The sequence below is a fragment of the Bos mutus genome, chromosome 2, assembly GCF_027580195.1.
Source record: "Bos mutus isolate GX-2022 chromosome 2, NWIPB_WYAK_1.1, whole genome shotgun sequence".
Taxonomy (NCBI): domain Eukaryota; kingdom Metazoa; phylum Chordata; class Mammalia; order Artiodactyla; family Bovidae; genus Bos; species Bos mutus.
The window spans coordinates 2202689-2485974 of record NC_091618.1 but is presented as its reverse complement, the minus strand read 5'-3'; the positions used below and the strand labels follow the sequence as shown (position 1 = coordinate 2485974).

Genomic DNA, 283286 nt, shown 5'->3' with positions numbered 1-283286 from the left:
ATATTGCTTCTGTTTTGTGTTTGGTTTTTTGGCCATGAGGCATGTGGGATCTTAGCTTCCCAACCAGGGGTCGAACCTGCAGCCCCTGCTTTGGGAAGCAAAGCCATAACAATCGGACCACCAGGCAAGTCCCGGGACCCCTCCATTTTACAAGTGAAAAACGAAAGGTTCCTGAAGCATCGGTGCTTATGAAGTCTCAGGCTCTTAGCTATGGCTGGGCTTGAACCCTGACTCCATCACTAACAGGCTAGATGAGTTTGAAAGTTGTCTGCCTGCCAGGCTCTTCTGTCCATGGGATTCTCTAGGCAAGAATACTGCAGTGGGTAGCCATTCCCTTCTCCAGGGAATCTTCTCAACCCAGGGATCGAACCCTAGTCTCCTGAATTATAGGCAGATTCTTTACCACCTGAGCCTCCAGGGAAACCCCTAGATGAGTTTAGGTAGCTACCTTAATCTTCCTTCATGGGTAAAATGGGAATAACAAAAAAGAGAGAGAGAGAAAGAGTAACAATGCTCAGCTTATAGGGCAGATGAATTAGCTCAGAGCCCAGTATAAATTACACATTCGATAAACACTTCTCCCACTCTTTATCCCCAGGATGCCTGAAATTAGAACTCAGAATCTTTCTTAATCTAGTCTTTCTGTTACTAGAACAGAGACTGCAGATACTTTTTAGGATTTTTTGGCTGTGTGGCATCCGAGATCTTAGTTTCCCTCACCAGGAATCTCATTCAAACCCCCTGGAGTGACAGCGTGAGTCTTAACCACTGGACCGCCAGGGAAGTCCCCTGAGATACTTTTTCATTCCATAGTCTCATTGGAAAGAAAGGAAAAGACACCCTTCTCCTCTTCCTATCTAACCACTATCCTTATTAATTAACTAATTCATATTTATATTAATTATATAATCTTATATATGTTATATGTACTTACATTAATTTATATTGTATACAATATAAAATTAGAGTTTATATTCATTATTTGCCAGGCAGTGTTCTAGGCACTTTACGCGTGATAATGCGTTGAACACTTCCCAGCAGGGAAAGTGGAAACCGGCGTGGACTGAGAAGGCGCAAATCTGGCGGGCTGCCTGTGGGTCTGGAATGACAGAAGCAGAGCCAGCTGCGGAGGAACCGGGAAGCCATTCTCCTGCAGCCAGAGACCCTGCAGTTGTAAGATGCCATAACTCACTTTTTTCCTACTGAGACACAGCTCTGTGAAAACCAGTGGCGACCCTTTGCTGCGTTAGAGGCTATCAGTAGGAATCTTGGAGAAGGCGGGAATGAATGAAGCACCCTCGTTCTTGCCCCAGGGTCTGAGTCACTGACACACGGGAGCAGCCTGGCTCTCCAGCCCTGGTGCAGGGCCACAGCACGCCCCGTCTATCTGCACCGCGTGGTTACCATGGGAACAGGGCTCTGCGTCCACATTGCCACCTAGACCTGAGGTCAGTCCCTTCAAACACAGCCCTGCTTGGTTGTGATGCTATCAAAACATTTCATCTCAATTCCACCTGAACGCCGCCCTTCTCCAGAGTTCTCCGGAAGCCTTATCTTTTTCTGTTTGGTTCATTTGCTGTGTCTTCTCCCTCACTGCAGTGGGTTGAAAAGCCTGCCTTTGTCACATTATAGACCTGCTATCGATCAGGCCTTAGCTGGATTGGTTTGGGGCATAACTTTTTTAAAACTTTATTTTGATTTGGAGGATAATTTTTTTACAATATTGTGTTGGCTTATCCCATACAAAAACGCCAATCAGCCGCAAGTATATGTATATTCCCTCCCTCTTGAACCTCCCCCTCAACCCTCCACCCCATCCCACCCTCGAGGCTGTCACAGGGTGCCGACTGAGCTCCCCGTGTGACTCAGCAACTTGGGACCTAACTTTTAAGCCTCAACTCTGAGGATGCCCTTGAGAAACCGGGGCACGTGTCACCTCAGTTCAGGGCTTGGATATCAGAATCACCCTCAGAATCACCCTCAGAACTTGGTAAAGCACAGATGGCTGGCCCCCACGGGGGTGCTGACCTCCCAGGGTCTCTGATCTGGAACGTCCTGGTGGGAACCCTAGAAGCTGCATTTCTAGCAAATTTCCAGATCATGCTGATGCTGCTGATTCCAAGGAAACACTGCCCTAATCAACTGGCATCAACTTCACATAATAGCATTGTAAGGATCAACTGATGAGTATATGAAGAACTCGATTCAAGATTTGGCATATAATAAGTGCTCAAAAAGTGTAAGCTAGCACTAGGATCCAACCAGTCCGTCCTATAGGAAACCAGTCCTGAATATTCACTGGAAGGACTGATGCTGAAGCTGAAGCTCCAACACTTGGGCCACCTCATGCGAACTGACTCATTGGAAAAGACTCTGATGCTGGGAAAATTGTAAGTGGGAGGAGAAATGGACGACAGAGGATGAGATTGTTGGATGGCATCACCGGCGTGATGGACATGAGTTTGAGTAAACTCTGGGAGTTGGTGATGGACAGGGAAGCCTGGCGTGCTGCGGTCTGTGGGGCTGCAAAGAGTCGGACACGACTGAGCAACTGAACTGAACTGAATAAGTTCACGCCATTTGTCTTTCTCTGTCTGACTTCATTTAATACGATAATCTCTAGGCTCATCCATATAGCTGCAAATTCTACCCATTTCTTAATCAGATTGTTTGGGTTTTTTTGGCATATTTGTTTTTTGCTATTGAGTTGCATGAGTTCTTAACATATTTTACACGTTGATCTCTTAACAGATACATGATTTGCAAATATTTCCTTCTGTTCCGTTGGTTGTCTTTTCATTCTGTGGGTAGTTTCCTTTGCTGTGCAGAAGCTTTTTATTTTGATGTAGAGACTCTTATTTATTTTCGGTTTTGTGGCCTTTGTTTTTGGCGTCATATCCAAAAACATCATTCCCACGATCGACATCAAGGAGCTTACCGTGTTTCCTTGTAGATAACGTATACTTTGTAAGACAAATATTGCCGAGACCTGGATCTGAATCTCCTTCTGCGCTCAGAATGGAAGGACGGGAACCACGGCCAGTGTGATTTCCTCTTTGGCAGCCACCCAGGGCTCCTCCCGGCCCCCTTCAGCCGCTCCTGCTGCCCTAGGCGCACTGGGCCCTGTGACTCAGGACCGACTTTAGCTGGGCTCACACGGGCCTCCTACGGAAAACTGCTCTCCTGTTCCCTGGGCTGACACAGTCTATCACTAAAATCACCTTTTATTTTTCCAATCAGAAAAATAAAAGGAAGGGGAGAGAACGTTTCCGGTTGTAAGTTCTTCCATACCTGTTGCCTGTGGGCCACATTATCATCGAAGAGACCGTGGTGTCTGATTTTGTCCCAAGTTAAATCTCACCCATTGATATTTCAGAACGTCTCTGCAAAGCCAGTGCAACGCTCTGGGGGAAGAGCTGACCTGGACCCTCCAGGCCGGAAGCTGCCTGCTGGGCGCTGGCTCCACCCTCCCCGCACCAGCGGCCTGTAAGGCGCCCGCCTGCACTTCAGGCCTGCGGGCCTTCTGCCTTGCTGGGGACGACCACCGCGTCTTCCTCTCTCTGCGGGCTCTGCTCCCACCTGCCCTCCAGCTGGGGGATGCCAGGGCATGTTTTCCATATCCATCATCGCTTCTCCGGAGGCCTCCTCTGTCCTGCCCTGCACACTGCAGACTGGGTCACCGCAGGGCTCAGCTCCCATCACGGCCGCATTGTAACATGCATTTATAGGATTGTGTGATTCCCATCTGTCTTCACCAGAATGTGAATCTTCCCAGGGCAGACAGTGGGAACCGTGTATGTGTGTGTGTGTGAGACAGAACACATGTATGTGTGCACACGTATGTGAACACACGCATGTGAACACACGCATGTGCACACGTGTGTGCTGTTGTTGCTGTCTAGTTGCTGGTTCAGTTCAGTTCAGTCGCTCAGTCGTGTCCGACTCTTTGCGACCCCATGAATCGCAGCACGCCAGGCCTCCCTGTCCATCACCAACTCCCGGAGTTCACTCAGACTCACCTCCATCGAGTCGGTGATGCCATCCAGCCATCTCATCCTCTGTCATCCCCTTCTCCTCCTGCCCCCAATCCCTTCCAGCATCAGAGTCTTTTCCAATGAGTCAACTCTTCGCATGAGGTGGCCAAAGTACTGGAGTTTCAGCTTTAGCATCATTCCTTCCAAAGAAATCCCAGGGCTGATCTCCTTCAGAATGGACTGGTTGGATCTCCTTGCAGTCCAAGGGACTCTCAAGAGTCTTCTCCAACACCACAGTTCAAAAGCATCAATCCTTCGGTGCTCAGCCTTCTTCACAGTCCAACTCTCACATTCATACATGACCACAGGAAAAACCATAGCCTGGACTAGACGGACCTTTGTTGGCAAAGTAATGTCTCTGCTTTTCAATATGCTATCTAGGTTGCTCATAACTTTCCTTCCAAGGAGTAAGCGTCTTTTAATTTCATGGCTGCAGTCATCATCTGCAGTGATTTTGGAGCCTCAAAAAATAAAGTCTGACACTGTTTCCCCATCTATTTCCCATGAAGTGATGGGACCGGATGCCATGATCTTTGTTTTCTGAACTTTGAGCTTTACGCCAACTTTTTCACTCTCCTCTTTCACTTTCATCAAGAGGCTCTTTAGTTCCTTTTCACTTTCTGCCATAAGGGTGGTGTTATCTGCATATCTGAGGTTATTGATATTTCTCCCGGCATAGGGTGGTGTTATCTGCATATCTGAGGTTACTGATATTTCTCCCGGCAATCTTGATTCCAGCTTGTGCTTCCTCCAGCCCAGCGTTTCTCATGATGTACTCTGCATAGAAGTTAAATAAGCAGGGTGACAATATACAGCCTTGACATACTCCTTTTCCTATTTGGAACCAGTCTGTTGTTCCATGTCCACTTCTAACTGTTGCTTCCTGATCTGCATATAGGTTTCTCAAGAGGCAGGTCAGGTGGTCTGGTATTCCCATCTCTTGAAGAATTTTCCATAGTTTATTGTGATCCACACAGTCAAAGGCTTTGGCATAGTCAATAAAGCAGAAATAGATGTTTTCCTGGAGCTCTCTTGCTTTTTCGATGATCCAGTGGATGTTGGCAACTTGATCTCTGGTTCCTCTGCCTTTTCTAAAACCAGCTTGAACATCTGGAAGTTCACGGTTCACGTATTGCTGAAGCCTGGCTTGGAGAATTTTGAGCATTACTTTATTAGCGTGTGAAATGAATGCAATTGTGCAGTAGTTTGAGCATCTTTGGCATTGCCTTTCTTTGGGATTGGAATGAAAACTGACCTTTTCCAGTCCTGTGGCCACTGCTGAGTTTTCCAAATTTGCTGGCACATTGAGTGCAGCACTTTCACAGCATCATCTTCCAGGATTTGAAATAGCTCAACTGGAATTCCATCACCTCCACTAGCTTTGTTCGTAGTGATGCTTCCCAAGGCCCACTTGACTTCACATTCCAGGATGTCTGGCTCTAGGTGAGTGATCACACCATTGTGATTATCTTGGTCCTGAAGACCTTTTTTGTATAGTTCTTCTGTGTATTCTTGCCACCTCTTCTTAATATCTTCTGCTTCTGTTAGGTCCATACCATTTCTGTCTTTTATAGAGCACATCTTTGCATGAAATGTTCCCTTGGTATCTCTAATTTTCTTGAAGAGATCGCTAGTCTTTCCCATTCTGTTGTTTTTGTCTATTTCTTTGCATTGATCACTGAGGAAGGCTTTCTTATCTCTCCTTGGCATTCTTTGGAACTCTGCATTCATCTTTCCTTTTCTCCTTTGCTTTTCGCTTCTCTTCTTTTCACAGCTCTTTGTAAGTTGCTAAGTTGTGTCCAACTCTTTCACAACCCCATGGACTGTAGCCCGCCAGGCTCCTTTGTCCATAGGGCTTCCCAGGCAAGAACTCTGCAGTGGGTTGCCGTTTCCTCCTTCAGGGGATCTTCCCGACCCAGGGGCTGAGCCCCCTTCTCCCGCCTTGGCAGGCGGGTTCTTTGCCACTGAGCCACCAGGGAAGCCCCACGTGTGTTACCTCACCTTGATCTCCATGGTCCTTACCACAGAGTTTGCACACGTAAGCACTCAGTAGACATGTGTTGACTGGATGAGCGTGTGGCGCTGAGTACTTCTTTAGACTCCTTCCAGGAGCAGTGACTTCATTTTATCAACAGAGGCATGGAGGCCCAGAGACGGGACTTGCATTGGCCAAATTCTCACAGCTAGAAAGGGGCTGAGCTGGGACTCAGAGCCAGGCCTCCGACTCAGCCCCGTGCCCTTTGTCCAACTCTGAGCTGCCAGCTTCCCTTGAGGTTTGGCGTGTTAAACAGAAGCAGAGCGTTCAGAGGAAATTCACCGCAAGGCAGAGTGTTTACTAGCGATGACCTCACCTCCCCAGCAGTGAAAGGGCAAAGAGCTGGAAAGAGAATACCTTTCCAGTGAACGCGCTGGGCCGGCCAGGCCCCGGCTGACTCAGGGAGAAGGTTTCACTTTATAAGGGCTTCTTGGGGGCACCCCCTGGGTGTGCCTTTCACCCCGGGTCCAGGTCTGGGAGGGGGCAGCTGGCAGGGCTCTCGACTTGAAGCCCCGGCTCTGCCAGCTGGGCATCCAGGGGCCCTTCCCTCCCGCTCTGGAGTACAAGTCCTTCTTTATCTGGAACCTGTCTCTCCAGCCTTGTGGACGAGCAGGCTTGTGTTAATAGCACACACCCAAGTTTCAGTGGGTCCGGCTGCCCACTGCCCCTCGGACACCTGGCCCTTGCCAGACTTTACCTGGTTGGGTCTGGGAGTCCAAGGGTGCCTCCTGGGCCCCCAGGGCTCACAAATCCTGGTTGCATTCAGCAGCAGCCCATGTATCTCGTTCTTGAAGTCACCGAGGCCCCAGTGGCCAGGGCCATCTGAAGGAATTGGGGAAGTCACGCCAAGAGCTGGTTTCCAAGGCTCCCGGCCCCCGCGGGGTCCACTGGGTCCGCAGGTGCTGTTTCTGCAGAAGGTGAGGAAAGGCTGCCCTTAGCACTCTGCTCACACCTTGGTGCCTGCAGTCAGCGCTGCCTGCCCCGCCCCGGGCACCCCCGGGCACCCCTCCACAGGGCACGCACACAGTGCCACCGCGGGAGGCCACGTCCCACGTCTTCTTCTAAACGACGCTTCTGCCCTCGCGCCCTCCCTGCAGCTCCAGGCCCTGCACTGCTACACTCACCGGCTAACCCCGCAGACGGTCCTGAGCCCTGTTTTGATTCTTGGTGTGTGTGTGTGGGGGGGGTGTTCCCTGAGGGCTCAGCGGTAAAGAATCCACTTGTAATAAGCCCGTGCAACTGGTGAGTCCTGGAGCCGCAACAAAAGATCCTGCAGGATGTAACTAAGACCTGACTCAGCCAAATAAATGAATAAATGGATAAATATAAAAAAGAACCCACTGTCAGGGCCGGAGTCACAGAAGATACATGTTCGATTCCTGGATCGGGAAGATCCCCTGGAGAAGGGAATGGCTACCTCCTCTAGTATTCTTGTCTGAAAAATCCCATGGACAGAGGAGCCTGGTGGGCTGCCGTCTATGGGGTCGCGCAGAGTCGGACACGACTGAAGCAACTTAGCAGCAGCAGCAGCAACATTTCATATATATATATATACAGATACACATACCACATCTTCTTTATCCATTCATCTGTCAATGGACATCCAGGTCGCTTCCATGTCCCAGCTGCTGTAAAAGGTGCTGCAGTGAACACTGGGGTGCGTGTGTCTTTTGAGTTATGCTTTTCTCAGGGTGTGTGCCCACGAGTGGGACTGCTGGGTTGTACGGCAGTCCTACTTTCAGCTTCTTTAGGAACCTCCATACTTCTCCACAGTGGCTGAATCAATTCACATTCCCACCAACAGAGCAAGGGAGTTAGTTCCCTTTTTCTCGCACCCTTTCCAGCACTTACTGTTTGTAGACTATGTTGGCGATGGCCATCCTGCGCTCGTGAGGCGACACCTCATCGTAGTTTCGGTTTGCTTTCCTCTAACAGCTAGTGGTGTTGGACATCTTTTCACGTGCCCCTTGGGCATCTGTCTGTCTTCTTTGGGGAAATGTCTATTTAGGTCTTGGGTCCATTTTTTTGATTGGTCTGTTTGTTGGATAATGAGCTGCATGAACTGTTTGTATATTTGGGAGATCACCTGCTCATTTTAGTGATGGAGAAGCTGAAGCTGAGAAATCTGCCCAAATCTCAGCAGTGAGAGGGACGGGGCTGCCGCGGGAAGGGGTGTCTCAGGTCGCACCCCTGTGTTCATCCCCCTGTGAGCTGTCTGCTGCGGAGACGCACATCCAGGAGCACACAGAAGGGCCTGCAAGGTGAGCCCCAGGCATGCACGAGGGCGATCCCAGGGATTCCCGGCACTGCCGGCAGCTGATGGAAATGGCTGGTGGTGACGTCATACACCGGGACTGACCGATTGCCCCGATAGGCAGGTGTTTTCGCTCTGTTGGAAGTGGTTAACAATTTAGCTGAAGGCAGAGAGTCAGAAAGGGGAAGGAAGTGTGAATTTTGACCCAAGGCCACAGGCTCTCCACAGTGGAAGGAGGACGGGAAGGAGCTGGAGCAGGGAACCAGCAGCCCCCCCTCTCCACAGCCCTGTCCGCGGCTCCGCTCCTCTGGGTCAGGAACAGGCTGCGTGCTGGCTTCAGGTAAACAGAACTGGGTTCCACCCGTGTACTGCCCTTTCCTGGCTGTGGTCCTCAAGCAAGATCCCCCCTGCCCGCCTGAGTCTTGTATTCTCGTCTGTAAAATGAGACTGCCTACCCCCCTACTTCATAAAGGGGTCGGGAAGATCACAAGAGATGAGCCAGGCAAAGGGCTTTGCAAGGAGCGCATGCTTGATAGACGGAGATTTCCTATCTCTTTCCACCATGTGGAATATCAGCACTAACTTCCATCAGCTTGAGAGAGCCACGAACCCTAGGTTTGAAACCCGCGTCTATCATGTCCTGGCTGTTAAACCTGGAGAAAGTCATTTCCCCTCCATGAAGCCCAGCTCCCCAACTAGGAATGGGCATGATGGGTGCTACATAGTAGGCTTTAGAGCAAGGCTCCAATCCTGTAACAAGAGCTGATGTTAATGAAGCCCTGCTTTGTGCCGGGGGTCTGGGTTGTCTGAGCTTCTGCCTTTCCAACAAGCCCTTGGTACTGACGCTGCTGATCCAGGGACCATACTGAGTCACGAGGTGACAGATGAAGGTCAAGGGGTCATGGGGCTGTGGGGAGTGGGTGAAGCAGAGGCGCCTGCTAGAAGACATTTTTAGTGGGCTCTTGCCTGCAGGATGCCACTGTTTTGGGAGCAGTTACAGATGATCTTGCAATTTATTAAATCTGTTTATTTTTTCTGGGGGAGGGGTGGCCATCAGTTCTTGGCCCCTGGGCGCCCTAGTGCAGGAGGAGACTGACAAGGATCTGCTACAACCTGAAGCGTAAGAACCCTGGTTGCCCAAGCACAGGCCCCCCGGGGGTTCTGAAACAGGCTGGAGATCAGGCAGACTGCCTGCAGGCGAGGGCCCTCAAGCTGGGTGTCCAAGGACGGCGAGGAGTCAGCCAGGTAGAGGAGGGGGCGGAGGTGTGGTGTGGGGACGGGATCGCACAGACCCGCTCCCGGGACATAGTCCACCTTCGTGTCATCACTTTACAGCCTTGTGCCGAGAAAGGCACCAAGGCTGGGAGGCAGGGAGGGCCGGGGTTTGCTGGCACGCGGCATCACTGCCGTGCTGGGTGACTGGATGTCGCAGCTTCTGAGCCTCTGCATCCTGTTCTGTCAGGTGGAGGTGATACGGACCGAGAGGGTAGCAAGAGGCAGCACCCGGCGTGTCTGGCTTCCAGCCGCTGGTCCGCAACCACAACGCCTTTTTCCTGGCAACACAGAGATCCAGTATCTGAGCAGAGAGGTCCTGGTCTCCCGGGGGCCCCCTTGGGTGGGGAGCCCCTGCCCTTTTGCGCTCTACTTGCCCCCCTCCCGCCCCAACAAGCAGGCTCTCAGGCGAGGACGGGGAGCCTGCCAGGGTGCCAGGGAGATGGGTTTTGTCACAGCCTCAGATCTTAACCCTGTCGTCACTGTCTGGCAAGAACCCAGAGACCTGGCCGAGATAACAGGGCTGTTACCGTGGTCAACAGACTCCTCCTGGAATACAGAGGGAGGAATTGAACATCCTCTGCTTGTCCTGGCCTGGCAGGTCAGCCAGCAGCCTCTGACCTCCCCGACGGCCTAACTCAGCTACGGCCACCCAGGGCTGACCTGCCTTCGGAGCTGCCCCTCCTCCGTACCCACCCACCTCCAGCCCACTTCCCGCTCCATCCCGACTTGCTTGCCTATGTGCTTATTTCTTCCTCGGGTTTATCTATTTACCCAGAGGCTTAGCACAGCGTGATAGCCTGAGACCTGGCGTCAGGTCTGGGCTGGAATCTCTGGGATCCAATTCTTTGGGTGGGCTACTGACCCCACAGGTGACCAAACGTTCTAGTTTGCCTGGGACAGAGGGGTTCCTGTGACATGGGATTTTCAGTTGTAAAACAGGGACGGTTCCAGAAAAATTGGAGTCAGTCACTCTGTTTACCTCTCTGAGCCTCAATTTGCTTGTAAACTGGGGGTGATTATCTCTGTTGAGGGGATTAAGTGGGATAACGCAAGGAAGCACATCGCGCCTAGCACGCGGTGAGCTGTCAGTGATGGTGTCAGTTACTTCTCTGCCTGGAGGAAATCGCAGGACTTCTGCCCTGAATTTCTCACCTCCCTTATTCCCATGACCTTTTCAAATGGACACAGAAGCAGATCTGGGGTCGTGTCTGCACTTAAGAAATCGTTAAACCTCTCTGCAGTGCTTTTGCTCAAAATGCCTTTTGACAAGCCGAAAGCAGATGAACAGAGGCGGTTTAGTAAAGAGGGACAGACTGGAAACCACGGGGCCAGGTCCACTTCGACTCTGCGATTAACTTGCTGTGCGACCTTTTACAAGTTGCTTTGCCACTCTGAGCTTCAGTTGTCCCATCTACAGAATAAAGGGTTCTCAGCGCAGCCCCAGCTCTAACACTACAGTCCTACACGCTGTGGGGGAGGAAGTACTGGGGATGGGACGGCTTGGTTGGAGCCAGTAAAAGGCTGAGGAAGAAGTGAAACTGGGTTCAGGTGGGACCTGAACCCAGACACACCTCAGGGTGGGACTTGACCCCACAGTCCCTGACTTGGGGGGATTCGAAAGCACTGTTTTTTAATTAAAACCCCTCACCTGGTGCCAGGACTTACTGAAGCTCAGGTTCTTTTGTCTCATCACAGAAAGAGCTCAGTGTGAGGCAAAGAGGTGGAGAGTGAGTTTATTGCCATAGGATGCTTGTGAGAGATTCAAGCGGGCCGCCAAGGGAGTGCAGCCCCGAGAACAATCAAAGAAAAAGTGGGGAGGGGAGAAGGCCACCCTCTTCCTCACTCTTGGCAGACACCAAGGCTTTCGTCATTCGTTCGCCTTTGAGCCTATATGGTCTAAGCAGGACTGTCATGGTGTGATTGAAATCATATGTATATTAGCAAAAGGGCGGTAACATATAATAAAATATGGTAATTCACCTCGGGTTTCAGGGTAATTTCCCCTTTCCCCTAGTTTTTTCACCTTTCTCTTGTATTCCTGTATTAACTATACACAGAAATGCTGCTTTTCAAGGACCCTTAACTCCCTGACTTCATGTAGCAAGATTCAGACCCCACAGCTACCGGCTTGTGCTTTAACGATCAGGGCTCGTGGCCTGAGTGTGCCTGGCGCTTACATGCACCTGGTCTTCCTTCAAAGTAGTGTAAACTGTTGCTAGGTTACTGGATTCTTTTCCTGAGTAGTCATTGGCCTACAACAGTCTCCCAAGCTCCCTTAAAATCCCCGCTCTGTCTTTGATCCCATAGTGGGACTCCTAAATGATCTGTTTAATTATCCTACACTATCCTTTTCTTTAGGAACCAAGATTTGGGTTCCTTCTTAAGCACTGACTAAAATTTTGAAAATAGTGCAAAGTGGAAAATGACTAAGCATCTTACTGATAGAGCAGTTGATTGATGTCTGCACAGCAGGCTGGACATGGTCTTGTGATGCCAGGTCACTGGACATTCATTTACTCCCTCCTGTATTTAGCCGTTCATTCATTTCTTCCTTCATTCCTCCCTTTGTTCACTCATTCACTGAGTGATTCACACAGTGATTGATAGCACGGGTTCTGAAACCGATCCACCTGGGTTCAAATTCAAGCTCTGCCAATTATTATGTGAACTCAGCAGGTTACTCAGCTTTTCGGTGCCTCTGTTTCCCCGTCTATAAAATGGACACAACAGAAATACCTGGCTCTTGGGGGTGGAATTCACGTTACAGGTCTTAAGCCAGTGCCTGGCAGTGGCAAAGCACAGTGTATACCATGCTGTTACTGTTCATTCTGCCGCCTTTTACCAGGAGATGGCTCTGTGGCGGGCACTGGGCTGGGCCCACTAGGAATCCAGATCCGAGGGCAGTCCCCTACCTTGAGAAAGTCATAAAGGGATAAACTGGCAATTGTGAATTCATGCGGTTAGTGTTGTGGTGTTGTGTGGGTAAGCACAGGGTGCTATGGGAACAGAGAGGAGGGACACCCAGTCTGGGTGGGTTGGGCTCACACGGGGGTGTGTACCCAGGAAGGCTTCCTGGCAGAGATGTCACTTGATCTGAGTCTTGAGATACAGGTTCACGTTAGCCAGGAAGTGAAGAGGGTGGGGTGGTGGGAAATTCTGGCAGAGGAAACAGCTTGTGCAAAGACTCGGAGGGGACAATATGGACATTTAGGGAACAGACGTGGTTTGCTGTGACTCGCTGGGGTGTGGGTAGGTGGTCTATGAAGCCGGAGGAACAGTACAGCTTTAACTACGCTGGATATTCCAGAACTGCTACAAAGTTAATATTTCATCAGCTAGGCCAGTGTCCCCAACTTTTAAGATCATGCTCTAAAATACACACACACACACAAAAGGTCCATTATATGGAGATTTATTCATGAATAAATTATTTACGCATACACACAAATGTATCATGTATAAGACACAAAAATACAAGCATTTAATTGGATTGTGTTTTTTTTTTTTGGCTATTGAATTGTGTGAGTTCTTTATACATTTTGGATATCAGCCTCTTATCAGGTATATGACTTGCAAACCTTTTCTCCCGTTTGGTAGGTTGCCTTCTAATCTTGCGGACGGTTTCGTTTGCTAAGCAAAAGCTCGTTAGTTTGACGTAGCCCCACTTGTTTTTTTTGCTTTTGTGGCCTTTGCTTTTGGTGCCAAATCATTACCAAGACTGATGCCAAGAAGCTCACCCCTGTATTTTCTTCTAGGAGTTTTATGGCTTTAGGTCTCACATTCGAGTCTTTTCTTCCCTTGCGAATACTTATTTAATATAATTTAGGTGATTATGGTATTTTGAAAAGAACTGCCAGCAAAGATCGTTTTTAAATTTCATTTATTTTATCTTTGGCTGTGCTGGGTCTCCGCCGCCGCGTGTGCGCTTTCTCTCGCTGCGGTTCACAGGGGCTGCTCTTCGTCGGGTTGCGTGGGCTTCTCGCGGCGGTGGCTTCTCTGTTGTGGAGCACGGGCTCTGGAGTGTGGGCTCGGTAGTGGTGCACCACGGGCTCAGCTGCCTGTAGCGTGTGCAATCTTCCCAGACCAGGGATTGAACCCACGTCTCCTGCACTGGCAGGTGGATTCTTAACCACTGGACCACCTAGAAGTCCACTTTTTAAGGTAGCTAACTTAAAAAAAATCTAAGGCAGCATGAGAATCATGTAACAAAGCACGTGAAGTTAAAACCAGAACTTGAACCGTTCATTCTGTGTTGGAATCTATAGTCCACTTTGAGTTAATTTTTGTGTAAGACAGTGGTCCTGTTCCATTCATTTGTATGTGGTAATTCAGTTTCCCCAATAGAAATAAAAATAATACATATAAACAGAAGTCCTGGTACTTTCTCTCTTTTGTACCCAGTGGCTCTTCTTGTGTGTCTCCTGAAATGCATCTCCCGTCTCCCACTTTCAAACTCACTACTCTGTACTGTAGGGTGCCTCAAAAGCTGGCACATGGAAGAGACGTGGGTTCTTACCTTTAAAAGGTCCTTTTGACATTGACACATGTTGGAATCCCTACAGTCATGAAAATGAAGATAAAGTTGTATATTACTAACATTGCAAGCTGTTACTATATTAAAATAATATATTAAAGAAAAGAAAATGAAGTCACTCAGTTGTGTCTGACTCTTTGGGACCCCATGGACTGTAGCCTGCCAGGTTCCTCTATCCATGGGGTTTTCCAGGCAAGGATACTGGAGTGGGTAGCCATTTCCTTCTCCAGGGGATTTTCCCAACCCAAGGATCAAACCCAGGTCTCTCGCTCTGCAGGCAGACCCTTTACCATCTGAGCCACCAGGGAAGCCCTAAAATAATATATTGCAGAGTTGCAATTGCACTTTGCCCAGGAGAGTGCTTTCCCGGGGTGCAGGATCTTCAGTGCTAAAACGGGGACTGTCCTGAGCAAACCGGGTTACCCTAATGGCACATCTACTGCAATCCTATTGTGTAAGGAATATAAATGAATGTTTAGACAAAAGTTGGAAGGTAGCTTGTCCAAAACATTTGCAATGGTTTGATAATGGTGGGAAATTACAATTTGCCTTTACTTCTTTTTATGAAGTAACGTATTTTGGGTTTTGCTTCCCTGTATTAGACATTTTCTGTTGAGAAATACGCATTATTGTGTGACTTGAAAAAGAAATTGGCCACACTGGGTCTTCTCTGCGATCCTCACATTTAGTTGCCCCACAGCGAGTGGGCTCTTAGTTCTCTGACCACGATCTAACCCACATCCCCTGCACTGGAGACTGGATTCTCAACCGCTGGATTGCCAGGGAAGGCCCCTCTTGTGTGACTTTTAGAACATGAAGCACATGAAAGTTAAGATTCCACTGGCAAGCAGGGCAGAGCAGAACAAGGAGAAGGGCTGGGGCGAGTTGGAGGCAGTGAGAGAATAAGGTGAGACGTGAGACGGCTTGGACTTGGCCTTGGGGATGATGGGGGGGAGAAAATACAGTTCAAGTGATTAGTGGGAGAAAAAGACTCACGAGGACTGTGATTAATTAACTCTGGGGACTGAAAAAGAAAGCAGGAGTTTCGACTACCTGCAGATTTCTGGGTGGTGCCATTGACTAAGACGAATATTTCAAGAGAGATAGAAGCTTTGAGAAGGAGGGATAAAGATAGGAGCTCTAGGGGCTGGTGTTATTCTCTTGGCTTGATTATGGACATACAGATAAGCTGTGGACACCCAAGAGGAAGTGTAGGAGTGGGGTTTATCACAGGAGCTCAGGGCACCAGCTATCTGCAGGCCTGTTTCTTGACTCAAGTCATTATCACCAGCAACCTCCCTTTGAAAAGTTGTCCAGACCTCCAACAACATGCTCTACTGGCCTGGAAGTCCCTTCTGACACATGGCCTGATTTGAAAGGAGTTAAGTTTTAAAATACACTGCAGTAATCCACAGCTATCACTTGTAAGTGGTGAAAAGATGACTCATTTGCGTTATATGGAAAGTTTCTCTTCTCTTTTAGTAAAAAAACAAAACCAAGAAAAACCCTGTACATCCCTTTATCTTTATCTCCCCCTCCAGCATCAGTGCAGTGATTTCATCTCTTAAATGTGCTGATATTTATCGTGTGGTCCAGCATTTGGTGTACCTCGGTTTTGCTCTTAAAAACAAAGCGTACTTCATTATCGAGTGGAGTGTTGTACAAATGGAAATTAGGTCAAGCTGTTTGACAGTGCTGTTCAAGTCTTCTGTATCCTTGCTGACCTTCTGTCTACTTCTTCTACTTCTTCTTAATTATAAGAGTATTGAAATGTCCAGCTCTCGCTGTGGATTTGTCTATTTCTCCTTTTGGTTTTTCTTCATGTATTTTTGAAGCTCTGTTATTAGGCACATGTATATTTAGGAGTAAGATATTCTCTTGATTAGTTGGTCCATTTCTCATTCATTAATCTCTGGTAAAATTCCTTGTTCTGAAGGCCTATGTTGTCTGAGTTTAGATAATTTACATTTAATGTAGGTATCAATATAATTGAGTTTAAACCTACTGTTCTGCTATGAGCTTTCTATTTTTCCCATCTCTTTTTTCTTCCTTAATTTTGTTCCCCTTGCCTGGTTATATATCTTTTATCATCCATTTTATTTTCATTCTTTCTTTTCCTTTTTTGTTTTTTGGTTACACTGCGCAGCTTGTGGGATCTCAGCTCCCCAACTAGGGATAGAACCAGGGCCACGTCAGTGAAAGCCTGGAATCCTAACCACTAGGCCACCAGGGAAATCCCTGTTTTCTTTTTCAGTGGCTGCTTTGGGGTTAATCATATGCATCTTTAACTAATCACATAACACTTGAACACTTTGCATATTTATTAGTCAGCATTCAAACAGAGAAACAAAACCACTGGGAGTGATACTTAGCAAGGGATTTATTATAGAAATTTGATCTTATGCAATGCTAGGGAGCTGGCTAAACAGTTTCTAAAAGGCTGGTTTCTTTGTGCCTGGTGCTGGTATATTACTGGCTGTGAAGGGAAAGAAATTGGGAGCGGGAGACGGATTTGAAGTCGGGGAAGAGCAGGGGGAGCAGGAACGAAGCAGCGCCCGCACGTCCTCTCTCACTGCCTGCAAGAGGCCATCTTCGATGCTGTGAATGACCTAGAGGGGAGACTGGGGCTTCTCATCTTGAAGCTGCAGCACGCCTGGGCCAGGGATCGGAGAAACTGCAGGATGATCCAGCAGGACCTGGAGGGCTGTGGGCTCGGCTGCTGCCTCTTGATGACAAGGTGGCCCCGCAGTTAAGTTACAGCATGTGCGCTCTGCACCTGGCGTCCCCGCACCAATTTTTAGAGTGACAAAAACAAAAGCAAGTGGTTGCTGCGTCACTGTACCTACCAGACGTTGTAGTGTCTCTCGTGACCCGTGCCGACTTGGAACTGTACAGGGAGAGAAACTCTGGGAATACAGTTCCAGCTTGGCTGAGTTGACACAATGCAAACCCACTGAAGCAGAGAGAGTGAGACGCGTCCTTAACAGTGTTTCCACTCCCGTTCTGTCCCGTGGGTGCTGTTGCCACGCCTCTTGCTCTTACACGTATTGCAAACACCACCGTCCTCTGTTATCGTTGTCTATCTTTCAAAGAAGTCAACAGATGAGAAGTCATGCGTACATCATCTCTCTGTCCTTTACTCCTCAGTTTCGTTCAGGTTTCCATCCAGAGTAATCGCCTGTCACTTCAAGAGATTCCTTTACTATTTTCTTGTAGCGCAGGTCTGCGGGTGACAGATTCTCTCCGCTTCTGTTTTTCTTTTGTGAAGAAGTTATTTCCTTTTCATTGTTTAAAGGGTATTGTTGCTGGCCATAAAATCTTAGGTTGACAGTTTTTTTCTTTTTCTTTCAGTGCTTTGGAGAGGTTCCACTGTCTCCTGCTCACATAGTTTCTGATGAGGATGCTTTGAATTCTTATCATTGTTTCTCTGTATATGACCCGTCCTTTTTTCTTTGTTTGCTTTTAAAACTGTCTTGTTATCACTTGTTTTCAGCAATTTGACTATGATGTATCTTGGTGTGGGGTTTTTATGTCAATCCTGACTGGAGTTTTTTTGACATTCTTGAATCTCTGTGTTTATAATTTTTCTCAAATTTAGAAAATTCCCAGCCATCATTTCTTCAAATGTATTCTTTTGCCTATCTTTTTGTCTCTTTCTCTGTCTTTCTCTCTCCTCTCCTTTCCTTCTTGGACTTCAATTACACTTATGTTAGACCATTGGATGTCATATCACAGATCACTAAGCTCTGTTAATTTTCTTCCCATCTACTTTTCTCCCTGGGCTTCAGTTTAGGTAGATTATATTACTGTATTGAACATTTGGTCAATTATCTTTTCTTCTTCAATGTTGATCTCATTTAATAAAATTCTCATTTTACATAGTCTCTTTTTCATTTTAGAAGTTCTACTTGATTCTTTTTTATATCTTCCATTCCTCTTCTTATTATGATTATATATATATATTTAAAATATTTGTAACTATAATAACTCTTTAACACCTTTGTATCTAGCTCCATCATCTCTGGGCCCATTTTTATGGATTGATTTTTCTGCTGTCTATGGGCCACAATCTCCTGCTTTGGGGCATATCCAGCAGTTTCTGACTGGACGCTGGACATGATGGCTGTTACATAGTTGAGTGTCTCAGTTTTGTTGTCTTTTAAATAATGTTGGGCTTTGTTGTAACACGCGGCTAGGTTACTTGCACACTATCTTTATCCCTTTGAAGCCTGTTTTCAAACTTTGCTGTGGCTGGTCTGGACTAGCCTTCACTCTAGGGATGGCTTAGCCCATGGCTAACATGTGACTTCTGTGAACTTTCCACTGAATATTTGAGGTTTTTACTGAGTTTTCATCACTCTGGCTGGTCGCAACTCAAATGTTTTCTGACCTGTGTGAGCTCTGGGAATTGTTCAATTTGTCTTTGCTGTGTCTCAGGGACTTTTACTCTAGTACTCAACAACAACTCTAGAAGGTCCTATGCAGATTTCTGGAGCTCGTTTGCTCCCCAGCTCCCTCCTTTCTGGAACTTTGCCATACAACTTCTAGCTGTGTCTCTGGACACCAAACTCCAAATGCTCAGCTCAGCAAGATTGGTATGTTCTTCTTGGGATTCCCTCTCCTTGGACCATGGTCTGGAGTATGACTCCAGGCGGAAAACCAGGACAATCAGCCCTCTCCCCCAACCCCCATTATATTTATCTCTCTTCTCTCATGGATCACATTCTGCCACACTTGCTTTTCATTGCTTGAAAGCAGTTGTTTCGTATATTTTGGTCGGTTCTCTAGCTGTTTAGGGTGGCAAGGTAAGCCTAATTCTTGTTCCTGCATCATAGTCTGATGCAGAAGTCAGGAACTGACATAAGGAAAAGCTCTCTAAAAGGCTCCTGTTAGATGTTACCCCTCTCTCAAAAAGCTTTTCTAAGTTTCTGCCTCTTTTGTGATTATTGCTATCACATTCTGCCTTGACATATAATCAAAAATACATGTGACTATCTCCGTGGACTATGAGGGCCTCAAAGGTGGGCACAGAGTCTTTATTATTTTAGCAACTTCTCTGAGCCTAGCATATAATGGGGAAGTGAGACAGGATTACCCTGTATGGCTTGACAATGAACTGAAGTGACTCCGATGAGGCAGTGGCAACCCAGTCTGAAAACCTAGGAGGACCGGCTCTCTCCCCTGCATGATCACCACTGGGCATCATCCCAGGCAAAATCATGAGGGTGCACAATTCTCCCGTATTAGGCAGGGGACTGAGGGATTGGTTAAGAGAGTCCAAGCCTGCCCAGACTTGCCAAACACATCATCCTGACCCTAGAGCTCACAAAGCCTCAGATCTTGACACAACAGAAGGGCTCGACCATAGGTGCCCTGACAGTGTCAGATGATCTCCCAGAATGAGGCCAGACCAATTCCCAGGGGCCAAGTGTCCAGGAGCTCAGGCTGCCACTTCCCTGGGCAAGGAGCTAGGATGGGAAGTGGTGAGGTCTGGGTCCCAGCCCTAGATCTGTGACCATGATCAGTGAACTTAATTTCCCCACCTGCAAAATGAAGCTTCAGACAGCACAGCCTTTTCCTGCTCTGAAGACCTGGGTTCTGGGTCTTCCCTGGTGGCTCAGTGGTAGAGTCCGCCTGACAATGCAAGAGACACGGGTTCGATCCCTGGACTGGGAAGATCTCATATGCCACGGATCAACTCGGCCCGTGTGCCAGTAGTGCTGAGCCTGTGCTCGAGAGCGCAGGGGCTGCAACTTCCGAGCCCACGTCCCACAGCCGCTGCGGCCCCCGTGCCCAGAGAACGTGCTCCATAGCAAGAGAAGCCATGGCAACAGGAGAGCCCTGCACTGTGGCTGGAGAGGAGCCCTCTCTCCCAACCCCACTGCTTGCCGCAACTAGACAAAAAGCCTGTGCAACCATGAAGACCCAGCACAGCCCTAAGTAAATAAATAAAATTATGTTTTTATAAAAAAAGCTGGGTTCTGACAACTAATGGGTTGAAGGTCCTGGAAGTCTCTGGTTCCCCAAGGTGGTCATTCTGGGCTTCCAATAATCGATGGTTCTGGGACATTGGCTTTTGATGGTTCTGTGATCAGAACAACTTGTAAATCTCGAACTATCTGTGATGCTCCGGCCCTACCCTTCCATGGTGTCGATTCTGTGACTCTCTGTTTGTGGCTCTGTGACCCTGGGGGATCCACAGCATGGATCTTCATCAGCAGACCCAGCTTTCTGTCCACTCAAGAACTTGAACCAGCTCCTCGCTCACTGTTCCCAGAGTCATTAACTCCTAGTGATTCACTCACAGGAGCTAGGGAGAAACAGAGGTGCGGGGAACGCTGGCCAGGCTGCCCTGGGACTGAAAGGGCTGATTGTCTGCCTGCCTGAGAGGGGCCTTGTGCTTGGCTGTCTGGTGAGGGCCTGGCAGGGCCGGGCCGGGCACCCCTGCGCCGGGCACCCCCGCACCAGGCCCAGACCAGAGAGAGGTCTGCCCTCCCAGCCCATTACCTGGCATGCGGCTTCCCCGGCAACGTGCCTATGTCCCAGCAGAAGGGGTGAGCGGGAGGGCAGGCAGGGGCCCACTGCTAGTTCCTGGGGCCGCCTGAGCCTGGGCTTGAGCCTGTCTGGCCATCCCTGGGCGGGGCCCCTGGTTCTCTGCCCAGTTTCCCGTCAGAGCCCGTCTGGGGCCGCCGTGCGGCTCTCAGAAGTCCTCCGGGCCTGGTTATCTGGCCGAGACCTCTGAGCACATCCGGGGGAACGTCTGTTTCCGTTTCACTTCCCTCTAAACGAGGGTCCACATGCTGCTCCCTGACCATCAGCCTGTGGACTGGGGACACACCCTCGATAAGCCTTCATCTCATCCCTGACCCATGGCTGCTCTAAGGCCAGATCCTGACACACGGGCACAGGCTGGAGAGAAGGGCGAGGGGTCTCAAGTGACCCCTGCTCTGCTCCTTGTTCCTGGGTGACGCCTCACGTGCCCTCTCTGGGCTTCGAGCTCTTTAACCTATAAAACGGGAGTGTGATGCCGCCCTCACAGTGGCTGTGGAGAGAAATCCCTGAGCACGTGCGGGCCAAGTGCTGATTGTTGTGCTTCCCTGGTGGCTCAGCTGGTACAGGATCCACCTGCCAGTGCAGCAAACTCGGGTTCGATCCCTGGGTGGGGAAGATCCCCTGGAGGAGGGCATGGCTACCCGCTCCAGTGTTCTTGCCAGGAGAATCCCACGGACAGAGGAGCCTGGAGGGCTACAGTCCACGGCGTCACAAAGAGTCAGACACGACTGAGCAACGAAGCACATTGCTGTGCAGACAACAGGGTTAGTTCTCCAGGCTCTCCAGCCTCTGGGGAGACGGTCCTGCGCACCAGCCTCTCCCGGGGGGAGCACAGACACACGCACGTGGGTGGAGGCCGGACAAACGGGGGCCGGGCGGGCACGGCCGCTGCGGGATTTACTTACAAAGGTGCCCTTAAATTTTCTGTCTGGAAAGCTCACACGTTTCCATTTCCTGAGAGGTAAGTCAGTGGCAAAGCCAGCAGGGATGAGCCCGAGAGCATGTTTTTCCATTCCACTGCTCATGCCCTTGCTTGTTGGCCCGCAGGGTCCGGCAGGAAAGGGTGTACTTCTGTGCAGCTGCCATTCCTGCTCGAGTCCTCTTTTGACCTCTAGGGTCAAATACTCACTGTTAGTTGCTAAAAATGCATCCCTTTTTACATGTTATTATGAGGGGTTACACACACACCCCCACATCTCCCTCTCTCTGACGTTGATGAGCAGGGTGAAGGCCAGCTCTGCAGGCTCCTCCCAGAACCCCCTGTTTGGCTGATACTCATGGCGGTCTTGCTGGTTCCCTTGACAACATGTACATTGCTTTTTTGACTTTCATCATAGTCAGGACTACACATTTTCTGTTTGACAGTGTTGTAACTTTGTGGCATTTTGGCTAATGTTGTGTTTGCACTGTTGTGGAGAGTGAAAGGACTGTGTTGGATAAACCTGGATGAGAGTGCGAAAATGGAATAATAACGCATTTGCAGCAGCGTGAATGGGCCCAGAGGTTATCGCACCGAGTGAAGCAAGCCTGACAAAGACAAACACCATACGATGCCACTTGTACACGCAGACTCTAAAGAAAATGATACGAATGGACTGACTTACAAAGCAGAAACAGTCTCACGGAGTTCGGAGCCCAACGTACGGTGGCCAAAAGGGAAATGTTGGGGGAAGGGATAACTTAGGAGTTTGGCATTAATAGATGCACTCCTGTATATAAAATCCGCCATCAACACGGACCTCCCGTACTCAACACTCTACAACAACCTACGTGGGAAAAGACTCTGAAAAGAAGGGATGTCTGTACACGTGAAACTGAATCGCTTGGCGGTACACCTGAGACGAGCACGTGGTAAATCAGCCAGGGCTGCTGTTGAGTCGCTCAGTCATGTCCAGCTCTTTTGCGACCCCACTCACTGTCGTCCGCCAGGCTCCTCTGTCCACTGGATTTCCCAGGCAAGGATACTGGAGGGGGTTGCCATTTCCTCTCCAGAGGATCTTCCTGACCCACGGATTGAACCTGTGTCTCCTGCATTTGGCAGGTTCTCTACCACTGAGCCACCAGGGAAGCCAAAATCAATTATACTCCAAAATAAAATAAAAATTAATTAAAAAAATAGAATAAAATAAGGGAAATGATGGTGATTCCCCTAGCCAGGGCTGCTGGGAGGCCTGAGTGTAATCAGGTGTAGCCCCAAGTGACCAGATTTAGAGACGGCAGCTCTAGGGTTTAGCTGAAGGTCACAGGACTCACATGACCTGTTTGAATCTCGCCTTAGCCACTCATTGGCCAAGGGGCCTTGGGCCAACCACTTGGCCTTTTCTGCCTCAGTTTCCTCTTCTGTCAAATGGGGCTGATACAGACATAGTGAGGATTAAATTTTTCAAAATGTAGGTCATGTCACCCAAGGCCTGGCACACGGTTGACCTCAGTCAATGGAGCCAACAGCATTAAATATTCCTCCTGATGACCTGAGGACCCAGCCTGCCTGGACTTCATTCATGAACTTCTCAGGGAAATGCGTACCTGGGGGGTGTGCGGGCGGCCCTGGGGAAGGACCCTGGCCCCCGAGAGGACGGCACGGGCGTTGGAGCGTGGGGTTTCTTTATATGGAGGGAGGCGGGCATCCCACAGCCCTGGCCCAGGTGGCCCCACCGGAATGCCTGGATTCCTAAGTCGTTGGTGGAGAGGCGCCCCTCCTCACCCCTGGAGTTTTCTGGGCTGGGTTTGGTCTCTGTTTTGGTGCCTTGTTGTGGGGTTTCCATGGGGCTGCCTGAGCTTGGCGATTGCCTTGGCCTTGGCTGCAACACCCTTGGTACCAAAGCTGGTTCATCTTGCGGGGTGAGGAGGAGAGAGGAGGGTGCAGCCAGCTCCGGGTCAAGGATGGAAAAACCTGTAACGGATCAGCGTGGTTGGGCCCAGGTGAGCAAGAGGAGAGGCCAGGCCAGGATGCTGTCCTGAGAGGCTCACCTGCCCAGCTCTGGGGCCAGCGTTCTGTCTCTTCTCTGTCCCAGAACCAAGGTCCAGCCTCCCAAAGGGACTGGGAGTGGATACGGACCCGGTACCTATCAACAACCTTAGATTTGCAGATGATACTGCTGTAATGGCAGGAAGTGAAGAGGAACTAAAGAGCCTCTTGATGAAGATGAAAGAGAAGCGTGAGAAAGTTGGCTTAAAACTCAGTCTTAAAAAAATCAAGATCCTGGCACCAAGTCCCATCACTTCATGGCAAATAGAAGCAGAAAATGTGGAAGCAGTGACAGATTTTCTTTTCTTGGGCTCCAAAATCACTGTGGATAGTAACCACGGTCATAAAATTAAAAGATGCTTGCTCCTTGGAAGGAAAGCTGTGACAAACCTAGACAGCATATTAAAAAGCAGAGACATCATTTTGAAGACAAAGATCCGTATAGCCAAAGCTAATGATTTTCCAGTAGTCATGTACAAACGTGAGAGTTGGACTGTAAAGAAGGCTGAGCACTGAAGAGTGATGCTTTCAAATTGTGATGCTGGAGAAGACTCTTGAGAGTCCCTTGGACAGCAAGGAGATCCAGTCAATCCTAAAGGAAATCAATCCTGACTATTCATTGGAAGGACTGATACTGAAGCTGAAACTCCAATACTTTGACCACCTGATGCAAAGAGCTGACTTTTTGGAAAAGATCCTGATGCTGGGAGAGACTGAAGGCAAAAGAAGGGAGTGTCAGAGGATGAGATGGTTAGATAATATCACCAACTCACATACCTGAATTTGAGTGAACTCTGGGAGATAGTTGGAGAAGAAAATGGCAACCCACTCCAGTGTTCTTGCCTGGAGAATCCCAGGGACGTGGGAGCCTGGTAGGCTGCCCTCTATGGGGTCGCGCAGAGTCGGACACGACTGAAATGACTTAGCAGCAGCAGCAGCAGCTGGGAGATAGTGGAGGACAAGGAGTTTGGCTGCAGTCCCTGGCGTTGCAGAGACTAGGACACGACTTAGCAACTAACCACAACCACCCAGACTCTGAAAACATGCATTTATTCCTTTATTCATTCACTCAAGGTTTCACTGAAATTCATCTATTACACATCAGGCCCTTCTCTGGCGTTTGGGAAAACAGTGGTTGACTTGCCCTCAAGCAGCCAACAATCTGGAGGACCTGGTCAAACGGTAATGCGAGTGAGACACCCGTGTTGTGAAGACTTTCCTGTGCGTTTGTGGCATAGACCCTTTAAAGAGTATGATGGAAGCAAAGAACCTTCTCCCAGAAGATGTAATAAGCACATGCATATGAAATTTGATCCAGAGTTTAGGATGTTCACAGGTTCCCCTGACAGCCAGTCTAGAACCCAGATCAAGAGATGCTGAGTCATAATGGGAAAAGCTGAGCGGGCCAAGCAGGAAGCTGTTGAAGGGCAAAGTGAAGGAATGTTTCTTGGTCTAGGAATGCAGGAAAGACTTCCCAAAGGAATTCACAATGACTCATTCAACAAGCATTTATTGAACACCTACAAAATGCCATGCATTCATGATATACCAGTGAACAACAGAAGCAAGCTTCTTACTCTTTTGGAGATCACGGTCTGATGGGGTCAGACAGAGGTATAAACAAATAGGTAAACACAGTGTCTGGAGGTGAGGAGCCTGCTTTAGGGGGAGTGCCAGCGAGAGGGAACAGTTTATGGAAGGGCTCTAAGGTGGGCACGAAAATGCAGTGCTTGAAGAATGCTTGAAAACAGCATTCTCTTTGGACATATCCCTTGTCTATGCTGGAGCTAAGCAAGTGGGATGAGATGGAATTAGAGAGGCAAGAGACAGAGGACACAGGCCTTGTGGTCCTGGGTAGGAATTCACTGTTAGGGGAATGGGAAACCATTTTTCTCTTGAAGTTTAAATTTTTAAATCTTCGTAAATGGAAGCATGCAGTCTTTTTATGCCTTCCGCCACAGCTCAGTGGTAAAGAATCCACCTGCCAATGCAGGAGATGTGGGTTCAGTCCCTGGGTCGGGAAGATCCCCTGGCTAAGGAAACGGCAACCCACTCCAGTATTCTTGTCTGGAGAATCCCACAGATGGAGGGGTCTGGTGGGTTACAGTCCATGGGGTTGAAAAGAGTTGGACACGACTGAGCACCTGAGCAAATTTTATGGGTGCCTTTTTTCATCCAAAAATGCTTGAGAGATGTTGAGTGAACTTAGCTAATTTGTTTTCAGCGCTATATAGAATTATTTGGGCACATGAATATCATATTTTATTTATTCATTCTCATATTGATAGACATTTAGGTTTCATCCTGGTTTTTACTATTTCAACTGATTTTGAAATGGGAGAATTAATGGGTTTGTGCATTTCTAACATTATAAGAAGTTACCAGATGGCTGTTTAAAGTTGGCATCCTAATTTATATTCCCATAAACAGCATCTGAAAGTTCCCACTTCTTTATATCCTTGCCAACTGTTGATATTGTCAGCCTTTTAAAATTTTGACAGTGTTTTGGGTGTAAAATGGTAACTCGCTTTAATTTGTGTTTTCAGGATTACAAGTGAGGTTAAACATGTAATTTTGTGTTTATTAGCTCTTAGAGTTTCTTGTGAATTGGCTGTTCATATCCCTTGTCCATTTTTTTGACAAGGCTCTCTCTTTTTTTTTAATTTCTTTGTTTATATGTTCGAGTTACTAATCCATTGTCTTTCATAAATGTTGCAAATGTCTTCTCCCATGCTGTTTGATGGAAGGTTTTAAGAAGAGGAATGATGTGATCTGATTTACATTTTTAAAAGATCGCTCCGGCTGCAGGCTGAAGAAGGGGAGATGAGGGTGATGGGTAAGAGTGGATACAGGAAAACCAGTGAAGAGGTCATCACAATACTGGTCCAGGGATGGAGGAGGGTGACCTGGAATAGGAGAGGAAATGGAGAAAAGTGGGCAGTTCCAGAGTCCATTCTGGAGGTAGAGCTAGATGGGGAGCAGGGTGAGAAGAAAAGATAGGAATCAAAATGACTCCTAGGCTTCTTTAGCAACTGGGTAGGTGATGGTGCCATTGACTGTGGTGGAGAAACAGGTTCTGGCTGAGAGCTGAGGAATAAACATTTCTGTTTTCGACACATTAATCTTGAGGCAATCTGTAGATATCTAAGTGTAAATCAAGTAGGTAGTTGGATGTATTAGTCTGGAGTTCAGGGCAAATAGCCAGGGCTAGGGATAAATATTTGGGAGTCAGCAACACATTGATGGAATTTAAAGCCACAAGACTGGATAAGATGGAAATGACAAGAGATCCCTGGTGGCTCAGACGGTAAAGAATCTGCCTACAACGCAGGAGATTGGGGTTCGATCCCTGGGTCGGGAAGATCCCCTGGAGAAGGGAATGGCAACCTACTCCAGTATTCTTGCCTGGGAAATCCCATGGACAAGGAACCTGGTGGCAGGCTATAGTCTAAGGGTCACAAAGAATCGGACACGACTGAGCAACTAATACACACACACACACACACACACACGACCAATATTTGGAGATTGAGCAGAAGTGGAGAATCAATAAAGGAGAGTTGCCCTAGAATATAAACTCCACGGGGCAGGGCTTTGTTCTGTGACTGCCTAGGACCTGGCATAGGGCTCAGCAAGTAGTAGGCTGAGTAAATATTTGTTGAAGGAGAGCATGAAAGAATAAAGGAACGAATGAAGAGATTGAGGAGTGGTCAGTGACGTAGGAGGAGGAGAATAAGGTATCACAGAAGCCAAGAGAAAAGTTTCAAGAAGATGGGAACAGTTGTGTGGAATGTGGTCAAAGTTGCATAAGAGGTAGACAGAGAAGTGACCACTGGGTTTGGCAACACAGAGGTCATCAGTGACCTTGATAAGAGTAGCTCAGACCTGAAAGATGAAGAGTTTGCCAGAGCCTAGGAGGCAGGGGGTAGAGTGGGGGTGGAGACTGAGAGAGAGGAGATCTCCCAAGCAGTGGGAAATGCAGGGATGTGAAAATGCAGGAAGACAAGTGGGACTGGTTCCTGTCACTACAAGTTATTCCAGCTGACGGGAAGGTGAGAGAGTGGCCAGGAGAGAAGAGGCTGCAAGTATGAGAAGGCAGGGTTTGGGAGAGGATTGAGGACAGCCTCAACTAAGGAGCCTCTTGATGAAAGTGAAAGAAGAGAGTGAAAAAGTTGGCTTAAAACTCGACATTCAGTAAACTAAGATCTTGTTATCTGGTCCCATCACTTCATGGCAGATAGATGGGGAAACAGTGGCTGACTTTATTTGGGGGGGGCTCCAAAATCACTGCAGATGGTAACTGCAGCCATGGAATTAAAAGATGCTTGCTCCTTGGCAGGAAAGTTATGACCAACCTAGACAGCATATTAAAAAGCAGAGACATTACTTTGACAACAAGGGTCCGTCTAGTCAAAGCTATGGTTTTTCCAGTAGTCATGTATGGATGTGAGAGTTGGACTACAAAGAAAGCTCAGCACCAAAGAATTGATGCTTTTTAACTGTGGTGTTGGAGAAGACTCTTGAGAGTCCCTTGGACTGCAAGGAGATCCAACCAGTCCATCTTAAAGGAGATCAGTCCTGAGTGTTCAATGGAAGGAGTGATGTTGAAGCTGAAACTCCAATTCTTTGGCCACCTGATGTGAAGAGCTGACTCATTAGAAAAGACCCTGATGCTGGGAAAGATTGAAGGCAGGAGGAGAAGGGGACGACAGAGGATGAGATGGTTGGATGGCATCACTGATTTGATGGACACGAGTTTGAGCAAACTCCAGGAGTTGGTGATGAACAGGGAAGCCTGGCGTGCTGCAGTCCATGGGTCACAAAGAGTTGGACATGACTGAGAGACTGAACTGAACTGAACTGAGGACGGCATCCCATGGTTTTATTTATTTTTAAAAAACTTTATCATGTATTTATTTTATTTCATTTTAGGCTGCATAGGGTCCTCCTTCTGCATGGGCTACTCTAGCTGTGGTGTGTGGGCTTCTCATTGAGGTGGGGTCTCTTGTCGTGGAGCATGGCTCTGGGAGGCTGGGTCTCAGCAGTTGGGGCTGGCAGGCTCTAGAGCCTGGGTTCGGCAGTTGCGGTGCAAGGGTTCAGCAGGCCCGCAGCAAGTGGAATCTTCCCCGACTGAACCCAGGTACCCTTCTCTGGTAGGCAGACTCCCAACCAGAGGGCCACCTGGGGAGTCCCTAGCCCAGCAGTTTTAGAAGACAGTCACTTGAGCCTGAGTTAAGGGGAATCATCAACTGTCTAGGTGGTGTTCATGATTCCAGGGTCAGAATTACGATCCAAACTGCTTTAAGCAAAAAGGAATTGTTTTTTCCCAGGGATAGATCCTGACTTGCGATGCAAGACTCGGCCTCTCTCTGGTCCTCCTTTCTTTGTGCTGCCTTCCTTGTAAGGCAGGCTGGTCTCTCCTGAGGGGCAGGAGGGCTGCCTTCAGACCTAGGCTTCCATTTTACGCCCTCCATAATCCCAGGGAGGACGCCAGACTCGCTGTCAATCTTGCAATCAAACGGGCGTCTCATTGATGCTGCCTGGTGGTCATGTGTCATATCTGAGCCAATCACTGTGGTCAAAGGGAGGGTGCTCTTTTCTGATTGGCCAGGCCTGGTCATATGCCCATCCCTATAGTTGGAGATGAGTGTAGAGGAGGCAGTTTTCCTTTGGAACGTCGAGGTACAAACCTAAGAACGCGATAAGAACTGCGATGCTGAAGAAGCAAACCTAAAATTCAGTAATTACCCAGCACTGTTGCATTGTCGAATGTCAGAATATTTTTTAAAAGGAAGTACTTTTAGAGATTCCCTAATCCAGTGTTGTCCGGTAGAAGGAGGCTCTGAGCTACAGATGTAACTTTTAAGTTTTCTAGTGCCCACATTAAAAATGGAACCGAGAAACAGGTGAAATTAATTTTCATAATGTCTTTTAACTCATTCAGTTCAATTCAGTCGCTCAGTCATGTCCAACTCTTTGCGACCCCATGAACCACAGCACGCCAGGCCTCCCTGTCCGTTACTAAGTTATGGAGTCCACCCAAACTCATGTCCATTGAGTTGGTGATGCCATCCAACCATCTCATCCTCTGTCATCCCCTTGTCCTCCTGCCCTCAATCTTTCCCAGCATCAGGGTCTTTTCCAATGAGTCAGCTCTTCGCATCAGGTGGCCAAAGTTCAGTTCAGTTCAGTTCAGTTCAGTCGCTCGGTCATATCTGACTCTTTGCGACTCCATGAATCGCAGCATGCCAGGCCTCCCTGTCCATCACCAACTCCCGGAGTTCACTCAGACTCACCTCCATCGAGTCAGTGATGCCATCCAGCTGTCTCATCCTCTGTCGTCCCCTTCTCCTCCTGCCCCCAATCCCTCCCAGCATCAGAGTCTTTTCCAATGAGTCAACTCTTCGCATGAGGTGGCCAAGGTACTGGAGTTTCAGCTTTAGCATCATTCCTTCCAAAGAAATCCCAGGGCTGATCTCCTTCAGAATGGACTGGTTGGATCTCCTTGCAGTCCAAGGGACTCTCAAGAGTCTTCTCCGACACCACAGTTCAAAAGCATCAATTCTTCGGTGCTCAGCCTTCTTCACAGTCCAACTCTCACATCCATACATGACCACAGGAAAAACCATAGCCTTGACTAGACGGGCCTTTGTTGGCTCATCCTATTATCTTATCAATGCAAAAAGTGTTAATGAGATACTTTGTGTTCTTTCTTCATACTAAGTCTTCAAAATCTGTATTTTACACTATCGCACCTCTTCAAATGCTAAAATTTCTTCAGAAACATTTCATCTGTGTTTAGATTTTTATCAAATTTACAATGAAGGTGGGACATCAGCTCCAACTCTAGCTGTGACCCTGACCAGAGACATTATTTATAATTCAGCCATTTAAGATAACACCTGTACTCAGAAAGTCCGATATTTTTTTTTTTGAAGGTTTTTTTTTGAGGGGGGCGGTGAACAAAAATAAATTCTAAAACCTCTGTGTCAAAACCAAAACCTGAAGTTTGTTTGTTCCAAATGATTCTAATTCTCCAATGACTGATTGTATATCAGTTTTAAAATTCATGTTAATTAAAAACAAACAAAATCTTAAATTCAGTGTCTCAGTCTCACTAGTGGCATTTCAAGTGAGCGGCTGCCGTATTGGACAGCCAATGCAGCCCTAATCCAGTAAGCTCGCCTGATGGAGGGGACGTGAGGTCCAGGGAGGGAGTAGTCTGGCCAAGGGCACTGAGCTGAGTGGGATCAGGGCCAGGGTCTGCTGACGCTGTCAGGGGCCTCTCACTCCTCTTCACCAAATGCCCTGTTTGGAGCAGGCGTTGAACACTGAAGCAGCAACGTAGAAGTGAATTTAGAAGGAGAAGCCCTTCCTTGTTCCCACTTCTCAGCAGTGAGTCCCAGACTGCAGAAGGCACAGCCTCTGCTAGTAAGAGTCCAAATACTTGCTCAGACTGTAATTTTTTTCTTAATTAAAAAAAAAATTTATTCATTTAGGCTGTGCCAGGTCCTAGCTGCGACTCACAGGATCTTTAGCTGTGGCGAGCGAACTCTCAGCTGTGGCACGTGGAATCTAGTTCCCTGACCAGGGATCACCCCGAGCCTGCTGCACTGGGAGTGCGAGTCTTAGCCTCCGGACCAGCAGGGACGTCCTCAGACTGCAGACTTCTCTGTATTCCTTTGTCTTACGTTCCTCTTGCCTGTGGCCGCCACCACTGTCAGATGATAAGTGTCTGTGGAACAACATGCGTGACGCCAGTGTGTGTTTCCCAAGCACCCACTGAGTTCCAAGCGCAGCAACCAGCCTCAGCAACACCGAGGAGATGCCGGCCCAGCTCCTGCCCTCAGGGAGCTCACCATCTCGTCCAGTGGTGAGCTCAGCATTTGGGCTGCCCACAGGTAGTTCAGGCAGCGCTTGCGGGAGCGAGAACATTGCGAGCCTCTTGTTCAGAAACCAGCAAACAGCCTCCGGCGCTGGTTGAGTCCTCGGGAAGATTCGCAGGGAGCCCACACCTGGCACGGCCGGGCGTTGGGCCTCAGCCTGCGGGAGTGGGGTGTTTGGGTACCAGCCCAAAGTCTAGGAGGGGTTGTTTTGGTTGTTAATGATTAGAACTGAGGGGGCTATTGTTAGGTGATGTCTCAGCTTGCTGGTGTGTGGTGCTGGCTTGGTCCCATAGGGTGGGTGTTACCATCAATTAGCATCGCTTCGTTGATGAGACCATCACTTCATGTCTCTGCTGATCACTCACAGCAGCATCCTTCTCTCTCTGTCTCTCTCTCATACACGCGTGCACACACACGTGCTACATAATCTAATTTGCAGAGCCCAGTGCACAATGAAAGTGCAAGGTCCCTTGTTCAAAAATGACGGATTTCAAGCTGTCAAGATTAAAGCAGAGCATTAAGCCAGAAGTGAGTTTGCATGGGGGGAGGGTTGGCTGCCGGGCCTCGTGACCTGTGCAGTCACCCGGGTTTCACACTCACAGGGTCCCTGCTCTTGGCATTGGGCTTGTGCCTTCCCTTCCCCTCACCTGCTGTGAACGAAGTCAAAAGTGCATCAATCAGAGCCAAGATTTGAAGTCTGTTATCTTGTGTCATCTGTCGACACCTGGATGAAGGCAGTGACTGTCCTGCCCACTTTATAGACGCAGAGGAAGGTCTGGCACTGGAACCCAGAACTCAGCTGAGGCCAAGGCTCGGGCTCACTTCCCCTGAACACCCACCTCTAAGAGGAACAAGCCACTTCATTGTTGGTGTCCTTCCTGTTTTTTTCCTTAATATTCTTTTCCCTTGAAGGAAATGGGGAACCTGGTGGAATAATGGAAACACCAAATTCCTCTAGCCGTGTGGGGGTCACTGCTCCCTTCAGTGAGTCCCCACCATGGGGACCCATGGTGTCCTCACCCGGACTGAATCATTAAGGATTCCCAGGGGTGTGTATCTCGAACTCGCCTCCTGCAGCTGTCCTTGTCTCTCTAGCCCCACCTGGACTCAGAAGCAGCTCATCTTCCTTTAAATTCTTCCCAAGGCACCACTCATCTGAGCAACACAGGCTTTTACTGAGATTTGGGGTCACAGAGGGAACTGCATCCCAGAAAAGCACACAGCCGGAAGGTGCCATTGGATGCTCATCCTCTTAGCCACCTCCAGGCCTCCTTCCTCCCGGGCTTCTTCCTGATCAAGGGTTCCCTTGAGCACCTCCTGACTTCCCCCCCTTTCCTCCCCAGCTCCTAGGATACCTCCCCTCCCCCTTTCTTGTGCATCCTTCCATCCGTGCTTTCGCTGCTCATCAAGCCATCTATTAATAGTATGTGCCAGGCACTGCGTTAGGTGCTGAGATACAGGAAAGAAACGGTGGACAAGACTCTACCCCCACAGACCTGAAATATCGGAAACGAGCACACAGATAAGCTTCTGCATTTTGGTTGTGATGGGTGCCATGAAAGCAAAAGGTGGAAAATTAGAACAAGCTGGGAAGACCCACTGTAGACCACATGGCGTTTAAGCTGAGATCTGAAAGGTGAGTGGGCGTCAGCATGGGAAGCGTGTCCCTGATAGAGGGAGCAAGGTGGACAGGGACCCTGGAGTCCCTGGGGAAGTTGGGAGGTTTTTGTGGAGTAGGAGGGCAACCCAGGTGTCTGGTCGGTAGTGAGTAAGGGGGAGAGCAGAGAAGAAGCCAGTGGGTGGGGGGCAGGGCAGAGGGTGCAGGGTTCTGCAGCCCTGGAAAAGGGCTGGGGTACAATTCCCGGTTCAGCAGGAAGCGATCGGAAGCCTCTGAGCATGGGAGTGACGGGATCTGAAGTGCATGTCGGGAAAGCTTCATCTGGCTGTCGGGTGGGAAATGAACAGGACTGAAAGGGCAAGAGTGGAAGACAGGGACGACGGCAGAGAGTTTCAGGGTTTACGTGATGGGTGAGGACGCCTGGGTCTCGAGTGGTGGCGACAAAGTCAGAAGAGGCAGACAGAGCTGACGTTTATTCTGGAGGTAGACCAGTAGTCTGTGTGTGGTGCTTGGTGCTGGGAAATGATTCCTGCATTTCTGGGACCTCCCCTCTCACCTACCGCCCACTCGCACTCCTTGCCCAGCCTTCAGACACGTGACCCCAGCCACCCAGGGCACTGAGCACAGAACTGTGAGGGAGAAAGCCTGCTGGACCCTTGGAGGACAGTAAAGACCCAGTCAAGTGTCAGAGGTGGAGGCCAAACAGGACGACCTTTAATAATCCTATTTTCTTACAAAAAATTTAAAAGATTGATGATGAGGTCGTGTATTGGCAAGGAGCAGGTATCTTAAATACCATTAGTGGGAAAATCCAGGCAAATCTTATTTTTGGAATGTACTTTAGGGTTACCTATTTAAATTTAAAATGTGCATGACTATAGCTTTGGTTCCTTAGAAATCTCTAGAGGGAGGTGGGAGGGGGGGTCAGGATGGGGAACACATGTACACCCATGGCTGATTTATGTCAATGTACGGCAAAAACCACTACAATATTGTAAAGTAATCAGCCTCCAATTAAAATAAACTAAAAAAAAAAAGAAATCTCTAGAGAAGTGAGTATGTACCTGCAGTATATCAGCTTGAGTGAGGATTTCAAGGCTCCAGTGTCTGTACGTTGGAGACTGTAAACAACCTACGTATCCATCAGTTATGGATGGGTAGACAAACTGCGATCCACCATGGAGATACTATGTAGCAGTTAAAATAACTACACAGATCTCCTTATACCAACGAGAAGATCTCCTAGGTCTGTGGGTAAGTGAAAAAGCAAAACAAGTTACGTATCAGCACAGTGCATACATTATAGCATCTAATCTGTGAAAGCAAAACCCTGAAAGAATGCTGCCTATTTCTAAATGTGTTAAATGCATATACACCTGTGCAAAATGCATAGGAAAAAGATTCAAAGGAAGGATACTAAACTCCTCACGTGGTCACTGATGGAACAGGATGGACCCTGGGGCGGGTGGTGGTTAGAGATCTGCTGACCTTACATGTTTCGTTCGAAGACGTCACCCCGCATTCCACATTTGTGCATTACTTGTATAATTAAAAAGTTAAAACTAATCTGTATTCATTGCAAAGCCTCTGAAAGTACAGCTATGCAAGTGAAGGGTAAAATACCTATATTACCTCCCAAAGACAGCCATTATTAAGATCTTACTAAACATGCTTCTCATCTTTTCTATAAATAAAAAATTGACTATTGAACATTCTATTTTTTGAGATGCTTTATGTTTTGAGTGTCTCTCCATGTCATCAATATTCTCTCAAGCCAAGTTTTTTTCCACTTTTTACATATTTTTATTTTCATTAATTAATACCAAAGTATAACTGATTGACAATATTGTGTTAGTTTCAGGCATTAGGTGATTTAGCAAACATACATATATACTTTTTTTAATATTCTTTTCCCTTATAGGTTATTACAAAATATTGACTATTGTTTCCTGTTCTGCACAGTAGGTTCTTGCTGGTTATCCACCTTATGTTCAGTAGTGTGTATATGTTAATCTGAAACTCCTGATTTATCCCTCCCCCTCTTTTCCCCCATGAGTTGCTTTTCAATGTCTGTGGGTCTGTTTCTGTTTTGTAAAATAATTTATTTGTATCGCTTTAAGATTCTATATGTAGATGATATCATATGATATTTGTCTTTCTCTGTCAAACCAAGTTTTTTTTTCTTTTTTCTTTTTTTTTCTTTTTTTCAAGTTTTTTTTAATGGGTGTATTTAATGGTCTGTGCCGCTTGCATTTACCGCCATGCATTTAAATCCTCACATAGCTCATTTATATTCTTTCTTTGTAAGAATATAAGTGCATCTTAATTCAGCTGTCCGGTTGTTTATTTAGGATCGTTTTATTCGGAAACTATGCGGGCTGAAGCTGTTTTTAAAGCCTTTGATTTGCAGTGCCCGTCGCCTTCCATAAATGGGAACCCACTGCAGGCTGCCCAAGGCAGGATGTTTCCGACTGGTCCCCTTTGCCTCAAGGCGTTGCAAGAGCAGCTTCTTATCCAGAGAGCATCAGCGGCGTTTCCCTCATAGGAACCTTCAGAGACAGAGGAGATGTGTCTGGTCCAGGTTGCTCTTCAGAGGCAGAGCTGCCCAGATGACCTTTGAAGTCCCTTCCAGAACTGATCTACGGTTCCAGTAACAGGAAGACAAACCATAAGACTATGCTTTCAGGCATCACGGCTATAGTTGGTTACTGGAGAAGTTTCTCTGACCATGTAGACCACCCGAAGCCACGAGGAGGAGATGCAGCGTTCTCTCCCAAGCGTGCAGCGGCTCTTGGTGTTGCCTCTTCAGCGGCCACTGGCCTTTGATGATCATTTCTTCTCCTCCTTTGGGAGGGTAGGAGGGAGGGAATGCTGTCTGAGTGGGGGTGGGTGGGGGAAGGGACGGACCGTGCAGCCTGCGTCAAGGTTAGCTTTGACGTGTGGCTGGGAGGGCCAAGGCCCCTGGGAGCATCTTCAAAGACCCCGTCCTCGGAGATCCCAGTTCAGGAGTCAGGTTCCCCTGAGGCCCACAGAGACAGGGTTCTGACACGAATGTGCTTAGACGCTTTAACCGCTGAGAATCTCACTTCCAAGGGTAGCCACCTCAAAAGCTATGTTGTTGTTTAGTCGCTAAGCTAAGCTGTGTCCAACTCTGCAACCACATGGGCTGTACCCGCCAGGCTCCTCGGTCCGTGCAATTCTCCAGGCAAGCATACTGGACTGGGTTGTCATTTCCTTCTCCAGGGGATCTTCCCAGACCAGGGATTGAACTCTCATCTCCTGCATTGGCAGGTGGATTCTTTACCACTGAGTGACCTGGAAAGCCCCCAAAGATGTGTATACCTCCCCAAATAAGGGAGGGCCATTTTGAAGGGGCAGGGAGGAAGGGTTCTGCAGCGAGCCCCAAAGAGGACTACTTAGACTCTGAGTTTTCCCGAGGGCTGGAGCAGCCTTGACCATGAGCTCTGGCATCTGCCCCTGGCTCCAAGGACAGGCTTGGGGAAGGCGCCTCCAGCAAATCCTTGATTTCCCATCCTTTAGACGACCTTTCCAATCTACTTTTCTCAGGGCAGTGCACACACACATAACCATCGGACTTCCCTGCTGGTCCAGTGGTTGAGGATCCGCCTGCCAGTGCAGGGGACACCGGTTCAATCCCTGGATCGGGAAGATTTCACATGTTGTGGATCAACTAAGCCTGAGCACCGCGACTGCGGTACACGCACACCCTAGAGTGCACGCTCTGCCGCGGGAAGGGCCCTGGAGTGAGAAGCTCACGCCCTGCCGCCAGAGAGGAGCCCCAGCTCGTTGTAACGAGAGAAAGTCCACGCGCAGCAGTGAAGACCCAGGGCAGCCAAAACAGAAGGACTCACCCATGTGACCCAGTCACGGCATGAGCAACAGCCACCAGGTCTGCAAGCCCCCTCTGCTTCTCCTCTATTGGTCTCTGTGTGGCTTTCTGCAAATACTAAGTGTATTAAGAAATACAACAAGGGAATGCCCTGGCAGTTCAGCGGTTAGGACTCAGAGCTCTTACTGCCATGAAAGACACATAATGAAATAATAGAGTCATTACTGACCCTCACCCCTCCCCCGGTTCAATCACCCCAAGCTGCACAGATCTCTCAATACATTCCTTTCCTCCTGTCCCCACAACCGTCGTCCCCCACCAAGCCCTCATCACTGCGATAAGAGCGAACACTTACACAGACCGTATTATCATGGGCTAGGCACCATTCTTCAGCATTTTAACACTCGTGATTTTGTTTGATACTCACAAGCCCCCAGAGAGGCAAAGCCTCGTGGCCGGGCTCCCCTCTCCAGTCTCTCTCTCTGGACTCCACACCATCCTCACGGTTGCCAGAGAGTATGGGTGCCTGTGTGTGGTAGTCGCATTTCCTGTTTTATTTTTTTACAGTTTTGTTTGTTTGTTTTGGCTGTGTTGTTTGGCATGTAGCATCTTAGTTGCCTGACCAGAGATTGAACCCATGTCCCTTGCAGTAGAAGTGAGGAGCCCTAACCAATGGGCTGCCAGGGAATACCCTGTGTTTCCTTTTTTAAATTGAAGGACATTCAGCCATGTAAATCAAATCCCTTACGATTATGCAGTAGAAGTGACAAATAGATTCAAGGGATTAGATCTGATAGAGTACCTGAAGAACTGTGGACGGAAGTTCATGACATTGTACAGGAGGCTGTGATGTGAAGACCATCCCAAAGAAAAAAAATGCAAAAAAGCAAAATGGTTGTTTGAGGAGAACTTATAAATAGCTGAGAAAAGAAGAGACGCTAAAGGCAAAGGGGAAAAGGAAAGATATATCCATTTGAATGCAGAGTTCCAAAGAATAACAAGGAGAGATAAGAAAGCCTTCCTCAATAATCAATGCAAAGAAATAGAGGAAAACAATAGAATGGGAAAAACTAGAGATCTCTTCAAGAAAATTAGGGATACCAAGGGAACACTTCATGCAAAGATGGGCACAATAAAGGGCAGAAACATTATGGACCTAACAGAAGCAGAAGATACTAAGAAGAGATGGCAAGAATACACAGAAGAACTGTACAAAAAAGATCTTCACGACTCAGATAACCACAATGGTGTGATCACTCACCTAGAGCCAGACATCCTGGAATGTGAAGTCAAGTGGGCCTTAGGAAGCATCACTATGAACAAAGCTAGTGGAGGTGATAGAATTCCAGTTGAGCTATTCCAAATCCTGAAAGATGATGCTGTGAAAGTGCTGCACTCAATATGCCAGCAAATTTGGAAAACTCAGCAGTGGCCACAGGACTGGAAAAGGTCAGTTTTCATTCCAATCCCAAAGAAAGGCAATGCCAAAGAATGCTCAAACTACCACACAATTGCACTCATCTCACATGCTAGTAAAGTAATGCTCAAAATTCTCCAAGACAGGCTTCAGTAATATATAAACCATGAACTTCCAGATGTTCAAGCTGGTTTTAGAAAAGGCAGAGGAACCAGAGATCAAATTGCCAACATCTGTTGTATCATTGAAAGAGCAAGAGAGTTCCAGAAAAGCATTTACTTCTGCTTTATTGACTATGCCAAAGCCTTTGACTGTGTGGATCACAACAAACTGTGGAAAATTCTTCAAGAGATTGGAATACCAGACCACCTGACCTGCCTCCTGAGAAATCTGTATGCAGGTCAAGAAGCAACAGTTAGAACTGGACATAGAACAACAGACTGGTTCCAAATAGGAAAAGGAGTACGTCAAGGCTATATATTGTCACCCTGCTTATTTAACTTCTATGCAGAGTACATCATGAGAAACCCTGGGCTGGAAGAAGCACAAGCTGGAATCAAGATTGCCGGGAGAAATATCAATAACCTCAGATATGCAGATGACACCACCCTTACGGCAGAAAGTGAAGAGGAACTCAAAAGCCTCTTGATGAAAGTGAAAGAGGAGATTGAAAAAGTTCGCTTAAAGCTCAACATTCAGAAAACGAAGATCATGGCATCTGGTCCCACCACTTCATGGGAAATAGATGGGAAAACAGTGGAAACTGTGAGAAACTTTGTTTTTGGGCTCCAAAATCACTGCAGATGGTGACTGCAGGCTTGAAATCAAAAGACGTTTGCTTCTTGGAAGAAAAGTTATGACCAACCTAGACAGCATATTAAAAAGCAGAGACATTACTTTGCCAACAAAGGTGTGTCTAGTCAAAATTATGGTTTTTCCAGTGGTCATGTATAGATGTTGGACTCTCACGTATGAGAGTTGGACTATAAAGAAAGCTCAGCACCAAAGAATTGATGCTTTTGAACTGTGGTGTTGGAGAAGACTCTTGAGAGTCCCTTGGACTGCAAGGAGATCCAACCAGTCCATCCTAAAGGAAATCAGTCCTGAATATTCATTGGAAGGACTGATGCTGAAGCTGAAATTCCAATACTTTGGCCACCTGATGCGAAGAACTGACTCATTAGAAAAAACCCTGATGCTGGGAAAGATTGAAGGCAGGAGGAGAAGGGGACAACAGAGGATGAGATGGTTGGATGGACATGAGTCTGAGTGAACTCTGGGAGTTGGTGATGGACAGGGAGGCCTGGCGTGCTGCCGTCCATGGTGTTGCAGAGAGTCGGACGTAGCAACTGAACTGAACTGAGCCATGTAAACATGTAAATTAAATAATAATAATAAATGCATATACCCGCCTTGCAACTTAGGAGAGCTGACATTGTTAACTCCTGAAGCTTGCCCATGTCTCTCCTTGATCTGCCTCTTCCTCTCATCCAGAGGCAATAACTACCCTGAGTTTTGGATTCGTCACTTCTTTGCCCCTTTCTTTATAGTCTTCTCACAGCTGGCTGCAGTCCTAAGAAACGTATTGTCTAGTTTTGCTTGCCTTTGAACTTTGCAGAAACAGAATTGGGCTGTCTGCATTTTCCTACAGCACGCATGTTTTTGATCTACGTTTTGTTTATGAAACTCATTCGTACGGTTGAGTAGAGCTGTCGTGCGTGCATTTTCACCCCCGTAACGCACTCTACTGTACAAACAAACCACAGGTCATGCCTCCGTCCTTCTCTTGGTGGACATAGGGCTGCTGCCAGTAATATTTATTGCACCCCCGATGCACATGTGTAAGAGTTTCTAGGTGAGGCACACGGAATAGAAATGCTGGGTTGGAAGATACGCGCATCTGAACTTGACCAGACAACGCCAAGCTTCTCTCTAAAGTGGTTGCATGAATGAACACTCCCACAGCGGTGCACAGAGCTTGCATTGTCCCACAACCCTGACAACACTTGGCATTGTCAGACTTTGGTGCAGGTGCCAACCTGGTGGGTGTAAATTGGCATACGGTGGAGCTTTTGGGTTTGCATTTCCCTGATTCGTGGTGAGATCGAATGCTTATTGGCAGTGCTCGTCTCCTTGTCTGTGCAATGCTAGGTTACATTTCTAGTCTTCTTCTGCTGTGTCATCTTTTTCTTATTGATTCTTTAGGAGCTTTTCATATATTCTGATCCTGATCTTTTGTAAAGTACATGCATTTCAACTAGTCATTTCCCAGTCTGTGGCTTACCTGTTTGCTTTCTAAATGGTGTGTCTCAGTGAATAGGAATTCTTGTTCTTAACGTAGTGGAACTTATTGATGAGGTCTGTGCTTTTGGTGTGCTTTTAAAAAAGTCCTTTCCTCCCCTGAGAACATAGTTTCCTCTACTTTCTTCTAAAACTTTGCCTTGCGTGTTTAGGTCTTTAGCCAAAGGAATTGATGTTATATAAATAAGGATCTAATTTCCGTCTTTCCCTTTTGGATACGCAGCCATTGTAGCTCTCTGTATTGAACAGTTCATCTTCTGCATTATTTTTGAAAATCACAGCTTCTCTAGATCACATTTCCATTACGCTTGAGCTTGTTTCTGGACGCGCTCATCTGATCCCTGGCCTGTGTGTCTGTCTCTGAGCCAAGGCCACGCTACTCCAATGACTAGGGCTTTAAACCAAGGCTTAGAGGCCCCTGGATGTTGTGTGTGCTGATGCCTGGGAGGCCAAGTCCTCCTCCTGGTAATTCTTCAGGAATGTCTCAGCTCCTTTCGGCCCTGTGTCCTTCTTTGTAAATTATAGAAAGAGATTGTTCCATGTCATGAACACCTGGTTGGGAGTTTATTTGAAACTGCGTTGAGTGATAAATTAATTTGTGCAGGTATTATATTTTATTTAGTTAACATTGGTTTATATTTCCCTGCATGGTTGCCCTTTTTTCCATTGGTCTATTTTATATTTCCAGCCTTACATCTAGGATCATTTTCCTTCAACCTGATGTACATTTTTTAAAGTTCCCTGGGTGAAAGTTGCTTTAAAATTTTTAATTGGTGCGTAGTTGATTTACTATGTTGTGTTAGTTTCAGATATACGGAAAAGTGAATCAGTTATACGTATATATTTTTTCATTCTTTTCAGGTTCTTTTCCCATATAAATTATGACAGAGTACTGAGTAGAATCGTAGAAGGCGATGGCACCCCACTCCAGTACTCTTGCCTGGAAACTCCCATGGACGGAGGAGCCTGGTGGGCTGCAGTCCATGGGGTCGCTAAGAGTCGGACACGACTGAGCGACTTCACATTCACTTTCCACTTTCATGCATTGGAGAAGGAAATGGCAACCCACTCCAGTGTTCTTGCCTGGAGAATCCCAGGGACGGGGGAGCCTGGTGGGCTGCCGTCTATGGGGTCACACAGAGTCAGACACGACTGAAGCGACTTAGCAATTGAGCAGAATCCCGTGTGCTATATAGTACGTCCATATTAGTTACTTATTGTATGCATATATTGTATGTATGTATTGTAAGTATCCATGGTGGGGCTTCCCAGGCAGTGCTAGTGGCAAAGAGCCTGCCTGCCAATGCGGGAGATGCAGGTGTGACCCCTGGGTCAGAAAGATCCCCTGGAGGTAGGATACCACAACCTGCCCCAGTATGCTTGCCTGGAGGATCCCATGAGCAGAGGAGCCTGGCAGGCTACAGCCCAGAGGGTTGCCGAGTCAGACACGACTGAAATGACTTAGCACAGCATAGCACAGGAAAGCTCAGTGTGTATGTTAATCTCAACCTTCTAATTTATCATGTCCCCCGACTTTTCCCTTTTGGTAACCATAAATTTGATTTTGAGATCTGTGAGTCTATTTCTGTTTCGTAAATACGTTCATTTGTGTCGTTTTTTATTCGATGCCACAAATGATGTCTTATATTTGTCTTTCTCTGTCTGACTTACTCTTGATGAAAAGTTTATTGGTGGTCAAGACGCCCAATTTATTTGTTTGAAGATTTTCTCTTTGTTCTTGAAAGAGTTTTTCTGGGTATACAATCTTAGGGACAATTATTTTCACTATAGGACAATTATTTGACCCTTTGAAAACATTATTCCACTGTCTTCTGGCTATAGGTGTTAATACTGAAAAGTTAGCTGTCCAAGCATCCGTGTTTCTTGGTTAATCATCTGTGGTTTCCCCCCTGACTGTATCTTCTCTTTGACAATGGTATTCTGCAGGTGCATTATGTTATGCGTACGTGTGAATTTAAACTTTGACCTTTCTTTAGGTTTACTGTGCTTCATGTATTACAATACATATCATTCATGTATTTCCTCAATTGTAAACAATTCTTAGCTGTTATCTTTTCAGCTAAGCTTCTCTCCCACTGTATGAGTGTTCTCCGGCTGCTGTTAACAAGTGACCACAAACTTGGTGACTTAAAACAACAGACATTTATTCGTTCACAGTTCTGGAGACCAAAAGTCCTAACTAACATGATTGGGCTGAAACCAAGGTGTCGGTGGGGCCATGCTTTCTCTGGAGGCTGCAGGGGGAATACGTTCCTTGTCTCTTACAGGTCCTGGTGGCTGCCGACCCTCTTGGCTTGTAGCAGCATCGCTCCAGTCTTCAAGCGCGGTGTCTTCAAACCGCTCTCTGTTTTGTCTTCCTCTGGACTTGTCTGTGTGTTGTCCAATCTCCCTCTGCCTCCCTCTCATAAGAATATGAGTGATAACATTCAGGGGCTCAGAATAATCTATGCTAACCTCCCTGTCCTCTGGCTCTTCATTGCATCTACAAAGATCCCCTATATGGTAACATGTACAAGTCCCAGGCCTTAGGAAGTGGGCATCTTTTGCAGGATTGCTTTTCAGCCTCTTCACTGAACTCCAAAGAGATGTGCGTCACACCCTCTCACTCTATCCTCCACGTCTTTAGTTTTTTTTTCCTGTAGTTTATAATTTTATCTCTCTGCTCCACATTCTAGATAAGCTTCTTCAAATGTATCTTTAGTTTTCCCAATTATCTGTTCAGTTCTACATGATCTGCTATTTCATCCAGCCATTGATTTTTAAATTTCACTTGATATATTTTTCACTCCTAGGAGTTCTGTTTGGTTCTTTTTCAAACGTCCATGGTCACTTTTATTATTCTTATTATTTTTAGGCGGCTGGTGTCGGATGAACCCGGATTCGGGACGACCGAAGAAAGGTACACCTTTGCCTCCTCCCAGCCGAGAGCCGAGAGCCACGGTACTTTTATAATCTCCCGCTCCATGTTCAGTGTGATTCTTTGAATTGATTCCGTTCTTTAAACTGAATGTGTCTAGAGAAACATCCAAAACTCCTTTGAGAAATTGTACCGTGAAAATGATCAGAGAAATGGGCCCACTGCTGGAGGGGATGCAGGGTCAAAAAAAAAAAAAATTGTTGAGAAATGACTTTATGGTGAGATAGAGATTTGTATGGTGATGAGAATGACCCAGCAGACAGGGGCCAGCTGACGGGCGATGTCCTTGTATGGGGAGGACACACAGCTCCCTTGCACAGATGGAGGAAAGGGACTCAGGTGCAAGCTGGAGAGTTCACTTAACACCACGGTGGGAGTGCAGAGCAGAGTCACCTAGATTGGAATGAAGTGATGGACGGATGTGAGCCGTCTCTTCTGCTTGCTTCTGCTTCCTTAGCATATAGGAAGGAAGGCCATTAGCTGAGGAGGAGGATGGGGAAGAGGTGTCTGAGCTTTGAGAGAGAGGAGGTGTGAAATGCTCTTCTAGGAGAGCAGGAGAGTGAACAGGCTGGGAAGTGGGATGGGATGGGCCGGCAGCCACAGAATACCTCGTGGAGAGTCGTGGATTGCACTTGATGACATGGATCACCAGCTGGTATTTTCCTAAAGCACAGATTTGACCAAGTCCATCCCCATCTTAAAACCCTTATTCACTCCCACCGCTCTAAATTCCTGTGTATGGCAAGGTCCTCCATGACTCCAGCTTTACCAGATCCCGGGTACGAACTTCACACCCACAGCCCGAGCTGCTTGCAGTTCCGCAGATTTCGCGCCTCTCCGCCACGGCTCTTGCTGTTCCTGCTGCCCGGCACGCCCTTCCTGCCTCTGCCCTCCGATGCGGAGTCTGTCCATGTTTCCCTCTGCCTCCCAGCCCTCACCCTGCGATTCCTTGTACGGACTTTTCTCATCCGTTACGGCTCCTGTAAAACGTCACTGGCGGCACTTCCCTGGTGGTGCAGGGGTTAAGAATCTGCCTGCCAGCGCAGGGGACCTGGGCTCAGTCCCTGCTCTGGGAAGATCCTACGCGCTGTGGGGCAGCTGAGCCCGTGTGCCCCAACTGCTAAGCCCGTGCACCATAGAGCCTCTGCCCCACGACAGGAGGAGCCACCGTAACGAGGAGCCTTTGCACTGCGACCGGAGAGTAGTGGCCCCTGCTCACCACGACCAGACAAAAGCCCTCGAGCAGCAGTGAAGACTCAGCACAGCCAAAACAAACTAAAAAGCAAAACCGTCACTGGCTGTCAACCTTTATGATTCTGCCTCATCCGCCTGTCAAGGGCACAGACCATATCCCGTCTGTTCCGGGCCCCTGCTGTCCTGCTCTGAGCAGGCGCCCAGACGCTGTCTGCTGAGAGGACTGATCGAGGGGGCTTCTGGAGGAGAGCTGGCTCAGGCCGGTGGGCTGGGCCCCAGTGCCATCAGGGGAGTCACTGGACCATGGAGAAAAAACCAGAACAGGGGCCAGGAAGCCGAGCCAAGGCCTGAGGTCAGGAGAAAGCAGGCCGGGCTCCCAAGTGCAGGGCAGAGAGGGAGGCGGATGGAGAGGCTTTAGGAGCCAGGGGAGAGGGCAGGGTGCAGCCACGTGGTCCAAGACACGCGTCCTCCGACACCGAGGGCCTGAGAGAGTGACGCTGCTATCACCGGGTCCTGGTGCTGCGGAGGGGCGCAGGCTGCTGGGCAGGGGCCAAGTGCTTTTCTCTCTGGGCATCACAGACTTCTAAAGGTAGAGGGATGTCCCCCAGACCCCCTCAAGTTCCCCAGTTCCAAAAAGCCATTCAACTCCTAACAAGCTCCAAACATGCCCACAGGGAATAAGGTCAAATGGGGATCTGCAGGTGGCCTGCAGTGGTGCCAAGGGCAGCACTTAGGGGTCAGGCTCCCGGTCCCCCCACAAGCTGTGGTGCTATGGGCTAGCTGCTCTGCCTCTTTGAGCCTCAGTCCTTTAATCTGTAAAAGGGGACTGATGAAGAAGACACATAACCCAATTAAAAAATGGGCAAAGGAATCTGAATAGATATGCGTCCGAAGAAGATAGACAGATGGCCAATAAGCAAACGAAAAGCTGCCCTACATCCTTAGTCATTAGGGAAATGCAGGTCACGACCACAGTGAGACACGACTCACACCCACCAGACAATAACAAGTGTCAACAAGGGTGTGCAGAGATGGCATCCGCGTGCACAGCTGGTGGGAAGGTGAGACGGTGCCGTTGCTTTGGAAAAGCAATTTCTCAAAATAGTAGACATAGCGGGAGCCTATGACCCAGTGATTCCACCCTTGGTTACCCACTTCAGAAAAATGAGAGCCTGTATCCACCCCAAACTCACACGCAAATGTTCATCGAAGGGTTATTCATGATGGTCCCAAATGGAAACAATACAAACGTCCATCAGCTGGCGGATGGAGAAGCAAAACCTGGTATTTTCACTCCATAGAATACAAACAAGATGGAAATATTGAAACCTCTACAAAATGAATGAATTCAAAAGCATGCTAAATGCAAGAAGCTAGCCTCAGACGACCGCATGCTGTATGATTCCATTTACATGAAACGTCCAGAATAGACAAATCTATACCAACTTGACACAGTTCCAAGAATGCCTGGGGCTGTGGGGCAGGCTGTGGGGAAACGGAGAGTGACTGCAAACGGGCAACATTCTAACGTTGGATTGTGGTGACGGGGGCCCGACTCTGTAAAATATAATAAAGCACACTGAATTACTCCCTATGCATGGGTGAATCCTGTGGTATGTAAATTACATCTCAGTTCGGTTCAGTCGCTCAGTCGTGTCCGACTCTTTGCAACCCCATGGACTGCAGCACGCCAGGCCTCCCTGTCCATCACCACCTCCTGGAGCTTACTCAAACTCATGTCCATTGAGTCGGTGATGCCATCCAACCATCTCATCCTCTGTCCTCCCTTTCTCCTCCCACCTTCAATCTTTCCCAGCATCAGGGGCTTTTCCAATGAGTCAGTTCTTCACATTGGGTGGCCAAAGTATTGGAGTTTCAGCTTCAGCATCAGTCCTTCCAATGAATATTCAGGACTGATCTCCTTTAGGATGGACTGGTTGGATCTCCTTGCAGTCCAAGGGACTCTCAAGAGCCTTCTCCAACACCACAGTTCAAAAGCATCAATTCTTCGGTGCTCAGTTTTCTTTATAGTCCAACTCTCACATCTATACATGACTACTGGAAAAACCATAGCTTTGATTAGATGGACCTTTGTTGGCAAAGAAATGACTCTACTTTTTAGCATGCTGTCTAGGTTGGTCATAACTTTTCTTCCAAGGAGTAAGCGTCTTTTAATTTCATGGCTGCAGTCACCATCTGCACTGATTTTGGAGCCAAAAAAATAAAGTCTCTCACTGTTTCCATTGTTTACCCATCTAGTTGCCATGAAGTTATGGGACCAGAAGCCATGATCTTAGTTTTTCTGAATGTTGAGTTTTAAGCCAACTTTTTCACTTTCCTCTTTAATTTTCATCAAGAGGCTCTTTAGTTCCTCTTCACTTTCTGCCATAAGGGTGGTGTCATCTGCATATCTGAGGTTATGATATTTCTCCCGGCAATCTTGATTCCAGCTTGTGCTTCATCCAGCCCAGCGTTTCTCATGATGTACTCTGCATATAAGTTAAATAAGCTGGGTGACGATATACAGCCTTGACGTACTTCTTTCCCAATTTGGAACCAGTCTGTTGTTCCATGTCCAGTTCTGTTACTTCCTGATCTGCATACAGATTTCTCAAGAGACAGGTCAGGTGGTCTGGTTTTCCCATCTCTTGAAGAATTTTCCACAGTTTGTTGTGATCCACAAGGTCAAAGGCTTTGGAATAATCAATTAAGCAGAAGTAGATGCTTTTCTGGAACTCTCTTGCTTTTTCAATGATCCAACAGATGTTGGCAATTTGATCTCTGGTTCCTCTGCCTTTTCTAAAACCAGCTTGAACATCTGGAAGTTCATGGTTCATGTATTGCTGAAGCCTGGCTTGGAGAACTTTGAGCATTACTTTGCTATCATGTGAGATGAGCACAATTATGCGGTAGTTTGAACATTCTTTGGCATTGCCTTTCTTTGGGATTGGAATAAAAACTGACCTTTCCCAGTCCTGTGGCCACTGCTGAGTTTTCCAAATTTGCTGGCATATTGAGTGCAGCACTTTCACAGCATCATCTTGTAGGATTTGAAAATAGCTCAACTGGAATTCCATCCCCTCCACTAGCTTTGTTCGTAGTGATGCTTCTAAGGCCCACTTGACTTCTCATTCCAGGATGTCTGACTCTAGGTGAGTGATCGCACCATCATGGTTATCTGGGTCATTAAGATCAGCCAGGCAGCTGACCTGCCTCCTTTGCTTTAGGTTTATGGGGACTCTGGTTTGGGGAAGCTTTGGTTTGCTCTGCCTGCTGCCATACTGGCCCTGAGCCCAGCTGTTAAGGACAGCATTTAGGTGTGTCTTTGGCTAGGCAGTTTTTTTTTTTTTTTACTGATTTATGGGGTTGGGGGGGATCCACTCTCAGGAGAGGGCCTGGTGGCTGGACAGGGAACAAGGACGCTGGTGTGGCCTTCTTTGAGGTCTTAGTGACTCAGGAACAAGACAGGCATCTTGATCTTTTTCCTGGCTCATAAACCAAGTTTATGGGGAACTCTCTTCGGATTTGCAATAGGCTGGAAGGGCTGCTATGGAGGCAGCTCTCAGGGTGGCCCTGGGGAGCCTGGAACCTGCAGCCCTGGATTTGTGCTGGGGACCCCCGTGAGAAAGTAGGCTTGTACTTGGGCAGGCTGATGCCACCCTGGGGCCCGTTTGCTTTGTCCAGAGGGCAGTAGAGGTGGGGGTGGAGCTGAGGAGGAGGAAGGGGAGGGAAATCGTTCCTGAGCATCTCACCCCAATCTGCTGCACGGGGCACGGGGAGTCGTGGAGACAAGAGCCATTTCCCGGCTCTCGCAGAGCCCCCAGCACTTGGAGGGCTGACAAGCAGAATCTGACAATCAGAATCACGGTGCAGCAGTAACAGGAGAGGCTGGACTTCCCTGGTGGTCCAGTGGTTAAGACTCCGTGCCCCCAGTTCCGGGGCCCAGGTTCCATCCCTGGTCAGGGAACTAGATCCCACAGGCCACGGTGAAGCCTGAAAATCCTGCGTGCCCCAACTGAGGCCTGGCGCAGCCAGATAAAAGAGAAGAAGTGAGGAAAAGAATGAAACAGCGGGCGGTAATGGAGCCTCTCCAGGTACGGTCTTCCCAGGCATCCTTGCCTCCAAGCCTCACAGTGATCCCAGGGGCAGCCTTCTGTTAGCGCCCCCGTTTTATAGGCAAAGCAGCTGAGGCAGAGCAAGGTCAGTCACTGGGGCAATGACAGAGAACTAGGGCTCAGAAGAGCCAGACTGGACCCCAGACTGTCCGGAGCTCACAGGCTAAGCCTCCCTTTCTGCGGCCTCACCAGGGCCGGGGTCATGGGAGAGCCAAGGGGAGGGAAGGGTCTGCTCTGTTGGGGTGGGAGTGGGGTATGCAGCAGCCTCCATACTGATGCCTGGTTGGGGCTTTGAAGGATGCATAGGAGTTAGTTAGGTGCAGAAGGGGCAGGGAGGATGTTCCAGCAGAAGGAACAGCCGTGCATAGGCAGAGAGGCCTGAGCTAACTCGAAGGGTTTGGGGAATTACAGGTGGTTCAGTCCTGCAGGAGCAGAAAGCAGAAGCAGGGGAGAGGTGAGGTGACCAGAGACGAGGCGCAAGGCGAGGAAGGCCTGTCTTGTTCTGCTAAATTATTAGGACTCTGTGCTTGACACCATCCCCACCCTCCAGGGCGTTTCCTGAGCTGTGCAGATGAGCCATGTCATCAAGAAATGACGATGGGAACTTCTCTGGCAGCCCAGTGATTAAGACTCTGCCTTCCAATGCAGGAGGCACAGATTCAATCCCTGGTTGGGGAACTAAGATCCCATATGCTGTGCAATGAGGCGAAAAAAAGAAAAAAGAATAATGATGAAAAATCCACCGACACGCAGGTACCAGCGTTGGGAGGGGAGAGGAGGGAGGTCTGCCCTGGGTCCAGGAGGGATGGGCCATAGCAGAGACTTCCTGGAGGAGGGGCTATCCTGCTGGAGTTAACAGGAAGAAGAGGCGTCTGAACAAAGGTATAGAGGTTTGAAAGAAAGTACTAGGTGTATTTGAGGCACATGAAGAAAATGAATGGGTGGCAAGAAAGATCAGCAAAGCATACGTGATGTTCAACCCTGCCCACCAAATGCCCCTTTGGAGTCTGACCTTGGTTCAAATTCTGACTTTCTGCTGACTGGCTGTGTGACCTTGTGCAAGTCACTAAACCTCTCTGAGCCATGGTTTCCTTCTCACCTGTAAACTGGTGGAAACAAATGATGAGAACCTCCTAGAGTTCTGACGAGGGATTGACTCACTCTGGTACCATCACAAGATCTTGGCCATGTCAGCCAACCACCTTAACCAGGGGTCAGAAAACTTTTTCTGTAAAGGATCAAGTAATAAATACTTTAAACATTGTGGGCTATTTGGTCTCTGTTGCAACTACTTAACTCCGCCACTGTGGCAGGAGGCCGCTGTAGGTAAAACGTAAATCAATAAACACGGATGTGTGCAATTCAAGGGTTGGTTTCTGGAGCCTGCAGTTTGAATTTCGTGTATTTGTCACGTATCACAAATATTCTTCATGTTTTATTCTCCACTCCCTTCCCCCAGCCTGGGCTCCCTGTGTTACAGAGCAGCTTCTACATTTATTAAAAACATTTGTAGTTCATGAACTATACAAAGACGGGCAGTGCAACAGATTTGGCATGCAGGCCAGTTTGCTGACCTCTGACCCAGATTATTATTTCTTTAATATTTTCTTTAGTATCATCGACACATATACAGTAATAGATAGCTAGTGGGTAGCTGCCATATAATACAGGATGCCCAGTCTGGGGCTCTGTGATGACCTAGAGGGGTGGAATTGGGAGGGGGGCAGGGAGGCTCAAGAGGAAGGGGATATATATATATATATATATATAAAATTATGACTGATTTTGAGTTGTTGTGTGGCAGAAACCAACACAGCATTATAAAGCAATTCTCCTCTAACTAAAAAAAAATCTTTTCTTTAGATTCACCTTGTATGACTTAAATAAATTCATTTGAAAAGGAAATTTTACATCCCTTAATAGAAGATGACCGTGAAAATAACCTAGAAAAGCAAACTGGCTTCATTAAATTTTCACCAGGTCCAGCCCAAGGGTCCAAGCCTGGGGTCTGTTCTGTCTGTACTAAAGACACACGGAAAAATTCCAGGGACAAATAGAGTGAGGTAGACTTTCTCCTGGTCAAATGCAAAGAAAACACATGGGAAAAGAATGAATAAGAGGTCATCTCACTGTTGAATGCCGCATCCTGCACGGCCTAACATCCTCTTGTGGGAGGCGCCATCGGAAGTGCCATCACTGCGCCCGGCCCTGGTCGTGGAGACCACTCATGGCGTGTGCTGAGTTCTAATCACGGAGGCAAAACGCTGCCTCTGACCTGCTGTGAGCCAGCCTCGACAAGTGTTTTGAAATCGCCTAATGACAAGTTGATGGCTTGTGCAGGGAATTATTACCGTTAATAAAATACTAATCACAGTAATGGGGGTGAATTTGGGCTGATGAGACCTTAGTGCCTGAAGGCCGCCAAAGATCTTTGAAAAGCATCGTTAAAATAATAATTAAAATTGCAGCAAGAGTGAGTCAAGGTCATGAAAGCAACTGAGGCCCCGTGGAGGAGGCCGCAGAGAAAGTCTTGGGATCCCACCTGCCCTGCTCCAGGCAGAGGCCTGCAGGAGGCTCTTGAAGATGAGATAAACAGAGTTGGAAATTTGTTGGAGGTGCTGAGGCCCCTAGTGAGATGATGACTTTTAAAGATTAATTAACTGTGGCGCTCGGTCTTCGTTGCTGTGCTTGGACTCTCTCTAGTTATGGGGAGCAGGGGCTGCTCTTGATGCCACGTCTGGGCTTCGCATTTCAGGGGCTTCTCTTGTTGCGGAGAATAGGCTCTAGGGCGGCCCGTTCCCTTGTTCTGGAGAACAGGCTCTCTACAATTTCCGTAGTTGTGGCATGTGGTCTACAGTGCGGGCTCAGTAGCCGTGGTGCACAGACTTCATTGCTCCGTGGCACGTAGGATCTTCCTGGACCAGGGACTGAACTCACTGCCCACGGCACTGGCAGGCAGATCCCTAACCGCCGGGCCACCGGGGAAGTCCCAGGATGATGACTTGATGCGGGGCCTCTCGTCGGGGGCTCATCTGAGTAATGCGGATAACGACACCTATGTGCAGGAGGAGGGGCTGGACCATAAGAGCCCTGGCGGTCCTTGTCCCCTGCTGCCAGCTCTTCTCAGCTGGGAGACGGATCCTGGCACCCTGGTCATTTCGCTGGCCGGGTGCTCTCCATCTGGGAGAAAACACTTAACTCAGGGGTTGCGAACTTGCTCCCTGGGGGCCAGATCTAGCCCTGAGATGTGTTTTTTTTCTCACCGGTAAAGTTAAAATTTAGAAAACAACCTTTGGGATTTATTACATATTATGAAGTAACAATAGCAGGCAGAATCATACACGGCACTTACCTTTATAGCTCATGAACTGTCACACAGCAGACAGCTGCAAGCGCTGGCTAGGCTGAGAGCAAAAGCCCTGCAGGCGCCCTGGACGCCCCTGGGTCCCCTCCAATCGCTTGGCACCATTTTAAAAAATTCTTTAAATGACTGTGTGATACTGTTTTTTTCTGACACCAAACTGTGTGCTTTTCTCCCATACCCATTATACAATTCTTCAACACCAGCTAAACGTCCCACAGACTGCACAAGTTCAGGGCACGGACCACCCAAGACTGCCCCCATTTCAGAGAACAGTCACGAGTTCCAGGCCCACCTGCACTTCTCCCCAACCAGGTATAAATCCGGGTTTAAATCCACAGCCTCCTCCTTGGCGTGGAAGTCACACATGTGTGGGGTGGGGTCGTGAGGGGAGTGGGACCCGCTCGAATCCTGGGGGAGAAGCTTTGTATTGTGGGGGCGGCACGGATCTGGGGGCCATATAAGCCTGGGTTTCAACCTTTAGGCCGCCACCCCAGACAAGTGCAGTCTTCCGGGCCTCAGGTTCCCTCTCTCTAACTTGGGCAGAATTACTGCCGCCTCACAGGGTCACTGTTAGGACTGAGTAAGTGCTGAGTAGAAGCTCCATAAATGGTTCGTTGCTGCATCCAGCCTAAGGAGAGGGGTTGCAAGAAACCAGGGGTGTCCCATCTCTGCCTCCTTCAAAGCCAAGTTCAAGGCCATCTCCTTCAGGAAGCCTGGCCCCACTGTCCCTGTCTTTGCTTTCGAGTTCCCCAGGACTTTGGTTTATGGACAGCATCCCCTCCTGCCGCTGCTGCTCCTCCCAGCCTCCGGGAGCACTCTGCCCCTTGTCATTCATCACTTTTGATGCTCTGTGGGTATCGCTGGGCCGCGGAGCCTCCTTGGGGGCGGGGTTCTGGGAGAGTAGACAGTAGGGTCTACAGGTCCTGCAGACCCTCTCCCACCCTACGCCTGCTCCGGGGCTCAGCAGAGGGCATGGCTTGCTGGTGGTGGACTTTGGTCTGTCTCTTGTCCCTTCTTGGCAAGGAAATATAAGGGGATGACTTCTCTTTTGCCAGAGAACATAACTGGGGGTTGTGCACCTGTCTCGTTTAACAGCCCCCAAGGTTTTTTTTTTCCTAATGGTAAAAAAAAAAAAAAAAAAAAAATGATGTATAGTTTTATTTTGGTAAACTATGCATAACATGTGATTTACCGTTTGAACCATTTTAAGTGTACAGCTCAGTGGTATTTAATTCATTCATAGTACTGTGCACCTGTTACCAGTAACCGTTTCCAGAATTTGTCATCATCCCAAACTGGTACCCTGGACCCATCAAATACTAACTGCCTGCTCCGCCTGCCTCCAGTCCCTGGTACCCGCCCTTCCACTTTCTGTCTCTGAAGCCTGTTCTAGATGCCTTACGTAAGTGGAATCGGGCAATGTTTATCCTTCCGTGTCTGGCTTACTTCACTTGGCATAATGTCTTCTGGATTCCTCCGTGTGACAGCATGTGTCAGAGTCTCCCTTCTTTTTATGGCTGAGTAACAGCCCATTGGGCGTCTTTGCCGCGTTTTGTTTACTCATTCATCCATAGACAGACACTTTGCTTGTTTCCAGGTCTTGGCTACTGTGAATAACACTGCTCTGAGCGCTGGTGAGGATGTCTTTTAGTCCCTGCTTTCAATTCCTGGGTACATACTCCTAGGAACGGAACTGCTGGTAGTTCTATGTTTAACTTCTTGAGAAATTGCTGAACTGTTTCCCATCACGTCTGCACCTTTTATATTCTCACAAGGGGTGCACGAGCGTTCCAAATTCTCTACATTCTGGTCAACACTTGTTAATTCCAGCCCCCCACATTTTTTTTTTTTTTGGATGATAGCCATCCTCGTGGGTGTGAAGTGTGTCTCATGTGGTAACACTATAATTTTAAGGGTAGCTCTTATAGGCCCACTTTACAGTGAGGGAAACTGAGGCTCAGAGAAAAATAACTTGACGTCACACACTTGTGTAATAGGGAAGGCCCTTCGGATGCTATTACAAGTTAATCACGAAACGGATGTTACCCATAAGCTTAAATTATACCTAATGGTCCGTCTCTGGGAACCCTGCCTCCCAAGTAATGACATTAAGCTAAAATACCTTTGTTTAGCTCACAGATTGCATCCTGACCAGGCCCACCTGTGAGTGACTCTGGCGGCTGACCGGGACCAGGAAATGTTTGACTTTCCTCCCATCCCTTTTACATAGAGGAGCCCTGATGGTCTCTGGGGCACGAGTCTACCATCTTCTCGGCCTGCCGGCTTGCTGAATAAAGTCGCGATTCCTTGCCCTATTGACTCGTCTCTCGGTTTATCGGTCTGCGGTGTGGTGGGCAGTGCCAGCCTGGACTTGGTAACACTCGGCGCTGGGTGTGGACAGGGCTGGGAGGTGGCTGTCCCTGCCGCCCCACTCGAATTCCTTGAGGGTAAGGACCGTGTCTTCCTGTTGCTTTGTGAGCACCAAGAAGGAAGAGAACTCTATCCTAGAACTACCGAATCTGGGGGGAGCTGAACGGCCCCGCGAGACTGTCTCTCCCGAGCCCCCCACCATGTTTTAGCTGGGAAGTCTGAGGCTCTGAGAGGGTGACTCACGCCTGGGTGAGCAGCAGGACAGGGACAGGCGTCACTGGCCCTGGGCCGCGACCCTGGGCCCACAGCGTTGCCACTCTCCGGTTGCCTCTCCGGTTGCTTGCCACTCTCTTATCTGAGCCGTGGCATGGCTGGGCACTGGGAGGCGGGCCTGGACTCCAGGTCAGGGGACCAGAGTCCATCCAGGTCACAGGGGGTGACCTGTGCCTCCCCAAAGCCTCCTCCAAAACAGATGTCAGCCCTGCCTGTGGGCCGGGGGGCCTGACTTTCCCCTGATAGGTGAGGATGGTGGCTAACCTCGAATGGGACCCCCAGAGGAGGGCTGAGGTCTGAGGACTCCTGACCACCGGCCAGACAAGCTCCTTCCCCCAGACAACCTCGGTGGTTGTCTCCAAAGGAGGCCGAAGGTCCCGAGGATGGATTCCAACCCAGTGGCAGAGGCTTTTCTTGGCTGCCTGGGAGGTGGGGATCCAGGGAGTAAAGGGAGGGGTCTGTCCACCCACTGAACCGGGGGGCATGCAAGTCACAGGGGCAGCCCTGGCTGGACCACATACTAGTTGTGTGATGTTCACAAGTCAGTTGAGATTCCTGGGCCTCCGTTTCCTCATCTGTAAAATGGGGATGTGAGCGTGTGCTCATAGCATCGCCTGAGGGTCAAATGATTGCCTGTGTGAATAAAGCGGAGGCAGGTAAGCGCCTGATCCATAACAACTACTCAGCAACATGAGCTACAATTATTCGCCATTTTCTGCCTCATCTTGAGCTACTAGCATTGGGCTGGGTGAGAAGCTAAATGTTAGGGTTGTGTCCGAACTGACCTTTCTTCCCAGTTTAGGTTTTTCTGGAAGAGGTTCTTTCCCTTCCCTCTGAGGCCTGACCCCTGGATCTCCATCTCTCATCGTTACCTATGACACCATCGCCTTCATCTTTCCAAGGGTTGGCAGACGGAAACCAGTGGTGTTACTGCTCTTCCCAGGGATGTTTACATTTCAAGGCTGGGGGCGGTCCTTTAAAACCCTTACCAGCAAGGATCAGGCTCTGCTGGCTTCAGAAGTCTTTGCAGCGCAAAGTAATATGAATAACGATACCGACCATTCATTACCCACCTACCGCGTGCCAGACATTGGTCTGAATCCCTTATATGCCTTCCCTTTCTTGTCCTAACAAAAGCCTGAGGTTGGGACTTTTATTGTCACCCCATTTTATAAATGGAGATAGTGAGGCACAGACCATTGGTAACCTGTCCAACTATCACACGGTAAGTGGCAGAGAAGGGACACAAACGCAGGCAACCTGACTCCAGAGTCCACTGCAGCCTCTATGTAACCGAGCACTCAGCATGCATCAGGCATGTGTTCCAGATGCTTTATAGGCATGACTGTCTCTGGTGTCTCTGCCTGGCAATATGTTGGGTTTCTCTTTTAACCCTCACACGAGCCCTGTGGGGTATATTGCCCTCCAATTTAAAGGTGAGACAGCGGAGACCTGGAGAGAGAATAGCTGCTGTTGCCTCTTCTGCTGTTGCAGTATCCCCTCAGAAGCTGTTTTGTCCTGACCCCAGTCCCCTGGGGATGGGGGGAGTGTGAGGAGTGGGAGAGAAGGCATTGGCTTTGGAGACAGAATTTCAGATTCCCACCTGTGCTGCTGCTAGCTTCGCAACTCTGGGAAAATTCCAGAGCCTTGTAGAGCCTGGCTGTTCTCGTGAGTACAGTGGTGGAAGTTGTGCCCATCGCAAGGGCTGTTGTGAGCCTGAAATAGAAGATGCTCTGGGCAGAAGGCACATAGTAGGTGCTCAGTAAATCGTTTCATTGCCCCTGAAGTGACATGTTTTGCTCCGTGTCCTTATAACACTCTGCCAGCTGCCTCTCTTGGTCTTGCTTACTCGAGGTGAGCTCGTGTCTAGTTCTTCCAGGACCTGGGGCTGCAAAGTTCTTGAAGTCAAAGTCCGCATCCCACGCATCTTTAGATCTCCCACTTGGCCCAGTGCTTTTTATTTTACACAATAATGTTGGGTTTTTTTCCCCTGAAGTGAAAACAGCTTTTCTATTTCTCTCCTTTGAAAAGCCTGCGCTGTGCTCAGTCGTGTCCGACTCTTGTGACCCTGTTGCCTGTAGCCCGCCAGGCGCCTCTGCCCATGGGACTTTTCAGGCAAGGATACTGGAGTGGGTTGCCATTTCCTCCTCCAGGGGATCTTCCCGACCCAGGGATCGAACCCCTGTCTCTCATGTCTCCTGCATTGGCAGGCAGTTTCTTTACTGCTTTCCACCACCTGAGAAGCTCCCTTTTAAATGTAATAAGGGCTCATTTTAAAATTCAGGCAGAATTTGACCAGCTTTGTCAAATGACGTGAGGTTTAAGAGATAATGGTGTTGATATCCTTACCACTGTGGTGACTTGCAACTGTTTTTGTATGTGTTACACACGCACACATGCACATATATATTTATATCAATTCAGTTCAGTCGCTCAGTCATGTCCGACTCTTTGCGACCTCATGGACAGCAGCACACCAGGCCTCCCTGTCCATCTTCTGGATCTTGCTCAGACTCATATCCAGCAAATCGGTGATGCCATCCAACCATCTCATCCTCTATTGTCCCCTTTTCCTCCTGCTGTCAATCTCTCCCAGCATCAGGGTCTTTTCAAATGAGTCAGTTCTTTGTATCAGGTGGCCAAAGTATAGGAGTTTCACCTTCAGCATCAGTCCTTCCAATGAATATTCAGGACTGATCTCCTTTAGGATGGACTGGTTTGATTTCCTTGCTGTCCAAGGGACTCTCAAGAGTCTTCTCCAACACCATAGTTCAAAAGCATCAATTCTTGGTGCTCAGCTTTCTTTATAGTCCAACTCTCACATCCATACATGACCACTGGAAAAATTATAGCTTTGACTAGACGGACCTTTGTTGGCAAAGTAATGTCTCTACTTTTCAATATGCTGTCTAGGTTGGTCATAACTTTTCTTCCAAGGAGCAAACGTCTTTTAATTTCATGGCTGCAGTCACCATCTGCAGTGATTTTGGAGCCCCCAAAAATAAAGTCTGTCACTGTTTCCACTGTTTCCCCATCTATTTGCCATGACGTGATGGGACCAGATGCCATGACCTTAGTTTTCTGAATGTTGAGTTTTAAGCCAACTTTTTCACTCTCCTCTTTCAGTTTCATCAAGAGATTCTTTAGTTCTTTATCCGTATATGTTATTATTCAGAAAACACTGAAAGGCGTGTAAAAGAACAAAAACCGTCAGCTGACCTTTGGGATGTTCTTACAGAATTTTCCCCCATGTATATACATGTGGACAGAGCCACAGACCAAAGATGAATACTTTAAAAGTGGGATTTTATAGTTGTATTAATTTTTAATTGAAGTATAGTTGATGTGCAGTATTACATAAGTTACAGACGTACAGACAGTGATTCACAATTTCTAAAGTTTATGGTTCCTACACAATATTGGCTGTATCCCCTGGCTGTACAATGTCTCCTTATATACACAGTAGGGCACCTGTGGCCCCCTGCCCGCGTCTCGTCCCTCCCCTCTGCTCTCTCCCCCACTGGTAGCCACCAGTTTGTTCTCTGTATCTGTGAATCTGTTTATTTTTTGTTATATTCACTAGTCTCAGTTTTTAGATCCCACGTACAAATGATATGGTTTTATAGTGTTTCACAGTGGTGCCCTTTCCCTTCAGTGATAACTGGAGGACCTCCTTCGTGCCAATAAAGATGTGTGTGTTATCCTCAGGATTTCTTGAGTATGACTTCTTATGGACATGTCATGACTTAAGCAGTCAATCCCCAGTTGCTGGACACGGAGGTGACGCCTCTCATCTGAGCTATGCTGGAAGGTGCAGGGCAGGTTGTGGACCAAGGAAGCCTCTGGCTGGCTGAAAACTCTGCAGTTACGAAATAGCCATCGGGGAAGTCACCAAGGCTGACATGGTGACTTCTGCGGCGAGTCATTTCAAACTTGCGTTCAGGACAATTAGGGAGCCGGTCCTGTCATCAGGGTCTGGGATGAGTTCAGACGCATTCCTCCTTTTCATGGCCCTGGAAGAGGCAGGCCTCCGGGAAGAAGGGCTTTGACTCATTCCTTGCTGGCTAACCTCCCGCGAGGCAGCCCCATGACTGGGGTGTCTGTTTCAGGAGAAACAGGACCACGAGGCCACAGAGGACCTGCCTCCTCTGAGTGCTTTCCCTGGCAAGTGAAAAGCTGTTTGCAAACCAGAAATCGGAGGTGGGTTATGTGGGAATTTACCCAGCTCATCTCTTAATGGGAGCAAAGCAAGCCAGTGGAGGAGACAGGAGGGTCCCCACGGGGTGAAGACGCCCCTGTCCTGCCCCATCTTGCTCCTGGAACTCCCAGGGCCTCCCTGGCAACAACCCACACCCTGCAGCTGCAGGGTCCTTGCTCATCCTGAGGTCGATGTGGACATTGCAGTGTCCAGGCAGGACCTGGCTTAAGGTTTCGGACCTAAGATTGCCAGGCCCTGGGACAAGGGAAAGAATCTAGCTTTTCCTCTCCAAGCCTCAGTTTCTCCATCTGTAAAAGCAGAATGAGAGTCTTTCCTCAGATTGGTGAGGTTTGGAGAGAATGAGGTGATCCATGTGAAATGATGCCTGGCCCATAGACTAGTTCTACTGGGACGGATCTGAGAAGGACAGCATGAGGAATGAGCGAAATGAGAGAAGTACCTGTTGGTTCTTGGGGTCAGAGGCCTGTCTCTTCGGGCAGAGATGGATGTGTTGCATCATGCAGCCGGGCACTTTGTAGAGCTTTCTGACAACCAGAACAGGGAAGCCTGGGAGGTCATCTCTGACAGAGGGCGACAGGCTTTCAAGTGACTGCAAAGAGCCACCCACCTCTGTCAGGCTCCCTTCCAGGAACGTAATAGTGTTTCATTTAGCCCCTACCACAGCCTCACAGGGGCTCCTCCAAATGGCTCGGTGGGTAAAGAATCTACCTTCAATGCCGGAGCTGCAGGAGATGTGGGTTCGATCCCTGGATTCGAAAGATCTCCTGGAGGAGGAAATGGCAACCCAGTTCAATATTCTTGTTTGGAAAAATCCCGTGGATGGAGGAGCCTGGTGGGTTACAGTCCATGGGGTTGCAAAGAGTCGGACAGACTGAGCACGCACAGCGCACAACGCGACCCCATGGGGCAGAGGCATGGTAGCTGCTTTATAGACAGAGAAACTGAGGCTCAGAGGGCCCGCACCACACATCCAGGAAGGGGCCATCTCATTAAGCTCAGGGCTTGAAATAGCGTAGGGTGCATCAGAGAGAGGGCCCTGCGGGGGCTGGGGGCTGGGGGCTGGACTTCCGGCTGCACTGGCAGAGGGCAAGTGGCCTGGGGCTGGGGTGACAGGGCCTGGCTTCTCCCTTCCAAGGAGATAGATGGTTTCCTTCCCTTCCTTAAGGAGCCCTCACTTCCTGCCATGAGGGAGACAAGGAATTAGTGGGAATGCTACGGACAAATGAATCTACAGTGGGGAAGAGTGAGAAGAGGTCCCTACCTACCCTGCTTTTGAGGGTGCAGAGCGGTTCTAGGGGAAGTGCTACCCTTAAAATAAAAAAGCACTGATTACGCTAAATATGTTTATGGAAGTAGAGTTGATTGTCAAGATTGTGTTAGTTTCAGGTATCCAGAAAAGTGATTTTTTTGATATATTTTTTCAGATGATTTTCTATTGTAGGTTTTTACAAGATATTGAATATAGTTCCCTATGTTATACAGTAAATCCTAGTGTTGATCTCTGACTGTACTAAATATTGGACTTGCCTGGTCAACCCTGAATATTCATTGGAAGGACTGGTGCTGAAGCTGAAGCTCCAATGACTAATTGGAAAAGACCCTGACGCTGGGAAAGATTGAGGGCAGGAGAAGGAGGGAGCGACAGAAGATGAGATGGTTGGATGGCATGATCAACTCAATGCACATGAGTTTGAGCAAACCCTGGGAGATAGTGAAGGACAGGGAAGCCTGGCGCACTGCAGTCCATGGGGTCACAAAGAGTCAGACACGACTGAGCGATTGAACAAGGAAACAGCTGGTGGCCCAGTGGTAAAGAACCCGCCCGCCAGTGCAGGAGACTCAGGAGATGGGGTTCAAGCTCTGGGTCGGGAAGATCCACTGGAGAAGAAAATGGCAACCCGCTGCAGTATCCTTGTCTGGGAAATCCCATGGATGGAGGAGCCTGGCGGGTTACAGTCCATGGGGTTGCAGAGAGTCGGACACAACTTAGTGACCAAACAACAAGACAATTAGCTGGGATTTGGAGCAATCTGAATTCTCATATGCTGCTGCTGGGGGTATACATTTAGATGGCCAACTTGGAAAACTGTCTGGCTATATCTACTAACTCTAAACATACACAACCCCTGCCACACAGCAATCCCATTCCCCAGTTTCTCCTCAAGAGCAAATGCTTATGTTCACCTAAAGACAGAAATGAGAAGGCTCTTGGCAGCTTTACTTCAAATAGCCCCAAACTAGAAAGCACCCACATGTCCACCATGGTAGAATGGAGAAATACACTGTGATGTGTTGATAGCACGTGATGTGACCCAGCAAAGCAGCACAAACTGCGTGGGTGGGTCTCCCACAGATGAGACTGAGCGAAAGAAGTGAAAAAACGTACTGTCCGATTCTGTTGTCCATGAGGCTAGAAGGGAATCCATGGTGAGAGACGTCAGAGCCCAATCACCTTTGGGAGGTGTCACTGGAAGGGGTCACCAGGGAGATTTCTGTTTGCGGGAAATAAACTGGGTGTGGAGTACCCTAGGGTGTGCATGTGTAGGAATTCATCGAGCTGTACACATATTTGTTGAATGTACATCATTCCTTAATGCAAGGTCGAAACAAGACAGCAAATGAAGAAGTGCTGCTACAGCCAGGATCTGGAGGATAAGTGAGAGCTAGTCAGCGAGAAGGGGACTGGTGTCCCTGGAGGCGGGACCAGCATGTGTAAAGACCCGGACGTGGGAGCGTGCGGTGTTGCTTCTCATCGCGGCTCTGGGCTCGTCTGACGATGTCCCTGCTGGTCGCTTCTCCGTGCCCGGTTCTACTCACTTGAAGGCCAACACCATGGAACAGGATGGTAGAAATCACTTCAGGGGCTCACTTCTCAGATCAATGCTTGAATGTTCCATCTTTGGGTGGTCGAGGAAGAGGCTAGAGCAGGAGCAGAATGGATGGGGCTTGGAGTTCAAAGTTGGGTTCAGAGTTCAACTGTGCTGTGAATTGTGTGTTTTGGGATAGGCTCTTTACCCCCTGAGCCTTGGGCTCCCCATCTGTAAGAAGGGTCTTTAACATGCAGAGGTTTAGTGATCGAGTCAGGGTAAAGAAGATACTGGGCTTCCCAGGTAGTAAAGAACCCACCTGCCAACACAGGAGACATAAGAGATATGAGTTTGATCCCTGGGTGAGGCAACCCACTCTAGTAATCTTGCCTGGAGAATCCGCATGGATGGAGGAGCCTGGCAGGCTACGGTCCATGTGGTTGCAAAGAATCGGACACAAATGAAGCGACTTGGCACCCATGCAAAGAAGATGTTTAACAGGCGCAGTCATTTGGAAATGATGGAAGAAGGCCTAAAAGCAAGGGCCTATCCAAATTTGTGGCTCCCTCTAGAATGATCCAGCATGGCCCTGGTTAGGCTTCTGCAACCCTCAGCCTTTACTTCCTGTCACATGGAGCTCAAAGACCCCCCGCCCCCAGAACGGTTCCTGGCAGGGGGTTGAGGAATGTTGATTCACGATAACTGGCACTTAAAGCATGCCAGGCACTGCTCTCAGCCATGTGGACTTGTTTCGTCCTCATGGTAACCCCATAAACTGCTACCATCCCATTTTACAGAGGGAGAAACTGAGACACAGAACAGGTGAGTAACTTGCCCATGGCCACACAGTGATCGACTGAGCCTGGCCCTGCACGCCCTGCCTGTAACCACACTGCCATACCGCCCAGCTGGCCTGCGTGAGAGAGGCCTGGAGAAGGCCCTGGGAGCAACCAGAGTTCTGCTGACCAAGAAGAGGGCTGTCTGGGCAGCCAGTGGGACACTCTGGCGCCCTGACGTCGGTGAAACCCACGCCCTTTTCGAGGAAGGCAAACCCACCCAGAATAATTGTTGAGCCAACAGGTAGCTTAAGCCGCCTGTAAGCCTGGAGGTGCCCAGGAGGGATGAGGCTGGGCAGCGTGCCGTGGCTGCTGGGATGGGCGAGAGTCACCCTTTCTGCCAGCTCTTTTTTTTTTCTGGCTGTTGTTATTGTCATTATTGTTTGGGGGGAGGAGAGATGGGCCCTCTCAAGAATTTGCCTGTGCCTTTTAAAGGATTAATTTCCACCTGGAGCTCCATGTGGGACTAATAGCCACTCCCTTTTCTCCGTGCAGCCCTGTTTTACTGCTGTCTTTCATTTCGCCGTGAAGACACCTGATGGGAATGTTCTAGAAACTGCAGCCTGGGGGTGGGAATGGGGGATGCAAGGGAGAGGGCAGTTCATTCTTCCTGGCAACAGAACTGGGCTCAGATGACGGGGAAGGCCACCGGGTGTGGGATCGTGGGAGAGGCTTATTTTTTGCCCTGCTTCTTGAGACATTTATGGGCTTTTCACACTGGCATAAGCAAAAAGAATGAAAAAGAAATAATGGTGATAATAGCTAACATTTTACTGAGCATTTACTGCGTGCTGGCTTTATATGCATTAAGTCATTTAACCCTTAACCACCCTCCCAGGTAGATATTCTTTTTTTTTTTAAGTCTTTATTGAATTTTTGTTATAATATTGCTCACTTTATGTTTTGCTTTTGTGGCCCAAGGCATGTGGGATCTTAACTCCCTTATTGGGGACTGAGCCTGCACCCCCTGCCCTGGAAGGTGAAGTCTTCACCTCTGGGCCACCAGGAAAGTCCCCGGGTAGATATTTTTATTAGGCCCATTTCCAGATGAGGAATTGATGTGCAGAAAAGTAAATAAGGTAATGCAAAATTCAAACTACCAAATTTTAGAAGAGGTTGGCAATAGAAAGGAAGGTCCTACGGATGCTATAATGTGAATTTGAAAAACATGATACTTGGTGAAAGAAGCCAGGCGAGAGGGATCACACATTGTATGATTCCATCTATAGGAAATGTCCATAAAAGGCGAATCTACAGAGAGGGAGAGACAATCACGGTTGCCTGGGGCGGGAGGCGGAAACAGTAACAGTAAAAGAGATCTTACTGGGAGGGATGACATCTTCTGAAACTGATTTATAGTGGCGGTTGTACAATTTGGTTAATGTACTAAAAACCATTGAAATGGGTGGATTACATGATATGTAAAAAATGCCTCAATAAAGTTATCAAAGAAATGTAATTAAAATGTGAAACCCTAATATGTATTGAATACCTCTTAGGTACTTTACAGGGATTTTTTTCCAGTGCCAACAGCTCGTCCAGTTGTTTACCTAAACTCATCCTTGTTGACCACCTGTCACGTGCCAGGCATCATGCTGGGATATGGAGGTTCAGTGCTGAACTTGACCTAGTATTGGCGCAAGACCCTTGGCCTGATGGAAGGTATGGAGTAGCAACTGTTGGGGGTGAGGTGTTGTCTGTCTCCACGAGCTCCCCCAGGGTTTCTGGAGCTCTTGCATTGTTCTCGGCTGTTTCCCCAGAATTAGCGCAAGGTCTGTGCTGAAGCAGGAGGTCAGTAAATGATCTTGGACTGTTTGGGTCTCTCCAGGCCCAGAACAGAGTTAGGTGCCCCCACCCCACCTGGCCCCTCCAGGAGGGCTTCACACCCTGATTCCAGGGCATTGTGGTTAGCAGGACAGATCTGTCTGAGAAAAGGTGGCAAGGAACTGCTCCCGAGGTGTGGCTTCTTAACCCTTTCTGTGGGTTAAGGCCCTTTGGGCATCTGGGGAAGCCTGTGAATCCATCTCATAATAATTTTTAAAATATTGCATTCAGACACCAGTAACAATTTTACTAAAATACAACTATCAAAATACTAAAGAAATTGTGATATAGTAACATGTTTATTAATACATTAAGTAAGATTTACTGGTGAATTGAATATGATATTAAGAGTATGGTAGCTTAAATGATACTTTGAGATATATAAAAACTGAAGGTGATGTGAAAATACCTGTGATTTCTATTAGTAATAACATCACAGGGACTTCTTGTTGCCTGCATTCATGATCAAAGGAAATACTAAATAGCATTCAGGCAAAGAGTTGGACATGACTGAGCGACTGAACTGATTCAGGTACTGTGAAGTGAAGCTCGCTCAGTCGTGTCCGACTTTTTGCGACCCCATGGACTATAGCCTATCATGCTCGTCCATCTGTGGGATTCTCCTGGCAAGAACACTGGAGTGGGTTGCCATTTCCTTCTCCAGGAGATCTTCCCAAGCCAGGGATCGAATCCGGGTCTCCCACATTGCAGGCAGATGCTTTACCAGATTCAGGTACTAGTGAAAATAAAAATGTAACTTTTGTCTATATCATGGACTTTGCAGAATTCTATCCTTAGCAATCCCCACCCCACCCTGGGGAATCCGTGAACTCCTGCTGTAAGGCAAACAGCTTTGATTCTTTAGGTTAGATAAACAAGAAAATTACCAAGAGAGGAGAGAACAAAGACCAAAGAGCAGTCATCACATCTGGTTGGGTAAGGCAAAGAAAGATTTTAAGACAGGTGAGTTTCTGCTGGGGGTGTTGGAAAGGTGAGCCTATGTTTGGAATGGAGCAAGGAGCTGGGGTTGAGGGAAGGAAACCTGGGGTTTGCTCTTGTGACTGAATCAAAAATAGCCAACTAACATCACAGCCACGACCTCACCCCAGAGCATGCCCGTGTTTCCTTTATGTCTCTTCTGTCACTGAGAACACAAAGCCTTTGTCCCTCTGAGAAAGGGTACCTGCCCTCAAGCTTACACACAAAGAGAGAGAACAAACACATTAAGTTAATAGGACAAAAATTTAATTGCAATTCAAAAAATGCAGCCGAAAGAATGTGGAACATGCCACGTATCTGGTTAAATGCATACACTGCCAGCCCCAGGCGTTCAAATGTGGGGGTCACCTCCCTCTGAGGTTTCGACTGGGGAAATGGACAAGAGGCCAGCCGCATCGTGTAGGCAGGTTACAGTGTGTGTTTAGGGGTGGATCACTGCTCCACTGGTCTCAGCGACCTCTGTAATATTGGGATAACAAGTATGGCACCTGATACATACTTAGCATTCAATAATGGGAACTATTATCAGTATTCAAAAAATAATCAGAGATGTGTGCAAACTGGTTTAAGAGACACCAGGCTTCCCTGGTGGCTCAGTGGTAAAGCATCTGCCTGCAGTGCAGGAGAGGGGTTCGATACCTGGGAGGGGAAGATCCCCTGGAGGAGGGAGGGGCAACCCATTCCAGTATCCTTGTCTGCAGAATCCCATGGACAGAGGAGCCTGGCAGGCTACAGTCCGTGGGGTCGCAAAAAGTCAGAGACGACTTAACGACCAACACCTTAAGAGACACCAGGAGACTGGAGAACTTTTCTTTTTAGGGTGGTAAATCTGAAAACAGGTTTGAGTGAATAAATGAATGCGTCTTTGGGTCGGCGCCGCCCTCTAGATCTGTTCTGCCCTCAAGTGCCCCCCACGCGGTTGATGAAATGGACCCCCACTCTGGGGCCAGCTGCATCTCAGCCTGTGCGGTGGTGGGGAGGTGATCATTCGGGGCCGGGGAGTGGTAGCAGCCCAGGCTGAGCTTGCAGGTATCACGTGCCGGAGGATCTCAGCTCAGTTTCCCTACGCAGGTCCCCAGCATCCGCGCGGTCCGTCTTTGGGCCCGAGGACCAGCCGGCTCGGTATAGCCTAGGCCTATCTCGGGACGAGAGGCTGGGGTAAGCGGTGGAGGAGCCCTCCTGGGTCCACTGCGTGGGCGACGTGCCGGTGCAAGCGCCGCCTCATCCGGGGAAGGTCGATTGAGGCCGCGCCACGCTGGACTGGGGGTGGGTGCGAATGCACCTTCGGATGCTTTGGTCCCCAGCCCTTCTGGACCGAGGTCCCCCTCACTCCGCAGGAATGGGGGACCGCGGGATCTGGGGTGGTTGGAAGAAAAGGGTAGCCTCCTTGGCAAAGACCGCGGGGGAGGAGACTCCCTGGAGGGGGAAGCGAGCGCTGCCGAGGCCGCCGGTCCCTTTAAGAGGCCGGGCTGGCTCTGCGGCGATCCCACCTGACCGCATGCCTGGTGCAGTTCTGCTGGCCGTGTCCCCGGGAGAAGGATCGGAGCCGGGCCGGGCCACAGGACCCGGCGCAGGGGAGGAAGGGGTCCAGTCCGGAGCTGGGCGGGGCCTCCGGTTCTCGGAGCGCCGCAGTGGAAGGCGCGGTGGGCGGGACGAGACCGGGGTGGGCGGGGCCTCCAGCTCCGGGAGCGCCGCAGTGGTGGGCTGGGCGGGGCCTGGGGCGGGGCCTCCGGCTCCGGGAGCGCCGCAGAGGAAGGCGCGGTGGGCGGGGCGAGACCTGGGGGCAGGGCCTCTGGCTCCGGGAGCGCCGCAGAGGAAGGCGCGGTGGGCGGGGCGCGTCCGGGGGCGGGGCCTAGGTCTGCAGTGGGCGGGGCCCGCCGCAGAGGGGCAGTGCCCGCGGAGAGTCCTCTGAGCGCGGCTGCCGCGGCGCTTCCACAGTGTCTCCGACAGCCCCCGGCGCCGGGACTTGGACCCTCGCCGCCCCTTGCGAGCCGCCGCGGCCTCCACTGCTGCCCGAGTCCCTTCCCTCGCCGCGGCGCCCACACCCGGGGACGGCCCGGCTCGCCGACATCGCGGAGGCCGCGTCTGGCGCGCATCTGGAACCGCCCGGCCAGCCGCGCTGGATCCCGCGTCCGCCCTGTCCCGGCCGCGCCGGGAGCCCTGCCCGGAGCTGGAGCCGCACCTAGAGCCGCGGGCCCTGGGCCCTGAGCCGCGCGGCCGGCGCATGGTGAACTCGCTGCTGTTCGGAGAGATGGCCTTGGCCTTCGGCTGCCCGCCTGGTGGCGGCGGCGGCGGACCTGGGGGCTGCCCCGGCGGGGGCGGCAGCGGCGGCGGGGCCGGGCCCGGGCCGTCGCCGGTGACGGCGGCGCTGCGGGACGACCTGGGCTCCAACATCCACCTACTCAAGGGGCTCAACGTGCGCTTCCGCTGCTTCCTGGCCAAGGTGCACGAACTGGAGCGGCGCAACCGGCTGCTGGAGAAGCAGCTGGAGCAGCAGCAGAGCGAGCGCGAGCGGCGGCTGCGCTACAAGACCTTCTCCCGCGAGCAGGCCGTGCAGACCGGGCCGGAGCTGCTGCGGCCCCCCGCTCCCGGCGGCGGGCCGGGCAGCGGCGCGGCGGCCGGCGCCAACGCCAACCACGCCGCGGCCCTGGGCGGCCTGCCTCCCGGTGGCGGCTCGCACCCGCAGTACTACGGCCGCCTGCCCGGGACCATCTGGAGCTACACGCAGGTGCGGCGCACGGGCGGCGGCGGCGTGGAGACCGTGCAGGGCCCCGGAGTGTCGTGGGTGCATCCCGACGGCGTGGGCGTGCAGATCGACACCATCACGCCCGAGATCCGCGCGCTCTACAACGTGCTCGCCAAGGTGAAGCGCGAGCGCGACGAGTACAAGCGGAGGTGAGTGGGACCCCGCCCTGCCCCCCCCGCACTCCCTGGTGGGGGGTTGGGGGTCGTTCGGGTCTGGCGGCCCCGGAATGTGTGCGTTCCGGAGGGGCCGGGGTAGGGGGTGGGCGGCCAGCTGGTCCTAGCAGGTGGGGCTGGAAGCTGTGTTTGCAGACTTGGAAAACTCGGTTTTCTAGTTCCGAGGATGGGGACCGGCGCTGACTACCGTGGGGGACACCTCCGCTCCGTCACCGGACCAGGCACATTGTTTTCTAGGTGACATAATGACCATAGGTGTTTTATGTGATGTCACCTAATCCTCATGGCAACACAAAGTGTGGGGCATTCTTATCCTAGCTTTGTTGATGAGAAAACCGAGGCACGGATGCTAGTGACTTGCCTGAGGGGTCTTGGCTAATAGATGGTGAAGCTGGGATGTGAGATACTCCTGGCCAGTCTGTCTTCCAACTTAGGTGTTTTCCCCAAGGATGTAGAAAGTGGGCTCCCCTCTGTCAATGGGTGAAAAGAAACAACTCTTAAGTAATCCACTAACTTTCTATTTTTCCTTGAATTTAAAAAAAAATCAAGTGTTTCAGAGTGCTTGGGTCTGTGCGCTGAGGCCAGGGTCCGCTGTCTTGCTCCAGCTCTCTCGTGTCCGGTTGGCTGGACTGGATAACAAGACCTACATCAGACTGGCCACGAGTTTTAGAAACACCTCCCTTCACCTCTCTTCTCCCTACCCCGAATTCTCATGGTTTTTTTGGACCCCCAAGAAACTCAGCCCTAAAGACTGAGTTATCTACACAAGCAAAGATAACCTTAGGCTGGAAGCCTGGACAGTGAATGGACCCAGACCACCAGATCTGGCTGGAGTGCGGCACAGACTGCCTGCTGAACTGGCTAGCACATTTCTGCCCAGCCTGGATTCCCAGCTGGGAAACTGACATTGTCTCCTTCCCGCAACCTGGCCGTCAGTTTTACCTAATCGGCCTACTGATAAGAGGAGAGGGGTTTGTCTGTAGCGTCTCAGGAAGGGAGCAGGGCCCTTTGCTGTCCCAGGCATGGGCATCTCTGCGTTGGGAACTGTGGCTCTGATCCCCAGGGCTTGGAGGATGCCCTGAGAAGCATCTTTCCTTCCGCTCCTGTGTCCTAGTGCTCACGAGAGCACAGACAGCTGGCCATGGGTCTCCTCCCTTTTCGTCTCACCTGGGTGGGCTGGCCACTGGGCAGGATTCAAGTGCCACCTCCAGCACCTGCCAGTGAGAACCTCTGGCTGAACTGAGTGGTCACTGAACTACTTGGAAGCCTGTTTACTCATCAGAGAAATGGGAATGATAAAATCCACCCACAGCTGTATAAGGGGCGAGTAGGCCGGTGATGCCTTTTGGAAGGTATGAAGTAATCAGATTGACGTTATTAAAGATGAGAGACTCTTTGTCAAGCTGTAAGGGGGCAGTTTTGCCCAGAGTCTCCAGTCTCCCATGCAGAGCCTGGCTTCCTGGGGAAATGTCTGGTTGTCTCTCTGCAGGACTCGAGAATGGCCTGGTGCCTTGCCATGGGGAGGCCACCCCTCTGCCCTGTGTGGGCTGCTTTGTTGGGGTGGGGCAGGGAAACAGGCGCTTGCTCTTGATGGTGAAACTGGGAGGGCCCTTTGGTCTGCCACTGCCGATGGTGTCGTCATGCCCCAGGCTTGTGGGGTGTTTGTTTTATTGTGTGTGTGTGTGTGCGCACTTTTCGGACCTGGCTACTAAGGAGATGGAAACACTGTGCCCAGTCCTAGAGGGAGATGGATTGGCATTGAGCAATGCCCAGTTCAAGTTGCACCCAGGGTGTGGGGTGTGATGTCAGCTTCTGGTGCTGCCCTGGAATGACATGGGCGCTGCTGAGACAGGTGGAGGGTGAGTGTGTGTCTCTTCCCACCCTTGTAGGGGGCGTGTGCACCTTCTCTTCCCCCCATTTTTTTTTTTTTTTTTTTTTTTGGTGAATTGGGGAGATGCATCTTTTCTGAAATTGATTCAGGGCTCAAGTGGGATTTTTGCCAGAGCACATCTGCCTCCTCCTTTGAGCGAGCCTCAGTTGCCCTGTCTGTAAAGGAGAGAAGAGGGTGGGCTAGAAGTGTCCCTGAAGCTCCAGGCTGCCTCAGAGATGCCGTAGGCATTCCTTGAATGTTAAATAAAAACTGATGTTTAAAAAAATATCAAATGGTCATGAAAATATGCTCACTCACTTTTGAGTTCTTACTGTTAACTCTTGGAAGTCGACTTAACGTTGATTTGTTGGTTCAGAGTCAAGTTAGAGCCACCCCCGCCTTCTCTTCATCGGAAGAATATTCTGAGATCAGAAAGCAAACTGCTAAAAGCTGGTCCCGTTTGTAGCTACTAATCTGTGTGAGTCAGGATTTTCCTGATACTCTGTGGCCCAAACCCGAGATAGAATTAAACTGAAGGTGGACCTGTCAACCATAATCCTAGTTCTAAGTGTTAACAGACCAAAATGGGCTCGTCAACCTCAAGGACTGGTGACTGTTTTCTCACTGAGCCTACAATAGATTCATACAAATAATATTCTGTATTTATTTGTTTCTTTATTTGGGTTTCTCATAGGATTTTCTTTTGGGAAGAGGGCAGGCGTATGATCAACCTTTTTGAAAAGCGTAAGAAGCACTGGACTAGATGATCTCAAAGAGTCTTCCCAGCCTTGGCAATATGTAAATCTGAGTTTGAACTCCTAGGCCGCTTCTGATCTTATGCTCATAAGAGAATGAGACCAGTGTGTTTACCTGGGCTCTTGGCCACTGAAGGCTTCAGATCCTTCCAGGATATCTAGCATGGGGTCCCAAGAGGTGACCAAAAGAAAGAGCCTGTCCTAGGGAAGGAAAGTTTCCAGAGTTTCCCCTGTCCACCTGGAGGAACTCGCTGCCTTGGAGATGCTCTTCTGCCTCTCCAAAGGGCAACCTTGGTTGTGTAGCTCAGTGTTTTCCAAGCTGGGAACTTTTGGGGTTCTGCCTCCATGAACCGCGGCCATAGTCACGTATCACCATCTCTATTATTATTTTTGTAAAATGTTTTAAACAGCTTTGTTGTTGCTGTTCAGTTGCTAAGTCGTTTCTGACTCTGCGACCCCATGGACTGCAGCATGCCAGGCTTCCCTGGCCTTCACTATCTCCTGGCATTTGCTCAGATTCATGTCCATTGAGTCGGTGATGCCATCCAACCATCTCATCCTCTGTCATCCCTTTCTCCTTTTGCCCCTTCAGTCTTTCACAGAATCAGGGTCTTTTCCAATGAGTTGGCTTTTCCCACCGGGTGGCCAAAATATTGGTGCTCCATCTTCAGTCTCAGTCCTTCTAATGAATATTCAGAATTGACTTCTTTTAGGGTTGACTAGTTTGATCTTGCTGTCCAAGGGACCTGCAAGAGTCTTCTCCAGCACCGCAGTTGAAAGTGTTAATTCTTCAGTGCTCAGGCCTTCTTTATGGTCCAACTCTCATATCCATACATGACTACTGGAAAAACCATAGCTTTGACTAGATGGACCTTTGTCAGCAAAGTGATATCTCTGCTTTTTAATATGCTGTCTAGGTTTGTCATAGCTTTTCTTCCAAGGAGCAAGTGTCTTTTAATTTCATGACTACAGTCACCGTCTGCAGTGATTTTGGACCCTAGGAAAATAAAATCTGCCATTGCTTCCACATTTTCCCCTTCTATTTGCCATGAAATGATGGGACCAGAGATGCTGTGATCTTAGTTTTTTGAACGTTAAATTTTCAGCCAGCGTTCAGTTCAGTTCAGTTCAGTTGCTCAGTTGTTTTCAACTCTTTGCGACCCCATGAATCACAGCACGCCAGGCCTCCCTGTCCATCACCAGCTCCCGGAGTTCACTCAGACTCACGTCCATCGAGTCAGTGATGCCATCCAGCCATCTCAGCCAGCTTTATTGAGGTATAATTTGCATGTCGCAAAATTCTCCCGTTTTACACATACAGTTCAATGATTTTTAGTCAATCCATCGAGCTGTGCAACTATCAGCACAGTCCAGTTTTAGAACACTCACATCATCTCCAAAAGATCTTTCTTGCACCTCTGCAGTGAATCCGCACTTCTCCTCCAGCCCAGCAGCCACAGACCGGCTTCCTGTCTCTGTAGACTCGTCATATAAACGGGGTCCGGCAGCATGTTGTCGCTTTTGCCTGGCTTCTTTCACTCAGATGATGTTTGTGAGATTCATCCAGGCTGTAGCTCATACCAGCAGTACATCCCTTTGTAATGCTGAATGATATTCTTCCATGTGGGTAGACCACATTTTGTTTACGCACTCACATAGTCAATAAAATGTAAATTTAAAAAGTTACCTTCTGTGTACCAGCGCACATCATCTCATGTGCGTCATTGGTATAGGATCCATGTTTTGGAAACGCTTACCCAAACCAGAGCCCCTGGCCTGGGATGCCTGGGCTCACCCTGTTCACTCCTGCTTTGATTTCCCCTTGGGCCAATCAGCTCCGAGCTCTTTACCATGCGGGAAGTGTGGTCACTGAAACCGTAGCTGACAAGGTTGTCAAGCGTTGATTTGGAAACCAAAACAAACATCGGCACCCTGTCTCCACATAGTGTCACCGAAATATCCTGTTCTGAGCTTGCAGGCTGGGGGCCTTTCCCTGGGAGATTCCTGCCGAATGTAGCTGAACTTTAGGCAGGCGGAGTGTTTTCAGAATGGGCATCCTAGGGACCCAGACTCCAGTGCCTGGAGTTCTCCAGACCCCACCCTGCTGTGAGGCACTGTGTAACCTCGGGCCAGGCGCTGCTCTTTCTGAGCCGAAGATCTTCTATACCCAACAGGCTTCCTATAGGCCCTCCCTCCCAGCTCGCTCAGCGTTTCTGTCTGTGACTTGGAGGGTCCAAGTCAGGGCTGCTCTGTCTGCCTCCTGGGAGGGCAGGGGGGCCTTTCTCTGTCCCCGGCCGCCCCCTCTCCCGCCCCAGGCCCAGCATGGTTTGGACCGGGCTGGTTTTGTTCCCAGCCCTTGCACGTTGCTGAGTGTCTGTGCCCCGACTCCAGTCTGCCTGGAGGTCTAGGTTTGTTTTCACTGGAGCTCTGTTTGAGGTCCTGGAGGACCATGGTGATCCTTCAGCCTGGTGGTTTTCAGGTGGGCTCTTTGGAGCCCTGGGATCTGGAGCAGGGTGCTGTGAGGTGATTTGGGGAACAGCTAGGGGCAGACCACCTAGGATTTCGCCCCCATCAACCACAGCAGCTCCATTTTCGTGGCTCTCAAATGGATATTCTGCGGGAGAGTTGTTTGGAAACCAAGCATTTTACAGTTTAGCAGAAAAGAAAGAAATTGCTGATTCAGCGGAATACTTTCACTTTAGAGACGGGGAAACTGAGGCCCAGAGGGAGCTGACCCACAAAGACAGGCAGAACGTCCATCTGTCATGGAAAGTTTTGTTTCCTGCCCCGAGGCGATGCCTGCACCATTTGCCTTCTGTCGGGACTTGGCAGAACGCTCTCCACCTTTTTATGTGTCTGCCTTTAAGCATTTTTTAAAAAGCTACTTTCGGGGATGGGAGGGACTTTTGTAACAGCTATTTCTGATCTTGAGCCGGAAGGGGCCGGGCTGTCAGCCCGAATGCAGAGCTCCAGAAAGGGGCTGGGGGGATGCCCGCTGGACTGTCCCTTGTCTTTTTGCCATCACGCCCCAGGCAGGAGGGTGTTGGCCCCCGAGTGCCCCAAAGCCACAAGACTTCCCCAGAAAGCTGCTCAGAGGACTTCTTTCCCCGCACTTCCATTGTTTCTGAAGCCGCTGCAGATACAGCTTCTTTATTTCTGATTGTCCCGGTGGGGGAGGGGGCAGCTTTGGCTGGAGGAAGCATGGATCGAATCCCAGCTCTCCCAGTCTCTGCGTGACTGTGGGCAGTTGCGTGGCCTCTCTGAGCTGACTGGCCCGCTGCTATCTGTGAAAGAGGGAGACTAACTCCCCTAGAGGTCAGAAGGGGGTAAGTCAGCGCCTGGGGTAAGCACATGAGGCAGGCTCCCGGAACATCCCCCATCCCAGAGCACCCCCGCCTCCCACCCCCAGCGATATCTGTTCCTTTCATTTTACAAGGGTTTCTCGGCAAGGCACTGGACGCCGGGCACATCCATTTCAGGACACGTCGTCGCTCTCTGTCCCCTGGAAGGCGCCGGAGATGGTGCTGGGGGCGGAGGGAGAAAGGGCTGCTTCTTTGTCCAGCATCTAAGGAGACTGTTCTTCCTACTCTTACTGGTTGATTTGTGTCTCCGGAAATCTCCGGTCACCCCCTGCCCTTTCTCCCAGCCTCCTTTAAAAGAAACACACAAACCCCACTCCATTTAGCTCCTTCGTCTTCCAGCATCTCTTGGTTTGGCTGGCAGGCTCTCTGGGGACAAATTTGGGAGGGATTTTCAGAGCCTTACGCTAGAAGGAAGGGAATGAGGTCCCAGAAAAGTAAAGGAAGCAGGAAGCAGGGAGACAGCTGACGCTAAAGATTCCTTCTCCCAGGAATTCGAGGCGGGGCTTTTTCCTTGGCCACCGGATGCGGAGCCACACACTCACACACACACACACACACACACACACACACGCGTGCGCACACGCTCATGTACACATGCGCCGTCAGGCTCTCTCTCCAAGCCCGTGCCTGCATCTCCACACGTGTCGGGATTTGAAGGACACAGAAGGGTAGACAGAGAGCTTGCACACGTCCTTTGCCGCCAGGAGATGCGTGGACTTCCAGGGGAATTCATCTGAACCGTGCCACGAGTCAGTGATAGCGGAGGCTGTGGGCGTTGCCTGCGGAGTCCTGGCTTTTGATCCTGTTGATGCGCTGCGGCCGGGCGCTCGGGTTATTTCCCAGGTCACAGATGGCTGCAGGCGCACGGCAGGGAGGGAGGCAGCCCTGTCGTTCCCTGGGCTCTCCCCTGACCTTCCGTCGGGCATTCCTGAGCGCCCACTGCCTCCCCTGGCACAGCACCCTCCACCCTGAACGTAGCTACCCTAACCCTAACCCTTCCTTCGACTGTAAGCTCTGTGGGGGCCGGCTCCGGGTCTGCCTTCTTCATCTTGTACACACAGAGCCAAGCCAGGTTCTGGCCGGCGTCCGAGCTGAGCAAGTACTTGTGCAGTGAGGGAGGCTCTGTGTGCCTGGCTGCTGCGTGCTGGCAGGCCCCAGTAGGCCTGCGTGGCCATGGGTGACCGACACACGTGGACTCTACATCTGGCCGGCCTGCGGCTTGTTGAGCGAAAGGTCTGGATCTGGAGTCGGGAGACCAGGACTCTGGTCCTGACACATCATTCCAACAAGTTTGAATGAAAACCCATCTACTGATGCCAAACACTGGGCCCCCAGCACGGGATATACAGATGGCTTTCCCTTTGTCTCCCTGAGTCTCAGTTTTCTCATCTGGAAAAGGGGGTTGCTGAAATCTGTGTCCCGACACCGAAGGACAGGCCATGGGCTCACATGGCTACAGCACATTGTAGACCGTGAAGTTCTAAGAGTTACATGGCCAGATTTCACAGGGCGGAAGGGTGGGCGCCCTAAGGGCTGGGTAGTGCCAGCTTTGTGAGGTGGGCAGAAGTCAAGAACCAGGCTGGGCCCTGGGGAGAGGGTGGTCCCTGACCTTGCTGGCAGCATCTGGGGGTGGTGCAGCCTCTGGGCATGACTGGCTGTGAGGTGCTTAGAAGATTCTAGGCCAGAAACGAGGCTGGTGAAGGTTGCTGATGCCTGCCAGGGCAGTGCCCTCCCACCCCCAATGGGCACCCCTGCTTGGCTTCCTGGGCAGGATGTGGTTTTTTGCCCTAGTTCCTGGTACAAGAGTAGTTGTCATTCAGTACTTAAGCCTGGCAAATGCCACTGGTTCCCTCCGGGGGCTGTGGCCTGGCTGAGCCCCCCAGGTGTGGCAGGGGGCAGCTAGAGCTGCCCAGGGGCCCGGGGGCACCCTGGTCATGGCCCTGGTTTGCCTGTGCTGTGGGCTGAGCTTCCCGTTGCCCACCTGGCAGTGGGGACCACGGAAAGACTGGTGTCTGTGACTTTCCTAGAGTGACCTGGATTCTGTGCATGCTGTTTAATCTCTTGTGCCTTGATGAATTGCTCTGTAAAATGGGGATAAAGTTTCTTATGAGTTCTGCTTCCCAGGGTGGATATAAAAATCAACTGAAACCGTGGGATGTGGAAACATTGGCCAAAAGGTTTAAAATAAATCATAATGGGTTAGTCGCCATCATTGAGTACCTACTATGTGCTAGGCCTTGGGAGGAAATTTTTCAATAAGTGAGATTTATTTATTAGAGCCATCCCGAGAAGTGGGAATTGATTACTGTTCATTTTACGGATGAGAGGTTCAGAAGGGTGAAGACATCTGCCCCAGATCTCAAAGGAGGGCAGCCTGGGTCTCCAGACCCCAGGTTCAGGCTCCTCCCCGGAAAGATGCTGAAGGCTCCTGAAGCTGGTGAAGGGCGGGAGGCAGGCGGGAGGCAGGCTGAGGGGTGGGTCTCCCCGCCTCACAGCAATGCTGCAGCGGTGGCAGAACAGGAGGTGGCTGCCACGCGGGGAGGACTTCCTGCTGTGACTTAAGAGTAATTATTTTCTTGTGAAGCCAATGAATCAGTGCCAGGGGCAAGCAGATGAGCCTCCCGGGCGGCTTTGGAGGGCGGTCCAGCCCCACTGCTCGCTGAGGACCGCTGAGGACCGAGCTCTGGGTAGGGGAGAGTTCCTAGTTGGCATATCCAGGTGGGTGGGGAAGGAGGGAGGGAGAGTGAGCAGGGAACACGAATCATTACCTGCCGAGCACTTTCCATGTGATCTGATTTAGATCAGAAAGGAGAATTCACTTGCCGACCCAGGGCAGGATCTGGGGCTCACACTCCAAGTTAATGCTCCTTTGTCATGCCCAGCACCGAGGGCCCCCTGGGCAGTGGTCAGGGGCTCTCCCTGCCTGATGATAAGCAGGAGAGGGCAGCGGGCATTCCGGTGGCCGGAGGGAAGCCGGCCTGCGCCCTGGGCTCAGGTCTGACTTCTGCTTTCGGTGGGTGCTGTGAACTTCGCCAGGGAATGGGGAACTTGTTACAGTCATCCTTTGTCTCTTGGTGGGGAAGATGAGACTGCTGGGTATGGGTGTCCGAGAAGCTGGAGTTCTGTTCTCTGGACAGTGGCTGGGCACCCACCTTGTGCCAGGCCCCGTGCTGGGCACTGGGGTGAAGCATGCACAGCCCCTGCCCTCAGCAGCCCAGGGTCTGGGGAACCAGGCAAATGGGACAATACCACGTTACAATCCCTGCCCAAATAGTACCCATGCAGACTACGGGCACAGTAAACAGTAATTAATTAGCTAAAAAATGTTCCTATACCATTTACACTCTGCCAGGTGCTATTCAAAGCAGTTTAATTCGTGGAACCTCACAATAGCCCTATGAGTTGCAAACTATCAGTGGCCCATTTTAGAGATGCTAAAACTGAGACCTTGAGGGCCAAGACAGGAAGCAGCAAGCCAAGATTCAAACCCAGGAAGTCAGGCTCCAGACCCAACCTCTTACACTCTGTGGTACCCAGGAAGGGGCATATCAATTGCAGGCAGCTTTCTTGCTTTGACCCTCAGTTTTCCCTGCTGTGAAATGGGGGTAATAAACCTGGCTTCATGAGGCTGTTTGGCAGATTAAACCAAGTGATCCCTGTGGCAGCATTTTATAAATTGTCGCGTGCTGTGCCTGTGATGACCATGCTCGGAGGCCCTGGGCCCAAACCCACACAGACGCTTCTTCTCCAGCTTCCTGGGCAACCAGGGGCCACTTGAAGTTCCATGAAAGGTCTTGTCCCCACCTTGCCTTAATAGCACATCTTCCCTTGGTCGCAAGTCAAGCTGGGATGGGGTGCTGGACAAAACCTTTGAAAAGAAACAGCTCAGAGAAGAGCCTTTGTGCGTGACTTGGAGGTCAGGGAGAGAGGAGTCCAGGAGTGTTTCCACCGCTTATCAGCCCCGTGACCTTGAGGGAGACCTTGATTTCTTATCTGCGGCATGAGGACCACCAGCCCTATTGCATGAGTGGCGAGAGAAAGGGGAGGACTGCGCTGAGGCACGGGCAGCTATCGTGATGAAGCTCAGCGAGGCCGCGGGCTCTGTGGGGAGGGGCGGGGGGCGCTGGGGCCCTGGCCTGGGCCGCGCCGGGCAGGGGCTGGCTCCGAGATGCTTGCTCAGCGCTCTCCGGCCTCCGTGCTCCGACTTCGGAATGTGCTCCTGCACACAGCCCCCTGCGCGTCTGCAGCTCAATGGAGAGACACCCCCGCAGTGGAGACACTGCCTTCCACCCTCTTAATTGGCCACTTTTATTACTTGGGTTATTTAAGAAGCTTCCTGGCTCACTGCCGCCTGTTGGCCGTCTGGGGGGAGGGGAAGAGCTGCTGGTCTAAGTGGACCTTGTGAAATTCTCCGGCAGACAGGCTCCTCTCTGGGCAGGGTCAGGACATCTTCCCAGGACCCGTGGGTACCTCCCCGACTTGCCCTGGCCAGCTGTAGTAGTGGGTAGAAGGCCATCCGGGGAAGAGGGGCAGACTGAGACCAGAATCGATTTAGGGAAAGCCCGTTGCAAAGTCAGAATGCTGGACCAGAGAGGACCCTGGTGGGACTCTGTAGTGCCTGAAACCCAGTGATTCTGGAAGGCAGCTGAGCCAGCTTAAGGCTAGTCAAGGAAGGCTTCCTGGAGGAGACAGCAGCTGAGTTTTGTTCGGAAGGTCGAGTAAGAGTGGAAGAGACGGGGCACAGGGTGCTGCAGGCGGAGAGAGCTGTTTGTGCAGAGGCTGGGAGCTGAGAGGGCCGGGCTGGTGGCTCCGGGCGGCCGCCAGCGTCGGGACACCGCCAGGCCTGCCTGCTCTTTCCCTCCCCCTTCCGCCCCTCCCTCCCCTTCTGGGCTCCCTGTCTTCAGTTTGGCTGTCTCTCATCCTCTCTCCCTCTCTCTTCTTCCTTGTTTTGGTCTCTTACCCCTGCTCGATGCCAGGCCTGGGTGGGAGCTCTTTGCCTCCTGCGAGGCTCCATGAGCCCGTGTGTCTGTGAGCGTGGGGCCAGGAGCCTATGTCTCTCCCCTCTGGACGTGGAGCACCCTGGGGTCAGGACCCCATCTCTGCTTACCCCGCACCCCTTGCACTATGGGGCTAGGGTCTTGACATCGTGGTGGGGGGCAGAGGAGGTTGGTGAGAGAGGTACCTGCAGGGTTAGAGGGCAGTGCCGTCCCGGGGGCCTCAGCTTCCCTGGCCACCATCAAGGTCCAGGCCTAGGATTCGACGCGGTTCTAGACGCAGTTCGGGGCTGCGGGGACTAGGCGGCTCACCATTACTCTCCCAGCTGACCGCCCTCCCGCACACCTTCCTCTGACCTCCTGGTGGGCCCAGAGGGTTTGAGGCTTTCTCTGAGATCATCTAGTCCCTCCCCTGCTTCCAGGAGACATCGTTCTCCTGTCATCCCAGATACCTAGATGTGCCTGCTGTCTTTTGAAGAAGACCTTCTGCGAGTTCATCCCTCAGAGTTATATCTTTTGCTCTCTACTCCCACTTAAATACCCACGGCCATTTTACAGATGAGAAAACTGAGGCCCGGAGAAGGAGAGCAGCTCTCCTGAGCTCACATAGCACAGCAGGGGCTAGAGCCCAGTCCCTAAACAGGGTTCCTTTGAAACCCTTGAGCTAAGGGATCCTTCCGGAGGCTGCTGGTCCTTTAAGGAGGGGCTTGGAAAACTCCCAGAGGTCAGAGAGCTTAGAGTGAAGAAGTCTTGGAGCCTGTCGAGGTGGCGCCCACAGGGACCGAGTGAACCCTGCCTCTTGGCCAGACAGCTGGGTCCCCGGTGCTGCAGAGCTGCACAGGAGATATCCGAGGTTGTCTTGGGTTCGTCTCCTTGTCACAGGACGCACCTCCCTAAACTCAGCCTGATGCTCACGTCTTGGGATGTTGGCCAACCGGCCGACCCTGTCTGCCAGCTGTGTGCTCAGCTGTGCGTTTTTCTGTGCCTCGGTTTCCTCTGGTATAAAACGGGACAGCAAGACCCACAGCACTGTTGATGAGCCTGGCCCAGTGAGGGCCATTCCCATCCCCTCTTCTCTGGAGTGAGCCCTGGAGTTGGAGGTCTGAGGACTTTGCCCATAGTGAGGAACTGGGTGAACTACAAAGGCTGATCCCCCAGTCCCCACAACGACCGTGTTTCTTGAGTCCGCAGTCTGGGGCTGTGCCCTGGCAAGTACTATGTTTGGACGTTTATACAATTAGCTATGGAAAATCTTAATATTACATTGCAACTGGTTTTACACTTGCCTTTAAATAAAATACTGACGTTTACAACATTAGGACTCGTTCATGTTGGGAGACAGGCTGACGCTCACCAGGCTACAGACAAGCCAGGATTAACCTGAGGCTGAGTTCAGGGGTCCCTAATTTATAGGTTGTTCCTTTCTGGGCCTTAAGGCATAATACATCCATTGTTGTTGTCGTCGTTCAGTCGTTAAGTCATGTCTGACTCCTTGTGACCCCATGGACTGCAGCATACCAGGCTTCCCTGTCCTTCACAATCTCCTGGAGTTTGCTCAGTGGTGGCATCCAACCATCTCATCCTCTGTCGTCCCCTTCTCCTCCCACCTTCAATCTTTCCCAGCATCAGGGTCTTTTCCAATGACTCGGCTCTTCCTATCAGGTGACCAAAGTATTGGAGCTTCAGCTTCAGCATCAGTCCTTCCAATGAACACTCAGGGTTGATCCATGGGGCTTTAAAAAGAAACGATTTGTTCCTTCTTCCTTGGTTATACAGTCTGCCTGTGATCAGGGCTTTCACTTGGGTGGGAGCTCTGATCCTGGAGTGGGACTACCTGGGTTTCGCATCACCACCCCAGGCCTCAGTTTTCTCATCTGTAAAATGGGGCTGACAGCCGTAGCTCATGGTTGCAGTGAGGCTTCAGTGAGATGGGGCACACCGAGGGCCAAGTGTGGTGCAGGCCCCTGAGCTGCTATTGCTCTGTGCCTGTCTCAGCCCGGCCCTGCCTCCCCAGCCCCCAGGCCCCACACAGTGAGCAGAGACTCGGCCCTCCCGCTTCCGCTTCCGGCTGCAGAGTGGCCTTTGTGTTCAGAGCACTTCCCTTCCCCAGCCCAGCCACCCTCTTGACCAGCCAAGAGGAGGTCCCATCCCCCGTCCTCCCCAGCAGGCTGTCGGCAGAGGGTCACTGTAGGGCAAGACCTGGCCCCCAAGGCTGCGACCAGCGCGCTGTATCCCCTGGACCCTGAGGCTCCCAGGGGCCTTGTTGGAGGGTGGTCTTGAACGGGCAGTCTCTCTCTGTCCCTGCCTCCCAAGTCCCAGCAGCTTGATGCGGAGGCGGCCTCAGGACGTAGCCCTGTCCTGAGGTCTCATCGTGTGGAGGGGCAGAGCTCGAATTTGAACCTGAACCTGGTGGACTCTTCTAGCCTCAGCCCTGACTCAGTCTCCCAGGCTGAGGAATGGGTATGTGTTCCTGGCCCCGGCCCTTGGCCTCAGATACAGGGGACGGGGGTCAAGTCCTGTCTTGCACCTCAGGGGTCACTGGGGCAGCTGTTCCTTCTTACAGCCACGGGCAGGTGGCTTCCAGGTTCTTGTGAGCCCACAGGCTGTCTCTGCCGGGGCTTGTGGGTGAAGCCCTCACTCCCAGACCTTGGCAGAGGGGTGATGCTGAAGGCTGTCCTCGCACTGGTTGCCCAGGGCTGACGTTCAAGGCAGCCGGTTTAGGGTTTTGTCTCCGAGACAAAGGCTGCTTTGTAGCTTCTGGGCTTAAGTCCTGGCTATCACCCACCCCCAAGGTGGGAAACAAGGTGGAAGGGATCACAGGGCCCAAGCAGAGAAGCCCTGGGAGGCTCGGATCGCCCTCACTGCCTCCCAGAAGGAAGCCAGGATCTTGGAACCCCGTAATATTCCCCTCATGGTTCCCCGAGAGCATCCCGTGTGGCTGATACAGTTTAAAACTTCACAGCCATTTTTTTTTACTGCACAAGATTCTTAAACCTCACAAGACTCTTGAAGGGTGGGTGTGGTTGTGCCCACTGTGCAGACGGGGAAACCGAGTCTCCACAGGTGAAGCGACTTGTCACTTGCCGTGGCCTGAAAAGGGGCAGAGCTGGCGTGTGAATTTGGGTCTTAGAGGATTGTCACTGGGCTTCCACCACTGTCCAGCCTCGTTCCAGACCCAGCTTTGGGAGGGTGCTTCAGGAGGTGGAGGCATCCCGGGGATAGACTGGAGCAGATAGGTCTCACGGTTTTTGGGAACCAGAGCCTCCATTCTCAGGATTCAGAGTTGGGTCACAGTGCTTGGAGCCTGTTGCATATTTAAGTATGTGTGCGTAGGTGTGTACACCTCTGTGTACAAATTAGAGAAGGGGGGTTGGATGCTGGGAGGTCTGTATCCTGGGAAGGTGGTTCCAGGGAGGCCTTGAGGGCAAGAGTAAGGAATCGTTCCAGCAGACGCTGAAGACCTTCTGCTCTTCTTTTTCAGGAACTCCTCCACTTAATCATCCATCCATCCACCCTTCCATCTGCCCTTCCATCCATCCATTTATCCATCTCTCCATCACTTCTCTATTCATCCATCCATTCACCCTTCCATCCACCCTTTGATCCATCCATCCATCCATTTACCCATCCATCCATCATCTATTTATTCATCCATCTATCCATCCATTTACCCATCCATCCATCCATCATCCATTTATCCATCCATCTATTATCTGTCTATTTATTCATCCATCCATCCATTTATTTATCCATCATCTATTTATTCATTCATCTTCATCCATCCATCCATCCATTTACCCATCCATCCATCTGTCATCTATTTATCCATCCATCCATCCATCCATCATCTATTCATCCATCTATCAATCCATCCACCCTTCCATCCATCCATCCATTTACCCAGCCACCATCCATTTATCCATCCATCCATCCATCCATCCATCCACCCTTCCATCCATCCATCCATTTACCCATCCATCCATCCATCATCCATTTATCCATTCATCCATCTATCATCTGTCTCTCTATTTATTCATCCATCCATCCCTCCATTTACCCATCCATCCATCATCCATTTATCCATCCATCCATCTATCATCTATTCATCCATCCATCTATCCATCCATTTATCCATCCATCCATCATCTGTCTCTCTATTCATCCATCCATCCATCCCTGTATTCATCCATATATCCCTTCTTCCCTCCATCCATCCACCCTCCTCTCTATTTATCCATCCCTTCATCCATCCGTCCACCATTTTTAGAGTGCTTGTGCTTGGCCCTATGCTTGGCTTCTGGGGATGATGGCAGACTCCTATCCCTAGGGAGTTTGCCAAATTATTGTTAAATCAGAGCTGCAAGAGTCCTTAGAGATGCTTCATTTCTCCCCCAACACGCACTTTTCAGAGGCTTAGTCACTTGCTGAAGGTTATACCCAGCGTTGGTGGCAGACTTGGGACTCGGGCCACGTCTGTGGACCCCAGTCCCATGTTCTTGCATCTCTGCTGGGCTGACAGGCAGCTGCACTCCTGGCTGGCAGCCCTCTGGCCCTGTCCTTCCCTCCTTGGTTGTTTTGATGTGTTCTTGGGCTTTTCTCAAGTCCTCTGCAGCTTCTGTCCTGAGATGCTGGTTGGACTGGCATGCAGGCCCCAGGCCGCAGCTGAACCTGGCTGTGCTGTGCCCTGAGATGACTCCGTTGTCCATTTGGGACATCAGATTGGCTGCACACCCAAGTGCAGAGACTCTGAGGCCCTGCTTTGCTGTGGAGACTGGCTTGCTGTCTGCAGAGGGTCTCTTGCGGTCATCTGTTCCTCTCTGGCCTTGAGGGTAGGACCTCTGCAAATCCCATTAGAGATTTTACTGCCTGGGAAGGACATTCCAGAGCTTTCCCCTCGAGGCATCTTCTGTAATCCTCTGTAATTCTTCTGTAGCCTCTTCCGCTGGGAAACCCTTCCTGGTCTCTGGCCCCGATCCCGCGTGCTGCATTTCCCTTTGTTTAGCAGTCTGTCCAGTAGGGGGTTGGGTGGGGCACTGCCTGGTGAAGACCCTCCCTGCCTTCTGCAGGCCTCATCAGTCCCCTTCTGAATCCCAGAAGCTTCCTTTCTTTCTGTCTGAAGTCCTCTTGACTCATGCCTGCGCTCCAGTCGTGGTTGGGACATGCTCTTGGTGGAGAAAGGATCTGACTGGTCCCTCTAGGATTCCACGAGTTCCTGGGGGTGGGGAGGGGAGGAAGCACATTCCTTCTCCTGGAGTCATCCCGCCCTCTGACGGAAAGTGGCCCTGGAGCCCAGGGATCTCCCAGGCCTAGCTTTCCTGATGGGGAGACTGAGGCCCAGAGAGGCTGAGCAGCATGTCTGGCACCTTCGGTCAGGCTGCTGGGGTTGGGTCTCCTTCGCAGGCCAGTGCTGTTTCTGGGCGATTGGGTTGGGGAGTGGGTTTTTCCGCCAGATAAAGGTAGCTGACGGCCTTTGGACCTGGCAGTCTCTGCCTGGATGGGCATCCTGGAAGCAAGGCAGCTGGCTCCATGGGGCTCCCCGGCCAGGATCCAGCACCCTCCTGCCTGCCCTCTGGATTTGCAGACTCCTGGCGGGCGGGCCTGCCTCAGAGCAGAGTGGTGGGACCCCTCCACTCCTGTCTGCCCTGCGGCTCCCTTTCACTCCACAGCCTTTTTGACTCCCGTTTAGCAAGCCTCTCCCTGGGAGGCCCCTCACCTCCGAGGGTGGAGGGCAGGAGGCCTGACCGTTATGGACAGTGATTAGGGGTCAGGGGGACGCCGAGTCTCATGGCAGGGTCAGGAAGGGGTTAAGAGCCCTGCCTGCTGGGACAGGACTCCCAGCTGGTATCCTGGCCCCTTAAAGCAGCCAGGCCAGCTGGCTTGGCAGACGTCACACCAAGATCCATCTGTCCCAAGGCCAAGTCACCAGGAGGAGGCTGCCTGCTGCCTTTGTGGGCCTGCTGGGGTGGGCGTGGACCAGCCGTCTGTCCCTGGGAGGCCGGCAGGTTGGGAAAGGGCCCAGCCCTGGCAGGCTGCCTGGAGGGGGTGGCTGGCAGAGGGAGAGCCTGAGCACCCAGGGGTGGTCAGAGCTTCCTTGAGTGAATGGGTCCCGGGACCATCTGGGATGCAGGCAGAGTGGGACATACACCCAGGCCTGCTTGCTGCTGCCCGTGGGGCTCCAGCCCACAAGCTCATTCATTCATCCAGTGGGTAAAGGGCCTGCATGTGCTGGCTACTTGGATACCAAGCACCCCAGCCCCAGCACTGGGGAGAAGGACCCAGAGAATGAAGCCTCTGAGGGGCAGAATGGTGCATCTCAGTCAAGCCCAGAACCCTGGACCCTGAAACAACAACCCCCCGGCCCCACCCCAGCCCCAGCTGCTGGAATTGAGGTCTACTCGCTAAAGTGAGAAGTAACGTGAGATGCTCGGTGTTCGTGATCTTGTATATGTTCACAGCCCAGTGGGGCAGGTACTGTTGTTCCCCCATTTTACGGATGAGGGACTGAGGCTCCGAGAAGCAGAGTCACTTTTACCAGGCCACCCGCTGGGGTGTGGCTGAGTCTGTCTGTTGACCTCAGGGTTGGAGATAAGGGGTAGCAGTGTGGCTGTGTGAGGGGTCTCCTCCCGCCCCCCCCCCCCCCCCCGCCCCCGGCTCTTGCTCCTCATCCTTCAGCCTTGGACCACCTCCTTCTTGGCTTCTTGTTGAGTCCAGGTGCCGTGTGGCTGGAGGACCAAGTCTGGGGGGAACAGAAGCCCCAGATGGGTTTGAGTTGAGAAGGGAATCTCTGCTGGTACCTTGGCAGGGCTGGGATTGGTGACCCTCTGCCTCCCCCCGGGCTGGGCACCGGGCAGGATTTGGGCAGCTTGGGGGACTGGAGACTCTTTAACCCTGCCCATCTGAGGGTCCTGGGGGCTGGGTCAGGCCTAGGAGACCCTCGCTTCAGGGGCCACTCTGTCAGGACCCAGCGGGGCCCAGGGTGGGGGTCTCTGTGCTTTGCTCTTACAGTTTGGAGCGGATGCCATTTGGATCCGCTCTGACCCCTGAGGGGGGCTTCCCACTAGTGGTAAAGGATCCACCTGTCAATGAAGGAAACACAAGAGATGCGGGTTCAATCCCTGGGTTGGGAAGATCCCCTGGAGGAAGGCATGACGACGCACTCCAGTATTCTTGCATGGAGAATTCCATGGACAGAGGAGCCTGGTGGGCCACAGTCCGCAGGGTAGCAAAGAGTCGGCCATGACCGAGCACTCACACTCACTCACTGACCCCTGGGAGATTGAGGTCCCACTCCCTGACCTTCTCCTTCTTGTCATGAGGCCACGTGGCCCAGAGAAGGGCAGCTGGACCCTGGATCAGAGAGACCCATGTTCTCCCGCAGCATCTGCGGCTCTGTACAGAGGGCAGAGGCAGGTGCGTCTGGTGGGTATGAGTTTGGGCTCTGGAGCCAGACTGCCTGGACCACTTCTGAGCTCTGCGGCCTTGCACATGTGGCTTCACTTCCCGGTGCCTCAGTTTCCTCATCTGTAAAATGGGCATACTTAGTAGCATCTACCTCATAAGGCTCCTGTGAGAATTAAATGACTTGATAATGCACGTCTCATGCTAACTCTTCGTATTGTTAACTATTATGATTATGAGACCTGGACAAGTCACCTTACCTCTCCGAGCCTCAGTGTCCCCATCGGCAGAATGGGGATGAGGAGGCTAGCGGCTCCTATAAGGTGCTCTGCTGGGGTGTTACTGTCGCAGAAGCTTCTCTGCTCTTTTTGACCTCTCTCTGTCCTCTGAGAGGCATACCCAGCCTTGTGGATGGGTGGGAGGAATGCTGTGCGCGTGCGCGTGCGTGTGCGTGTGTGCGTGCGCGTGCGCGTGTGCTGGGGAGCCCCGGCGTCCTGCCCACGGGCTCACATCGAGTTGAACGTCAGGGGCATTTCCCTGGTGGTCCAGGGCTGAAGACTCCGTGCTCTTCCTGCAGGGGGTTCAGTCTCCGTCCGGGGAGCTGAGATCCCTCATGCTGAGCAGTGCAGTGAAAAAAAAAAAAAAAAAGTTGAATGTCAGGCTGCGAGGTGGCTGGCGGCTGGCGTTAAGCCAGGAGTCCGTCCCCTGAGCGGTGTGTGGTCACTAATCCCGCTCGGCGCGGGGAACCGGGTCTCATTGCCTGTCCCGCTGGTGCCCGCAGCCTCCCGGGCGGCCGTGACAAGGACACCGCCCCGCAGGGAGGGCCAGGCGGTGGGCCACGCTCCGCCCGCTGTGGCACAGCCTCGCGTGTGCCTGTATCTGGTTCCCGGGTCCTTGTTGCTCTTCCTTCCTCCGTCCCCGGGGATTGCTCAGGGCTGTGCTCCCCTCAGCAGGGGCTTGGCAGGAAGCGCGGGTTCTGGGCTCCAGCACCCGGCACCCGCCTGTGTGACCTTGGCATGCCGCTTCACTCCCCTGAGCTCCGGGCTCCTCGTGTGCAAAGGCCTGGGCTTCTGTATGTTCCCATTCTGAGGTGCTGGGGACCCGTGTTCTGCGTTTTTTGTTTTTTTTAATTGTTACACCTGGAGCCTGTTTATGCTATCCAGTCCTCATTTAATCCAAGAGGGGGTCATCCCTTCCCATTTCACAGAAGAGAACACTGAGGCCCGGAGAGGCAACTTGCTCAAGGCTGCAGGGCCTTGGTTTGAACCCAGAATGGGGTGTGTGCCAAGTGCTGCCTCCTGGGCTCCTCTTGGCTGCCCGCCGCTTGCTGGCCGGAGTGTGCTTGGCGTGGAGTGAGTAGTGATGCGGGCCTGGCGGGGCGACTGAGCTGCAGACCCGCAGGGCCATGCGTTTACCTGCAGGGCGGCACGGGCAGTCGACATAAACACAGAGACCCAACGTGCACATTAGGTTTCCAAAATAGCCTTGGGAGTTGCTGCTTTTCCTCCAAGCTATAAACACGTCCTCGGGTGGGGCTCCCCTGGCCTCCCGGGTCACAGACCCCTGGGGCCTCCCGCTCCTTGGTCTGGGTGGCTGGATCCCCTCCTGGCTCCTGGACTTGGACAAGAGATGGAGTCCCTGAGGCCGAGAGCTGCTGACCCTAGGGGTGGGGGGTGTGTGGGGGTCCGCTCTGCCAGGCCCAGGCAGAGAGGCCGAGTGCTAGGGTTGGAGAGCTGTGAGCACTAACCTGCCGGCCGTCTGCCCCGGGAGAGGTGGGCCCGGCGTCCCGTCGAGGGAGCAGGACCGCTGGGGGAGAGCAGGAGAGCTGGTGGGGACTGCAGAGTCACATGGGGAAACTGAGGCTGGGGGTGGAGGGAGGGCAGGGCGGTCATGTCCAGGGCCCCACTGAGCAGGTGCTGCACTGACTCCAGAGTGGGCCTCTTAGGGAAGGCCCTGGAGGCGACCTTTCCAGGGGCCCTTTACCCAGCGAACATGTATCTGGTGCCTACTGTGTGCCAGGCTCATGCTGCACTCTGGGGTTGCAGCTGGGAGCCAGAGTCTCATCTTACAAGGGCTGAGTTAAGTAGGGGAAACCAACAGGTGGAGACAGCCTCAGTAGCGAGTGACCAGGGTCTCTGGAACACAGACGAGGGGCACTTGATCCTGACCAAGGAGCCAAGGAAGGCTTTCTGGAGGAGGGGGTATACAAGCTGAGTCCTGAAGTTGGCAAATGACGAAGCGGGCGTGTAGAGGGAGGCTTCCGGGCTGAGTAGACGGGCACGGGCAAAGGCTTCGAGGTATGATGCGGCATGGCACGCCTGGGGCTTGGAGGCACCAGGGGGCATGGCTTCCCCACCCTAGCACGTGGTCACTCGCTTCGGGGCTTATCACACACAAGGTTGGCATGTCTGCCCTTTCGGAAGAGAGGTGATGGGGCCTGTTTCTCATGCAAGCCTGATCGCCCGGCCCTGGCTCCTTGGCAAAGGCAGAGTACCACCCCATGAGGGTGAAGAAGGACAGTATCTACGATGGGGTCTTCCTCCATCCAACAGAGAGGCAACCCTTGGACTCTTTGACTAATTGGGAAACTGAGGCACACAACAGCTGAGCTGGGGTGAGGACCCAGCTTTTTCCTCGGCTCCATGGGCAGCTGCTGAGCCCCGTGAGAGAACAGCCTTGTCACACCCAGCACTTTTGAGGGGCAGAGAAGTCTTTTCTACACTGGAAGCCTTGACCCAGCAACCCACTCCATGGAGATAACTGGACAAATATGCAAATCTGTGCCAAGATGCAGGGCCCAGGAGATACACAGTCACCCACTGTATTACCTGCTGGGAAGGGTGCTTGCTGTGTGTTGTTAAGTAGGAAAAGCACACGGTTCTTAGTTTTCCTTTGTTTGTTTGTTGGCTTACCTGTTGTTTTTTTTTTTTTTCTGTTTCTTGTGTAATCATTGTAAAATACACGGGCAGTTTAAAACAAAGGGAAAACAAGCGGGTATTTTTGTCTTAATGACTTTGATTTTCTCAACTAGTGATGCATTACATGATTGAAAATTTAAAAGATACAGGAGAAGAAATTCAGACCCGTGCTACAACAGAGGTGAACCTTGAGGACATTATGCTAAGTGCAATAAGCCAGTCTCGATAGGACAAATACTGTATGATTCCACTAAAGTGAAGGACCTAAGGGCAGTCAGATTCCTGGAGACAGGAAGTAGAATGGTGGTTGCCAGGGGCTGGGGGAGGGGGACCAGGGAGTTATCGTTTAAAGGGGCAGAGTTTTGGTTTTGCTAGATGAAGAGCTCTGGAGAGGGGCGGGGGTGGTGGCTGCACAGCAGTGGGAATGTGCTGGATGCCACTCAGCTGCTCACTTAACAGTGGTTACGATGGGGCTTCCCTGGTGGCTCAGCGGTAAAGAATCTGCCTACCAATACCAGAGACGCGGGTTTGATCCCTAGTCCAGGAAGACCCCACCTGCCTCAAAGCAGGTAAGCCCGTGCTTCACAAGAGAAGCCGCCGCAGCGAGCAGGCTGAGCACCACAGCTGGAGAGTCGTCCCCACTCTCTGCTGCTAGAGAAGAGCCCACGCCTCAGCAGAGACCCAGAGCAGCCTAAAGAAAGAAAGAAAATTTAAAAAATGGTCAGGATGGTAAATTTTCTGAGTATTTACTATCATTAAAGAAAAAGGTACAGAAGGGCACAGGGACAGGTCTCCCCGACCCCCGTCCCCAGCCGCAAGCCTGTCTCTGGAGACCACCAGTGTTCCCCGTGTGCTGGTGGAGCCGTGCCTTCCTCCCTCCCGCCCTGGGTTCCAGTGGGCAGGGACCGCCCAGATGGGGCCCCTTCACTCACGGGCAGAGCGAAGGTGCCTCTCCAAGAGCCTGGGGTGTGCACCCTCTTCCGTCCCCAGTCTCAGGGCATGAGGCAGCAGTGCCCTGATCTTCTGGCCCTTGATGGGTTGGGGGGACTGAGGACCACGACTGGGGAGCGGGGCTGAGGTCCCACCTGGGGGGAGCCCCGAGACTCATCACTCCTCTTGCAGGGGGAGGAGAGTCCTGTTAATTCAGTCCTGTGCTCCTAAGTGGGCACTTGGGAAATGTTTGTTGAATCTGTCGTGGGGAAAAGGAGATGGAATCTAAAGCAACAGCCGGAGGGGTTGGGCTGCAGCAGATGCTGAGGCTGCTGCTCTGGGCTTCACAGAAGCACCCACACCCGCTCGCCGGGGCGTCCTCGGCGCCTGACTCGTGCCAGCCCCAGGGTGTGGCACTAGCTTGGGCACGAGGGCAGTGAGACGTCCTTCTGAGATGAGGCAAGCCCCCAGAGGCTCGTTTGAGAGTCCCGCGTGTCACCGGGCGTTGGAGTGAGGACTCTGGTTTGGTGCCTGGGGGTCCTGCCTGGTGCCTGGGGCCCTGGCCACCCCCACCCCGTAGACCTGCCACCCCGGGCTGAGCCGGCCGTTCTTCACGGCAGCAGAGACAGCGTAGAGCCCACGTTCTGCGGCTCGTCAGTGCCCATCCATTGAGCTGAGGGCTTGTTTACTGGGAGCCAAGCTCTGGGCTGAGCGTGTGGCGGATGCTGACTCATTTAATATACCAGCTCCGCAAGGCAGGTGCTCCCGCTAGCCCCTGCCTTGAGACGGGAACCAGGCGCACGGCAGGTTCGGGGCTTTGCTCCAGCCGGCTCTGGGGGCGGGATGGGCAGCAGGCTGTGGGCAGGTCCGTCGTGGCCGGTGGAGGGGGACCCCTAGGGCCTTTCTCCACCCGGGGGCCCAGGAAGTGAGTCAACAGACTAAGCGGCCGGCTTCCAAGTCAGTGGCCATGACCCAGGGCTGCACACCAGTGCTGACCCTGGCAGGGTCATTTGGGGGTGTTTCCCGAGCAGTGTGTTGGGGGAGACCTGGTAGGGAGTGGGGTTTACAGAACCAGTGGAACATTCTTACCACTGCCAGGCTGCTCAGACATGGGAGTCAGGTGGACCTGGGCCTGGCCTGGAGCAAGGCGGTTCCCCTGGGCCTCGGTTTACTCACCTGTAAAGTGGGAAGGGTAACGCCTGCCTCACAGAGCCAGGGTGAGAGTAAGTGAATAGTCTAGCACGAAATAAGCATTTTACAGTGAGAGCAAGTCCTCCCTTTCTCCAGGAGAGCAGAGTCTGATGAGAGAGGCAGAGAAGTGAACACTTAGAGTACCCCAGATGTTGTGAGGAAGGCACGTGCCAGGGCTGGAGACACTTAGGTGGGTGGAGTGCCTCCTTCTGGGGAAGTCCTGAAGGGCTTCCTGGAGGAGGTGATGAAGGTGTTGCAAGCCTGGAAGAGGTTGGAAGTGGTGTCCCAGAAACTTGACGGGGGCCTGCGCTCTGGGAAGCAGATTCCTCCTCCCCGGGAGGTGGTCACTGAGCCACTTCTCGTAGTGGCCTGCTTGCCTGGGGAGAGGGGGTCAGTGCCACTTGGGTGTGGTTTGTAGACAGAGGCACTGCAAGGAGGGCACTGCCCCCCAACCGTCAGCTCTGGGTGACTGGCATCCACAGAGCTGCCGGGTCTCCAAAGGGGCTTTCAATAAACGGCACCAAAGCGGGAGTGACGCTGGCCACCTGGTAGATGTGGACGCTGGGTAACTGGAACGGAAGGCTGGTGTAAACAGCTGGAGCCTGGGATGGACGGGGGGCACATGAGCAGGGGCGTCTGGACCTGGGAGAATGACCTTCAGTGCCTGCCGGGGTGACCCCACAAGACCAAGGGACTCCTCCTGCCTTAGCCTTGCCTGCTGCCATGGTGATCCTCGTCAGGACAGACCTCTAAGCCTGAGCAGTGCCCGTTCCTTCCTGGGGCCTGTCGAGGGGCGGGGAGGGCAGAAGCAGGTCACTGGCTGGGTTTTGCTGGCCGTGGAAGCCGCGGTGTCAGCATCTGGCTCCGTTCCCTCGGCCGCCCCCCGCCCCCGCCATGTGCCCCCGTCCCCAGCCAGGTGGCGGCGGCGTCTGGCTCATTCTCCCCATCGCGTCCACGTGATGACTACGGTGCACAGAGGCTGTGGGGTCAGCCAGTCCTGGGTTCAGGTCCGGCCCCGTCACTTGCAGTGTGGCCTGGGCCCACGCTCCCAGTCGCTCTGACCACCGGCAGCTGGGAGGTCGCGAGGGTGAAGCCGCGGACTGCACCTGTCATCACGGGTCCGTTGACTAGTTGCAAACAGCCCTGCGAGGTGGGTGGTCTTAGCAAAGCTCAGAGAGGGTTGGCGGTCTCTGGCCAGTCACAGAGGGGCAAGGAGTGTATGTAGCTGGGGTTTGACCCCAGGACCTCTGACTTCAGAACCCCTGCCCCCCTCTCCAGCAGACACACTGGTTTGAACCCAAAGGCTGGTGTCCCGGCTGCTTTGAGTCTCTGTGGTTCATCAGATGGCTTTCCTGATGGCATGGGGTGTCTGTCTAGGCACTGTGGGAGTTGTTTCTTGGCCTGACTGGTGGAGCCCTTTGACCTTACCCAGTCTGACACCATTGCATCAAGAACGGGAAAGTGAGGCTAGAGGAGGAGAAGGGACTTGCCCGAGATCACACAGTAAGTCTGGGCAGAGACAGGGCCGATACACTGGGACTTTCCTGGGGGTCCAGTGGCTAAGACTCCACGCTCCCAGTGCGGGGGCCTGGGTTCGATCCCTGGTCGGGGAACTAGATCTCACGTGCTGCAGCTCAGAGTTCATGTGCTGCAAGTAAAGATCCCGCATGCTGCACCTAAGACCTGGTGTGACCAAATAAAATTTTTTTTTTTTTTTAAAAGAGAGAAAGGACCCGGTACCGGGTAGCTTGCACTGACGCTGGCTGCCTCGTTGCCCGAGGGGGTGTGGGCCTGGGGGCTGCGGTCCAGTGACAGACTTGCCAGTCTTTTCCTCCCCGCCTCTCTCAAGGCCTGGTGACCACCCGCGGAGTGCCCCGGAGGCCTGCCAGCTGCCCGGTAAAGGGCAGCCGTGGTCACCGGAACAGGCAGGGCGAGTGGGAATGACTCCATGCAGCTCAGCCCTGCTGTCCATTGGCCGGGCTTGCTTTCACCGCCTGGCTGGGAAAATTCACTTGCCAGCCCCTCTCAGTTGCTTCTAGATCCACAGAGGGTCGGGGCAGGGTGAAGACGTGTCCCTGCTTGGGTGTCCGGGCCTCGCACACCCACCTGTCGCTGCCTCTCCCAGACAGGGCCAGGCTGGGCCACGCCAGCGGTGAGAACGGCCCTCGTCCAGAAGGGTGCCTGTTTACCTTCCCTTGAGTGCTTTTAACGTCCATGAAGCCTGCAAGGTAGGGCTGCCGCCGCCTTTCCACAGAGGGGGAAACTGAGGTTTCTGGCCGGGGACCAGCGGGCGGCCTCTCGGTTTGCTGCCCTGCTCAGAGGGCCTGGTGGAGGCTCACGTCACCTTTGATTCTGTCGGGCCTGAGCAGCTCATGGCACGCACTCCAGAACCAAGCATGGAATGGATGAGTGGACAAAGGCTGAACCAATGCATAGGAAGAGGAACAAATATTGTGTATTGGCACCTATGTGTGGACTCTAGAAACATGGATGAATGATCTTATTTGCCAAGCAGAAATAGACCCACGTAGAACAAATATGTGGATACCAAAGGGGAAAAGGGAGTGGGAGGAACTGGAGAAGGATCGATGTGTGCGTGTGCTGCATGCTCAGTTGTGTCCGGCTCTTTTGTGACCCTGTGGACTGTAGCCCTCCAGGCTCCTCTGCCCATGGGATTCTTCAGGCAAGAATCCTGGAGTGGGCTGCCGCTTCCTCCTCCAGGGGATCTTCCCAGCCCAGGGACTGAGCCTGGGTCTCCTGGGTTCTTTATCCCCGAGCCACCAGGGAAGCCCATACACTGCTGACGCTGTGAATGAGACAGATAACTAAGGAGAAGGTACCGTGTAGCGCAGGGAGCTCTGCTTAACACACTGTGGTGACCTGAATGGGAAGGAGGCCCGAGGGGGCACCTGTGTATACAGACAGCTGATCTCTCTGCCATGTAGGAGACACCAACTCGACATCATGAGGCAGCTATTCTCCAGTAAAAATCTACTCTAGAAACGCGTGCTGCCACCCCAGTCCTGGCTTGCTGGTCATGGGTGCTGAGGGCAGGGGCCAGTGGCTCGATGCCATCACCCTGGGTGACTCTGGGTAGCAGTGATGTCCCTGAGGCTGTCTCCTCTTTCTGGCTCCGAGGAAGGGCCACATCCAGGGTGTGCAGGTCTTATCTAGAGGGACTCAGAGATTGTATTATGGACCAGAGGCCCCAGCGGAGGAAGGGCTTGCCGGGTTCGTGCAGTGAGTTAGCGACAGAGCTGGACTCGAGCCAGGGTCCCCGCCCCTTCTAGCCCAGAACCCTCTCCTCCACAGGGTGCTCCCCAGCAGACCTGAGACCCCCACCCACCCTGAGTAGCCTTGCACACACTCTCTGTCGGGAAGCCCTGGAGGCAGCTTCGATTTCAAGTTGAGAGCGAGTTCGCGCCTGTGCGTGTGTGTCTGCGTATGCACACGCGCGTGTGTGCGGTGCCCGCTTGCTGGGAAGAGGCGCACACTTGATAACGTGGCTGCTCCACCCAGCCTATCACCAGCTCCCAGCCTGTGCTCCGGCCTGCCTGGGCCATTACCACCGGCTGTAATGGAATCGGCTGCCCTGGTTAAGTGTTCACATTAAATTAATACCTCCTCCGCGGAGACAATCAGTTGGCATTTAATTTGTGTTTCCCTCTGAGCAGCAGAGTGCAGCTGGGCAGCTGGGCCTCTGATGGGCACGTCTGGGAGGCATCCCTTTTCCCCGGATCAGGGGCTGGGTGCGGATGGGAGCGCCGGAGTCCACGGGGAAGGAGATGGTGAGCGGGGGAGGCAGCGCTGGGAGGTACCCATGCGAGCGGGGCTCGGGGGGCCAGGGGCCTGTCCACGCACAGGCTGGGGGCCCGGCCCCCCCGGTGACTGCAGAGAGAAGGTGCAGTGTACCGACGAGAGCGGGAAGTCGGGCCATGGAGGCCCACGCGCGTCCTTGCTGGGCTGCCCACCCGCTCCCGCCGCGCTCTTGCTCACCTGTGTTTCTCTCTCTGCCTCTGCCGTGAACTGTTTGTGGTGTTGGGCAAGGAGGGGGCGTGGAGGGGGCAGTTGACCCGTCTGTGAATTTCCAGCTCTCTAGGGGGCCCAGCAGAAGTCAGCGGGTAGGGGCCTGCCAAATGCCCGCTCTGATCTGTAGCCCGCTGGCTTCCGCGAAACTGTGTTTGAGGAAGGGTCGCCCTGGTCTGCCTGGTCCTCCAGCTCAGACGTTAGTCTACACAAGGAGCTGGCACTCGGGGCTCAGGCTCTGCCGTGAGGCTGGGGCAAGGCACATCCGCGTGGGTAGGCCAGGGGCACCTCTCTGCGTCTGTGGGTGGTTGGGCAGCGCTGAGGCCCACAGGCAGGCAGGCAGGTGGGCAGCATGGCTCCAGCAGGCCCCCGGCCAGAGTCACATGACATGGGGTGAGCTCCCCGGGCCCCGGGTGCAAACTGTCCTCTGCCCACCTGCCCGCCGCCGGAGGCAGGGCCCACGCTTGGCCCCGAATGAAGTTTTCCACCCATGGCTCTGGCCCAGCCTCACCTGAGCTTGCTTCCCATCACCTGAGTGAGCTGGCTTGGGCGTGCCGGTGGCTCGCCCTCCCTGGCAAGGTGTGGACCATTCCTGCGGCGCCTCCCAGCCCCCCGGAGGCCTGGCCGCTGGAGCCAGCCGTGGGATCCTGCAGTCGGAATTGAGCCTCGGAGCGTCTGCAGTGTGCTGTCTGTGTCAGGGGAGGGGCTGGGCGTTTGCACCCCACCACTGGACCCCGTGTGTTCTCACAGCCTCACAGGGGCTGCGCTTCCCGCCCAGAGGCACACAGCCAGCCAGCAGCAGGGACAGCATGCTGACCCGGTCTCCCACTGCCCCCGCCCCGGGGTCCCCAGGACTTTCTCCCCAGAGGCCTCCGGGCTGTCCCTGGGACTGCAATGGTTTTGCGGGGCTGTACTCGCTTTCCTCCGGAGCTGGAGCCCCGGAGCCTCTTTCTGTGACCCACAGGAAGTGAAGCAGCCGTGAGTCAGTCCCTCTGCCAGTGACTTCAGCCCAGCCTTCCGCCCCTCTGAAGCCGGGCTTTGTGGCCCCTTTCCTGCGAGTCTGTCACCCCGAGCTCGTGGGGGCAGGGAGACCCTGGCCCTGTCGTTGGCTGGGGGTGGGGGTCGGGGGCTGGCCCCTCCGTGCCTCCCCTCCCCCCAGCAGCCTGCCCAGACTTCCCGTCCATCACGTGGCCCAGCGGCGGGTCCGCAGGAATGCAGGCGACCACATCTGGCCGGGGCTGGGGGGCTGGGTGGGCGGCTGCCTCCGCTCCTTCTGCTAAGACAGTGGCTGAGCCCGTGTGGATGCCGGGGAGGCATCTCTTCCCCCCACCCACCGCCCTGACCTCCCTGCTCTTCTGCCCCGGCCTGGAGCTGCGGAGAGCGGGACAGACACGCTTTCTCCTTCTCCAAGCCCGCTTCCGGCCTGGCCAGCCCGCCCCGCAGCGCGGGGCCTCTCCCGGGGGAGGCTCTGGAGCCAAGCGGACGGTCGGAGCTAAGTGGCGAGGCCCCCAGGCTGGGGCTCAGACTGAGGACGCCGTCCAAGGGTCCCCGGCTGGGGAGGGCGCTTGCCACCTGGGTCATCCATCCATTCATTCAGCAAATCCATTCAACAACTGTGTGACTCCTTACAAGTGAGGCTGGGGTTAGTGCAGGGAGCATGGAAGTAGTCATCAGGAACTGCTAGGGAGGGGCCAGACCCCCGCTTTAGACCCGGCCCGTGCAGCGCCCCTCTGTACCCGCTTCCCCACCTAGAACCGGCATCTCCCCGGCTCTGGGCCCTGACCAGCCAGGCGCAGGTGCCCGAGACCTCTGGAGGCGGGTGTTGGAGGAGCTGGCCCTGCTGTCTGCACGCATGTCTGCCCCTGTGGGCTCCCCGGTCTGGGCCCAGAGTGTAGGGGCAGAATGGCTCTTCTTGAGCGTCCCTGGGGGGTGCTGGGCTCACACTCCGTCTCCTTTATAGATGGAGAGACTGAGGCTCCGAGCGATGGAAGCAGATGCCGGGGTTCAGACTGAAGCCCTTCGGCCGGGGCAGGGGAGGGCGCCCGCCCGCTGTCCACGCCCTGGGCGCCCCTGCACCTCACTTTGCTTATCTGTGTACTCAGAGGTGTGGTCTAGGTGGACTCTGGGCCCTTTCAGCCTTCGTTTCTGGAAATTCCGTGTCTCTTGTTTCTGTAGAGTAGCACCCTCCCCCTACCCCAGCCCCCCGGCCCGCCGTGTGATTCTGGGGGAGGTGCCTCATGCTTGTGGACTACAGTGTTTTCATCAGTCCCGTGGAGATGATCTAACCCGGCCTAGAGGTTCCTGTGAAGCTGAAGGCAGGCTCTGTGGGTGGTGCCGGGCACACCGTCAGCGCCCCGTCCGTGGGGGCCGCCCGGTCACGCCAGCATCAGCACCGCCATCATCCATCCTGCCTGCTTCGTGAGCATCCACAGCTTAGACCGTTGTGAGAGCTGTGGCTGGAGGGCGTCCGCAGGTGGGGAGAGAGTGGGAGGATGCTGGGGGCCAGAGAGAGTCCCCGTGGGCTGGTGGGAGCGTGAGCCAGACCTGGGCCTGAGCACGCCTCGGCATGGAGGAGACGGAGGGTGGTCTGCTGCTGTCCCTGGCATTGTGGGCTGGCTCCGTGGATAAGACACTGCTGCTAAGTGGCCCTGGGGATGATGGCATCCTGTGGCCTGCCAGGTCAAGCCTGGGCTCAAGGAGGGAAAGCCAGGGGAGTGGCTGCCTTGGTTTGGAGGAGAGATGACATGTGAGACAGGCCTGGGAGAATGGATAGATTTCAGGAGGCTGAAGTGGCGGGTGGGAAAAGGGAATCGGGTTACCTCTGATTCTGTCTCCTCTGCCTGTAAAATGGGGACCACCCTTAGGGCAGGATTAAGTGATAGTTTATCTTTTATGTGTCTATGAAGGCCCAGCATGGTGTTCACCACCCTGAAAGTGACCAATACCTGTCCCTCTCTCCACTCCCTTCAAGAGAAAAAAGAGTTTGGAAGTTTTATGAGCTGGTGGGTCAGGAAAGGCAGAGGTGGATGGAAATGATTCGGGCTGCCCTGCCTTGGCTGGCGTTGCCTGGGTGCCTGGGTACGCTGGGCCTTCCTTTTCCCACCTTTCCCACGGGGAGGCAGTCCCTCTGCAGCCTCTCACCCACTGTGTGCTCAGCAGCCCCCGGCCCCCATGCGCGTGTCCCTCCTGGTGGCGGCTGGCTTGTCCCTGGCTTCCCCGGCCCCCCATGCGCGTGTCCCTCCTGGTGGCGGCTGGCTTGTCCCTGGCTTCCTGCTGGCCTGTCTGTGCTTCTGTTGCTCCCGATGCCTGAAACTCCCCTCCTGCTGAAACCGAGCTCCCGTGAGCAGAGCCAGGGCAGGGGAGGGGACGGGCCTGGGAAGCAGGTGTTGGAATGTCCTGGAGCCCACAGCTTGGTTGACCAGTTTCTGGCTCAGCTTGGCGCTCCCTCCCCCTCGGCTGAGTTGCCGTGAATGCAGGGCATCTGGGGCTCCTCAAGAAACATCGCTCACCCATCCTCTCACCCCAGTCAGCCAGAGCAGCTGAAGGGCAAAGCGATTCTGCACTGTCAACGTGGAAGCGGGCAGAGCCAAGCTTTCCCGCCGCGGGCCGGGAGGGGAGGTCAGCGTGGGCAGCGGGCTCGGTCTGTCAAGCCAGCTGCTGCCAACACACAGGGGTCCTTCCTGGGCCTCCTGGGGGCAGGGGCACTGGCCGTGCACCCATCCAGCTCTGGACATCGCTTGTACAGGCTCACCTGGGCTGCAGCGTAGCGAGGTGAGGGGGCCCCCAAAGCGCCTCCGCTGGGGAGCGCATGAGAAACGAGCCCCGCCCCAGACCTGCTGAGCCGACTCTGCGCGTGAGCGCGGTCCCCGGGTGACGCCCACGCTCGTCCCAGTGAGAGCGTGAGCTTGGCTGAAGTCCCATCCCTGCTGACTGGTTGTTTGTGGCCTTAGACAGGTCACACCTCTCTGAACCTCAGCTCTCTCATCTGCAAAATGGGTTTGGGGAAAATGTCTTTACAGGAGAGGGTTAAGAGGTCAGATGCAAGCCAATGAGATGTGTCCAGGGCACTGAGCCCAGTGCAGGGGACTCGAGTGGTGCTCGCCAATCAGTGGGCTGCTGCTACTGCGACTCCTGTGTCTGAGGATCCAAAGACGTGGCTTGTGTCTTCGCTCTGCGTTGACCTGAGACACATTGCTCTCCTTTGCTGGGCCTCACTTTTCCTGTCTGTTCAATGGGTCTGTTGACCCGCTGCCCCACCTTCCTCACGAGAAGGTTGCTTCCAGGAAAAGGAAAAGTGAGAGGGGGCTGGCCTCATCCCAGAGGCTCCTCTGAGAAGCTGGTGTGTGTGTGGGGGTGAGATGCCCCTGGGTGCCCACATCCCATCCCTGCCGCCCCCCCTTATCTGGCTGTTGCTGCAGGAACGCAGTAGCGAGGCCGGCCCTGGGGGCCAGGCTGTGGTCAGCGCCCTCCCTTGGCCCCGCTCTGCTCAGCAGCTTTGGAAGCCAGCCCCCTGCCCACCTCGGGGCAGCGTGGCCAGGAGGGATGATTCAGCTCGGGCCCTGTATTCTGGGCCTCGGCCTCGCTCGAGGGCAGCCCTGGACACCCTGTGCGGCTGGGCGAGCTGGGGGCAGCCTTGAGCTTCTCTCCACCTGGGCTTCCCGTTCCCCAGCTGTTCCCTGGACTCCTGGCCCTGCCCATGGCATGCTGGGTGACCTTGGGCAGGCTCCTCTCACACACAGGGCCTCGGTGTCCCCATTTGTGCCACAGGAGTGTTCCATGAGACAGTCCTGCCCGGGTCAGACTCTTAGACTCTCTCCCTGCCCCTCCTTGGGTCCCTCTGTATCTCTCATCCACTCCAGGACGCCCACCCAGCCCCGCTGCCCACGGGGTTCTGAACTCTGCCGCCCACTGCCGATCGAGGCCCGGCCGCCACCGCCGGGGGCTGGTGAAGACCAAAGGGAGGGGGGAGTGTGTGTGTCCTCTGGGAGCCTTGCCCGGGGCCGTCTGTGTCTCGTGTGGGCAAGGGGAGGAATTTTCCTCTGTGTGTGCAAACAGTATCCGTTTTCTCTTGTTTCCAAAAGCCAGTGACGTAACCCGCTCTTCAGCCATCCCTCCCCTCTGGCCTATTTTTAGCTGGCCCCGACAGCATCCTCAAGGCTTCAGACCTGCCTGTTCTGAGGCTATGTAGGGAGGAAGCCCCAGGGTGAAGAAAGAGAGAAGCCCCCCGTCTGTTTGTCCCGCGGTTGGAGAAGGGCCCACCTCTCTGGGGCAGCAGGTGGGGAGGGGGTCAGGGCTCCCCGGGGTCCACGGTCCACGGGGAGCCCAGCAGGGTCACCAGCACCCGATCTGGAGCCCCCAGCGAGTCTGAGTCCTGGCCCTGCCTGCCCTCACCCTCACTTAGGCATGAAATGTGCTTGTGTCCAACTCTGCGACCCCATGAACTATAGCCCACCAGGCTCTTCTGTCTGTGGGGATTCTCCAGGCACAAATACTGGAGTGGGTTGCCATGCCCTCCTCCAGGGGATCTTCCCTACCCAGGGATCGAACCCAGGTCTCCCGCTTTGCAGGCCAATTCTTCACCATCTGAGCCGGCAGTGAAGCCCAGGCATTAAATAAGTGAGACTTATATCTCTTTTTTGTTTTAATGTAATAAAACAGACCTGGGTTTGAAGTCCAACCCCATCCCCTAACTAGCTGTGTGTTTTTGGGCAAGATATGTAACCTCTCTGAGCCTCAGTTTCCTCATCTGTAAGAAAGGGATGATAACAGCTACGTGGGAGATGTCTTTGTTGGTTAGGGTAGGTGGCATGACAGATTGACTGAGATTGCAATGGTTGGCACGAAAAAAGTTTGTTTTTTGTGGGTGCAAAGGAGAGCCTGAACGCGGTGTTGGGTGTATCCTGACACCTGAGAACAGCCTCAGGACCGCGTCTCACGGGAACGGAAGGGGCAGCGGCATTTGGGCAGCACCTTGCACTGAGCGCACAGGGGCGGGGCGGGGGCCCCTCCCCCACGTCTCCCTCGGGGCTGTGCTCACGCCCGGAGCCTGGCGCTCGTCCCCTGGCATCGTGCATCCACCCACCGCCCCCTTGCCTGGGAGCTCCGGGACACAGGCAGGGCTGGAGTCCCTGCTGCACCTTCCTCAGCCAGCGCGGGGGCGATCCAGGGCGGGTGCTGGCACTGTGCCTGGGGGTGGGCTGCCCGGGAGAGGCCACCCTCTGACCGCCTGTCCCTCTTGGCTGTTGCAGGTGGGAGGAGGAGCTCGCCAAGCGCGTGAACCTGCAGACCATGGTGGACACGCTGCAGGAGGTAAGAGGTCCCGGCCGGGAGAGGCTGGGGGCGAGCCACGCGGTCGAGGGGCGGGGCTGGGGGCCAGTTCCCAGCACAGCCTCTGGGCTGTGTCAGCTCAGCCTCTCCTCTGTGGAGCCAGGAGCCTCTCCCATCGCCCCTGCTTGGGGGCTGGGAAGGCACCCCCGGCACACAGTTGCAGAAAAGCCTGGGCACAAGAGCCCTGTTGCTGTCTCAGCCACGCAGGACTGGACTTGGGGCCAAGTGCCTCGGAAAGGGCTGGGGGGCTTGTCGCCAGGTGGGCTCCCAGCCCCAGTGGTGCTCCACGGCAGGTGTGAGGACGGCCTCTGGCTTTTCTGGCTTGGTGGCTCTGTGTTCTGGGCCCTGCTTCACATGGGCTGATGGTGCACCCCGGGCAGCAGACTTGACCTTCTCAGCTTTGTTTTCCTCTCTGCCAAATGGACACAAGAGTGGCAACCCCGTGAGAAGCCATGGGTGACTGTTTTTAACACTGAAAACATCGCCTTCTGATAGTTAAAGCATGGATCGCCTACATAAATAACCAAAGAAGAAAGAAAGAAGATAAGCGTTGATCTTCTAAGGAAGTTAGGGATTAAAATAATGTCAAGGAGACATTAAAAGACATCAACGTCAAGGAATGGTTAAAATAACGTGTAGAAGGAAAAGCATGAAGGTTCCCTCCCCCCAGCCCTGCTTTCTTTTGTGAGAAAAGGTCTTTTTACTTTACAAACGTAACATGTTCACGGGCCAACACTTGGAAAGTTCAGGGAAGCACAGAGAAGAAAACAAAACTTAGCCTCCGGTTCTCCCCGCCCCATTGTTGCTGAGTTGGCGCGTGACCTTCTGGGCGTTTGTGTGTACATGTACAGCCCCTGGGTGTGCACGCTCAGTGAGGTTGACACGCATGATGTTGCCATTCTGGAGATCGGAGATGGTCATGTATCGGCACTTTGACGTACATTGACCTGCTATTTTGACCTACTGGAATCGCTTTTATATCTACTTTTTCTCTCAACGTCTGCCATGGATTTTTCCATCCAATTTACAGTTCTCAGAAAAGAATTGTTTCAGGCCGAGGGGTGAAGTGAGGGCTGAGCGGGGAGCCAGGCTGGGTCAAGGTCTTGGCTCCCCTCCCCTGGGGCACAGAGGCACCCGGCATGGTTGGATGTCAGGCATCCATCTGGGGCTCTAAAGCCCGGTGTCTGGCCTCTCCGCCCCGCATCAGGGAGCCCACCCAGCCCCCCCTGACCCCTCCCCGGTCTCCGTTCCTTGTAGGCAGCGCAGGAGGCGGAAGCCATCCAGGAGGAGATGAACGAGAAGATTGAGCGTCTCAAGGCCGAGCTGGTGGTGTTTAAGGGACTCATGAGTGACGTAAGTGCCTCCGGCCGCCACCCCCCAGGTGTCATGAACCCCCCCCCACTCCCCCACCCATCATGCAGAATGCTTCATTCACTCCGAGGCTCCAGAGCTCGGCTTCTAGTTAGAGTCCTGGCTGGCTGTGTTTGACCTGTGAGGATGACGGATGCATCAGAGATCAGGCCCCCCTCCCCGCCCCACCCTCTGCTTCCCGTGGTCTGAGTAGAGATGCATTAATCAGCTGCTTAACCCATCCGCCCGCCCCGGGCTCCTCTGACAGCCTGTGTGCATTCGCTCCGACTCCGCCGGCTCACCAGCGTGGGGCGGGGGGGCGGGGGCAGCCGGGGGCCTCTGTGTCTGGGAGTGGGGGATGCCGATGGCAGGCTGAAGGGGACCCCGGGTCTGGTCTGCGCCAGCCCAAAAGGCCACCCGAGCCAGCGGCCTCCCTGAGGTTGCTCTGTTGAGTCGGGACTGGCCGGTATGCGCGTCCTTGGGACAGTCGGAGCTCCTCTGAGTCACTGTGGGCGGGGGGCAGCTGTTGGCAGAGCAGCAAGGGCCTCCTTCCTGCTGGGGACCTGGTTTCCTGCCACCTTCGGGCCGCGGTTAGTATGTAGAGAAAGACTGCAGGAGGGAGACAGAGCCCAGGTTGTGTGCCTCCGCCGGCCGTGGCTTCTGCCCTGGGCGGTGTGAGGCTGGGGTGGCTGGAAGAGGGCAGCAGGCCCCCCTTACCGGGGTCTGGGTGATCCCCACCCATCCGAGGTAGCCCCCACTGTCAGCCTAGGAGGAATCTTTGCTGGGGAGAGGTGGGGCAAACCCGCTGCGGGAGCAGGGCGGCCTTTCAGCGCTGGGACGCGTCTTTCTTTTCCCTTGTTCGGACAAAACCAACCCTGACGCCGTGTCTGCTGAGAGGGTGCCTTCTGGCCCTTAGGGAGACTGGCAAATGCAGTCTTCCTTGGTCCCCACGGTGCCCACGTCCCCCCGCCCCTTGCCCCGACCCCGAGCCGCTGGCCCGACCCTTCACGCCCAGCAAAGGCTGCAGGACCCCCCTCGGACTGCGGGGACCTCCTGCCCAGCATCTGGGGGGTCTCCCCACCCCTCCATCCAGCCGGAGCCTGGGGGTGCCTCCCCCCCACCCCTTGCTTGGGGCCCCCCCCAGCTCACGTAACCCCCTGCTGTCCTCCCTGCAGCCCATGACAGACCTGGACACAAAGATCCAAGAAAAGGCCATGAAGGTGGACATGGACATCTGCCGCCGGATCGATATCACGGCCAAGCTGTGCGATGTCGCACAGCAGCGGAACTCGGAAGACGTGTCCAAGATCTTCCAGGTGATGAGGGCCGCCCCACTCACCAGCCGGCACTGCCCGCCACCCGCCCCGGCCACCCTGCCCCGGGCCCCTCACACTCCGCCCCACGTCCCTCCCCGCCTCCCCAACCCACCCCCAGGTAGCCTTTGCCCAACGCTCCGGCCTCCCAGGGAAGTGTAGAATCAGGGACTGCATAGGCTCACAGGCATGTATGACTCCATCATTGAGGCTGACCGCTTGTTTCATCCTACGTCTGAGGACACCACTCACCAGGGGGGTAGGGGGGGCGACGTGACGGGCTCCTGGAAGAACGTGGCCGCAGAGCTGGGACGAGGACTCAGGTCTCCGGACCCTCCAGGGCTCAGTCTGTCTGTCCACCTTGGGCCGCTTGCCCTGCCTCCTGTCTCTCCTGGGAGCAGGAGCCCGGGGACCAGGGCCATGGTCGGGGAGCCCTGGCCAGACTGTGGGAGCCCTAGGCAAGCCGGCCTGAGCCCTAGCCCTCAAGCCTCAGAATTCAGAAGGGGAACTGTTGGCCTGTTGACTCTTTTTTCATTCCCACATTGAGACTCATTCAGTCCCCCACTTCCCTACCCCCCAGCGAGCAGGCGTCTGTGTCCAGAGTGAAGGCGATGGGTTAGCACTGGCGAGTGTCCTCCAGGGAGGGCTTGGGGTCTGGTCCAGCTGCCTGAAGGGCGTCTGTCATTCTCTAAAGGCTGCTTCTTGAGTTTGGGGTTGTGGTTTGGCTTTTGCCTGAGCCCAGGGCAGAGCAGTGTGTTGTTGGCTTTAAGTGTGTGACTCTGGATGTAGTGGGATGAGGTCTGGGCTCCCCTGGGTGCCTTCTTGCTGCCCCTCTGGTTGGTTGCGTCTTGTCTGCTTGGAGTGGAGGAAGCTCGTTGAACCCGGGGCTGCCTACCTGTCGCCTTTGCATGGGAGCAGGAGGGCTCTGGGAAGCATGGAGCCATCTGACCTGTGTAAGGGCTTCTCTGTCTCTCCGGGGAGCTCTGAGACGTCCGGCCGGCCGAATCTCCAGGCCTCCCAGGGCAGGGAAGGGGCCAGGCCGTCTGTTCCTCCGTCCCGCATGCCTCCCCACCTCACGCTTCCTGCTAACGCCACCTGCTTCTTAGAGGACCTGCATCCTTCCTGGCAGTGGCCGCCCCAGCCGCGCTCCATCCGTGCCTCGGGACACCGCCTCCCTTCCCAGTCCACCCTGCCCCCCATTCCCGCAGGGCTGCCGAGTGACGTTTATCTTTCTCTTCCCGGGTCAGGTGGTCCCCAAAAAGAAAGAGCGTAAGGTGGCTTCTGACGACGACATCTCCGAGCAGGATGGGGAGGTGAACCGGTTCTCAGATGACGAGGTCGGCTCCATGAACATCACAGACGAGATGAAGCGCATGTTTAACCAGCTGTGAGTATCCTGGCTGCCCTGGCGCCCGGAGCTCCTCTCTGTCTCCCCAGATTGCGAGGGCAAGGGGCGCAAACCGGTGCCCTGGGCTGGCTGACGAGTAGCCTCCACATGTTTTGTTGGCCAGCGTGGTATTCTGAGAGAATCTGGATTCATTTTCAACATTTAGAATTTGGGGAGTTTCACATTTTCAGAAAAGGCCGAACTGGTAATAGTGCTCATTTCTGTTGTTTAGTCGCTAAGCTGTGTCTGACTCTTTGCGACCCCATAGACTGTAGCCCACCGGGCTCCTCTGTCCGTGGGATTTTTCAGGCAAGAATAACTGCAGTGGGTTGCCATTGCCCTCTCCAGGGGATCTTCCCGACCCAGGGGTTGAACCCACGTCTCCTGCTTGGCAGGCAGATTTTTTCCTGCTGAGCCACTGGGGAAGCCAAATAGTGGTCATATTTGTGGACAGTTTTTTTTTCTTCCTTAAATTGCGATATAACTGACATGTAAGTTTATTTTAGTTTCAGATATGCAACCTTGTGATTCAGTATTTATGTATATTGTGAAATGCTCACCACAGTAAGCCTAACATTTATCACCATACAAAGTAAAAACAATGTTTTTTCCCTTGGGTTAAGCGGCGGCCTGGGTCAGTGGCAGAGTCTGGGCTCTCGTGTGGCCAGTGGTGGGCTGGAGCCGGTTTGTACCAGCTCGTGAAAGCTGATGTCTGCCCACTCAGGTTCAGCAGGGGCACACTGATAGCTTAAATTTGCCACGATGGGAAACTGTCACATGCTGCCCACCTGGGCTTCCCTGGTGGCTCGCGAACCTGCCTGCCAGTGCAGGAGACTCGCGTTCGATCCCTGGGTTGGGATGATCCTCTGGAGAAGGAAATGGCAGCCCACTCTAGTATTCTTGCCTGGGAAATCCCATGGACAGAGGAGCTGGACGGGCTGCAGTCCATGGGGTCACAAAAGAGCCGGATATGACTTAGTGACTAAAGAACAATGAGTACCAGCACCTGGGCAGCCCGCTCTGGCCTCTGCAGACAGCTGGTTTGCTGGGAACTAGCTGGGCACGGCTGTCTGGGGCAGGGATCCACTGCAGCCCTGGTGAGTCCATGCCACACTTGCAGTCCTGACCCTCCTCTGGCTCGCATCCACGTGGTGTCCTGCGCGGGGTGGGGAGGGGAGCGGCTACAGGCAGGGGCTGATTCAGCTCAGGGCTGTGGTCAGACAGCAGGCTGGGGCTGCGTCTCTGAGTCTACCTTCCCCGCCCCACGGGCCTGCCCTTGCCGGCCCTCTCCCCAGAGTCCCCTGCCGTTGGTCCCCTGAGCCCTGGCCCAGGGCTCCATCTTCCCTCCCACTTCCTTCTCCCCCGACCCCCTGGTCTCTGAGCCTCACGGCCGAGCATGCTTCCTGGCCTGCTGTCCCTCCCCAGGAGTCCTGGGTGTCCCAACAGCAGGGCTGGATTTGAGTGCTTGACTCAGATGAGCCGTCGCCACCCTCACGGTGCCCCTCCAGGAGGGCCTCTCCAGTCGCCGGTGCCCCTGCCATCATGCTCATTTTAGAAGCCAGGGGCCCGGGCCTCTCCAGACCCTTCCTGCCATGCTTGGGGCTGGCCGAGGGTAGTAGAGTCCAATGCTCACTCCGCCCAGCCCTTCATCACAGATGAGGAAACAGCTCAGAGAGGGCAGGCGGGTCGGGACAGAGCCTGGATCTCGGTCTAGTGCTGTCTGTGTCCTCTTTCTGTCTCTCCTGCCACGCCATCCCCACCCTGGTGACTCGGCAGGAAGACAGGAGTCGGACCCAGGTGGGATGGGTTTGCGTGACACTTCCCTGTGGTTCCTGTTCCCTTGAAACGGAACTGGGATGGCGCTGTGTTTGCGGAGAGCAGGGGTTGCTGTTTTGAGGGTAACAAGGAGACTCCTAGGCTCTTGATTCATCTTTCAACACCCCCCGACCCCTACCCCTTCTCATGGGCTTCCCAGGTGGCGCAAGTGGTCAAGAACCCGCCTGCCAATGCAGGAGATGTAAGAGACGCGGGTTTGATCCTTGGGTCAGGAAGCTCCCCTGGAGAAGGGCATGGCAACCCACTCCAGTGTTCTTGCCTGGAGAGTCCCATGGACAGAGGAGTCGGACACGACTGAAGCTGCTTAGCGTGCAGACACGCACCCCTCCCTTTGCACATTCTTGTCTTTCACTGAGGAGAGGGGCTTTGGGAGAGAACCCTTGGGCAGGTCTAGGTTTTCCGAAGGTTGCTGTGGGCATTCTTAAGTGTCCAGCTGGGTTTAGGCCCCAGAAACCCTGGCTGGGCTCATTCAGTTGAATTAAAGGGCTGTTTTGAAGAAATTGTTTCCCAGGTTTTCATCAGGTCACCAGGAATCCACAGCCTGCCCAGAAAGCGGGCGGGCCAGGTGGGGGAGCAAGTGGAGTGAGCTAAAAGGCTGTGCTCCTGGGTCCACGTGTGCTCTTTGCCATGCTGCAAAAACGGGCACCTGAGTGTTGACAGGTCTGAACTGGGTTTAGTATTAAACCTATCAGTTAAATTGATCTGGTGGTCAAGCTGCCTAAGTTAAAGCAAAACAAAATTCTCTGATCACCCCTCCACCCTGGCAGTTCTCGCCAAAGCCATCACACCGCACCCTGAGCGGGGCCCTGGCCCCCTCCCACCGACCTCTCTGCTGGCTCTGGGCTGAGACCCAGCCAGAAGCTGCCACCGGCCAGTTCCTCTGAAGTCTTTGAATAGCTGCGCCTGAGTCAGGGCTGTTTTGTTTCAGTCAAAATCAATTGCTTGGGCTTCAGATCCAGAAGAAGGGGAGGAATCTACTTCTTTCTCTGCACCATGGCCACGCCTCTTCCTCGTCCCGCCCCCCACATCTGGGGGATGGAGGCGCCTCTTCTGAGTCCTTCCTCTTGTCCAGCTTCCTGTCCTTTCTCCTTCTCCATTACTCAGCCAGGGTTGTCCTCTGGTCCCAGCCGCCGGGAAGGAAGTGAAATCAGCAGTCCAGTATGCGATGTGGTGATGGGTCGACCCTTGACCCAGGGGCCTGCCCGGAGCTGTCTGGCCAAGGGGCGGGCAATGCCTCCCAGGGCACCCGGGTCCCAGCTCTGGTCGCCGGACGCCAGGAGCCACCTACAGGCTCCCGCAGGAACTGCTTTTTGGTGGGGAGCTGGGCTCGAGGGGGCGCTCTGGACAGCGCTTTTCCTGAGGTTCTTGGGCCCTGCCCAGTGGCCCCAGCAGGTTGGGAACGGTGCACTATAGGATCCAGAAAGTTGTTGAAGGAGTGAGTGTGGGCAGCGGGGAGAGCCCTGGGATGGGAATCAGGACTTGGGACCCACGTCTGCCTCTCCAGCTGATTCACTGGGTCAAGTGACTTACTCCTGCAGACCTCAGCCTTCCCATCTGAATAATGGGTGTATTGGGCGGAACTCCCCTGCAGTTGGGGTAACCAGTACATCTGCAGAACTCCCTCGGTCCCAGATAGACCTGCATGGTGTATTACCCTATTGCCAGTTCTAGTGAATAGGGAATCCCAGAAATCACTCAGCATTTGCATTCAAATCCGATTTCCAGCATGTGTTATTCTAGAAGTTTCCACCTAATCCCTCTGAGCCTCAATTTCCTTACCTGTGAAATGGGACTAGCAATCATACTGACCTCTTAGGACTGTTGTGAGGATGGAATGAATCACACTTTAATATATGCCTAGTGATCGGTCCTGTGGTTGTGTTTTGATGGAGAGTAAAAAGCCATAGAAAACAGAAAGATCTGGCTTTCAGCCCTAGTTTATTCTTTCTGAGCTGCAGTTTCCTCATCTGTAAAATGGGAATAATAATACCCACCTTTCTAAGTTGCAGAGAAGATTATGTGAATCATCTCAGGTATAGTAGGGGCTCCAGAAATGAGTTGTTAAATGAATGGAAACCATTCACAAGATGTTATCTTTAGTCTTCATTAATGAAAGACTGGCGTTGTTAGGAATATGCATTTTAACTTGTATCCATAATACATAAATACATTCTGCATTTGAAGAGCTGCGCTCCATGGAGAAGGCGCGTGTCCCCTCTGGCTACTGCTCTCATGTTTTTGGACAGCCACCTGGCAGGCCCCTCCCCATGCCCCGTGCTCCCCGCCGCCTGGGCCCCTGGAGCCTGCCTGTTCACTCATGCCCACCCGTGCCCCCCACAGGCGGGAGACCTTTGACTTCGACGATGACTGTGACAGCCTGACGTGGGAAGAGAACGAAGACACGCTGCTGCTCTGGGAGGACTTCACCAACTGCAACCCGAGCCTCGACCTACAGGGCGAGGTGAGCCGGCAGGCGGCCCGGGCGCCTCGCTCCCTGCTCCCCCATCCCTCGCTCTTTCCCGGCAGCCCCCACCACCCGGTTAAGCTGTCCGCTCTGTTCCGTTTCCCCAGCAAGAGGAAAACCTGGGCAATCTGATCCACGAGACCGAGTCCTTCTTCAAGACGAGGGACAAGGAGTACCAGGAGACCATCGGCCAGATTGAGGTGAGGCGCCCACTCGCTCATGTCCCCCAGTCGTGAGCCCAAGGCCCCCAGTGATCAAGTGCCCGTGTGAACAGGGGCTGGGATAGCAACGCAGGCACCAGGATTGGGAGTCAGGACACCCACTGATTTTCCTGGCCTGGTGCTGGGCAGGTCACCCCTCTCTTGGGTAGGGCCTCAGTTTCCTAATCTGTAAAATGAGGGTGGTGATACCTGTCTGCCCCAGAGAGGTTTTTTCTTAAGTTATTTGGCTGACATGGTGATCTCAAAATAATGGGAACTGACATTTGAATGATATCAAGTGACACTGGGCCCCGAGCCCTTTAAAAATACGCCTCCGTCGGCATTCTCATACCCTGTGTGTGTACCCAAGGGGGCCTGGGTGCCTCCACCCTGTGCAGTGGGCACTGTGTGCCCATTTTACAGAGGAGGGGATGAGGTCAAAGAGACCAAGTGACTTGCCTGAGACCCCCAGCCAGGAAGTGGCCTGCAAGCCCGGTTCTCCCTGCTCCAGAGCCTAGGTGTGTGTGCCTGGCACACCTGTCTGTGAGAGTCAGTCATTGTCAGGCGGGAGAAAGGGAAGTCCGGCTCCTCCCCAAGGGATGGAGCCCTCGGTTGAGGAGAAGGGTCAGAAACGTGAGCACCCTTTTCTAACGCAGTCCGCATGAAGGAGTGCCAAGGCCAGAGTTGCTAGGGCTACCCCAGCGGAGGGTGTGGTGCCCTGCGATGGCCCCAGTGCCACCGGCGCCGAGGGTGTGAGGTCGCCGCGAGGCTTGCTGTGAGGGTGACGGGGCCTGCCCTCTCTCCCCTGTTGGCTCTTCTCAGCTGGAGCTGGCCACGGCCAAGAGCGACATGAACCGCCACCTGCACGAGTACATGGAGATGTGCAGCATGAAGCGGGGCCTGGACGTGCAGATGGAGACCTGCCGCCGGCTCATCAAAGGCTCCGCGGACAGGTGCCGCCCCGTGCTCGTCTTCCCTGCTGACGCAGGGCTGGTGTCCTGGCGTGGGTGGGGGGGGGTGTTGGGCTGCAGCTTGCAGCCTGGAGATTCCATCTGCCAGCCCATCTGTCTGTGCGTCCAATGACCGTTAGCCACCTACTGTGTGCCTTACACATCTACTCTCACGTGACTCGCACAACCACCCTGTTCCCATTGTTGTGGGACTGTGGAAGGCTACTTTGAGAAGGCTTGCTCTGTGCAAGGCCCACTTCCTGCTGAGCTGGTGGGTGGGGGAGGTGGGCGGGCTTACAGGGTCCCGAGGAAGCAATTTTCCTTCCTTTCCCATCTTCTAACCCACTGGCACATGAGTCTGTCCCCAGGAGACCAGCACGCATCAGGCCTCTTTCCTTGCCAGCACAGGACAGCTCCTGCCCTTAGGGAACACGCAGCTTTTCGGGGGAGTGTGTGTGCGTGTGTGCAGTTGCTGTTGTGTCCGACTCTTTGTGACTCCACGGACTATAGCCCACCAGGCTCCCCTGTCCCTGGAATTTTCCCAGCAAGAATCCTGGAGTGGGTTGCCATTTCCTTCTCTAGGGGATCTGCCTGACCCAGGGATCAAACCCGCATCTCTGGCATTGGCAGGTGGTTTCTTTACCGTGGAACCACCTGGGGAGCCCCTTTTCAGGGGAGACAGACATGTTAGTGATAAAATGACAAATACAGTGCTTGGCCTGAAGCACAAATATGTTAATTATAATCGTTTCTCTCATTTTGACTGTGTTCTTGCACCATTTGGGCCGTAAGAGACGGAGAAGAGGGGGGGAAGCTTTGTGTGTGTGTGTGAGGGGCTTCGCATGTTACCTTCAGCTCACTGATTCCCAGAGCCCACTTCTGGTGTTTCCGTTGTTTGGATCGAGGAGTGTGCGTGTAGGCAGGGTAAAGAGCTTGCACTAGGTTCCCCAGCTCAGCAGTGATAAGCTGAGAATCCGAACCCAGCGCTGTTAACCGCTCTTCTCTGTGGCCTCCCTTTGGGCTCTGAGTTCATTGCCCAGATGATGGGAATGTAGAAGTTGAACTGGACCCATGGTTCCTGCTCCCATGGAGTGCTCAGCACCAGGGCATCACACGAGGTCTCAAGAGCCTTGTTTAAGCCCTGAACTTCGAAGATTCTAAGGGAAGCAGAGAGGGTGGGTCTCGGCAAGGATCCCCCGTGGAGGCTAGGTTTTCCAGGAGGGGCTGCTCCATCCTTCCTGCTGTCTGCCCCAGGCTGCCCTCTGAGGTCTCCTGTTCTGTTGCGCCCTTCCAGGAATTCACCATCCCCAAGCTCCGTGGCCAGCAGCGACTCAGGAAGTACAGACGAGATCCAGGACGACTTTGAGCGGGAGGCGGACGTGGAGCCCATGGTCAGCTGATGACTGAGGCACGCCCCCCCACCCCCCCAGCCCGTGCCTGGTGGTCTTGGCAATGGGGCCTCTGCACGCCTCTCCCCACGGGGCCAGGAAGTGGGGCTCCCAGCCCTGACCACGCAGACTTCCTGCGCCCTCCCTTCTCTGGAGGCCCCCAGGGACCGCTGCTTCCTTCCTTCCTTTCTCGGCCCACCACCACCCAGTGCCCCCCCACCCACCCAGTGCCCCCTCCGCCCACCCACCCGAGGAATGGTGCTGTCGATTTCTATCGTTCTCCACGTTACAAGTGCGACTTCTGTCCGACGATGCAGCGCTAACTGTGCCTTTTCCCTTCAGCTGAGCCACTTTGAGCTCCAAAGAATTATTCCTAGCAGGTGTTTTTATACAAAACTCTAAGGTGAGGGCCGGGGGCCTCCCCGGGTGTGGTCAATGCCTTTTTCTACCCTCCCACCTGCTCCTCTGATTGGCCATGAGCTCTGCCTTCCCGCCCCTGCTGGAGTTGAACTTGGGATGGTCCACCTGCCCCCCAGGAAGGCGCTGTCTGCCTTCACCTTTCCAGGCCTGGGTGGGGACTTCCCGAGGGCACGTCATTTACTGAAGTGGGGAGAAGGCTAGAAGGAGGGAGGGAAGGACAAATTTTTCTTTTCGTTTTGGATCGAGTGGCAAAGCAGAGGGAGAAGGCACTGTGGGGGAAGGTGGAGCCTCACTGTGTTTAAACTACTATGCAAAAAAAAAAAAAACAAAAAAAAGCAGCTTGCCTTATACCATTGTGGGAGGCGGGCCCTCTCCCAACTAGCTCCTTGGTTTTCCCCTGGAGCTGGGAAGGAGGCGGAAGCTAGGGTGATCTCTCTCTCTCGCAGCCTCTGCGGGTGAGCACTGACTTGGGAGGGGGTTTGGTCAAGGTTGATAGCGAGGTGGGGGTCCCGAGGACCTCAGCCACCTGACTGCTTGCTTTCTTGGGACTTCTGTGGGTTGGGGAGATAGGCCGGGGGTGGGGGTGGGGAATGTCTTTTATTGCCCTGATGTTTTTTTTTTTTTTTCCCCAGCCAACAATAAGGGGTTATAGATCTGAAATTTCTCTGTGAGAAAGTCTGGAGGGGGCCAGGCCTGGTAGCCACCGCCTCCTCCAGGGAGCTGGGTCAGTACTGCCTGCCAGCATCTTGGTTCTCCACTGTGCCCCAGCTGCCCACTGTTTGGCCACCGGCGGGCACTGGAAAGGGAAGCGGAGGGAGGCAGCAGGGACTGCTGGCAGAGAGGAGGTGGCCGGAGCGGGAGCTCACCTGAGAGCCACGCTCATGGACACACGCTCACCTCTACCGTAATTCACTGCTTGATTGATCCGTTGGAGAGTTAATCTGAGCCAGTATCTCTCCAGACTTGAGTGGACCTGAGTCAGAGGGCATTGTGTGGAGGCCACCCTCAAATCTCAGCTGGGAGCCCGCAGAGCAGGCTTTTTTTTTTTTTTAAGTATCTTTTTGGACCCGCTACTCACTACTACCAATCCCCTTGTATGATTGGGGATTTTTGGTTTTGTTGGCTCAGGAGCTCCCCCTGGAGGTCAGAGGAGCAAAATGTGCCCAAGGACCAGAGCTCCTTACTACCCCACGGCCTGTGTCTACAGGCAGAGGAGGGGCTCTGAGATAAGGACTCCCGTCTTTCCTCCCCAGAGGACCAGTGACCTGTAAGGGCCTCCTCTCTCTTCCGTTTCCCCACCTGTTTTGCAGTCTTAAAACCATTGTATATAATATTCATATTATATAAAATATATATATATATATATGGAGAGAGAGGAGAGTGTTAGTGATGGTGTGTACTTTTTATTTATGAGAACTTGGTGGCCTTTATTGTGAGTTTTTTTTTTTTTTTTTTTTTTGCTTTGTTTTGTTTTCGTGGGGGAACCCCCTGCTGGTTCCCTGTAAAAGTCTGGCTGAACGTCTTCCATTCCCAGCATCTCTCAGCCAGATAGTCCCTCGTTAGGTACGTGAAGGGACGAGGTTTCGGAGGAGAGATCACCCACTTCCTCTCCTTCTCACTGACCCTTGTTCTAAAGGTTACAGGGTTCAAACAGATTATTATTGTCGTTATTGTTATTGTTGTTTTATTTTTATTTTAACCAAAGGTTATCAGACCCAGTTGGGCTTGGACCTCAGCTGCTGAAAAGATTTTCCGTTTCTGGGAGGGTGGGAAACCGGCCCCCCGCCCCCGGGCCTCCTCTGCCCAGGGTGAGGGAGGCATTGAGGAGTGCTGTGGGCAGGTGGGCAGAACGGAAGCCTGCCTCGGGGTGGTGGGAGGGTGATGGTTAGAGTTACGACAGTAAGGCAACAATAGAAGTATTTAGGGGTAACTAAGGTTACTGTGGTGATCGCTGTCCAGTGGTGTTATTTTTTCTTCCCCCCCTTGTATACATAGGATATTTGTCTTTGGGGACTAGGGTACTCTGAATTTATCTAGGAAGTATGGAAGTGGCAGGAGCCAGGGTCAGATGCTGGCCAGAAAGATCCGTCCTGCTGGTTTTCAATAGCTGCTCTCCCTGGGGAGCAAGGATTTGGGGCTGGTGGATGGGGGGACAGCAAGAGTGTTAGTGACCTGCCTCGCGGGTGTGGTCCTGGGCTTTGGCCTGGCTGCCTCCCTCCCCACCAAGTTCTTTTTTGAGTTCGTTGCCAGTGGGCCCCGCTTGCCCCCTTTGCCATGGGCTCACAGCTTGCCAAGAAAGACCCCAACGCTCGCTGGGGCAGCACCAGGTCCAGTTAGGACCAACTGGCCCGTCCTTTGTAAAGATGTAAATACTTTATTTTGGTTTTCTATGTCTTAGCCCAGTGTCATATTGACATTGGTATTTCAGAATTGTTCTCAGATGGGTTCTCCTGTGCTGCCCTCTTTTGCTCTCCTATTTTGGGGGGTTTTATAAAAAGAGAGGATTGGGGAGGGGCAGGGAGAGTAGCTTCCTTTGGGCTCCCTGATTGTGGAACACACACACACACACACACATACACACACATTTCTGAGCTTCTGAACAGGGAAAAAAATGATTGACAAGTCAACACATTTTGTTTTCTTGTGGCAATATGTCTAGAGGTCTCTGACTGGCCTGTCCATCATGGACTTAGCTCCATGGATGGAGCTCAGATGACCTGGCGAATCAAACCACTTTGGCTTGGGATGGGGGAGAGGGTGTGGGGCAGGGGGTCATATAAGGTATAACTTAAGCTAAATGTAATCTATTTATAAAGCAAGAGACTCTCATCTATTTTTATGAAAGGAAAGGTTTTTTTAAAATCTAGGGTAGGCAGTTATGGTAGCCCAGCATTTTTCTGTGGACGAGATGCATGTTGCTGCTGGATTTAATATAACAGTACCCCTCACCTTTTCTCCTCATCCTCACCACCTGCTCATCCATACCCATGGGTGGCTTCAGCAGCGCAAAGGTCACCCCTCACCCCATTTCTCTGTCCCTTGATCCCCCAGCTCCTTGGTCATTGGAAGGCCAGGGGATGGGCATTTGTGGTAGTGGGTGGGCAGTGGGGAATTCAGAACGGAGTAGGGTGGTGGGAGGGAAAGGGGGTGCTGGGTGGGGGACAAGGTCTGCTTCAGAGGGTGGGCTCTGATTAGTTGCTCCGACTCTGGTCTGCCAAGATCCATTGCCAAGTCAGCTGTATTTGGGAGAGAGCTGAGAAATGAGTGGAAGACTTCCAGGCTCGGGGTGGGCTGTGTGTTAGTCTCGGGCAAACCCCTCACCATTCCTCCTGCCAAGCCATCAAAGCAACGAGGAAGAGGCACCCTCCGCCCATAGACTCCTTCGTGGACATTTTCACATCTACATTATTTTTAGCCCCATCCGGGCGGACTTTCTGTCCTGAAGTCCCATCCCACCCCACTGCTGCTCTTTGTCTGCCAGCTGGGTTTAGCGTCAAGGGGAAGGGGGGTTTATACTCACTGAAAGACTACTGACCCTACCGGAAACCAACCTGTTTACTGTATTGTTGTAAATATCATGCCCTTTATATCCTGTATATTGGCTTCTTTTAAATAAAGTGAAATGTCTTAAAATTGATGCCTTTTTTTTTTTTTTTTTTAATTAAGGATAAAGTGATGGGGGAGGGGCAAAGAGGACACGGGCCACATAAACACTAAAAGTCATTGGCTGATTAGTGATCAAATAGGGAAAATTTACATCACCTCACATCTCACAATAAAATCTTTGGACGTAGTTAAAGCAGGAATTATACAGATTCCATAGAAGGGGAAGAGAGCCAGAGAGATCACAGACTAGAGAACTAGCATAGCCTGGTTTGGAACTGAGGGCCTATTAATCATATTGCCCTCTGAATCTGCAAATTTTCCATTCTCCGATGGAGCAAGCTAACTTGTGCCATCTTATTTAAGTGACTATTATCCGTGGATTTTGGTATCTGCAGGGGCTCTGGGAACCAATCTCCCACCAGAGGAGGACTGAAGTTTGCTTTCCCACTCCCCACTCTTTTGTTTAAATTCTCCAAAATGCCTTAAAGAGTGTGGCCTCCCAGATAAAGAGGAGTAATGATGAAATAATGAGGAAGTTCTAAGGTGGGTATTATTACCCCCATTTTACAGACACAGAACTGAGGCCCAGGAAAGTTACATATTTCGTCAACGTCACAGGGAGAAACCACGATCAGCATCGGAACTCTGACTCCTAAGCAGGTTCTCGGTACACACCGCTGGAGAAAATACAGATACATTAGAAGAGAGCGTTGGGAAAGTTGTTAACAGTACCTCAGGAATAGAACGGGCCCCTAAGATTCCATCCTCAGAACTTCAGAATCTGAGTTGTTAATAAGGTTCATGTGTTCGTGCAAACAGCTTCCCGGAGAGAAAATTCAAATTTTGGTCCGGGGCGCCAAACTAAAGCAGAGGAATAAAACGGATTCCGCGTCCAGAGCTTTTGAAGGGACGTCCGATCGCAGACTGGCTCGGGTTTTATCTTACATTGATCGTAATCTGCAAGGAAGTAGACCGATTTGTCCAAGCGCTCTGCCTTAGGAAGCTGGGTGGCTCCGCTCCAGGTCGGGAGTGGAGGGCGGCTGCGTCCCTACCAGGAGGCTAAAGCCAGGCTGCAGCCCCCGAGGTGAGGCCGGGGGCCGGCCACGACGAGGCCCTCTGCAAGGTGGAAGAGTCTGGCAGCCCCCCCGCCAAGGGCAGCGAGAGCCTCCGGGTAGGGCCTCCAGCGACACCTGACCCGTAGACCCCAGTCCTTCCGCCCCGCCTCACACGTGCCCCATCCCCGCTCTCTCATTGGCTGCTTCTGCCCCTCTAATCCCGGCCTAAGCAGGTTGCAACTTGACCGCCCCTCTGATTGGTCTGGGAGCTCTCATGGCTCACTGTGATTGGTGGATGGAGCTCACGCCCTCCTGCCCCCGACCCCCGACGGAGGGCGACTGGGTCATACCATACAGGAAGAAAGGGGGAAACGCGTACGCTTCGGGGCTTCGCTCTTGGGCTGCTTTGCCTTGCGTCACATGATAGTGTCCTTCGTCAGGCCCTCGGGGTAGAATTCTTCTACTAGCAGGAGGCAAACAGAGGCGTTTAGGCCGGACCCGACTTGGAGGGCGGCCGAGGCGGCAGCCCCCCCCCGCAGCCGGCCGAGATGGTGCGCTCCAGGCGAGGCGGTGCCCTCTGGTGGCTCCAAGCCGGGACGGTCCAGCGAGAGGCCGCGCGGGGATCCCGGGATGCTGCTGCGTTCGGCCGCGCTCTGCCGCGCCCTACTGGCCCGCCGGGGGAGGGCGGCCGGGTGAGTGAGCGCCGGGCAGGCCAAGGGGCGCCTGCTGGCCCCGGGGCCCCGGGAGTCTCTGGGCGCCCCCCGTCCCCGCCCCCGACCCCGAACCGGGCTCCACCCCCGCCCCCGAACTGGGCTCCCTCCGGGCCGGACCCCCGAACCGGGCTCCACCCCCGCCCCCGCACCGGGCTCCCTCCGGGCCGGACCCCCAAACTGGGTTCCACCCCCGCCCCCGCACCGGGCTCCCTCCGGGCCGGACCCCCAAACTGGGTTCCACCCCCGCCCCCGCACCGGGCTCGACCCTCGTCCCCGAACCGGGCTCCCTCCGGGCCGGACCCCCTCCGGGTTTCCCAGAGGCTCCTCTCCGCCGGGGGTCGCTTCCTCTGATGCCGCCCGACACCCACCTCCTGCGATGTGTCCATCTCCCAAAGGTCTTTTATAGCTAAGGGGTCCTGCCCACCGGCGGGTGAGGTGGGGTGGTTCGGTGCCCTCTTGGCTCCCCCACGCTGAGAAAGGAGCCACTTGATCACCTCGTCTTTCTCCGGTGGATAAAGACATTTGCGCGCCGCTAGAGTACAGCCTCCTCCTCTGAGGGCACCTCTCTTTTTTTTTTTTTTTTAAAGCACATTTCGTTTCTCTCCTCCCCACCCTTGGTTTCACATTCAGGACCCTCCCTGGGGTTCCCTCTCTCCTCTGGACTGGCATTTCTGTTTCTCTCTTTTCTCCTTCCCCTTTTTTCAAGTCAAGTGTTGGTCGGAGAAGGCAATGGCAACCCACTCCGGTACTCTTGCCTGGAAAATCCTGTGGACGGAGGAGCCTTGTAGGCTGCAGTCCATGGGGTCGCTAGGAGTCCGACTCGACTGAGCGACTTCACTTTCACTTTTCACTTTCATGCATTGGAGAAGGAAATGGTAACCCACTCCAGTATTTTTGCCTGGAGAATCCCAGGGACGGGGGGGGGGCCTGGTGGGCTGCTGGCTATGGGGTCGCATAGAGTCCGACACGACTGAAGCGACTTAGCAGCAGCAGCGGCAGTTGGTCAGAAAAATGGACTCCTTTCTTCTGATAGGTGGAGTAATATTTGTGGAGTACGTGTGACATGCCAAGCCTGAGTTGCACACTTGGCCTACGTGCCTTATTGTGACGATCTGTAAGTTACGACACATGAAGTGCTTTGGAGCGTGCCTGGCATGGAGGCAGTGCCTGTTGCTGTTGATTATGATCGTCACTGTCACCCGGGTCTAAACTTCACTGGCGGATAGCTGGTATTCCGAAATTCAGACGAAGAAACTGAGGTGTAGTAGTCCGAGTGGAGCTGCCCTGCAAACCCAGATTTGCAGACCCCTCCAGTGTGGAGTGGGATTCCTGGACCTTCGCCCTCTCAGTGACACCTGTCCTCAGAGCCCTCTTCGGCACCCCCTGGGCTTGGTGGAGGAGGTGGGCTGGACACAGATCCTGCCCCAGAGGGGCTCACAGTTGGGTGAGCTGTGCTTCTACGGACCCATGTGTCCACCTCCCTCTCAGAGTGGGCAGCTCTGGCCCCAGTTTGGGCTTTGTTTGCCTAACCCCTAGGACCGATCAGTTACGTCTCCCCTGCTCAGCTGTACCTGTCCCGAGTTAATCAGTGTCCCGAGGAACGGGACGGGGTGCCCTGGGCGCGGATGCGTTTCAGTGCAGCTGTGTGTGCTCTGTGGTGGTGGCTGGGGGAATAGGGAAGAGGACAAGGACGAGGACTCTTTTTCCAAACTGAGGTTGGGGGCCCTGCTCGCTGCATCGTCAGCGCGACCTCATCTGCAGGCCTTTCCCTGCGTTCTGAGACCACCCCTCTCAGACGCTGATGGAAGCCACATAGGTCCACGCGTTTACTGAGTATCTCTGTGGTGTGCTAAACGCTGTAGGGAGGGGCACCCAGGATGGGAGCCTCCCAAGAGTTTTCAGTTTAATGGAAGAAAGCCTTAGACATAAGAAAAAAAAAACAAACTAAAAAGCCCTCTAATGTCTGGTATAAAAACACCTCTATTCTGGGGGAGATGGGGGCTGGGGCGGGGTGGGCGGGTTGGATGGAAAGCTCATAACAGCAGTAGTTATCAAGCAATCAAGTACCATAGGCCTGGCCCTGTGCAGATAAGCCCTGTATTATTACCGTTTTTACTGAGGGGAAACTTATCTGCCTGTTAAAAATGTTGAGACTAAGGGCTACCCTAGTGGCTCAGCAGTTAAAGAATCTGCCTGCCAAAACAGGAGATGTGGGTTCCATCCCTTGGTGGGGAAGATCCCCTGGAGGAGGACATGGCAACCCACTCTACTGTTCTTGCCCCGGAAATCCCAGGGACGGAAGAGCCTGGTGGGCTTACAGTCCATGGGGGTCGCAAAGAGTTGGACATGACTTAGCAACTAAACAACAGCAATAAAATTACCCTCTGTCTGACTCCAGGCTCATGCCTCCTGAGTGGAGAAAAAGCATTTTGCAACCAGATCTGCTGGCTCAGGTTACCTCTTTGGATATAGCAGCTGGCTTGATGCCCCAAGACAGGGTTTCCAACCTCAGCAGTATTAACGTTTGAGTCTGATAATCCTTTGTTGTGCGGGCTGCCTGTGTGTTGTAGAATGTTTAGCAGAGTCCCTGGCGTCTACTCCCTAGATGCCATAGCACCCCCCAGTCATGACAACAAGAAAAGTCTCTAGACATCGCCAAGTGTCACCTGAGGGGCACAGTCGCTCCTGGTTGAGAACCACGGTTCTAGAATAGTTTTGGTGTTTGGCCACTTGTTTAATTGTTTGACAGAAAGGAAATGACAGTCCACTCCAGGACTGTTGCCTGGAAAATCCCATGGACGGAGGAGCCTGGTAGGCTACAGCCCATGGGGTCGCAGAGTCGGAGACGACTGAGCGACTTCGCTTTCTTTCTTTCTTAGCGTATACCTGTGGCATGCCGTGTCTGCATTTATGGAGAAGCAGTTTTAGAACGTTTTTAGTGATAACTCTCGGTGTCCTATACGTGAAATTCTAGTGCTGACAAAAACCGTCTCTTGGGAACCTGGGGTAGGTGATGTTCTGTAGTGTTTCCCTTTTTGCCTGGAGTGCCCGAAATCTCAAAAGTGTTAAACATACTTTTTTTTTTTTAAGTGATTTGTTCAGTCGCCTAGTCATGTCTGACTCTTTGCAACCCCATGGACTGCAGCATGCCAGGCTTCCCTGTCCTTTGCTGTCTCCTGGACATCAGACTCACCTGCATTGAGTCGGTGACGCCATCCAACCATCTTGTCCTCTGTTGCCACCTCCTCCTGCCTTCAGTCTTTCCCAGTGTCAGGGTCTTTTCCAATGTGTCAGCTCCTCGCATCAGGCAGCCAAGTACTGGAGCTTGAGCTTCAGCATCAGTCCTTCCAATGAATATTCAGGACTGATTTCCTTTAGGATGGACTGGTTTGATCTCCTTGCTGTCCAAGGGACTTCTGAAGTGTTGGTCAGTTATTCTCGTTATTTTACAATATTTATTTATCGGGCTGCGTCAGGTCTGAGTTGTGTCGCGCGGGGTCTTTCATCGCAGCTCACGGACTCTCTAGGTGCCGTGTGCTGGTGTAGTTGCTCTGTGGCGTGTGGGGTCTTAGTTTCCTGACCAGGCATTGAACCTTTGACCCGTAGATTGCAAGGCAGATTCTCAACCACTGGACCACCAGGGAAGTCCCTAAACACACTCTTGACTGTGGATTTTCTTTTATTTAATTAGTATGAGTCCACTGTACAAAGTACAGATAAAGCAAGAAAAGCTGATGAAGGTGATCTGGCAGCTCGCCACACAGAGGCGACCACGCTGTTACTTTGACGAGTAGCCTTTTCGAGGCCCAGGAATACATGTGCTTTAGAAAAACAACATAAAAATGGGCTCCTCTGCAGATGCTTTTTTGTAGCTTGCCTCCCTTATATGTCCCCAGGCCCTAGAACTGTGACTGGCACCTGGTCAGCCCTCAGCAAACATTTGGTGAATGAAAGAATGATCATGTGATTCCTTCCTTGTCAACAGAAACTTATCACAACCAGTCTGGGAGACGATCACAATGAACAGCTGGCCTTTACGGATGGGCCAGCGATGGTCACTCAGGGCTACCATTTACTTTTATGCGGATGATTTCATTTAGCTCCTCAGCAACCTGTGATGTAGGTGTTAGGCGTTGTCACTCAGTCGTGTCCAACTCTTGTGTCCAACTCTTTGTGGCCCCATGGACTGTAGCCCGCCAGGCTCCTCTGCCTGTGGGGATGCTCCAGGCAAGAATACTGCAGTGGGTTGCCATGACCCCCACCAGGGGATTTTCCCAACCCAGGAATTGAACCCAGGTCTCCCGAATTGGCAGGCAGGTTCTTTACTGACTGAGCCACCAGGGAAGCCCCGTGATGTACGTGTTACTGTCCCCATCTCACAGACTAAACAACTGAGGCCTGTGCAGTTAAGGAAAACTTGTCCAAGGTGTTAAGCTGGTGAACGCCAGCGCTCCCAACTGACTGCCTTTCTCTCTGCCTTTCTCTCTTTCATTAGCTTTGTCATGGGCGTCCTCTGCAACATCTTTGTTTTTTGTTTTTTTCCTGAATCTTTTGTTTCTGGTTTTGGCTGTGCTGGGTGTTCGTTTGGGACTCTGGCTTTCCTAGCTGTGGGACTCAGGCTTGGTTGCCCTCTGCCATGTGGGGTCTTAGTTCCCTGACCAGGGATGGAACCCAGGTCCGCTGAACTAGAAGGCAAGTTCTTAACCACTGGACCACTAGGGAAGGCTTTGCAAATTCTCTTTGGAAAGAGCCAAGGCACATGTTTCTACTTGTATGTACATTTGATAAATACAAGAATTAAACGGCACCTGGGAACCTTAGAGTAAGTGCCGGGTCCAGCCCCGGTGGATCCAGGGAATTCGAAGCAGGACGGCGTCGGCGAGATCAGGAAACAACTGCTTAATTAAGCGTTAATTAAGGATATAAAGAGTGGTTAAATAAGGATAACTCAGTGAGGAGATTCAGTGGAGAAAAGAGGCTGAATAATTCAGCCAGAAGATGAGAGAAAGAACGACATGGGGAGACCAAGCTTCGGTGAACACGGCCCGCACTTTATTTTCCAAAGTAGTTTTTATACCTTAAGTTGTGCATAGAGGATAATGGGGGAAGGGGTAGAGTCATGCAGTAAGCCAGGCTTTCTTCCTGCAGACTTATCATATGCAAAAGCTTAGGTGATTTGCATCATCCTCTACCCCGGAGGCCTGTTAACATTTTAAGACCCTTTCTTCAGAAAACTTATTTTTCTCTAAGGGTGATTAGTCAGGCGCCACCCTCCAAAAGCATTAGATAAAGTTGCATTCCTATAGGGCAAAGGTGTGGTGGGCTATAACAAGAAGAAGAATTAACTCAAGGGTCCAAGGTTACAAACATTAAAGCTACTACTTACACCAATTATATTAATCAATACACTGCCAGGGACACAGCAGTTAAGGGATATGGAGACTTAGCAGCAAACACTGGCCCAACAAGTGAAAAACCCTTCACCAATACAATTTCTCATCAATCTTTTAACTGCTCAAAGGGATCTGTATTCAGACAGTTTAAGCACCCTTGTCACGCCCAGGAACTTTATTAACTGGAGCTGTAAGTTAACTCTTTTTTTCAGAGAGAGGTGGTGGGGTTCAGCCCCCCGTAAAGTCAGAGGTGTAGGTGAGAGCCCAAAGCAGAAAGTAGGCAGACTCTGGTTTGGGGGGTAGATGCTCGAGGATTTCCAGGGGGACTCCTGAGGCTCGATCTGCCTTTGCGTATGCCGAGCCTCCTTCCTCATGACCTTTGCCACGGGCGGAGCTCCTCACGCTGGCTCCTGGCAATACTCCCTTATATACTCTCGTATCAGACCTCACTGGGTGCCGCGGTCCAGCGATGACTCGAGCCTGGCCCTCCGACGTTAGGGGGCTCGTGGGCTGGAGTTCGCCTGCAGGAATCCTGGTGCCTTTGGCTGCCAATCAGCCTCTCCGCCTGCCTAGTCTTCCTAACTTCAAAACCACCTACGGCTTGTCCCAGCCGCCTGATGCTGTGCCGGCCAGGAGCCTGGTACGTCCCTTTGTTCCCTGGCCGTGCTCTGCCCTTTGGTTTCTCAAGCAGTGCCCAGGTCGGTGCTTCCTGCCTGAGTGTCCTCCTCCGGTGAACCTGTGCTCACTCAGCGCTTGGTGGCCCGGCTGTCCTTGGGCCCAGTGCCCTGCCTGTGAAACGGGAGTGATCCTATCCACAGCCGTGCTGCACCAGGCTCAAAGGATGTGAGTTTGAGCAAACTCCGGAAGACAGTGAAGGACAGGGAAGTCTGGCGTGCTGCAGCCCGTGGGGTCGCAAAGAGTTGTACGTGACTTAGCAATTGAGCAGCAACAAGAAAGCCCGAGGATTAGAGAGGAAGTGACAGATGGCTTGCGGGGGGCCTGGGACCCAGTGTGTTTTCTGTGAATAAATTGAGTAAAGGAATAAGTAGAACCTCCAGTGATTGGAATACTTGGTTCTAAACTTGTGAAGATCCCCACTCAGGCCGCAGTCAGCACCGGCACTCAGACCTGGGGGGACCCGGCTTCTGGTGCCCTGCAGCTGGCTCAGCACACAGCTGGTGCTCAACAGTTGCTGTTGGAGTGGCCCAGCGACAGCCCGGGGTGGGTCCTGGCTCCACCTGTTAGCTGCTGTGTGGCCCTGGGCAGGTTCCTTGACCTCTCTGTGCTGTCTCTTGTCCTCATGTAGAAAAGAAAGATTAATAGTAGCTACCTTGAAAATTGTCCTAGAGAGTAAATGAATTCGTGTGCTAAACCCACTTTGAAGAGTGGCCAGCACTGGGACCTTCCTGGTTGGGGAACTAAGATCCTACATGCTGCATGGCACAGCCGAAAACAGAGCTGAGATGGCAGGGCTGGTAGGCACCTTAGGTCACTCCCACCTCGGGGCGGCCTCTTTCCTGAAGGGAGAAGAGAGGAGGAACCCGTCCCATCAGCTGGCCGAGGGTCTCCACCTTGTTGTCGTCGTTTACTCGCTCAGTCCTGTCTGACTCTTTTGTGACCCCGTGGACTGCAGCCCGCCAGGCTCCTCAGTCCATGGGATTCTCCAGGCCAGAATAATGGAGTGGGTTGCCATGTCCTCCTCCAGGGGATCTTCCCAACCCAGGGATCAAACCCAGGTCTCCCGCATTGAGGCAGATTCTTTACCGTCTGAGCCACCAGGGAAGCCCAAGAGTACTGGAGTGGGTGATCTTCCCAACCCAGGAATCAAACCTGCATTGCAGGCGGAGGGTTCTTTACCACTGAGCCACCAGGGAAGCCCTCTAGGCGCTTCTGCCAGAGCGCATCTCCCAGGCCGCATGCTGTCACTCCGAGAGCTGTGACCACTAGCCGTTACTCTCTGAACCTCAGCTTCCTCCCCCAACCCTGTCCATCAAATGGATGTAGTAATAGTTTGCAGGGTGACGTATCTGTAGGGTGATCACTTAGCACCACACAAGGCATACCATAAATGCTTCAGAAAAGTTCCTTGAAGTTTTCCAGGGCAGCTTATCCTGAGCTTCAGGCACGGCTCTGCACTTTCTCTCAGCTTTCCTCCACCCCCAGCCCCTTATCTCAGTGATTAGGAGGATTGGTCTTATCAGGTCTCAGATAACAGCTGAAAAGCCCAGAAGCTGAAGGAAGGAAGGGCGAATTCCTTTCCAGTCCTCTGCTTGGCCTTGGCTGCCCCACTCCAGCTCCTGGGGACCTGCCTCCAGGAGCCCGGTCCTGGGGGCCTGGTGTCCAGCTGTGTGCTGTTTTCAGGGTGTTCCTTGGATGCTCGCTGCAGTGTAGGAACACAGACAGTCCAAGTCGTGTGATGAGGGGTGTCGTCTGTGAGGTGATCTGATAGGGGCCCCATCCAGGCTGGGCAAGGCTAGTATCCCCTGCAGAGGGGGTGAGGGAAGGGGCGGGAAGGCCAGAATGTCAGGATTGCTGCTGACAGGGTGGGAGGTGGGGTGGGGATGGGAAACGAACCTGGAGGCCTCAGTGGGGATTCGGATTCTTTATTGCAGAAGAAACAAGAAGCCACTGGGTAGTTTTGAGCTGAGCACTTACTTACCCTTTCTCTCTCTGTGTTGATGACGTTTTCATGTTGCTGCTGCTGCTAAGTCGCTTCAGTCGTGTCCGATTCTGTGTGACCCCATAGACGGCAGCCCGCTAGGCTCCCCGATCCCTGGGATTCTCCAGGCAAGAACACTGGAGTGGGTTGCCATTTCCTCCTCCAATGCATGAAAGTGAGAAGTGAAAGTGAAGTCGCTCAGTCGTATCCAACCCTCAGCGACCCCATGGACTGCAGCCTTCCAGGCTCCTCCACCCATGGGATTTTCCAGGCAGGAGTACTGGAGTGGGGCGCCATTGCCTTCTCTGATTTTCATGTTAAAACTATGGAAACTGGTAGCTGCTACCTTTTCAGCTCCTGCCCTGGGTGGGACAGGGGCTGGTTGGGCTTCCGTGGTGGCTCAGCTGGTAAAGAATCCGCCTGCAGTGCAGGAGACCTGGGTTTGATCCCTGGGTTGGGAAGATCCCTTGGACAAGGGAAAGGCTACGCACTCCAGTATTCTTGCCTGGAGAATACTATGGGCTGTATAGTGCCTGGGGTCGCAAAGAGTCGGGCACACGGAGCAACCTTGGCTTTCACAGCCGTTTTCACCTTGTGAGCTCCTGCTCTGGGTGGGCCGTGGGGCTTTGTTCCAGTGGTTTCAAGAGGAGCTTGGAGTCAGTGGAGCTGGAGTGGCTATTGCAGTCGTGCAGGTGGAAGCCTATGGTGCCTTGGACCAGGGTGGAGGCCTGGGGTGACCTGGGTGGAGGCTTGGGGTGACCAGGGTGGAGGCCTGGGGGTGGCCTGGGAGCCCAGGCGCCTCCACTTCCCGTCAGTTTTCCCCTTTGTACACTTCAGAGCTCAACATTCCCTGCTGCAGGAGATGTTTTGGTCTTGCAGCCTTTTTAGCTCAGATCCTAAAAGGATGGGTGAGTCATCCCATGCAGAGGGTGGGTCAGGGTAGCTGGGGTCTCAGACTCAGGCGGTGAAGTCACCAGGTGAGAAGCGGCACCCCAGGTGGTTAGGGGAAACTGAGTCAAATCCTGACTCTGCCTTATGTTTCTTTCCTGAAGCGGGAGGGCTGAGAGCTGCTCTAAGATGGTCGGGATGGACTCGCCTTTGCATCCCAGAGCCAGGCACCTGCCAGGTGTGATGAACACGTGGGTGGGTGAGACCTTTGACCTCATCTGAGCTATCTCTGCATTCTTGCCTTGTGGGAAAGGTGTATGCTGACGGCATGAATGAGTGAGTAAGTGAGGAACACAGTCTTGCCTGGAAGGGCCTTGCAGATCCTCATAAAAGCCCCAGCTCCTACAAGTGCTTCATTCTGCCTTCCCCTGAGCCAGTGGAAGGGTGCTCGTGTTATCCCTAAGGGCCCGTGAGCCAAGGGGAAAAAAAAAAGGCTTGTCAGGCATTCCTAGATTATTTTTGGCTCTTAGTTGACTCAGGCTCTGAGGCTGATCTTTGAACTAATGTCTGGTCCCTCCGTTACATTCAGACAGATGGACAGTCCAGTGGACAGTGGGGCCAGGGCCTGGACACTTTCCAAACAGCCAGCCAGCCACGTAGGCATGTGATCCTGAGGTCACAGTGGCCCTCTGCCCTGGGGAAGACTTGCCCCGCTTCTGATGTGGCCTGGGGTGGGAGAGCGGGGAGGGAACCATGCTGGTAGCCCCGGGTGGGACCCAGGGCTGCATTTATTCCAGCAGTGTTTGCTGAGCCCCTGGACGCCTTGGGAGGGTCTGGGAACCAGTTTGCCTTAGAAAGCCTGGCCTGGTGGAGTAAGCATTCTGGAAGACCTTTGCAGTTTCTTAGGAAAACCTAAGAGCAAGACGAGTGAGCAAGGCTTGTCATCCTCACAGTGACCCTGCAGGGAGCATGGGTCCCCCGTTCTTCGGATGAGGAAACAGAGGCCTGCCGCGTTTTTACAGTGCAGTGTGGGAATGCAGTGAGGTCTCCAGCAGGTGTGGGGTTCGCCCAAGATGTCTGCTTCCCGTGGAGCCTGTGCTTTTCGCACCGGCCAGGCCCTGGGCTCCAGAGAGGGCTTGGGCTGCCCACCTCCTGGCGCCCGGTCCAGCGTGCGGCGGCGCTCTCCTGGCTTGAGGGGGACAAGGTGGTGGCTGAGTCACTGCTACTGCTGAGTGCCCGGTGGCTCAGCTGGTGAAGAATCCGCCTGCAGTGCAGGAGACCCCGGTTCCATTCCTGGGTCGGGAAGATCCCCTGGAGGAGGGAAAGGCTACCCACTCCAGTATTCTGGCCTGGAGAATCCCATGGACAGAGGAGCCTGGTGGGCTACAGTCCACGGGGTCACAAAGAGTCAGACACAGCTGATAGACTAACACACAGACACTGCTACTCAGGCCCAGAGAGAGGCATCTGGAACCTTCCAGATGGTGGAGGGTGGGGAAGGGGGAAGACAGTGCCCTCCTCTTTCCTGCCAGGATGTTGAGGCCTGTGGCTGCTGGAGTTTTCCGGCCTCTGCAGTCTTCCCCACCGTAGCAGTGGATTTTCCTTCGTTGCGCAGACCTGAAGCTCTGCACCGGTCTCTCTTCAGATCTGTAGGGCGACCCCAGGAGATGCAGGTCCCCCTGTGACACTGAGGACGCGGGCACCAGGCCGCACAGCTCACCAGAGGCCCAGCTGGCCCCGCGTTGCGTTTCTTCCTGTGTTGGGGCAGGGTGGGGCCTGAGGAATGCTCGCTTCCTTGGGTGTGGTGGGTGCAGCTGGGGCTCACGGGGAGGAGAGGGAGGAGAAAGCCCCAGAGCTCATGGGCGGGTGGGGGTGGGGTCCTAGGAGACCGGCCCTCCCCCCACCCCCCCAACCTCCACTGCACAGGCCCCCTCTTGCTCTTCCTGACTTGTCCTCCCTGCTCTGGGCCTTTGCTCTTCCCCCTGCCTGGAACACTCTTCCCAGCTCTTCTCAGACCTCCTCCAGGTGGCCGGCAGAGGTCACCTCCTCCGTGAGGCCCTCCCTGACCACCCCAGCTGAAGTAGCCCCGCCCTCCTCCCTCCTTAGTTATGTTCTTGTCCTTTCAGTCTTGGGCTTCCCTGGTGGCTCAGACTGTAAAGAATCTGCCCACCACGCAGGAGACCTGGGTTTGATCCCCACCCAGGGGATCAAGATCCCCTGGAGAAGGGCATGGTGACCCCCTCCAGTATTCTTGCCTGGAGAATCCCGTGGACAGAGGAGCCTGGCGGGCTGCAGTCCACGGGGTCACAAGAGTCGGACGTGACTGAGCGACCGACACTCGCTTTTTCAGTCACAGTTGTGTTTCTTCTTTTTTTTAATTTTTATTCTTACTTTGGCTGCACCCCGAGGCGGCACGTGGAGTCTTGGTTCTCCAAGCCCGGACTGAAGCCGCGCCCTCTGCCGTGGGAGCTTAGAGTCTTAGCCACTGGGCCTCCAGGGAAGCCCGAGTGTTCCCTTCTTGCCCGGGTCCCGCACTGGAGGCCGGCTGCGTGCAGTCACAGGGTCACTGTCTCGGTCACTGCTGTCCCTCCAGATGAGCAAGCTGCCTTGCAGCCTGGTGGGGTCAGCGGCGACCTGCGCGTACAGCCTAGTGTGATGTCCTTCCTTTAGGCCTCCAGGCCGGGTGTCTGAGCCCAGAGCCCTTCTCAGTGAGAAAGGTAAAAAAGTGCCCGACATTCACAGCCAGACTGTTTGGTTCTCTCGTGCGTAAGCCCTCAGCTTCAGATGCCCTCCCCAGGGGCTGTGATGAGGTGGGCGGGCCAGGCTGCTTCAGACTGCCCAGCAGAGGTCTCTGTGCCCCCCACCCCCGATACCAGGCAGTGCCCGCTTGCCCAGGGAGGAGCTGCTGCCTCTCACCCCACCATGGAATTGCTGCACTTGCTGACCAGAGCCAGCCCCCGCGTCCTTATCCCTCCCCAAATCAGCTGCCGTCACCCCAGTCCTGAAACGGGCTCCCCCTCACACCCCACCCCCGGAGGCCTGCGGTCCCTGCGGTGTGCGTGACCGGGAACCAACTGGTCCACCTGCAGGCGTGTTCCTCCCAGGCTCTGCCCATGGGGCGTTGACCGGAGGGAGACAGAGCTGGGTTTTTCTGGACTTGAACCTAAGTTTCTCTTGATCTTGGCCTTGAACGAGTCCCCTTCCATTTAGGACCTAAATCACCGTATTTCTGTCGCAGGCCGCCGGTGAGGCCCTTCCGGCGCCACCATGGTTTTACCAAAGCTGATGCTCCCTGTGTGTCCTCCAGGGCCTTTGTCATCGCTCTTGCCCTCGTTTACAGCTGGGGAAACTGAGGCCTGGAGGGGAAGGCCTACTGCTGAGGTTCCTCCAGCGCTGGAATGATGGACTCTTTTTGGAAAATTTTAAGGCTGCATTTATTAACAAGTGTTTTCATTTAAGTGTGTGTTATTTTGTATAACGTTTTGTATATGTATTTTATATATATTTTTTTCATCTAAGTATGTTATATAAAATGGTATTTTTTATATACCATTTTCACCAATATAAGATTATATATACCCATTTTTTAATATTCTCTTCCATTATGATTTACCAGAGATTACTAAATATAGTTTCCCATGCTGCATAGTAAGACCTTGTTTATCCATTCTATAGGTAATAGCTTGGACTTACCTGGTGGCTCAGTGGTAGAGAATCCTCCTGCCTCTGCAGGAGATGCTAGGTCAATCCCTGGGTGGGGAAGATGCCCTGGAGGAGGAAATGGCACCCCACTCCAGTATTCTTGTCTGGAAAACTCCATGGCTAGAGGAGGCTGGTGGGCTGCGGTCCACAGGGTCACAAAGAGTCAGACACGACTGGATGACTGAGCACGCACACGTGGCAGCTTCCATCTGCTGACCCGGCTCCCTCTTCAGCCCTCCCCCAGCCCCCTGTCCCAGTCCATGAAGGGGGTGACCGACCCACCCTGGGGCCCCCAAACACATTAGGGATGGCACCACTGGTGGTCACCGATCAGTGAGGTCATGGGGTCAAGAGTGAATAGGGTCCCCAGAACAAGGAGTCCTTGGCATTCAGTCCCCAGGAATCAGACCCTGAACGCCCACAGCAGCCCTCCCTGCGGCTGTGAGCCGAGCTCAGGGCACCCCTCCGAGTTCACGGCCCTCCCCTTGGGTGTTCTTGCCCACCCGGAACTCACGTCCTTGTGCCAAGGAGCTCTCAGCTGGTTCCCATCCGGATGAGACTGAGCTGTGGTATGTGCTGACTTTGCTACTTAGAGAAAGGAGTAACTTGGGTCTGTTTGGGAGAAAGTCCACCTTGTGGGGAAGTGGAGATTAAGCCTGCTTTATGTGAAAAACACCCAGGCATGGTTCTGTACCTGTGAATTCCAACTTCAAGCAACCGTGTGAGTCTCTGTGGCGATTCTCATTTAGGAGATGGAGACATAGGCTCGGAGGAGGCAGGTCAGGTGTCTGAGGACTCACAGTAGCAGGACCTGGGCTTGAACTTTGGTTTTGGACTCCAAGGCCGGTTCTCATCCCCCAGTTCTATAATGGGTTTGCATTTCAAGATTCTGGGCAGCCCAGGTCCCCCTGAAGGTGACGGGGTGCCGGGGCTGGCGCTGCTGACCTGCGCGCCTCTGTTCCCCGCCAGGCTGTGTCGGAGGTGCATCTCCTCCCTCCAGGTGGCCAACGAGCCTGTGCTGGTGTTCACGCAGGGCAGTCCTGAGCGAGATGCGCTGCAGAAGGTAATGGGGACAGTGAGGGGCACCCAGTAGTGCCTGGAGGGCTTGGTGGAGACAGCCTTCAGCAGCTCCCACGAGACCTGTCTGCGCCCGCAGCCACCCACCCCCTCGTGCCCCTGCCCCCAGCCCTGGGAGCACCCGGGAATCGGCAGAGCCGTGCGCTGGGGACGGGGGTACCTGGGAGCGGCAGGGTGGCCACCTGGGCCTCTTTGGGGTCCCAGGTCAGGGGTCATGAGTCTGCAGATAGTTTGTGCTTGGAAACATCCTCGGAGAATCCCCTGGACTGTGGTTAGGACGTGCTTTCACTGCTGAAGGTGGGGTTCCGTCCCTGGTTGGGTAAGATCCCACCAGCCACACAGCACAGCCAAAAGAGTTTCTCCCCTTAATAAGAGGGTTTTAAAATTGTGAGATTTCACGTAAATTTCAGACCCAGTTTTTAAAATCTCCTCTCTAATGGGACAAGCTGGCAACACCGGCCTTGGCTTGTCGCAGGCCAGGAGATAACGGGGCGGGGCCGATCGGGAGGATGTGTCTCTGCCCCCGGACCCCCCTCCCTTCTCTCCGGGGCTGCTTTGCAGACCCTGCCTCGGGGTTTTGGTGGGCAGCAGGAGGGAAGGAAGGGCTCGCATGGCCTCTTGTCCTCTCCCCAGGCCCTGAAGGAGCTGAAGGGCCGGACGGAGGCCATCCCGTGCGTGGTGGGGGACGAGGAGGTCTGGACCTCGGATGTGCGGTACCAGGCGTCGGTAAGTCCAGCGGGCCTTGGGGCTTGGCCGCTCCCCGGAATCCCAGGGCACATAAACACGCTCTTCGGGGGTTCTGCCTCCACAGGGGCTTCGAGTCCACTGCGGGCTTTTGAATTCCGAGGACAGGTGGAAAACTTCCAAAGGCAACCTTGGGGGACACTCATAAAAGGTGCCGGCATCACGCCTGCCATGGGGAGGTTAGAAACAGCAAGTGCCCCCAGCTTCGCCTTTGCTTTACAAAGCTGACCCCCTAACCACCTAGAGAGCAGGAAGCAAGGGCACAGTCAGAATCAAAGCAGATCCTGCCCTTCACAGACACACACTACGCTATATACTCTCTACACAAAGACACACACTGCTCTCTACACAACAGACACACACTGCTCTATACACAACACACTCTCTACACAACAGACACGCTGCTCTTTACACAACAGGCACACGCTACTCTCTACAACAGGCATACGCTACTATATATACAACAGGTAAGCAACAAGGATTCACCGTATCACACGGAACAATATTCAGCATCTTGTAATAAACTGTAATGGAAAATAATCTGAAAATGTATATGTATATTCAGTTACATATACATATATATTTAACTGAATCACTGTGCTATACACCTGAAACAGTATACTTGAATAAAAGAGAAGATATTCTTCCAAAGAAAGGCAGTCACCAAAGCCCTGCTGTGTTTTGGGAACCAGTGGTCTAAGTGACCATGAGCTCAGCAGAGGTGAGCTCTCTGGGCGTGGCAAGTGGCGCTTCCTTCTGGAAGGCCTCCTGGTGGAGCCCAGGCTCCATCTGCAGACACAGCTGTGAGGCCCTGGCCCCTTTGCGCAAACTTCTGCAGTCCCTGCCACTCCCCTGGAGGCTGGAAGAGCAGGAGGTTAGCCGCCCATTTTACAGATCGGGAAAGGCTCCGAGGTGTCAGTGGCCCCCCTGGGGTGGCACAGTTAGACATGGAACAGGGATGAGGGATCCAGGTTCCCCGGAACCATAGTCCCTTGATTTGACTCACTTTTTATTAAAAACCTTTGGCCATGCCTGTACAGCATGCAGGATCTTGTTTCCCCGACCAGGGATCGAGCCTATGTCCCCTGCAGTGGAGCGCAGAGTCTTATCCAGTGGACTGCCGTCGGAACCCCTTGATTTCGATTCATGTGAATCCATTCACACCCTGACTGTTTCTAAAGGGGCTTTAGAAGCAGCGTGCTAATTAACATACGGCAGCAAGATAGTCTTCTTGCTCTGACCTGATGGCCACAACGTTGTGAAGCCTTGGGTCCTTGCTGGAGATGGCCACAAACTTACTTTTAGGCCTCCTGGTTTGTAGGGGAGAGGAGACCACATCACTGACCCTAGCCAGAATGTTCCTGAGATACATCCCACCTGTGTAGTTGGAGGAACGCAGCCATTCCTGGGGCTGGGCCTGGAGAGAAAGTTCTTGTGGAGGAGTCAGAAGGACGCAGTGATGTGACAAGCAGCATCCCCACGAGCATCCTCATCTCCCACACAGATGTTCCGTGGGGCTGCTTCTCGCCCACTGGCGTCTGGGTGCGATATCAAAGCCCATCGCCCAAGGATGCCCACAGGTCACCCTGCAGGCCCCACGTCCACTGCTGGGCTGGGCTTTCCATCTGGAGCTCCTGCTGCAAGTCAGCCACTGGGAGCTTCATCTCCGAAACCTAAAGACGGGGCCATTTCATGTATAAATCCCAACATCCAGCTTCTGTTGGGAGAAGGAAGGTGTGGCCACACGAGCGGCCCCCCGTGAGCCCCTGTGCGGGTCCGGCCGCCAGCGCCCCGGTCCCTACAGCCCCAGCCCTCTCCGCTCAGCCCTCTCTCCTCTCTGGGCCGTGCAGGCCTCTCGGAGCCCCGGCCGGAGCCGGAGCGGGTCTGCATATCCCTCCAGCACCCTCCTTCAGCCTTCCTCTCAGCGGGGATTTTGCTAGAAATGGGGCCGCGATAGACAGCCTGTTCTCCCTAACAAGTCCCTGGGCTTGATGGTTAAGAAATAGCATCCGCACTTGTGCCCCCAGCTGTCCGTCTGTTCAAGGGCGAGAGTGACACCCTGGTGGCAGCTGGGATCTTGCCCAGGATTCACGGCTGAATGGAGGTCTGCATCCGCCTAAGGGTGAACCCTGGGTCGACTTCAACTGCAGGCAGAGGCCCCATTCCAGTCTTTTTATCCCTTGTCACGGCAGGGACAGTTGTAGCCCAGAAAGGCTTAGAGCAAACAGCCAGCTTGGCTACGCGCAGAAGTGGAATGTGTGTTTGTGTGAGCGCACGTGTGTCTGCGTTCTGATGTCAGGGCTGTACGTGGGGTTTCCAGCTTTGTGCGGCGCAACCAGTTGCAAAGTAAGTGCCACGGCGCGTAAATGAAGCAATTTACTCCTTGGCATTATTAGCGAGAAACCTTTTTAAAGTTGGAAGACAATTTCCAAAAGGGTGACTTTAGCTCTTTCTAGCGGGGCGGGGGGGGGTACTTATGGGGCTTCCCTGATGGCTCAGATTAGGTAAAGAATCTGCCTGCAGGGCAAGAGACCCAGGTTCGATCCCTAGGTCGGGAAGATCCCCTGGGGAAGAGAACGGCTGCCCACTCCAGGATTCTTGGGTGGAGAACTCCACGGACAGAGGAGCCTGGTGGGCTACAGTCCATGGGGTCACAAAGAGTCAGGAGGTACTTATAAATCATGATAATAAAACCCATTCATCCATCCAAGTGCCCTCAGCCCACACCCAGGGGGGCTGGCTGCCGGGACACAGATGAACACAGTAGATGGCTCTGTCCTCACGGAGCCGACATTGGGGAGAGTGAGGTTGGGTACGTGTCAGCAGAGAGACAAACGAGAGATTTCCAGATGTGAGAGGAGCTGTGGAAAGCGCAGGTGAGGGCTGGGGATGTGAAGGCCACTTACGGTGGGGCGGTCCACGGGCCTCTGAGGTGGCATCTGAGTTGAACCGCGGGGATGAGATGGGCTGGGGACTTACTGCCAGCTGAGGGGTCACAGGTGCAGAGTCAGGAGGAGGCTGGGGGAGCTGCAGAGCAGGGAGGAAGCTGGTGGGGTCGGAGCATTCGGTGCGATTCTTGTTGGCTGTGGTTCAGAGCCTCTTCCAAGAGCCTGGGGAACGAACCATTGGAGAGGGTGAAGGAGGGTGAGAAAAAGCCCATGGCTCATTAGAATGCTTCCTGATTTTAGGCTGGTGGAGGGGTTAAGAGTGTGGGCTTGGCAGAAGTGAGTTCAGACAGAGATGTTTGGAGGGCCAGGTGCCCATGGGCAGCTGGGGAGCTGGGATGGGAAGGTGGGTAGGGGGCTATGATGAGGAGTCTGCAGCAGGTGGGTGTCCAGGGAGGCCAGGGAAGGTCTTGTGTAGGACCCCACGGGAACACTTGGAACAAAGCCCTAAGGATTCCACATGAGGCTCAGTGGGCATCCGAGGGGCGTGTGTGTGGGGGGTGGTCTGCCCAAATCTGTGAGCTCCTCATTTGCCCCCACGCAACTCCTGGGGATTGGAGCGGGGAGAGCGAGCGTGTGGAGGACTCTGGCCTGGCAGCAAGCTCTGAGCCCGGCTCCGTCCCCACCCGCCTGGGGAGGGCTCCTCCCTCGTGGACATCAGCCTCACCCTGCTCTCTCCTTGCAGCCCTTCAACCATGGACACAAGGTGGCCAAGTTTTGCTACGCAGACAAGGTGAGTCCCTGGCGGCCTGCCTGGTGAGTTGACCTCTGCTGCCGTGGGGGTGGAGGTCAGTTACGGCCTCCCTCTCGGGCCATGGTTGGGGTAGGAGGGCTGGCACTGAGGGTGTCCCTGGGCAGGTGTCTTTGGCCAGGCCAGGTGTGCCAGGGCTCACGTGGGCCTAATGAGAGCTGCCTGGGCCAGGGCTGGGGCATGCCCTGATTGGGGGAGGGGATTCTGGAAGGCTGAGCCTGGGAAACGGGAGGCATCGCGGAGAGAAAGGGGCAGAGACCTGGCATCAGGGAAGGCCAGCGAGGGCGCGGGGTCGAGGCACTGGCGTCACGTGCCGATGAGGGCGGTTGGCAGCTGGGATGCCAGCAGGGGCCTGTCTCTGGCTGCAGCTCTGGCCCGACAAGGACGAGGTCAGGTCCTGACCTCATGGGCTGCAGGCCCTGAACCGCGGGTTTGGGAGTACCAGGCTCCGGGAGCTGGGGGAGGCCATGAGGGGAAATGGAGCGAGTCCTTGGCATGGGACCCACTGGTAGGCGCCTTGGGCTCCTCCTGACTGGAGGGGGGCAGGCTCCGAGCCTGGGGCAGCCCAGCTGGCTGTGGGACCCAGCATATGCCACTGTCAGGGGGAGGGAGATAGGGGTCCTCCCTGGGTGGATAGTGATCTCTCCGGATCGCTCCTCTTGCTCCCTTGCTGCCATGGGAGGAAGCCCCCAACCTCTCCCTCTTCATCAGGCCCTGCTCCACAGAGCCATCGGGGCCGCCTTGGCTGCCAGGAAGGAGTGGGACCTGAAGCCTGTGGCGGACCGGGCGCAAGTCTTCCTGAAGGCAGCCGACCTGCTGAGCGGGCCACGCAGGGCCGAGGTCCTGGCCAAGACCATGGTGGGGCAGGTGAGGCACCCGCGGGGCTGTGGGGGCTGTGGGGGTCGCACCTCGTCCAGTTCGGCAGACATTGCTGCATGGGTCACCAGGACCCACCAGGCCTAGGAAAGAGGACAGTTCAGTTCAGGCGCTCAGTCGTGTCCAACTCTTTGCGACCCTGTGGACTGCAGCACGCCAGGCCTCCCTGTCCATCACCAACTCCTGGAGCTTGCTCAGAACTCATGTCCATTGAGTCAGTGATGCCATCCAACCATCTCATCCTCTGTCGTCCCCTTTTCCTGCCTTCAATCTTTCCCAGCATCAGGGTCTTTTCCAGTGAGTCAGTTCTTTGCATCAGGTGTCCAGAGTATTGGAGTTTCAGCTTCAGCATCAGTCCTTCCAATGAACACCCAGGACTGATCTCCTTTGGGATGGACTGCTTGGATCTCCTTGCAGTCCAAGGGACTCAAGAGTCTTCTCCAACACCACAGTTCAAAGGCATCAATTCTTCAGCGCTCAGCTTTCTTTATGGTCCAACTCTCACATCCATACATGACCACTGGAAAAGCCATAGCCTTGACAGACCCATATATATTACAGGCCAGGTGACTTGGACTACGCTTGCATGCCCTCCTCTGTAAGCAGCCCCTCGTGTCCATCTGTCCCTGCCCTGGGCCAGGCCCTCGTGCTTTGCCTGGACTGACAGTGGCCCCACACAGCCCTCCAGGCTCTCTCAGGCCCCTGCAGGCCTCACAGCGGTCTCTGTGACACCCCCCGCAGGTCACTCCAGGCATATGAACCACCGAGCTCTCGCTGTCTGGCTGCAAGTCATGTCCCAAGTCCTGAGCCCGGCCCCCACGGCCCTTCCATCCCCACCTCTGTCCAGCTGGCTAGCTGCTGTGCCCTTTCCTGCCAGACCATCCCACCCACGACATCACCAGTCTGGACCTAGCCAGGCTCCTGGACACCACAGACATCCCGACCCCAGTCTCTGGCCTAGGTCCCCCGGCTAGAATGCTCCCTGTCCTCTCTGCCCTGTGAACTTTTTTTTTTAGTTGGCTGTGCTGGGTCTTGTTGCCGCACGGGCTTTTTCTCCAGTTGCAGCGATCAGGGGCTACTCTCTCATTGTGGGATGCAGGCTTCCCATTGCAGTGGCTTCTCTTGTTCTGCACAGGCTCGGGGCCATGGGCTCAGTAGTTGGGGCGCCTGGGCTCCAGAGCACAGGCTCAGTCATCGTGGCTCACGGGCTTAGTTGCTCCGAGGCATGTGGGATCTTCCGGGACAAGGGCTCGAACCCGTGTCTCCTGCATTGGCAGGCGGATTCTTTACCACTGAGCCGCCAAGGAATACTCCCCTACTTTGTGAACTCTTTAACTGTCAAGGTCTAGCCCAGGAACACCCCCTCTGTGAGACTTCTAGGACCTCACCAGTCCACAAGGACTGGGTTCCACCTTTGTGCCTCTCGCGACATGCTGCTCCTTCCTTGGTTACAGCTCAGGCCGCATCGGGGTGTGATGATGACCTCATATGTGTTTGCTGCGTCTTTACAAGCTTTTTTGGGCTTAGCAATCACGTTAGTGTTTTCTGTCTTTCTTTCTGGGTCTTGCTCTGTGTCTGCGTGGAGTCACGGAAGCTCCTGATAAGCGCTTTTGTAGTGAGTGCTTATTGAGCTGGCAGGTAGCACTTGGAGCACAGAGTGCGGGGAAGGAGCAGAGGGAGAGGGTTCATTTCACAGTAAGGATCTTGGCTCCGCCCACGGCTCAGGCTGCGCCCACAGCCCTGCCAGGTCGCCAGCCTGTAGCGAGAGCGCCCTCTGCTGCACAGAGCTGCTACAACACCCCCACCACCAGCCCAGTGTCTCCCGATAGAGCCGAGCCCCCTCGGGTGGACGTTGGGTCTCCAGAGGGTCCCAGGTGAGCCATGCCTGGGCAGGAAGAGGCACACACACTCCAGGACCAAAGGAAGATGCCTGTTTATTTGACCTAAGACTCAGCAGCTCGTAGGAAGTACGGTGGCCGCGCGGAAAGTGGGCAGGCGCAGAGAGGCAGACAGGAGCAGTTTCCCTTCCCCGGTGGGGCGTCCGGGGCAGGGCAAGCAGCCACCAGCGACCGCGTGTGCAGCGAGGGTGTGCCAGATCCTGGAGAGCCCGACTCCAGCCGCCCAGAGGCCTTTCCCCACGGCTGATGTTTGCAGTCCTCAGGTCCCCTGGTTCTTTCTCCCAAACACACATGCGCATCAAGTGACTGCGGGCACAGGGTCCAGGGTCGGGAGAGGGCTCTCCGGAGGCAGGTCCTCCACTGCTGACCCTGGGGCCCTCCCGCCTGGCAGGGGAAGACGGTGATCCAGGCGGAGATCGACGCTGCGGCTGAACTCATCGACTTCTTCCGCTTCAATGCCAAGTTCGCCATGGAGCTGGAAGGCGAGCAGCCCCTCAGCGTGCCGCCCAGCACCAACAGCATGCTGTACCGGGGGCTGGAGGTACCGCCCGGGGGTGGCGTGGGCGGGGAGCCGCCGGAAGCCCTGGGCCTGGCCTCACCGCCTCTTCTTCCCCAGGGCTTCGTGGCGGCCATCTCCCCCTTCAACTTCACTGCGATCGGCGGCAACCTGGCAGGGGCTCCGGCCTTGATGGTGAGATGTGGACAGCGGACTTGGGGGTGGCAGGACCGAGTCATCGCTTCCCCCTCAACAGTCAGGAGGCCACGTCGAAGCCCTGGGGCCCCGCCCTTGTGGGGAGAGGCACAAAACGTGGAGGCAGCTGGCCGCCTGGAGAGGCTTCTAGGGTCGGAGGCTGATCTGGGTCCCCATTGCCCCACTCTCCCTGGGTGGCCCCAGGCCGGCCCCTGCCCTCCTCTGAGGCCGTTTCCTCATCTGCAAGATAGAAATAACAGAAAAGCTTACGTTACAGGGTTGGGAAGAGCAAGTGAGACCGTGTTATGACTCGTCTTAACAGCAGGCAGGTCTGGCCCAGTGCAGGATTAGTGTTACGCAGGGGCTGCTAACGATAATTACAGCTCACCTCTGAATGCTTGCTCTGTGCCCGGGGACTTATTCGTCAGGGTTGCACGGCTAATAGATGATGAAACAGGTAGAGGTTTGGGCTTGGTTTGTCTCAGTGGTCTTGAAGTCAGAGGGCTCCACTGCCGTGGTCAGGATGAAGGTGGCTGTGAGCTCCCTTGAGTTGGTGGGGGAGCTCTCTCACCACCTTGGGGGGCCTGGGTCACCCAGGGAGCAGCAGGAGGGCTGAGCGGTCAGGGCGGCGGGTGATCTGGAAGGTGCTCGTGCACGGGCCCGTCTTCGTGCGTCTGTGCTCAGACAAACGTGCACACACCCAGCACCCATGTGCCCTCCTCCAGAACACGTGCAGACAGAGGCCTGTGCGTGCTGTCCCAACCTCACCCCGTGGGCGCCCGGCAACTTGGAAACACCCAGAACAGACCTGCCTGAAGGGTGCTGGCAGGATCAGTTGGCACAAACTTCTAGAGGAAGGGAGCCTTGGCCAGAGCGTGGGAGCAGGCAGGGCAGGGCGTCAGCTCATTCGCAAGGACTTTGAGGGCCCAGTGCCCAGCACCTGGGGGATTGGGGCTGGGTTGGGGACATCCTGGCCTGCACTGGGACCTACCTGGTGGCTGCAGCTGAGGGATGGCTGTACCTTGGGGTAGGGTGGGGGTCGGGGCTGCTGGCCGCCCTCGGCCTTGTGAGTCATCACTGTGCCTCCCGGGCAGGGCAACGTAGTCCTGTGGAAGCCCAGCGACACTGCCATGCTGGCCAGCTATGCCGTCTACCGCATCCTCAGGGAGGCCGGGCTGCCCCCCAACATCATCCAGTTTGTGCCAGCCGATGGGCCCACCTTCGGGGACACTGTCACCAGCTCAGAGCACCTGTGTGGCATCAACTTCACAGGCAGTGTGCCGTAAGTCCCCAAGGAGGGCTGGGCAGGGTAGCCTGGGGATGCTCCCCAGGCCTCCCAACCTCTGTCTGAGAACCGGGGCTGTGACTCAGGGGCCAGGCACTGACTGTGTCCCGCCTCCTCGCTCAGTGGCCCTTGGGTAAGCCCCTTCACCTCTCTGAGCCTGCATATGTGCTGATTCCTACCTTGCAGAGTCGTTGTGAGGGTCAGACTGTTTAGTGGACAGGAAAGAGGGTCACAGGCCAACAGGCCAGGAGCAGCCTACAGGTATTTGGCGACACGGATTTTGATGCCACCTCTGACCCTAGAAAGGACAGAGGGGAGCTTGGAATGAATTGGAGAAGTCAGGAAGGCTTCTTGGAGAAGGTGGCGTCTAAGCAGAGGAGTGGGCCAGGCAGAGGTGGAGGAGAGCAGTCTAGGCGGGAGAATGCACGTGCAGAGGCGTAAGGCTGAGGCTCTTGTGCTCTGGGAGGTGGACGCAGTCCCGTGAGGCTGGAGTGGGCAGCTTGGGGTTGAGGGTCAGAGGGTGGGGGCGGCACGTGGTTTGGTCACAGCCGTGTTTTCGTGCACTCAGCTGATGTTCACTGAGCCCTGTGCTTGCTGGGCTCTGCTGACGCCAAAGCTGGGCAGTGAGCGCGGGGAGGGTCAGGTCCTGCCTCTGGGGCTTGTTTTTGTTTTGTTGTGACTCGCTGGGTCTTAGCTGAGGCATGTGGGATCTAGTCCCCCTGGCCAGGGATCAAGCCCGGGCCCCCTGCATTGGGAGTGTGGAGTCTCAACCACGGACCATCAGGGAAATGCCTCTGGAGGGATTAGACTTGTGACTGCAGGACCCGTGAAGGTGTTTGGACTTTATCCTGAAGATGGTAGGAGCCGTGGAAGGTTACCTGCAGGACAGTGAGCGCGACAGTGTCAGTCGCTCAGTCGTGCCTGCCTCTTTGCAACCCCTTGGACTGTGGCCCACCAGGCTCCTTGTCCATGGAACTCTCCAGGCAAGAATGCTGGGGCGGGCTGCCATTTCCTTCTCCAGGGGATCTTCCTGACCCAGGGATGGAACCCAGGTCTCCCACATTGCAAGCAGATTCTTTAGAGGGAGTGGCTGAATCAGTCAGACTTAAGCGAGTATAGTGCTCGCTCTCCAGTTGGACCTGGCCAGTGGCTCTGTGTTCTTTGACTCCTAATAGGATGGACAGCCGTGTACCACCGGGATACTTTCATGTGAAAATCCAAATGGGGCTTCACTTGCGAACCCGGTCCCCCGGGGCCTGCATTTCCGTGTGGCACCACGGGCTGGAGACGGGTGGGTGGTCTCTGGTTCCCCGCCATCCCGACAGGCCCTGCGTCTCCGCATGCCTGGACAACCTCAGCCCCTCTGGGGCCTGCGTGTGCAGCCTCTGACCTAGATAATGGCTCTGGCTGCCCTGAGCACACGTCTCTCACAGCTGGGAGCAGGAGACAGGTTAGGAGGATCTGGAGAGGGAGAGCGACGCCTGAACCCGGGTAGAGAGGTGGGAGCCGGGAGAGATGGGCTGAGGAGGTGGCAGGGAGACTCGATCGCCTGTCTATGGGGTCGGGGGTCAGTGGGGACATCCAGGCTCGAGGCTGGAGGGGGCACTGTTCACCAAGGTGGGCTCCCCAGACGGCTGGGCACCCGGGAGCCTCGGGAAGGAGATGGACCAGAAGCTGGTCACCGTGAGTTTGAGGTCCCCGCGGGTCGTGTGGACGGAGAGGTCGGGGCCTCTGCTCTGGGTCTCCCAGGTATCCTGGGTTCGCCGCGGTGGCTTCTTGCCCTCTCTGCTGACCTCAGGGTCCCACCCACCCCATCCAAGGTTTGCCGGGTGGCGACGGCCGCGTTAGAATTGCTGAGGAGGGCGGTTTTCCAAAAGGCCCTCTCCGCCAGCCACGGGCCCCACGGGTCCCTGCCTATTAGCGGGCGGAGCGGGCCTGGCCCCCATTTGCCATGCTCTGGTGAGCAGCGGGCTCCAAGGTGGGAAAGTCATAAATTAGTATCAGCTACTGTGTTGCCAGCTCCCTGGTGATTAGCATTTTTATTGTTTTGTGGTGCTGAGGTTGGTCACACTTGGAGCCCCGGGAGGAGGCGGGGGCCTGAGCCGCCTCTCCCAGGATGCTCCCTGGTCCCTGGGCCCGGGTGTGAGCTCGAGGTGCTCCTCACAGATGCTGGTGGTGTGTGTGCCCCGTCAGGCACCCGCGGCATGCCCGGCACTGTCCTCAGCACTTGACTCACATCAGAGCCATCCCAAGACGGCCCCACCAAGCGAAATTGTTCTTGCCCGATTCCAGATGTGGCATGAACTTGAGGCCCAGAGAGGTGAAGTGTTGGGCACAAGATCACACAGCTGTGTGCGCCTGGGTCGGGACAGGAGCCCCCTGGCCTGGGGGCGGGGCCCCTCTCTGCCCTGCCTTGCTGCCAAGCTTCGCCTTGCTGCCTCCTCGTAGGCCCTGCACGCAGCCCATGGCCAGCTGTCACCTCCGCCAGCCTCCAGCGGGCTGCTGACCCTGTACCCCGCCCTCTAGTCGGGTGGGCGGGGAGCAGGCCCCTCACCTGCGCAGGTGCCTGAGCCCGGCGCCCTGATCCCCACTCTGTCCTCTGATTTCAGCACCTTCAAACACCTGTGGAAGCAGGTGGCCCAGAACCTGGACCGGTTCCGGACCTTCCCCCGCCTGGCTGGAGGTAAGGGCCCCCTCCCCAGCCGCGGCCGTCGTGGGAGAGGAGGAGCTGGGGGGCTCTGCAGGGGCGGAGCACTCCAGCCTGGAGCCCCCACCCTGGCAGGCCCGGGGGTTGTTCCGAGAACTTCTGGCTCAGAGCGCGCACTTCTCATCCATTCCTCATGCAGCAAGGGAATTGCTGTTTGTGCAGGGGTGCTTTTTGGAGGTGGGGATGCAAGGGTGATGAGAGCCAGAGACCCAGCCGTCACCAGCTTCTGTTCCAGCCGTGGGAGGCGGCAGTAAACAGCTGGATAAATGACGTCGTCGTGGGGTGAGAAGGGCCGTGGCTCATTAAAGGAGAGCAAAGAGGTGACAGGCAGGGCCGCCCGGAGGCTGGGTGTGGCAGGCGGCTGTGACTCCAGGGTGGGGGGCCTCTTCAAGGAGGGAGCATTTGAGCGGAAACCTGAACAGTGGAGAGAAATGAGCCTCGCCGAGGTCTGGAGAGCAGACCGTCACGGGTGCGGACGCTGGACCGCCGTCCAGTGGACCTTCCTGCAACGATGGACATGGGCTTCACCGTGTGGTCCTGTAGGGTAGCCGCTCAGCGCGTGTGGCCGCAGCACTCTGGAAACGGGACTCTTGTGACTGAGGAAGTGAAAGTTACGTTCAGTTTTAATCAGTTTGAATTTAAATGGCCGCACGGGGCTCGTGACTCCCATGTTGCATTAGGTTGCATCACCCAGATCTAGGCCAAGGAAACGGGTAGTGGAGAGACCACGAGGTGGGAATGAGCTTGTGTGTGAAGAGACGTGGCCAGTGTAGCTGGGAGAGGGGGTGGGGTGGGGCAGGAGACGGGGCTGAGAGCTCGGCAGGGATGGGTCTTGTTGAAGTAATAATGTTCCCACAGCTTTGTGGCCAAGGACATTTGGCATGCACTGTGTTTAAAGCGAAACGGATTCCTTACCTGCAGGACTTCTCAGAGCCTTTAACTCGCTAATGTGCAAGAGCCAGGGTTGGTGTGTAGTGTCTCTGAAGCTCTTTGGGGTACAGAATCCTGTTTTGACAGGGGCCCCAGTGGGTCACAGTGCCGTAAGGGCAGAGCTGGGGCTGCTGGCCTAGCCTTCTCGCTCCTGGAAGTGAAGCGGGACCCACAGGGAGACTGGACCCCACTCCTGAGCTGGTGGGAGCTTTTAAAAGAAGTTTTAGTGAAGTATGGTTGATTTAGTCTTAGGCTGCGGTATTTACAAATTGGGCTGATTCACAGTATCGGGTTAGTTTCAGCTGTACAGCAGAACGGTTCAGTTATGCATCTGTATATTCTTTGTCGTGTTCTTTTCCATCATGGCTTGTTACAGGACACTGAGTATACTTCCTGTGCTAGGGGCCTTGCTGCTCATCCATCCTGTATGTAATCGTTTGCCTCTTAAGCTGGTGGGGCTTTGTTAGGGGTGTCAGGGCAGGTGACTCTGCTCAGGGCCAGCGGTAGCATCTCTAACTTCCAGCCTCTCGGCACACCCCCGTCCAACCTTCGTAAGCTGGGAAACAGTGAGTCCCTTGGGTCAGCTGTGCATGGTTTTCAGTTCAGTCTCCTTCCCACCATCTCCCTGAAGGAGAAAGACAGCGGCTCACTCCACCACTTCCCAACCTTGAGTACACGACTTAGTTTCTCCGTGCCTCAGTTTTCTTGTCTTTAAAATGGGGTGATGACGGGAGGTTGCTGCGAGGCTTCAGTGAAAGGGGCGCAGAGTGCTTTGAAACTGAGTCTGGCGGGTAGTGAGTGCTTTGCAACACCAGCTGCTGTCGGCTGATGTTTAACTGAAGGAAGAAAGTAGTAAGGCCCGGATGGTGGCGTGATTCCCTGGGCTCTCTCACACCAAGGGGACCAGGGAGGGGTGTCCCCGCCATGCGGAGGGGAGAGGAGCCAGCCCTGGCCGTGGACCCGGCTGGGGATCAGGCGAAGGCTCAAAGGAAGCTGTGCCTGCTGCCGGGAGCCCTGGGTTCTGGCCCTTCCTCTGCCTTATTTGTGTTAGGCAGCATTCCCATCCCCAGGCTCAGCTTTCTCGTCTGTGAAATGGGAAAGCTGGTCCCGACGCCTCCTGGTGCGCTTCGCCCGTGCCTGGGCCTCCGTCTTCCCATCTGTAGGGTGGGAGGACAGGCCTGGCTGGTCAGTGTCCAGGGCGTATGGCTTCTCACGGCCTCCTCCGCCCGTCCTGGGGTCTGCTCGCTGGCCCCTGTGCGCAGGAGCAGGCAGCATGTTGGGCCCCGGGGCCGGCCCCAAGGCCCACTGCCCCACGCGCGCCCCTCCCTTCCCGCCCCCTAGAGTGCGGGGGCAAGAACTTCCACTTCGTGCACCGCTCGGCCGACGTGGACAGCGTGGTGAGTGGGACCCTGCGCTCGGCCTTTGAGTACGGCGGCCAGAAGTGCTCAGCGTGCTCCCGCCTCTACGCGCCCCGCTCGCTGTGGCCGCAGATCAAAGGGCGGCTGCTGGAGGAGCTCGGTGGGATCAAAGTGGGCAATGTGAGTGGCTCAGCCTCCTGCCGCGGCCCAGCGGGGGGCTGATGGGATTGGCCGCTGGGGGGGTGCCGTGTGCGGGGGGGGGCACTCCTCTTGTCTCACGCCAACGGCCACCTCCTCTCCATCCGTGTCTCCCTTGCCTCCAGCCTGCAGAGGATTTTGGGACCTTCTTCTCTGCCGTGATCGATGCCAAGGTACAGGGGGGTGCCAGGCCTGTGCTGGGTGGGGGGCGGGAAGCGTGACCCAGATCTGCTGCTTCGAGCAGGTCAGCCTGAGATCCATGCACACAGCCCCTGCCGCCCCCGCCAGCCCTGGAAGGAATAGAGGCATCCCTACCCAGAGAGGAGCTCGCCTCCTGCACACCCTGCCTCCAGGCCCCCTTAAAGTGCCCGTGTTCGCCCGCACACCTGCACGCACACCCGTGAACACAGGTACACGCACAGCCGTGAACACAGTCACGTAGACCTCTGTGTGGGGTCATGCACGTAGGTCCACCTGTGTAAACACACGCACAGCTGCACGCACACACATCTCCACACACAGACGAATCCGGCAACGCGTGTGGACACGTGGATAGGCACGTGTGTGGTCTGCATTGCAGAAACATGTAATGCAGGCGTACGTGTGCCTGCACACCTAAACCTAAAGACTCATTTGTATGTATGTATGTTTGCATGATGTTTATATGTAAGTGTACATGTTCTTGGACTTCCCTGGTGGCTCAGACGGTAAAGCATCTGCCTACAATGCGGGAGACCAGAGTTCAATCCCTGGGTCGGGAAGATCCCCTGGAGAAGGAAATGGCAAGCCACTCCCATACTGTTGCCTGGAAAACCCCGTGGCTGGAGGAGCCGGGTGGACTACAGTCCACGGGGCCGAAGAGCCGGACTCTTTCTTTTTCTTTCTGTGCGTGTTCTAACACACACATACACACGAGCCTGCGCGTCCAGTCCTGTTTCTGCCCTGCTTAGCCAGGCCCTGTTTGCTCGCAGCCACCCCTGCACCCTGCCTTCGCCCCCTTCAGAATCTGGGGCCGATGTGTTGGGGGCTCCTGCTGGGAGCGGCCTCCAGCTGGCCCTTGACACGCCCCGCCCCAATCCCACAGTCCTTCGGCCGCATCCGGAAGTGGCTGGAGCACGCCCGCTCCTCGCCCAGCCTCACCATCCTGGCCGGGGGCCAGTGTGACGACTCCGTGGGCTACTTTGTGGAACCGTGCATCGTCGAGACCAAGGACCCCCAGGACCCCATCATGAAGGAGGTGACGGGGCGGGAGGGGCTGGGAGGGCAGCGTCTCCGGGCGTTGTCCCGTCTCACAGCTGAGCGCGGCACGGCCCTGCCAGGGGCCTGCCTCACCCCCGGGGAGAGCAGAGCCAGGCCCTGGGCTCAGGCCTCCTGACCCCAGATCCCTGACACTGCTGGCCGGGCTGAGGTCACAGCACCGACTGCCTGCTGCCCCGGAGGCCCCTACAGCTGTCTCAGCTTCTAACATCTGTGGAGTCGTCAGTGTGGGCCAGGAAATTGGTGTGTCGTTCCCATTTTACAGATGAGAAACTGAGCTTCTGAGAAGTTAGGCAGTTGCTCAGGATGACAGTGTCCCCAGCCCCCGGGTGACGTCACAGGGCAGTCCCCTGGCCGCCTGTTGCCAGAAGTGTCCCCCTCCCAAGGGCCTGGACTCTTGGCTCTGGGGGTGGGTCTGGCTGGCAGGGAGGACAGAGGGTCTCTGGATCTTCTGCCAGGCTGGGTGGGGTGGGCAGGGTAGGAGCCGTCCTGGAGAGAACCCTCCAGAAGGCAAGCCCTGGCCCAGGCTGCTGGGCTGAGAAGGGGATCGGGGGCGGGGGGATGCGGCGGAAGCCTCGGGGACGGGTCCAGGCGGGGCCCGACCCTGGGGCTTCTCTCCAGGAGATCTTCGGTCCCGTGCTGGCCGTGTACGTCTACCCGGACGAGGAATACAAGGAGACACTGCGGCTGGTCGACAGCACCACCAGCTACGGCCTCACGGGGGCAGTGTTCGCCCAGGATAAGTGAGTGGCCGCGGCCCCTCGGCGCCAGTCCTGACGTCCTCCTGTCCCCGGAGACAGCCCACCCCGGACGCGGATCCCAGCAGTAACGTGCCCTTGCTGCTCTCCATGCCCCTCACTCCGCCCCGGCCGGCAGGTAGACAGAGGCCGCAGGCTCCTTGGTAAAGCGTTGGTGCTGGGGCCGCACTGCTGGCTGCTGAAGCCAGGCCTCTAGGGCCGGGGCCGGACAGTCAGTGCCTGTGGCCCGCCGCCCGGTCTGGCGGGGCTCAGGGCGGAAGGCGGGGCTTGGGCCCAGGCGTTGCCCTCGTCTGGTGGAGGTCCTGGTGGAGGGCCCCCTGGGCACCATGACGCTGGGCTGAGGCTTCGCCCCGTCTTCTCTCCGTGGCACTGGTTGCCTCCCTGCGTCTGCCTCTAAGAGGGGAAGGCGGGGTTGGAACCTGTGGGGGCAGGCTGGGGCTTGGGGGGTTCCCGAGCTGCCGAGGGCAGGGGCCCAGCGCTGGCAACCGCCCTCTTAGCGCCGCCCTGCCTTGTAGGGACGTTCTCCGGGAGGCCACAGAGCTGCTGAGGCATGCCGCGGGCAACTTCTACATCAACGACAAGTCCACCGGCTCGGTGGTGGGCCAGCAGCCCTTTGGGGGCGCCCGAGCCTCGGGTGAGCGGGTCCTCCTTTCTAGCAGGGGGTGAGGTCCTGGGGGAGACCCTTGCTGCTTCATCTCGAGGGTGTTAAGAGGCACAGGAGGAGCTCCGGCGGCTGAGCACGGAGGGCCAGGCCCTGTGCGAACTGAGTCCTCCCGACAGCCCCCTGTTGTGCTGCCCGTGCTCTTCCCATTTTACAGAGGGGAGAACTGAGGCCCGGGGCGCGTGGCTAAGAAGTGGTGGAGCCAGGATTTGGGTCCAGCACCCGCATCTCGGCTTCCCAGGTGGCTCAGTGGTAAAGAACCCACCTGCCAGTGCAGGAGATGCGGGTTTGATCCCTGGGCCAGGAAGGTCCCCTGGAGGCGGAAACGGCAACTCTTCAGTGTTCTTGCCTGGGAAATCCCATAGACAGAGGAGCCTGGCTCCCAGTCCATGGGGTCAGAAAGAGTCGGACACGACTTAGCAAGTAAACACAACTTACCGTCTTCCAGGCCATTGCAGTCCAGCCCCCTCCTGTCTACAAATGGGGAAACTGAGGCTTGGCGAGGGGCAGGGACTTGCCAGAGGTCACGGTGCCTAGTGGCAGAGCCGGGGCCAGAACCTGGGCCTCCCCGCTCCCTGTCCAGCGCCCTCCACTGTGCTTTCCTGCCTCTCGGACACGCCGTGCAGGTGGGGTGCGGGGACCTGGGGAGCCTGGGCGTCCTGTCTGCTCGCCGGCGCCTGCCCCCGACCCGCCGGCTGCGTGCCCTCTGCCCAGAGGCACTCGGGGAGCCCTGGCCGCCGTGTCAGGGTTGGCTTAGCTGTCTGCTGCCCGTTCCTTCCGTCTGCTCCTCCCCGCCCCTTCTCCTTTCTCCCCAGAGCTGCTGTATCTGTCGGGGGACAAACAGAGCTGTCTTTCCACAGGAACCAATGACAAGCCGGGCGGCCCCCACTATGTCCTGCGGTGGACGTCGCCCCAGGTCATCAAGGAGACGCACCGGCCTCTGGGGGACTGGCGCTACCCGTACATGCAGTGAGCCCTCTTGGCGCCTCCGCCGTCCGTCCGTCCAGACGACTGACCTCAGTGCACTGACCACGCCCCGTGCTTCCACCCTGCCCCCATGGGGCGACTTTCTAGGCCCAAGTCCTGCCCCCTGCCCCGCATCGGCCTGCGTCCTGGCCTGTACCACCCCTTAGAGTCAGCTGTGGGCTCTGGGTTGAGATCACGCTGTGGGGAGGTGTAGGGCTGCCACCCCTGCCCCCAAAGAGTATCCTAGAAATTCCGCCTGGTGAGTGTGACCTTGGCGCCTAACTGGTTCTCCATCAGTCCCCTTCTCGCTCCTCTCTGCTGTGTCCAGGGTCTCAGGGACCTGGGGCGTGGCAGTGGAGAAGCGCGTGGATCTGCAGGAGGAGGAGGCAGCTCTGGGCGCCCTGGCACGCCACACCCACCGAGGCCCCTGGCTTCTCCGGGTCTCCAGGGTTAGGGGTGACCAGGGTGGCCTGCAGGCTGCCACGTTGTGGTCACAGGTCGTGGGGGCACCAGCTGGCCTTGCCCTGTTTGGTTCGTGCTGCTCACTAGCTCTTTGCCCAGACGCACCTGTGCCAGCAGGTACCCGCCTGTGCCAGCAGGTACCCGCCTGTGCCAGCAGGTACCTGCGCCCAACCAAACGCCTTAGACCGCGTGTGCCTTGCTCCCGAGTGCCTGAGCTCTCAGAGGCCCTCAGATTCCTGGCGGTCTCCAGGCGATGGGGCTGGGGGGCTTCTGCAGTCTACCTGCCAAGGTGCCAGTCCTTCCTGTTGGGCCTGTGAGGTTGGCAGACCTTGGGGGCCCTTCCTGCCACTTCCTTAGCTCTTGGGCTCTGCCTCGAGAGCCTCCTGTGGCCTGGGGCTTCCTGCAGGAGCTCAGTGCCCACTGGCCCAGGTAGATGTTGCCCCTACCTTCCCCAGTGCCCCAAGACCTCACCTCGGGTCCCCATCTGGCCTGGCTGAGGCTCACCTGTAGAATCGTTCCTCCTTGGCATGTTCGTGGCTCTGTGTGTGGACTGGCCCCTCGGAGGCCTGTTCGTCGATGCAGCTGATCGGGGGACACTCAGATGCATCCTGGGTGGGTTCTGGGTGGTCAGGTAAGAAGCGACTCTGAGGAGAGTTTTTAGGGGGCCCTCCAGGCACCTCCGAGGGCTGGCGTGGGGCCCCTGTGGGGCTGGAGTGGCTGTTCCCCCAGTGCACGGTCACGCCATGGCCCGCAGTCTGGGCTGGGCCTGGTGCCAACAGGCTTGTTTCTCATGGGGGCCAGGATGGGCGGCGGGCAGGCCGGAGGCGGTCCTGGTTCTGCTAGTTCTGCACTGTGAGGCGGCCGTGGGATTTGCCCTGATGCCACCTAATAAAATGCCTCTTCCTTAACCAAACTGGTGGTCTTTCTGGTGGGGGTTGGTCACCTTCTAAGTCCGGTGACATTGCCAACATGGCACCGGGTGTCAGGGGCACAGTGCCCGTGATGTGATGGAAGGAAGGGTGAGCCCTGATGGCAGAAAGTCCTATGTGAGTGGCAGGAACTCTAGAGCCTGAGGGCCTGGGTACACACACACACACACACACACACACACACACACAGTCTTGAGAATTCAATGAGTTAATTCACATAAGTGCTCAGAGCAATGCCAGATATGGAATTAATGATTCAACAATGTTAACCTGTTTACCCATTGTTAAAACAACCACCATTAAGTGCTGTGATAGTTAAGTTCGTGGGTCAGCTTGGCTGGGTTATGATGCCCAGGGGTCTACTTAAGCATTATTCTGGATGTTTCCATGGAGGTGTTTTTTGGATGAGATTAGCAGGAGACATTGGAGAAGGCGATGGCACCCCACTCCAGTGCTCTTGCCTGGAAAACCCCACGGACAGAGGAGCCTGGTGGGCTGCAGTCCATGAGGTTGCTAGGAGTCGGACACTTTCACTTCTTACTTTCATGCGTTGGAGAAGGAAATGGCAACCCACTCCAGTGTTCTTGCCTGGAGAATCCCAGGGATGGGGGAGCCTGGTGGGCTGCCGTCTATGGGGTCGCACAGAGTCAGACATGACTGAAGCGACTTAGCAGCAGCAGCAGGAGACATAAGAGGCATGGGTTTTATCCCTGGGTCAGGAAGATCCCCTGGAGGAGAGCATGGTAACCCACTCCAGTATTCTTGCCTGGAGAATCCCATGGACAGAAGAGCCTGGCAGGCTACAGTCCATGGGGTCACACAGTCAGACACAACTGAAGCGACTTAGCAGCAGCAGCAGGAGACATAAGAGGCATGGGTTCTATCCCTGGGTCAGGAATATCCTCTGGAGGAGAGCATGGTAACCCACTCCAGTATTCTTGCCTGGAGAATACCATGGACAGAAGAGCCTGGCGGGCTACAGTCCACGGGGTCACACAGTCAGACACGACTGAGGCAACTCAGCACACACACACAACATTTAAATCTGTGGACTTTGAGGAAAGCAGATTACTGTCCGTAAGTGAGTGGGCCGTATCCAATTAGTTGAAGGCCTGAAGAGAACAAAGACTGACCACCACCACCACCCGCCCCCACCCCCGCCCCGCCCCCTGCCCGGGCATATGTTCCCCTGAGCAGGAAGGACCTCTGCCAGTGGCTGCCTTGGACTCAGCGGCTCCTCCCTGCATTTCTGGCCTGCATTTCAGCACTCTGCGCTGTGGACTTTGCAGCCTCCATGATCATATGGGCTCCTTCCTTATGATCAAGCTTTCTCCGTGTCTGTCTCTAGTGCCTTCCTAGAGGTTCTGCTTTTCTTCAGGACCCTGACTCATACATGTGCCGAAGACTTTGCATCTATTTTCTTTCATGCACAGCCGTCTTATGGAGGAGTGTTGCCTTGCCCGCATTTTGCAGATGAGAACACAGGTGCAGAAAAGTGAAGGGACTTGGCAAGGTGTGGCATTGCCAGGCTGGAAACCCAGCTCTGTCTGATTCCAAAACCCACCCTCTCTCCTCCACCCAGATGTCCACACAAGGCTGCAGGCGCCCCGAGCACGGCGCTAACGTCCCACTTCGACCCCCTACCTGTGCCGTGGCCTCTCCAGCCTCAGGTCTGAGGCTTCTGCAGGAGCTGAGGATCAAAGGACAAGTTTTAGAACCAAGTGCCAGGTCCCATGGGCTTCCCGGATGGCTCAGCAGGTAAAGAATCTGCCTGCTGGCCAGGTGATGTGACGGGATGCGACCATGGTCAGTTAGCTTGAGCCCAGAATCCACAGGTCCAAACTCCACCTGAGCCAGCTGACTTGCAGGGGAGGACAGGTGCGTCCTGGCCTGCCTTCACCCCTAGTAGTGTAAAAGGAGGTGTTCCTGAACCTCATAGACATCTCCCACCCCTGTCCGAGGTGAGGATCTTAGACCTGGAGGGAGGGGAAGGGACTCTACCCTGGGCAAAGCCCTGACCCAGGCTCACTCAGGGCTGCCACTGACGTGTGCCAGGGGAGCTGGATCAGAGAGAGAATGGGGGGATGGAGTCAGGGAGAGAGTGGGGGGACTGGGCTCAGAGAGAGAGGTGGCGGGGAGTGGAGTCAGGAGAGCGTGGGGGATGGAGTCAGGGAGAGACGTGGTGGGGGGTGGATTGGGTCAGGGAGAGTAGGATGGAGTCAGGGATAGAGTGGGGGGATGGGGTCAGGAGAGACTAGGGGGATGGAGTCTGGGAGAGGGGGGATGGAGTCAGGGATAGAGTGGGGGATGGAGTCAGGAGAGTGTGGGGGATGGAGTCAGGAGAGTGGGGGATGGAGTCAGGAGAGTGGGGGATGGAGTCAGGAGAGAGGGGATGGGGTCAGGGAGAGAGTGGGGGATGGAGTCAGGAGAGAGTGGGGGATGGGGTCAGGAGTCGGGGGATGTGGTCAGGAGAGTGTGGGATGGGTCAGGGAGAGACTGGGGGGATGGGGTCAGGAGAGAGTGAGGGATGGGGTCAGGAGAGAGTGGGGAGACTTCAGTCAGGGACATAGTGGGAGCTCAGGGAAAGGAGGCAGCTGTATTTTGTAGAAAGGGATACTGAGGCCCTGTTATCGTTTCTGAATGAATGGAGTGACTTATTCACGGGCGCACTGAGACAGCTGGCTGACCGCTGGCCACGTGCTTCCCCCTCTAGCCTCAGTAGAGCCTTGACGTTGATGTTGACCTCACCAGGGAACTGTTAACGACATTTTATGGAAGGCCTGTGGCACTCGCGTTGAATGAGGTCACACAGCGGGTTGGTCAAGGGCTGAGTGTGAACCCGGGCTATGGATGCCACACCCACCCCCTCCACCCCCCCCACCCGCCCCCTGTCACCCTCCCTGACTCCCAGCTGTGCCTGTAAGGATGTTTTGTGCTGTCTCCTCCCAGCCCAGTGCCTCTGACTCCACCGGATGAGGGCAGGGGGTGGCTCATTGCTCACTCCATTTTCTCTACCCTCCTTGTCTCCCAGGCTTGGGGCCCAGTGCCCACCCACGTGCCCGAGGCCTCTTTGCATGCTCACCACAGTTAAGTCCCCGTGTCCACAGTGGCCCAAGGAGCCTCTTCATTTCCCTGCTGCGGCCGGAGCCCAGCCGCAGGTCTGGGCTGGAGCGTGAACCATTTGACTGAGGCCGGATGTCCCCAACACCACTGCCCACGGGCTGCCAGTGGGGCGTGCACGCTAAGGAAATTAGGGGCCACCTGTGCCCCAGTCGCCGGGCAGACCTGAAGCTCCTGCGGGGAGCGGGGCTCTGGGGGGAAGCAGCAGGCTGCAGACCCACCCTCTCCACAGAGCCACGTCTTCATTTTCATCAGTTCACCCGCCCTCGCACCCATCATCACAGCTCCTGTATGTTCTCTGTCTAGAGGCAGCGCAGGAAATAGTGAGAGCCGCCATCACTGAACGCAGGTGTTGTGCTCTAGACGTCAGACCCTCAGATCCTCACTGGGACCCCGAAGGTGTGTTCCGTTGGGCCTGTTTTACAGACGGGGGACTGAGGAACGGATGGGTGAGGTAGCTAACACACCCGGAGGCGGCGGCCGTCTGTGTTTCTGTCCCTACCTCTGCCTGCCTGGCCACCGAGCACGGTGCGAATGCCCGCCTCAGCCCCCCTGCCGGTGCCGTGGCCCCTCCAACTGCAGATCTGACGCTTCTCCAGGACCTGAGGATCAAATGACAAGTTTTAGAACCAAGTGCCAGGTCCCATGGCCTTCCCCGACGGCTCAGCAGGTAAAGAACCTGCCTGTAATGCAGAAAACACAGGAGATGAGGGTTCAACCCCTGGGTCGGGAAGATCCCCTGGAGGCAGGCATGGCAACCTGCTCCAGTATTCTTGCCTGGAGAATTCCATGGACAGAGGCGCCTGGGGGGCTACAGTCCATGGGGTCGCAGAGTCAGACCAGCCTGAAGTGACTGAGCGTGCGTGCACACCGGGCCCCATGACCTGCCCAGGATGAGATGCTCAGTGAAGGAGAACGTACCCTCACTCACTCTCTCAACACCATCGGCCTGGGTGCCTGCGGTCAGAAAGGAGTTGAAGCTGGGCTTCCTTATCCCATGGGCTGGTGCTCCTGCTAATTACCTTGGACCACACCAGCCTGGGAGGAAGGAGGTGTTATTTTGGCCCCATTTCACAGATGAGGAAACTGAGGCTCAGGGAGACCTGCTCAGTAAGGGGCAGGGGCAGAGGCTAGAGCAGAACTTGTTCCCACCGGCTATACCAGCACCTGCTTGTCCTGGCCTCTCACAGGAATCCAGTGGCTTCTGGGCAGGAGCCATCCAGCCAGGGGGTGGGAGGAGGCATGGCAGACAGTGGCTCCAGAGACAGGCAGCCAGCCTTGTGCCCCTTCTCCGAGGTTGATGACGGCCACCCTGTGTGGTGGAGCAGATGCCACACGACCCTCAGGTGCCCGGGGCACCTCAGCATTCTCTCCTGGAGCTCTGCTGTGCCCTCTCTCCAGGCCCCAGGTGGCCGGCAGGCACCCCTCAGCCTCGCAAGCATTGGGGCACAGAGGCTGGGGTGAAGCGAGGGAGCTGATGTTCTGCTGGGGTTCACATGCACCCGGGCAGACGTCGTCAGAAGGAGAGCCGTGGGGAGATAAATGCCCAGAAGAGGTTACACTGCCAGTAAGTGGCAGAGCCAGGACTGGAACCCAGGTCGGTGAGATCTGAGTCTCAGGAAGGAGAGTCCGACAGAGTCACAGACCCCAGGCCTTCATCGGGCCTAGAATCGAGAATGTCTAGCATGCCAGCTCCACGCTAGGAGCAAAGCCATCGACGCTGCAGTGTAATATTCACCATCATTTATCAAGCAGGGGCTTCACGTATTCATCTCATTTAATCAGCCTCCATGAGGGCGGCTGTGCCCACTTCACAGGTGAAGCTGAGTGGACTCAGAGCCTGCTGGGTGGTTACTGGCCACTGCCGCAGGCCGGGCACTCCGGAGCCCGCAGAGCAAGACCAGCGCTCTTCACCCAGCCCTTCACGCTCTCTTCAGTGACGATCACCTTTCTGGCTCTCACTGGACTTGTGGTCATTTGGGATCTTCAGATCGTTTTCTGGATGAGACCGAGCCTGCTTGAGGTCACCCAACAAAGTTTGGAAAGGGGGCTCGAGTGGATCTCTGTACTCGAGAAGGTGTCCCCACCAAGCAGAGTCCTTCCTCAGGCCTTCGCTGACTCCTTGGCGCCCAGCTTCTAGGGATCATCGTGCCCACTCCACTTTCGACATCTGAACTCTCGGAGGCGTGACTGGCGAGGCTGGCTGCTTTGAGAACCAGCTCTGAGGCCCCCCTGTGCCCTGTTCCAGGGTGTTTCTGAACCAAGCAGATGCTCAGGGGCTCCTTGGGGAATCCCTGCCTGCCAACCCCTGCCTGGGCAGCTGAACTGGAGCCAGGCTTCCAGCTGCCCCACTGGGTCCTGGAGGAGGTAGAACTGATAGGAGAGAGACAGAGGGAAAGGGAGGGGAGGTGGGCAGGGAAGCCAGCAGAGGGTACGCAAGGATGGGGTCGGGGAGAGCAGCTGGTGCAGCCCCCCAGGCCCCTGGGGTCAGGCCCCTCGTGGGCCCCCCATGCTCCAGCCCCTTTCCAACCCCCATGATGGGGGAGGAGGGAGGTTCAGGGAAGCCCCCTCCAGCCCAGAGCGAGCACAGCCGTTTCCTTTCCGCAAGCATCCTGGGAAGCAGATGCAAGGCAAATGGGCATCCTCTCTGGGCCCCCATTTCCACGGCCGGCCCCTGCCCCGTGGACTTTGCATAAGTCGGTCACGGTTCTCCATCACTTTGGCAACCAGCGCCCACACAGGTGTGAGCATGGGGAACTCAGGCCCCGGACCGGCCCATGACGGTCGCCTGGGTCCCCACGCGGTGTGCATGGGCAGTATGTGCAGTCCTGAAGGAGAGCCGCAGCCTCAGGGTTCCCCTGGCATTTGTCCTTGGGACAGCCAGTGCCCAAGCCTCACCCACTCGCCCCTCTTAGGTGACATCAAGATCAGAGGGGACCTTGGAGATCATCTAGCCCAGGTCATCTCATGAATCACGGCCTGAGCCACGTGACATTCTGGACCTGGGTGCATGGCTGCATTTGTGGGTATATGCATTAGTGTCCAGGACTCTGTCAGGATCTCAAAAGGATCCTTGCCTCTGAAATTGTAAGACGCACTGAGTCCATTTTACAGATGGGGAGGCTGAGGTCCACAGAGTGGAAGCCACCGGCCCAGGGGTAGCCTTCCGATGGGGGCAGAGCTAACCCGGAACCAGGACTTCTGACTCTCCGTCCGGAGCTCCTTCCTTCTGTAGGTTTCGCTCTTCAGAGAGGATCGTCCGTGCAGACTGACAGCACGGACCACAGCACTGACCACACTAAGCAAGGGGACCCCATTGCTCCTTCCTCCCGGGAGCCCCTGTCAGGGTCCTGTTTTCCTCCAATCCGCATGGTTGCCATGTGGCTTTGAATCAGTCACTGTTCCTCTCCAAACCTCAGACACCTCTGAAAACTGGAGAGCTCACAGCAGCACCTTGAACGGTGGTGAGAGTAAAACAGAACGGCAGCATGGCGGGTGCCCACACTGTCCCTGGGGTGGGGCGAGCCCTCCAGCATGGCGGGTGCCCACACTGTCCCTGGGGTGGGGCGAACCCTCCAGCATGGCGGGTGCCCACACTGTCCCTGGGGTGGGGCGAGCCCTCCAGCATGGCGGGTGCCCACACTGTCCCTGGGGTGGGGCGAGCCCTCCAGCATGGCGGGTGCCCACACTGTCCCTGGGGTGGGGCGAGCCCTCCAGCATGGCGGGTGCCCACACTGTCCCTGGGGTGGGGCGAGCCCTCCAAGCGTGTTTACCACAGAAATAACCTGGGTTCGTTTTGCCATCCTCCTCCCAGGCTCCCTGGCTGCTGCCCCCACGGAGCGCTTGGCCGGCCCACACCACCCCTTCTCCTTACCCCATCTTGGTGGCCGGCACAGCGTAAGGCATTGCAGAGCTGTCCTGACATGCTTTTGACTTGATTGGAGTCCAGGGGAAATCAACTTGCTTTTCTGGCCCTTGGCAACTGGCCTGCTCCAGGCCTCAGTTTCTGCATCTGTATAATGGGTAGGTTTTGGAGCTCTGCAGGCCCTCTTAGCTCTGACACCATACGCCACGCTATGGGTGGCCCTGGTACCCCTGGCACCTACCAATGAGTGGTGCCCTCACAAGGGGCCTGATTTCTGTCTGCAGACCAGGAGTCATGTCCTCTGTGTGTCCCAACTATGGCCCTTGTACCCTACCCAGCCCTGCCACGTAGGGGGCTCAGCTAGTGACCTCTGGACGAACGGCTTTCTCAGCCACTCTTGTCTGCCACGACCCCACATCTGGAGGGCTCCAGTTAACTTTGATACTCTCTTACCCTACCATCCCCTTACTCCCAAGCTTTGCTAAATAACCTGACTTGGTTGGGAGACTCCGGAACATTCGAGGGCCACCCAGCAACCAGCTCGTTTACTTCCCCTCTTCAAACTGACGCACACACTCGCCGTGCCTGGACGTGTCCTTCCCAACACCTCGGCCTTGAGGTGGGGCCTGCACTGGGGGAGGTTGGCACCAGCTCTCCCCAGCCTCATGGTGGGCATGGCAGTGACAGCTCCTGTGGGCAGAGCACAAAAAACCAGGTAGCAAGAGAGCTGAAGGCTTGGCAGCCTGGGACTGATTTCTAGCGGCCGGTGGTTACGACTCTGCGCTTTCACTGCTGTGGATCTGGGTTGAGTCCCCGGTTGGGGAACCAAGATCCCACAAGTTGTGCAGCACAGCGAATGACTTCTAGCATCAGCACTTATTAGATGTGTGATTTTTGGCAAGTGCTTAACTGTTCAGCTCAGTTTCCTCATTTAAAAAATGGGAGTGAAATGACTACTTGGCTGGGAGTTGCACAAACTAAATGATACCGAACCTATGAAGTGCTTGGCACCATGCCTGGCGTACACACCCTGGGAAGGGTGCTATTTAGTTATAATCCTCCTGATTTCCCAAGAGTCTGGCAGGGCAAGGGCCGTGGTCTCGGCGGCTCCTAGAAGGCCACCACGGACCCTATTCCAAGGAGGCCAGTGTGGTTTGAGGTGCGTGGAACAGAGGCGAGCAGGGGGAAGAGCAGCTGAGCTCGGGCCGGGCTGGGGAGGCCCTGGGCGCCAAGGCCAGGGGCTCAGCCGTGGTCCTGCAGCAGGACGGAGTCCCGGGGCTGCTGGAGCCGAGGAAGGAGAGACTCAGAGCTGTCCTGCAGGGGCTGAAAGTGTCAGGGTGAGGCAGACGGAGAGGTCCGGACAGGAGGTGGTGAGGGTGTGAGTTTGGGATGAGGCAAAAGGGGAGGGGCCTGGAGAGAGCCAGCAGGATACAGGTGCGTGAGTGCTGGGCTTTGACTGCTGGCACGCAGGGTGGGTGTGGGCTCTCCAAAGAGGGCCTCCCCGTTGTACAGATGAGGACACTGAGGCCAGAAGGGGGGCAGCGCCAGGCCCAGAGCCCACGCCTCCAGGCTCTTCCTTTCATCCTGTGGGTCAGGTCTCCCCTCCGCCCACTGGTTTACCGGAGAGGGTGGCGGACAGCCTCCTGAGTCACACAGCAAGCCCCGCATCTTTCCAGAGCACCAGGGGTCTCTTCCTTTTGTTTTCAGTGTCTGTGGTTGACTCTAGCCCAGGGGTGTTCAGAGGCGCAGGACGGGGTGGGCCCTCTGGAACTGCTACAGGCACAGCCAGCACCTTTCAGGGTAACGTCGGGACGCTTCGGGCTCTTTCAGCTGGGCTCAGTGCCCGCTCACTTCATCACAGGAAAGGACAATCTCGCACTTCTGGCCAGTTCACCTTTCCCCAGGGTTTGCTGTGCGCCCTGCAGGTCACATACGCCGTTTTACCTGATTCCCACACTGATCTCATGAGGCTGGAGTTATCAGGCCTGTTTCGGTAGGAAAAAGAGGCTCAGAGAGGTTGAGTAACCTGCCCACAGTCGCACAGCACACAGAGCAGATGTCCCGTCCAGGCCGGCTGGAGTCAGGTTACCTCGAGGTTCCCGGAGTGTAGACTCATGCTTCAGCAGGAGCCGGTCAAGGACATAGGTCTGCTCCTGGGGGCCCAGCGCTGGTCTGGACGGGAGGGGCACTGCAGGGCAGAGCCGAAACAGTGTCTGTGAACTGGGGCCACACAAGGCTTCTAGGAGGAGGCGAGGCTCCAGCGGACTGTGGAAGGAGCGGCAGGACTCGGCAGGGTGTGCAGGGGGACAGTGCTGGGTTTCCAATCCCCTCTGTGTCCCTTAGAGCCTCCTCCCCCCACGACCCTGGGCCCCACGAGCAGGGCTCGGGCCTGTGACAGACCCGTCCTGTCTGGGCATTACAGAGCAGGCCCTTAAGGAACGTGTGCGTTGTTGGGACCAGAAAGGACCAAAGCAGCACTCTGTGGACAAGGATCTCTGATCCAAGCAGGTTCCTGGTTTGCTGGAGCCGTCTCCCTCCATCTTATTCCTTGGGGGGAATCACCATCAACGTTAGGAATTTTTAACTTTCCTTTCTGCCACAATGCCTGCCCCTGGGTGCTGGATCGACGGGACACCCAGCAGCGTCCCTCTGCAGAGCTGACCGATGGACTGTCGGGATGACAGAGGCCCGCCCCTCGGTCCCTGCCCCCAACCTCCCAATCTCTTGCCTGCTGTTGTGCTGCTTTTATCAAAAGCCAGGCCCTCAGGACTTCCCTGGTGGTCAGTGGTTAAGAATCCACCTTGCAGTGCAGGGGATGTGGGTTTGATTCCTAGTTGCAGATCTCAGATCCCACATGCCGCAGAGCAGCTAAGCTGGAGTGCCATAACTGGGCCCCCGCACCGCAACCAGAGAGTCTGGCGCTGCAAGGAAAGATCCAAAGCTCCCACCTGGCTCAGTGACGGTCCTGCCTGCTGCAACCAAGACCCAACGAAACCAAATAAATGAATATATATATATATATATTTAAAGCAAGGCCCTTTCGATGTAACATGGCATGGAGGTTAAGAGCCAGGCCTTGAGGTTTTGAACCCCAGCTCTCTTGGTTGTACAACTGACAGTGAGTTTCTTAGCTTCTCTGCCTCAGTCTCCTCATCTGTGAAATGGGGTTGGCAACAGTCCCAGTTATTGTGAGCAGTGAACGAGAGGTGGATGACAAGCTCTCAGGGTGATGCCTGACTCTTAGTATTGGGGCTGCTGTTTTAGAACAATTACGATGAGCCAGGCGTGGGACACAGGACCGCGTGCCAGCCCCAGCTGGGCCAGGCTCAAGTGCGGGCTCCATTTGTCCCCCTACTCTGTCTCCTAACGGGAGCATCTATGTCCTTCACAGCTGTGGAACTGTGGTGTTGGAGAAGACTCTTCAGAGTCCCTTGCAACTTGCAAGATCCGACCAGTCCATCCTAAAGGAAATCAGTCTTGAATATTCATTGGAAGAACTGATGCTTAAGCTGAAACTCCAATACTTTGGCCACCCAATGCGAAGGGCTGACTCATTAGAAAAGACCCTGATGCTGGGAAAGATTGAAGCGGGGAGGAGAAGGGGATGACAGAGGATGACATGGCTGGATGGCATCACCGACTCAATGGACATGAGTTTGGGTAGACTCCGGGAGTTGGTGATGGACAGGGAGGCCTGGCGTGCTGCAGTCCATGGGGTCACAAAGAGTCGGGCATGACTGAGCGAATGAACTGAACTGAATGTCCTTTGCTCCCAAATGTTTGAAACATTAGGAAGATGTGATCTCATCCAAGTGACAGAAGGCTCATCCTAATCCCAGCCTCCTCTTTCCCCAGAGCCCACTAACCTCTCTACCTGTCCCAGGTGCTTTCCTGCCCCGTGGACAGCAACAGGAGCAGTATGTAAATGTCTGTGCAAATCCCCTGGGTCAGGCTGTCAGCTCTCCAGGAGGCAGAGCCACCTCTGAGACCTCCATTTCCCAGCCATGGGACCCCAGGGCAGGGCAGCCTGCTCCCTGCTCTTCCTGCTGCAAACCCTGGCTGAGCCAGCGGAGAATTCAGAGTTCTTCCTGCCTGGTGATTACCTCCTCGGTGGCCTCTTCACCCTCCATGCCAATGTGAAGGGCATTGTCCACCTCAACTACCTGAAGGTGCCCAAGTGCAAGGAGTGAGTCTCCAGGATAAGGCCGGAAGCAGTGGTGGCAGGGTGGTGATGGTGGGCGGTGGTGATGTGGTGGTGGTGGTGGTGGTAATGGAGGAGGAGGTGCTGATGGTGATTGTAGAGGTGGTGATGGTGCTGATGGTGATGATAGTGATGGTGGTGGTGGTGATGATGTGATGGTTGTGATGGTGGTGGTGGTGGTCCTGGTGGTGATCATGATGGTGATGATGGAAGTGGTGGTGATGGTGGTGATGGTGATTGTAGAGGTGGTAGTGGTAGTGACAATGGTGATGGTGGTGAGGGTGGTGGTGGTGGTGATGATGGTGGTATTGATAATGATGGTTTCGGACATGGTGCTCGTGATGGCAATGGTGATGATATCCACAATAGAAATAGCAGGTGATGATGGTCATGGTGGTGATGGTGATGGTGATGATGTGGTGGTGGTGGTGGTGGTGATGGTGGTGGGGATGGTGGTGGTGGTGGTGGTGGTGGTGGTGGGGATGGTGGTGGTGGTGGTGGTGATGGTGGTGATGGTGATGGTGATGATGTGGTGGTGGTGGTGGTGGGGATGGTGGTGGTGGTGATGGTGGTGGGGATGGTGGTGGGGATGGTGGTGGTGGTGGTGATGGTGATGATGGTGGGGATGGTGATGGTGATGATGTGGTGGTGGTGGTGATGGTGATGATGTGGTGGTGGGGATGGTGGTGGTGATGGTGGTGGTGGTGATGGTGGTGATGGTGATGGTGATGATGTGGTGGTGGTGGTGGTGGTTATGGTGGTGGTGATGGTGGTGGTGGGGATGGTGGTGGTGGTGGTGGTGGTGGTGATGGTGGTGATGGTGATTGTAGAGGTGGTGGTAGTAGTGACGATGGTGATGGTTGTGATGGTGGTGGTGGTGGTCCTCGTGGTGATCATGATGGTGATGATGGAGGTGGTGGTGGTGGTGATGGTGGTGGTGATGATAGTGGTATTGATAATGATGGTTTCGGACATGGTGCCCATGATGGCAATGGTGATGATATCCACAATAGAAATAGCAGGTGATGATGGTGTTGGTGGTGGTGGTGGTGGTGGTGGTGATGGTGATGGTGGTGGTGATGGTGATGGTGGTGATTATTATGGTGGTGATGGGGATGGTGGTGGTGGGGATGGTGGTGGTGATGGTGATGGTGGTGATGGTGGTGGTGATGGTGGTGGTGATGGTGGTGGTGGTGATGGTGGTGGGGATGGTGGTGGGGATGGTGGTGGTGGTGGTGGTGGTGATGGTGGTGGTGGTGGGGATGGTGGTGGGGATGGTGGTGGTGATGGGGATGGTGGTGGGGATGGTGGTGGTGGTGGTGGTGGTGGGGATGGTGGTGGGGATGGTGGTGGTGATGGGGATGGTGGTGGGGATGGTGGTGGTGGTGGTGGTGGGGATGGTGGTGGGGATGGTGGTGGTGATGGTGGTGGTGGTGGGGATGATGGTGGTGGTGGTGGTGGTGGTGGTGGTGGTGGTGGGGATGGTGGTGGTGATGGTGGTGGTGGTGATGATGGTGGTATTGATAATGATGGTTTCAGACATGGTGCCCATGATGGCAATGGTGATGATATCCACAATAGAAATAGCAGGTGATGATGGTCATGGTGGTGATGGTGGTGGTGATGGTGATGATGGTATTGGTGGTGGTGGTGGTGGTGGTCATGATGGTGATGATGGTGGTGGTGATGGTGGCGGTGGTGATGGTGGTGGTGGTGGTGGTGATGGTGGTGGTGGTGAAGGTGGTGGTCATGATGGTGATGATGGTGGTGGTGGTGATGGTGGTGATGGTGATTGTAGAGGTGGTGGTAGTAGTGACGATGGTGATGGTTGTGATGGTGGTGGTGGTGGTCCTCGTGGTGATCATGATGGTGATGATGGAGGTGGTGGTGGTGGTGACGGTGGTGGTGATGATAGTGGTATTGATAATGATGGTTTCAGACATGGTGCCCATGATGGCAATGGTGATGATATCCACAATAGAAATAGCAGGTGATGATGGTGGTGGTGGTGGTGGTGGTGGTGGTGGTGATGGTGATGGTGGTGGTGATGGTGATGGTGGTGGTGATGGTTATGGTGGTGATGGGGATGGTGGTGGTGGGGATGGTGGTGGTGATGGTGATGGTGGTGATGGTGGTGGTGGTGGTGGTGGTGATGGTGGTGGGGATGGTGGTGGTGGTGGTGGTGGTGGTGGTGATGGTGGTGGTGATGGTGGTGGTGGGGATGGTGGTGGGGATGGTGGTGGGGATGGTGGTGGTAATGGTGGTGGTGATGGTGGTGGTGGTGGGGATGGTGGTGGGGATGGTGGTGGGGATGGTGGTGGTGGTGGTGGTGGTGATGGTGGTGGTGATGGTGGTGGTGGTGGGGATGGTGGTGGGGATGGTGGTGGTGGTGGTGATGGTGGTGGTGATGGTGGTGGTGGTGGGGATGGTGGTGGTGATGGTGGTGGTGGTGGGGATGGTCGTGGGGATGGTGGTGGTGGTGGGGATGGTGGTGGTGATGGTGGTGGTGGTGGTGGTGATGGTGGTGGTGATGATGGTGGTATTGATAATGATGGTTTTGGACATGGTGCCCATGATGGCAATGGTGATGATATCCACAATAGAAATAGCAGGTGATGATGGTGTTGGTGGTGGTGGTGGTGGTGGTGGTGATGGTGATGGTGGTGGTGATGGTGATGGTGGTGATTATTATGGTGGTGATAGGGATGGTGGTGGTGGGGATGGTGGTGGTGATGGTGATGGTGGTGATGGTGGTGGTGGTGGTGGTGATGGTGGTGGTGATGGTGGTGGTGATGGTGGTGGTGGTGATGGTGGTGGGGATTGTGGTGGGGATGGTGGTGGTGGTGGTGGTGGTGGTGATGGTGGTGGTGATGGTGGTGGTGGTGGGGATGGTGGTGGGGATGGTGGTGGTGGTGGTGGTGGTGGTGATGGTGGTGGTGGGGATGGTGGTGGTGATGGTGGTGGTGGTGGTGGTGGTGGTGGTGATGGTGGTGGTGATGATGGTGGTATTGATAATGATGGTTTCGGACATGGTGCCCATGATGGCAACGGTGATGATATCCACAATAGAAATAGCAGGTGATGATGGTCATGGTGGTGATGGTGATGGTGGTGGTGATGGTGATGATGGTATTGGTGGTGGTGGTGGTGGTGGTCATGATGGTGATGATGGTGGTGGTGATGGTGGCGGTGGTGATGGTGGTGGTGGTGGTGGTGATGGTGGTGGTGGTGAAGGTGGTGGTCATGATGGTGATGGTGGTGGTGGTGATGGTGGTGGTAGTGGTGGTGATGGTGGTGGTGGTGATGGTGGTGGTCATGATGGTGATGATGGTGGTGGTTATGATAGTGGTATTGATAATCATGGTTTCAGACATGGTGCCCATGATGGCAATGGTGATGATATCCACAATAGAAATAACAGGTGATGATGGTCATGGTGGTGATGGTGATGGTGGAGGCCATGGTAGGATGATGGTCACATTGATGGACGTTGATTGAGTGATGATATAGGCCATAGGGATGTTGGTGCTGGTAGAAGTGGTAAGTGACTGATGGCCACAGAGGTCCTGGTGTCAGAGGTGGTCACAGGGACGATGGTGATCCCAGAGCTGTGGAGTGGTGAAAATGATATAATGACGCCAGCACCCTTTGGAGTGGTTCCCTCTTGGGCGATGCCTTGGTTTTTCTACTGCAGGCATGAGGGACAGGCTGGCTCACCCGCCCCCCCTCCCCTCCCCTTCCCACCCTGGACCTGTTGCCCACCCCGCCCACGGCGGCCCCTCCAGGTATGAGATGAAGGTGCTGGGCTACAACCTCATGCAGGCCATGCGCTTCGCGGTGGAGGAGATCAACAATGACAGCAGCCTGCTGCCCAACGTGCTGCTGGGCTACGAGATGGTGGACTCCTGCTACATGTCCAACAACGTCCAGCCCGCGCTCTACTTCCTGTCACAGGATGACTACTTCCTGCCCATCCAGGAGGACTACAGCCACTATGTGCCCCGCGTGGTGGCCATCATAGGTCCCGACAACTCCGAGTCCACCAAGACTGTGGCCAACTTCCTCTCCCTCTTCCTCCTTCCACAGGTGAGGCCCTGGGGCTGCCGAGGAGGGCTTGTCCAGAGGGCTTACCACCCTGACCAGTACCTACAGGGGATGCCTGGGGGAGCAGAAGCAAGGTCAGGACATCCCCCCCAGCCCTGGCAGGCAGCCAGCCTGTTGGTTGAGAGTTCAGGCTCTGGAGGCAGACAGACCTGGTGTGCACCTTGCCTCTGAATCTTGGCCGTTGTGAGACCTCGAGCCAATCTCTCAACTCTCCCAAGCCTCAGTTTCTGCATCTCTAAAGTGGAGAGATAAGAGTCCTATCTTTGGACTGTCTGCAGATTAAAGCATTCACCCTAGCTAAGAATTTCTAGCACACAGTAGGTAGTCAGTAATGTTGCCCTTGTTATGTAAAGCATCTTGCACGAGAATGAAAGCTCAGAAAGCGTCCTGTACCACTCTGCATAGCTTCCTAGCATGGAGTCTGCCCATGGCAGGTCCTCACAAAAGTGCTGTAGAATTACTGTGTGTGTGTGTGTGTTAGTCGCTCAGTCGTGTCCGACTCTTTGCGACCCCATGGACTGTAGCTCACCAGGCTCCTCTGTCCATGAGCTTTTCCAAGCAAGAGGAGCGGAGTTGGTGGCCACAACTACTGCTGTTATTCTAGTTTCCTCATCATGATCAGAAAGGCATAAATGGCATAAAATATCTGCTTGTTAAAGAGCCGCTAGCACAGGACTCGGCCAACAGTGGGCAGTTACAAATACTGTAATTGTTACTGTCGTTTTTATGACATCAAGCACCAAGGTTCTGACTCATTGTAGGTGCTCAATAAATGTTGACAGTCTTACCTGAAACATCCAGTCAGGACTGGACTCACTCTTTCACTCATGTAATGAGTGTGTATTGAGCACGTGCCGAGCCAGGCACCATTGCAGGTGTTGGTGATGAGCTGTGGAGGCACAGAAGTCTGTCCTCATAGAGCTGACCTTCTGGGGGGACAGACGGAGGGACCAGTGCAAATCAGGATGTGATACAGGGTGACAGGAAGTGAGCAGTGGAGGAAAGGGAAAAAGGAAAAGGAAAGTGAAGTCGCTCAGTCGTCCGGCTCTTTGCAAACCATGGACTGTATGTAGCCTACCAGGCTCCTCCATCCCATGGGATTCTCCAGGCAAGAGTCCTGGAGTGGGTTGCATTTCCTTCTCCAGGGGATCTTCCCGACCCAGAGATACCCGGGTCTCCCGCATTGTAGGGAGACGCTTTACTATCTGAGCCACCAGGGACGTCAGGGAAAGTCAAGTCAAAGTTAAGGGAGGTGGGCCACGTTGCGGGGGCGGGGGTGGGGGTGGCAGGTGAAGCGGGGGGAGGGGGAACCTGGATGGAGGCTTAAGGGAGGTGAAGGAGGAAGCCCCTGCTAATGCCCGAGGACCCTCCGCTCTGCAGATCACGTACAGCGCCATCAACGACGAGCTGGGCAACAAGGGCAGGTTCCCCGCGGTGCTACGCACCGTGCCGGGCGCGGATCACCAGACGGAGGCCATAGTGCAGATGCTGCTGCACTTCCACTGGAATTGGATCGTCGTGCTGGCCAGCAGCGACGACTACGGCCGCGAGAACAGCCACCTGCTCAGCCAGCGCCTGGCGCACGGTGACATCTGCATCGCCTTCCAGGAGACGCTGCCCACGCCGCAGCCCAACCAGACCATGACGCCGCAGGACCAGGAGCGCCTGGAGGCCATTGTGGGCAAGCTGCAGCAGAGCACGGCGCGCGTCGTGGTGGTGTTTTCGCCGGAGCTTGCCCTGCACAACTTCTTCCGCGAGGTGCTGCGCCAGAACTTAACGGGCGCCGTGTGGATCGCCTCCGAGTCCTGGGCCATCGACCCGGTGCTGCACAACCTCACCGAGCTGCAGCGCGCCGGCACCTTCCTGGGCATCACCACCCAAAGCGTGCCCATCCCGGGCTTCAGCGAGTTCCGCGTGCGCCGCTCCCAGGTGGGTCGGCCCGCGCTCAACAGGAGCAGTGCCAACTGCAACCAGGAGTGCGACACCTGTCTGAACACCACCGAGTCCTTCAACAGCATCCTCACGCTCTCCGGCGAGCGCGTGGTCTACAGCGTGTACTCCTCCGTCTACGCCGTGGCGCACGCGCTGCACAGTCTCCTGGGCTGCAGCCAGAGCGGCTGCCGCAGGGATGTGGTCTACCCTTGGCAGGTGAGGTCCGGCCGCTGGGTACCAGGGGCCTCAGGGAGCAGGCGCAGAGTCCGTGGTTGTCATGGAGACCACCGAGCGCTCAGCTCCGGCCTCACCTTCTGGTGAGGTTCTGGGCAAGTGAGTGGAAGAGACCAGGGCGCACGCCCTGCCTCCAGGCACGTAGGAGTCCTTCGTGGTGACAAAACAGAATACCTTTGTTAAAAATTAATCATCCCCATCCACGAGAATCTGTCCTGGGACCAAGATTTGGGTGACATTCTCTAGCAGGAATCTCCGCAGGCAGCGGGAGCCCCAGTTCCCCACACAGCCTCGCCAGGGTGAAGGCGCTGAGGCTGGGCTTGTAGCGTCCCATCAGCTCTCAGGTTTATTGATCTTCTTGTTCCACTTCTACCTCACCTTGATTCAGACCTGGAATTGAAAGCTGTGCGTTCCTGGTTTACGCATGTGCATAGGCGCATTCTGCCATGCGCCTTCGGAAAGCAGAGAAGGGTTCACTGAGGACCTAGCCGGGCAGAGGAGATGCAGACCAGAGATGTACACTTTCTGCCCACTGTCAGACATCTCTGCTTAAACAGTTCACTGGCTTTCTCACAGTTTGGAAACTCTGCCCACTCTGTTGCTCAGCCACCTCCCACCCCCATCTTTATCCTCTCCTAACGAGAGTTAGCTCCAAAGTGTGGGGTGGCAGGCAGGACCCAGGGGGGCAGGGAAGATCCAGGCAGGTGGAAGAGGCAATGGACTCTAAACCCCAGGTATTGGGTCACAGAGGGATGACCAAAATGACTTGCAGGGAAAAGGAATCATATTGGCGTCTCCTAGGAGGTGAGTGCTGACTATTTTCCAGGCACTGTTCTGAGCCTCTAGTGGAGATTCACTCACTGATTGCTTCAGAGCCCAGAAGATCAGGCTTTTTTGACTCCCGCTTTGCCGAAGAGGAATCGGGTTTATAGAGGTTAAGTGACAGGTCCAGGGCCTCACAGCAGGAGGTAGATGGGCTGCGAAAACCCCGGCGTATCTGGCTCTAAGTCAGATCTCTCAGCCACTGCCTCCAGACCGCCACGTTTTTGCAGTTTTATCAGCCCCGTTTTATAGACATGGAAATCAAGGCCCATGGGCTGGTAGAGTTTTTCCGGGGTCTGGCCTGACCTCTGATGCCAGCTCCACTTCCCTTCCCTCGGGCCCCTCTAGCTGCTTCTGGAGATCAGGAAGGTCAACTTCACCCTCCTGGGCCACCAAATCTTCTTCAACGAGAAAGGGGACCTGTCCCTGCACCTGGAGATCATCCAGTGGCAATGGGACCTGAGCCAGAACCCTTTTCGGAGCGTCGCCTCCTACCAGCCATCCAAGCGGCAGCTGAAGCACATCCATGACATCTCCTGGAACACCCCCAACAACACGGTCAGCCTCAGGGGGCCTGGGGCGGGGCCCCAGGCCTGGAGCTGGGGTGGGAGGGTCCTGGGGCCTGGGGGCGGGGCCTGGGGCGGGGCCCCAGGGCTGGAGCTGGGGTGGGAGGGCCCTTTGACCCGGGTTCATTATTGATAACTGGGGGCGTCTCTATGAGTGGGTGTATCGTCTGGGGTCCTGGCCTTCTTCCCTGACGGAGAACTGCCCACGTTCAGGGCTTTCTGGCTCCTCAGGGCCAAGGGGCTCAGGACATGCGTGGATTGAAGACTTCAACTCTCATGCTAATCCCGGAAAATAGATGCTGTTGTTGCTTAATCGCTCAGTCATGCCGGACTCTTCGTGACCCCATGGACTGCAGCATGCCAGGCCTCCCTGTCCATCACCAACTCCCGGAGTTTACTCAAACTCACGTCAGTTGCGTCAGTGATGCCATCCAAACATCTCATCCTCTGCTGTCCCCTTCTCCTCCTGCCCTCAATCTTTCCCAGCATCAGGGTCTTTTCAAATGAGTCAGCTCTTCGCATCAGGTGGCCAAAGTATTGGAGTTTCAGCTTCAACATCAGTCCTTCCAATGAACACTCAGGACTGATCTCCTTTAGGATGGACTGGTTGGATCTCCTTGCAGTCCAAGGGACTCTCAAGAGTCTTCTCCGACACCACAGTTCAAAAGCATCAGTTCTTCGGCACTCAGCTTTCTTTATAGTCCAACTCTCACATCCACGACTACTGGAAAAACCATTGCTTTGACTAGATGGACCTTTGTTGGCAAAGTAATGTCTCTGCTTTTTAATATACTGTCTAGGTTGGTCATAAATTTCCTTCCAATGAGTAAGCGTCTTTTAATTTCATGGCTGCAATCACTATCTGCAGTGATTTTGGAGCCCCCCAAAATAAAGTCAGCCACTGTTTCCCCATCTATTTGCCATGAGGTGATGGGACCAGATGCCATGACCTTAGGTTTCTGAATGTTGAGCTTTAAGCCAACTTTTTCACTCTCCTCTTTCACTTTCATCAAGAGATGCTTTAGTTCTTCTTCACTTTCTGCCATAAGAGTGATGTCATCTGCATATGAGGTTATTGATATTTCTCATGGCAATCTTGATTCCAGCTTGTGCTTCTTCCAGCCCCAGCGTTTCTCATGATGTACTCTGCATATAAGTTAAATAAGCAGGGTGACAATATACAGCCTTGACGTACTCCTTTTCCTATTTGGAACCAGTCTGTTGTTCCATGTCCAGTTCTAACTGTTGCTTCCAGACCTGCATACAGATTTCTCAAGAGGCAGGTCAGGTGGTCTGGTATTCCCATCTGTTGAAGAATTTTCCACAGTTTATTGTGATCCACACAGTCAAAGGGTTAGTGCATAGTCAACAAAGTAGAAATAGATGTTTTTCTGGAACTTTCTTGCTTTTTCGATGATCCAGTGGATGTTGGCAATTTGATCTCTGGTTCCTCTGCCTTTTCTAAATCTGGCTTGAACATCTGGAAGTTCACGGTTCACGTACTGTTGAAGCCTAGCTTGGAGAATTTTGAGCATTACTTTGCTAGCATGTTAGATGAGTGCAATTGTGCGGTAGTTTCCGCATTCTTTGGCATTGCCTTTCTTTGGGATTGGAATGAAAACGGACCTTTTCCAGTCCTGTGGCTACTGCTGAGTTTTCCAAATTTGCTGACATATTGAGTGCAGTACTTTCACAGCATCATCGTTTAGGATTTGAAATAGCTCAGTTGGAATTCAATCACCTCCACTAGCTTTGTTTGTAGTGATGCTTTCTAAGGCCCACTTGACTTCACATTCCCGGATGTCTGGCTCTAGGTCAGTGATCACACCATCATGATTATCTGGATCATGATCTTTTCTGTATAGTTCTTCTGTGTATTCTTGCCACCTCTTCTTAATATCTTCTGCTTCTGTTAGGTCCATACAATTTCTGTCTTTTATTCTGCCCATCTTTGCATGAAATGTTCCCTTGGTATCTCTAATTTTCTTGAAGAGATATCCAGTCTTTCCTATTCTATTATTTTCCTCTATTTCTTTGCACTGAAAACTGAGGAAGGCTTTCTTATCTCTTCTTGCTATTCTTTGGAACTCTGCATTCAGATGCTCATATCTTTCCTTTTCTCCTTTGCTTTTTGCTTCTCTTCTTTTCACAGCTATTTGTAAGGCCTCCTCAGACAGCCATTTTGCTTTTATGCATTTCTTTTTCTTGGGGATGGTCTTGCTCCCTGTGTCCTGTACAGTGTCACAAACCTCCGTCCATAGTTCATCAGGCACTCTGTCTATCAGATCTAGTCCCTTAAATCTATTTCTCACTTCCACTGTATAATCATAAGGGATTTGATTTAGGTCATACCTGAATAGTCTAGTGGTCTACCCTACTTTCTTCAATTTAAGTCTGAATTTGGCAATAAGGAGTTCATGATCTGAGCCACAGTCAGCTCCCGGTCTTGTTTTTGCTGACTGTATAGAGCTTCTCCATCTTTGGCTGCAAAGAATATAATCAATCTGATTTCAGTGTTGGCCACCTGGTAATGTCCATGTGTAGAGTCTTCTCTTGTGTTGTTGGAAGAGGGTGTTGGCTATGACTAGTGCATTCTTTTGGCAAAACTCTATTAGCCTTTGTCCTGCTTCATTCTGTACTCCAAGGCCATTGCCTGTTACTCCAGGTATTTCTTGACTTCCTACTTTTGCATTCCAGTCCCCTATAATGAAAAAGATGTCTTTTTTGGGTGTTAGTTCTAAAAGGTCTTGTAGGTCTTCATAGAACCATTCAGCTTCAACTTCTTCAGCGTTACTGATTGGCGCATAGACTTGGATTACTGTGATATTGAATGGTTTGCCTTGGAAACAAACAGAGATCATTCTGTCGTTTTTGAGATTGCATCCAAGTACTGCATTTTGGACTCTTTTGTAGTCTATGATGGCTACTCCATTTCTTCTAAGGCCTCCTGCCCACAATAGTAGATATAATGGTCATCTGAGTTAAATTCACCCATTCCAGTCCATTTTAGTTCGCTGATTCCTAGAATGTTGACGTTCACTCTTGCCATCTCCTGTTTGACCACTTCCAATTTGCCTTGATTCATGGACCTAACATTCCAGGTTCCTATGCAATATTGCTCTTTACAGCATCGGACCTTGCTTCTATCACCAGTCCCATCCACAACTGGGTATTGTTTTTGCTTTGGCTCCATCCCTTCATTCTTTCTGGAGTTATTTCTCCACTGATCTCCAGTAGCATATTGGGCACCTACTGACCTGGGGAGTTCCTCTTTCAGTATCCTATCATTTTGCCTTTTCATACTGTTCATGGGGTTCTCAAGGCAAGAATACTGAAGTGGTTTGCCATTCCCTTCTCCAGTGGACCACATTCTGTCTGACCTCTCCACCATGACCCGTCCATCTTGGGTGGCCCCACATGGCCTGGCTGAGTTTCATTGAGTTAGACAAGGCTGTGGTCCATGTGATCAGATTGGCTAGTTTTCTGTGATTGTGGTTTCAGTCTGTCTGCCCCTCTGATGCCCTCTCTCAGTGCCTACTGTCTTACTGGAGTTTGTCTTACCTTGGAGGTGGGGTATCTCTCCACGGCTGCTCCAGCAAAGCGCAGCCACTGCAACTGACCTTGGACATGGGGTAGCTCCTCTTGGCCGCTTGCCGCTCCAGTGACGCGCAGCCAGGATAATTTTTATACAACCCGAATCTAATCAGGCCACTCCCCACTCAAGAAGCATGCATGGCTGAGGCCCCTTGACCCTACATTTTTAGTGTCTTAGTCCAACCTCCCACTCTCCCCACCCTCTCCCAGAGCATCCTGGCTTCAGCCAGGCTTAGACACACCCTCTTTCTGAAAATGCCAACCCCTGCCTCTCGTCCACCCCCTTGCTCTTACTGTTTCCTCTACTTGTAATTCATTCACTTAACAAACAGTCATTGGCGGCCTCCTCTGTTCTAAGGAATACAGCAGTAAAACCTATAGACGTGGCCACTGCCTGCTGGCTCTTGTTCTCCAGACAACCCTGCCCCTCCATAAAGCTGCATTAAGTAGGACTCCTGGTGGCAAGTGACAGAAAGTGATATAAATAAAAAGTTAACTTATTGCCTTGCATCATGGAAGACTCCAGGGTTGACTGTGAGGCTTCAGGCAAGGCTGGATCCAGGGTCTCATTCTCTCCATCTCCCAGATCCTTCCTCAGGCAAGTTCTCCACCTCCCCCCCCACCCTCCCAGAAATAAGAGGACTTCTAGGAGCTCCAGAGTCACACACTGTTTACTCAGCAACCTCAGAAGGTCTCCATCTCAGCAGCTGAGTGCTGTGTCCTGAAGAAGGTAGATTAGGTCTTTGCTGGGCAAAGCTAAGAGCATCTCTATGATGGTCCAGTTCCAGCCGCAGTCCTGGCACCTGCCCCTCCTCAACAGGGCCAAGTTTCCCTCCTGGGAGCATCCTTCTGGGGATGAGATGGGAGAGGAGGGGCCCCCAGAGAGCGGGAAGGAGGACTCAGGGTCTTCTGCCCTCCACCCCCCAGATCCCTGTGTCTATGTGCTCCAGAAGCTGCCAACCTGGGCAGAAGAAAAAGCCGGTGGGCCTGCACCCCTGCTGCTTCGAGTGTATTGACTGTCTCCCGGGCACCTTCCTCAACCAAACCTTAGGTATGACTCCAGGGTCCACACACGGGCCCTGCACCTGCCCTGCCCTGAGGGGGTCTCCCTCAGGCCTTTCCCCTTTGCAGAGTCTTGGCAGTCTCCCCGGGGACACAGGTGTCCAAGGACTGAGGACTGTATATCTCCCACCAGAGGATGAGATCTTGGAAAGAAAGATTACAGTTGTTAGGCTGAGTCCAGGAGTCAGTGAAAGTCGCTAGTCGTGTCCGACTCCTTGCGACCCCATGGACTGTACAGTCCATGGAACTCTCCAGGCCAGAATACTGGAGTGGGTAGCCTGTCCCTTCTCCAGGGGATCTTCCCAACCCAGGGATTGAACCCGGGTCTCCCGCATTGCCGGCGGATTCTTTACCAGCTGAGCCAACAGGGAAGCCCAAGAATACTGGAGTGGGTAGCCTATCCCTTCTTCAGCAGATCTTCCCGACCCAGAAATTGAACTGGGGTCTCCTGCACTGCAGGCAGATTCTTTACCAACTGAGTGAGTTCAAATCCTGCCTCTGTAACTCTCCTGGCTTTGTGACTTTAACTAGCTGACCCTCAGTTTCCTCATCTGTGAAATGGGGTTGCTGTGAGGGGTTGATGAGCCAGGGGGTGTCAGGGACTCAGTGAGCATTGGTGGCCCGTAGCTCTGTCTCCCTCCGACGGGGACCAGGCCTGGTGCAGCCCTGGAGAAGGTGGGTGCTGAGAAGGCGTGTTTAGCTGACAGGAGCTGCCCTGGGCTCTTGCAGATGAATTTGATTGCCAGCCCTGCCCAAGCTCCGAGTGGTCCCACAGGAAAGACACCTCCTGCTTCAAGCGGCAGCTGGCCTTCCTCGAATGGGACGAGGCCCCCACCATCGTCGTGGTCATGCTGGCCGCCCTGGGCTTCCTCAGCACCCTGGCCATCGTGATCATCTTCTGGAGGCACTTTCGGACGCCCGTGGTCCGCTCGGCGGGCGGGCCCATGTGCTTCCTGATGCTGGCGCCGCTGCTGATGGCGTACACGGCGGTGCCCGTGTACGTGGGGCCGCCCACGGTGTGGTCCTGCATCTTCCGCCAGGCCTTCTTCACGCTCTGCTTCACCATCTGCATCTCCTGCATCACCGTGCGCTCCTTCCAGATCGTCTGCGTCTTCAAGATGGCCCGGCGCCTCCCGCGCGCCTACGGCTGCTGGGGCCGCTACCATGGGCCCTATGTCTTTGTGGCGTGCGTCGTGATGCTCAAGTTGGTCATTGTGGCCAGCAGCGTCCTGGCCACGACCACCATGCCCACCACTCGCGTGGACCCCGATGACCCCAGGATCATGATCTTGTCCTGCAACCCCAACTACCACCGGGGGCTGCTGGTCAACACCAGCCTGGACCTGCTCCTGTCCGTGCTGGGCTTCGGCTTCGCCTACACCGGCAAGGAGCTGCCCACCAACTACAACGAGGCCAAGTTCATCACCTTCTGCATGACCTTCTACTTCTCCTCCTCCGTCTTCCTCTGCACCTTCATGGCCGTCTACAATGGCGTGCTGGTCACCATCCTAGACCTCCTGGTCACTGTGCTGAACCTCCTGGGCATCAGCCTGGGCTACTTCGGCCCCAAGTGTTACATGATTCTCTTCTACCCGGAGCGCAACACCCCGGCTTACTTCAACAGTGTGATTCAGGGCTACACCATGCGGAAGGACTAGGGCTCCACTGTCTGCCCTCTGGGACGTGGGGCTCAGCGTCGGGAGGTGGAGGCCAGGGGGCTCACTCAACTCCAGATGGAGCCAGGTGGTGGCAGGGGAGCCACCCTCGCCTGTTGCTGCCTGGGCCTGGTCTCTGATGGGCTGTCCCTCCAGGCTTCTGTGTGTCCTGGCCATCTTTGCCCACCCAGTGATGGATGCTTAGGTACATTTGCCCTTTATCTCTTTCCCTTGAGCTGTTTAGCTTGCCAGGTGCTGTACTCCATCCTAGAAAACCACCCAAGGTGACCTACCGGCTTCCAAGGACGGAGTCCAGCTTGGCAGCCTGCAGCCGCCATCTGGTGGTCACGGTGGGCTCCTGCAGGTTCCGGCTGCTGACTCCTGGTGAAGGGATGCCTGCTGGTGGGCTGGGCTGGGGTTAGCGAGGGGCGGATGGGAGCTCAGAAAATGCCACCCGGCCTCGCTCACTCGCTGTCCGTGTGTCCGAGTCTCATCCCCCAGATTCTCCCGGAGCTTGAGGGCCCAGCCTTTCTGTTATCTCTGAGTACAGCTGAGCACATAAATGCTTGTGAATAAACCTTACTTGGGTGAAACAGATGAGTTTCCTCCTTGTTTTCCAGAGGTCCCCTGAGAACAGAGACGTGGAATCGGAGATCTTGGTTTCAGTCCCAGCATTGCTACTGTGGGTGTGTGCGTGTGTGCTAAGTCGCTTCAGTATCGTTTGACTCTTTGTGACCCCATGGTCGCTAGCCCACCAGGCCCCTCTGTCCATGGGGGTTCTCCAGGCAAGAATACTGGAGTGGGTTGCCATGCCCTCCTCCAGGGAATCTTCCCGACCCAGAGATTGAACCTGCATCTCCTGCGGCTTCTGCATTGGCAGGCAGATTCTTAACCACTAAGCCACCTGGGAAGCCCCAATGCATATATTAGGTACACAGTAAATGCCAAGCATTGCAAATCCACGTCGCCAGAACCGTCAGGGACAAAATAAAGCTGTGCTCCCTTTTTATACCCTGGTGCCCATGGTGTACGGGCTTCCCAGGGGGCACGAGTGGTAAAGAACCCAACTACCAGTGCAGGGATGTAAGAGACTGGAGTTTGATCCGCGGGTTGGGATGGGTCCCAGATGGGAAAAAAGGAGACTCAAAGAGACTATGAAATGTCCCCAACCCCACACAGCTCACCCCTGGAATGTGACCTTCTGTGCAGTGAGACCCAGGGCGCCCTGCCTGGAACGCTGGTGGAGGGGAACCTTATCATGTAGGCTGCGGTCGGGGGGCACGTTGGTGTGCTGGAGGGTGGGGGCTTCAAAGTTTAGGGAGATGGCTTGTGAATGTAGTTACCAGGGAAGACCTTGGGGGAAGCTGACATTTGAAAAGAGCTTTGAAGGACAGAGAAGCTTGGGAAGGCAGGAAGTTTGAGTTGGGGTGGGGAGGAATCGGGGGGGAGGTGGGCAGGCTGCAGAGCGAAGGATGGGTGAAGGGAACAGGTGGCTGGTTGTCAGGACCAGGTGTGGAAGGGGCTAGGTGTGGGGGACCCTGACCTCATCTTCCCCGCTGGCCACTGCTGTGTCCCCTGCGTGGGCTGGCTTCCCCTCTCCTCAGGCTGCCTGGGGCTGCCCCTCACCTCTGTGACCGGCCTTCTCTGCCCACATTCCTGGGGCTCAGCTTGAGGGCTGGAGACTGTGGGGAGAAGACCCAGGGATGGACCGTCAGCGTGACCATCCCTTCTCTGTCCCCTCCACTCGCCTCCAGTGGGAGCCCAGCATCTCGGCTGAGCCCACTTAGGGCCCTGAGCTTCCAGGGAGCGGCTCTGCACAGTCTGTTCACGGATGTGTCTAAGTCTTGGCCTCCTCGCCCTGGGGACCAGGTTTTCAGGGGCTCAGGGAGTTTTAAGCTCTTAATTCTCTTTTCTCACAAGCTTCTGACGCTTTGGTTTAAACACTTCTAAGAGATAATGACCTCATTTTTCCTGGTTCTGCCTTCTAGACCACCATTAGAGAGAGAATCCTGGAATCACCCCAACCTCAGAGGCATCTGCTGCTCACCTCCTTCTGTAGCTACCCCAAGCTGAGATCTTAATCCCTGCTTGTTCCCCTCCAGTGATGGGAGGCCCATTGAGGACAATGCTAGTTGTTAGAAAATTCTTCTTAGAGTGAATGAAAACCCAGCTCTCTGGGATTTCAAAACATCGATGGTTGCTAGTTTTATCCTTTGGGACCACACATTAGACTCATTCCTTTTTCTCATGAAGGTCTTTCATATATAATAGCAAAAAGAATGGCCTCTGAAGGAGCACCTCCTGGGCGTTATGTGCTTCATACGTGTTATTTCTAATCCCCATGATGACCCTGCCTGATGGGTACCAGTGACCCTCGCTGGCCACCTCGGATACCTCCCAGCATCCCTCCCCCTCTCCCTCCCTGGCAGCCCCTGGACTCCCAAGGGAGCTCTGTGTGGTTCTAGGGAAGCTGACTGTGTCCTGGCTCTGGAGGACGGAGCGGGTGACTCAGGCCAACCAATCCACACACACCCTTCCCCTGGCTGCAGGGATTGGCTCTGGGGTGGACGCATGACCTGGATTGGTCCAATCAGAATGACCCTCAGGACATTTGCTGGGACAGAGTCTTTCTTTAGGAGCCAGCAAGGCTGTCGACCCGGGAGCCGGGGGAATTTCTTGCAGGACTGCAAGGCAAGTCAGCCTTAGAGGCCAAGTGGAAGGATGCAAAAACTGGGTCCTTGGAAATTGTTGAGATGGTGGATCTTGCCTACAGGCAGCCCCGCCTCTGAGATCTCCCATTTCACGAGTCCATTTAAGTCCATTATCGTTCAAGATGGTCTGAGTTGGGTTTCTGCCCCTTGTAACCCAAAGCATCCTTACCCTCCTGAAGAGGAAACTGAAGCTCAGAGATGTTGAGTTTTAAATTGCTCAGGGTCACCAGCTCGTAAGTGTGGGAGCTAGGGTTTGGGTTCAAGGAGTAACTGAGGGGGTACAGCTCTTGTGTCCTCCCTGGATTGTCTCTTTTTTTTTTTTTTTTTGGTCTAAAATTTCTTACCTAGAACTTCCCTGGTGGTCCAGTGGTTCGGAATCTGCCTGCCGGTGCTGTGAACATGGGTCCAATCCCTGGTCCGGGAAGACCTCACGTGCCACAGGGTAGCTAAGTCCATGCACTGTGGCGCTGAAGCCCAAGTACCCTAGAGCCTGTGCTCGCCAACTAGAGAAGCCCCACTGTGAGAAGCACACACACCTCAAAGGAGAGGAGTCCGTGCTTGCTGCAACCAGAGCGAGCCCGCACGCGGCAACGAAGACCCGTCACAGCCAAGAATGAACGAATGAAGAGAAACAGATAAATAGGCAAAGGTTCCCGATGGCTCGTAGGACCTGCTTGTGACCACCGAGCGGACCTCTCCTTGGGTCCCCTCCTTACTCTCTGACCCATGACCCTCTCTCCGTGAGGACCTCTTCAACTTCCCTCTCCGAGGCCCCTGTAGTGTTAGTCACTCAGTCGTGTCCAACTCTTTGCGACCCCATGGACTGCAGCCCACCAGGCTCCTCTGTCCCAGGAGGAGATTTTCCAGGCAAGGATACTGGAGTGGGTTGCCATTTCCTTCTCCAGGGATCTTCCCAACCCAGCGATCAAACCCAGGTCTCCTGCACTGCAGGCAGATCCTTTACTGATTGAGCTACAAGGGAAGCCCGAGGTCCCTGTAATCCTCCCCTAAATCCACACTCTGGCCGACTGAGTGACGTACAGTCATGCTCCACCCGCTTTGTGTGCCAATCAGACCCCTCAAAGTCCGGACCCTGCTCACCTGTCCAATTTCATCTCCAGGGGCCAAGTTTTCTCTGCGGCCGGCCAGGCGAGGCAGGCTTGGAGGGCGGGCAGGCCCGAAATGGGGATAGGGGAGATGAGCCGGGCTTGAGAGTGGGAGGTGAGCTGTGGGGTGGGGGGGAAGGGGCTGAGGGCAGGGAGAGGAGAGAGAGACTGAGAAGACAGAAGACAGGAGGGAGGAGGGGGAGGGGTGGGAGAGAGACAGAGACTCAGGCCTAGAGAGGCAGAGCAGGCAGCCTGCCCCGCAGTGAGCCCCAGGGTCAGTCCTCTCCTGTGACTGGGGGGCCGGTCCTGGGGCCGCGTGAGGGTGACGCGCGCTGTGCTGTGGCGCTCTCAGCAGGACACCTGGCAGAGCCCACTGGGTGTAGGGCGCCTGGGCTTGGACCAAAGAGCGGGGCTTGCTGGGCTTCTGAAGGGAGGGGGCGGGCCCCATGCTCTGAGAGAGGAGGCAGGGAGGCCCTTTGAGAAGCGTGTCCTGGTGAGCGTAGACGCGGCTGAGCCCGAGGCGGCCGGGGACGTGGGGCCGTCCGAGGGCTCCTGGGGGCCGGCCTGGCCCGGGGGGATGAGGGGCTCCCGGTTTTGGGGGCTGGCCTGGCCCCGGGGGCATGAGGGGCTCCTGGTTCAGGCGGCCACAGGCTGGGGAAGCTGTGGGTGGGTGGGTCCAGGCCACCTAAGGGTCAGAAGGGGCCCCAGAAGGCATTCATTTCCCTGCTTGCTCTGGGCAGGCTCGGGGCCCAGCCCGGTGCCCGGCGCTGACCCGCTGCATGCAGGTCTCCTGGGCCCTGCTGGAGGGCACTGGCAGAGGCTTGTGATGCTCTGGGGTTGAGAGCACCAGGGTGGGCCACCCCTTGGCTCCACATGTAACCAGAAGCGGACTCTCTCCGGTTCTCTGGGAGCGGGGGATGAGACTGACTCTCCCTGAAGCTCACACCCCCGGCACACACCCCGGGACTCCCCCAGGAGGCCACACAGCCTGCCGCCGTCGAGGGCTGTGGGGCGGGCCAGAGAGGAGCGCCGGGCCCCACACGCCCCTTCTGCCGGGAAGACAGGCGTGCGGAGTTTTCCACATGGTAATACACAGGCCCATCTGCTTCCAGTTAGCAGCTCCGGGGGTGCCTAATTGGCAGATCAAACCATTCGATGTTCCACGTCAGATAAGTAGTCAGAAGAGCCCCAGCAGAGTCTGACACTTTCTGGATGGAGCCCAGGGCCTGTGTTGACCACCGCGGGGCCTGAGGTGCTAATGCAAACCAGACCTGCGGTGCACAGAAGCGGCAGGATATTAGCAAGTGTCAAAAGGCTTTGAAGAGCCTGGGCAGATGCGCTGTTCGCAGCCGCTGTGCGCAGGAGGGGCGCCTGGGCTCCTGAAACGTAAGCGTGGGCTTCACGGGAGGGAAGGGCTCATGGAGGGTGGCATCCCAGCATCACTGTGACTGGGGGTATCCGAGAGCCAGCGGTCCTGCCCTGGCAAGGCACCCGGTGGGAGGCTACGGACTCAAAGAGGGGAGACCTCGGTCCTCACCCCCTGCCTGAGTTGCAGTGGGCCCCATGATGTAAAGGGACTGGCTCCAGTCGTGTGACTTTGGGCAAGTGTGGTCTCCCCTCAGAGCCTCAGCTTCACCATCTGTAAAATGGGAGAAAAGCCATCCTGTGTCATTCAAGGTGGATGGATTCCGTTTGGATCCCAGCTTTGCCCATTACGAACCTGGATGTGACACTTAATGTGTCAGAGCTTTACCACCCTCATCTGTGAGACAAGGCTAATACATTGGGTTGGCCAAAACATTCATTTGGGTTTTCTGTAAGACATGATGGAAAAAGCCACATGAATGAACTTTTTGGCCAACACAATAATAGGAACCATCTTATCAAGGTTGCTGTGGGCGTCAAATGAGATAATACAGGTTATGTATGCAGACTGTGCCTCGCCCATGGTAATTGCTGTAGAAAGGCTAGCTGTTGTATTAGTCAGTGTTTGCTGGATTATGCTACGTGACAAGCATTCCCTGGATTTACAGAAGCCAAGATTTACAAAGTGATTTGTAAAGATTTACAAAATGGTTTACAAAAGCAAAGATTTCTTTCCTTCTCGCATTACGAGGGAGCTGTGGGCTGGTCTCAGCTCTTCTCCGGGTATCTTATTTTCAGGATCCAGGCTGAAGGAGCAAGCCTGCTTTGAAAAAGGCAACTCTCACGGCAGAGGGAGCAGCGGAGGCAGAAAGCACAGCCTGCCTCTGTTTGCAGTGGCCACATTTCATTGGCCAGAGGAAGTCACATGACCCGGCCTGACACTGACGGATCACATAACGGCCATGATTACGGCCAATGGACGGGCAAGGAGATGTGGAGGCGGAGACTGTCGTTCAGTTCATCAGTCGCTCAGTCGTGTCCGACTCTTTATGACCCCATGGACTGCAGCACGCCAGGCCTCCCTGTCCATCACCAACTCCCAGAGTTTGCTCAAACTCATGTCCATTGAGTCGGTGATGCCGTCCAACCATCTCACCCTCTGTCGTCCCCTTCTCCTCCCGCCTTCAATCTTTTCCAGCATCAGGGTCTTTTCAGATGAGTCAGCTCTTCGCATCAGGTTGCCAAAGCTTTGGAGCTTCAGCATCAGTCCTTCCAGTGAATATTCAGGACTGATTTCCTTTAGGACAGACTCGTTGGATCTCCTTGCAGTCCAAGGGGCTCTCAAGAGTCTTCTCCAACACCACAGTTCATAAGCATCCATTCTTCAGCGCTCAGCTTTCTTTGTGGTCCAACTCTCACATCCATGCATGACCACTGGAAAAACCATAGCCTTGACTAGACGGACCTTTCTTGGCAAAGTAGTGTCTCTGCTTTCTAATATGCTGTCTAGGTTGGTCATTACCCAGATGCCTTGTCTCAGTTTGTTTTCAGATTGTGGCAAAACGGTGAGCTTTTCAAACTGTCATTAGTATGCTCCCTTCCCCTTTCGGTACCCTCATCATCTGTCAGATCCCTCCCGACCCACCCTGCTGTAGGGAAAACCTCACAGAATAAATTCATAAGAGGCAAAAGTCACTCTTTGTCTGAAAGGAGCACTGAGGGTAATGGGTGGCACACTGCACCTGGTGGAATTAGGTGCCAGCCAGAAATCAGACTGATTCTATTCTTTGCAGCCAAAGATGGAGAAGCTCTATACAGTCAGCAAAAACAAGACCGGGAGCTGACTGTGGCTCAGATCATGAACTCCTTATTGCCAAATTCAGACTTAAATTGAAGAAAGTAGGGAAAACCACTAGACCATTCAGGTATGACCTAAATCAAATCCCTTATGATTATACAGTGGAAGTGAGAAATAGATTTAAGGGCCTAGATCTGATAGAGTGCCTGATGAACTATGGACTGAGGTTCATGACATTGTACAGGAGACAGGGATCAAGACCATCCCCATGGAAAAGAAATGCAAAAAAGAAAAATGGCTGTCTGGGGAGGCCTTACAAATAGCTGTGAAAAGAAGAGAAGTGAAAAGCAAAGGAGAAAAGGAAAAATATAAGCATCTGAATGCAGAGTTCCAAAGAATAGCAAGAAGAGATAAGAAAGCCTTCCTCAGTTTTCAGTGCAAAGAAATAGAGGAAAACAACAGAATGGGAAAGACTAGAGATCTCTTCAAGAAAATTAGAGATACTAAGGGAACATTTCATGCAAAGATGGGCTCGATAAAGGACAGAAATGGTATGGACCTAACAGAAGCAGAAGATATTAAGAAGAGGTGCCAAGAATACACAGAAGAACTGTATAAAAAAGATCTTCACATCCCAGATAATCACAATGGTGTGATCACTCACCTAGAGCCAGACATCCTGGAATGTGAAGTCCAGTGGGCCTTAGAAAGCATCACTACGAACAAAGCTAGTGGAGGGGACGGAATTCCAGTTGAGCTATTTCAAATCCTGAAAGATGATGCTGTGAAAGTGCTGCACTCAATATGCCAGCAAATTTGGAAAATTCAGCAGTGGCCACAGGACTGGAAAAGGTCAGTTTTCATTCCAATCCCAAAGAAAGGCAATGCCAAAGAATGCGGAAACTACCGCACAATTGCACTCATCTCACATGCTAGTAAAGTAATGCTCAAAATTCTCCAAGCCAGGCTTCACCAATACGTGAACTGTGAACTTCCAGATGTCCAAGCTGGTTTTAGAGAAGGCAGAGGAATCAGAGATCAAATTGCCAACATCCACTGGATCATGGAAAAAGCAAGAGAGTTCCAGAAAAACATCTATTTCTGCTTTGTTGACTATGCCAAAGCCTTTGACTGTGTGGATCACAATCAACTGTGGAAAATTCTGAAAGAGATGGGAATACCAGAGCACCTGACCTGCCTCTTGAGAAACCTATATGCAGGTCAGGAGGCAACAATTAGAACTGGACATGGAACAACAGACTGGTTCCAAATCGGGAAAGGAGTACGTCAAGGCTGTATATTGTCACCCTGCTTATTTAACTTACATGCAGAGTACATCATGTGAAATGCTGGGCTACAGGAAGCACAAGCTGGAATCAAGATTGCCAGGAGAAATATCAATAACCTCAGATATGCAGATAACACCACCCTTATGGCAGAAAGTGAAGAGGAACTAAAAAGTCTCTTGATGAAAGTGAAAGAGGAGAGTGAAAAAGTTGGCTTAAAGCTCAACATTCAGAAAACGAAGATCATGGCATCTGGTCCCATCACTTCATGGCAAATAGATGGAGAAACAGTGGAAACAGTGTCAGACTTTATTTTTGGGGGCTCCAAAATCACTCAAGATGGTGATTGTAGCCATGAAATTAAAAGATATTACTCCTTGGAAGAAAAGTTATGACCAACCTAGATAGCATATTGAAAAGCAAAGACATTACTTTGCCAGCTAAGGTCCGTCTAGTCAAGGCTATGGTTTTTCCAGTGGTCATGTATGGATGTGAGAGTTGGACTGTGAAGAAAGCTGAGTGCTGAAGAATTGATGCTTTTGAACTGTGGTGTTGGAGAAGACTCTTGAGAGTCCCTTGGACTGCAAGGAGATCCAACTAGTCCATCCTAAAGGAGATCAGTCCTGAGTGTTCTTTGGAAGGAATGATGCTAAAGCTGAAACTCCAGTATTTTGGCCACCTCATGCGAAGAGTTGACTCTTTGGAAAAGACCCTGATGCTGGGAGGGATTGGGGGCAGAAGGAGAAGGGGACGACAGAGGATGAGATGGCTGGATGGCATCACTGACTCGAAGGACGTGAGTCTCAGTGAACTCCGGGAGTTGGTGATGGACAGGGAGGCCTGGCGTGCTGCGATTCATGGGGTCGCAAAGAGTCGGACACGACTAAGCAAGTGAACTGAACTGAAATGAGAAGGTAGTTTTGCCAAGGAGGCTTCCTAGCACGTGGGTGGAAGTACAGATGTGTACTTCCTGAAGAGGATTGATTTTTTAAAAAATACTTCTTTATTTATTTGGCTGCGCTGGGTCTCAGTGTGGCACATGGGGTCTCCCCCGTGGCTCGTGAGATTTTTGGTTTTTTTAAAGTTGTGGTGTGCGGGATTTTCCCTGTGGCTCGTGAGATTTTGGTTTTTTAAAGTTGTGGTGTGCGGGATTTTAGTTGCAGCATGTGAACCCTAGTTGGAACACGTAGGATCTAGTTCCCTGGTCAGGGATCGAACCCAGGCCCTCTGCATTGGGAGCTCGGAGTCTCAGCCACTTGAGTGCCAGGGAAGCCCCCAGGTCTGCAGAGGATCAGTGGAGCTTGGTCACACCTGGTGCCTTAGCGCAGAGCTGAGCCGTCAGCGAGGGTCAGGCCTGGTGTAAGGTTAATGCCCACGATTTTGCTTTGAACCATTACCCGGACTGTCTTGATCAGAGACCGCAAGACCTCCCTTTGGTCGGGATCTCTGAAATGCGCCTGTGCGTTCAGGAGCGCCTCTGCCTGTGACCTGCAGTCTCAGGGCGGGCAGCCTTGCGCACCTGTGGACTCTGGACTGTGTGAGCTCTGCCTGGTCCCTGCCCCCAGCCCTGGAGTTGTGGCCCACTGTAGTGCCAGGGCCGTTTCCTTGAACACGAATCATGAGCCCCCACAAGGGGAGGGGTCTCCCATCCCACCCAGCACATTTCCAGACCCAGGGAGGATCTGCATCATGGCTTTCTTGTGTTGGTGAGCTGGAGGTGTTTGATGGAGGTAAGCAGCAGCCGTGACAGTGACAACAGGCGCCATTCATGAGTGTCACCTGGACCCAGGTGCTGTGTGTAGCATTTTACACTCATCTTCCTGTTTCACTCTCATAGTCTCTGCATGGGGGTTGTTATTATTCCCGTTTTACAGATGGGAGGATTGAGGCTCAGGGGAGTCTTGAGTCACTCATCTGGTAATAGATGGAGTTGGTATTTGAATCCCAGTCTTCTGACTCTAAAATAAAAGTGGAAGTGGTGCTTCTGGTGGTTAGGGTAGGGATAACATTGTGTGACCTTTGTACTGATGCTGTGCAGTACAAGCAATAGTTGCCACCGAGGAGTCAGCTCTAGATTCAGAGCTGGTGGGGAGATGTGGAAGCGGGCAAACCTTCCATATAAACACACGTGGCTCCTGCCGCGTACAGCATACGTTTCATCCTTATGACACCCTTGCAACGCACAAAAAATTATCTATTACAAACTATGCATTTTCTGAAGAGGAAACTACGTATTTTCAGAAAGGGGTAGTGACTTGTCCAGGGTCTTAGAGCCAGTGGGCAGCGGAGCCGGGGCTGAAGCTGGAGCCGCACTTGGCGTTGCTGGTGATGAACACAGCGGTCACACTGTTGTCAGGATAGTGACGTAAGTGACGGCTCCTCAGCTACAGTCAACGAGAGCAGGCGACAACAGAGACACCCAGATGCTTACGCACGGCAGAAGCTGTTCCTCTGCCAGGTAACAATCTGGGGGTGTGCAGTTGAGAAGTAGTGGGCTACTCTGCCACACTCTACATGCGGCTCCAACGCAAGGCCCAACGTGGCTGCTCCAGCTCCCATCATCACATCTGCAACCCAGCAGTGAAAAGGTAAGTGGGAAGAAGATTATATGCTCACTCTTTTTCAGGAACAACCTGAAGGGGGCAAACGTAATTTTCTCTTACATGAAGTTGGCCAGAATTTAGCCATCTGGCCACACCTTGCTACAAGGGAGGGTGGGAGTGTGGAATTTAGTGGACTCTGGTGGACATGTAAAGCATCACCCAGATCCCCCTTCAGTCTTGCCAATAGTCCTCAGTCCTCCCTAGACATGGCTCCTGGCTGAAGAGAACTGTTTTGCCTAAAGTCACACCCTCTTCCAGTGGGGAGCTTGCAAGCAATGACTGGAAGCTGTGGGAATCTCGAGGAATGTCAAGGCAGGCCTCTTTAGGTATGGTGCAGGACGAGTGTAGAGAACCATCCCCTCTTCAGAGGTCCTTGTGGGGTCAGCCAAGGCCTTTATTGAGCTGGCTCTGTATCCAGCTTCTTCCTCTACCCAATCACACTTTTGCTTCCTGTCCACAGGTGTCCACGCTGAGGGCTCTCCCCAGTAAACCTGCCCACTTATCTCAGGGTCTGCTTCTGGGAAAACCCAGCCCACATCCATCAAATACACTTGGGAGCTCTGTTGCAAGGGAAGTAGCGGGGAAGGCCTACTGGGCCTACTGGGCAGGAACACTGGGATCATGGCAGAGCTAATTGTGGGGCTGTGAGAGTGTCCATAGCTGTGATGAAGGTGTCATTCATGAGACTGGTTGCCATGGTGATGACAGTCGTTATGATAGAGAGTGGGAAGCCATGATGTTACAATGTTGTTGTTTTTTGCCCAGGATAGGATTCCTGCCTGCTGGACCCCAACTCTGAGAAGAAGAAGAAGACACTCCCTCCTGGCCTTCATCTCACGAGTGGGCTCCTCTAAGGGCTCCTCTCTTCCCTTCCCTGATGTCCCATGTGGTCGATGGTCAGTCCATTTCCATGCTCCTCAGACTTGCTGGTCCCTCTTTCTTCTAGTCAGCCTTGAGAATTACCCTGCTCTGCGTGGGGTCTCAGCTACTGCTTCTACTGCATCGCTCATCCCAACTCTCGGTCCCTCCAGGCCTCCCAGCTCTATTCCCTGATGACTAACTGAGCCTTTTGGCTCTCCCTGGGGTGCGAGACTCAGTCTCACTCTCTCCAGCTAGATTCCTGAGTTCAGTGTCGTTTGCAGGGGGTCCCGTTTGCTCTCCCGGGTAACCCAACCTAGATCCGGCTGAGTGGTGACGGTGGAAAGGTTGGCCAGGTGTGGACGGTCCTGACGGTGGTGATGTGGTGGCAGTGCCAGTGGGGACACTGTCTGTGTTGCAGTGGTGCTCTTGGTGGCGATGGTGTCAGTGCTGTGATGGTGGTAGTGATGGTGTTGGTGGTGGTGACGGTGATTGTATTGGTGGTGCTGGTGGTGACGATGGTGATGGTATTGATTGAACTGCTGAAGCTGGTGTTGATGGTGTTGGTTGCCGTGGTGGTGGTGGTGGTGGTGATGGTGGTGGTGGTGGTGGTGGTGGTGGTGGTGATGGTGGTGATGGTGGTGGTGGTGGTGGTGGTGGTGGTGGTGATGGTGGTGGTGGTGATGGTGGTGATGGTGATGGTGGTCATGGTGGTCATGGTGGTGGTGATGGTGGTGGTGGTGGTGGTGGTGATGGTGGTGGTGGTGGTGGTGATGGTGGTGGTGATGGTGGTGATGGTGATGGTGGTCATGGTGGTGGTGATGGTGGTGGTGGTGGTGGTGATGGTGGTGGTGGTGGTGGTGATGGTGGTGGTGATGGTGGTGGTGGTGATGGTGATGGTGGTCATGGTGGTCATGGTGGTGGTGGTGGTGGTGGTGGTGGTGATGGTGGTGGTGATGGTGGTGGTGATGGTGGTGATGGTGATGGTGGTGGTGGTGGTGGTGGTGGTGGTGATGGTGGTGGTGGTGGTGGTGGTGGTGATGGTGGTGGTAGTGATGGTGTTGGTGGTGGTGACGGTGATTGTATTGGTGGTGCTGGTGGTGATGATGGTGACGGTATTGATTGAACTGCTGAAGCTGGTGTTGATGGTGTTGGTTGCCGTGGTGGTGGTGGTGGTGGTGATGGTCATGGTGGTGGTGATGGTGGTGGTGGTGATGGTGGTGGTGGTGGTGGTGGTGGTGGTGGTGGTGGTGGTGATGGTGGTGGTGGTGATGGTGGTGGTGGTGGTGGTGGTGGTGGTGGTGGTGGTGGTGGTCGTGGTGGTGGTGATGGTGGTGGTGGTGATGGTGGGATGGTGGTCATGATGGTGGTGATGGTGATGGTGGTCATGGTGGTGGTGATGGTGGTGGTGGTGATGGTGGTGATGGGTGGTGGTGGTGGTGGTGATGCTGGTGATGGTGATGGTGGTGATGGTGGTGGTGGTGGTGGTGGTGATGGTGGTGGTAGTGATGGTGTTGGTGGTGGTGACGGTGATTGTATTGGTGGTGCTGGTGGTGATGATGGTGACGGTATTGATTGAACTGCTGAAGCTGGTGTTGATGGTGTTGGTTGCCGTGGTGGTGGTGGTGGTGATGGTCATGATGGTGGTGATGGTGGTGGTGGTGGTGATGGTGGTGATGGTGGTGGTGGTGGTGGTGGTGGTGGTGGTGATGGTGGTGATGGTGGTGGTGGTGGTGGTGGTGGTGGTGGTGGTGGTGGTGGTGGTGATGGTGGTGATGGTGGTGATGGTGGTGGTGGTGGTGATGGTGATGGTGGTGGTGGTGGTGATGGTGATGGTGGTGATGGTGGTGGTGATGGTGGTGGTGGTGGTGGTGATGGTGATGGTGGTGATGGTGGTGGTGGTGATGGTGGTGATGGTGATGGTGGTGATTGTATTGGTGGTGCTGGTGGTGATGATGGTGAGGGTATTGATTGAACTGCTGAAGCTGGTGTTGATGGTGTTGGTTGCCGTGGTGGTGGTGGTGGTGATGGTGGTGGTAGTGGTGGTGGTGGTGGTGATGCTGGTGGTGGTGATGCTGGTGATGGTGGTGGTGGTGGTGATGGTGGTTGTGGTGATGCTGGTGATGGTGATGGTGGTGATGCTGGTTGTGGTGGTGGTGATGGTGGTGATGGCGGTGGTGGTGATGGTGATGATGCTGGTGGTAGTGATGCTGGTGGTGGTGGTGATGGTGGCGGTGGTGGTGATGGTGGTGAGGATGTTAATGCCAGTCCTTCCCTTCGGAGTGGAATGTCTTCGTTAAGTCTCTGATTTAGAGGCCCGAAGCCAAGGTCAGTGGTCCTTTCTTACACCAGCAGTATGTCGGCCTTTTTCTCTGTCAGATCTGGGTCCTTTCAGATTCTGACTAGACTGGATCGGTCCAGGAGGGAGTCGGATGGGGATGGAGTCCGGCGGACAAAGCTGTGTTTCTCTCAGTCCCGCGTCATCCACCCCCTTCTCCAGAGAAGGGCGGGTGGGTTTGACCAGGCCCTAGGCCCTCTGTCACCACAGTCGTTCGGGGCCAGGCCTTGGGCGGGTGACACAGAGCAGAGAGAGCCCTGGACAGGGAGTCAGAAAACCGGGTCCCCGTTCCAACTTCTGAGTCACTACAACAAGCCCCTTTGCTTCTGAGCCTCAGTTTCCCCTCTCTTATAATGAGGGTTTGGGCAGGAACTGAGGGTCTCAGCTGTCTCTTTAGCTGTCACTGCAACACGCCCCTTTGCTACTCTGAGCCTCAGTTTCCCCTCTTGTATAATGAAGGGTTGGGCAGGAGCTGAGGGTTTCAGCTGTCTCTTCCGGAGGCACCAGGACTGCCTCTGGGGCCGCGGGGAAGCAGGCCATCCGCACGGGGCTGCCTTAGTGACCCACCCGGGCAGGCCTGGGTGACTCTCCACCCTGTGTGTGGTGCAAACACGTGGGGGGTCAGAGGAGCCAGAGTGAAGGGTTTTGTGGAGCTGGTTCCTCTACAGCCGAGGGTGGGTTCACTCACAGCTGCGTGGGTGTGTTTATCTTTAAAATGAATCACAAAGAAGACCCATCCAGCCTGACACATCCCTGGGCTCCTGGGAGGCGCCACTTGGGTCTCCCGCCTTCTGCCCAGGCCACTTCTATAGTTTATTAACTACACAGTGTCCAAAGTGCCCTTCAAAGCCCGCATCAGGTCTTGCCACTTCCTTGCTTGAAACAGCTCCCATCCATCAGAGGGAAACCCAGAGTTCTGCGGGGGCCCACAGGGCCCTGCCCGGCCTCCCTGACTCATTCCTCTGCTCCTCTCTGCTGGTCCTGCCCCAGTCACACCGGCCGCCTGCTGCTCCAACACAGCGACCCCACGGCCCACCTCAATGCCTTTGCACAGGCTTCTCACTCGGCCTGGAAGACACACCCACGTGGCTTGTTCCCTTGCCTCCTTTAGGTCTCTGCTCAAACGCCGCCTTCTCAGTCACACCCCCGGAGCCTCCTCCTGTCCCAGCCACACCTTCCGCCCCGTACACCCGGGCTCCTTGTCTTGACTCTGCTGTTTCTCCCCCACAGCCTGGATCAAAATCTGGCAGGATGTGTCTTTGCTGACTTACCTAATTTATCTGTCTCCCCAGGAGAAGGGAGTTTTTTTTAACTTGTTTCACTCTCTGCTGTACCTTCAATGCTTGGGGTGGTGCTTGGCATATAGTAAGTGCTCGAGAAACACTTGCTGATGAGATTCTGGGTGTTTTCACATCCGTGTTGCAGTGGGACCCCAGCACTGCTGAATGGATTCGAGATGCAAACGCTACTCCGACCCGTATGCGGCAGTGGGGGCGGAGGAGAGGGGCTTGGGCTGGGGGCTGCTGTCTTGAGGATGAGACCAGTCACTTGGGCCTGATGTGACGTTGGGCAGGTCAGTGCACCCAAGCTGAGCCTGCTTTCCTCATCTGTTGATCGGAGAAGAAGGATCCATTCTGTAGGAGGATGGCCCCAAGGTCCTTAATAAACTGGTAATGGGGGCCTCCCTGGTGGCTCAGATGGTAAAAAATCCACCTGCAGTGCAGGAGACCTGGGTTTGATCCCTGGGTCGGGAAGATCCCCTGGAGAAGGAAATGGCTACCCACTCCATTATTCTGACCTGGAGAATTCCATGGACAGAGGAGCCTGGCGGGCTACAGACCATGGGGTCGCAAAGAGTCGGACAAGATGGAGCAACTTCACTTTCACTCTCTCCAGGCTCAGTCAACAGGAAGGTCCAGAGCCAAGGGGGAAAGGACTGGTTCAGCGTCACAGGGGCTTTCCTGGTTTCCCCGGCGGTCCGCTGGTTAAGTCTCGGTGCTTCCACTGCAGGGGCTGCAGGTTCGATCCCTAGTCGGGGAACTAAGATCTCATGTGCCAGGTGACGTGGCTGAAAAGCAAACAACCCCCCGCCCCACCCCCCCAAAAAAAAAACCTGTTAATAAACAGTGGCTCCTAGCATCTGATCATTACTATTAAAATCCCTCAGCCCTTTAAGAGCTATGACATCCGTGACTTAAAAGGAGGGAGGCAGGGGTAGGGGTCGGCCCAGGACCAGGCTCAGGAACCTGGTAGAACCTGCCTTGTGCCCAGGCCTCCCACATCCTCTTTCAGCAGCCTCCACTCTAGGAAGGAGGCCTGTGTGTATATGTGAGTTTGAATGCTCAGTCGTGTCTGACTCTGCGACCCCATGGACGGTAGCCCACCAGGCTCCTCTGTCCACGGGATTTCTCAGGCAAGTATACTGGAGTGGGTTGCCATTTCCTCCTCCAGGGGATCTTTTTGACCCAGGGATCAAACCCCATCTCCTGTGTCTCCTGCATTGCAGGTGGATTCTTTTCCATTTGAGCCATCATAGAAACCCAGGAAGGGGGCCTGCCAGACCCTTTCAGGGCCTAACTCAGCTCTATTCTCCAGGGACGTGAAAAGAGCCTCCACCGTAGAAAGGGTAATTCTGGACCCAAGAGGGTGAAGGGGCCACCACAGGGGAGGCAAGAGTGCTGGGCGGGGCACCGAAGACCAGTTCCTAGCTGGCTGCTGCTTCCTGAGGCCTTGGGGATCCCTTCTCCCTGGGGCCTCAGTCTTCCCATCTGTATAATGGCAGACCGCCCATCTCCACTCTAAGGCTGCTTCTCTCCCACATTCAGCAGGTGCCACACAGCGGGAGCGGAGCGTGGTGCCAGAGCCAGCCAGGCCCCCCTCCCGTCCACCCGTGGCCTCCCTCCAGCTCTCATTCCTTTGCGGCTTCTTGCCTGGGCCACCCCCCACCCCCCCACCCCCCCCCACCAACGCTGCAGCCCCTTTCTCGGGGTGTCGGGTGTGCCCATCCATGTGGGAGATGATGTGATCTGTACAATGGGCTTGCCTGTCCTGGGAAGGACCCAGCATTTCTCCCATCACTGAGAAGATGGGACGTCTCCCTCTGTGAGATGGCCGTGCCCCTCTTCCCAGGGCGACCAGTGGATCTCATAATTCTCTGCCTCGGGGCCCCAGCTTGGGTACTGAGCTTCCCAGAAGGTTCTGACCAGGGGCCCCGTTCTAGGCCGTGGGACGGAGGGGTCCCTGCAGCCTCAGCTTGTTCTCGGACCTCGGTTCCTTCCAGAACGTCCGCTGAGGGCCAGGCTCGCTCTCTGAAGGGCAATTCCAGAAGCTGGCAGCAGATGGTGCTGTTGACCCCGTTCCTGGGCAAGCGGAAGGCTGGGCATCTCCTGGGCTCCCAGCTCCAGGGCCTGCAGGGCTGCAGGCGCCTGGGGTCTCCTCTCCGGGGAGGCCAGACTCTCCGGCTCACTTTCCATCGCCCGTCACTTGCCTTGGGGAAGGGCAGACTCACACACAGGACACACAGAGGCTGTTCCCCTGTCGTTGTTCAAGCGCTCAGTCGTGTCCGACTCTGTGACCCCATGGACTGCACCACACCGGGCCTCTCTGTCCATCACCAACTCCCAGAGCCTGCTCAAACTCATGTCTGTTGAGTCGGTGATACCATCCAACCATCTCATCCTCTGTCGTCCCCTTCTCCTCCTGCCTTCAATCTTTCCCAGCATCAGGGTCTATTCAAATGAGTCAGTTCTTCGCATCAGGTGGCCAAAGTATTGGAGCTTCAGCTTCAGCGTCAGTCCTTCCAGTGAATAATCAGGGTTGCTTTCCTTTGGGGTGGCCTGGCTGGATCTCCTCTGCCTGCCTGGTGCCAAGTACCGGGGCTGTTTTCACTGATCACGCGTGCACTTCTGTGGAGCGTGCGTGGCGGGGGTCCTGCCGGGCGGGGGTGTGAGAGAGGAGGAGGCTTGCGGAAGGGGATGCTTGGGTGGGTTCCTGTGGTCAGCGAGAGTGCAAGTGGGTGTGTCTGTACACGCACACACGAGAGGGACAGCATGTGGGGACCGGTGCACACGTGTGAGTGGGTGTGTGTGTGTGTGAGCTCTCGTCACCCTGTCCTTTTGGGCACGACCCTTTAGCTGTGTGTGGGGAGGTGTGTGTGTGTGTGGCTGCCCGTACGGGTGTGTTTGGTGGTGTGCGTGCGCTTGGCGGGGAATCACGAACTCCAGGCAACCGCTGGGCTGGGCTGACGGATGAGGAGCAGAAGGAAGTAAGTTGTCTGAGGGATAGCGAGGCTATGGACAGATGGGCTGCAAAGACGAAGTAACCTCTTAGTTGGCGCCAGAGACCCTGGCCTGGCAAGGAGTGACCCGGGGGTCCTCGAGTTAGGACGAGGCGGTGCTGAAACCGTAATAATGTCACATAATCCCATTGTGTGCTCGGAATTACGGGTACTAAGGGGCCACGTTCATACACGCTGACTCAGGGCCCTTCACACACGCACTCTCACCTAACATCCTCCTTGTTCAGTTGCTCAGTGAGTCTGACTCTTTGCGACCCCATGAACTGCAGCACACCAGGCTCCCCTGTTCATCACCAACTCCCGGAGTTTGCTCAAACTCCTGTCCATTGAGTCGGTGATGCCATCCAACCGTCAACATCCACCTAATGTCCCCCTTTTACAGAGGAGGAAACCGAGGATCAGAGAGGTAGAGAAACTTGACTGTGGTCAAACTGGGGGGGCTGGCAGAGCTGAGATTGAGCAAAAGTCCAGACCTGAGACTCGTCACTAAACCGCTTCTGCTCCAGGCAGGCCTGGCTGACAGGCTGCGATGCTGGTGAGTGTCAGGCGCCGAGCCTGGGATGGGACCAGGGGGCAGATTCAAGATCAAGGATGGGATAAGGGAAAGAGGTCATGGACTCCTGTTGTCAAAGGAAGCAGCTTGGGGCAGTGGAAAATTCCTGGCTCTGGGGCAAGTGCAGCCTCTGCCCGCAGCGAGGAGTCAGGAGTCGGCTGCTGGGAGCCTCGGTTTCCCCGCGTGCTGGCCCTGCCTGGTGCAAGAAGCCTCGCTGGGCGCTGCCCACCCCCATTCATCCCGCCTGCGTTTCCTGAGACCTGCTGTGTGCCTCAGGTGGTTCCAGATGCCAGAGACGCAGAGGGTAGACGTGGCCCCTGCGCTCACGAGAGCCAAGCTCCGTGAGAGACGGGAAAGGAGGAGCAGTGTCAGTGAGACCCGTTCAGACCAAGGGGCGCGCCAGGAAGAGTGGGACGGGGGCTGCGACAGGCGGGGAGGGTGTCTCCAGGGGACACCCCTGGGGCCGAGGCCTGGGGCCAGGAGGGAGCGAGCCGGGGCTGTTGGGATGGTGGCTGGAGGTCAGAGCCGGGACTGGCAGGCCATGGCGAGCACTTGGGGTTTTATTCTCAGAACAACCGGGAAGCCACAGAGAGGGTTAAGCAGGCGGGCCCTGAGCTGATTTGCCCTTTAAAGTTAGTTAAGGATCCACCTGCCAACGCAGGCGACGAGGGTTCGATCCCCGGTCCGGGAAGACTCCACAGGCTGCAGAGCAACTGAGCCTGCGAGCCTGCGAGCCGCGACTGCTGAGCCTGTGAGCCTGCGAGCCGCGACTACTGAGCCTGTGAGCCTGCGAGCCGCGATTACTGAGCCTGTGCTCTGGAGCCCGTGCTTCACACCTAGAGAAGCTCCGCAGGGAGAAGCCCGCACACCGCAGCTAGAGACAGCCTGCACAGCAACGAAGACCCAGCACAGACAAAAGTAAATAAATGAAATTAATGTAAAAAAAATGCTTTTTCGAAAGCTGGCCCAGGCACAATGCAGAGAATGTTGTCTGGGAACTGATGGTTCTGCAGAACGGGACTTGCCTACCTGCGGTGGAGACTTCCTGGACTCCTCCCTACACCCGGAGGTTGGGAACACAGGGGCCCAGGAAGTTGTGGCTTGAATTTGGATCCCGGAGGAAGCCTTCCTCCAGCTCTTGTCCTTCCCATCAGTTCCCTGTGTCCTGTGACTTCCAACGCTTGCCCTGAGCTGGGAATTTTCTGATACCTGGAGATGTTTTCTTCACCACGGTGGATCTTGAGAGTAAGGTCTCCGGGTTCAGACAAAGAGTTCAGATATCAGCTTGTTTCTTATTGGCAGGATGACTTTGGCCAAGTTACTTCTCTGAGAGCCTCAGTTTCCCTGTCTATAAATGGGGCTGATGAAGCTTCTTAGAGCATCAGACAGGACTGAGGATTAGACGTGATGGCGCACGCCAAGGACTCGGCACGGGGTCAGCCAGGTGGCCGTCAGAGCCACTTTGGCAGTTGCTGTTGCTATGCTGCTGATTACTTAGGCACCTGAATGCCTGGCCTGGGCTCCTTAACTTTCTGAACTGCGGTTTCTCCACCTGTAGGATCAGACCCACTTTGAAGGTACAGCCAGAAATCCAGATGAGATGTGGGAAAGCTCGTGACAGAGTAGATACTTGCTTGGAAACATGGTTTTGAGGTGCCCCAGTTGGCCCACACTTCTCTGGGGGGTGGGAGGGACAGGCACCCAGCTAGCTGTACAGAGAGGTGGCTCCTGGGGCGGAGGAGTGGCCAGGAGGGTGCCAGGTTGGCACAAGGCCCCTGGCCCCCCGCCCCCCGCCCCCCTTGGGCTCGTCCTCTGCCTGTCTCGCCAGCCCCCTCCTCTGCTCTCCTGTGCCCTGGGAGTGGGTCTTTGGCAGTCTCCGGAGTCCCTCCCTTTCTGATTTGCATGTTTAAAATGTATCTGCAGAACATCTTCCTCCTAAGGCCCAGCCTCCCTCGCCGCCTGCCCGCTGTGTCTCTGGGAGCTGGGCTGTGTCCGTGCAGAGGAGCCCAGACGAGCACACCCACTCGTTTCCCCATGCCAGCATCTTCCGAGGGGCCCTGCTCTTACTGGGGGTGTCCCGGCTTTGCCTGCACCCGTGGGCTCTGCTCACTCACTGGCGGCCGGGTGATGCTTTCGGGTCACAGGCCTGACACGGTGTCTGTGTCTCTGCAGGCCCCGGCCCGAGCAACCGATTCTCCCTGATAATTGCCAACACCGCCCACCACCCTTCATCGGCTCCCATGAACACTTTGAGCTGCGTCCTCTGGGCCTCATGCTGGGTTGCCCACGCCCTTTCTTCCAGGACTGGGTATGCTCTTTCCAAATTCTAGAAAGAACCACCCCCTGCTTCCTACCCCACTCTCCTCCTGCTCCCCATGAGGCAAGAGGGCTGCCTCAATTTCCGGTCACCTCCGCCTCCCTCTGGGTCATCCTGCACCACCCACCCTGGGCTCCCTTCAACTCCTCCAGGAAGAGGTGCCTTCCCGCCTCCGGGCCTTTGCACACGCTGCGTCCTTCACCAGAACTCCTTGCCAGCAGCTCCCGCACAATCTCCTTTTTACTCAGTTCACTCCCGCTTGGCATTCAGGTCTCAGCTTAACTGTTACTTCCTTCAGGAATCCCTCTTGATTTCCTGGACTAGGTTAAGTTATTCCATTCCACTCCTTTTTATTCATTTTTTCCCCAACCCATTTTTGTGCTCAGCGCGCCTCTTTGGTGCTCCGTCCCTCCTGTGATGATTTATTCGACAGCTGTCCTCCTCACTCCATCGGAGGGGGCCTTGCCTCTGCTTTGTTTGCTTCTGAGTCCCTCTGGCTCACCTGACGGTGCTCAGGAGATGCTGATTGAATTGCGTGAATGGCTGAACGAATGCTGGTGGAATGCAGTCAAACAAAGGCCTGAATTTTGGGCCATGAAAACTTTTCTTCCGTGATCGTGGAAAAACCGCTCCTCCCCAGGTCATCCTTCGTATGATGAGGTGGCAAGGCCAGGGCAGGGAGAAAAGGTCCTGATGATGGGAGTGGATGTGGCTCCTTGAGGCCAGGGTCCAGGCGTGCTCCTCTGTCTTAGGCTGATGTCCACCAAGCTGAGTCTAAAAGTGACGATGGGGTGGTGGTGACGATGCAGCGGTGACAGAGGCGAATGGCAGCAGGTCTTGGCAGCGGTGGTGCTGGTGTTGGCAGTGAGGGTCAGAATGACGCGGATGCTGGTGACTTTTCTAGGCTGTGAAAAACAGTGGCGGTTTTGCCGCAATCTGGAGGTGATGGTACAAAGCATGTTTAAGAAGATAGAGTTTGGAGTCAGACAAGCCTGGTTTCCTCCCCTGTTTCTATTACTTCAGAGATTCAAGAAACTCTTTGGAGTTTCAGTTTTCTCATCTGTAAAATGGGTATAAACCTAGACAGCATATTTAAAAGCAGAGACTTCACCTTGCTGACAAACGTCCATATAGTCAAAGCCGTGGTTTTCCCAGTAGTAAGGATGTAAGGATGTAGGAGCTGGACCACAAGGAAGGCAGGGAGCCGAAGAATTGATGTTTTGAACTGTGGTGCTGGAGAAGACTCTTGAGAGTCCCTTGACAGCAAGGAGATCAAACCAGTCAATCCTAAAGGAAATCAACCCTGCATATTCATTGGAAGGACAGATGCTGAAGCTTCAGCTTCAATACTTTGGCCACCTGATGTGAAGAGCTGACTCATTAGAAAAGACCCTGATGCTGGGAAAGATTGAGGGCAGGAGGAGAAGGGGACAACAGAGGATGAGATGGTTGGATGGCATCACTTACTCAATGGACATGAGTTTGAGCAAACGCTGGGAGATAGTGAAGGACAGGGAAGCCTGGCATGTTGCAGTCCATGAGGTCGCAAAGAGCTGGACACAACTTAGCAACAGCAACAACAAAATGAGTACAAGAGTATCCACCCCGTGGGTGCAGGGCTGGGACTAGGCTTGTTATGATGATCAAATGAGGGCATGCAGGGGCAACTCCTGGCACAGAGCTTGGCCCACCTAAGGTTTCGGGTAAACACGTGTGGAGGGCAGTCATGGAGACAACAGCCTCGTGGTGAAGGCCTCTGGGCCGTTGCCGTTGCTGAGGGTGACCACGGTAGCATTTGTAACGAAGGAGATGAAGACGGTAACGCCGGTGCCTTTCCTACCACAGGTGTAGTTGATGGTGGTGAAGTGATGGTTATGATGATGACGGAGGGCACTGCAGTTTATTAACTCAGCCTGTCAGTTAAAGGAACAGTGATGTGCTTGGTGCCAGCACACTTTGGGGAAAAATAAATAGAACCCTTAATTTTCATGTGAAGTCATTTCAGTCGTGTCCGACTCTTTGTGGCCCCATGGACTGTAGCCTGCCAGGCTCCTCTGTCCATAAAATTCTCCAGGCAAGAATGCTGGGGTGGGTAGCCATGCCCTCTGCCAGGGGATCCTCCTGATCCAGGGATCTAACCTCTGTCTCTTAGGTCTCCCGCACCGGCAGCTGGGTTCTTTAGCACTAGCGTTACGTGGGAAGCCCTGCTTTCAGGAGTCATCAATAAAGTAGCGTGCACACACACAAGCGCACACACGCACACACATGCACACATACACACGCACACATGCACACACACATGCACACACGCACACACACGACGCACACACATGTGCACACACGCACACACGCGCACACGCACACACACTGCATAAAACAAGGCGGCCAGATGTCAGGTGCGTAGTTCGCATCAGAGGAGAGGCAGGGGATGGAGGTTCAGCAAACGCTCCGAGTGGAAGGTGGTTCTGGGCAGGAAAGGTGTGCTCGGGGCTCAGGGAATGGTGAGAGGCAGGAAGGAGCGGGACCGGAAGGGGAGGGAGAGAGGAGGCTGGAGAGACAGAAGCCGAGGCCAGTGGAGGAAGGAGACAGTGCCTGGTGTCCCCGTGACATGCCAGGTGCTGTGTGAGAACCCCAGTCTCCAGCTGGAGCCCTGGTTCCAGGCCTAGCTCTGCCATGATCCTGTGTGACCTTGGGCCAGCTCTTACCCTCGCAATTGTCCCCGGGTTCCCCACGACTCCAAAGAGATTTAGCTCCCGTTTTAGAGATGGACACAGTGGGTATGCTTGGACTCAATTTAGAAGGCCGGTGGTGACCTTGCAGAAGACGCCCTCAAGGTATTGGGCTCGCACACGTCACGGCAGGGTTGAGTCGGTTTGTGAGGACTTATACCAGGGTGTCTGAGGATCCTTCCTTCCCCTTCTGTTTACGTGTTTATGATCTATCTGCTGTGTGTCTTGAGCTGCCAGCCTCCCTCCCCGCTCTGTCTGCATCTCTAGGGGCTGAGCTTTCTGCAGGCCCCAGAGCCCCGAAAAGCATGTCTGCCTGGCCCCTCTGCACCGGCGTTCCCATGCTGATGTTCCTGTCCAGGATGTGCGTCACGACCAGAGAGGGAAATGCCTCGCCTAACGTCACACAGCCAGGGGAGGCAGAGCGTGGCTTAAGGGGCACAGGTGAGAGCCGTGGTGTGAACCTCACCTTGCCCAGAGCTCTTCCCAGACGTGACCACAAGGGTGGGGAGCGGGTGAGGACTAGGGGACAGGGGCGAGGGGAACTAACTCCTATCGAGCAGGCACTTTAGCGTAATTAAGCCTGTGGACTTCAGAGCCAGGAAGGCCTGGGTTTGAACCCCAGCTTTGAATCTTATGGACTAGCTGTGTGACCTCGGGTAATCCACTCAGCCTCTCTGTGCCTCAGTTTCCTTGTCTGTAAAATGGAGGTGATAACGATGGGACCTACGGACATCAGAGCAATCTTGTGAGGATTAGATATGTTTGTACAAAGCCCCTAAGAAGTGGCTGCGCGGTGGAGGTGACGGGCTTACGTGCCCCTCTTTAACCATCCTCTGCTTTGCTGCACTGTGCTTAGTCGCTCAGTTCTGTCCGACTCTGCGACCCCGTGGACTGTAGCCTGCCAGGCTCCTCTGTCCATGGGATTCTCCAGGCAAGAATACTGGAGTGGGTAGCCATTCCCTTCTCCAGGGCGTCTTCCCAACCCAGGGATCAAACCCAGGTCTCCCGCATTGCAGGCAGATTCTTCACCAGCTGGACCAACAGGGAAGCCCAAGCATACTGGAGTGGGTAGCCATTCTCTTCTCCAGGGGATCTTCCCAACCTAGGAATCAACCCGGGGTCTCCTGCATTGCAGGTGGATTCTTTACTAGCTGAGCTACCAGGGAAGCCCTGTCTCTATGGGTGAGAAAACTGAGGTCTAGAGAAGGCAGGTGGGAGACGCACAGGTGGGATTGTGCCAGGCCTGGCTGGCGCCATGCCCTCCGTGGTCCCCGGGCAGAAGGACGTGCAGGGCTGGGTCTGGAGAGCCAGTGGTGAGGGGGGGTCTGGAGAGGGGAGCGGGAAGCCGTGAGCCTGACATAAGGCCCTCAGGAATGTGATCCGCTTCCTCTGGGGCCCCTGGGAGCCTGGTAATCCCGGGGCGGTGGGGTGCAGGCAGACAGCTGTTCTGGGTAGGGTGGGGGCGGGGCAGAGGAGGCTCAAGGACCTTGGGCTCCCCTCTCTGCTTTTCCCAAAGGGGTCGGGGCTGGGGACCAATGAACTCGGCGGAGCTTGGGCCGGGAGAGGCGAGAGGAAGCCGGGGGGTGCGGGCTGGAGGTGGTGGGGGAGCTGGCCAGGTCTGAGCCGGGCCATGGCGGGCCCACCCCGGTAGCCCGGCCCCAGGTGTGGCCAGCTGGCCCTCCCGGGGAGTCTGGGAGACCCAGCTGCTGAGCGGGACGGAGGAGCAGGGGAACGGGCTTCTGGCAGGGTCGCAGCTGAAGGGCTGTTGGGTGTCCTCTAGCCCAGTCCCTTCGCTTTACGGAAGGAGAAACCGGGGCCCAGAGAGGGTCAGCGACCAGCTGAGTGTCACACAGGAGTCAGTGAACCTGAGCCTGTAACAGGAGCGAGGCGTCCCGGCTGCAGAGCTCAGGCCTTCTCTGCTGCCCCAGTGATGCCCCCCACCTCTTCCGTCCTGTCTCCGGGCAGGAGTTGACCTGGACGGTGGGTGTGGATTCGTCTTAGCTACACCGAGGGTGCCTCCTGCAGGGTTACGTGTCCACCACAAGTAGCTGCGTCTGGAAGGCGGGGCGCGTGTGGGCCAGGGGTTGCAGGGTGGGGGTTTTCGGCAGGAGGTGCAGCGAGCTGGGACCGGGGGCAGGGAAGCGTGGTCATGGCGGCACTGAGAATACTTTGCTGCTTTTTGGTCTCATGCACAGTTTCTCGTTCTTCTAGTTTCTATTTTATGGTATTTTATCCTTGACCAGATTTCACATGACCCTCACCACCCTCCCTGCGTGTAGCTGTTCTCACTCCCATTTTACAGATGTGGACACTGAGCCTCAGAGCAGAAGTGCTGGCCTTAGTCGCGCGGTGACTGGCAACAGCACCAAACCTCTCCAGACACCTGTTGAACCCAGGCTCCAGCCCGTGAACAGGTCCACAGACCCCTGGCTGTGGGGGAAGCCTGTGGCTTCCCTGCCCCCCATGTCCCTTCCGGGGGCCAGTGGGCGGCGCCTCCTGCATGTTTCCCAGGTCTCGACCCCCTCTCGTGGGCGCCGTGCTGGGGCCGGCCCCCACGTCCTCCCCCCATAACACCTGTGGCCCCCTTGCTGGCCTCTGCCTCTGCTCTCCCTCCGCGGCCAGGGGCAGCTTTCCAGAGCAGGAATCCGATCCATCGCCACCCCGCTCCCTGCAGCCTTCATGCTCTCAGAGGAAGGTTCCTGAACCCCACCCCTGGGCGGGCCTGCCTCCCGCGGCTCTCATCTCTTCCCCGGGCTGGGCTGTCCCCTCACTCTCGTCCGCTCTCTTGCTTCAGACACAGGGTCCTTCTTCCTCTGTGTCGAACCCGCCGAGGTTATTCCTGCCACGGTTATTCCTGCCGCAGGGCCTTTGCATGGAGACGCTTTGCCTACACCCACTCCTGGCTGTCTCCTGGTCAGTTCAGCCAGCCGTGGCTCCCCACCCTTGCTAATGGTGCTCTCCGATCGCCTCACTGGGCTGGTCTTTCTACATAGCACTTTCTAGCATCTGAAACCACCTGGCTTATTTCTTCTGAGTTTATGATCTGTTTCCTTGATGTAAAATGTAAATATTCTGAGGTCAGGGACTTCGTGGGTTCTGTTTACTGTAACGCGAACTCCTGGAACAAAGCCAGCACGCAGCAGGTGCTCGACAAATTCCTGACAAGGTGGTAAAGATCCTGCCTGCCAGTGCAGGAGACAGAAGAGACGTAGGTTCGATCCCTGGGTCGGGAAGATCCCCCGGAGGAGGGCGTGGCAACCCACTCCAGTATTCTCCCCTGGAGAATCCCATGGCCGGAGGAGCCTGGCGGGCTGCAGCCTAGAGGGCCGCAAAGAGTCGGACACAACTGAAATGACTCAGCACGCACATGTGAGCAAGTTGTTGGGAGCCCGAATGTGGAGTATCTCCTCTGTCAGCCTACCTGACTCTGACACTGACTCCCAGACTGGGGCCCCTTGCCCAGATTCCCTGGTGCTGTCAGACAGCAAAGCACACTTTGGGTCCAAACCCTGGGGCCCTGGGACTCATGCTTCTCTATGAATATTCAGATTATGGACTCCTTGCTATGCATCAGGTGGCCTGCTAGGCCCAGAAGCAAAAAAGGGCAACAAAAATAAGACCCTGCCTTCAGGGTGCTTAAAACATAATGCGTAAGGTAAGAGAGGCAGACAAAGGTTAACAAGCTTGGAAGTTTTTTTTGAGCACCTAGTGTGTGGTGGATATGTTGCAAATTTTGTTACATTGAATCCTCATGGAATGAGGAGCTGTTAAAGGGAGGATGGGGTGAATCCTCACAAAATCCCAGCACAGTCGGGACTCACTTTCGGGTGACAGCTGGGGAGGGGAGGCGTGCTGAGGATGAAGGGACGCAGCAGGTGAGTGGCAGAGCTGGGCTCAAACTGAGGTCTGTCTGCTCCGAAATCTGTGTCTGTGAGAGAGTGGGAGGTCAAGTCTGATCGGAATGGGAAGGATGTACCTGAGCAGAGCCTAGGAGGGGAAAACTGTGGTTTTCCCAGAAGTCATGCACGGATGTGAGAGTTGGACGGTAAAGAAAGCTGAGCGCCAAAGAATGGATGCTTTCCAACTTTGGTGCTAGAGGAGACTCTTGAGAGTCGCTTGGACTGTAAAGAGATTTAATCAGTCAATCCTAAAGGAAATCAGTCCTGAATATTCATTGGAAGGACTGATGCTGAAGCTGAAGTTCCAGTACTTTGGCCACCTGATGTGAAGAACTGACTCATTGGAAAAGAGCCTGATGCTGGGAAAGATTGAAGGCGGGAGGAGAAGGGGATGACAGAGGATGAGATGGTTGGATGGCATCATTGATTCAATGGACATGAGTCTGAGCAAGCTCCGGGAGATGGGGAAGGATATAGAGACCTGGCGTGCTGCGTTCGTGGAGCCGCAAAGAGTCGGACACGACCTAGCGACTGAACAGCAGCAGCAGCTGGGAGGGGAAGGTGTGGGCCTGGGGAAGTGGGCAGGGAGGGGTTTTTGGGCAGGGGCCTAGCGAGCGGGGGTGGGAGGCAGGGAAGTGTGGGAGAGTCGGGGCAAAGGGAGTGGCTTTCCTGTGCGCCTTAGGGGAGGAAGGAAGGCGATGAGGGGAGAAGATGGCCTGGCCAGACCCTTGTCATTTGTCTTAGCATCACGGGGACGCAGTGGGGTGACAAAGGACATGTGGGGTAGAAGTCGAACCCCAGAAATTTCCTAGCAAATCGGTCCAGGATCAGATGCCGGCAGTGGGACGAGGCGGTCTTCCCTAAGCTCAGCGGCCCTCCAGGGCTTCGGGGGAATGGACAAGACAGGAGAGGCCAATGAGAAATGGTGCGAGGGGGAGAACGTGCCGGGAAGCGGTAGCCTCAGCGCCGTGAACAAGAGCTGGTAGGAGCTGCTGGACACGAGTTCCGATTCCGCCATTCCTGGACTGTGGTCTTTGTGCGCCAGATGGCTCTGAGTCTGGAATCTTCATCAAGAGAATGACAGGCGCTCCCATTACTCTGAGGACTAAAGATCTTAATGAATGTGATGAGCCCAGAACAATGGCTGGCACAGCCTTTAAACACTCAATAAAGATTAGTTTATCAAGATCAGTGATCAATGCAAAGAAATAGAGGAAAGCAATAGAATGGGAAAGACTAGAGATCTTTTCAAGAAAATTAGAGATAGCAAGGGAACATTTCATGCAAAGATGGGCTCAATAAAGGACAGAAATGGTGTGGACCTAACAGAGGCAGGAGATATTATATTAAGAAAAGGTGGCAAGAATACACAGAAGAACTATACAAAAAAGATCTTCATGACCCAGATAACCATGATGCTGTGATCACTCACCTAGAGCCAGACATCCTGGAATTCGAAGTCAAGGGGGCCTTAGGAAGCATCACTATGAATAAAGCTAGTGGAGGTGATGGAATTCCAGTTAAGTTATTTCAAATCTTAAAAGATGATGCTGTGAAAGTGTTGCACTCAATATGCCAGCAAATTTGGAAAACTCAGCAGTGGCCACAGGTCTGGAAAAGTTTTCATTTCAATCCCAAGGAAGGGCAATGCCAAAGAATGTTCAAACTACTGCACAGTTGCACTCATCTCACATGCTAGTAAAGTAATGATCAAAATTCTCCAAGCCAGGCTTCAACAATATGTGAACCATGAACTTCCTGATGTTCAAGCTGGATTTAGAAACGGCAGAGGAACCAGAGATCAAATTGCAAACATCCATTGGATCATCGAAAAAGCAAGAGAGTTTCAGAAAAAATCTACTTCTGCTTTATAGACTTCTCCAAAGCCTTTGACTGTGTGGATCACAACAAACTATGGGAAATTCTTCAAGAAATGGGAATATCAGACCACCTTGACCTGCCTCCTGAGAAACCTGTATCAAGGTCAGGAAGCAACAGTTAGAACTGGACATGGAACAACAGACTGGTTCCAAATCACGGAAAGAGTACGTCAAGGCTGTATATTGTCACCCTGTTTATTTAACTTCTATGCAGAGTACATCATGTGAAATGCTGGGCTACAGGAAGCACAAGCTGGAATCAAGATTGCTGGGAGAAATATCCATAACCTCAGATATGCAGATGACACCACCCTTATGGCAGAAAGTGAAGAGGAACTAAAGAGCCTCTTGATGAAAGTGAAAGAGGAGAGTGAAAAAATTGGCTTAAAGCTCAACATTCAGAAAACTAAGATCATGGCATCCGATTCCATCACTTCATGGCAAATAGATGGGGAAACAGTGGAAACAGTGACAGACTTTATTTTTGGGGCTCCAAAATCACTGCAGATGGTGACTGCAGCCATGAAATTAAACGAAGTTTGCTCCTTGGAAGAAAAGTTATGACCAATCTAGACAGCATATTAAAAAGCAGACATTACTTTGCCAACAAAGGTCTGTCTAGTCAAAGCTATGGTTTTTCTAGTGGTCATGTATGGATGTGAGAGTTGAACTATAAAGGAAGCTGAGTGCCAGAGGATTGATGCTTTTGAATTGTGGTGTTGGAGAAGACTCCTGAGTGTCCCTTGGACTGCAAGGAGATCCAACCAGTCTGTCCTAAAGGAAATCAGTCCTGAATATTCATTGGAAGGACTGATGCTGAAGCTGAAGCCACCTGATTCGAAGAGCTGACTCATTTGAAAAGACCCTGATGCTGGGAAAGGTTGAAGGTGGGAAGAGAAGGGGACAATAGAGGATGAGATGGTTGGATGGCTTCACCAACTCAATGGACATGGGTTTGGGTGAACTCCGGGAGTTGGTGATGGACAGGGAGGCCTGGCGTGCCGCGGTCCATGGGGTCGCAAAGAGTCGGACACGACTGAGCGACTGGACTGAACTGAAAGGTTCGTTTGTTAGTCCAGCCCTCCCCTACCCCTGGGAAGCCCTGCCCTTAAGAGGCTGCCAGCAGGCTGACTTGCCTGAGGAGACTGTGACGCTCCCATGAAGGGGCAAAGCGGTGGCGTGGGTCCTGGGGAGCAATGCACTCTGAGCACTTTCAAAAGAGAGGCCAGAAATACGGGTTTTAATATGAAACCCCCACAGCTAAGGGACGAGAACCCCTTCACCTGCCCAAGAAATGCCCAGGGTCCCTGAGGGTGCCAGTCTTCAAACCCTTCCTGAACACCTGGCCAAAGAGACTTGGGGGGACCCTCTGAGATTGGGGTGGGGAGTGCGGGGCTGGGAGTGCATCAGTCTAGGATATCTGAGGCACAGAGGACATTAACTGATGGGTTAAGGAGGGCGAAAATCTTCGCTGACCTGCTGAAAGTCACGGTCAGAGCACGTCATAGAATGAGGTTGCGACTGAAAGATGATGAGCCCTGGGAACACAAAGCTGAGATCTGGCCTTGGGTCTGAGTGAGATCGCTGTGTGACCTCGGGCAAGCCCCTTGCCCTCTCTGAGCGTCCGTGACATGAGTGAAGAGGCTCTATCAAGCCTTCTGGCTTTCTAGGCTTTGGTGGGCTGGACACCTGTCCCTCCCCTGAGGTGGGGAGAACTCGGGGGAGAGAGCCCCGCCTCCTCTCCTGGATCCTGGGAACAGCAGGAGGTCTAATCTGCTGTTGACATTCCGCTGGGTCTAGGGGCTTGGGTTTCTCCAGGCCTGTGTGATCCTCCGGCCCCCTGCAGCAGGCAGACGCTGGGGTGGAGCACTTGCCCGTGTCACTCCGGGATGGATTAGGGACCCGGGGGCCGGGGGACTGGGGGGTGCTCAGAAGAGAGGAACTGGGGGTGGGCTGAGGGGCAGCTGCGGCTGGGGGCTCGTCTGCCTTCTTAGTGCGTTTGTGGGGGATGTGCTCAGATACGGAGGTGACAATCACTCATACAGTCAGCAGAGGCTAACTGAGCACCTCCTATGTGCCAGGGTAAATACGGAACCAACAGTCTGCACTGTTTCACCATTATTATCCTCGCTTAACAGAGAGGGGAAGTGAGGCTCAGAGAGGGCGGTGACTCACCAAGGTTGTTAGGTAAGGTGGTGGGATTTGAATCCGGGCAGCCAGACTCTCAAACCTGCACATTCAAATCACTGCAGACAGTGACTGCAGCCATGAAATTAAAAGATGCTTGCTCCATGAAAGAAAAGCTATGACAAACCTAAGACAAGGGATTAAAAAGCAGAGACATCACTTTGCTGACAAAGGTCCATCTAGTCAAGGCTATGGTTTTTCCAGTGGTCATATAAGGATATGAGAGTTGAACTATAAAGGAAGCTGAGTGCAGAAGAATTGATGCTTTTGAACTGTGGTGTTGGAGAAGACTCTTGAGAGTCCCTTGGACTGCAAGGAGATCCAACCAGTCCATCCTAAAGGAGATCAACCCTATTTGAATATTCATTAGAAGGACTGATACTAAAGCTGAAGCTCTAATACTTTGGGCACCTGATGTGAAGAACTGACTGATTGGAAAAGACCCTGGTGCTGGGAAAGATTAGAGGCAGGAGGAGAAGGGGACGACAGAGGATGAGATGGTTGGATGGCATCACTGACTCAATGGACGTGGGTTTGAGCAAACTCCGCTAGACAGTGAAAGTCAGGGACGCCTGGTGTGCTGCAGTTCGTGGGGTTGCAAATAGTCGGACATGACCGAGCAGCTGAACAGCAACACATGGAGCAACATGGCGGGCGGAACATGAGCGCGATGGATGTCCCCGAGGGGGTGTGGCCTGGGATCCGGGTGGTCAGTGTAGCCCTGAGGGGCTCCCCAGGAAAGCTGGCACTGGTGTCCTGCTGAGCTTCAGTGAGGCCTGGGGGATCCTGGGGAGTCTTCAGTGGGGTCTGGTTTGTGCTTTGAACATCTCTCTCCCAGCGTGGTTCCTTGGAGGCAGACCTGAGCGGGGCTGTTCTGAAGACCAAGCCCTGTGTTTCAGGCGCTGACCTAGGTGTCTCCATGCTGGGTTCTAGGCACCCATGGCTGCTGACATCCCAGCGTGAAAAGAGGACTCATGATGGTCTGTGGAGGTTGTTTCTCTCTGAGCTATGCCCAGAATGTCCCTGGGGCTGCAGAGCCCCCCTGTTCTCTCCCTCCCTCTCTCTTTCTTCCCCTTCATCAGCACGTTGCTGTCCGAGACTCTGTTTCTCTGCATTGCGTCTTCATGGTGGGAGTGAAATGAGATATCCTGCACCCTGTGCAGCCTGGCCCGTCAGCTTCATGCATGCATTCATTCATTCATTTATTCACACAGAGGGCCGAGTACTCTTCCAGATCCGAGAGCATCAGGGGCAACACTATTTACTCGTGATGCCGGGCCCGATATGCCTTTTTGTGTATGCTTGTCTCCTTTTGTATTTTTATTTTTGACTGTGCTGGGTCTTTGCTGTGGCTCGTGGGCTTCTTGAGTTGTGGCGTGCAGGCTCCAGAGTGCTCAGGCTCAGTAGCTGTGGTGCGTGGGCTCAGTTGCCCCGTGGCCTGTGGGATCTTGGTTCCCCAACCAGGGATTGAACCGGCATCACCTGCGTAGGAAGGTGGATTCTTAACCACTGGGCCACCAGGGAAGTGCCTGGGCCTGCTGTTAAGCGCTGCATTCATTACCAGGGCTTCCCAGATGGTGCTGCTGGTCAAGAACCCACCCGCTGATGCAGGAAATGTAAGACTCAGGTTCAATCCCTGGGTCCGGAAGATCCACTGGAGGAAGGCATGGCAACCCACTCCAATATTCTTGCCTGGAGAATCCCATGGACAGAGGAGACTGGCAGGCCACAGTCCATGGGGTCACAAAGAGTCAGACAGGACGGAAGCGTCTTAGCATCCATATTCATGACCTCATTTGCTTCCCACCGTAACTCCAGTACACTGTTAGCATGCCCATCCTACAGATGGGGCATGGAAAGGCTAATTCCTAAGTGGCAGAGCTGGGGTTTGAGCCTAGGTCAGCCTGGAGGCAGAGCCCAAGCCCTAGTCCATACTCCACCCTTGAACTGCTCCTCAATCCTGCACGCCGTGCCTAGAAATGAAATCTCAGAGCTGGTCTTTTAGGGCCTTGAGAAGGAACACTTCATGAGGCAGGGACTCTGGTTCTGCTCACCTCTCGGACCTCTTCACCAGGCGCAGTAGGTATTTGAGAAACGAATAGGTGAATGAACAAAGGGATGAATGGCTGCCTGGACCAGTCCTCCTAGGAGTTCTGGAGGGGACCCTGTGGGCCATTCTAGGGCCGGTGCTGGGCCCAGGGACCCTTTGCCTTGTGGCTTGGCCATGGAGGATGCTCTGTCTGGCCTCTCCACTCCCCAGCCTCCTCCAAGACTCACAGGGCTTGTGGATGTGGGCCCGCAGCGGGTTCCAGAAGTCCTCGGATAGAATATCAGTGGCTGAGCCCTTGAAAATCTGATCTCACACCAGCCCACCTCCCCAAGGTTCCCCCCAGACCATCAATCAGCAGCAAGACACGATCATATTTTATAGCCAGGCCAGGGAGGGGTGGCATGAAACCCAAGCCCCCGCTCCGCCTGGGGTCCTGCCTGCTTAGGAGGATCAAGGCAGACCCGGGCAGAGCCTTAACCCTTTGTGATCCTGTTCCTGCCAGTGGTGGGCACAGCTCTCCCGAAAACCCTGCCAGACTAGATCCCTCGAGGGGTAATGGAGGGACTTGATGGAAAGGTGGGTGGGCGTACTGGGGTCTTGACGGCCCCCAGGAACTTGCAGGAACGCCAGTGGATTAGAAGGTGGTTCCGACCCAAGGTCTGTGCACTCGTGGCTGTGTGACCTCAGGCAGGGTGCCTCCCCTCTCTGGGTTTACTCATCAGCTCAAATCTGGGAATCCCAACAGCTTCCTGCTTCCCTTGTTAGGGGTTACCCTAGCGTCTTTAACAGGGGTGAAATTCGATTCTTGGCCCTGGGCCCCACCATCTTTATAGCAAGGTCCTTCCTAGACCCATGGAATAGTTTATCCATAATAAGAGACTGCCGTCTATGGGGTCACACAAAGTCGGACACGACTGAAGCGACTTAGCAGCAGCAGCAGCTCTTTCAAAGCCTGAGCTCTTTCAACTTCCCTTTTACAGGCAGGGAAGCTAAGGCCCCGAGAGGAGTTTCCATCCTCCCAGATCACAGACCGTGCAGAGCTGGTGGACCCTGGCGGAGGAAGTGGAGAGGCTCGGAGGTGGCCTGAAGCACTGCTCCAACTTGGAGCCCTTGAGAATGACCTGGGAAGGAGACCATGTAGGCTCCTGGAGACCGAGGCTGGTGGCAGAAACCCAGGGTGAAGAGTCTTGTTGGCATTACGAAAGAGGCCTGGTGTCACCGCCCTGGTGAGCCGGCCCTGGGGTGGAATGTGGCTTGGGTGACCTTGGAGCCTGCTTTTTCGTCCCTGGAAAGAGAAGAATAATGTCACCTTGCCTAGTTATCTTGAAGCTTAAAATGATGACACTCCCAGATGCTCCCCGTTTGTTATCACTGTGGCTGCACCATAGGGGCTGAGTGCCCCGTCACTGAGGGGTATTCTAGCAGACTATGGTCATGAGGTGGGGAGGGGAGAACTCGGTGACCCCGAAGGCCCTTTTCAGTGCTGATGGAAGGAGGGGTGGGGGCGGGGTGGCAGGGGAGGAGCTTTGTCTGGTGTGCAGTTACCAGCTCCTGGAGTTGCAGAGGTCGTTTCAGGGGGCTGTGCGAGGTGGGGGCCGGGGGGCTGGGGCACTTTCCTCAGGTGGATGAGGCTCTGGGGACGCGGGTGTCACACCAGCAGCTGGACGTGCTTGTTTGATGGATGGCTGTTAGAAAATCGATTTTCTGAAGCCCAGTCAGTGCGGTGGGCAGGCAGGCCTCGGGGAGCCTTGGACTGGCACAGGGAGGGGCTCTGTGCCCAGCAGGTGGGGGGCAGCACCCCTCCCCCAGCTGCAGAGGTCCTCCCAGGGGTCACCTGCCCTGCCTCTCTCCTGGGCTGGGCCTCAGGCTACGAGACCCTCCCCTGGACCCTTCCTGGGCTCCTGGGGAGGAGAAGAAACCAAGCCCTGGTGGGAGGGTCGAGCCACCCAAACCTGGAGTCGGCTTCGCTTCCCACGGGCGCTGTGTCCTGGGGACTGATGAGCCAGCTCTTCTTCATACTTTCTGTCTCAGCTTAACTATCATCTCTTCAGTTTTAGTTTTAGCCACACTGCATGGCGTGCAGGGATCCCTCCGACCAGGGACTGAACTTGTGGCCCCTGCATTGGAAGCGCAGCGTTTTACCCACTGGACTGCCAGGAAGTTCCACAAACATCATCTCTTTACAGAGACGGCCCCTCCCCTCCAAGCACCCTAAGGCAACCATCCTTAGCGTCCTGGTCAGTTTTCTCTGGTTTTCGGCACAGTCCCAGGGGCTTTATCCATGCCCATCCCTCCCAACAGGATGTGAGCTCCATAAGGGAAGGAGCTGGGCTGAAGGAGACGCATTGCGTCTCCAGGGCCTGGCACATAGTAGGTACTCAGTTAACGATGGTTGAAGGCAGGTGCTCTGGAGGCCCGAGAAAGCAATGACAGGTCTTTATCTTCAAGGAGCTGAGATGGGGGTGTGTGTGTTACCAAAGTACTTTGATTCTGAAGCAGTGAAGAGGCCACAGAAAGGAGGGAAGGAGGGAGGCGGCCTGGGGCGCCAGGTGGAATGAGGGGCGAGGGGATGAGAGGCAAGAGCTGAGGGGGATGGCCCGGGGTGGGCCTCTGCCTCTCGGCCCCCAGGGCTTTAAAGAAGTGTGGGCATTGCGACGGCCAAGTGGACGTTCAGCCCTGGTTGCAGGGCCAGGGGCCACCGGTCCCTCCTGCTGGACCCAAGTCGCCCCCACCCCCCCTTGGCTTTGCTCGGAGCCTTTGGCATTGCTCGAGTCCCTTCTTTTGGGAGGACACAGGATGGGCCATAGCATCTGGCCTGAGAGTGTCAACCCCTTTCCCTCTGGGTGACCCTGGGTCAAGCTGTTAACCTCCGTTTCACAGCCCATCTGTGACCCTGCAGGGGGTTGTGAACAGAGATGCAGAGATCCATGTGTGAACCCTCAGCAGGCATCGAGTCCAGCACTTAGCGCTCAGCGACCCAGCTCTCAAGGATCAAAGGCACATTCATACCCATATCTCAGCAGGGAAAAGTGAGTCCCAGGAAGAGGTCCCGCATTTACCCCATGTTTAACTGAGTGCCCAACTCCATGGCACCTGGGTGGGGGAGAAACCCACTTCTCTTCTTTGGTTTTGACTCAGCTTTTTAGCAACTCCATTGGAACCCCGCCCCTGCCCTTGATAAGTCCAGGCTTGTAGAAGAACAGAGCTGGAAGGGGCCTCTCTTAGAGGTCTGGGGCCCTTGGGTCCACTTGGCAGATAAGCAGGTAAAGGCCCAGAGAGCTCTGCCTGGACAAGGGCGGACAGAGCCCGAGACAGACAGAGCAAGCCACGATGTACGCTGGGCAGGACGTCGCCTCGGGGAGCCCTGGGTGTCTCCTGGCCGTGCCTGGGGACCAGAAAGCGGAAGGGAGAGGAGACAGCACTGTGGAAGGTCTTTTCTCCTTTTTCTCTCTTTTTTCTTCCCTCCCACCCCTGCTCCACCCCCAAAAAAATCCTGGATCTCCCACGACTTGGAAAAATGGCCCGGATCCCGTGTCTGGCTCCAGAGCATTTTATGGCCCTTTCCAGCCCGGGATGTGAAGCTCCCGGTGACATGAGCCCCCTTGCTCCACGGCCAGGGAGGGCGCATCCGTCTTCCCCAGCTGGCGGCCGCGTGTGGGAACGGCCCTGCTGGCGGGGCTGCCACCTGTTGCCTTCACTCTCCCTGAGAGTATGCTCCCGTCCTCCACGGAGGCCGCGCTGGGGGAGGGCCCGGGGTGGACCTCTGTCCCCGAGCAGACTCTGAGCATCACCGACTTTGCCTGGGTGACGAGGCTGCCCTGAGAGTCGGGCTCTGCCCAAGGCCTGGGCTCTTCAGGGGCGGTGTTCCACTGTGTTCCTCCTGGGAAGGGTGGTGGGTGGGTTCTGGAGCATCTGCAGAGGGGAAGGGAGCCGCCCCGGCTGGTGGGGGGGAACCGGGACAGGGGGCAGCGAAATGTGGGCCGCAGACAGCAGGAGAAAGGCAAACCAGGCTGAGGGCCTGGAGCCCCGGCGGGCTGGGTGTGTTTGGGGAGCTTTGTACAGGGGAAGGGGCTGGCAGGGATGCGGATTCTGCCGCACGTGGAAGATGAGCTCGACCACTGAGGACCACGCACCTGGACTCGTCCTGAGAACGATGGGAGTTACTGAAGGTTGCTAGAGCAGGAGGGAGACAAGCCCAGACCTGCATTCCACAAAGAACCGCTCTGCTTCCAGGGTGGAGGAGGGCCTGGAGGTGGAAAACGAGGCAGAGATGGAATAGAGTGCAGGGCAAGGGGCATGAGGCCAGAGATGCGTTTTAACTTGCTGGCGGGGAGGTAGACAGAGCTGAGAACTGAAACGGAACTGAGGGGCCTACGTCAGATGTCCCTGGGCTCACGCCCAGCCTAGACACCCCTGACTGTTGTCCCCTCGGCAAGCTACCTCTCCTGTTTTCCAAACTGTGTGGTGAGGGGCTTGGACAGGGAAGGGGTGGAGGACCTTGGACCGAGCCAAGCTGCTCCCCAGATGTGCCGATGATCGGCACTGGGACTGAGCCTCTCACCTCCCCGAGCCTCGCTTTCCCTGTTGGTAAAGCCTCAAACTCACAAGTGAGTTGGAAGCATCAGCTCTCAGTTTGTAAGGTGCCCAGCACCGGGCCTGGCAACACACTCGGTGAAGCAGGATGGAGAACTCGTGTGCTTTGAGCCCCTCCCAGGGTGAACTCGCTCTGTCTCTGGGACAGCTCTCATCGGGGGTTTGCTGGGGGAACAGGGCAGGAGATTTGAAAGAAAATGGTGCCCGAGGGAGCCCTGGGTGGGGCGGAGCGAGAAGGCTGGGGCTCCGGAGGGGCCACTCAGGTTTCAGAGATCCCGGGACCTGTAGAGCTCCGAGGAATTTTCCCAGGCCAGGCAGCAGGCAGCTGGAAGCCATCCGTCCCAGAGAAGGAGAAGGATCAGGGGTCCTGCCAAGGTCTTTCGCTGGGAACAAGAACACAGGGGTGGGGGCAGGATTCTCCCATCCAGCCTGGAAAGATGAAACCCTTCTGCCTGGGCAGCTGCTGGTGGGGATGCCAAAAGCCCAACGGCCGGCTTCTGGGCTCCCCTGAGGCTGTGACCGGGTTAAGCGGGCTATGTGGACCCCTGGCGGCCCGGAAGCCAGAGGAGCAGACCTAGAATCCACCATCTTCTGAGTCTGAACCGCGTCTGGGGTAGACGTGTGTGGGGTAGGGGCCCACGCGCGTTGCCCCTGGAGCACTGGTTACTCCTGGGTAGTCAGGGTGCCTCAGGCCTGGAGGCGGGGAGGTGGGAGACAGTGGAGGTGAGAGCCCTTCTTTGGAACTGGCCAAGGTGGGGAGCCCAAGTTCAAGGTCATTTCAGGGTCAGTGTTTACTCTGCAAGGCTATTGTGAAGATTAGAGATAAAACATGGGGAAACACCAGCACAGAGTGTACGCTCAGCAGATGCTAATTATGTTACCGAAGGGGATACAGGCCAGTGATTAAGAGCACAGGCTGAGGCTGACTTGCTGGGTTCAGATCTCACCCTTGCCGCTTCCCAGGTCTGCTCATCAGTTATCATTCCTGAACCTCAGAGTCCTCCAGGGCTGCACTGGAGACAGCGGCGGGGCAGGGGGCCCCCACAAGCGCTGGCTGTTACCATTGTGGTCGTTGCTCCCAACACCCTGTGAATGCTGTGGGCCCGGATCTACAGAATGAGAACATTTTTTTTTTCTCTTGCCAACCCCAGTAAGAATAACAGCTGCTACTCACACCTTCCTTTCTGGGTGTCGGGGGCCTGGCCTGACGACTTACATACGTTGTCTTGGGAGTCTGCCCATCACACTCAGACATGCTGATTTACTGTTGCATTTGGACGGGCGAGGAAAGAAAGATCTTAGGTCTGTAGAGACTCACCTAGGTCTCAAGGCCAGGAAGTGCCAGGGAGAAGAGATTTTGGGCCAAGCTCACGGAGCGGGCTCAGGGAGGATTTCCAGGCAGAGGAAACAGGCGTGAAGACAGTGGGAAGACTATGAGGCTGGGAGTCAGGAGCCAGCGTTCTTTCTTCGTTCTTTTCGTGCCAAGTTATGCTTTATTATTTAAGTCTTCCCTGATACTTAAAAAAAAACACAAAAACCTCTGATGCTCCAATAATCCACGAATTCACAACGCCACAAGCTACATGGGAATTTAGAGAAATTTCACATTCACCTATTTGGTCGGCCCCTCATATGGAAGATCCACCTGAATCTTGGTGTTTTCTACAGAACAGAGATTGTTTTACTTGATCATTTACATAAAATAGACAATAACCTTAATTGCAAGATTAGAGTGTTGAGAAAATGTTTTGTTAACATTTTTAAAAGGTAAAAGAGTGAGCATCCCAGAAAGTGAGCCAAAATGGCAATTGACAAAGAAAGCAGTAGAATTAAAGCAGGGTGCCCGAAGCCGGTGCTGTGGGGCAACCGAGAGGTCCAGGATGGAGAGGGAGCGGGGCTCTGGACGGGGGACACGTGTGCCCCTGTGGCTGATGCGTGTGGGTGCACAGCAAAAGCCATCACGCTCGTAAAGCAATTATCCTCGAACTAAAATACATTAATATAAAAAACATAGTGTTTAAGAGAACAGCCCCTGGAGCCAGACAGCTGGGGTTGAGATCTCAGCTCCACTGCTTGCTCAATGTTCTTCACCTTGGGTAAGTGACTTCACCTCTCTAAGCTTCAGTTTCCTTCCAACACTCTGTTCTGAACACACTTAAGTCTCTCAGTCTCGTCGGTAAAGAACAGGTGGAAACAGCAGGCGCTGGTGGTGCTGGGACGAGCACGGGTTGAGATCGTGTGTGTGAGGACCGGCCACGAGGCGTGGCGCAGGTGAGTGCCGTCAGTGGCGGCCTGTTGGCAGGCAGTTGGTAGTGTTGGTGTTAATGGCGTTGTTGGCTTTTCTATTAGTGTTGACGTTGTCAGTGTGGCTGTCGTTGTGATCATTGTTGCTGGTGGTGGTGGTGGTGACGTGGTGTTGGAGGTGCCGTTGGTGGTGTAATTGGTGGTACTGTTGGTGATGCTCCTGTTGTCGATGTTGTGGGCAGGGATGGTTAACACCAATGGTGTCGGTGTTCACGTGGTTACTGGTGGCTGTTAGAGAGGAATAGCTTCGTTGGTGTCTGCAGTGTGGAACTGGAGTTGGTGTTGAGTTTGTCATTGATGGTGGTGTTAATGGTTTGACTGGTGATATTGGGGTTGGGCCAGGGGCTCGTATTGTACTTTTAAATGGCATTGCTGCTATCGGTGTTATTGAAGTTGTTGGTGTTGAGGTTGTTGTTTTCACTGTTACTGACAGTGGTCGTGTTCATGTTGCTGGTGTTGGTGCGACAGCATTTCTGGCAGTGTTGGTGCTGAGAGTGTGATGCTCACGTGATCACTGGTGGTGCTAATGGTGTTGCTGCTAATGATATTATTAGTGATATTGGTGTTAAGGGTGGTGGTGAGAGCTTGCAGTGAAGGATGTGATCTCCTAGGAAGAAGGTTAACTTTGGGGCCAAGGACCAGACTCGATCACTCAAGAGCTTTTGTGTAGCAGAGTTTTTTAAAGTACAGAAAGGGAGAGAGAAAGCCTCTGACACAGACATCAGAAGGGGGTGGAGAGTGCCCCTCACCAGTCTTATCAAGGCCCTATAAACTTTTACCAGACCCACTCCCACAACGTGCATCTTAAATCAACAAGATTAGAACTAGCAAGAGAAAGGTCTTACCAGACCCACCCCCACAACATACCTCTTAAGATAACAAGATTAGTCAGAGGTTCCTGTTGAGAAGGAGAAGCAAGCCTTCAAGCAAGGTTCATTGTTGTTATATAATCTTTTGAACAGAGCTTAAGGAAATACATATCCTTGGGTCACAGACTGAACTGAACTGAGCTATTAGCTCTGGGCTTAAAGAAAGTTAGTCTTAAAGATTGTTGTCATAACAACTCAGATTTTAAGAAAAATGACTTATGTGACTAGGACAAAGCAAGGTAGAAAAAAACGTTTGTCCTTTTCTCCTTCTTGAGAGCCCGCCTTTGGTCCTCCAGGACCTAAGAATTATCTCACCTATCTAAGAATCAGCTGTCTCAGCAGTATTGGTGTAAACAGTGTTGCTGATGGTATCAGTCTCAGTGACGACAGTCTCGGTGCTGAAGCGATCACTGGTGCTGGTGGTGTTGGTGCCGGTGGTACAAACGTGATTGCTCCTGTCGGCAGTGGTGGTATTAACACTGTTCCTGGCGCGGTGGTGGTGAGAGTGATGCTAACGTGAATACTGGTGCTCTTGGTGTGCAGGTTAGTCCTGACATGATTACTGGTGCTTTCATGATTACTGTTGCTGTCAGTATTGGTGGTGGTGCTAGAAAGATTTCTGCTGCTTTGCTGGCACTAACGTTGTTCTTGGTACTGCTGTGGGTGTTTTTTAAAATTGAATTTACTTCTTTTTGATTGGAGGGTAATTGCTTTGCAATACCGTGTTGGTTTCTGCCATACAACAACATGAGCCATACAACAACATCAGCCACAGGTATGCATGCCAACCCTCCTGAACCTCCCTGCCATCGCCCACTTCATGCCACCCACTAGTTTTCACAGAGCGCCGGGTCTGAGCTCCTCGGGGCATATGGTGAGTTCCCACTGGCTCTCTGTTTACACATGGTAAGATTACATACGGTAATTACTGTTTACATACGGTAGACATGCCGATGCTTCGCGCGACTCTCTCCTTCGTCCCACCCGGTCCGTTCCCCACTGTGTCCACAAGCCTCTGCTCTGTGTCTGCATCGCCGCTGTGGCCCTGCAGGTGGCTTCACCAGTACCGTCTTCCTAGATTCCACACATATGTGTTAATATACATTTTCTGTTCTCCTCTTTCTGACTTACTGCACGCTGTATCATAGACTCTGATTCATCCACCTCATTAGAACTGACTCGTGTGTTCCTTTTTATGGCTGCGTAGTATTCCACTGTATACAGGTACCCCAACTTCTTTACCCGTTCATGTCTATGAACATCTGGATTGCTTCCATGTCATGGCGATTGTAAACAGTGCTGCGATGAACATGGCGTATATGTGTCTTTTGGTGTGGGTGTTGAAGATGGCAGTGCTGACATGCTGACAGGTGGTGTGGTGATGAGACGGTCGCAGTGCTGACACGCTGACAGGTGGTGGTGGTGGTGAGATGTTGGCAGTGCTGACATGCTGACAGGTGGTGTGGTGATGAGATGGCGGTAGTCCTGACATGCTGACAGGTGTTGTTGGTGATGAGATGGTGGTAGTACTGACATGCTGACAGGTGGTGTGGTGATGAGACAGTGGTAGTGCTGACATGCTGACTGGTGGTGTTGGTGGTGTGGTGCTGACTGTGCTGACATGATGAGGAGTGGTGTTGGTGATGAGATGGTGGTAGTGCTGACATGCTGACTGGTGGTGTTGGTGATGAGATGGTGGTAGTGCTGACATGCTGATGGGTGTTGTTGGCGATGAGATGGTGGTAGTGCTGACATGCTGACGGGTGTTGTTGGCGATGAGATGGTGGTAGTGCTGACATGCTGACTGGTGGTGTTGGTGATGAGATGGTGGTAGTGCTGACATGCTGACGGGTGTTGTTGGCGATGAGATGGTGGTAGTGCTGACATGCTGACAGGTTTTGTTGGTGATGAGATGGTGGTAGTGCTGACATGCTGATGGGTGTTATTGGCGATGAGATGGTGGTAGTGCTGACATGCTGACTGGTGGTGTTGGTGATGAGATGGTGGTAGTGCTGACATGCTGACTGGTGTTGTTGGTGATGAGATGGTGGTAGTGCTGACATGCTGACAGGTTTTGTTGGTGATGAGATGGTGGTAGTGCTGACATGCTGATGGGTGTTATTGGCGATGAGATGGTGGTAGTGCTGACATGCTGACTGGTGGTGTTGGTGGTGTGGTGCTGACTGTGCTGACATGATGAGGAGTGGTGTTGATGTTGGGGTAACATTGTCACTGGTGTTGGTGGTGGTGCTCTTTGGTGGATGATCTTGTTCCCTGGGACCAGCACTCACTGAGCTGGACTGAAATGATGGCACAGCTGATGGTTCTTCAGCTCCTCCAGCCAGACTGTCCTTACGATGTCTGTGCCGTGCAGACACATCCGTGAGTTTTGCCTGTGCCTGTCCTTGTTTTCCTTTTGAAAACTCCAGCCAGACTGGAAGAGGTTGCCCACAGTTCAGTTGGGTTAGGAAGGGGATTGTGCTGTCTGGCAAGGTTGGAAAGAATAAGGGGCACAATGTGGGGCAGGTGAGACTAGGGGAGGTGGGGCCCACGAAACGTTCCCTATGAAGGCTTTTCCATTCTGCCCCTTCCCTTTAGCCCCCAGACCCTCTTTTCCTTCCCTCTTTCTATCCACCGTCCTTCATTCTTCAATTCAGCTATCCAGCAAAGGCTCACTGGGGACCCATGGGGCCAGGCCCTGTGTGGGACCCTGTCTTACCGTCGTGAGCAGAACGCATTGAGAACCGTGAGTCCCCTGAGAGCGCAGAGTCTGTCTAACTTGTTCCTCGCAGTGTTCGAAGCTCCTATTGGACTAGTGAATGAATGAACATACAGGCAAATGCCCACTTCTCAGGGGCTCACTGGCAGGCAGATGACCAGCAGCTGCAGGAGTGGCACTCAGGGTTCTGGGAGCCCGAGGGAGGAAGAGAGGGAGTATTTTGCCTGAGGGGCTGGGGACACTTTACTAAGAGATGACAGTCGACCTGGGTATTGAAGGGCCAACAAGGTCACCAACAGGAGGGGAGGGAGACATGCCCACAGTTGAAGGAGCAGCCTTTACGGGGGCCACCCAGCCCCACTTCTCCAGCTCCATCTTCTAAGACTTGAAGGAGCTCTCACACCCACGGGCTGGTGAGTTGCCCCCTGGGATGAGGGGTCTGGTGGGAGTTTAGTCAAAGCCTTACTTGTGGATGTTATCATGGTCTAGAGTGCCACTTGGGGATTTTTAGAAATCCTCACAGAGCCTGGAATGTCAGTGCAGGAAGGGCCCTTAGAGGGTGGTCAGCCCTGTGGTTCCCAAGCTAGCTTCCTCAGAACCCTGGTGTTCCACTGAGGCACCCCTGGGAATGAGAAGAGGGCTGAGAGGCACCAGCTTCAGGCACAGCAGCGCCTCTTTCTTCTGACCTACCCACTCAGGTTCTGGGTCGAAACTTCAAAGTTCCGCTTGTATCCTGCCTTCACCTTCCGTGGCTACTGCTTGTTCTTGAAGATGAAAATCCTCACCTTGACCTACAGAAGGTTGGTATGTCCAGCCCTGGCAGCCTTTGACGCTCACCAGACACCAGCTGTGTGTGTGTAAGAATGAGATGGTTGGATGGCATCACTGACTCAATGGACCATAATGGTGGAGGACAGAGAAGCCTGGCGTGCTGCAGTCCATGGGGTCACGAAGAGTGGGACGTGACTTAGTGACTGAACAGCAATCACAACACACCCACCAGCTGCCCCGGCTGATGCTGTCCCGGAGGGTGGCAGGCTCTGTCCCACCCATGCTGCTCCCTCCTCTGGGATTCCAGGCCAAGTCTTGATCCCCAGAGAAGTCTTCCCTGTTCCCTTGGGGTGGTCCTGCCTTCTGTCAGTCATGTTTTCTCATTGCTGGTCCCACACTCTTCACTGATGCCTGCCTTCTCTGCAGACCATCAGCTCCCAGAGCACAGGGCGGGGCCCCTTTCCTGTGTGGCTTTGCCCCTGGGGTCCAGCACAGAGCAGATGCTCAGCAAGTACTGTGAAGCCAGCCACCTTTTGCACCACTCTTGGGGGGCAGATGGCGGGGTGACGCCCAGAGAGGGCTGCTCGGGACCGGGGGCCCCACAGTGCGTCCTCCGTAACTGTGTCCTCTTAGGGCTCTCCCTGTATCATCCTTGGCCACGTCTCCACCCACCCCCCAACTCTGCCTTAATCCTTGTGCTTCCCCTGGATGCCCCCCCAGAACATCTGCAAACCAGGATGGGCATGGGAAGCTGGCAGGGGTCCCCTCTCCCCCGCGGGGGCAGGAAGTCTCTCTCCCCGCCAGCTCTGACTGCCTGGCCCAGACCACTCTCCTCTAAGCCCCAGCCTGGGAAAGGCGCTCCTGGCCCCAGCATGGCATTCCTGGCCCAGCCTTGCCAAGGGCCTCAGCCCGTGAGGGCCAGGATATGGGGTGGGAGGGTGGGGTGCCGGCCTCCAGATCCATGGGGGTGGCGGGGGCATTTACAGGAACCAGCCTCCTGCCCGGCTGCCCTCCCAGCTTCAGGCCCCAAATGCAAGAAGTGGTAAGGCGGGGAGCAGGGGAGGAGGATTCGGCCAGCAGACGGCTGGAGGCCAGGGAAGATGAATAATGACACCAGCGAGGCCAGACCACTTCTGGGAAACACCCTTGAAAATTGATTCTCAGTGCGGAAAACCAAGGGATGAAGCAGGGTCTTTTGGGGTCTTTTTGAGCTTGTGGGCTGTGGCTGCTCCTCTGGGCCCTCTGGGGCCTACCATTCCCAGGGAGGCTCCATCCCACCGGGGTCCACCCAGTTTCCAAGGTACCGCACCCGTCTGGATACACAGTGTTGGGGCCAGCTAGACAGAGATGATAACAGCAACAATCCCTGAGGTTTGCCTAGCTCTCCCTATCCCAATGTGCTGCAGGCTGCATTTGAGCAGTTCATTAAATCTGGGCTCCACTTTCCCAACAACTGAATGCTCTTGCACAGTAGGTACACAATGTCTGATCTTATTCCTCTGTGGCTTTGTAACAATGCTGTGAGTTGGTAACTGTCACTGATTCCCATTTCGCGGATGAGAAGACTGAGGTTCCCAGGTTATTGTTGTGCCCGAGGGCTCCTAGCTGGTATGGAGCAGACCTAGGGTTCTGCCTGCAGATCCCACAGTCTCCAATGGGGAAGTGGGTGGGATTCAGGCCAGAGTGCCCTGAGGTGGGTCTCATCGCGCCAGCAGCCGGAATAGAGTGTCTTTGAGACAGAAATTGTAGACTTGCGGTCTACAGGCTCCAGAACAAACAGGCAACCCACCAAGGAACACTTTCTAGTGTTTGCTTATTTTTTCTTCTGATTATTACAGTCAGACATGCTTATTAGAGAAAATATAGAGACATATAAAGAAGAAAATAAACCATACCTGAGGTGGAGTCAGTGGGGAGATGTCGAAAGTCATATCTGGGTTCATATCTCTGTTCTGCCCTGGGATGGGCACTCAGATTCCTGAGAATCAGTTTCCCCTTCTGCAGGATGGGGATAAAAATTCCCTTCACTGTCATGAGACGATTATCAGATCAGATCAGATCAGTCACTCAGTCGTGTCCGACTCTTTGCGACCCCATGAATCGCAGCACGCCAGGCCTTCCTGTCCATCACCAACTCCCGGAGTTCAATGAGACTCACATCCATTGAGTCAGTGATGCCATCCAGCCATCTCATCCTCTGTTGTCCCCTTCTCCTCCTGCCTCCAATCCCTCCCAGCATCAGAGTCCTTTCCAATGAGTCAACTCTTTGCATGAGGTGGCGGGAGTAAGATAATGTTTGAGCAGTGGTCAGAGCTCATGAAGCTGACCAGCTTATTATGGGAGGGTGACTCTCCCTTCCATACAACTCTCATTCCATCACAAGGACCAAGCCGCGTAAACTTTGAATCCTGCTTTTTAAAACCTTTCTAAATTGAAATATTTACCCTTCACCCCGTGGTTGCAACTCCCCTAGCTTCAGTGGAATGTCAAAACCCGGAATTGATGTGTTGACATTGCCCTTGAAGTTGACATGGACTTGCCTAGTTCTCTGCCGTCTCATCACTTGGCGTAGACTGCCTAATCACAGCCACGATCAAGATACGGCACACAAGGGCCTCCCCCTCTCTGCACCCCCTTTCTTCTCACCCACAGCCCTAAGCCGACAACCACGAGTCTGTTCTCCATCTCTATGATTTCGTCATTTCAAAAATGGTGTATAAATGGAGGCATACAGTATGTAACCTTTTGAGCTCTTTTTTTTTTTTTAACTCAGCAAAATTCTCTAGACCTTCATCCAGCAGTTGACTGTACCCACAGCCCGCTCCTTTTTCTAAGTAGTATTCCACGGTGTGGATGTGCCACTGTCTGACTGGACAGTCACCGGCTGCAGGACGTTTTGGTTGTTCTGCTATCACACATGGATGTTCACATGCAGGGTCTTGTGTGGACGTCAGCTTCTGTATCTCTGGGCTAAATCCCCAGGACAGTGATTGCTGGGTTGTGTGGTAAGCATGAGGAGGGCATGGCCACCCCCTCCAGGGTTCTTGCCTGGAGAATCCCATGGACAGAGGAGCCTGGCGGGCCACAGTCCACGGGGTCGCACGGTGTCAGACACGACTGAGCGACTGACCAAGCAGCATACAGCATGGGGAGCGCACGCTTAGTGTTTTGGGAGACTGACAAACTATCACCCAGAGAGGCGGTGCCACGTTACGTTCCCACGTGAGAGCTCCAGCTTCTTATCCTTTTCACCAGTATTCATGTCACTGTTTATATATTTTTATCTGTTCTAATTATGATACCTCATCGTGGTCCTAATTTGCGTGTCTCTAATACCTAGTCCCTTGGACAGCAAGGAGATCCAGCCAGTCCATCCTAAAGGAAATCAGTCCTGAATATTCACTGGAAGGACTGATGCTGAAGCTGAAGCTCCAATACTTTGGCCACCTGATGTGAAGAACTGACTCATTGGAAAAGACCCGAATGTTGGGAAACATTGAAGGTGTGAGGAGAAGGGGACGACAGAGGATGAGATGGTTGGATGGCATTACCGACTCAATGGACATGGGTTTGGGTGGACTCCGGGAGTTGGTGATGGACAGGGAGGCCTGGCATGCTGCAGTCCGTGGGGTGCAAAGAGTCAAACATGACTGAGCGACTGAACTGAACTGAACTATATACCTAGTGATGCTGAGCATCTTTTCATGCACTTCTGTGCTGTCCTGAATCCTGATATTTTTACCGAGCACTAACCATTAGGCCTTGCTTCCTGTGTTATTGCCAACTCTCTATAAATACTATTCGTGATGACTGCATAGCCCCTTATCATAATTAATTTCACCGTTCTCCTGTTCTCCCTATTATTATAAATAAGGTTTCGATGAACATCATTGTGCATAAATCATGGCCCATTTAATACACCACTTCCCTGGAACAGATTCCCAGAAGCAGATCTCCTGGATCAAAGAGCGTGGACCATCTTTGAGGCTTCGCTGCACGTCTCTGAGCTGCTCTCACGGAGGCTTCTTCATACTGCCCTCCCCAGTCTCCCCATAACTTCACTGCTGTTGTTCAGTCGCTTATTTGTGTCTGAGTCTGCAACCCCATGTACCGTGGCACGCCAGGCCTCCGTGTCCATCATGTTCCAGAGTTTACTCAAGCCCATGTCCATTGAGTTGGGGATGCCATCCAACCATCTCATCCTCTGTCGTTCCCTTCTCCTCCCACCCTCAATCTTTCCCAGCATCAGGGTCTTTTCCCAACTAGTCTGCTCTTCAAATCAGGTGCCCAAAGTATTGGAGCTTCAACTTCATCATCAGTCCTTCCAATGAACACCCAGGACTGATTTCCTTTAGGATGGACTGGTTGGATCTCCTTGCAGTCCAAGGGACTCTCAAGAGTCTTCTCCAACACTACAGTTCAAAAGCATCAATTCTTTGGTGCTCGGCTTTCTTTATGGGCCAACTCTCACATCCATACATGACTACTGGAAAAACCATAGCTTTGACTGTACAGATCTTTGTTGGCCAAGTAATGTCTCTGCTTTCTAATATGCTATCTAAGTTGGTCATAGCTTTTCTGCCAAGGAGCAAGCGTCTTTTAATTTCATGGCTGCAGTCACCATCTGCACTGATTTTGGAGCCCAAGAAAATAAAATCTGTCACTGTTTCCATTGTTTCCCCATCTATTTGCCATGAAGTGATGGGACTGGACGCCATGATCTTAGGGTTTTGAATGTTGAGGAGCTTTCATGTGGGAATGTGTAAGTGGTACAGCCACTCTGAAAAATAGTTTGGCAGTCTCTCAAAAGACTAAGCATATACTTAGCATACAACCCAGCAATTACCATCCTGGGTCTTTAGCCCAGAGATATAAAAACGGATGTCCACACAAAACTTGTACATGAATGTTCATGTGTAATAAAAGTTTAAAAGAACCAAAATGTCCTTCAATAGGTGAGTATTTAAACAGCAGCACATCCGTACTTCTTTGGCAACGACTACAGTGTTTTAGAGCACAGGGAAGCACATAACATTCTCAGAAAGAGACCATCTCCTGTGGCCAGGCTTTTAGAGGTTAAACCCTGGCCCTGCCATCCATTTGCTGTGTGACCTTGGGTAAGTTACCTAACTTCTCTGAGTCCCGCTTGCCTCCTTTTACAATGAGGGTAGTTATCGAATCTTCTCTTATAGGGTTATTGTGAGGGCTGAAGGAGACAGTCACATGAAGAGCAGAGCAGAGCGCCTGGCACAGAGAAGACGCTCAGCAAATCCACGCGCTCTGCTGTCAGCGTCGTCGTCATTTGTCGGGCCCTTTGCTGAGCACCGGGGCCGCGGAGGCAGGCGGTGTTCAGACTGTTGTCGTGGGAGCAGTGAGCTACGCTGTCTGATTCTGCTTGGGAACCACTGACCGCATTATTTATTTATGTTATTTACCGACTTGCGATTGAAACCCAAATAGTCTGCGGAGAGTGAATTTCTGAAGCTTACAAAACTGCTGGAGCCCAACGCTAGATGTGCTCAAGATAAGAGTCGAGAGCAACGGGATCAGGTTGTGTGGATGGTGAAACAAAGTGCTCTGGGAACCCAGGGGAGGAGCGCCTCTCTTCGTCTGGATCTGGGGAGCAGGGGGAAAGCTGAGGGGAGCTGGGGAAAGCCCTGAAGACAAACTAAGGAGGGGGGTGAGGGGGCGACCCGGGTGGGAGCAGGCGGGGAGGAGGCGGGCGTTCCCAGCAGAAGGAGGAGGAGACACGGGTGGGTTGGTGGCGAGATGAGGCAGCAGAGGAGACAGATTTTTGAGTTTGGCTGCAGGGTGGAGGCTGGGTCAGAGAGAGAGGGGAAGAGGCAGGGGGTGGTGGACGTCCCTGTATGTCCAAACCAAGTGTGAATTGCAGCTGGATGCGATCTCGGGATTCCTCAGCTGGAGGAGCCCCTAAAGTGTGCATTCCTCTCACTTTGCAATCAGGCAGGTAAGAGAGAAGGCAAGTGACCAGCCCAGGCCGTACAGCATGGTGGTGACAGAGGCAGAGTTGAGCAAGGAAGCGGGGGGCGGGGGGGGGATGCGTGAACGGTTGGTCCTGTGACAGAGGGCCAGGCGACATCCCAGGCTGTGGACCCCCCTCGCCCCTGACTGCTGCACCCCTTCCCCACACCGTGCCCAGCCTTTCTGCCAGAGCTCTGACAGTCATGTCACTGAGACCTCCCAGGCTTCCTCCCCCAGCAGCCTCTCTGGAGACCACCTTCTTGGCCATCAGCCAGACTTCACAGCTAAAATCTGACCAAATAATGGGAGCGGATGGCTGAAAGGTTTCTCTGCTAATTGGGGCCTAATCAGAGGCTGCCTCAGCCGCAGCTGGGCCGTGGGAAGCCCACGTGATGAAGCCTGTGGTGCCAGCCCCTGGTACCCCCCTGCCACATCCGCAGAAGAGGCCCAAGTCTCAGGCGATAGGGTCTTCATGGACCCCCTTCATTCACTCCACAAAGACTTATTGAGGCAACTAAATGCCAGGTGCTGTGGCATGATGGCCACTAGGAGGGACAAGCGGCAGGCAGCCACGCCCTGCCTTCCCAGAGCTGACAGTCCAGAGCAGAATCATGGGAAGTGCGTAGACAGGACTGTGTCATCTGGTGACAAGTGCACTTGGAAAGTGAAGCAGGGAAGCAGGTGGGGCTGTGCTTGAGATGCTGTGATCAGGGAAGCCGATGTTTGAACAGGGACTTGAAGGATGAGGAGGAGGGAACCAAGCAGAGATCTGGGGGAAGAGCACTCCAGGCAGGGGACAGCACACTCAAATGCAGACTTGGAACTGGGAGTCAGGATCCATGACTTGCTGGCTGGCCTTGGGCCAGGCCGTGGCTCTCCTGATAGGACTGCGCCTGCTCATCCTTCCTAGCCTTCACTTCTGTGTAAATAGAAACTGCGGGGGCCACAGGGAGTGGGAGGGAGGTGGAAGAGAAGCTAGGATTTCATCCGGGAGCTGGGCAGCTCTGGCAGAGGTGCGGAAAGTCCAGCAGAAGCCTGTGAGGCTGTGGCTGCCGGAAAGCCGGACACCCCAGTTTCACACGTTCTAACTAATTGAATTAACTCTTAGCACTTTCACAGCCAATGCCCCTAGCTCCAGTTTTCATAGACTTGACCAACTCTGGCAGTAATTTAGGAAAGGGTATTTCATTTCCCTGGGGTGCCTAGAGAAGGTCACCCAGCAGGTGGGGGCTCCTGAGGAGGTAGACCAGATGTCTCCAGGAATGGCTGCCCCCTCAATGGGAAATTGGAACAATTAAGGATGGGCAGGCGCAAAGCTGAGAACCAATGCTCTGCTCACCCCAGGAACTCCCAGAACGATGGGGAGATACAGGCCCTGTTTTGAGGCACTCCCTGTCTCATGGGAGAGACCTGCCCTGAGAAAGCTGTTTGATGGTGGAGACAGAGCCCTGACTCTGGAAGAGTTCTTAGTCTAATTAAAAAAAAACAAGCAAACCAACAAATGGAAAAGACGCATACCAAGAAACTTCTGAAAGAAATCAGGCCTGGTTGCTGCGGATCCCAGCGGAGCCCTGCTGGTGGCTTCGTTTCACGTGAACTTTGCGGCAGGCGTAGGGACGCCTGGTCCTCAGGGCCAGTTGCTCAGGGACCTGGGATGTGGCTTCAGGTGAGAGGTGGTGGGACATGAGAGACGAAGGGAGTGGGCTTCAGAGCCAGATGGCCTGGCTTTGTACCTAGTGCCAGCAGCTGCCAGGGTTTGGCCTCTTGAGTCTCAGCTTTTTTCATCTGTAAAATAGGAGGTGGTGGGGCTTCCAATAATTTACATCTGTAGGGACTTCCCTAATGGTCCAATGGCTGAGATTCCGCTCTCCCCACGCAGGGGGCCTGGGCTCGATCCCTGGTCAAGGAACTAGATCCCAAACGCTGCCATGAGGAGTTCACACGCCATAACCTAAAGTTCCTGTGGGTGGCAACTGAGACCTGGAACAGCTGGATAAACGCATACTTAAAGAGCCTCACACCTGCAGAGCACGCCTTATTGGAAGGACTGATGCAGAAGCTGAATCTCCAATACTTTGGCCGCCTAATGCGAAGAGCTGACTCATTGGAAAAGACCCTGATGCTGGGAGGGATTGGGGGCAGGAGGAGAAGGAGACGACAGAGGATGAGATGGTTGGATGGCATCTCCGACTCGATGGACATGAGTTTGAGCAAGCTCCAGGAGTTGGTGATGGTCAGGGAGGCCTGGAGTGCTGCAGTCCATGAGGTGGCAAAGAGTCAGACAAGACTGAGCAACTGAACTGAATACCTGTGAAGTGCTTCGACCAGGCATGTAGTAGTGAATAGCTCTTATTTTGTACTCTCCCCGCTTTGCAGCTGGTCAGACAGGCTCGGGGAGGGGCAGAGATTTTTCCCAAGTTCCTGTTAGCTGTGGCTGCCCAGGACTTGAACCCAGACCTCATGATTCCATGTTGGGTCTTCTTTCCAAGCTGCTGCCCCAACATGGCCGTATTCACAAGTTCCCAGGATCTTCACAATGGCCCTGTGAAGCGGTCCAGGGAGATACAGTGCCCCGTTCTGCAGATGAGGGAAACAAGGCGCAGAGAACCGTGCCGACCTAAAGGCAGGAACCAGCCTCATTTTATTCACTGGAGCAACCTCCCCGTCCTTGGCCTGCAGTGCACGATCAGGTGACACTTGTTGGGGGCAGAAATTGGAGCTTAATAACCCCCTGGGTGGAGCTGAGACTCCAACCCAGATCTTTCGTCTCCCAGGCCCCATCTGTCTCTCTCAGCCCCTCCCCATCCCAGATGCAGACGTTCGGATCAGAGTCCTGCCCAAGGCCCCCCATCTAGTCTATGAGTCTCGCAGCCTGTCCACCTGAACTGGGGGAGGTTTACGTGAAGACAGCGGTGGTGGGGGGCCGCCTCTGGGCCCAGACGCTGAGACCTCGTGTCCAGGGCCTTGGGAAACCTCACACCTGGCTGGGGAAGATGACAAACACAGCGGAACAGTGTCTGTGACATCCTGGGAGTTAATCTGAGCGTCCTGGGCCTCGGGCAGTACAAGCAGTGGCAGCGGGGGGATCTGTCTCCAGCCTTGATTAAATCAGAGCGCTCTGCCAGCCGCTGCCTGTTAGCACAGCCAGGAAGGGCAGCGAGAGCAGAGAAGACGGGACTGACACGTGAGCGTGGGGTGCAGCGCTGGGCAGGAGCAGGGAGGACTTTGGGCCCGGGATCCGCAGCTGGGCGACAGGGCTGCCCACCATGCATCCCCCCCGGGGAGGTAAGCTGCCCCCGGGTCTCCCAGGGGAGCATGCGCTGAGCGGGTCCACCTGGGCTCTGCAGACCCCAGAGGTACTCCTCGTGTGAGGGCAGAGGAGGCCTCCTGCACTGGGCGTTGTTAGCTGAGTAGGCGTTTTCTTGGCTCCTTCCCACCCTCGTCCCTCGTCTCTGGTCTCCCCCTCCTCCGTGTCTGGTTGATTCACGCCTCTGTGCCCTGCACATACTCCTGTCTGTGCCACCCGGCAAAGTCCTGCACATGGTGGAAATAAGCAAGCACAGCCAAGGAGAAAAACCAAGGCTATTTATTCTTAGCTTGCGGTAGCAAGGAAGCAGCCACCGTCACTGTGTTTCGGCAGAGAATCAAAGGCAGCAGAGAAGCGGGGGAGCTTTATAACGGGGAGAAAGGGGAGGCTTTAGGTGTGTCCAGATTGAAGGCTGCTGGCACAGGGAGTCTGCAGAAGAACTGATCAGAAGCAGGGCGTCCTGCGCCAGGGTCAACGGTGCACGCTTGGCCTCCTCTGGTTGCTCCTAGGCGCCTCCCCGGTGGCGCTAGTGGTGAAGAAGCTGCCTGCCAATGCAGGAGACTAAGAGACTCAGGTTCGATCCCTGGGTCGGGACGATCCCCTGGGGGCGGGCATGGCAACCCACTCCAGTATTCCTGCCTGGAGAATCCCCGTGGACCGAGGAGCCTGGCGGGCGACAGTCCATGGGGTCACACAGAGTCCGGCACAACTGAAGAGACGTAACACGCTCGGTTGTTCCTAGGCTGGAAGTGAGGGCAAGCGTGAGGGAGCAGCCAGTTATCAATCAGGTCCTGGCCGTGTGGGGCTGACTGCTTTCAAGTTACTGCTCAGTGTCGCCAGTTGTCGCTCCAGGTGGCAGGCTAGTTTCCCTGGAGGCCGACTTGGAGCAGGCTGACTTCCTGGGCTGTTTGTTATGCACACAGAGTTGGTTTCCTGGGCAGGCCCACAGCAGGTCAGCCTGCTCCTTTTTCCTGGCATTGTTGCATGTGTGCAATCAGTCTCTCAACATCCTTCAGGAGCAAGATCGAGGGCCCCCTCCTCCAGGAAGCCTTCCATAGACTCCACCAAGATCAGTGCAGATGTCCTTCCTCCATGCTCCAGATTCTTCCTCGCATGGAGGTGTCTAGGCTCTTAGTTCAGACAATTAAGGGTTTGAATCCCGTTTTCCCCACTCGGTAGCAGCGTCTGTCCCGAGCAAAGTGACTTACCATCTCAGCTTCCTCGTCTGTGAGATGGACGATGAGTTGGGATGATAAGCGCACAGCGCTTAGGGCGCGGCTGTCAGTGGGAGTAGTAAGTAGTAACACGAAAGCGGCTCCCCTTGGGGGAGGGGGAGGGCTGACTGCAAGCTCAGGGTGGATGGGATCGCTTGTTTACAAATCTCTCTTCCCTTAGACTGGCATTTCCAGGTACCCTCTTCCCTTCAACCACCCATCCAGCTCCCAGTGTGGCCAGGCTCTGCACAGGCACCTTGACCTGTTAGCTTCATCCCTACTGAACTGTGAGCTTCTTGAAGGCAAATCGATTTTTATTCATCTCTGTTCTTAATGCCTGGTTCAGGGTCTAGCCAGGAATGACGGCCAGAGGAGGTCTGATGAACGGGTGATGACGTGAGAGAGTGAACGAATGCCCGTGGTGATCTCTGAACCCCCGCCACCCTCCTCCCACCCCCGGCCTGAGCAAGCCCTCCTCTTCCTTGGTTTTGACAGGTGGCGTGTGCGGGGAGGTGGCTGGGACTCCCGAACCCAGGGGAGGTTTAGGAGGTTTATGCTGGGGGAGAGGTTGAGGAAATGGAAGGAGGATGGGAAGGGGGTGGGGGCTTCATCCCAGGGCAGGCTTCGCATAGCTGGAGCTCTGCGGTGATCGCACCCTCCAGAGGGAATGAGTGCCTCGTGACTGAGGGTGCGTAACCAGCATCAGAGGCGCTATGAACGGAGTATTTGTTTCATTCATTCACTTATGTTTACACGCATTTGTTCATTTATTGAACCAAGTACTGGGATGGGCTCCCAGGACAGAAGGGTAAGAAGCACTGGATGGATAACAGCAGATTAGTGAGTCCCAGAGTGCAGGGGATGTAGAGTGGGAGCCCCACACACCCTTCCTTGGCCAGAAGTGTCCACGGCCTCTCGCCGACCCTATGTCACCAGACATTTCTGCTTCCCTCTCAAAAACCACAAAAAAAGGAGAAAGCCATTCTTGGAAAAATATACCCCTAACTACAAAGAAGAATGACTTCTCTGTGGCTCAGATGGTAAAGAATCTGCCTGCCCTGCAGGAGACCCAGGTTCGATCCCTGATCCTCTGGAGCAGGGAATGGCAACCCACTGCAGTATTCTTGCCTGGAGAATCCCATGGATAGAGGAGCCTGGCGGCCTACAGTCCGTGGGGTTGCAAAGAGTCAGACGTGACTGAGCAACTACAAAGAAAGCCAGTTGTCACTGAAACCTCAGAATGTTTGGAAAAGTAGATGCCATCTCAAGGTACCAAGGGGCTGGCTGGCTGAGTCTGGCCGTAAGTAGCCAAATTGTGACTTTAAAGTTTAAAAAAACACCTTTTTATTGATACAGGACCTAGAAAAGAGTGTAAATCATAAGCGTAGAGCTGGAAGGGTTTTCCTCAGGTTGAGCGCGCCTGTGTAGCCAGCACTCGGATCAAGGAACAGAGTGTTGCCCAGAAGCCCCCCTCATGCCCCTGCCAGTCACCCCTCCCGTCTGGGAGGGGAACCACTTTCACAGAAATGGATTGCACAGTATACACCGGCTCTGCCTGGTTTCTCCTTGACGCTCTACTTGATCAACTGTTGTGTGCAGCTGTACCGCTCATTCATTCTCACGGCTGGGAAGTGTCCTACTCTGTGGCGTGGATGGACATCCACTTATTTATCTGCTCCACAGTCAGTGGGCATTGGGTAGTTTCGTTTGGGGCCACTATGAATAGTATTGCCAAAGGCATGCTGGCCAATGGCTTTTGGGAATGCAAGAACTCTTGTTGAATGCGTACTGAGGAGAGGGACTGCTGGGTCCTAACCAAGGGAACATTTCATACAAAGACGGGCTCGATAAAGGACAGAAATGGTATGGACCTAACAGAAGCAGAAGATATTAAGAAGAGGTGCCAAGAATACACAGAAGAACTGTACAAAAAAGATCTTCATGACCCAGATAATCATGATGGTGTGATCACTCACCTAGAGCCAGACATCCTGGAATGTGAAGTCAAGTGGGCCTTAGAAAGCATCACTACGAACAAAGCTAGTGGAGGGGATGGAATTCCAGTTGAGCTATTTCAAATCCTGAAAGATGATGCTGTGAAAGTGCTGCACTCAATATGCTAGCAAATTTGGAAAACTCAGCAGTGGCCACAGGACTGGAAAAGGTCAGTTTTCATTCCAATCCCAAAGAAAGGCAATGCCAAAGAATGCTCAAACTACCGCACAATTGCACTCATCTCACACGCTAGTAAAGTAATGCTCAAAATTCTCCAAGCCAGGCTTCAGCAATACATGAACCGTGAACCTCCAGATGTTCAATCTGGTTTTAGAAAAGGCAGAGGAACCAAAGATCAAATTGCCAACATCCGCTGGATCATGGAAAAAGCAAGACAGTTCCAGAAAGACATCTATCTGCTTTATTGACTCTGCCAAAGCCTTTGACTGTGTGGATCACAATAAACTGTGGAAAATTCTGAAAGAGATGGGAATACCAGAGCACCTGACCTGCCTCTTGAGAAACCTATATGCAGGTCAGGAAGCAACAGTTAGAACTGGACATGGAACAACAGACTGGTTCCAAATAGGAAAAGGAGTACATCAAGGCTGTATATTGTCACACTGCTTATTTAACTTCTATGCAGAGTACATCATGAGAAACGCTGGGCTGGAAGAAGCACAAGCTGGAATCAAGATTGCTGGGAGAAATATCCGTAACCTCAGATATGCAGATGACACCACCCTTATGGCAGAAAGTGAAGAGGAACTAAAAAGCCTCTTGATGAAAGTGAAAGTGGAGAGTGAAAAACTTGGCTTAAAGCTCAACATTCAGAAAACGAAGATCATGGCATCCGGTCCCATCACTTCATGGCAAATAGATGGGGAAACAGTGTCAGACTTAATTTTTTTGGGCTCCAAAACCACTGCAGATGGTGACTGCAACCATGATATTAAAAGACGCTTACTCCTTGGTAGAAAAGTTACGACCAACCTAGATAGCATATTCAAAAGCAGAGACATTACTTTGCCAACAAAGGTCTGTCTAGTCAAGGCTATGGTTTTTCCAGTGGTCATGTATGGATGTGAGAGTTGGACTATGAAGAAGGCTGAGTGCCGAAGAATTGATGCTTTTGAACTGTGGTGTTGGAGAAGACTCTTGAGAGTCCCTTGGACTGCAAGGAGATCCAACCAGTCCATTCTGAAGGAGATCAGCCCTGGGTATACTTTGGAAGGAATGATGCTGAAGCTGAAACTCCAGTACTTTGGCCACCTCATGGGAAGAGTTGACTCACTGGAAAAGACCCTGATGCTGGGAGGGACTGGGGGCAGGAGGAGAAGGGGACGACAGAGGATGAGATGGCTGGATGGCATCACTGACTCGATGGACTTGAGTCTGAGTGAACTCCGGGAGTTGGTGATGGACAGGGAGGCCTGGCGTGCTGCGGTTCATGGGGTCGCAAAGAGTTGGACACGACTGAGTGACTGAACTTAACTGAGGCTAGCTCCATGGAGAATGCCTGACAGTTTCCACAGCGGTTGACCAGTTTCCACCCTGGACAGCAGAGTCCAAGTGTTCCAGCCGGTCCACAGCCTCGACAACACTTTGTTCTCTTCCCCACTCATGTGCTGCTGTTTTTAACTGTTTCCCTGACGACTAGGATCGTTTTGGTTAGCTTTCTGTGACTGTGGTTTTTGTTCTGGAGGCTCTGGGACTGTAGTTCCTGCTTCTTCTGTCTGCCTTCCAATGGATGAGGATAAGAGGCTTGTGTGAGCTTCCCGATGGGAGGGACTGGCTGTGGGATTAATGACATTGAGCAATTTTCATATTTTTAAAATTTAATTATTATTTCACATTGGAGTATAGTAGAGTTTCTCTGGTGGCTCAGCGGTGAAGAATCTGCCTGTTAATTCAGGAGACACGGGTTCAGTCCCTGGGTTGAGAAGATCCCCTGGAGAAGGAAGTGCAATCCACTCCAGTGTTCTTTTTTTTTTTTTTAACATTTTTTTTAAATTTTATTTTATTTTTAAACTTTACAATATTGTATTAGTTTTGCCAAATATCGAAATGAATCTGCCACAGGTATACCCGCGTTCCCCATCCTGAACCCTCCTCCCTTCCCTACCCTCCCTCTGGGTCGTCCCAGTGCACCAGCCCCAAGTATCCAGTACCGTGCATCGAACCTGGACTGGTGACTCGTTTCATACATGATATTATACATGTTTCAATGCTATTCTCCCAAATCTCCCCACCCTCTCCCTCTCCCACAGAGTCCATAAGACTGATCTATACATCAGTGTCTGTTTTGCAGTCTCGTACACAGGGTTATTGTTACCATCTTTCTAAATTCCATATATATGCGTTAGTATACTGTATTGGTGTTTTTCTTTCTGGCTTACTTCACTCTGTATAATAGGTTCCAGTTTCATCCATCTCATTAGAACTGATTCAAATGTATTCTTTTTAATGGCTGAATAATATTCCATTGTGTATATGTACCACAGCTTTCTTATCCATTCATCTGCTGATGGGCATCTAGGTTGCTTCCATGTCCTAGCTATTATAAACAGTGCTGCAATGAACATTGGGGTACACGTGTCTCTTTCCCTTCTGGTTTCCTCAGTGTGTATGCCCAGCAGTGGGATTGCTGGGTCATAAGGCAGTTCTATTTCCAGTTTTTTAAGGAATCTCCACACTGTTCTCCATAGTGGCTGTACTAGTTTGCATTCCCACCAACAGTGTAAGAGAGTTCCCTTTTCTCCACACCCTCTCCAGCATTTATTGCTTGTAGACTTTTGGATCGCAGCCATTCTGACTGGCGTGAGATGGTACCTCATAGTGGTTTTGATTTGCATTTCTCTGATAATGAGTGATGTTGAGCATCTTTTCATGTGTTTGTTAGCCATCTGTATGTCTTCTTTGGAGAAATGTCTATTTAGTTCTTTGGCCCATTTTTTGATTGGGTCATTTATTTTTCTGGAGTTGAGCTGTAGGAGTTGCTTGTATATTTTTGAGATTAGTTGTTTGTCCGTTGCTTCATTTGCTATTATTTTCTCCCATTCTGAAGGCTGCCTTTTCACCTTGCTAATAGTTTCCTTTGTTGTGCAGAAGCTTTTAAGTTTAATTAGGTCCCATTTGTTTATTTTTGCTTTTATTTACAATATTCTGGGAGGTCACTCCAGTGTTCTTGCTGGGGAAATCCCATGGACAGAGGAGCCCGGCGGGCTGCAGTCCGTGGGGTTGCAGAGTGGGACATGACTGAGCGACTGCACAGCGACAGCAAGTAGTTGATTCACAGATGGCGTTAGTTTCAGGAGAACAGCACAGTGATCGCGGTACACAGACACATGCCCTTCCTTTGCAGCTTCCTTTCCCATACAGCTTGTCCCAGAGCACTGAGTGGACTTCCCTGTGCTGTGCTGCGGGTCCTTGTTGATTACCTATTTTATATCCAGTAGTGTGTGTGTGTGTGAATCCCAAACTCCTAATTTACCCCTTCCCCACCACCTTTCCCCTTTGGGAACCATACGTTTGGTTTTGAAAAAAACGATCTACTTCTTAATCATTTCCACGTAGCAAGCTAATTCTACTTGTGTTCGAGTCAGAAATAAATGAGAATCTTTAAAAAGGCTTTAGTAGTGAGAAATACAGCATTTTAACTTAGTCTTTCTGGGAAACAAGCAACTGCTGTGATGAGGACACATGGACATTTTCTTTGGAGAGCTCTGTTCAAGTCTCTCGGCCATTTTTATATGGGTTTCTCTATTTCTTATTTATTGGTAGAAAAAGTTAACCTTCTGGACATGGGTCCTTTGTCAAATATTAATATGTGCAAGTACCTTCTCCCTTTCTGTCGGTTGCTTTTCACCTTCTTAATGTGTCGTTTGATGAACAGAAGTTCTTGATTTAACATAGTCTGGTTTATACTTGCTTATTTGATGGTTAGTACGTTTCGTGACAGGTTGAAGAAGCTACGCCTGCGTCCAGCCACAGACGTGGTCTCCCCTTTCCTGTAAAACTTTCATGATTTTACCTTCACCCTTAGAGCTGCAGTCCATGCAGATGACAGCACATAGTGTGAGGAAGGGTTTAAGAATCATTTTTTTTTAATTCAGTTTTATTTCTTTATTTTTATTTTTGGCTCTGCCTGGTCTTTCTCGCTGCACAGACTTTTCTCTAGTGGTGGAGCACGGGCTTCTCACTCTGGTGGATTGTCTCGTTTCAGGGCACTGGCTCTAGGGAACGCAGCCGCCAGCAGCCGGGGCTCCCGGGTCCTAGAGCGCAGGCGCAGTGCTGGTGATGCATGGGCTTAGCGGCTCCACGGCATGCGGGATCTTCCCAGCTCAGGGATCGAACCCACATCGCCTGCATTGGCAGGTGGATTCTTCACCACGGAGCCACCAGGGAAGCCCAGGAGTCACTTTTTTCCGTATGGATTTCCAGTGGGGCCAGTGCTGTTTGTTGTTGGGGAGGTGATGTGGGGCAGGGTGTTTGCAGAAACAGTGGGATTAGGGGAGCTGGGTAAGCGGGGTGGGGGGCGCCTTTCCCCAGTTAGAGAGCAGTTGTCCTGGGGCCTCTGTCCCACGATGTCTCTCTCCTAGACCCCAGGCCCTAGGGGTTCGCCTCACCCTACTCCTTGTCAGAAGCCCATGCCAGAGGCTGTTCCCGACTGTTAACAGCAGCTGCCCCTGCCCCTCCCACGCTGGAGCCTGACTGCCCAAAGCTCTGGAAAATGCAGTGGTGAACGTCCACTGTGAACACCCCTTTTGGACAACACATGGCTCTCATTCTCTCATTTCTTCATTGGTTCATCCCCCCATCCCCCCATCTGTCTCTTTTTTCACTTTCATCTCCCTGACTTCACTTCCTTCCTCCCTCTTTTCCTTCTATTTTCCTTCATTCCACGGACACCTTTATGTAAGACCCCAATCCCCCAGCCCCGATTTCCTTCTTTAGTCTCTTCTTAGTGTTTGGAGCCGCCGTATATCATGTGTATCTTCCATACATACTGTGCTGCTTAGTCACTAAGCCAAGTCCAGCTCTCTGCGATCCCATGGACTATAGCCTGCCAGGCTCCTCTGTCCATGGGACTTCCCAGGCAAGAATACTGATCCTTCTCTAGGGGATCTTCCCAACCCAGGGATCAATCCCACATCTCCTGCACTGCAGGCAGATTCTTTACCACTGAGCCACCAGGGGAACCCATCCATCCACATATAGTTTTTACTTATTCTTTACTGAGACTTTATTTATGTACAGTAGAATGTGCAGATCTTACACGCATGGTTTGAAAAGTTTGGGCATATGTATGCAACCATGTTATCGCCTCCCTAGTCAAGATATACAACATTTTCATCACCCCAGAAAGCTGCCTCACGCCCCTTCCAGCCAACCCTCCCACCAGAGGCGACCATTGTTCTGATTCCTATCACCATAGATTAGTTTTGCCTGTTCTTCAGCTTCACATAGATGGAATCCTACAGCAGCACGATGTTTTTTCACTTATTTATCTTGTTCATTGTCTGTCCCCCCGACTAAACCTGTAGGAGTGATTTTTTGTTTGTCTTGCTCATTGCTGAGTCCCTTGCTTCTAGAACAGTACCTGGCACACACTTGGTAACATATTTGTTGAATAAAGGAGTAAATGTATGAATAACGTTATGCGGTTGCCCGGTCCCTGACCCATTTGCTCATTTTTTCTCTAACAGGAGTCAGGATGAAGTCAAGTGAGGGAGCCCCAGAGTCAGACTCCACCCTGGCTCCACCACCCATCTGCTCTCTGAACTGGAGAAGTTGCCTCATTTTCTTCATGTGTGAAACGGGGAATGTAAATGGTTCTACCTCAAAGGGTAGGGATCTTACTCTTAGGGTAGGATCGTAGGAGCCGATGCATATGTAAAATGATTTAGTAAGCTTTCATTAAATGTTAATGATTGTAGCTAATTGATTAATCAACTATTTGTTAACATACCCTTAGAGGTCATCCAGGTTATTCACTCATTTACTTGTGAAACAAATATTTATTAACGACTTGCCTGGTGACACACACTGGTGTGATAACAATGAATAAGTCTAAGTCCCTCCTTCATGGGGTCTGGCATCTTGCTGAGAGAGTGTATTAGTTGGGGTATAGGCTAAGCTACTAGAAAAAAATAAACCCAGCAATACAGTTGCTTAAATAACTTAGTTTTTTTTTTTTTTAATTTTTTTTTACCTTGAGTAATACTCCAGACGGAGAAGGCAATGGCAGCCCACTCCAGTACTCCTGCCTGGAAAATCCCATGGACAGAGGAGCCTGGAAGGCTGCGGTCCATGGGGTCGCTGAGGGTTGGACACGACTGAGCGACTTCACTTTCGTTTCTCACTTTCATGCATTGGAGAAGGAAATGGCAACCCACCCCAGTGTTCTTGCCTGGAGAATCCCAGGGACGGGGAGCCTGGGGGGCTGCCGTCTACGGGGTCGCACAGAGTCGGACACGACTGAAGCGACTTAGCAGCAGTAGCGGCAGCAGCACTCCAGAAATAAGTGGTTCAGCCCTGCTGAGGCAGCTCTGCCGCCCTTAGCATGTGACTTTTACCTCTGGGTCCACAATGCTTGCTGCAGCTTCTGCCATCTCATCTGCAACCAAACAGGAAACGGGAAAGGGCAAGAGTAGTGTCTGTTCTTTCCTTTTAAAGCGTCACCCAGAGGGTTCAATGTCATTTTTATTCACATCCCATTGACCAGAATTAACTTGTGTGACAAGACCTCACCACAAGGAGGTCTGGGAAACAGAATCTCTAGCTGAAATTTCTAAGAACTTGGGAACTAGTGGTTTGGGGTGCCAACTCTGTATGCCCCAGGTAAAGCAGGCTCCTCGTGGGGTAGTTTGCGGTGTTTCAAAGCAAGAACTGCCAGATTTAACAAATAAAAATAGAGAACATCCAGTCAATTTGAATTACAGGTAAACAATATTTGGGACATACTCATACCAAAAGTAATTCTTTGTTTATTTGAAATACTATCAGTTCAGTTCAGTTCATTTCAGTTGCTCAGTCGTGTCCAACTCTTTGCGATCCCATGAATCGCAGCACGCCAGGCCTCCCTGTCCATCACCAACTCCCGGAGTTCACTCAAACTCACGTCCATCGAGTCAGTGATGCCATCCAGCCATCTCATCCTCTGGCGTCCCCTTCTCCTCCTGCCCCCAATCCCTCCCAGCATCAGGGTCTTTTCCAATGAGTCAACTCTTCACATGAGGTGGCCAAAGTACTGGAGTGTCAGCTTTAGCATCATTCCTTCCAAAGAAATCCCAGGGCTGATCTCCTTCAGAATGGACTGGTTGGATCTCTTTGCAGTCCAAGGGACTCTCAGGAATCTTCTCCGACACCACAGTTCAAAAGCATCAATTCTTCGGCACTCAGCCTTCTTCATAGTCCAACTCTCATATCCATACATGACCACTGGAAAAACCATAGCCTTGACTAGACGGACCTTTGTTGGCAAAGTAATGTCTCTGCTTTTCAATATGCTATCTAGGTTGGTCATAACTTTTTCTCCAAGGAGTAAGCGTCTTTTAATATCATGGCTGCAGTCATCATCTGCAGTGATTTTGGAGCCCCAAAAATAAAGTCTGACACTGTTTCCACTGTTTCCGCATCTATTTCCCATGAAGTGATGGGACCAGATGCCATGATCCTCGTTTTCTGAATGTTGACCTTTAAGCCAACTTTTTCACTCTCCTCTTTCACTTTCATCAAGAGGCTCTTTAGTTCCTGTTCACTTTCTGCCATAAGGGTGGTGTCATCTGCACATCTGAGGTTATTGATATTTCTCCCAGCAATCTTGATTCCAGCTTGTGCTTCTTGCAGCCCAGCGTTTCTCATGATGCACTCATTTGATCTGTAATTCCTGTTCAAAACTCTACGTTGGGTAGGGCCCACACCAGTCTTCTCTGGGTCTCTCATTCCATTCTAGCTCTGCCTCCGAAGCCCATGGGACAGTTAAGTCGTCCAGGCGTGCTAAACACTGCAGAGGATGCAGAAAACCCAGGCGATGGGGCACCAGCTCCTTGGGGCATAGCCGTCAGGACAGGCAGCTGCCTCTTTCCATGAACGTGCATTAAACAGAAGCCCGTGGTTTGTCACGTGGGACAGCTGGTCCAGGCAGTCTAGAGGTGCCCGTCCCAGATGTCTCATCATGGTGAGCTGAGGTCTGCCTGAGAAAACTTCTTAGCCTTGAACTTGGGGTTTTCATGTGGTGCTGGAGCAAGGTCCAATTCCTTAGAGGCACCCTGGTGGTTTAGCCTCTAAGTCCTGTCCGACTCTTTGCGACCCCATGAACTGTAGCCCCCCAGGCTCCTCTGTCCATGGGATTTCCCAGAAGCACCCTAGCCCCGGTTCAAATCCCCAGTATGCTCCTTCCTAGCTGTGTGACCTTGGGCAAACACTTTACCTCTCCAAGCCTGGATGTTCCTGCCTGTAAGATGGAGCTCAACAGAGAGCCCACTTCCGAGGGTGCTGGTGAAGGGCGAGTGCGACGGTGGCCACGCAGTGCTCCCAGTACACACTCCTCCTGCAAACTAAGGTCTGGACTCACATTTCCTGTCTGCTGCTCCTAGCTGTTTGCTGAGCCTTTGAGGGAACAAAGGATTGGGATGGTTATGCAGGAGGCTTCAACAGGCTCGCAGCAGGATGGGGGTGAGAGCAGATATGTCAATGGGGCAAGGATCATCCCCCGGCCCCCGAGGGCTCTGGCAGCCCCGGGCTGGGCTTGGTGCCGACCTGGCTGGGGACAGATCAGGGCCAGCAGGACCCCGGAGGCTGGCGCGCTGCTCTCCTGGTCCCTGGAGCCCCTGCCCCTTGGTGCCCACTCTCCCAGTCCAGGGCGCGCCTGGTCCCCGCGCCTCGCTGCGTCCCAGCCCACCACGGCCACGGCCACGCTGTGGAATTTCCAATTTTCAGCTAATGTGCGGGTCGTGACAGAGGCTGAGAGGCCCTGGTCAGACATAATGGCAGAAGAATTGTAAATGTCGCCCCAGTGAATGGCAATGAGGGAGGGTGGGGAGGGACGTTTTCCATCGGCGGCGCGCAGGGCCCGGGAATATATCTTCTCTCCGAGTGTGTCGCATTAGATTTCCAGAGGTGCTGGGGCTCCAGGTACATGTCATTAGTAACAGTTTGGGCGATAATGAACCCTTTTATTTCTTTTCCTCACAGCTCATGAATACATAACGAGGCCCCGCTCAGGCGCATCTGGCCGGCCTGCGCCTCTGCCGCCTAATCTCATCGGCTCCAATATCCAGGCAGCCCAGCTGGGGCCTGCCTTAAAGGAGCCGCCTGCCCGTTCCTGCCTGGGGATGCCCAGCCAGGCGGCTGAGGGGCTGAGCCCTGGTTGAGAGTCCAGCGCCCCTGCAGCCCGGGACCTGGAAGAGGGTGGCAGAGTCGGGTGAGGACGGGGCACCCGGAAGCTGACTCAGTGGTGAGCATCATGTGGTATATCCAGCAGGTGCTCAACAACGCTGCTTCCTGCACAGTGACTGCCTGGCTGGGGGTGAGCTATCTGAAGGCTTTCTATGGGCTCCCTTGTGCATAGCGAGCCATTTTACCAGGTGGCCTGGTGAGGTTATGGCCCCATTTTACAGCTGGAGAAACCGAGGTCTGTCAGCGTGTGGGTTTCATCTTGGGCTCAGCAAGGCAGGCCAAGGCAGAGCCCAGCTGGCCGTCATTTAGGCGGGTTCCTGGGCAAGGACGTTTTATCAAGTGATTCTTGGCTTTGTAAAATGTTGCCTACCAAGAATTCAGTTTCTATGCTCATTGTGAACCTGTGTAGTTTCATCACTTTACTGAGCAAATGTTTAGGGGAAGTACAAGGGGCTAGTTTTCAAGATGCTTTTCCCAGACGCCTGCAATCAGTCTTCTTTTCCAGGAAGCTCCCTCCTCGCTCTCCCCGCTCTGGCCCACCCTGTTCTCCTCATTGCGCCTGTCAGGTCGCCACATGCTTTCTTTCACCCCACGTCGTGTTCGTTCACAGCTCCCCTGGGATGTGAGCTCTGTAAGAGCAGGGACTCTGGGCTCCACTGGATCTTCAGTACCAAGGACAGTGCCTGGTGCACAGTAGGGCATCAGCCCACAGGCACAGAACAGTGAACCAGGTTCCGCCCCAGCCATGGCCACTCAAGGCGGGCCCCAGGAAGAAAGGCCTCCAGGGTGGCAGGCCTCCAGTCAGGGTGTGGCCTCAAGTCTGGGGCTCTCTGGGAATCTCAGGTGTGGTCAGGCCTGGGTGGCCTCCTGGACGCTGTGTAGGATGGAGCGGGGGTGTGGAGGGAAAGTGCAGACGCTGAGATGACAGTGCCTTAGCGATGGCCCGGGTCTCAGCTCCCTAATGGTTCCTCCTCGGGCAAGAGGCAACTGCGCCCCACCCCACAGCCACAGAACCCTAATATCATGCTGGGACCCAGGCCAGAGCATCCATCTATTGAAGGCTTGCCATCTGCCAAGCAATATTGCAAATATACTGAAAACACTAAAGCACACTTAACAGGGAACTCTCTTGGAGAGTCAGGTAGGTATTATCATGTACCCCATTTCCTCATGGAAGGAATCAGAGGCGCAGAGAGCTTAGGCAACCTGCCTAGGAACACACAGCAGTGGATGGCAGAGGTAGGATTTGAACCCACCATCTGGCTTCTGTATGAAGCTTCTTAACTGTAAGACTCTTCTGCCATTCTGATAGGACTTCATAAAAAGGCAGACAGCATCATGAGGGCCCTCTCTGCAGAGCCAGCCAAACCATCTTTCTGGACCCATGAACACTGAGACGCTCCCTGTGACTCCACTCCTAAACCTGAGCTGAGTTGGTGTGAAGTCTTGGATGGACCGGGGGCTGGGAGGCAGTGTGAGCTGTGTGGGCCCTGCAGTCAGGCAGACCTGGGCTGGAATCTTGGATCTGCTACCTAGAGCTGTGTGATCTTGAGCAAGCCACTTTACCTCTCTGTGCCTGGCTGCCTCGCTGTGAAATGGGGATGATCCCTCATAGGGATCTGGGGAGGACCAATGTGCCAACATGTAACACTTTCAGGACGGTGACCGTGATGCTCAATGAAGATGAGGTTTTTCTAGAAGAAGCGTGAGGAGGGGTGGGGCGACCCTCTGGTTCCGGCTCCACCGTGGTCTCGTCACAGTGGTCATCCATCACGACCTCTTCCCTCACCACTTCCACTGCCCTCACCTCCTCCACCTTCGCGGTGACCGCCCTCATCAGGCCCTGACCAGAGGAGCATCCGTTAATTACCTGCTGTGTGCCGAGTCCTGGGGATGACTCCTTTGTGTATTACCTCATGCAAGGCTTGCAAAGACCCTGAGGGGAAGACATCACCATTCCTATTTGATAGACAAGGAAACTGGGGCTCAGAGAGGTTAAGCAGTCTGCCCAAGGTCACACAGCGGGTACAAGGAAGAGCCTGGATGCAAAACCGGGGTCTCGCTCCAAAGCCCATGATCTCAACCATAGTCCAGCACGGCCTCCCTTCCACCTCCCCATCTCTGCCTCCTGCCCTGGAACGTCTCCTGGGCTAAGAAGCCTTCCCAGATGAAAGAACAGAGCGGGAATTAATACCTCACCCCCTTGCTATCACCTGAACCACTTGCCCGCGGTCCGAGGTGTGTCTTGCACAGACTCTGAGCGTTAGCTTTCAGGGCCGTGACTGAGAGCTGAGCATCTGGAGGGCAGGCATAGCCCATGGAGGCTGAGGAAGGCCAGGAGGCGTATGTCAGAGCCTCGGAGTCCAGCCCTGACCCTTAAGGTGCCAGAGCCCTTTACCTGAACCTCACCGCTGGCTTTGCCATCTCCGCCACGCACTTGCGGGGAGGCAGTGTGATCGATGGGGTCACCCTGAGAGAATGGAGAAATCCTCACCCCAGGCCCTGGCTCGGCCAATTACTAGCTTACATGGACCTTCTGGCCAATGGCCCCTTTGTGACTCAGTTTCCTCACTTATAAAATGGGCATAATAATACCACTTCCTGTGCAGGCACCACGTGTGCTCAGAACTGCGGTCTGCACTGGGCAGACCCCAGGAAACATCAAGCTAAAATGAAAAGAAGCATTAGTTTATTTCCTTCTCTTCAGGTATCTCCGCCCTGAGGCCCATGCAGTCAGGGCCCTGCCGACATCGTACTTGCTTGCCTGCCTTGCCGTATTCACTCTTTAACCTGTTTCACAGGAGTTGCCTGGATAAGTCTTCTGAGATCACATCTCTTAATCTCTCAATGCCGTCCCCAGAAACCTTCAGTGACTCCCTATTGTCTCCAAGACGGAGACCTAACCCGTTACCCTGGCTCTCACACCCTTCACAAGCAGTCCTCGGCCTCCTGGTCCTAGCGGACCCTAACATGGCCCCAGGCAAGCCCTCCACTCCCCACAGGCACCTACCCCACACGTGGCCTGTCTTGCCTTGGTGGCGTGGCTCTTGCTGAATCCCCTGCCTGCAATGCCTTCTCCCCCTTCCAGCTTGAGGTTCACCTCCGCCAGGAAGTGGTCCCTTAACCTGACCTCCCTGAGCCTCTGCTTTCCCATGGGTCCAATGTGCCCGCTTTGGGGGTTTCCATAACAACTGGGTGTTCTCCAAGCACGAAAGGACTTTGAAAACCGTCATTATGGGGCGTCCTCTCCTGACCCCCTCTCTGGTCGCCCAGCACACAGCAGCGCAGGCCGAGGAACCGCCTTGAACAGCAGTGAAGCCCCTAGGATGCTGTCTGGTAAAGACCCCCGCCTGCACCCTGCACAACCTCTCCCGGCCTCGTTGTTGACTTTGGCACGTGGCCCTCACCTGGGCTGCCGTGACTGGCCTGGAATTTCAAGCTGAATTTGATTTGACCTGTTCTGCGGGGCTGGCCCCTAAACCAAACCATATTCCTGCGGAGGCCCCGGTGCCCCATGCTCCCTGGGGAGCTGGGGATGGAGCCTGGTTGGGCCACCGCCTGGGGTCACCTTCACCAAGCCCTGCCCAGCGCTCCCTCCTGAACTAATTCCATAATCCTACCTCCTGCCTGGCCCCGGCGGCTCAGGAAGGCTTCTCTGCCCGGCTCTGATCCCACTTTCCTGCTCAGCCTGGGCCTGCAGCCCCTCAGCCCCTCAGCAGCCCACTCGAGGGCCCCGCTGGGGTTCTGAAACTCATTTAGGCCCTGCGCTCTGCTGCCTTAGCACCCCCGCCCCCAGACCCCCAGCCAGGCCTTGTAACAGGATCCAGATGTGCCCTCCCCTGTCCCCAGGGTCCCTGTGATAATCCGTGACAGTCGGGGGGCCAGCAGGGGCCGGCGCAGCTGCTGGGAGAGAGGACGGATGTGGGATATGCGGCCCAGGGTCTGTGGCGGGATGAACACACACCCCAGCCCAGGCAGCCCTGGTCCAAGCAGCTCTGCCCTCCCCCAGAAAGCATCCTCATCTCTCCAGGGGAGGATCGAAGTGCCGGGTGACCTTGGGTGAGTTGTGGGCCTCTCTGAGCCTCACCTGCCTCATCGCCTGCTCGACCAGCTCTGATCTCACCGAATTGCTCTGCACAGGGGAAGGGCTGTTTTGGCTCGGGAGACTGACATATAGTAGGTACTCAGGAAACAGTCTCGGGGAAGTCACGGCATCACTTGGAACTTACTTCCTCACCTATAAAATGGAAGTAACAGTGTCTGCCTTTCAGGGATTCAGGGAGAACAAGCTCAGAACAGGGGTCCAGCCAACGGAAGTGCTTGCCTCTTGCCTCCCAGGCTCCCTGGCCGCGCCCACGAGGCAGAGGGAGGGGCCGGCCGTCCCCTGCAGTCCGTGTTAGTGGTCCTTCATCCGATAGGAATTCAGGTCAGGAGGACCTTGCTTCCAGTCCAAGGTCTACCTCCAGGCGAGTCCCTTCCCCCGAGGGCCTCCACTTCCTATCTGAAACATAAGACCTCTTCCAAGCATCTTGGAAACACAGTTGATGCTCCACGGATGTCTGTTGAATGACCCTCAGGATGCCACCATCCTTTTCCCTCTTTCTCCTTTCTGCGCCCACCGCCCCCTTGGGTCTGACCCACTCTCCCCAGACTCTCATGGGCACCCCCACTCAGCAGAGGAGGGGCTGAGGGCTGGCTGACAGGTCAGGAGGACAGCCCTGGAGGGACCTCCTGGCCTTCCCAGACTCCCTGTGGGAGACGCTGGGGGACAGGGTGGGAGACTGAACTTTGGGTCCCTCAGCCTCTCTGTGCCACAAATTGCTCCTTGGAAATAGAGTAATTACTATGACCCGAGGCCTCCCAGGGGTCTGGCACCACACCAGGGCCTTTACGAGTCTGCTCTCCTCTTATCTGGATCAGGGATGCTCAGAGAGGTTGGCAGTAGCTGGGAATGGTTTAGAAATGCACATTGCCCAGCTCTGCCCTTGACCCGCTGAATCTCCAGGTCTTCAGGTGGGGCCCAGCCGTCTGCGTTTTGACAGGCCCTCCTGGTGATGCTTGCTGGGAACTCGAGCAGAACTGCAGACCCACATACTCCTCCTCCTCTGCCTGGCTCCAGGCCCTTCTTGTTCACAGTTCCTCAGAGGCGTCCTTTAACAAGCCCCTTCCTCTAGGGAACTGCAGAGGATGAGATGGTTGGATGGCATTCCCGACACAATGGACACTAATTTGAGCAGACTCTGGGAGATGGTGAAGGACTGAGAAGCCTGGTGTGCTGCAGTCCATGGGGTGGCAAAGAGTCGGACACAACTGAGCGACTGAACAATGACAACAACCCTCTCCTCAGGACCTCTGCTTCCCAGGGTCTCCAGGGTGTGCTCTGCTCTGGTCTGGAATCAGCAGCTTTTGGCCACACAAGGTCCCTGCAGAGAGACGCCCTGTCCAGATGCATCCCTCAGTGCATCCCCATCTGCACCATGCGTGCTCTGCTCTTTAAGCGGGCTCTGCCTCCAGCCCGCCTCTGTTATACATGGACAAATGCCTGGCAGCCATCAACACACCAACCCCGGCCCATCATGTGTGAACTGGTGAAATGAAGTGATTTAAAGCACCCGCAGTCTAAGTTTCTTAACCTCTCTGGGTCTCATTTTCTCATATTTAAGACAGAGATAGCAATACCCGTTTCTAGGATGATTGCAAGAATTAAAGATGTTAGTATGAGCAAAGCTTAGAACAGTACCTGCCATGTAGCGTGTACCATATATGTGCTAGAAATTACGGCTGTGTCCTGTCCATGCCCGCGTATCCTGTCCACGCCCACTGTGTCCTGTCCCCGCCCCCCTGGGCCCTGTCCCCGCCCCCTGTGTCCTGTCCACGCCCCCTGTGTCCTGTCCCCGCCCCGTGTGTCCTGTCCCCGCCCCCTGTGTTCTGTCCACACCCCACTGTTTCCTGTCCACGCCCCTCTGTGTCCTGTCCCCGCCCCCTGGGCCTTGTCCACGCCCCCCTGTGTCCTGTCCCCGCCCCCAAGTCTTCCCTGCTTTTCCTTCCTTCCAGGTACCAGGCCCAGCAGCCAGACTGGGCTACTATGACTCCCTGAACCTGTTGTTCTTTTCTGTATCTCCATTCCTGTGCACAGGCTATGATCTCTGGAGTGTTTTTTGCTCTTTACCAGGAATTGCCCCTGCTTGCCCACCCTTCCCACTCCTGTGAGTGATGGTTCTCCACTCATAGCCTGGTTGTCTTAGCTGCCCTCCTTACCCATCTCCCCGCCAACACATGCTCTGATTCTTCCCTCCAAGCGCTCAGTTCCTGAGCTCTTAAATGCACTTGATTTCTTGCTTCTCTCCTAAGATGTAAGTTCCTTAAAAGCAGAGTCTGGGTCTTATTTATCTCCATATTGTGGCTGGCTTTTGCTGCTGCTGCTGCTAAGTCGCTTCAGTCGTGTCCGACTCTGTGCGACCCCGTAGACGGCAGCCCACCAGGCTTCCCCGTCCCTGGGATTCTCCAGGCAAGAACACTGGAGTGGGCTGCCATTTCCTTCTCCAATGCAGGAAAGTGAAAAGTGAAAGTGAAGTCGCTCAGTCGTGTCAGACTTTTAGCGACCCCATGGACTGCAGCCTACCAGGCTCCTCCATCCATGGGATTTTCCAGGCAAGAGTACTGGAGTGGGGTGCCATTGCCTTCTCCGCTTTAAGCGGGTGTTTAATAAATGCTTGTGGAGTAAAGATTAGGAGTGAATTTTAAAAGATGCATTAGACTTACAGGGACTAAGAAATGAAGATCTTCCAAATATAGGTAGTGAGACAGGCAGGAAAATACGGACGATGGCCCATGTAATCACCCTCCCCAAACTGCATCTCTGTGTATACATGTTGAATGCCGGACTTCCCTGGTGGTCCAGGCTTAGGAATCTGCCCCACAATGCAGGGGACATGGGCTCAGTCCCTGGTCCAGGAAGATTCCACATGCTGCCACAGAGCCTGCCAGCTGCAGCTACTGAAGCCCGCGCTCTCGAGCCAGCGCTCTGCAACAGAGAAACTTCTGCAATGAGAAGCCTATGCGCCGAAATGGAGAGCAGCCGCCGCTTGCCGCAACGGGAGAAGCCCCACGTGCCTCAATGAAGACCCAGTGCGGCCAAAAATAAGTAAAGACATTTTTAAAAATTATTAAAAAATTATGTGGAATGCTTAGGAATCTGGAAGAGTGAACACCAAAGTCATAACAGGCACGGACTTGGGCAAGGAGACGAATTTCAATAGCGAATGAAGGCACCTCTGTCGCCTTGTTTGAATTATTATGGAAAAAATGAATTAAGTGTTAGTGTGTGTATTTAAAGACAAAACAGCTCTCCTCCTCCTGTAAAAAGGCTGATGTGGAACCCTGGCCTCACTCTGCTCCAGACTCAAGCTGGACGTGTCATGCTAGGCCTTTTCTACCACAGGGCCTTTGCACTTCCTATTCTTTCTGCCCAGGATGCCTTTCCCCAGCTTCTAAGTGGCCGTCTTCTTGGCATTGTTCAGGTATTTGTAAGTACAGGCTCCTCAGAGGCTTCCAGTGCAGCCCTGTCGTCCCTTCCCAGAGCCCTCTGCTTTTTTACCATGATTAGCACACCTGCAATTATTATTGTTCATCTTTATTTGCTCGGTTACTTGCCACCTGTCTCTGCTCACTGGAACAGGAGCCCTCTGAGGTCAGGACTGTGACTGCACCCTCCTGCTGTGCCTTATTGCCCAGTGCAACTCTGAGATATAGTGAGAGCTCATGTAAAAGTTGCTAAATTAATAAAATCCTCTTTAATTTTCTTCTTTTTTTTTTTTGGTCCAGGGTTCTTAAGCTTTTGGAGCTTCTCTCTCTCCTCTTATCTTCTCTAGTTCAAACCTTGACCATCAGATACTCACCTGCCCTAGGAGCTCCGAGGGTCTCACTAACTCAGGCTCCTTTAAAGAACCGCCCAATGGTCCATATAAGGTTTTCAGGCAACCACAGCGATGACATGCAAACCTGATCCTGTGAAACCCCAACGCTTCTCAGAAGAGATGGTTCAGAGCCTGCTTGATCCAGCGCATGGCTGGTGATGACAGCATGCCTGTGCTTCCAAGACCCGTATGTTCTTCATTTTCCTTAAGTATCAGAAATTTTAGCTGTTGACTCAGACATCCACCTAATTCAAATTTCAAAAGGACAAAGACATCTCTCCCCGTTGCCCCTTCTATGTGGCAATGTGTAACCAGCTTTTCATGTGGCTGCCCGACATTTTTTCCTGTATGTTCTAGCAAGTGCGGACATATATGTTCTAGCTTTCCTCCTTTGTACACATGCAAATGGTGATCCATCTACACAGATGCATCGTTCTGCATTTTTTTTACCTAATGGAAGACCTTTCCACGGCGAATAACTAAAGGGCATCCACATATTTCCTTACGGCAGCAGAGAGGGGAGAGTGCTTCCTTATGTGCAGCGGTCCAGTTGGTGTTTGCCAGGCTCCTGCTTAGTGAGTGAGCCTAGAGGTCGTGAAGGTCAGCGGACCAGGGTTTGAGTCCCAGCTGTGCCACTGGCCCTTGAGCGAGCTGCCTAAGTGCAACCTCCATGCACATCTACAAAGGGGACAATCCGAGCATCTGCCTGCTGAGAGGTGGCCAGGACTAAGTAAGGTCATGAGTGTCAGGGTCTTAGTTCTTACGCATACGGGGGTCAATAAATGGTGGCTGCTTTGACAAATATTATTAATTATAAAAATAAATGTTATCGTTCAGTCCCAATTGCTCAGCCAGGAGATGAGGGTTGTGGATACTGTGACTAGACTGTCCTGTTCAAACTAGAACCTTCTGTTTACTATCATTGTCTTAACTGAAGTATTGCTGATTTACAATGTGCGTTAACTTCTGGTGCACAGCACACTGACTCAGTTATGCACACATGTATTTTTTCATACGCTTTCCCATTGTGATTTATTACAAGGTATTGAGTATGTATGGCTCTCTGAGTTCTACAGTAGGACCATGCTGTTTATCTATTTTGAATACAGTGGTTTGTAGCTGTTAATCCCACACTTTTAATTTATCCCTCCTGTACCCCCATTCCCCTTTGATAACCATCAATTTGTTTTCTAAGTCTGTGAGTCTGTTTGGTAAATAGGTTTATTTGTATCCTATTTTGGATTCTGCATATGCTGCTGCTGCTGCTAAGTCACTTCAGTCGTGTCCAACTCTGTGTGACCTCATGGACGGCAGCCCACCAGGCTCCCCCATCCCTGGAATTCTCCAGGCAAGAACACTGGAGAGGGTTGCCATTTCCTTCTCCAATGCATGAAAGTGAAAAGTGAAAGGGAAGTCGCTCAGTCGAGTCCGACTCTTAGCGACCCCATGGACTGCAGCCTACCAGGCTCCTCCGTCCATGGGATTTTCCAGGCAAGAGCACTGGAGTGGGGTGCTATTGCCTTCTCTGGATATGAGCAAAATATAAATATCACATGATATTTATCTCTGTCTGACTTCACTTAGTATCATAGTCTCTAGGTGTTTCCACGGTGCTGCAAATGGAATTATTTGATTCTTTCTTGCGACTGAGTAGTACGTTATCCTCTGCTTAGAAGAAGCCGTGCTCATGGCTCGTCAAAGGTGGCTTTAGTGCATCTGGGCAGGTAGGAGCCTGGGAGACCATCCACCCTCCCACCCCCGCTTCACAGAAAATGGGGGAGGAGCAGGGGCCAGCGAATGAGCCTAGGGATCCTCCTTGAGCGTCAGGAGACAATGCGGTGAGAGCTTTCCTGGGCAGCCTCACAGCTGTATTTCATTTCTTAGTCACTGGACACATTTAGGCTTGAAGTTCTTTGGACTTTGTTAAATTCCTTTGCTCCTCTTTCCTTCTCCTCATGGAGGCAACTTCTGCTTTCCTTGGAGAACTGTCATTAATAAGAGGTGAAAACCAAGAACAGGGCATCCCCTGCAAGTCTTCCTTCTCACATTTATTCCTTGTCTGCTTTTTGTTTTATGAGTTTGTAGTTATCAGAGTAACAGAACATCTATTTGGAGAGTAAAAACTGAATCCCGTAATTCCATTCTCAGTGGAGATTTTTATGAACACTTTAACAAAATTTTAAAAAAAATCTATACTGGCATATAGCCAATTAACAATGTCGTGATACTTTCAGGTGGGCAGCAAAGGGATTCAGCCCTGTGTGCACATGTATCCCTTCACCCTCAGACTCCCCTCCCATCCAGGCTGCCACATGACATTGAGCGGAGTTCCCTGTGCTGTGCACACATCCATTTTAAATACAGCAGTGTCTACCTTCTGTGCACTGCAACACATTGGAGATCATATCAGAAAGCCAGTTTTCTGTTCTAAAGTGTTCGGGTCATCGTTGGAACATCCATTTCCCTGTGTTGTTAAAAATGTCGTAAATGTCCATTTTAATGGCTGCAGGATAGCTAATTGAGTGGAAATACCATATTTCCCATAACTATCTCCCTGGTGTTGCACTTCGGGGTTCTGCTCATTTTATTTCGGTTTTCTGGGTGTTCACTTAGAGAGAACTTTGCCCCTGTCATAGGCGTTTTTTTCTCCTGAGGCTTGGATTTCCACGGGTGGAATCCCTGGGCCAGTGATTATGAAGATGTTTAAGGATCTTGATTCTCCCCATTTCTTTCTCCTCCAATTAGTTTTATTTTAATGTGTGGCTTAGCCAATCCTGACTCCATAACAGGGCTCTGACCCGAGAAGCATAAATTTCACATTTGCTTCCCCTAAAGTGTCCCTGAAGTCCCTGAATCCAGAACCATGGAGAAGGGGATGACAGAGGATGAGATGGTTGGATGGCACCACCGACTCAATGGACATGAGTTTGAGTAAACTCTGCGAGTTGGTGGGCAGGGAGGCCTGGTGTTCTGCAGCCCATGGGGTTGCAAAGAGTCAGACATGACTGAGTGAATGAACTGAACTAAACTGATCTTGCAAAAGAGCCACTCTGAGCATCCATTATTTTAAAATAGAGTTAATCCTCCACTTCGTCAGAATGTCAGCTGGTGATTTCCTAAAGTTGCTACAATTCAAAGAACACTATACGTTCACTCATTCATTTACTTGATACATATTTAATTGATGCTGAGTCAGGTTCTACATTTGATTCCCCATCCCCACACTTCCATTTGCACTCATTGGTTCAACACAAGCCTGAGCTGAGGTCAGACAATCATGGGTGTGGTACTTGGGCCAGTCATTGAACTTTTCCTAGTGTTCGTTTTCTCATCTGTAAATTGGGAACTATAACAGTAGCTGTAAGGTGGTTATCAGGATTAAATGATAAATATATCACATGTACTTCAGTTCAGTTCAGTCGCTCCGTCGTGTTCAACTCTTTGCAACCCCATGGACTGTAGCATACCAGGCTTCCCTGTCCATCACCAGGTCCTGAAGCTTACTCAAACTCATGTCCATTGAGTCGGCGATGCCATCCAACCGTCTCATCCTCTGTCGTCCCCTTCGCCTCCTGCTTTCAATCTTTCCCAGCATCAGGGTCTTTTCAAATGAGTCAGTTCTTCTCATCAAGTGGCCAAAGAACTGGAGTTTCAGCCTCAGCACCAGTCCTTCCAATGAATATTCAGGAGTAATTTTCTTTAGGATGGACTGGTTGGATCTCTTTGCAGTCCAAGGGACTCTCAAGAGTCTTCTCCAACACCACAGTTCAAAAGCATCAATTCTTCGGTGCTCAGCTTTCTTTATAGTCCAACTCTCATATCCATACATGACTACTGGAAAAACCATAGCCTTGACTAGATGGACTTTTGTCAGCAAAGTAATGTCTCTGCTTTTTAATATGCTGTCTAGGTTGGCCATAGCTTTTCTTCCAAGGAGCAAGCATCTTTCAATTTCATGGCTGCAGTCACCATCTGCAGTGAGTTTGGACCCCCCAAAATATATGACTCATGTACTTAGTAAACATCCATGGAATGCTAGCTGTAATAGTGATCATTAGACTGTTATCACGTTGCATACGAGGGTCTCAAACAATTTGTAAGACAGTCATCTGGCTCCATATTCAGGTTGACCAACTGCTTTAACTCTGTCCCAGTTGTGTGACTGTACAGGGAAGGGAGAGGCTGATATTACCTGGGTACCTACCAGAAGGTTCTCCAGGGCTTGTCCATGGGACTTGGTTGCCTGCCTCCGTCATCCCCAGAGTCTGGTCACCCTCCTGTCCATGAGAGAATCAGATACAGGGGAGCTGAAGATTACAGGGATTCAGTGGAGACCAGATAGACTGAATGTTGGAGTGAGGCAATGCCTGGCATGTTAGAATAACGTCGTAATCAAGGGTGACAATCTTATAATGTTAGGATATTAAAATGACTCGATGTTAGAATGTGTGGCAATTATAATAACCGATAGAACACTACACTAGAAGAACTTCGGTTTTGGAAGGGCTTGTTAAAGAGGACCCGGTCTTTCACCGAATCTGTAGGTGGACAAAGCCACAGAAAAAAAAAGGCAATGTCACTTCTGGCAGATTGGTGGTGGTGCTTTTAGAGTTGTGGAAAGGAATATTCAGAACCAAACTGGCATCATATTTATATGCATGCTATAGCATGCATGTGGGAACAGAATTCAAAATTAGAACGTTTTTAAGAGTTAAAAAATTTGACCATTTGAAAGAATGCTGGTTTGGGGTGGGCTGTTTGGGGTTATTTGTCCTCAGAGCCCTGGGCACAGCATTCACGGTCCCTTTTCCCTTTCTTGGGAGGCTTGTGGAAATACGGGCAGACCATTGATTTCAGCCCAAACCTTCATTCTACAGGTGAAGACGAGGAGGTTCAGAGGCAGCAAGAGATCTGGTCAAACCACATGGTGGGGGTGGGGGTGGGCGCTGCAGAATCTCAGGTGGAATCTGAGCTCCTGACCGTGCCCTTCTGCCCGTTTCCCACCCCCACTGTTTCACTGCTCCCTGGGGCGTGGTCTGAGCAGAGTGCTGGGTGAGTCTGTCTCCTCTCCTTGGCATCAGTGAATTCTGCCTTGGAATAACGCTAACCGTGTGCCGGTCATCTGCAGCCCACGAGCTGTTGGCATGCCTTTGGTTCCTGGGGCATATCTTATTCAGCAATACCCTTTTGCTGAGAAAGATAAGCAGTAGGGAAAAGACAGTCATCTGGTCTACCTAGAACACTATGGCAGTTTACAATTTTTTTTAACTATTATAATCGGAGGATAACTACAATATTGTGATGTTTCCCCATACATCAGTGTGACTTGGCCGTAGACACACATTTGTCCTCTCCCTCCTGCACCCCCTCCCACCTTTCTCCACACCCCATCCCCCCAGGTTGTCACAGAGCACCAGCTTAAGAGCCAGAGTTTTCAGCTCTGCCACTTCCCAACTGTGTGGGCTTGGGCAAAAAACCTAACCTCTCTGTTATGCAGGTTTTCCATTTGTTAAGCGGAGTTAATAGTAGCTTTATAATATTGGTGTGAAGATTAAATGAGATAATGACCCTTGCCTAGTGCCTGTAATAGAGAGTAGATACTTAATAAACATTATTCTACTTATAGTGATAGTTTGTGATAATTTATAATATATAAACTTTCCTTCCTGCTTCCCCTCAGCTCCTACCACCGCCTCCCTGGATGTTCACACATTCATCTTTCAATACCCTGGTATCTGCTTCAGGCAGAGTAACTTAACTCAGCCCCAAATACCAACATGTTTCTCAGTGATAGACATTAAAGGGCTTGGGGTTTCTTGATGAACCAGAAGAATTTTTCTTTTAATACCTTAAAATCCCTCAGCAAGCTGGGAGCCTCTGCAGGAGAAGGCGGGAATTCACACCTGCTGATGTCTTGCCACATGCTCTCAAAGTCAGTTCTCACAGCCTCTATGCAGGAGACGTGTCGTTACCCCCAACTTCCAGGGGAGAAAACAGAGGCACAGAAACCAATTAATTTGGTGAAGATCAGAGAGCAAGGAGATGGCAGTTAGGTTCTCAGACTCTGAATACTTGACCCTGAAACCTGTTTTCTTTCCACTGGAACAGCCCGTTTTGCTTTCCGAGCTGGAACATGACCTAGTTTTCACCTGGCCCTGGGGTCAAGAGGCAGGTGAGAGGGTGGATGATAAGGTAGGACAGGTCAGAGGGAAAGGATGTGGTCCACGCTCACCAAGTCCCAGGAGGTATTTTCCAAACAAACAGCTGGGTGGCAGGGCAATGGGTCTGGAATTGCTTTGGCAATTTCCTGCATTGGCCTAGAATGCCTGGTTACTTCCTCTGTGACATGCTGAATGTGTGAGGTCCTCCACACAGAGCATCTATGAGATGGGACCCAGTTGAAGCCAGTGAAAGTGCTTGGAAAACAAAGGCAAACGTACTGAGAAAAAGCCAGGGCCTCTAAGCCCCGCATCTTGGCATCCCGGTTTCTCCTCAGGCCCCTTGTACCGCTCAGAGAGAGCGTAGGACGGCCAGGCTGCAGGGAGGAGGGCCAGGCCAGGCTCTTGAGTAGCCCAGGTGGACTGTGCGCAAGCCAGAGTTACCCCCAAGGAGGGAAAGGCAGGACGCGGCGGGAGGAGACACGAAGTGGGCGTGAGGTGAGACCACGCAGCAGACAAGAGCCGCGGCTTGAGGACCGCAGCTGGGGGGCTGGGAGGGCCAAAGCCCCAGCGAAGACCGCGGATCCAGGCAGGAGGCTCAGAACCGAGACGGAGAACGAGTGAGAGGCCGGAGGTCCGCGCTTAGGTGATCTGCGTGCGGGCCTAATGGTCCAAGAGGTCTGCCCAAAGCGCAGACCAAAGGGATGGGCTGTTCAAGATGGCGGGCTCACAGACGCAGGGCGAAGGCCGATTCCTGCGGGAGTGACTTTCATCAAGGTCAGCCGGCTTGGGCCGCAGAGCGCCGCGCAGGAACCAAGGCCCGCTGGCGCCTCCCGCAGCCGCTCCTGCAGAACCCCAAAGTTCTCTGCCTGACCCCCAGGGCTGGAGCAAGCCCCAGGCAGCGGCTGCTCACCCTTTCGTCTCCGGCCATAAAGAGACAACAGAATGGAAAAATAATTAAAAAATAAGAGTGGAGGCTGGGGAAGGGGGGTGCCTTGGTAGGGGGGAGAGGGGAGGGCTGGGGAAGCGATTTCCAGAGCAGAGAGGGATGGAGGGTTGGCGAGGCTGGCGCTGAGATAACCAACAGATGCGATTCTTCAGATAAGCGTAGCAATTTAGATAAATCTCAGGCTTTGGAGCTGGTCGCTTGCGTCCCCTCTCCTCCGTCTGCCTTTTTTCAATTTTATCTCTGAGCCAAGGGAGGGGGAGGGGAGGAGGAGCTCAGAGGGGTGAAGAGACGGGAGGCGGGAGGGCAGCGAGGGGGGCCAACTTCATCTTCGGGGACTTTGGCTTTTCTTTTTAATGTGTTTTTCCCAGAAGGTGGGAAATGCCAACACACACTCGGAGACCTAGAAGGCGGCCTATGTTTTTTAAAAAGCGGCGGACAAAAATCAAAATATTTGAAAATGTATTTCATGGTAATTATGTCATATTTCATGGGCTGGTGCCACTACTGAAAGAGAGGCTGAATGCCTTAATTTGTATAGAAATTGTAATCATTTGTTCATTTCAAGGTGAAAATTGCATTTTTTAATTTAAATTGTATCCTGCATGATAGTCTATTATCTAGTAAAATTGTCTCCATGTCTGAATGCCTTATATGCAGCTGCAATGCTTGTTACAAATCCACTTATATTCATAAAAGCAGGTGGACATCTCAGGAAATGGAAGCCGTCGTGCGTGCGTGCGTGAGGTGCGTGCTGGTGCGTGCGGATGCGGCGGCTCCTCTTGCCCGTCGCACTCCGGTCCCCTCCCGCACCGGTCTCCACCTCCGACTCTCAAGTCAGCATTTCCAGATCGGCTTAACAGATGATAATTAGTTGGAATAAATGAGGAAGCTGCACAATGGGGAGGGAGGAGCCGGGACTGAGTCAGGGCGCCGGGCCGGGCTCTCTCTCCATCTTATGTTCTGCCCCGGGGTGCGTTGCAGCCTTGATTCTCGCTCTGAGCCTCAGTTTCCTGTCTGTAAAGTCAGAGGTTTGCCTTCCCCTGAGAGAAGGGCCTGTGCTTCCCGGCACCAGGGTAATTAAGAGTCTGGTTGTTGGGATTTCCTTGGTGGTCCAGTCAGTGGTTAAGAATCAACGCGGGTTCGATCTCCGGTCTGGGAAATAAGAGCCCACAGGCCTCGGAGCAACTAAGCCGCTGTGCCACAAGTAGAGAGTCCGTGTGCTGCCACGCAAGATCCTGCAGGACCCAACAAAGATCTGTGTGCCACAGCTAAGACCTGAAAAGTACGGTTGTCTTTGCCCTTGCGGGCTGTGTGACCCAACACAAATTCCTTAACCTCTCTGAGATTCAGTTTCCTCATCTTTAAAATGGGGCAATGACAAAATCTGCTTCATCGGTTGGTTGTCGGCAAAGGAGGGCCAGTAGACCAAAGCCACTCGTAACTTCATCACTTGTCTATACAGCCTGCCAGCTCCTAGGGGTTTCTACATTTTTTTTAAGGTTGAAAAAGAATTCGGAAGCAGAACAATATATTGTGACATAGATTATATAGATTGAAATTTAAGTGTCTATAAATAAAGTTTTGCTGGAACACAGACACGCTCATGGGTTTAGCTATGGCTGCGGTCACTCTGTATCAGATCGAGTGGTTGTAACAAAGCCCATATAGCCTGCAAAGCCTAAAATGTTTACTATGGGTGCTCATAGGAAAAGTTCGCCAACCTTCAAAATAACTTAATAAAGTGCTTAGTCTAGCATCTGGGATGTCAGAAGCGTCAATCCTTGTCAGCAGTTAGTATAGGCTGGGAGATTTAAGGAAGTTTGAGTGTCAGGAAGACAATCAATCAACCAGTATTTATACAATAGTTACCAACAGTTACCGTCTGCTCACAGATGCAGAATTTCTCTTTGGGGCAAAACCAGAATTGGGGGTGGGGGAGAGAGACCTCATTTTCTCAAGGGAATTTTACCGAGTTTAGAAAAATTCCATTGCATTTTTAAACATCGAGAAGTGCCGGAAGGGGTCCTGGACCAACCCATCCACCCACTCTGGGCCTTAATTTTCCATGTAAAATGGATCCCTTCCAGCAAAAGGTACAACTTCAAGTCCCTCCATGCCACTGGCACGTGTAAAGGGTCAGCATGCTCCTGGGCAGATAGCAGCTGCCCAGACGGTAGAGGTCTTGCTCTCCTTTCGCTGCGACAGATTCCTTGGTCATTAGAGGGTCCTGTTTAGAAGCACTTACTTCCATCTTCGGCTTCCCAACCAGCGAAGCCCAGGTGGTCCTCATGGTAAAGAACCTGCCTGCCAATCAAGAGACATAAGAGACACGGGTTTGGGAAGATCCCCTGGAAAAGGGCACGGCAACCCACTCCAGTATTCTTACCTGGAGAATCCCATGGACAGAAGAACCTGGCAGGCTACAGTCTGTGGGGTCGCAAAGAGTCCGATACGATTGAAGCAACTTAGCTTGCCTGCAGAAAAAGCCCACTCGGCTTCTCAGGTGGCCCTCGTGATAAAGAACCTGTCTGCTAATGCAGGAGACATAAGAGACTTGGGTTTGATCCCTGGGTTGGGAAGATCCCCTGGAGAAGGCAACACAATCCACTCCAGTATCCTTGCCTGGAATCCCATGGACAGAGGAGCCTGGTGGGCTACTGTCCATGGAATCGCAAAGAGTCAGACACGACTGAAGCACCTTACTTACCATGCACGCCCTCCCATCTTGTAGTCCAGCTCCTTCCTTTTTCCCTCCCTCTTTCCCTCCCACCTTCCCTTTCCCCCTCTCTTCACTTCCTTCTTTGCTTCCCTCTTTCATCCAACAATTTCCAAGCATCTTGTTCCAGACTCTGTCTTGGAAGAGGCTCTATGTGGTCACTTTTAATTCCTGGCTCCCTTCAGCTAAGGAGAAAGACCCTTACACTCAAACACAAGCTAAATGTCTTTGGTGAGTGACTGAGTCTCTGAGTCTCATTTCCCCAACCAGAAAATGAAACTAATAACTTTCCTCTCTGTCATAGGATTTTGGGGGAGGATTCAAAGAGATGGTGTGTGTCAAAATGCCTTGTCAACTATAAAGAGTCACACAATTGTTATTTAAACATTTATCTTTTTCAGGACTCAGGCTGTGGAAGACTTGCCCAAGACCACACAGCTAAAAAGTAACCAAATGAGTTTTAACACTAATGCCTCATTTGTAGACTGCAGGTTTTTGTGTCCCCTCAAAGTGATGGTATTTGGAGAGGAGGTCTTTGAATAATTAGGGTTAGAGGAGAAGACTCTTGAGAGTCGCTTGGACTGCAAGGAGATCCAACCAGTCCATCCTGAAGGAAATCGGTTCTGAATATTCATTGGAAGGATTGATGCTGAAGCTGAAACTCCAATACTTTGGCCACCTGATGCGAAGAATGCTGGGAAAGATTGAAGATGGGAGGAGAAGGGGACAACTGAGGATGAGATGGCATCACCGACTCAATGGACATGAGTTTGAGTAAACTCTGGGAGTTGGTGATGGACAGGGAGGCCTGACGTGCCGCGGACCATGGGTTTGCAAAGAGTTGGACACGACTAAGTGACTGAACTGAACTGAAGTCGTGAGGGTGGGGCCCCTGATGGGATTCAGAGGAAGAGCTCCGTGTGCTCTGAGAAAAGGCCACGTGAGCACACAGTAAGGAGGCAGCCGTCCACAGACCAGGAAGAGAGCCCCACCAGAACCATCCTGGTGCCCTGACCTCAGACTCCCAGCTTCTGGAACCATGTGGAAAAAAATGTCTATAGCTAAAGCCCCAGTCTATTATAATTTGTTATAGCAGCCCAAGCAGACAGAGACACTTGGGCTCTTCACCATCTAACACACTTCCTCCCTGGACATATTTAATTTAATTATTTAATTAATTTATTAAAATTTTTATTTATTTTTGGCTGTGCCAGGTCTTCATTGCGGCAAGAGGGCTTTCTCTTGTTGGGGCGAGCAGGGGCTACTCTCTGCTCGTGTTGTGTGGGCTTCTTATTGTGGTGGCTTCTCTTGTGGGGCTGCAGGGCTCTCAGCACATGGGCTTCAGTCCTTGTCGTGCATGGGCTCAGCTGCTCCATGGCAAGCGGAATCCTCCCATCCCAGGGATCAGACCCACATCCCCTGCGTTGGTGGGAGGACTCTTAACTAGTGGACCGCCAGGGAAGTCCCCCTGGATATATTCTCTGAAGGGAAGAGAATTCCAGCCTTCTGTTTGCTGCCTGGAGAAATTTGGGGTAGGAGAGAGTTTCAGGGTCTCAGGTTCTCCCCTGCTTGTCAGTACTGGCTGTGTGACAGAATCGGTTGGGGAGCTATAATGATAATATTTGTAATGATGCCTAAGCTTCATTCCCAGAGGTTCTGATTTACTGGGTCCAGGAAGGACCTGGACACTGGTGTGTTTTATCATTTCCTGCCTGTCCCACTCACCCATCCCTCTGTGATCGCACAGGATAGTTGCTGGGTGGAAGCCCTTCCCCAAGCAGCAGCATCTGGACATGAGATGATCCTCATCCTTTCCCATCACCCCAGGGGAAATGAACAGGTGCTGGAACGGGGGCGGGGTGTGGAGTTCACATGGCAAATCCTTCCATGCCTCATACCCAAGCAGAATTCCTGGAGGGCTCCCAACACTGCGTGCCAACTCCTGAGAGTCTGAGAATGTTGAAATGATTCAACCAGAGTGGATCCGGGGGCTTGAGAGCTGGGGCCCTGAGCCTGCATGCCTGGCCAGGGAGCATTCACATCACTGAAGAGGAGCTGATGGTGGACGGATGGGCATTGGTGAGGAGTCTGCAGATGGATGCTTCTTGGCGATCTTCTCAATATGTTTAAGCATTAATGATAATATTTACCAGTTATTGGGGGCCTAGTGTCTTCTAGGGGCTTTGCTTACATCGTCTCACTGAGGACCTACTAGGTGCCAGTGAGTTGCCTCGTCAGCCTCTCTGCTCGTGGCTTCTAGCACCGTCCTTCCCTGCTTGTCCTCTGGGTGCCCAGCTGCTCCTTCACTGATTCTTTCCCCAAATTCCTCTAAAGGCTGGAGAGCCCACAGCCCAGTCCTTGGTTCTCTTTTCTTCTATTTTCTTGGTTCTTCTTTCCATTTTCTATCTCATTTGCTCCCACAATGGTCCCAGCCAAACTTTAAATACCAACCAAACTTCCAAAGTCACCCATGAAGCATCACCCTCTTCTCCAGATACAGGAGCATCAGGTGGTGCTGTTTCTACCTGGGAATTCTTGGCTGTAGTGTGGCTGAACAGGCCTGTTGAATCTCTGTTCCTCACCTTATTAAAACAAAATCCAAACTCTTTGCCAGAGTCTATAAGGCTCCAATCTCCTCCTGCAAGTGAGTGGCCAACCGCTTGACTGAATGAACGAATGAATGAATGAACTGCCTGGGAAGGGCCTGGATTGCGGATTAAGACAGGACTCAAGCTCTCATTACGCTGGGAGTTTGGACGACCACGCCCCTTGTTCTCTCTGGGACTTTGCTTTCAATATTTGTTGGATTGCATTTTCCTATGAAGTAGGTAGCGTTACACCCACTTTTAAAATCTGTTTTTAATTGAAGGATAATCGCTTTACAATATCGTGTTGGTTTCTGCCACACAGCAACATGAATCAGCCCTAGGTGTACATATATCCCCTCCCTCTTGAACCTCCCTCCCGCCTCCCATCCCACCCCACCCCTCTAGGTTGTCACAGAGTCCAGGTTTAAGTTCCCTGCGTCATACAGCAAATTCCCGCTGGCTTTCTATTTTACATATTATGGACACAGTGGGGGGAGGGGGAAGGAGAGGGTGGGGTGAACGGAGAGAGTACCATGGAAACATATATACCCATTTTATAGATGGAATAAAAATTGTCTTGGGGAGGTTAAGTCCCCTACCAAGGTCACCCAGTGGTGGCTGAGAGGCTGGGATTTGAACACAGATCTCCCTGGTTACAAACCCCATGCCCAGTTTTCACTGCGCTTCTGCTCTGAATGTGTCCCCACCCTGGCCGGACCCCTCCGCTGGCCTCCAGATTGGGGCCAGAGGCACATCCAGCAGCTGCTGGAGCCTCCCCCTTCCCTGTCCTTGCAGCTGGGAGCCGGGGCCCCTCATTCTGCAGAACCCTTCATCCCCAGGGACCTGGCCACTCCCAGACCAGCTGCGCAAGCTTGGAGAAGGCACTTTCCAAGCCGCAGCGTACCCAGCTGAGAACATGCACGTAGCCCCATCCAGCTGTCTTCCGGAAAGAACCAGATCAACCGCTACTCTGGTAAAGATGGAAAAATTCCGTTAATTTAATGAGTCTGGACACAGTGTGGGATGACTGAAGCCTCAGGCTCCCAGCCTCTGTGTGATGGAGCTAACCCTCTTCTGATCCTCTCCTAATCCCTAATTTCACAACCTCGGCACAACTGACATTTGAGTCAGATAATTCTTTGTTGCGGGGGCTGTTCTGTGAGCTGAAGGAGGTTGAGTGGTCCCTCTGGTCTCCACTTACCAGATGACGGCAGCAGGCCATTCATCTAGATGCAACAACCTAAATGATCTCCAGGCTGCCAAATGCCCCTGGTTCAGAATACAGGGCTTCCCAGGTGGCGCTAGTGGTAAAGAGCTAGCCTGCCAATGCAGGAGACATAAGAGCCTGGGTTCGATCCCTAAGTTGGGAAGATCCCCTGGAGTTGGGGAATCCCATGGATAGCGGAGCATGGAAGGCAAAGAGTTGGGAAGTGAGTGACTTAACATGCATGTGCGCACACACGAGAATCACTAATCCTAGAAGTGAAGTGAAGTGAAAGTCACTCGGTTGTGTCCAACTCTTTGCGACCCCATGGACTATACAGCCTATGGAATTCTCCAGGCCAGAATACTGGACTGGGTAGCCTTTCCCTTGTCCAGAGAATCCTCCCAACCCAGGGATCAAATCCAGGTCTCCTGCACTGCAGGCAGATTCTTTACCAGCTGAGCCACCAGGGAAGCCCAAAGCATAGCTTGATCCTTATCTGTTCTTGTAGGATGATAACCATTATTCTAGATGGTTATTTTCCAGACATCAGGCTTCCCATGCTTGGTAGTTCATGTTGAGCATCTACTAAGTGCCAGGCAAGACTAACTTAATCCTCACAACAGCCCTTTGGGATGGATATTATTATCATCCTGTTTTACAAATGACGAGATAGGCACAGAGCCATTTATGTGAGTCCCTTGACCTCTCTTCCTGCAGACCACCTACCACATTCATTCACTCTTAGCGACTTTGCAAGTCACAGGGTCATGACGCTCAGATTCCCATGAGGAAACTGAGCTTCATGCGGTTTCCATGAGATCACCCAGTATCCTATAGCCGCTGTAATGGGTACAGCCTGCGTTTGAACCCAAACTTTATGGTGAAGCCCATTATCTTCCCTTCTCTCCCAACTGCCTTTTAAAGACTTGTAGAAATACTGTCAGCTTGACAGGACCGTTAAGATCATTTAATACTCAACAAGTATTTATTGATGCCTATTCCATGCTGGAATAGACCCTGATGCTGGGAAAGATTGAAGGCAGGAGGAGGAGGGGATGACAGAGGATGAGATGGTTGGATGGCATCACCGACTTGATGGACATGAGTTTGAGCAAACTCTGGGAGTTGTTGATGGACAGGGAAGCCTGATGTGCTACAGTCCATGGGGTTGCAAAGAGTCGGACACGACTGGGCAACTGAACTGAACTGAGCATGTGTGGTGAAGGATCTGGGCTCTTCCTCATCTTTTAGAGAAACTTGCTGAAGTATCTAAGGATAAGATGAGTTGGGATCTGGGATTAGTTCCTAAGTATGGATGTGGAGGGGACGTGGCCAAGGGTACAGATGGAATGAGCTTGGTGATGAGCTGATAATTCTTGAAGCCAGGTGATGGCTCCATCTTTACTGCTGATGGAATTTCCCATCATGCCACATGTTTAGAAGGTGTGGATACTGAGTCCTTGTTTGGATTTAAATCCCAGCTCCACTTCCTTCAGTATCATCTTGGGTAATTTTCTTGCCTCTCTAGACAATCTGCAAAGTGAGAGGATAATAATTTGTAGCTTGCAGGCTGCTGTGAGGATTAAACGAGATAATACAGAGTACACGTGGTGGTTTACAAGCAGAGGAAGCACCTGGCCAAGAGCAGGGCTCCTTGGGGGTCATAGCAGCCCTGTCTTTCTTTACTGCAACGATCTCAGTGTCTTCAAGGGCACGGGGAGACCCATCCTCATCGCAAAACTCCTCCTAAAGGTATCCTTGGCCCACCTCCTGCCCTGGTCACCTGATCTGCCCCGTGATGGCCCTGGAGGGACTCTCACCCTGAGTTACCCACAGAAAAAGGCGAAGACAAAACTCCTAATCCCCATGAAGGACTCTAAGTCCAAGCAAGTCCCCCTTCGGCCCAGCTGTGACGAGGCCTCATCTGGAGTTGCTGGTAGCCAAACTACCAGCAAGATCCTTGCAGAAGCTACAGATGAAAGGCCCTTCCTGCCCCTGGGCCCTCCCCCGCTCTCCCTCCACTCTCCCGGGGTGGGGACGGCCCCTTTCCTTCATCAGCTGTCTGTGCTGGTTGAATTATTTCCATGTTCTCAGACTCTCGGGAGTTGGCATGAGGTGCTGGGAGCCCTCCAGGAATTCTGGCTGGGGACAGGGCACAGATGGGCTCCCATGTGAACCGCTCTCCACTCAGCACCCGTCCTCCTCCCCTGGGTTGATGGGAAGGGCTGGGGGTCGTCTCACGCTCAGAAGGCTTGACTCAGCTCCACCCCTCCTGAGAGACGAGGCTCAGAGCAGGACCCCTGACTCCTCATCATAAAACGGGCCGTCTTGAGAATGAAGAGTGACGGTGTGTGTAGGGTGTTCAGCACACTGTCCAGCACCTATAAAACGTGCGACTCGCAGCATCCGTAAGAATGCTGAGTGCCTATGTATGTACACCGGAATTAATGCAATAGTTCAAATCAACGATACGTCAATTTAAAAAAGCTCTGTGATCCCCCAATCCCCCCAAAGGGTATCATTAAAAATCCACTATTTTTAGCAGCTTCTTTTGGTGATGTTAGATACTTCCAAGGATTAAAACTGCCTGCAGAACTTGGAGTCCAAGAAGGCACAGAGGCCTGAGGTCCATGGGCAGAAAGTTTATGGACCCCATTTACCTGCAGGTAGAAAGACCCCAAACCTTGTCTTTCCAACCATAAGATCAGATCAAAATGTTCCTGTGAGCCAGATAGTGTGAGAGAAATCTCTATTTTCTGTTTGTTTTTAAAATAATTTTATTTGTTGATTTTTGGCTGTGCTGGGTCTTCATTGCTGCGTGGGCTTTTCTCGAGCTGCAATAGACAGAGGTTACTCTCTGTGTGAGGTGCGTGGGCTTCTGGTTTCAGGGCTTTCTCTTGTTGCCGGGCACAGGCTCTAGGCACGCGGCTCGGTAGTTGTGATTCACGGGCTCTGGACACAGGCTCAGGAGTTGCGGTGCCTGGGCTTAGTTGCTCCGCAGCGTGTGAGATCTTCCCGGATCAGGGACTGAACCTGTATCTCCTGCTATGGGTTTTTCCAGTGGTCATGTATGGATGTGAGAGTTGGACTATAAAGAAAGCTGAGCACCGAAGAATTGATGCTTTTGAACTGTGGTGTTGGAGAAGACTCTTGAGAGTCCCTTGGACTGCAAGGAGATCAACTAGTCCATCCTAAAGGAGATCAGTCCTGGGTGTTCTTTGGAAGGACTGACGTTGAAGCTGATACTCCAATACTTTGGCCACCTGATGCGAAGAGCTGACTCATTTGAGAAGACCCTGATGCTGGGAAAGATTGAAGGTGAGAGGAGAAGGGGACGACAGAGGATGAGATGGTTGGATGGCATCCCTGACTCAATGGACATGAGTTTGGGTAAACTTCAGGAGTTGGTGATGGACAGGGAGGCCTGGGGTGCTGCGGTTCATGGGGTCGCAAAGAGGTGGACACGACTGAGCGACTGAACTGAACTGAACTGATCCATTCTGTCTTCCATAGTGGCTGTATCAATTTACATTCCCACCAACAGTGCAGGTGGGTTCCCTTTTCTCCACACCCTCTCTGGCGTTTACAGTTTATAGACTTTTGATGATGGCCATTCTGATCAGTGTGAGTGATATCTCATTATAGTTTTGATGTGCATTTCTCTAATAATGAGTGATGTTGAGCATCTTTTCACGTGTTTGTTAGCCATCTGTACGTCTTCTTTGGGAAAATGTCTGTTTAGGTCTTTTCCCCACTTTTTGATTGGGTTGTTTGTTTTTCTGGTATTGAGTTGTATGAACTGCTTTATATTTTGGAAATTAATACTTTGTCAGTGTTTCATTTGCTATTATTTTCTCCCATTCTGAGAGTTGTCTTTTCACCTTGCTTATAGTTTCCTTTGCTGTGCATCACCCTGATACCCAAACCAGAAAAAGACAACACACAGAAAAGAAAATGACAGGCCAATATCACCGATAGACACAGATGCAAGAATCTTCAACAAAATTTTAGCAAACAGAAATCAGGAACATGTCAAAAAGCTCATGCATCATGATCAAGTTGGATATATTCCAGGGATGCAAGGATTCTTCAGTATATGCAAATCAATCAATGTGATACACCATATTAACAAATTAAAAGATAAAAGCTATATGATAATCTCAATAGATGCAGAAAAAGCCTTTGACAAAATTCAGCATCCATTTATGACTAAAACTCCTCAAAAAATGGGCATAGAAGGAACCTACCTCAACATAGTAAGGGTCATAGATGATAAGTCTACAGTAAACATCATTCTCAATGGTGAAAAACTGAAAGCATTCCCCCTAAGATCAGGAATAAGACAAGGGTGCCCACTTTCACCACTATTATTCAACATAGCTCTGAAAGTCCTAGCTACAGCAATCAGAGAAGAAAAAGAAATAAAAAGCATCCAGATCTGAAAGGAAGAAGTAAAGCTGTAACTGTTTGAAGATGACATGATACTGTATATAGAAAACCCTAAAGATAGTATCAGAAAATTACTAGAGCTAATCAGTGAATTATCTGATTAGCTGGAGAAGGGAATGGCAAATAACTTCAGTATTCTTGCCTTAAGAACCCCATGAACAGTATGAAAAGGCAAAAAGATAGTACACTGAAAGATGAACTCCCCAGGTCAGTAGGTGCCCAATATGCTACTGGAGATCAGTGGAGAAATAACTCCAGAAAGAATGAAGAGACAGAGCCAAAGCAAAATGATACCCAGTCGTGGATGTGACAGGTGATGGAAGTCCATCGTTGTAAAGGGCAATACTGCATAGGAACCTGAAATGTTAGGTCCATCAGTTCAGTTCAGTCACTCAGTCGTATCAGACTCTACAACCCGTGAACCGCAGCACACCAGGCCTCCCTGTCCATCACCAACTCCCTGAGTCCATCCAAACCCATGTCCATTGAATTGGTGAGGCCATCCAACCAACTCATCTTCTGTCATACCCTTCTCCTCCTGCCCTCAATCTTTCCCAGCATCAGGGTCTTTTCAAATGAGTCAGCTCTTCCCATCAGGTGGCCAAAGTATTGGAGTTTCAGCTTCAACATCAGTCCTTTCGATGAACACCCAGGACTGATCTCCTTTAGGATGGACTGGTTGGATCTCCTTGCAGTCCAAGGGACTCTCAAGAGTCTTCTCCAACACCACAGTTCAAAAGCATCAATTCTTCGGTGCTCAGCTTTCTTCACAGTCCAACTCTCACATCCATACATGACCACTGTAAAAACCATAGCCTTCACTAGATGGACCTTTGTTGGCAAAGTAATGTCTCTGCTTTTCAATATGCTGTCTAGGGTGGTCATAACTTTTCTTCCAAGGAGTAAGCGTCTTTTAATTTCATGGCTGCAATAACCATCTGCAGTGATAATCAAGGCATATTGGAAGTGGTCAAACAGGAGATGGCAAGAGTGAACATTGACATTCTAGGAATCAGCGAAATAAAATGGACTGGAATGGGTGAATTTAACTCAGATGGCCAATATATCTACTACTGTTGGCAGGAATCCCTCAGAAGAAATGGAGTAACCATCATAGTCAACAAAAGGGTCTGAAATGCAGTACTTGGATGCAATCTCAAAAATGACAGAATGATCTCTGTTCATTTCCAACACAAACCATTCAATATCACAGTAATCCAAGTCTACACCCCTTGGAGAAGGAAATGGCAACCCACTCCAGTATTTTTGCCTGGAGAATCCCATGGACAGAGGAGCCTGACAGGCTACAGTCCACAGGATCTCAAGAGTCGGACACGACTTAGCGACTAAACAACAACAACAACACCCCGACCAGTAACGCTGAAGAAGCTGAAGTTGAACGGTTCTATGAAGACCTACAAGACCTTCTAGAACTAACACCCAAAAAAGACATCTTTTTCGTTATAGGGGACTGGAATGCAAAAGTAGGAAGTCAAGAAACACCTGGAGTAACAGGCAAATTTGGCCTTGAAGTACAGAATGAAGCAGGGGAAAGGCTAATAGAGTTTTGCCAAGAGAACGCACTGGTCATAGCAAACACCCTCTTCCAACAACACAAGAGAAGACTCTATGCATGGACATTACCAGACAGTCAATACCAAAATCAGATTGATTATATTCTTTGCAGCCAAAGATAGAGAAGCTCTATAGAGTCAGAAAAAACAAGACTGGAAGCTGACTGTGGCTCAGATCATGAACTCCTTATTGCCAAATTCAGACTTAAATTGAAGAAAGTAGGGAAAACCACTAGACCATTCAAGTATGACCTAAATCAAATCCCTTACTATTATACGGTGAAAGTGACAAATAGATTCAAGGGATTTGATCTGATAGACAGAGTGCCTGAAGAACTATGGATGGAGGTTTGTGACATTGTACAGGAGGCAATGATCAAGACCATCCCCAAGAAAAAGAAATGCAAAAAGGCAAAATGGTTGTCTGAGGAGGCCTTACAAATAGCTATGAAAAGAATACAAGTGAAAGGCAAAGGAGAAAAGGAAAGATATACTCATTTGAATGCAGAGTTACAAAGACTAGCAAGGAGAGATAAGACAGCCTTCCTCAGTGATCAGTGCAAAGAAATAGAGGCAAACAGCAGAATGGGAAAGACTAGAGATCGCTTCAAGAAATTAGAGATACCAAGGGAATATTTCATGCAAAGATGGGCCCAATAAAGGACAGAAATGGTATGGACCTAACAGAAGCAGAAGATATTAAGAAGAGGTGCCAAGAATACACAGAAGAAATATACAAAAAAGATCGTAATGACCTAGATAATCACAATGGTGTGATCACTGACCTAGAGCCAGACATCCTGGAATGTGAAGTCAAGTGGGCCTTAAGAAGCATCACTACAAGCAAAGCTAGTGGAAGTGATGTAATTCCAGTTGAACTATTTCAAGTCCTAATAGATGGTGCTATGAAAGTGCTGCACTCAATATGCTAGCAAATTTGGAAAACTCAGCAGTGGCCACAGGACTGGAAAAGGTCAGTTTTCATTCTAATCCCAAAGAACCATGAACTTCCAGATGTTCAAGCTGGACTTAGAAAAGGCAGAGGAACCAGAGATCAAATTGCCAACATATATTGGATCATAGAAAATGCAAGAGAGTTCCAGAAAACCATCGACTTCTCCTTTATAGACTATGCCAAAGCCTTTGACTATGTAGATCACAACAAACTGTGGAAAATTCGAGATGCTTTCTAAGGCCCACTTGACTTCACATTCCAGGATGTCTGGCTCTAGGTGACTGATCCTATATGCAGGTCAGGAAGCATAGTTAGAACTGGACATGGAACAACAGACTGCTTCCAAATAGGAAAAGGGGTACATCAAGGCTGCATATTGTCACCCTGCCTATTTAACTTATATGCAGAGTATATCATGAGAAATGCTGGACTGGATGAAGCACAAGCTGGAATCAAGATTGCTGGGAGAAATATCAATAACCTCAGATACGCAGATGACACTACACTTATGGCAGAAAGTGAAGAAGAACTAAAAAGCCTCCTGATGAAAGTGAAAGAGGAGAGTGAAAAGTTGGCTTAAAACTCAGCATTCAGAAGACTAAGATCATGGCATCCAGTCCCATCACTTCATGGCAAATAGATGTGGAAACAGTAAGAGACTTTTCTTTTTTGGACTCCAGAATCACTGCAGGTGATGACTGAGGCCATGAAATTAAAAGACACTTGTTCCTTGGAAGAAAAGCTATGACCAACCTAGACAGCATATTAAAAAGCAGAGACATTACTTTGCCAACAAAGGTCCATCTAGTCAAAACTAAGGTATTTCCAGTAGTCATGTATGGATGTGAGAGTTGGACTATGAAGAAACCTGAGTGCAGATGAATTGATGCTTTTGAACTGTGGTGTTGGAGAAGACTCTTGAGAGTCCCTTGGACTGCAAGGAGATCCAACCAGTCCATCCTAAAGGAAATCAGTTCTGAACATTCATTGGAAGGACTGATGTTGAAGCTGAAACTCCAATACTTTGGCCACCTGATGTGAAGAACTGACTCCTTGGAAAAGACCCTGATGCTGGGAATGATTGAGGGCAGGAGGAGAAGGGGACAACAGAGGGTGAGATGGTTGGATGGCATCACTGACTCAATAGACATGAGTCTCAGCAAACTCCGTGAGTTGGAGATAGACAGGGAGGCATGGTTTGCTGAGTCCATGGGGTTGCAAAGAGTCAGACATGACTGAGCAACTGACCTGAACAGAACTGAAATGAATCAGTGAATTTAGCAAAGTTGCAGGATACAAAATCAATACACAGAAATCACTTGCATTTCTGTATACTAGCAATAAAAAATCAGAGAGAGAAATTAAGGAATTAATCCCATTCACCATTGCAACAAAAGGAATTAAATATATAGGAGTAAACTTACCTAAGGAGACAAAATAACTATACACAGACATTTATAAGACACTAATGAAAGAAATCAAAGATGACATAAACAGATGGAGAGATATTCCATGTTCCTGGGTAAGAAGAATCAAAATTGTGAAAATGACTGTACTACCAAACACAATCTACAGATTCAACATGATCACCATCAAATTACCAATGACATTTTTCACAGAACTAGAACAAAAAATTCACAATTCATATGGAAACACAAAAGACCCCGAATAGTCAAAGCAGTCTTGGGAAACAAGAATGGAGCTTGAAGAATCAACCTTCCTGACTTCAGATTAGAGTACAAAGCTACAGTCATCAGGACAGTATGCTACTGGCACAAAAACAGAAATATAGATCAATGGAACAAGATAAACCAATTCTTTAGGGAAAAGATAATCAACAGATGCTGACTCTGAGATGACCCAGATATTGGAATTATTGTAAAGACTTTATTTATATTTATAATCATACCCCACGAGGTGAAGTGAACATTCTTCAAATAAAAGAGAAGGTAGAAATTCTTAGCAGAGAAATGGAAACTATAACAGACAACCAAATGGAAATTTTATAACTGAAACATTCAATATCAGAAAAAAAATTTAAAGTCACTAGGTGAGTTTAATAGCAGAAAAAACATAACAGAGAAAGCAGTCATTGAAGTGAGAACAGATCAGTAGAGATTACCTAATCCAAAGAGCAGAGAAAAAAGTTTTTTAATTAACAGACCTCAGTGACCTGTGGGACAATAAGAAAAGATCTAATATTTCTATCATTGGAGTCCCTGAATAAGAGGAGTAAGAGATAATTGGATAAATAATAAATAAAATATAATGCCGGAAAGATTCCCAAACTTAAGTGAAAAAGCATATAGTTACAAGTTCAAGAGGTTAGTAAGCCCCAAAGAGGATAAGCCCAAAGAAAACCAGGCACAGGTACAGATGAACCTATTTGCAAAGCAGAAAGAGAGACACGGAAATAAAGAACGAGCATATGGGCACCAAAGGGGGAAAGAAAGGGTGTGGGGTGAATGGGGAGACTGGGATTAATACGTACGCACCACTATTTATAAAATGGGGAGACTGGAATTAATACGTACGCACCACTATTTACAAAATGCAGAACTAATGAGAACCTGCTGTGCAGCATAGGAAACTCTACCCAGTGCTCTGTGGTGGCCTAAATGGAAAGGAAAGTAAAAAAATAAGGAATATGTGTATACATATAGCTGGTTCACACAGCTGCACAGCAGAAGCTAACACAGCATTGTCCAGGTCTAAATACAAACTTCATCAAACTTCTGCAAATAAAAGATAAAGAAAAGTCATTAAGGCAGTCGTAGTAACACTGCATGTTACATGAACGGCGACAGAAATTTAAGGAACCGTGAATTCCTTAGAAACCACAGAGGCCAGAAGACATCGAGACACCACCTTTTCAGAAAGAAAATAACCACCAAGCCAAAATTCTACACCTAGCAAACATATCCTTCAGAAATGAAGATGAACTAAAGACATTCTTAAATGGAGGGAAACTCAGAGACGCCTTAACCAGCACACGCGCTCTAAAAGAAAGACCGAAGGATGTCCTGGCTGAAGGAAACTAACGCCAGAGAGAAACTTGAACTTCAGGGATAAAGGAAGAGCAGCCGGCATGGTAGATGAAATACAACAGACCATTTTCCTCCTCATAAGTTCTTTAAAATACATGCTTGCTTCAAAAAATGTATTATATTATTTGGGAAGTTTCAATGTGTATACATGTACTGTACTGTAAGTCACTTCAGTCGTGTCCGACTCTGTGCAACCCCATAGACGGCAGCCCACTAGGCTCCCCCATCCCTAGGATTCTCAAGGCAAGAACACTGGAGTGGGTTGCCGTTTCCTTCTCCAATGCATGAAAGTGAAAAGTGAAAGTGAAGTCGCGCAGTCGTGTCCGACTCTGTGAGACCCCATGGACTGCAGCCCACCAGGCTTTCTCCGTCCATGGGACTTTCCAGGCACGAGTACTGTAACACACAACTATAATATCAAGGGTTGAAGGCATCTATGTGAAGCTGTAAAATATTAATGCTAAGAAGACTGTGAAGAAATTGGGTATATATATTATAATTCCTAGAAAGAGTTAGAGTGAAAGTGTTAGTCTCTCGTCATGTCCAACTCTTTGTGACCTCATAGACTGTAACCCACCGGCTCCTCTGCCCATGGAATTCTCAATTCAAAAGTACTGGAGTGGGTAGCCATTCCCTTCTCCAGGGGTGGGTAGCCATTCCCTTCTCCAGGGGATTTTCCCAACCCAGGTCTCAAACCTGGATCTCCTGCATTGCAGGTGGATTCTTTACCATCTGAGCCACCAGAGAAGCCCCTTAATTTCTAAATCAACAACTAAAAAACAACATAAAGAGAATCAAGAGATAAATTAAATTGAAGCAATAAAATATATTTTTAAAAATCCAAAATAAGGCAGGAAGAAAGGAACAGGGAAATTTAAAATGAAGTTATAGACAGAAAATAAGGAGATGATAGACCTAAATCCAACCTGTGTGTGTTATGTGTACATACAGTGGACCTTCCCAAATAAAATAATACTTTAAAAAACAATCATATATTTTAAAGAACCTAAAAGGAGAAAAATGGTTTGTTGTATTTATATATGGCTCAGCTGGTAGAGAACCTGCCTGCAATGTGGGAGACTCGAGTTCAATCCCTGGGTTGGGAAGATTCCCTGGAGAAGGGAAAGGCTACCCACTGCAGTATTCTGGCGTGGAGAATTCCATGGACTGTATAGTCCGTGGGGTTGCAAAGGGTTGGACATGACTGAGTGATAATCACTTTCACTTTCATATTTGTATTCATTACATTAAGTGTATTCAGGAGCTTATCCTTGAGTGTTTATTTATTTTATCACACTGTCCTATTTAGGAAGCTATCAGGGAGAATGTTCCTCTAGCAAGTTTCTAGTTCTCATTCACGTTGGTACTTGGGTTACTTATCAGTTTCCCATTTCCCACTGGCTTCTAGGAAGCTACAGGAACCTCCCCGTAATATTAATAAGCAATCCTACGGTAAAAGATCTTATGGTCACATAAGTTTGTGAAACACAGGGCTAAAGAAATTTAAAAAGTTTCTTTATTCTGTGTCATTTAATCTTTATGACTACCTTGGGAATTGGTACCATCATTATGCCAGTTTTATAAGTGACAAGAAAACTGAGTCTTTAGAGAAGTTTAGACTACTTGCCCAAGGTTAGGACTGGGACATAGCATGTCTGATTGCAGAGTCTGCCCTCTTAAACAAGTAGAAAAGTTATGTATATGAAGCCCTGGCACAGAGGAAATGCTCATCCTTATGGCATGGGCAACTCGAGGGCTTTTCTCAAGCCTGGCTTCACAGAAGGAGGATGTGTGGTCCCAGCCCAAACCCAGGCATCCGGCCATCCCTACTCCAATACTTACCTAAGTCCTACCTGGGGATGCTCCTGCCGAATCCAGTTTTATCCAAAGCTGCCCCTGGTGACCCACAAACTTCGTTGCTGCTGCTAAGTTGCTTCAGTCGTGTCTGACTCTGTGCGACCCCAGAGATGGCAGCCCACCAGGCTCCCCTGTCCCTGGGATCCTCCAGGCAAGAACACTGGAGTGGGTTGCCATTTCCTTCTCCAATGCACGAAAGTGAAAAGTGAAAGCGAAGCCGCTCAGTCGTGTCCGACTCGCAGTGACCCCAGGGACTGCAGCCTAAGGGGCTCCTCTGGCCATGGGATTTTCCAGGCAAGAGTACTAGAGTGGGTTGCCATTGACAAACTTCGTACTGACCCCCTAATCCTCACTCTTATTTCTCCTCAGTCCCACTTCCCTCCTTTGGAGGCTTTCTTCGAGAGGTAAAATTTCAGGATTGAGGAAGAGGGCTTCACGGACTTCAAATGCATCGTGGAGGTAACTGCTTATTGGTTACTTGTGTGCCCATAGAAGTGGAGGAGGTAGAATCAGACAATTTTTTTTTTTTTTTGCTAAATCTCTTGTATACTCCCCTGTAATAGAATTTGCCATCCATACCCCTTCCCTGCCCTGAGATGGACAGAATGGACTTCCCTAACTCTTAGCTTTGGGCTTGCCCAAGAAACTTGCCGTGGCCAACAGGTTGTTAGTAGATCTGATAGGAAAGAAGCTTGAAATGGGATTCCCCCTCCAAATGCCCTTAGAACTCTGGTGATCTGTAATCATGGCCCAGAATCTCTTTCCTTCATGGTCCTCCCAGAAAAATTTTTGTCAGACTTGCAGCCTGAAGTCCAGCAGCCCATCTGTTTTACTTTTCTATCACTGCATAAAAAATTACTGACTTAAGACAACTCATTAATTATCTGACAGTTTCTGTAGATGAGAATTCTGGGCACAGCATAGCTGGGTCTCCTCTGCCGAGGATCTCACCAGGCTGAAGTCAAGGTATTTGCAAGGGCTGTGATCCCATCTGAAGGCTTGATGGGGAAGAATCTGTTCAGGGTGTTGGCAGAATTCAGTCCCTTCTCTAGGACTGACGTCTCCTCTTTCTTGTTGCCTGTCCGTCAAGGGTCCCTCACAGCTCCTAGAGGGTGACCTCACATCCTCGCAATGGCGCTCTTGTAAGACAGCAGCTTGCTTCTTTTTTTTTTTTAAGCAACTTTTTATTGTGCATTGAGATATAGATGATTAACAATGTTGTGATATCTTCAGGGGAACAGCAAAGGGACTGAGCCACATATATATATATGTATCCATTCTCCCCCAAACTCCCCTCCCATCCGGGCTGCCACAACATTGAGAGCATGCTTCTTTGAATGCAGCAGGGACTTCACTGAACTCTGCTTGATGAAGTCTTCTGTAAGGTAATCATGTAAGTGACCATCCCATCATCTGTGCCAGATAACATAACCATACCAAGATAGTGACCATCTCCTCATCTTCACAGATCCTGCCCACCTTCAATGGCAGGGGCTGACTATACAGGACATATATGCCCAGAGGTAGGAGTCTTAGTGAACTTCAAAGAGTTCTGCCTGCCGCACCATCCATGACTAAATTAGTCAAACCACCATTAAGCCACCAAACTGTGAGGGTGGGAATGAATGCTTATTGGAAGCTGCTGGATTTTGAGACAGCCTATTCCACTGGCTGTCTGATTATTGTGGCAATGGCTGGTTGATACACTTCAAGAAGCATTGCCCTCCCAGTTCATACAGTGCTCTATTCCCATTTGGGGGAGGCAGTTTGCTATGATGGGCAGGGTACTGGGACCAGCGAAGTCTGGGTTTGAACCTCTGCTCCTCTCCCTCCTGGCTGGGGGCCCATCTCCTTATCCAAATAGTAGGATCTGCAATGCCTACCTCATTGGGATGTTGGGAAGGTTAACTAAAACAGTGGATGAGAACCACCTGGCACAGAGGAGGCTCCACAAATGTCAGTGTTCTGTCTCTCTAAAGCTCATGTTTTGGAGAAGGAAATGGCAACCCACTCTAGTATTCTTGCCTGGAAAATCCCATGGATGGAGAAGCCTGGTGGGCTGTAGTCCATGGGGTCACAAAGAATCGGACATGACTGAGCGACTTGACTTGACTTACTTTACTTCCCATGCTTAGACCATACCACTGCTTTTCTCATAAGAACATTTAAGTACTTGAGCATTGTTAAGTTAAAGATACCTTATTTCTGAGCTTTCACTTGGAATGTTTATTTTAATGTGTTCTTTATTTTGCACTGGTTCTACCTATAGTTACATGGTATGTGTATGCCTGACTTGTAGTGATTCTAGAACTGCTTAAACGATCTGCGATGAAGAACCTTTTAAAAGATTTCTTAAATCTTTTTAAAAATTTCCAATCCTTCGCGAGCCAGAACTTATGTAAAAACACAATAAAAACATCAGACTACTAAAAAAAAAAAAAAAAAAAAATAAAGCTCATGTTTCTAGCCAACATTTTCTTATCTTCAGAGGGTGGATGTGATATGCATTCTGGGAGGGGCCACTGCACTGGGACGCCTGGGGGTTACCTGGATGGTGTCTCATCACCGGCTGGGGAGCTGACCTGCAGGGCTCTCTGACCTTGAACCAGCTCTCTGTCTGAGCCGGATTGTGGAAGACAGCCCTCCTTGGTTTCTGTGGAGTAAAGACCCTGGATATCCACCCTCAGACAAGACCCCACCTCCATCTGTCCAGCACATTATATTTTTAAGTTAATTTAAAAGTGTGACACAGAAGCCTTTTGGAGAGTTCAGTCTTCTCCACTGACCAGCAGTGTGAGCTTGGGCCAGTGACTTCAACTCTCTGACCCTTGGTTTCTTCCCCAGACATTGAGGGTGAGAGTCCAACCTTACAAGGCTGTTACGATGGTGAGGTAACAAAATCTGTGTGCCGGGGCCCATCACCAGAGCTCTGCAGATGGAGCTCCCGTTCCCGTAGAGACTATGTCTGTCCTTTATTGCTACTTCCTGGCCTTCCCGATGTCTTAGAGAAGAGCACAGAGGGGGTGCTTAAGGAGACGTTTGCTTTTACCTTCTCATCCCTCATTTAATCCTCATGTAAACCCCCTGCAGCAGATGTTGTGGTCAGTAGGGTTTTTCCCAACAGTTCCACCTCTCACCTCCCAGACACAGGATGGATTACGCTTCACTGCTCCCTTTTAAGTTCGCTGTGGCCATCGCACTTGCTCTGGTCTATGAAGAGTGTGGAGAAGTGACCTAAGTCCCTCGGGTGGAAGCTTTAGGAGACAGCGCATGATTTACCACCTCTCTCCTTCTGGTACCAGTGACCAGTAACACTCAAGACGACGTCCATTCTCTATCAGGCTGACCATGACGAGTCTTGAACATGAATATGAACAAGGAAAAATGTAAACCTTTGCTGTTTTAAGCCCCCAAGATTTGGGTCATTGCTACCACCTTCCAGCCTTGTTATGACAGATTTCATCTCCACCTGAAGGATGACGGGACGTAGCTTATCTACAGTCACACAGAGGGCACTTTGAACCAAGGGTGGAGCTTCACCTGAGACAGCACATTTGATTCACTCCAGGGGAGAGAGTGGAGGTGTCCAGAGGCCTGAATGCACTCTCCTGATGCCTCTTGCAAGTGAGTTCCTGCTCCCTGCCCCAGATATTTACATGATCAGGAGCAGGAGGGATTCTCTGTGCAGAGTAAGTCAGTGCCAGCCTGGGGAGTGGATGGGATGGAGTTGCGGAAGCTGCATTCTTGGGAGGACTAGATATTCTAGACTTAACTTTGCAACAGACGGGACTGTACTCAGAAACCCCAGTCTCTGTTCTGGGTTTCCTCCCATCTCAAGGCTCCATTTATCTCCTGTCTAAGGAAACTCTTTCCTTCACTAGTAACTTTTCTCACGGAAAGGCTGTGAAACTCACCCACCATCACGTGTGCCTCACACACGAGACACAGAGACGGCTATGTTACGCAGCGTTGCTGCAGCAGAAGCTGGCTGGTACACACTTGTCTATTAATGATAAATATGCATTCTTCCCTTTCCCCTAGGCACAGAAGCCTGAATTTATTCTGGACAGTGTGTGTGTGCCTGGGCACGGGGCTATGTCTGTCAGCTTGCTGGGGTACAAACAAAGGCTGTGGAGTGGGACCCCAGAAAGCTCCCTAGGAGGGGTTCTCTGGGAGCCCCCAGGGGCAGGTCTTGGGCAACTTGGCATCGTACACTGAACATCTAGCCCTCTGTGTTGCTCCCCGAGCACTGCTGATGGACAGCTCCTAGACACCGGGGCACTCTCCAGGCTGCTTTGAGACCAGCCTGTGGCTCAGTTTATTGTCGTGGTAACCTGGAAGATCTTTAGATATCATCGAGTCTGCTTTTTAAAACATATATGGAAATAGGGTCTTACAGGGAGAGAAAACTGTCTCAGGACCCACAATGAGTCATATGCAGAGGTCAATGCAGAGGTCAGAGTAGAACTTGACTAGTTCTTGACTCTCCCCTACATCTTCCTGATTCACTGAACAACTATTGCTCAGTTGGGGTGGCAGGTAGCCAGGGAGATAGACCTGGGTGAACTGTGGCTGGGAGCCCTGATTCTGCCATAAGCTGCCCGGATTCCTTGGGGGGCAGGTATAGAGCTCATCGCACTGTAGGGATTCTATGTAGAGCAGGGTGCCTGGCAGCCTTCCGGCTGCTCTGACCTTGGGAAGAGAACCTGGCTGGATTGGGTGGACTCAGATTCTTCCTTTGTGCACATGTTCCCAATCCTTCATGTACATTATCTCCCCAAACTCCTCCAACTCGCCGCCTCCCTGTTCAGATGACCCATGTAAACCAGTGCCCTGGAATGACACGGGTGGCCTGGTCTAGAGCCAGAGGAACGCATGTGGAGTAGATGGTGCCAGTCCTTGCCCAGAGCCCCTTTGACTGGGCTGGCGCACCCGCCCCCTGACTCATATGAGTTGCTGCTGAGGGCTCACTGCCATTCCTCTCTCTGGGGACCTGCCCTCAGCCCACAGGGGCCATGTTAACCAGAGGTGCTTGGCCACACAAACCCTTTTCCCACCCATCCCATCCCGTCCCCAGGCACAGCCAGCAGCCAGTGAATGACTCATCTGTGCAGCAAAAATCCCCTGATCTCAAGGTGAGGCTGACTCCATTCTCCGATTTTCAGTCAGTCCAGAGCTCTCTGCCAGATCAGGTTGGGACTAGACTCCAGGTAAAACCTCCTCTTTGCCCAGCTCCTTCCCCTGCCCCATCCTTCTCCTTTGACTCCCTTACACAGGGCTCCCCAACTGCCTGGATCTAATGGCTGATGATCTGAGGTGCAGCTTATATAATAATAACAGAAATAAAGTGCACAACCAATTTAATATGCTTGAATCGTCCTGAAACCATTACCCCTGCCTCAGTCTCCCATG

General features: G+C 53.0%; 3 protein-coding genes, 1 long non-coding RNA gene and 1 other non-coding gene across 6 annotated transcripts; 4 read left to right on the top strand and 1 right to left on the bottom strand.

Moving 5' to 3' along the window:
• The first annotated feature begins 35826 nt into the window (after positions 1–35826).
• On the top strand, positions 35827–36040 carry LOC138985055 (small nucleolar RNA U3). The gene has a single exon (XR_011462292.1). It is a non-coding gene; the product is annotated as a small nucleolar RNA U3 (small nucleolar RNA).
• A 31526-nt stretch (positions 36041–67566) lies between these two features.
• On the top strand, positions 67567–117095 carry IFFO2 (intermediate filament family orphan 2). Of its 2 annotated transcripts, XM_005910221.3 has the most exons (9): positions 67567–68558; positions 102275–102335; positions 103611–103706; positions 104879–105019; positions 106264–106403; positions 110580–110700; positions 110811–110903; positions 111726–111856; positions 113148–117095. In XM_005910221.3, exons 1-9 carry the CDS (start codon positions 67888–67890, stop codon positions 113251–113253), a joined length of 1560 nt encoding a protein of 519 aa, XP_005910283.2. In that variant the 5' UTR covers positions 67567–67887; the 3' UTR covers positions 113254–117095. The 2 variants fall into 2 exon arrangements, with proteins under 2 accessions (XP_005910283.2, XP_070238206.1); XM_070382105.1 differs by lacking the exon at positions 104879–105019.
• Positions 117096–117384: 289 nt separating this feature from the next.
• On the bottom strand, positions 117385–120121 carry LOC138990534 (uncharacterized). The gene is made up of 3 exons (XR_011466671.1): positions 119404–120121; positions 118673–118785; positions 117385–118224 (listed from the first exon to the last, which is right to left on the bottom strand). It is a non-coding gene; the product is annotated as an uncharacterized lncRNA (long non-coding RNA).
• On the top strand, positions 118868–152148 carry ALDH4A1 (aldehyde dehydrogenase 4 family member A1). The gene is made up of 15 exons (XM_070382095.1): positions 118868–119014; positions 132647–132740; positions 133388–133480; positions 137129–137176; positions 137906–138061; positions 140360–140509; positions 140585–140659; positions 141754–141941; positions 144554–144627; positions 146923–147119; positions 147263–147310; positions 148222–148374; positions 149016–149137; positions 149668–149786; positions 150674–152148. The coding sequence occupies exons 1-15, from the start codon at positions 118953–118955 to the stop codon at positions 150784–150786; spliced, it is 1692 nt and encodes a 563-aa protein (XP_070238196.1). The 5' UTR covers positions 118868–118952; the 3' UTR covers positions 150787–152148.
• An 11011-nt stretch (positions 152149–163159) lies between these two features.
• On the top strand, positions 163160–177328 carry TAS1R2 (taste 1 receptor member 2). The gene is made up of 6 exons (XM_005910214.2): positions 163160–163341; positions 167142–167442; positions 168841–169608; positions 170797–171006; positions 175536–175659; positions 176400–177328. Exons 1-6 carry the CDS (start codon positions 163160–163162, stop codon positions 177326–177328), a joined length of 2514 nt encoding a protein of 837 aa, XP_005910276.2.
• Positions 177329–283286: the final 105958 nt, after the last annotated feature.

Excerpts from the sequence above, each read along its gene's own strand:
- IFFO2 (XM_005910221.3), top strand. The coding sequence starts at position 67,888 with ATGGTGAACTCGCTGCTGTTCGGAGAGATGGCCTTGGCCTTCGGCTGC. Across the intron at positions 68,559-102,274 it reads CGCGACGAGTACAAGCGGAG|GTGGGAGGAGGAGCTCGCCA; the intron begins GTGAGTGGGACC and ends TGGCTGTTGCAG. Across the intron at positions 110,701-110,810 it reads GCCTCGACCTACAGGGCGAG|CAAGAGGAAAACCTGGGCAA; the intron begins GTGAGCCGGCAG and ends CCGTTTCCCCAG.
- ALDH4A1 (XM_070382095.1), top strand. The coding sequence starts at position 118,953 with ATGCTGCTGCGTTCGGCCGCGCTCTGCCGCGCCCTACTGGCCCGCCGG. Across the intron at positions 119,015-132,646 it reads CGCCGGGGGAGGGCGGCCGG|GCTGTGTCGGAGGTGCATCT; the intron begins GTGAGTGAGCGC and ends GTTCCCCGCCAG. Across the intron at positions 140,510-140,584 it reads TGCTGTACCGGGGGCTGGAG|GGCTTCGTGGCGGCCATCTC; the intron begins GTACCGCCCGGG and ends CTTCTTCCCCAG.
- TAS1R2 (XM_005910214.2), top strand. The coding sequence starts at position 163,160 with ATGGGACCCCAGGGCAGGGCAGCCTGCTCCCTGCTCTTCCTGCTGCAA. Across the intron at positions 163,342-167,141 it reads AAGGTGCCCAAGTGCAAGGA|GTATGAGATGAAGGTGCTGG; the intron begins GTGAGTCTCCAG and ends CGGCCCCTCCAG. Across the intron at positions 167,443-168,840 it reads CCCTCTTCCTCCTTCCACAG|ATCACGTACAGCGCCATCAA; the intron begins GTGAGGCCCTGG and ends TCCGCTCTGCAG.